The sequence below is a fragment of the Bombus vancouverensis genome, unplaced genomic scaffold (genome assembly GCF_051014615.1).
Source record: "Bombus vancouverensis nearcticus unplaced genomic scaffold, iyBomVanc1_principal scaffold0064, whole genome shotgun sequence".
Lineage (NCBI taxonomy): Eukaryota > Metazoa > Arthropoda > Insecta > Hymenoptera > Apidae > Bombus > Bombus vancouverensis.
Genome location: NW_027468955.1, coordinates 118,806 through 401,416, shown reverse-complemented (window position 1 = coordinate 401,416; position 282,611 = coordinate 118,806). Strand labels below are relative to the sequence as shown.

At 37.8% G+C, this 282,611-nt stretch overlaps 13 protein-coding genes, 4 long non-coding RNA genes and 4 pseudogenes across 39 annotated transcripts; 12 read left to right on the top strand and 9 right to left on the bottom strand.

Moving 5' to 3' along the window:
* Nucleotides 1-9,791: 9,791 nt before the first annotated feature.
* Nucleotides 9,792-19,038, top strand: LOC143304920 (uncharacterized). 3 transcript variants are annotated; one of them, XR_013061590.1, is made up of 3 exons: nt 9,792-10,851; nt 15,961-18,696; nt 18,857-19,038. It is a non-coding gene; the product is annotated as an uncharacterized LOC143304920 (long non-coding RNA). The 3 variants fall into 3 exon arrangements; XR_013061591.1 differs by lacking the exon at nt 9,792-10,851 and having other exon boundaries at nt 14,638-16,096; nt 16,410-18,696; XR_013061589.1 differs by lacking the exon at nt 9,792-10,851 and having other exon boundaries at nt 14,593-18,696.
* Nucleotides 19,039-39,631: 20,593 nt separating this feature from the next.
* LOC143304926 (uncharacterized) lies at nt 39,632-172,149 on the bottom strand. 2 transcript variants are annotated; one of them, XM_076627468.1, is made up of 5 exons: nt 172,010-172,149; nt 170,769-170,917; nt 159,235-159,421; nt 157,081-159,147; nt 41,097-41,793 (listed from the first exon to the last, which is right to left on the bottom strand). In XM_076627468.1, the coding sequence occupies exons 4-5, from the start codon at nt 158,554-158,556 to the stop codon at nt 41,782-41,784; spliced, it is 1,488 nt and encodes a 495-aa protein (XP_076483583.1). In that variant the 5' UTR covers nt 158,557-159,147; nt 159,235-159,421; nt 170,769-170,917; nt 172,010-172,149; the 3' UTR covers nt 41,097-41,781. The 2 variants fall into 2 exon arrangements, 1 of the variants encoding a protein (XP_076483583.1); XR_013061595.1 differs by lacking the exons at nt 159,235-159,421; nt 170,769-170,917; nt 172,010-172,149 and adding an exon at nt 39,632-39,649 and having other exon boundaries at nt 41,535-41,793; nt 157,081-159,154.
* LOC143304914 (venom serine protease Bi-VSP-like) lies at nt 87,683-93,272 on the top strand. Of its 4 annotated transcripts, XM_076627452.1 has the most exons (6): nt 87,685-88,261; nt 88,333-88,487; nt 88,816-89,692; nt 89,769-90,312; nt 90,525-90,620; nt 90,697-93,272. In XM_076627452.1, the coding sequence occupies exons 2-3, from the start codon at nt 88,356-88,358 to the stop codon at nt 88,969-88,971; spliced, it is 288 nt and encodes a 95-aa protein (XP_076483567.1). In that variant the 5' UTR covers nt 87,685-88,261; nt 88,333-88,355; the 3' UTR covers nt 88,972-89,692; nt 89,769-90,312; nt 90,525-90,620; nt 90,697-93,272. The 4 variants fall into 4 exon arrangements, with proteins under 4 accessions (XP_076483566.1, XP_076483567.1, XP_076483568.1 ...); XM_076627453.1 differs by lacking the exon at nt 89,769-90,312 and having other exon boundaries at nt 88,816-88,870; XM_076627450.1 differs by having other exon boundaries at nt 88,816-90,312.
* Nucleotides 136,934-145,365, top strand: LOC143304919 (omega-amidase NIT2-like). 5 transcript variants are annotated; one of them, XR_013061587.1, is made up of 6 exons: nt 137,369-137,391; nt 137,793-137,901; nt 144,161-144,410; nt 144,565-144,693; nt 144,943-145,190; nt 145,292-145,365. XR_013061587.1 is itself a non-coding variant. In XM_076627458.1 (3 exons), exons 1-3 carry the CDS (start codon nt 137,308-137,310, stop codon nt 138,556-138,558), a joined length of 576 nt encoding a protein of 191 aa, XP_076483573.1. In that variant the 5' UTR covers nt 136,936-137,307; the 3' UTR covers nt 138,559-138,573. The 5 variants fall into 5 exon arrangements, 1 of the variants encoding a protein (XP_076483573.1); XR_013061588.1 differs by having other exon boundaries at nt 145,278-145,362; XR_013061585.1 differs by lacking the exons at nt 144,161-144,410; nt 144,565-144,693; nt 144,943-145,190; nt 145,292-145,365 and adding exons at nt 138,996-139,202; nt 142,263-142,407 and having other exon boundaries at nt 136,934-137,391; nt 137,793-137,961.
* LOC143304918 (uncharacterized) lies at nt 142,950-144,165 on the bottom strand. Its single transcript, XM_076627457.1, has one exon. The coding sequence runs from the start codon at nt 143,916-143,918 to the stop codon at nt 142,965-142,967; it is 954 nt and encodes a 317-aa protein (XP_076483572.1). The 5' UTR covers nt 143,919-144,165; the 3' UTR covers nt 142,950-142,964.
* On the top strand, nt 150,758-153,402 carry LOC117162979 (omega-amidase NIT2-like). The gene is made up of 6 exons (XM_076627461.1): nt 150,758-150,842; nt 150,909-151,076; nt 151,638-151,822; nt 152,228-152,396; nt 152,671-152,904; nt 153,056-153,402. Exons 1-6 carry the CDS (start codon nt 150,758-150,760, stop codon nt 153,145-153,147), a joined length of 933 nt encoding a protein of 310 aa, XP_076483576.1. The 3' UTR covers nt 153,148-153,402.
* On the top strand, nt 170,822-174,204 carry LOC143304935 (uncharacterized). Its single transcript, XR_013061603.1, has 3 exons — nt 170,822-171,226; nt 171,964-172,156; nt 173,829-174,204. It is a non-coding gene; the product is annotated as an uncharacterized LOC143304935 (long non-coding RNA).
* A 6,946-nt stretch (nt 174,205-181,150) lies between these two features.
* LOC143304927 (katanin p60 ATPase-containing subunit A-like 2) lies at nt 181,151-185,195 on the top strand. The gene is made up of 8 exons (XM_076627469.1): nt 181,151-181,160; nt 181,499-181,569; nt 181,986-182,183; nt 182,264-182,552; nt 182,729-182,897; nt 182,956-183,068; nt 183,282-183,481; nt 183,632-185,195. Exons 3-8 carry the CDS (start codon nt 182,101-182,103, stop codon nt 183,990-183,992), a joined length of 1,215 nt encoding a protein of 404 aa, XP_076483584.1. The 5' UTR covers nt 181,151-181,160; nt 181,499-181,569; nt 181,986-182,100; the 3' UTR covers nt 183,993-185,195.
* LOC143304928 (survival of motor neuron protein-like) lies at nt 185,181-190,717 on the bottom strand (annotated as a pseudogene).
* On the top strand, nt 186,971-189,821 carry LOC117164950 (adrenodoxin-like protein 2, mitochondrial; annotated as a pseudogene). The gene is made up of 4 exons (XR_013061596.1): nt 186,971-188,299; nt 188,715-188,826; nt 188,991-189,123; nt 189,491-189,821. The product of XR_013061596.1 is annotated as an adrenodoxin-like protein 2, mitochondrial (transcript).
* LOC117162149 (uncharacterized) lies at nt 190,230-195,913 on the bottom strand. 2 transcript variants are annotated; one of them, XM_033344005.2, is made up of 4 exons: nt 195,706-195,913; nt 195,186-195,271; nt 194,207-194,331; nt 192,847-193,145 (listed from the first exon to the last, which is right to left on the bottom strand). In XM_033344005.2, the coding sequence occupies exons 1-4, from the start codon at nt 195,714-195,716 to the stop codon at nt 192,972-192,974; spliced, it is 396 nt and encodes a 131-aa protein (XP_033199896.1). In that variant the 5' UTR covers nt 195,717-195,913; the 3' UTR covers nt 192,847-192,971. The 2 variants fall into 2 exon arrangements, with proteins under 2 accessions (XP_076483590.1, XP_033199896.1); XM_076627475.1 differs by lacking the exons at nt 194,207-194,331; nt 195,186-195,271; nt 195,706-195,913 and adding an exon at nt 193,287-193,651 and having other exon boundaries at nt 190,230-193,145.
* Nucleotides 195,914-205,625: 9,712 nt separating this feature from the next.
* LOC143304931 (putative glutathione S-transferase 6) lies at nt 205,626-208,338 on the bottom strand. Its single transcript, XM_076627479.1, has 2 exons — nt 207,457-208,338; nt 205,626-206,512 (listed from the first exon to the last, which is right to left on the bottom strand). The coding sequence occupies exons 1-2, from the start codon at nt 207,620-207,622 to the stop codon at nt 206,475-206,477; spliced, it is 204 nt and encodes a 67-aa protein (XP_076483594.1). The 5' UTR covers nt 207,623-208,338; the 3' UTR covers nt 205,626-206,474.
* Nucleotides 208,339-213,491: 5,153 nt separating this feature from the next.
* Nucleotides 213,492-214,538, bottom strand: LOC143304917 (glutathione S-transferase pseudogene; annotated as a pseudogene). The gene is made up of 2 exons (XR_013061584.1): nt 214,361-214,538; nt 213,492-214,103 (listed from the first exon to the last, which is right to left on the bottom strand). The product of XR_013061584.1 is annotated as a glutathione S-transferase pseudogene (transcript).
* A 1,835-nt stretch (nt 214,539-216,373) lies between these two features.
* Nucleotides 216,374-217,953, top strand: LOC143304933 (uncharacterized). Of its 2 annotated transcripts, none has more exons than XR_013061601.1 (2): nt 216,374-216,677; nt 217,721-217,953. It is a non-coding gene; the product is annotated as an uncharacterized LOC143304933 (long non-coding RNA). The 2 variants fall into 2 exon arrangements; XR_013061600.1 differs by lacking the exon at nt 216,374-216,677 and adding an exon at nt 216,688-217,264.
* A 5,182-nt stretch (nt 217,954-223,135) lies between these two features.
* On the top strand, nt 223,136-228,639 carry LOC117162866 (putative glutathione S-transferase 6). Of its 2 annotated transcripts, none has more exons than XM_076627476.1 (2): nt 223,136-224,021; nt 224,966-228,639. In XM_076627476.1, exon 2 carries the CDS (start codon nt 225,794-225,796, stop codon nt 226,250-226,252), a length of 459 nt encoding a protein of 152 aa, XP_076483591.1. In that variant the 5' UTR covers nt 223,136-224,021; nt 224,966-225,793; the 3' UTR covers nt 226,253-228,639. The 2 variants fall into 2 exon arrangements, with proteins under 2 accessions (XP_076483591.1, XP_076483592.1); XM_076627477.1 differs by having other exon boundaries at nt 224,966-228,286.
* A 10,457-nt stretch (nt 228,640-239,096) lies between these two features.
* On the bottom strand, nt 239,097-240,218 carry LOC143304916 (uncharacterized). The gene has a single exon (XM_076627455.1). The coding sequence runs from the start codon at nt 240,216-240,218 to the stop codon at nt 239,097-239,099; it is 1,122 nt and encodes a 373-aa protein (XP_076483570.1).
* Nucleotides 240,219-247,624: 7,406 nt separating this feature from the next.
* On the top strand, nt 247,625-249,772 carry LOC117162148 (organic cation transporter-like protein). Its single transcript, XM_076627478.1, has 2 exons — nt 247,625-249,067; nt 249,353-249,772. The coding sequence occupies exons 1-2, from the start codon at nt 248,850-248,852 to the stop codon at nt 249,531-249,533; spliced, it is 399 nt and encodes a 132-aa protein (XP_076483593.1). The 5' UTR covers nt 247,625-248,849; the 3' UTR covers nt 249,534-249,772.
* A 5,935-nt stretch (nt 249,773-255,707) lies between these two features.
* Nucleotides 255,708-263,859, top strand: LOC117162146 (carcinine transporter-like; annotated as a pseudogene).
* Nucleotides 258,934-262,133, bottom strand: LOC143304932 (uncharacterized). Of its 3 annotated transcripts, none has more exons than XR_013061599.1 (3): nt 259,713-259,849; nt 259,391-259,495; nt 258,934-258,995 (listed from the first exon to the last, which is right to left on the bottom strand). It is a non-coding gene; the product is annotated as an uncharacterized LOC143304932 (long non-coding RNA). The 3 variants fall into 3 exon arrangements; XR_013061597.1 differs by lacking the exon at nt 258,934-258,995 and adding an exon at nt 261,850-262,133 and having other exon boundaries at nt 259,356-259,495; nt 259,713-261,116; XR_013061598.1 differs by lacking the exon at nt 258,934-258,995 and adding an exon at nt 261,444-261,520 and having other exon boundaries at nt 259,356-259,495; nt 259,713-261,116.
* A 4,972-nt stretch (nt 263,860-268,831) lies between the features above and the next one.
* LOC143304915 (uncharacterized) lies at nt 268,832-270,419 on the top strand. Its single transcript, XM_076627454.1, has 3 exons — nt 268,832-269,396; nt 269,634-270,331; nt 270,414-270,419. Exons 1-3 carry the CDS (start codon nt 268,832-268,834, stop codon nt 270,417-270,419), a joined length of 1,269 nt encoding a protein of 422 aa, XP_076483569.1.
* A 1,582-nt stretch (nt 270,420-272,001) lies between these two features.
* On the bottom strand, nt 272,002-279,912 carry LOC143304925 (uncharacterized). Of its 6 annotated transcripts, none has more exons than XM_076627464.1 (3): nt 279,155-279,902; nt 278,926-279,003; nt 272,002-277,420 (listed from the first exon to the last, which is right to left on the bottom strand). In XM_076627464.1, the coding sequence occupies exon 3, from the start codon at nt 275,330-275,332 to the stop codon at nt 273,605-273,607; it is 1,728 nt and encodes a 575-aa protein (XP_076483579.1). In that variant the 5' UTR covers nt 275,333-277,420; nt 278,926-279,003; nt 279,155-279,902; the 3' UTR covers nt 272,002-273,604. The 6 variants fall into 6 exon arrangements, with proteins under 6 accessions (XP_076483579.1, XP_076483581.1, XP_076483582.1 ...); XM_076627466.1 differs by lacking the exon at nt 278,926-279,003 and having other exon boundaries at nt 272,002-276,243; nt 276,889-277,420; nt 279,155-279,897; XM_076627467.1 differs by lacking the exon at nt 278,926-279,003 and having other exon boundaries at nt 272,002-276,243; nt 279,155-279,912.
* Between the last annotated feature and the right edge of the window lie 2,699 nt (nt 279,913-282,611).

Genomic DNA, 282,611 nt, shown 5'->3' with positions numbered 1-282,611 from the left:
AAGCACAGGTGCCCCTTGTCCCCCTTGGCGGTGCAGGTCTTCCCCGTGTGTCCTATCCCAAGGCACCTGTAGCACTGCAATGGTCTCCGTTCGATGGCTTCGACCTTCGCCGTCGACCAGCCTATGGCGACCTTTCCAGCCTGGGCCAGTTTCCTCACTGCACTGGCAGGGCCTCGTATCCACACGGTGCCAAGTCCGTTCCGGGCGGGGCGGATTTCTCCCAGCCGGATGTCCTCCGGCTTGCAGCCGCTCTTCCTCGCCAGGGTGTTCTGGATTTCCGCCTTGGTGGCCGCTATGTCTATCAGGGACACCCTTGCCTCCGCGGCTCGGAAGGGTGTCTCCACGCGGACCTCGTTCGGGTCCAGAGCCCGCGTCAGCTGTGCTGCGAGCGCTGCGGTCTTCTCCCTTCCCTGGTCTTCGGGGACCTCTAAGATGACGCCTCCGGCGATGGTCTTCCGCATCCTCATCGTGTTGATGCCGAGCTCGGTCAGGGAGACACTGTCCTTGGCCGCAGACAGCACCTTCGCGTAGGATTGGCTCGATTTGTCCGTCAGGGTGATTGTTACCGCTGACGTTCGCGGTGCGCGCGGGAGGGGCCCCCTGCCTCCCCCTCTTCGTGCGTTCTCCAATCCACTCTCCGGAGTTTCCCTCTGTCTCTCCGCCCCTGTCTCGGGGATCAGCTTCGCCGGCTGCTTCTTTCCTGCCTCCTTCTTCTTTCCGCTTCTTTTCCTTTCAACCGTCTGCCATTCGATAACAGCTGTTCGGCCTCCCTTGGGCGCTGGGGCGTTTGGGGCTCCAGGCTCCATCCCTCTCGTGTTCGCGACAGGAGCGACCTCCTTTCCTTCTCCTTTTTCTATTCTCTGCAGTCGTTCCTCCAGTCGGTGCAGCAAGGATCTCATCTCCTCTGCATGGTGTTTGACTGCAGCGAGACGCGCCCTGTAGCTGCTCTCATCCGCGGTGGGGCGCGAGGCCGGCTCTTTTCGGAGTGCCTCTACCGCCGCCTCCAGTGTTGCTATGCGTCTTTGCGCTATAGCGAGTGCGTCGGTGACAGGATCCGTTCTCCTCACTATTTCGGTCACGCCCGCGGTGATGGTTCTCGCCGCCTCCTTCAGGGTTTTCACCTGCGTGCCCTTGTGGTTGCGGGTTGCCTCGGCAGCCTTGGCCACCTCAGCGGCCCGGCGAATCAGTTCGGCTCCTATGTCCGCCGTTGTGGCTGTTCTCATTTCTTCAGCCGGGTCCGCGGGGAGTTCGGGGGATTCGTTGGCCTTCTTTCTCTTCGCTCGGGGTGCTTCTCTGGCGGGGGTTTCCTCCTCCTCTGTTGTTTCCTCAGTCCATATTCCCTCCTTGTCCAGCGTGAAGCGGGAGGGTCCCTCCTTTGGCGGCATCGCCTTCGTCATGCTCCTGGTGCTGACGTGTGGCAGCTCCGCAGCCAGTTCCGTTTCCCTCCGTCCCCTAGCGTTTTCCTCTACCTCCTTCCCTTTCGCCATGGTTGCGTCTGTTTCCCCGTTGGGCGGGAAATGTCGCTCGGTCAGCACTTGCCACTCTGCCAGTCGCTGTCACTTTCAAGTGGCCCGCGCGACGCGCTTCGGCGCACGCGCCAATATGGCTGCGTCTGGGTAGTTTCTCGGGTAGCCCGTGTAGCGGCGCTGTTGTCACGCGTCCTAATATGGCTACTCCACCGTCCTAACCTCACACTTGGTTGGTTTTGCTTTAACTCCTTGTCCAAGCCAGACTTCCCGTAGCTACACCCGCTTTGCGTTCACAGGCACTAGTCCTCCACTCTGGTTACCTCCCTTGCCCAAGCTCTCCAGTTTTCCGGAGATTTCGATTACGCTCGCAGCTCCGTCCTCTCTACGTCTGCCTCCCATATATCCCCCCACTACTTTCCCCGAACGTTCGTAACCTAATGCGTTAACCACTGCGCTACCGTCGTCCGTTAGTTGTTTATGTCGAGTAGCGGTATTTGTGCTGTGTCGAGTGCCGCTAGAAATGTATCAATATTTTCGTTAATGAGTTCTAGATCTCTTTCGAGGAGAGTTCCGAATAGAGTTTTAGATTCTGAGCCTATGACGTTGAGCAGTCCGCGTTTTCTTCTATAATGTAATAACAATTTTAAGTTCATGCGTTAGGTTTTCGAGATTTCTATACTTGATTTTTAGATTATTTATCTCTGTTATGTAAGCATAAGGTGGTTTGCATTAACGGTTTATTAGCTCAATGTTGTAATCTATTGGTTTGATCGATTGGTTTGATCATTAAGGTCCACTATAAGAGTAATATTTACTTCTTCATTATACAGATAGCAATCGTCGTTTCTAAGAAAACGTTGGCATATCTTAGTGGTCTTACCACTAGATCGCTTTGAATGTATTCGAGAGTTAGAATTATCCATGTTATGGTCGCCTTCATGAAAAATAAGGTTTTAATCTGTTACCGTGGTTTCTTTGCGTTTAATCATTGCAATATTCAATAAGATAAGTAAGTGGATTGGACAAGAGAATTTCTGCCGGTCCTAGCCATTCGTAGTCTAGTTTGTTGGTTTTTTCGTCGTTATGTACCCATACTTTACCTTTTACTTGGAATATCGTTTGTGTTTTAATGACTATTCATATCTAATCTCTCCGATATTGCTTTTTGTTTGATTTAGTAATTTGTCTTGCTTTGACTATATAGGCGTTATATCGATTTTTCCAGAGGTTAAATAATTGTTCTTTAGTTAGAGTGGGGGTGTTTGATATTGAGGATGGCATGTTAGCTTGTCGTCCAAATGTCAGTTCGAAAGGGGTGTATCCGGTTGTTTCGTGTACAGAAGTATTATATCCTGTACATATTAGTTTTAGGTTTTCGTCCCAGTTGGTTTGTCGGTCGATCGTGCAAGTTCGAATAAGGTCCTTTTTCACATCATGTGTTCGTTTGAGGGATCCGTTAAATTGCGGGTGGAAAGAAGTAGCTTTTATGTGCCAAACCTTCAAAGCCTTTTCAAATGCATCTGTGGCGGATCGGTACCAACAGGACGCCGACAGGTCGAGGCATCAACGCGGCGCAACACATCTCGGGCGATCCGCGGGTACCAACCGCCAACACCAGAGGGCTACGACGACAACGAGTCTGTCTATCTCGCTAGCGGTCAAATATACGAGCGAATGATACAAATACCGCACCTAGCGAGACTCCCTCTACGTCTAAGGCAGGGACTACCGGGCATAGCCTTACTGACGAGTCCACCGGTAATACCCGGACGAAACGCACAACTCTCTTTTCATCCGCCACAATTGTTTATGGGAAAAACCATCTTTTTCGTTAGTCAAGTATTGGAGTTTTCCCATTAGCTAACTACCTGCTTTCCCCGTAATTAGTAAGGACGTATAACAACCTAAGGGCTGTTTCAAGGACCAAACAGATAACATAAAAATAATAAACTAAAAGTTTAAGGTTATGGTGGGTCCCTGGGCTAATTGAGGGTACGCGCTGAACACATCCGGCCTCTAATATGAATTGACGTTACATAAGCAAGGGAGCGAGTTTCTTATTGCGAAGTTCGTGTAACTTCTCGGTTACTTGCGAGTTTACATTTATATACTGCCACCTTTGCCTCGATATCGTGGAAAAGAATCTTGAACTTCTGCATCGAACCGCTGTCGAATAACCTGAAACAAAATTGTGACGTGAATAACGTTATGTGCAAGGTGTTGAGCGTAGAAGGAGAAAATTTCCCTCTTTTTTCACGTATAATATCCCTCTTAATATGTTCGCCCGAAGCAGATCTGATAAAAAGATCCTTTCAAATCTATTATTATATTCGATAGAGAAAATTGGTTCCGATATCAAGTTGCTTTCACGAATGGATATTGCTACATTGCAAGGGTAATCAGGCATGACAAATCTCAATCGCTGGATTATCATAAATGTTAAACGTAAACGTAATATTGATTGTGAATCTTCGATTAAGAAAGAAAGGATGTAAAACCTTCAGATTATTGAAGTTACCTTAACTGATATTGTTTTTACCATATAATCGTATTATATGTGTTACGTCGGGCGACCCTCTACCTAGACCAGGCCAGACACCGCGGGCCAGACGGGAACCAAATGTCCGCTGATCCTTACTGCGTACCCTCAATAGTCTCAAGGACCCATCATAAATCTCAGTAATTTGCTAGCTAAGGTCCTTCAGACCCAACAAATATCTTTTTCCTAAATCACTTTCTAAAGAGTATTGTCTACTACGGCTTGACGCGGGAAACGTAGTTTTTCTCACGTACGATGCTTCCCACTAGCAACTTTCTGTCGAGGGCGGATGTTAAAAACGCGTTCAATTCCCTGCGGTGGGAGGTTATGCTGAAAGAGGCAAAGCGTAGGAGTCTCCCCTCCAATTTGACGAGGGTTCTCGCGAACTACTTCAACCCTAGTGGACTTACCGTGAAACAAATTTTTGCGGGTGTTCCACAGGGCTCTGTGTAGGTCCGCTTCTGTGGGACGTAGTTCACGATGGCCTGTTGGCCAGATTTGACAATCGAGTAAGTTTGAGAACTATTGCATTTGCGGACGACCTTGATTTGAATCTCGATATGAAGACGATACTAAAATGGTGTGAAGATTCGAGTCTCCAGATAGCAAAGGATAAAACTGAGATTATCTTATTGAGGAGAATGAGAGTCCCAAAGAATTTTAATATAACATTGACAGGAGAGGTGCCTAACACACGCGAAAAGGTTAAATACCTAGGCGTGGTGTTGGACTCCGAAAGGAAATATATTGACCACATCGAAGCAGTTTATACTATAGCGGACGCGATTTAGGAGCCATCAGAGGGCTCGTACCGAATGTGAGCGGCCCCTCTAACGTCTGTAGAAAGTTGTACTATCAGGTATGAGAGACGGTCGTGCTATATGCCTCCCTGGTCTGGATGGATGCGCTTAACAAGGTCAAGACACTAGGCAAACTCTGCAGGGCACGGAGGAGTGCCTTGATAAGTACCTCTACGGCCTACAGGACTGAACAGTTTACATTCCTTTGTTTTCGAGACGCCGCGCACACATACTTCCACACACTGATATTCACATACAAGTATCTCTACTACGCATTTAACCTAGTCCAGCACAGAAAATTATACATATCTCAACAATTCTTTTTGGCATTTATACGCTTTCAAGTTATGACAATAAAAGGGCTAGTGAAAATTGGCGAATAGCGGTACTGGAGATTCTGTTAGCGGTGATACGCGGTCAATGATGTGATAGGTTTTAGAAAGATACGATGCTCGTACTTAAATTTTTCTGGGAGAACTTCTGAGGAATAGAATGTTGATAGATTTAGTATTGGGTAATCTGATTATTGGTTTGTTCAGATTTTTGTACTGATATATTAGGTAAAATTTTTAATGACATTGATGCGTAGCGGCACATGAGTCATAGGACAAGGCGGATCGAGAGCGTCTCATATTGTTGTTATGCCTCGAGCAATCCTCCACAGACGATTTTAAGACTATATTTTTGTATTTATTCAATTCTACGGATATTTTCTAAACTCGCCATCAGAATTCGCACTAGAATAGAATTCTTTAAAATCTACATTAAATTATTCCATTCATAAAATATACAATGTGTAAAATGAATTTCATTACAATTGAAGATTCTTTGATACATAAAGCTTTAATCGATAATGCGTTCTGGAATGTCATCAGTGCCAATGGCGCCATGTTGGTTTCCCTTTGAATCGTATCTTTACTTTAATCATTGACTGTAATACGATTCCAATTTGAAGCAAACGCGAGTACATGGTAGGAAACTGTAAATGAATGCTTTCTGCTCCACTGTTTCATTAAGCATATGCGTTTTGAAATCGGAAATCGTAAATCGTAAATCCAATCGTATAATGCATAGTAAACTGCTTTAAATTGCCGGTTACGTGTATTACTATCGCACTGAGTCTCTGAAAATTAGTGGAATATTCGATGAATATCTAGAAATTTTGCTTTATTATTTTGAAAAAGATGAAAAAGGTAGGATTAAATACCAATGAAAATAAAAGTAGATATACTATATATTCGTTAATTCTATTATTCAAAGCGAAACTATTTGACAAACTTAATTAAAGGCTGTAAAGAATCATGTGTCGCAACCATGAAGTTTAGACGTTCATTGTTTCAGGAGTGTTTTAAGTGAAGTAAAGTAAGTCATCGATAGGATTATTTATTTAACAACAAAGTAGGCTAGCATTACTCACAGAATAGATTTTATAAATTTATTCTATAACACATAATGGTTAACATATGTGGTTCATTGTGTGTCGTCGCTTTAAATTCGGCGAATCTCGAGCAATTTGGCTGTAAAAGGGAAGATTAGAAATGTCAAGTTCGGATTAATTTTTAATACCGACTCTCTAATCGAACAAAATCAACTATCATAAAGAACGACATGCATGAATTTAGCAAATGCATACGAATTTTCATTTGGCATCAGAAGTACATAGAATAAAATTCATCTTAAATCTGATTAAAGTCTTACATCCTCTATTAACACGATACTCAGAGTGAGTAATTTTATCCGGATATTTGCAGGTTGCAAAGGAGTGTAGGGGATGTGCATCAACGAGGTAAAGCATCCTGAACAGACGGATGTACTCGTACAATGGGCACTCGAATGTTTTTCGAGTGATTCCTGAATAGGATCGCCCATCTCAAAGGGAAGAGCCTCGAGTGCACGACAATTTCACTAAAATTTGCACGAGGAGGTGTTAATATTTTTTTCTGTTACTTCAAGTAAAATTTGCCCGTTATAAATTATCGCACACAATAAATTGAATGAAATTTGATGTGCCGGATTAAAGCTAGCACATTTTTGATACTCGAACAACACAGGTTACTATCGAGTTTCGGATAATCGATAATTAGGCTATACTAAATACAGCGTAGTCAACTAAATGATAAATTTAACCACCACGATAGTGAGGCGATTTTTTAAACTTTTGATCACAGCCTAAGTTGTTCGATTCCTCGAAGAAAAAAAAAATTATTTCGCGGTTCGGAAATTGTAGTACAATTAATTTAGAAGTAAATCGAACATATACTTTGACTTGCTTAACTAAGTACCGATTAGTTATGAATAAACAATCAATACGAAGTTATTATAAATGTTAAAATAAGTTCAAAATGTTAAGTAATATTTGCCCGTATAGTCTTATTTTCAAGAAAATATAATTTGAACGTGTTTAATTGCGAACTACTTTGGTATACGCGTATGATATGATTTTTAAGTTTATTTGTCTCACAAAAACAAAACACCTTAAGTAAAAATGTTTTCCTACATCTTTGTATGTAGCAATTTCCACATGTAGCTTAAACTCCTGTTCAGTCCGGGAATTAGCCAATTTTAAGTATGCTTGTCAAATTTTGAAACTCGATTTTTCCGGGAACTGAACCTCAGATGGAGAAATGTTATATCAAGTTTTTTTCTTATTTTTCCACATAAAGCCACTCTTTGCCCGTGTACGTTGATTATAATAATTATATAATAATTATATACGTTGCGCTAGACAGACATCGAAATGGTTTTTTTGTATCAGACGTTGCATCCAACTGGAAACGGTGCTGGTACGTCCGAAACGTATCTACTTCTTCAGTGTGTAAGTGATGCACCTGATCATCTGCGAATGATTACCTAATGCAATTTCAACAAAAGATTTTTGTTGTGTCGTTAAAGCGATGATAAAACAACACTCTTCTCTTTTTTTTCTTTTTACTTTTGCCAAGACTAGGATCAAATACTTTGCTATATTTAAACTAAAACGAGGAATATGTAGCTCGTCATTTAAACGAGAATTGAGACAACGAACTCTTAAATAACGAAACTGCTCCATATTGTTTGATACTTATAGATACCTTATAGATACATCTTTTCACGCGGATTTGATAATGTCACAATGTTTTTCGACAACCTTAATAAAGAGTAAAATCGCCCTGAGTCAATCTATTTGTAATTTTTTAACTAAATCATATTCTGTTGAAAATAAGCACACGCTTTCGATTCAACGATGTTAATTAAGGATTAATATTAATTTTACAAATTTTTTACGAAAGATTAATAATTTAGATACATTTGTCTTCCCCAAAATGTCTTTTCAGCTAAGTGATGCCAGAAAGTCGAAGCTGCAGAAGTTCTCAAAAAGAAGAAGATATCACATTGAAATGACGGACAAGAGAAATTAAATTATTGGAAATTTTTTATGCATACGTATGTACATTATATCGAAACTGGCCACCATGATATTCCGTTCCAATTACTAAAAGGGTATGTATCCTTAAGCCATCCGAATGTGTCGATTTCGGTTACTCTCTGCACATCATATCGCACATCGCATAATAATAATCGTACATGAATAACCTTTCACTTTTAACCAAAAGTTTCCGTTAGATTTAATGAATGTTTGTACTGGGTATAGGATTTGTGAATGTTCCGATTTCACGTTACGATTTCATTCGTACATCCAGTCGACGCAATATATCTAAATGTATATATTTTTTTAAATATTTGCATACGTGCAATCTATCGTTTAATGATAATGAGCATCGACATGTGCTAGGTTAGGTTGACCTGAACATCGATACATTCAATGGTATACCAAACTAATGCTGTTTAACTGAATCGCTAAATCTGACGTACCTGCAGAAAATAAAATTTCTTCAATCTTCTACGTTCTTCGAAGATGTACTTATGGCCAAGATGTTGGCACGATTTCTTCTTTTACTGAGGGAATTTCTTTAATTATTACTTGCTGGTTTCGAATGTACAAATCTGCATTCATCGTAGCTCCTGGCTTTTCATTCTGTCATCTTTCTATCGTTTTTATGTTGCAGTCTAAAGCTATGCCCTATAATTGACAGACTTATTGCGATTGTTTACCAATCAAACATAAAAGTTTTCTATGCCTTTCGCTCAATCGATCCTTTTCTTTATGAATGCACGTTTTCCATAATAGTTTTCCGTCCAGTATATACTTGGTTGTTTCCTGCTACGGTATTTCATTGTCGTTTAATTCTACTGGGGAACATATAGGACGGGTAACATTGATTTTAGTTCTCCGTGTTCTTAACCAGAGCTCTATTTCGTAAAGATGATGTTGTAATTCTTTTGAGGCTTCGTGGAGCATTTCGAAGGTAGCTGTTGTACTATTTCGTATTGTCGGGAAGACTGGCGTGTATACGATATATATGATACTGATTGAATAGAATAAAGTAATAGAAAGTAACAGAAATCGAGTGGTTCATTGTGTTTTGCCCTAGAATAATCTGTCCGAGAGGTACAATTTTATGAGAGGATAACATGATTCTGATTAACACAGCAGTGTACCACACTGTGTTACAATGCAATTGCAATTATTACAATCCAGCAGATTGGGAAGTAACCTATTCTGACCATCGCGTCAGAGATAACAGTCACAAGCATTGTTTTTCGAAAGTGTTGGATTTCGCCTGGGGAGAAGTATTTGATCGAATGATTTCAGCCGCCCATCTGCTCGATCTGTCAATCTGTCGTTTTCTTGGTGACTTCTTTAGTTTGCTGGTAGTTGAAACACTTTTGAAAGATGCTCGGTAAACATTTCCGCTTTTTCTATCTCAATCCTTGCCTAGTTTCCAATTTCCATTTTTGTCGGAGGAACAGGTTTCATAAGCTGTCTTATCTTTTTCTGGATTTCCATGATGAATGATCTGTGGTTGTATTAGGTGCGAGATTTTTCAGGAATTCATTGAACGAATCGTTTCGACTTCTTTGTAGCAGGTGTTTCATTTTTTTTGTGTGCTTGGTTTAGTCTCGTTCTATCATACAAGTGTTTGGTTTCTTGCCATCTTCTTCTTTTTTGAATTAACAACTCTCTTATTTCGTTCAAGCGATGAAGGTTTCTTACTTTTCGACGATGGAGTGGGTTTCCACACAACTGCCTGTATTGCGTGGATAAAATGATCTACAGCTCCATCTATTTGTCCTTCCGCTTTTAGTGACATTTCTTTTTCTGTCCCGTCTTCTGGAATTAATCAAAAGTTTTTTAGCATTATAGGTAGCATTACATAACGTAGGTGGCTTTTTCTTATACGTAATGCTTTTATTCGTGATAGTTGCCGATATTGCTGTATGTTTTGATTCCAGGACTAAGTATGATTAGACAGAGAAACTTTCTTGATTTATCGCTTTTGTGACGAAGAAATCTAGTACATCAGATCTTTCGTGGGTAGGGCAATATGTAAGTTCTCCAGTTGCAAGGATTTGTACGTGCAGCCTTTGTGTCGCTTACAGTAGATTGCTTCCTTGCGCGTTTATTACCCTTGCTCTTCGATAAGAGTGTTTAGCTGCATTAAACAAGTTTAAGTACATTTTCATTGATATTTTACGACGACTTTCTACGACTACGTTTGTAGTTTGTAGGTAAGCCTCCATAAAAGATCGTAACACATTGCGTTTAATAATATCTTTTATCATTATGCGGAACCTACATGTACATTATCACTGAGGTAACTGGCAGAGTATACTTTGTATCTCGGTATTTTACAATAACTGCGGTTTGTAAAATGCGTTTTGGAAATTAGCAGTATATCTGGACGTCCAGGATATGTTGAAAGACCACCGACACTTCGTAACGTTATTATACTTATACTTTTATTATACTATATACTATACTATACTATACTATATTATACTATATTATATTATACTATACGTTATACTTTTAGAAGAGTGCTCAAAATTCAGCATTATTGGAAATGGCTTTACCTGCTTTGCTTGCCCACTAATGAGATTTTCCATTTCTGACATCGTTATGGCGACCTTTTCGTTGTTGTGTTTTCTGCCATTGTTCAAGGTTTGTTCCTTAGAATGCCTTTTTTCTGTTCTGATGGATGTTTGGTGATACTCGAGTAGAATAGATTCATTTCCTTTATATCTGGTGTACTATTGGGTCGGTATGTGTCATATGGTATATATTTGTCGGGTTAGCGCTAGGAATAGGGTTGTGGGCGTCAACTGAATCTTCACGGGGATTAGCCATTGATACGGTACAACACAGGTGTAATTTATTACAATAATGTTACAGCCTTGACAATTAATCACGGCGATTAGGCACTCGCGACGCTAGTGATGATGGTCTCAGGTTCGATAACGAATCCGCGGTTAACGGGATGATAGATGAACGTTCTCACAAAATCTAAGTCTGACTCTTTGTTGGTAAAACGTGAAATAATTGCTGATCGTAAAGACGTTACTCTTTAGTCGACGGGATCGCGAGAGAGAATGAATTTCCGTCCCGATGATGCCACAGAGGAAAACTATATGAGGCGTGTCTAAGGGCACGGGATCATCGGATTCGTCGAGGATAGCCTTCGTTCAGAAAGTAAGGGAAATTGACGTTGCTGCTAATTGGTCAATCTCTATATCGGTGGTTAGAAAAAGATGCTAGCCGCCCTCGAGGAAAAGTTGCTAGTGGGAGACGCCGTTCGTTGAAAAAAATAGGTCTCCCCTATTTTCCCGTAGTTGGGACAAAGACTGTTTGTCTGTTTGAAGGACTTTAGTTAACTAAATCCTAAGATTTATAACGGCCCGTGGCATCTGGTAACCATCATACCCGAAGAATAGGATCTGCATGTGGCGAGGCACGGGACAGAAACCGTTGGAATGTTTACTGTCGCACGCCGTCACAAATATTTCTTTTAAGGAGATCTATGGAGTTACTCCTGTAGGGGATCGAATAATGAGACTACCAATATGTGTACTCGTTAGTGTATTTAAAACAGATCTTGTCGCGAAACGATATGTATACAGTCGTTTAGTCACAGTTTATACTAAATCGCTTGCGATCACGTTCGTTTATTGTAATCGTCAGAAGAAGGTCAAAAGATACAAATTCGTCTTGTTTTACGGTTACATGTAGCGGCGCCATTGTTTTGCTCGGAGTTCATAACTCCTTACAATACCTGTGACCTAACGGTCTTGATACTCCGAAGCAAAACAACAACATGGTTTGAAGCAAATTCTAACTCTTGTGCCGCTACATCACCCCCTACCAGTGATAACGTTTTATTGCTTTTGCAGAGAAAGTCCCCGTGTGTAATCTTTTGTGATGCCTAGCCGAAACCTGCCTGTAGCCAATCAGGAAAACGGACTCTTCGGCCTGACCGTGTAACATACCTATTACTAGTGTTTCCTTCGTTGTTGCTATTCACGTCGCTTTCATTGCGAGCGTTCATTTGTTCTAGTGGAATAAGTATGTTACAGGTTTCGGCGGTTCTCGCGTCGAGATCCTCTGATACTACAAATGCTCGCTTAAGCCGGTCGACGGAAACCGTTATATCACGATTGTTAACCTTGATGGTGTACATTTTCTCGCCTCTTCGCATTACTCTAAACGGTCCATCGTAAGACGGCTGTAAAGGGCCTCTAATTGCGTCGTGTCGCAAGAATACATAGGGAGAGGACTCCACTTCGCGGAAAGTGAATACTTTCTTTTCCCTGTGTTACGTCACAGGCTGAGGCGGGACTTTCTCCATTTGTTCCTTAAGCAGGGTTGCAAATTCCGTGGTAGCTCGCTGCTTAGTTGGTAGAAAAAACTCTGCCGGTAAACGTATGCCGGTATCGCATATCATCTCGGCCGCCGTTGCGTTTAGGTCCTCTTTTGTCGCAGTTCTAATTCCTAACAGCACAATTGGCAGAATCTCGACCCAGTTGCTCGTGTCGTGGCACCTGATCGCCGCTTTAAGCTATCTATGCAGGCGTTCTACCATCCCATTAGACGCAGGATGTTAGGCCGATGTGCGCAGGTGCGTGACGCCGAGCAACCGGCACAGCTCTTCGAACAGGTTCCGTTTCCCGATTTCCATGTGCACGGTGAGGTGCAATTTCTCGCGCGTTCCCCGTACGTCGCATGATAAAAGCATAAGCCACCCTGCCGTGACGGGCTTCGGGATCGCGAACGGCGACGGTTTTTCGCGCAGGGGCATGGTCGCCGGCGGCCCCCGATGGTCAACGCGCTTACCTGCGTCTGTATCTGCGTTATTTGTTCCTTCAGCGCGTTGATGGCGCCATAGCATCGTTTACTCCGCCGCCGTACGTTGTTGGATTGCCTCCTGCCGTGGTTCGGTCTGTACTGACCGCAACAACCTGTCCTAGTTCCGGGTGTATTTCGTAGATGCTGTCAGGCGATCGCGGTCAGAGTTTCGGGCCTCTTATCCTGGACGGCGGCTAGGACGTGTTGCACGTGCACCGGGAGTCGGCCTTCCCAGAGAGTCCGGATAAGTTCGTCTGATATTGCCGGGGTGGCGAGGCTTTTCAGATCCCGGTAGAATTGAGAAGGCGTCCTGTCGCCTATTTGTTCACTCTCGACTATTTTGCGTAGGCGTTGGGCGTCTGACTCGCCCAGCCTTTTGATAAGTTCGTTTTTAAGGAACACGTACTGCCCGCTCTCCGGTGGATTGGCTACGATGTCGCGGATGAGTCGCACATACGGTTTGTCTATGTTCGCGATGGCGGCATTATATTTGGCCTCCTCACTCGTAATCCGAGCGTGTTTGAACTGTGCCTCTAGCACGTTAAACCACAGCTCTACATCATCCGCCCAGAACGGTGGTATGCGAAGCTGGGCGTTTACCGCGTCCATGTTACCGAGCTCGTTTTTGTCGGTACTCGTCATCTCGGAAGCTCTAATACTCGCGATTACTTTATCACTTCCAATCACGTCGCGGTCACCAATTTGTAGGGGATCGAATAATGAGACTACCAATATGTGTATTCGTTAGTGTATTTAAAACAGATCTTGTCGCGAAACGATATCTATACAGTCGTTTAGTCACAGTTTATACTAAATCGCTTGCGACCACGTTCGTTTATTTATAATCGTCAGAAGAAGGTCAAAAGATACAAATTCGTCTTGTTTTACGGCTACATGTAGCGGCGCCATTGTTTCGCCCGGAGTTCATAAATCCTTACAATACCTGTGACCTAACGGTCTTGATACTCCGAAGCAAAACAACAACATGTTTTGAAGCAAATTCTAACTCTTGTGCCGCTACACTCCATACCTTTGTTAGACAAAGCGTTCATCCCTTGACCGCGGCTACGTTTGGCGATTGACTGTCCCCAAGCTCATTATAACAAATCTCGGACCATTACAATCGGATTGAATAACTACAATTGTTTAATTACAGCTACAGTAGACTCTACATTACAATGTTGCGGGATTATCCAAAATTCCAAAGGCTCCGGTGTTCTTTCATCTTCGACATATTATTAGTATTAATTAGTTTGATTGAAAGTGGTTGCAAGTGGTTGCAGTGGTTTGCAAAATAAATTGAGCACCAGTAGCATAAATAAAGCTTAAGCAGCAAAAAGGATTTGTATTCATTATACTACATTATATTACAATAAAGTATATAGATTCCAAAAAATATTACACAATCAATACTAAAATTTTTAGTTTTAATTATAAAATAAAAGTAATAGATACCTTTTCTTTTAAAACGTTAAATATTTTAGTGAATATCTCTTATGTTTAATAACGTATTTTAAACAATTTCACATGTTACGCATTATTTTCTGTAAATAATTTATTCCTATTTTTTACCGTTCTTCCATTAAACAGTTTCTTAATTCGTCCGTAGAATTTAGTATTTTTTATGGAAAGAATATTAAAAATATTAAAACAGAGAATTGAATTCCAAGACCTTAAGAACTGTATTTACCAAGTAAAATAAAAAACATTCAATCGATATTTAATTTTTTTGGGATTAATATCTTCGTTATTCAATAGAATTTTGTATTTTCGTTTTCCTTTATCGTAAATAAAGTTTGTGATGGTATATAAATAATGTTTATAAAGGTAGGTGATAAATGCACCTATGTATGTATGTGCATTAGATGATATAAAACAATGTAATTTGAAAGCATACATACATACCTCGATTAGTAATTTATATTTTCGAATAGGAAGAAGCTTGCTATGATCTTTCGATATTGCGTTTGATAATGTAATTGTACTGTATCATGGGGACGTAATATTAATTTAGTTATCGTTCTTATTGTTCGAGTTTCGTATTTACATTCGATATATTACGAAATATACTTAAATTACTTGAAAATATAAAATTGCAAAAAACCCTAGTTAAACTAGTTGAACCTAGGATTAAGTATAATTGTGAATATCGTTGATATTAATTTTTAAATCAACGATATCTGAGTTGTTGCAACCACCTTCGTAGACGCGTCTCCTCCTAACGAGGACAAACGTGAAGCGTTAGAAGTTCCCAGAAAGATTACGAAATTGCCCAGCTCGGAACTTCTGCAACTATATCGTTCTTAAATTACTTTTGAGATGCACAACACGTAGTCGGCTATTGAACGTGACAGAAAGCAAAAATCCTAGAGAAACCAATGATTATTGTAGCTAACACATGCCCTAAGATTTCTATTCAGAAGCAGCCTTCTTTCACGCTTTGCCAACAAAGATTTCACATATTTTCTTGCATGTTTTAAAACGCAACATATGTACATATAAATATTGAAATTTTGTTAAGAAAATTTTTTCTTATTATGTTATTATTAATGCCAGTCAATTTTTTTCAAAATCATTTTAGTATAAACGAAGCTACTTTTAGTTAAAAAAAATAAATTTTTAGACAAATTAAATACTTAAATACAATGATTAAACTTATATTATCTAAGCGAATCCTTTAATTTATGTCTCTGCAATAGCTAAATGTGTATTAGCTTCCATAGGCATTAGGCCACTTATAGAAAATAAAATAAATCTAAAAATTGTCAGCGACTTATTGAAACCTTCGTGATTATCTCATTTGAGTATTGACTTGTACAGTATTCGTATAGTCCATGTTATAATAAGAATTTCATAAATGCATTTGTTTTCATAAATTGATCCAATAATTTATCCAGTGATTATTGCTAAGTTCAAGTCTTAAAATTTTAGAGTCGTCAACACGCGCTGGCTTCTTGAAGACAAAATATCCCTTGCAGTGGCATTGGTATTACTTTATGTAAAAATCACAAGAGATGATAAACGTGATAAATCAATTTCTGTTGATTTTTTTGATTAAATGTTAAAGGTAATAGAGAAATAGATTTAAAAATAGTTGACAAACTTTGCAAAAAAGCAGATATTTCTAACATCATTCGATACTTTTAAAATGTTCAGAACTGTCGAAACAAGCATAAATTTAATCTAACAAGCAAATAAAAAGTATGTTATTTATTTTGAAATTGTTGTGCTCATAAGATTTTCCCTCAAGAAAAAGTAAAAAGTATGGCATACTTGCATTCAAAGATTTAATAGCTTTGATACAATGTTAAATTCCTATGTTAATAACGTGTAATTAGGAAGACAAACGATTTACAATGTTGACAAACTCTATTTTTCAGGCAAATATGTGTTTTAAAATTAAGATTTATGATACGGACATCGAAGATAGTGGACACCTATAAAGATTCGTTAAGGATCAATGTGTAAAAATCACTTTATGGATGCAGAAAATCTGGCTTCATATAACCTATCGGGATCTGGCGGCTACATTCTCGATATCGCTAAACGTGTCATGAACTATTGACACAGTCGCGCAATTCATCATATAATATGATAGCGTCATATAGCCATAAGTTAACACACCAGTTCTCATAGACACCTCTACACGTGTCGCTTTTTGCTCATTCTGCGATACAAGCAAATCTTTTTTATTGAGGCAAGTGGAATTTCCGTGAAAAGATTATCTCGAAGCAAGTTGTATGTTATTTATCATCAAACAATTATGATATAATACATAATTTTCTTAAATCGTTAGATTACACTTTTCTAAAAATAAATAAGATAGGGTTAGAAATCGCTGCTGTAAGTTTTGTAAATATACTGATATCCAAGTAAAATTTAACTTTGTTGTCGTTTAAAATTTTTGTTTATAAAAGTGAAAAACTTCCATTCTTACTTTTAAGGATATATGGACTAGTTTTTAAAGTTTGTAACAGAATGCTTCAAGAAGAGTAACGTACTTGGGAACATGAATAAATTGGTAGTTTCAGAACGATTCTGATGCAATTTTAATTGTAACGCAAAATTCTAACGAAGCGATAGAAAACGTGGTTTTTCCGTAATAGCTGCTAAGAGCAATTAAAAAGTAAGCAATCAAAAATCCTGTCTGTATTATGAACTGATATATCGAAATAGATATTAAATTAATTAAGCCAATTGAATTAACATTTTAGACAACTGACGCAAGAGTGCCTGCGTAGGTGCAGAATGTATACAGCCTTAGATCAATTGATGAGTCTACTTAATGCTTTACGACTTTACTGTATCACTTCCACCTATTATATGGCTGTACAGTCGCGAACAGATCTGCTCGTGTTCTGTTCACGAGTTGTTCGCCAGCTCCAGTGTAAACACAATGCTATTTTTGTGCATGATCAGTATACAGACAGCTCGCTGTCTGTTCTAGTCAAAGTAGACGTAGCATTGCTAAGGCTATGCAAGTATAAATTATCAAAAAGTATAATATCGTACAATTCATCTAATTATACGCGTTGTTGAGTTAATCCCTTGACGACGTAATAAAATGACGAAGAATTCAGGACGAACGACTTCAATTTGCTGTACTTACTACTATACTGATCAAAATTTACTGTATTTCTCGTAGTGGGTAGACAAAATTTATACTTTGAACATTTTATAAGGAATGAATGTTAGTTGTATTGCGAATGATGATATTCAAGTGTGACATTTATTTCTTACGAATCTAGAGGTCTCTATTACTAAAAGTGACCATTTATGTATACAAATTTCACATCAAAGTATTATATCTGAGGTGTCCGTGTTGTCTGTGATAATTGAGCTGCTGGCTGTAGATGTCGCCGATGGGGTACTGCTGATTTTCTTCCGTTTTTGATACGTAGAAGAAATATCGAACTCCGGTCGCCGGAATTTGAACCCGGGTCCCGAACATTCGTAACGTAAGGCGCTAACCACTGCGCTGCCGTCGTCCGACAGAAATTAGTGTCGAATGGCGGTATTTGTTGTCGAGTACCGCCACACATCAAAGTATACATCAAAAACACTTTCTTCTCAAATCGCTGGAGCGATTGCAATTAAACTGCGAGTACTTTATCGATAGTATTAAATAAATAGAGCGAACAGTTATCTTATTAATTTTTGTTTTACATTGTTATTTTTATCGATATAGAGAATTAATATGGAACGAAAGCGCGGGTAAACGGCGGGAGTAACTATGACCCTCTTAAGGCCTGTAAACAGCATGCCGCTGTTAAATGGTTGTGCTGTGGGCCCCTAGGAGTGTGATAGTTGCTCAGGGACAGGGAAGACTTCGGTCTCGTCTGCTCAAGTCGCACTCCTACCTCCCCGTGGTACCGCCGGTAACATGAACGCCGCGTCGGCGTGGGGAATGGTCCCCCGGACGCGGCGTCCATGGCTAAACGGAGTGCAGCGACGAAGGAGCGGAAGACTATATGAAATTAAATGAATAACGAATCGGCTTGCCAATCTAACGGTAATACCGCTTCTCGGCCCCGGAAGCGCTGTGGCGGATTTATTTGCTTCGGAGGGGACCATGGGTAATGAATTGGCGAGGCCCCCGGACATGATTCCTAAGATCATGGCGCCTTTGATGGGAGACAAGATTGCTTGTCCGATCTGTGAGAAAAGGCAAGTTCACCTTTGTTACGACCGTTCGCGGAGAGACGCGGTCGCTAGGAGAACGCGCCAGCGAGAGGCGTAAATTCTCGCTACGATTATGTTAATCGACGCCGCGAAATAGTCGTTCCCCTGATTCTTTGCTATATTAATATAGTATTATTTGTTATAGATCCAGATCACCGACCTCGGCCAGGGCTATCAAAATTCGCCTTTGTCATGGCCAATAACCAATATAATATTAACTACGATAGAAACTGTCATTGTTAATTTAACACTAGCTATCGCCGCTATAATACGAATGGCCTGTATACACATTAAATAAACTATAATAAATAACTTATTATTTTTAAATACACCTTCTCTTATTTATCTATACTTTCCTTTGTCTTACGATCTACGTCCACCTTGACCTACGCATTGTCACGTAAAATTCGTGATAAAAAAAGGAGGAGCTGAGCAATGGCTTAACTTGACTGTCCTTGAAATAAAGTAAAACCCCAGCGAAGACGTAAAATATTTATTGCGGGTAGCCGCAACCGCGGCTTCGACCTTTTTGCAATCCACTAGCGATAAAAAGTTCGCGTACAAGGTAAATAGCGGACAAAAGAACGATATAGAGCATAGAGTGTAGAGTATAGCAGCGTCGCAGAAAAAGAAAAATCAACAGCTTGGTCGGTCATTGCGCAGCAACAGATCAAGCAACGATAGAAATGATCATGGAAGTGCGTTTCTGATTCCCGGTCTCGACAATCGCACCGTTCACTCGACGATTGACCATAAATTGTTTCGCATTTTCTAGCGAACGGACACTTGAAACTACGTGCTTGTGGTACATTCGATAGCCAGGACAGAGGGATCATTCGTGAGCCTGTTTTCGTCCTGCGAGATGAGAAAATTATTAGAAATTCCCTGATGCAATTGTACGCGGTTTTATGCAACTTTGATTCTACGCGTGAACGATATTTAGCACAGAGGAGAAGGGTTAACATTTGCGCACTAATAGGTTCCCACGTAGCTAAAATGAAGCAAAAGTTGCGCGAAATTAACGGATGACAATTGAGAAATTTCTTGGATGATCTACGTTTATTACGGAATGGTTGGCTGCGAGAACCGATATCTAGTAGCATCTAAGTTGTGTGAGAGAGTTTCACGATAAAGGTACAGATCTCTGCCGATACTCTCTATCTGACTATCGTAGCAAATCTGCGTACTTTTGCAAGGTTCTCCAAATTAATACAAATTTTTAACTACCGTAAAATCGAGATATTATACTGTTAGGGAAGTGATACATTTACACTGTACATGAGAGTGTGTGTGTAAGGGTTAGAGGGCGTCAAGGACTCAGTGGAGACAAAAGACTGTTGCCAGATGTTAGAAGAATCTAGGCTAGTCGGTTGGCAACCAGCGTGCGTGCAAGACGTTCTTAGAGAGGAATATAGGTGTATAACTGTTGTATGGAAATATAGCCAATAATTTGTATTCCCAAATCCTCGAATTTCCTTAACATGGTAGCAGAGCGTGGTTACTGGTTTTGCAAGATATTTAGTGCGTGGTTACGATCTTGCGAGTGAGTTTTCAGTAAAGAAAAAAAACTTTCAGAAAAAAAATATACTTCGAGCACGTAGGAACGCTTGAGTAAGAAAAGAAAAAAAAGGAATCAATTAAAATGGAGAGATCGGAAATCATGATACCTATATTCGATGGTGAGGATTATGGAATGTGGAAGCAAAGAATCACGATGTTTCTCAAATATAAGGAATGCGAGGTTGTTACAACTAGAATGATGAACGAAAGAGACGATGAAGACTGGGACAAAAAGGATTTGAAGGCGATTAATATAATTTATAGTGCAATATCGAACAGACAATTGGAGTATGTTAGGGAAGGAAAAACGGCGTATGATATAATAAAAAGGTTCGATGAAATGTACTTGAAAGAGTCGACGGCACTGCAGATCGTATGCAGAAGGAGATTGGAAAACATAAGACTGGAGAGCTACAGTGATTCAGCATCATTCTTTAACGATTTTGAGAAATTAATCAATGAATTAAAAAGTGCGGGCGCACAAGTAAGTGAGAGGGAAAAGCTGAATTACATGCTGAATACGTTACCCGAAGAATACAGCTACATGGCGGACATAATAGACGCATTGAAAGAAGAGGATCAAACGGTAGCGTATGTAAAAAATAAAATAGAGGTAGCAGAGAAGAAAAATAAATCCAATCGAGGAGAAAGGCAAACCAACGCCTTTTCTGCAAAAAAGGAAGGATGCTTCAGATGTGGAAGATTAGGACACTTTGCGAGAGAGTGTTAAAATGGCGTCCAAGCGGGAAGCAGTAACGGCTATTGGCATGGGCCAACACGTGGTCGAAACAGAGGAAGAGGGAACAAAGGCAATACGAGCAGAGGACGTGGAAACTTTCATCGTCAATCAACAACCGGCACGGGCGAGCATGGAAACTCAAGAGCAGGCATATGGATAGCAACGGCGCACGCAGCAAACAGCAGTGAGACGAATGAGATAAGTAAGAACGAAATAGTGTGGCTATTAGATAGCGGTTGTACTGATCACATAATTAATGATATAAATTATTTCGATAAATCTATCGACCTAAAAGAACCGGTAAATATATATTTAGGCGATAATAGACCGATAAAAGCGACAAAAGTTGGGAATGTTATAAGTTATTTCGAAGCATTCGGAAAACAAAATGAAATAAATATGAGGAAAGTATTTTACGCGAAAGAAATGTCCGCAAATTTGATTAGTTTAGGTAAACTAACAGACAATAAGAATACGGTTATTTCCAAAGGAAATATTGCGAAAATAATAGATGAGGATAATAAACTTACAGCTGTAGCGTTCAAAGAAAATGGGACATATAGAATAAAAAGTATATTGAAAGGGAAGAAGCACTTAGTAAACAGCGCCGAACGTAGTGGTATGAGTAAAAAGGAAAGATGGCATAGGATGCTAGGACACGTAAATTTTAAATATTTAGAGATTTTGGGTAAAGAGCAGCTAGTAACTGGCATACCGAATGAATTTGAAAAGGAACTTTTGAAATGTAGGGTGTGTATAGAAAGCAAAATGCATAACTTACCTTTCAAAAATAATCGAACTAAGGCTAGGGAAATAATGGAAATTATTCATACGGACGTATGTGGTCCCTTTAAGACCACCGGATTCAACGGAGAAAAATATTTCATTTCATTTATCGATGATTATAGTAAAATAGCTAGGATCTATTGTATAAAATCAAAAGATGAGGTCTTTGATTCTTTCGTACAGTTCGTAAATGAAGCCGAAAATTTAACGGGCAAGAGGTTAAAAATATTAAGATGCGATAATGGTAAAGAATATTTAAATAATCGAATTTATAAATTTGCTAGGGATAAAGGTATAAGAATAAATAATTGCCCAACATACGTACATGAATTAAACGGGACAGCGGAAAGGTATAATAGAACAGTGATGGACATGGCGCGTTGCTTGTTAGCGGAAGCGAAAGTACATAAAAGGTACTGGCCGGAAATAGTTTGTACAGTGGCATACTTGAAAAATCGAATATTAGCGAATACTATAGAAAGAAAGACACCTTTTGAAATATTCTTCGGGAGAAAACCAAGTGTTAAAAATCTACATCTATATGGAAGTAAAGTTTTTGTAAGAAGGCCAGAACAAAAAAGAGTTTCCAAATGGGACAAGAAGGCAGATATGGGAATTCTATTAGGATATAGTGAAGTAGGATACAGAGTCTTATTAGGTGGGAAAATAACAATAGCTAGACATGTAGAGGTCATAGAGACAGACACTAAATGTATCGGTTTTGAGGAAAATTCATTAGAGGCAGATAGAAATGATAGCGAAGATAACTATTCATTGGATGGTATGGATAAGGAAGAGTTAGAAGGTAGGAAAGATGAAAATAATAGTAGTATTGAAAGCTCAAACACTCCTAGGAGATCTACACGTATTAAGAAAACTCCAGTAAGGTATCCAGAAAAGGAAAATATTTGCGAGATTCATGCAAATTATTGTAAAGTAGATATCCCTCGTACATTTGAGGAGGCGATTTGTTGCGAAAATAATGAAGTTTGGAAACAGGCTATGGATAAGGAAATAGAATGTCTCTATAAGAATAAAACTTGGAAATTGGTAGAAAGGGTAAAAGGCAAAGAAGTATTAGATGTAAAATGGGTTTACACGAAAAAATCAGAGGACAGGTATAAGGCTAGATTAGTGGTAAGGGGATTTCAACAAAGAAACGTAGCCGATGACATATATTCTCCAGCGGCGAGTAATCAGACCTTTAAGATATTGCTATCATATTGTTGTCAAAATGGATTAATAATTGAGCAAATGGATGTAGAAACTGCCTTTTTAAATGGTGAAGTAACCTCGGAGGTATATGTAAATCAACCAAAGGGATATGCGGACGGAACGAATAGAGTTTGTAAATTATCGAAAGCGCTTTATGGGTTAAAAGAAAGTCCGAGGGACTGGTATGAGTGTTTTGATAAGTATGTGACGAGATTAGGTTTTAAAAAGAACAATATAGAGCTGTGCCTATATACTTATGGAGAGGGAGAAAATGTTGTTTATTTGTTAATATACGTAGACGATTTGTTGATTTGTAGTAAAAACAAAGGGAAGATACAAAGTGTAAAAAAAAATTATTAACTGATAAATTTGAAATGAAAGATTTAGGTGAAGTAAAAGAATATCTTGGAATAAATATAGAGTATGATTATTTAAAAAATGAAATGAGATTAAGCCAAAAGAAATACATAGAATAATTAGCAAACAAATATAAATTACATAACAGCAAATTGTACTGTACACCTATGGAGACCAACTTAAAAATTGAAAAAGCTGAGATAAATAGAGAGGACATTGGATACAAGAATTTAATTGGCGCATTGCTGTATATTAGTGTAAATACCAGACCCGATATAAGTTATAGTGTGAATTATCTGAGTAGATTTCAAGATTGTTGTAACGAGACACATTTTAAATATGCCTTGCGAACATTGAAATATTTGTACCGGACTAGAGATTTAGGGCTACATTATAAAAGAAATGAAAAATGCGAAACGATAGATTGTTATGTGGACGCTGATTGGGCAGGAGATCATATAGATAGGAAATCGACTTCTGGGTATGTAATTAGATTGTATGGAAATGTAATTGGATGGAAGTCTAAAAAACAAAGGTGTGTGACAAAAGCCTCGACGTATGCAGAGTATGTAGCTCTATCGGAAGCGGTGAGCGAAGTAATGACTATCAGAGAACTAATGAAAATCTTCGATGTAAATGTAGACGATAACCCTGTAAAAATCTATGAGGATAACTCTGGAGTAATGAGTATAGCAAAATACGGAACTTTTACAAAAAATTCTAAACACATCGAAGTTCATTACCACTACGTTCACGAGTACGTAAAGGAAAATAAGATAAACATAATAAAAGTAAGTACAGAAGAAAACACTGCGGATATTTTTACGAAGGCACTGTGTAGAGAGAAATTTGAAAGGTTTAGGTCATGGATGAATGTAAAATAAGAGAAATATAAAGAAAGCGATAAATGTTAAATATTTTGTTAATTCGATAAGTATGTAAATAAAATTAAGTGTACAGTATAAATGTAAGGAGGCGTGTTAGGGAAGTGATACATTTACACTGTACATGAGAGTGTGTGTGTAAGGGTTAGAGGGCGTCAAGGACTCAGTGGAGACAAAAGACTGTTGCCAGATGTTAGAAGAATCTAGGCTAGTCGGTTGGCAACCAGCGTGCGTGCAAGACGTTCTTAGAGAGGAATATAGGTGTATAACTGTTGTATGGAAATATAGCCAATAATTTGTATTCCCAAATCCTCGAATTTCCTTAACATATACGTCGTAAAGCAAAGATAAGGAGAGTGGCGATGACCTCGGAAACGCGAAAAATATCTCAGAAGATAGAATTTTGATGGCGCGAGGGACAAATGTTCGTGATGGTTTTCCCAATAGCGATTCTGATTCCCCCTTGACGTGTCTGCTCGGCGCCAGTTCCGGCATCGTGACAACCACCGTAAGACCTAGAACGCCCTTACAGCCTCCTTTACATCGTATATGCTCTTCTCGCTGTTGATGAAAATCCTATTTGTTAAATTAGACGTTTTCTCGCTTTTAAACAAAGTAAACCGCGTTTCTCACAGATGATCGGCAGATGGCAATGATGCGATATAGTGCAACAGAGTGAAATTTTACGCGCGTGAATCGAGCAGGATTATAATGTAACAGGAGCACAACAAAGTGGAAACTTGTAATGAAAAAGGAAGAACATACTGCCAAAGAAACTCATTTTCTCCATTTTCTTTCGTAGAATTATATTTCACTTGCGAGTATTATAGCATGTCTGCTTTTGATACAAAAGTCATAAAAGGTTTACGTATCTGCACGTATATTTACGCTGTATGAACAACACTTGAGTATTACACGCATACATTATCGACAAATAGATCCACGTTCGAGATAAGAGTTCCTCGTTGATTCTTTCTCATGGTATAAATAACGAGAAATTATCAGGAAGTATGTAATAACGTTACAGTAAAACTACTTGTACTTTGTTAATTTTACACGCATGTATAACAGCTACAACGATATTCGTCGTTAAATCAATAAATAAAAGCGTTCCCCAGCGTACGTACAAGACTAGATCTTGAAATATAAGAATCGACGTAAGAATAAGACTAGAAAAGTTCGAAATGAAAATAATTCGCCGAAACGGCAAAAAGAGAATGCCTGACACAAAAATAACGATACGGTAAATCAGCGTCCCGTTTTAATTTTCATCGATCCGTCGTCCAGCAAACGAGATGTGTCAAGCAGCGATGGCGACAAGATAGCAGAGACGAAATATTATCGAGTTAACGCGCGCGAAGTGGTCGCAGGAATGGCTGACGGGTGCGAGAGTGTAATGCACTTACGTCACGTGAATTTCAGACGAAACAACCGGTGGTGTAACGAAAATTTAGCGTCGTAACCGAACGTTCTAAATATAAACAGAATGGCTGTTGACCGAGAGAAAAATGCTCGACGATTTGTTCTCTTACAAGATTGAACGTCCACGGTCGACCCATTTATCAGACCCTCCTCGTGCCACGAAGAGACGAAATTCCCCAGTGCTATTTAATCGTGCGAATTATATCACGCGTATCTCGCGAATTATTACACGATAGTGATAATAAGTCAAATCTAATAAAATTTACTTCTCATTAAAAAGTCGTACCAAAACAATTACTTATTAATTATATTAATTAAACAATTATTTATTAATTCTTAAGAAGACACATATAAATAAGAAGAAATGATAATATTTGATTAGCATAATAAAAATAATATATGCCTATGATCATCCCAAAATATAAAAAGTGTAGTCTTACGTTCATTGATATATTAAGAACACATACATATTTTAACGATAGTTACAATGTAACATCATTTCTATATTATATGCAAGGTATAACAAGTATTTTTGCTCTAAGGCACAATTTGAAATCAACAACGTTCAGTTTAACAAATTATAACTTTTATTCGTTTTCCATCATGGAATAACGCGGTGGTGTCTTTCATATTGCACTGGACGTGCTTTGTAATCTACTACTATCAATATTTTGAAACATTTCAGTTAAATCTGGTGTGCACTTTCTGCTATCAAAGAATTTATAGACTGCTTTCTCCGGAATGTATCGTTGCATTGAGAGTTGATTTTCATGTATGTGCGCTAAAATTGATAAAAATTCGAGTACTCTAATGTTTATTAACTCATTTAGTAAAACAATACTTACATTGTGCCCAATGTGGAATTGTATTGTCACGTCCCGCGCTGCGCACGCGCCGTAACGTAGACTAAAACTACCAATAGCGCGAGTGAACGTTTCAATTTTTGATTCAAATAAACTTTAACAATTTGTATAGAAACTAAATTCGAGTCTCACAACCCCCACGGAATAACCCGTCACATGACGACCCCTCCACGGTAGACCTAATTATAAATAAGCGTAGCGACATAGAAGACAGAGAGATAATTCCTTAGTTCAGAATAGTTAATTCCTCAGTTCTTGGTGATTAATGCCTTGGTTCTTGGCGATCAGCTCCCCAATTCTTGGCAAGTAATTTCTTTGTTCATAGCGATTAGTTCTCAATTCCTTTAGCTCTTAATTTCTCAGTTCCTTTGCCTTTCAATTCTTTAGTTCGTTAGTTTTTCGGCTCTTAGTTCCTTTAGCTCTTAGTTTTTTGCTCTCAGTTCTTAAGTTCTTTAGTCCTTTAATTCTTTAGCTTTTAGTTCTTTGTTTCACTAGTTCGCAGTCCTTGTCAGTTTTGTTAATCCACGTGTTTGTATTTGTCAATTTGTAAATTATTGAAAATCAATTAAATTAAAATCTTGTCATTAATAAGAGTGAAAACGTATCGCGAGTGATTGTAACTTCGGGTATTCGAAATCTCAACGACAATTCTGTCAATACTCAATTAGAATAAACATTTGTTGTGGAGAATATTTGTCTAATAATATAATAGGATTAAGCGAACATTTATTTTCACCAACTTTAATCCTCTCCAGTGCCAGTACTCCTGCGCGCAGCAGGTTAGCCGAAACGTGGAGTTTAATTGCCAATCGCATTAAACATCAGACAACGCTACCATTTAATCTAAATTCAAAAATTAACGGCAACACAACCAAAACGAACCAAACAAAAACGTAACAGTATGCTTTGGTCTGGATTCATGACCTGATTCATCGTTGTCAAGTTCACCATCCAAAACGTAAGTGGTTGGACCTTGCTGTTTGGAGCCATATTTTGGCTAAAATATTGAATGAATAATAGCTTGTGCTTTTATAACAGAAGAATACTTTGATATTATTGTTTATAATCTTACCTGTGATGTAATTATCTGATGCTTAGTTTTCATTGCTTCATCCGCAGCTTGTCGTTGAGCTCTTAATTCGGCGTCTTTTCGTTTTTCAGCTTTCTGTTCTCGACGTCTTTGTTCAGCTAATATTCGCTCCGCTTTTTCTTGTTCTTGTAAACGTTGTAAACGCTGTTGCTCTTCTTGTTTTCTTCTTTCATCGACATCCTTATTCTGTTTTGCTAATAAAATTTTTTTGGCTTTTGCAATCAACTTTCGTGCTAATTTATTAGCAATCGCTTTTTCTGCAATGTTTGCATTTTCCGAAGCTTCTGTTTGTGCAGCAGCTCTAGTGTTTTGTTCTCGTGTTTTTGTTGCGTTTGTATGTATGTATTACAGTAGAATCTGATACTGTATTATCAATATTGGTAATAGCATTTTCTGGGATAGTCTCTATACGGTGATGACCCTTTTTCTTCAAAACTTTCGGCGTCTTTGTAGTTGAAGGGCCAGAGACTGATTGTGGCATTTCAGCAATTAAACTATGTAAATAATCCATAGTATCTTTAAACTAGTCGTTTTTAAATTTTTTAACATCCAAGCAATAATTATGTATATTCGATATATCTTTGGTAATCATTGCTTTAATCTCATTCTTTGATCTAGTACTCATATTTAAAATCTACAAATAAATTTGAGGCGCAAGTGTTGTCCATGATACTTGTAGCTGCTGAATGTAGATGTCGCGCTGCTGTGGTACTGCTGATTTTCTTCCGCTTTTTGATGCGTCCGGTCGCCGGGATTCGAACCCGGATCCCGAAACGTTCGTAACCTAAGGCGCTAGCCACTGTGCTGCCGTCGTCCGACACTAGTTAGTCTCGAGTGGTGGTTTTTGCTGTTTAGTGCCGCCACAAATTCTTTATAAGTATTTAATATATACATTAAAATATACTTTTTAATAATACGCAGCATAATGTAATATTATGGTTGAAATTATGACATATATAACAATCAATATAAACACATTATGTTTACTTCTATTAACTTAGAAGCATATATAAATTATTTAAAAAAAATATTTATATGAAATAATAATAAAATAATGAAGTAACGTTGAAAATAGAATCTAGTTTAATTATACAATACAATATACTTAAAAATACAATATACTTTAATTAATAAAATAAGTAAATAACGAAGTATTTATTAATATTATTATATAGCATTATATTAAATTATTATAATATGTCGGAGGTGAAAGAACACCGGAGTCTTTGGAATTTTGGTTAATCCCGCAACATTGTAACCTAGAGTCTACTATAGCTGTAATTAAACAATTGTAGTTATTCAATCCGATTGTAATTGTTCGCGAGTTGTGATAATGAGCTTGGGCTCGAGGCGACAGTCAGTCGCCGAACGTAGCCGCGGTCACGGGATGAACGCTTTGTCTAACAAAGGTATGGAGTAATTCTAAGCTCTCCTTAAAAGAAATATTCGTGGCGACACGCGACAGTAAACATTCCAACGGTTTCTGTCCCGTGGATCACCACACGCAGACCCTATTCTTCGAGTAAGATGATTGCCAGATGTCTTTAATCTTGTGCATTAAAATAACCTCATATCCATCCGAACTAGAGTCGATACGAAGTTCTATCGGATGGTTCGGGTCAAATACCATTAACACCGGCGCGTCGGTCACGGCGGAAATTACCTTTTGCCTTATTTCTTCATGCCTGTCCGTCCAAGTCATGTTTTTATTATCGGAAGTAAGCGCATACAAGGGTTTCATTACCCGTGAAAATTTAGGGACGAATTTTCGGAAATAAAAGGCTAAACCTATGAACCGCCTAAGCTGTGTCACGATCGTTAACGCAGGTAAAGAACTCAAGGCGTGCATTTTACCCGGGTTGGGACGAACTTCTCCGTCGTAAATTACATATTCCAAATAGAGTACCGATGCCTTTAGAAAAGAACATTTTGAAAAGTTAAAGGAGAATCCGGCTTACAAGGGTATCTAGTACGGTGTGCAATCCTTTTAGAGCTTGATCTATCGAGTCGGCAATAATTAGGACATCATCCAAATAGGCGACAACGTACGAATGGCACGTTGGCTGTTATACGTGTTTTCAAAGGAATCTCAAGAATGATCTCTCGTTTCGTTTGTTCGCAACATCGAAATCAGCAGCCGCTGCTGAATAAAACGAAGGAAAGTGTAGTACAGATCACTCCGACCAAATGATTTCTTATGTCACCACAATTAAAAAGGGTCAAATGCTACAGAAGACTTGGCATGCGACTACTGAGGATTTCCGTAGTAAAAGCTTTGATGGTTTACAAAATTGTAGCAAGGAAGAACATAAATATTAGAATATTTAGACAAGTATTAGTTGCAAAATTATTAGGGTTGTCCGAAAATGTAAGAATCCCCATTTTCGACGGAGTCGGCATAGTATCGCCGTCCGGAAAATGACTTCCGGAAGAAACATTAAACGCGCACGCACTTATGTTTTGCAAATAAAGGACATCGAATGGATCGAACAAAGGCACGAAAGAATTCGAAGAAAACAACAACTTATTATCCAAATTGTTCATCGAGTGTAATCAATGCTGTATACTTCCTAGAATTAGGATGAATACGGATTTGGAGAAACCCACCGGCCATGTCCAGAATAATAAAATATCTCGCTTTTGCAATCTCGCGACTTGATCCGCAATGAGGGGTAAAGGATACCGATCCGCGACCTTATATTTATTTAGTTCTCGAAAATCTACCTATCATCTATTTGAACCATTGTTCGTCTTCACGAGTAACACAGGGCTCGCGAACGGTGAATTACTAGGCTTTATGATTTTTGGCTGTAATTAAGTCGCTTGTTCTCTCACGTACTATTCTGCGCTCGCGAAGTCTATTAGGACTCCTTGTACGGCGATGTTAGGATCAATTAATTGTACTTCTAACTGGCCTGTATTTTTTTGTACGAGTACTTAGGGAACCCGTAACGGATGAATCTCTGAATTTTCGGAAAGAAAGATTAATCGACTTTTGTCACTACCACGTACCTCATTGTCAACTGTTGAAGTGGTTACCACTTCTAAGAAAACTCTACATCTGGTCTTTTTTAGTTTTCTCAAGCACTAAAGCCATCGACAGCGTGTAGACAAAATACTGCGACGAAGTCAGGCCATAAACAGTAGACAGGCGACGTTGGCTTCGGGGTTTTTCAGTTATTAGGTAACACAGCTAGCGTGCGGATCTGGACCAGCTCAAATTGTATTTTTACTTATTACACTTCTATTTAAATATATTTTCTACCTTACAATTTATCCACGTGTTTTCTCTGTTTACACACCGAATAACCTCAACAGGTTATGGGCCCAGGGCTGTAAATTGCAAGGCAGCAACGTGAAGTGAATAAATTGTTAAAGTGTTGTGCTTAGTAAAATAAGGGATAGTGCTAAAATGGAATCAGCAAGTGCGAAGGTCGAGATGTTACGCGGCGAAGAAAATTGGCTCCAGTGGCGTTTTGTTATGCGTACACTTTTGGAGGAAGATGACGACCTGATCAACGTGTGTGAAGGGAATTTGTGTCATCCAGGTAACAGCGCGGAGAAAGAAATCGCTCGTGGAAGATTTTTGAAAGCAGATCGATTAGCGAGAAAATTAATCGTGACCTCAGTAGGAAAGAAACCGGTGGATTTTAACGAAGCGATGAGATCCGAAAAGAAAGAGTTATGGGAAACAGCTATGAATGATGAAATGAAATCGCACCATGAAAATAAGACGTGGATACTTGTAGAAAAACCTAAAGATCAGAAGGTACTTAACAATAGGTGGGTTTTAACGATAAAGCTAAATCCGGACAACTCGGAACGATACAAAGCGCGACTTGTAATAAAAGGGTGTTCACAGAAAGAAGGCATAGATTATAAGGAAACATATATTCCCGTTGCTCGGTTTGACACAATTAGATTAATGCTCAGTATTGCAGCCAAAAATAATTTACACCTCGGACAGTTCAACATTAAAACCGCATTCTTATATGGAAGTCTGAAAGAAGATATTTATATGAAACAACCTAAAGGTTATGATGATGGTACAAATCGGGTTTGTAAATTGCTAAAAAGCCTATATGGCTTAAAGCAGTCTCCAAGATGTTGGACGGAACGTTTCACAAAATTTATCTTGAACTTAAAATTTTATCAGAGTAACGCAGATCCTTGTTTTTATATTTATACAGAAGACGACAAATTAATGTTGATGACCATATACGTAGACGATGGACTGGTAGCAGCTTCAGACGAATCTTTAATTGATAAATTCTTCGATGATTTAAATAAAGAATTCAAAATTACGAGTTCGAAAGAAGTAAAGAGTTTTCTTGGACTTGAAATTAATAGATTAGAAGATGGTTCAATATTCATTCATCAGAGTAGGTATATCGAAAATATATTGGAAAAATTTAATATGAATGAGGCAAACAGTGTTTCTACACCTATCGAGACTAATTGGAACGAAAGTAACATAGGCGATAATGATTGTAACGCACCATACAGAGAAGCCGTAGGGAACTTAATGTTTTTACAAACCGTAAGTAGGCCAAATATTAGTTTTGCAATAAATATAGCGGCGAGACACTTAGAGAATCGAAACCAGTATCAATGGAAATTAGTCAAATGAATTTTGCGCTACATAAAAGGGACCGCAGACATGGGACTCTTATATACAAAAGCAGGCAGTCTCGAAACCTTTAGCGACGCTGACTATGCAGGCGACAAAGAAACAAGAAAGTCGACATCAGGCGTTGTATGTAAGTATGCGAATGCGGCCATCACATGGCAATGTAAGCGACAACAATGTATAGCTCTATCTACGACCGAAGCTGAATATGTCAGTGCAGCCTCAGGAGCGAAAGAAATTATGTGGCTAAAGAAAATATTTCTTGAATGTAAATTAGAGATCCTTAAGTATATGCTATGTGTAGACAATACTAGTGCCGTGAAATTAATTAAGAATCCAGAATTCCATCAAAGAAGTAAGCATATTGACGTAAGATATCATTTCTTGCGAGATTTATACAATAGAGGCGAAATTGATATAACGTATATAACAAGCGAAGAGCAATTGGCAGATATATGTACAAAGGCGTTGCCAAAACCGAGATTTGAATATTTAAGGAAAAAGTTAGGTTTGAAAAATAAAAAAGATATTAAGAGGTAATTGTTTGTAAACATGTAGAGTTTTTAGGGAGGGTGTCGAAGTGATTATTACTTCTCAAAAAAAAAAAAAGAGGAAAAACTCTACATGATCTGTTTAGTCTTCTAGTTTTTTTTTGTGTAATAAATTAATTTGTATGGAAAAGAGAAAGGCGGCTGGCAAATGTACGTGAGAAGGCATTGACAAATTAATTTTCAGATATTTACGACAAGAGTTAGAAAATATTAAGAGATAATTTGTAAATTTGAGATAATTGTTTGTAGGGATGTAGAGTTTTAGGGAGGGTGTTGAAGTGGTTACCACTTCTAAGAAAACTCTACATCTGGTCTTTTTTAGTTTTCTCAAGCACTGAAGCCATCGACAGCGTGTAGACAAAAGACTGCGACGAAGTCAGGCCATAAACAGTAGACAGGCGACGCTGGCTTCGGGGTTTTTCAGTTATTAGGTAACACAGCTAGCGTGCGGATCTGGACCAGCTCAAATTGTATTTTTACTTATTACACTTCTATTTAAATATATTTTCTACCTTACAATTTATCCACGTGTTTTCTCTGTTTACACACCGAATAACCTCAACATCAACTTCATTAACATCGATCTCGTTTTCAGCTGTTTTATTACAGGCATTAATTATTTTTGTTTTACACATAGCGAGGCTATTTTGTGTAATATTACGTCAAAATCTTGGCTTAAAATTTGACGAGCAATCGCGATATCGTATTTTTAAATAACTATCAGCCAGGACATGAAAAATTTATCTCTAACCACTAACACCTGCAACGGACAAGATTTGAGCGATACGTTTAGTACCAATATCTCTTATTCCTCGCATTACTACTATATCAATCGTTCTTTTGCCAGAAATTCTCAAGACTACGGATTCTTATTTAGCGAACACTCGGCTCCGAAATCGGGGTAAAATGGAAACGACTCACCCGGATGGCTTGATCTACCAGTTGGCGCCTCCATTACGTAGAAGTCGATTCGACACTCGGTATTGAAATTATATTCAGGGCACTGCTTTGTAAAGGATTTTCCTCCATAATCAGATTGGTAGCTGCGCACCATGCAGCGGAGTCGAAAAATTGATAGGTTCCACACTCGATTTTTGCACTAGCGACGGAATTAACTCGCGCACGATGGTCGAACGCTCATGCACTGTTATAACCGGCACTGATCCCACTTCTGATGTCGGGTTTACATTAGAATTAGGGTTAGGGGCGTGAAATGAATCTTCGTTTCGGGTTACACGTTGTCGTTATGCAATAGAGAAGACATTGACTAGTGCAAATACGATTATTATAGAACCGGACAAGTAACCGTGGTAGTTAGGTACTCGAGAAACTAATGACAATGATCCTAGGTTCAATAACGAATCCGCGGTCGACGGGATGATAGATGAACGTACTCACAAAATCTAAGTCGGGTTAAAACGTGAAATAACCACTGATCGCGAAGATGTTACTCTTTTCATCGATGAGATCGCGAGCGAGAGTGACTTTCCCGTCGCGATGATGCCACAGACGAAAACTATATTGGGGTGTGTCTAAGGACACGAGATCATCGGATTCGTCGAGAAAAGCCTTCGTTCAGAAAGTAAGGGAAATTGGCGTTGCTGCTAATTGGTCAACCTCCATATCAGTGGTTAGAAAAAGATGCTAGCCGCCCTGGAGGGAAAGTTGCTAGTGGGAGACGCCGCTCGTTGAAAAATAGGTCTCCCCTACTTTCCCCTAGTTGGGACAAAGACTGTTTGTCTGTTTGAAGGACTTTAGTTGACTAAATCTTAAGATTTATAACGGGCCCTCGGGCTAGCTGAACATGTACTGCGGAGACGCATCGACATCTGGCAATCATCTTACTCGAAGAATAGGGTCTGCGTGTGGCGAGCTACGGGACAGAGACCGTTGGAATGTTTACTGTCGAGTGTTACAACTATTTCCTTTTTAAGGGGAGCTATAGAATTATTCCATGCCTTTGTTAGACAAAGCGTTCATCTCGACTGACTGTCTCCTCGAGCCCAAGCTTATTATCACAACTCTCGAACAATTACAATCGGATTGAATAACTACAATTGTTCAATTACAGCTATAGTAGACTCTAGGTTACAATGTTGCGGGATTATCCAAAATTCCAAAGGCTCCGGTGTTCTTTCATCTCCGACATACATATATACTGTAATATCGAAAAATAAAGATAGAAATTTTTTTTCGATTACTTACAATTTATTAATATTAAACTGAATATAAGGATATAAATTGGACAGAGAACGATATTTATTTAACGGAACTAAATGCAATACTCGTATCTATATCAAATAACTTTACAGTTATTTGATCACTCTCGTCACAACGAATCTAACACACACACACACACTCTCTCTCTAACAACTCTATCAATTCTCACGACTCTACTCTTCGACGACTCGAAACCTCTAACGACTCTACTCTTCAACGACTCAATTAGCTCTGACTCTCGCAACACACTCGCTTTTCGACTCGCATACTCTGACCTCCCTGTCGTCCGCCCTTGAAACACGAAACCGTCCTTCTGCTCTAACGTTGTTTCTTGTTTTTCTCATATCTCTGTAAGAACTAGGTGACTTTAGTCACATAGGCGCTCTTAAATGTAAACGAACCACAGAAGGACGACGTACACGGTTTTTTCTATTTTCAACCGATCTCTAATTCAAATCTATTCTACGATATTACAATACCTAGTCCTGAGAATGTTTCGTGACATTCTCACCAAAGGCTTAAATAGAGTTAAGACTCAGTATTTTACCAAAGTTTTGGGGCTTGTAGAAACTACGATCAAAGGGGAGTGTTGAGAAAAGTTAGGTTCCCATGATCGCTAGTTACTACAAGCTAAGTTGGTACCACTTCTAACGACACTGTTTTGTCTTAGAAGTCGACCACGTGTTAATTGACTAACTGTATCCTGTGTGTTAAGACTTGTTGTACAAGGCGGAGAAATATAGAGAGAAAAATCTAATCTGTGTGAATCGATTAATTATCAACCGAAAACCTACATTAATTAACAAAATTTGTAAAAATCAGACTCCAAGCAAGAACAATAAATAATATAACCAGATATGGTACAAAACAGCCATTGCCACTGGTTGTAATAGAACTTGAACCCAAAGCTAATAACAAAGAAATCTTTGACATTAAAAAGATCATAAAAACAATAGTAACAATTGAACCACTTCGTTATAAAAGGACATATCGCAATGCATACGGTGCCAACAATACGGACACACAAAAAACTACTGCAACAAAAACCCGGCGTGTGTCAAATGTGCAGAAAACCACCTAACAACAAACTGCCCATACATAGGAAAAATAAACGAAATAAAATGCTATAACTGTAATGGAAACCACCAAACAATAGACAAAGGAATGTTAATACCAGATCACTAATTTGGGTTCAGAATCAGGCACTCCACGATAGAGGAAATTCACAGGCTCATCAACGAAATTTTACTAGCAATAGAAAAGAAACAATACTGTTTAGCTCTCTTCATGGACATTGAGAAAGCATTTAATAAAGTGAACCATGAATACCACTTACAAACAATGAAAAAACACTTCCCGCAACAAATCCGCCACTCATTCAAGTCATACTTAAGCAACAGAATCTTTGTAATAAAAATGAAGGATGTATGTTGTGAAGTAAAAGCATCAAGGCAGGGGTACCGCAAGGAAGCGTCTCAGGACCAATATTATATACACTATACACGGCCGACATACCAACAACTACCAACAGCAAAATACTCACATTCGCAGACGACACGGCTGTACTAGTTAGGCACACTAATCCAGAAACAACAGTCACATTACTACAAGAGCATATCACAAAAATAGAAAAATGACTACAAGATAAACAAATAAAAGTAAACCCCAGTAAATACAACCATATTAAATTTACACTATGAAAACGGAAACCACCAAATATTCAATTGAATGACGCGCACATAACGCAAACAAAGCAAGCTAAATACCTAGGACTCCACATAGACACACAACTTACATGGAAACAACACATTAAATCAATTATAGATAAAATACGGATATAAAGAAGGGAGATGTACTGGCTAACTAGTCGAAACTCTAAATTCACCATAGGAAATAAACTAAAAATCTACAAAACGATAATAAAACCAATTTGAACGTACGGAATACCACTATCGGGGACAGCAGCAATGATCCACATAAATAAATTAGAGTTTATTTGGAAGATATCGTAGATACTGAGAACAATAGTCAACACCCCATGCAATGTCAGAAACGAGGATATACGTAAAAACGTCAAAATATCAACGGTCAAAGAAGAAATACGCAGAAAGAAAACTAAAAAGAAAACTAAAAAGAAAACACCCCACTGACCACACTAATGAAGTTAAGCTCGAAGATGGTATCCCGCTGGGGATCCACCAAACCATCCGGGAGAGCACGGTCGCCCTAGCGGTGGTGGCGGAACCATACAGAGTTCTGGATGCCCCGGAGTGGGTCGGAGACACGGACGGAATGGTTGCCGTCACCTGGACATCAACGCCCGGGGCGTTCGCCCACGGAGCCCTGCTGGATCGCGGCAACGGATACACCGCGGTCGAGTGGGCAGGGATGATGGAGGTGGGGGTGTACGTGTCACCTAACAGCGGACGGGCAGCGTTCGAGGAATTCCTAGACGGAGTTGGCGACTGCGTCAGGCGACGACTCCCCCGACAACTGCTCGTCCTGGGAGACTTCAACGCGCACTCCACGGAATGGGGGAACGCAAGGACCAACGCGCGCGGCCGCACGCTATCAAACTGGGCCGCGGGACTTGGACTTCTGTTAGTGAACAGGGGCTCGACCAGTACCTGCGTGACGTGCAGAGGGAGCCCATTGTTGACATAACATGGGCCTCCCCCGAGGCATTCAGGCGGATCTCAGGCTGGAGAGTGGCCGAAGGGGTCGAGACGCTGTCGGACCACCTCTACATATTCATGGAGGTGGACGCACCTGGATCTGGAATGCCGACGACAAACGACGGGCACGGCCCGCCGAGGGAGAGGCGCGCGCGCCCACCGCCCAGATGGAAAATAAAAGAAAGGAATGAAGATCTACTCTGGGCGGCTGCTATAGCAACAGCTTGGAGCTGGGAGGCCTCGACAACGACGACCGAAGCAGACGTGGAAGAGGAGGCCGAGAACCTCCGCTAAGCCACGACAGCAATCTGCGACGCATCCATGCCACGGGCCACACCGGGCACGGTGCGAAGCGGAGCAGTTTACTGGTGGAACCCCGACATCGCGGAACTGAGGACGAGATGTGTCCGGGCCCGAAGACAGTACCTAAGGGCCCGCCGCTGGCGACGACGCGACGAAGAAGAAGTCTCCTTGCGCTACCGGGCGTACCGCGCGCTACGGCGCTCGCTGCAAAAGGAAATTAAAAAAGCGAAGGACCGTGCTTGGTCCGAACTGGTCGAAACAGTCGAGTCGGTTCCATGGGGAAGGCCATACAGGACGGTGACACAGAAACTACGCGCGAAGGGCCCCCTGACAACGACGGAGATGGAACCTGCGCTGCTGACGCGGATCACCGGAACGCTCTTTCCCCCACAAGAAAACAGAGCGGTGGAACGGCCACGGGAAACGACACGACCGCTGGAATGGAGGGACGACTGGGAAGTCACGGAGGAGGAGATATGGGAGTCTACCAGAAGAATGACCTCTTCACGGTGGCACCGGGCCCGGACGGAATCCCTGGCCGGATCTGGGGGGAAGTGATGGGGGTCATGGCCCCCAGACTCCGGCACCTCTTCACAAGATGCCTGAGGGAGGGAGTCTACCCCCGGGCGTGGCGGACGACGAGACTGGTCCTGCTCCATAAAGAGGGCCAACCGACGACCTCGCCGTCAGCGTACCGGCCGATATGCCTACTGGACGAGGTCGGCAAACTACTCGAGAGGGTAGTCGCCGCCCGTTTGGAACGACACATAGCGGGCCAAGTGCCAGGTTTGCGCGAAAGCCAGTACGGCTTCCGGAAGGGGCGCTCGATGATTGACGCGGTCAGACGCGTACGAGCGATTGCGGAGGACATGGTCTCCCGGAAAGGCGTGGCGCTGGCGGTTTCCCTGGACATCGTCAACGCGTTCAACACCATGCCATGGGACAGGATAGTGACGGCCCTGGAGCACTTCGAGGTTCCCAGCTACCTCGTCCGATTGATCCGAGCCTACCTCGACGACAGGTGGGTGTGTTACACCAGTAAGGAAGGAGAGGAAAAGCGATCCGTCGAGCGTGGCGTCCCGCAGGACTCGGTGCTGGGCCCCATACTATGGAACGTTGCGTACGACGAGGTACTGCGATGCCCGCTATCCCCAGGCGCGGCCATGATATGTTATGCGGACGACACCCTAATCCTGGTCGAGGGTCGTGGCTGGCACGAGACGCTGCGCATTGGCGAAATCGCAACGGCCTGTGCGATCCGTGCCGTGAACGAACTGGGCCTAAGAGTCTCCCCTGCGAAGTCGGAGGCTACCTGGTTCTTTGACAGGAAGAGGCGAGGGACACCACCGCCCAGCCTATGCATAAACATGGCAGGTAAAACCGTCCGGGTGGGATCACAGATGAAGTATCTGGGACTCACCATCGACAGCCAGTGGACGTTCGAGCCGCACTTCGACTCACAGATCCCGAAGGTGTCAGCGGCTGCCAATGCCCTGTGCGGCCTACTACCGAACATCGGCGGGGCCGGAGACGCGGTGCGCCGACTTTACGAGGGCGTCGTTCGGTCACGAGTGATGTACGGGGCCCCAGTATGGGCGGACGACCTGATGGCAAGCCGTCGCAGCATTCTGCTCCTGAGAAGGCTGCACAGAGTGACCGCCATCAGAATCATTAGGGGATACCGGACGGTGTCTCACGCGTCGGCGTCCACCCTAGCCGCGTCCCCCCCGTGGGAGCTGCGGGCGCTGGCGCTCAAAAAGAGATACACCCGCCGGAGAGAATGGCATCCGGGAGAAGACCCCACCGAGCAGGCGGCTCCAAACGACACAGGAACCGCCGAGGAGGACACGTGGAACCTGTGGCGATCCCAACTGATCAACGGGAGAAGCGAACACCGAGGCGCGGTAGCGGTCCTACCAAACTGGGAGGCATGGAGGAGCCGCCACGGCCTCCCACTCACATTCAGGATGACGCAAGTGATCACCGGACACGGCGTGTTCCGTGAGTTCCTGAAGAGAATAAGGCGAGAGACGACAGACACCTGCCACCACTGCGGAGAGGGCAGGGACACAGCGCAGCACACCCTGGAGCTCTGTCCGGCGTGGGAGCTGCCCCGCTACACCCTGCGGCACGCCATAGGAGAAACGTTGACACCCTCAGCGATTGTAGAAGCGATGTTGAGAGGGTCACAGGAATACGAGGCCGTCCGCCTCTTCTGCGAGCGAGTTATGCTCGCGAAGGAGCGAGCGGAAAGGGAGAGAAAAAAAACTCTCACCCCTGCAGGATAAGACGATGGAGAAGGATGGCAGTCAGACGACCCAGAGCCGCCCCGCCACCACCCCAACGGACTACGACCAGAAGAAGTGACAGCGCTAGGGGCAACGACCTCCCCCTAACGCCTACTCAATAGCCGGCTCGAACAAGAGAACGCGAGAAGGGGGTGCAACTGAAGTTAATTCATAAGAGGTTCCTGGAGCACCCCTGTCACGCGCAGGTCATCGTGGTCATCGTGGAGTTTTAGTCGGTAGGAGTCCGACACTACGCTGCCGTTACGCGATTATTGCAGCAGCGGAGTGTCCATGAGGATTTCTCCACGTACAAAAAAAAGAAGTTCGCGGAACACGTGAACGTCTAGATTCTGCCGGAGGTCGTCGACCAAACTGGTTTCCGGCGGGCCCCCGGAACGCTAAGAAATCGTCGATCTACAAAGCGATAGTTTCGCATTGGCCAGGGTGATTCAATGGAAAACAAGCTTAACGAACGACTTTCCTCGTTGACGCATCGCAGAAAACCAGATCTCGCGTGCGTCGTCAAGAATGGTAACACGATTCGTTGGAATCGTGCCATCCAGACTTCCTATCCTTTCACCGGTAATTCCTTACGTTCTTGAAATAGAACACGTGAAAAAGACGTTGATAATAGTATAACTATGGTATCGCGATTTCCAACTATTTTTATCTCGTCGCAAACTGGTTACAGGTATCTCCCCCACTCCCGTACGACACGATATTTACATATGCATTTACATATACAACGCGATACCTGGGTTTTCTTGATTCAATAAACACAGTTGCTTCGTGCAAGTTATCAGATATTATATTGTGGTTTTAAAGAAACAAATTGCCGCGATGCGATACGTTATCACAGCTGAGAAAATGGAAATCTCCGTGCAAGTGGAAGATTCTGTCGTCGAGAATATTTATTGCGACCTGCATGGAAAACAAACAGGCTTTCGAGAAGCCTGGTTTAAACTACGTGCACGTGACTTGAACAGATATGTACATATGCATATAAATTGTCTCCTATAGAAGGTGGTTAATTCTAGACATCGAAAGGAACGTCTTTAATGAAAACATGTATTGATTTGTTATACGATCAACATGATTATTGACCATTTCGATCTGACCGAGCTGAAAATGTCTATCGCGTAACAGGGTAAATTCGAACATAAAGAAACTATGTAGGATCGTTCGTTACGTATAACTCAATAATTCAAATAAGACAAATTGCACATAAAGTGTCACTTACTTTTGTTTGTCTGTGAGGTTCCATCGTTCGAGTTCCGAAACGGTACACCAGTGTTCAGCTGGCAATAGCGTGATGAAGAACTGCGTGAAGTAGAGGAACGCGTAGACGAAGGCGAAGGGCAGGAGCATGATGAAAAGGAACCATTGGTAGCGGCTGGCCTCGCCAACGTACGGTAGTATGTCGTCGAAGGTTTCGATCTTCGGACGTTCGCCCTCCTCGGCTTTTACGGACTCCACCATGACTGTCATTATCTCGATATCTGCGAATCAATGATCCTCGATCACCTACTTAACTCGAATTACACGTTACGAGGAAACTAAGTTCAAGGTGAATGGGGTATTATTAGGTCGTCGAATAAATTCGTGTTGCAATGCGTTCATACCTTTTTATGTGTTTTACGAATACAGATCGATAAACGATCAAGGTGATCGATCTTATGATATACAGTGGCTCACGGAAGTACTCGAACACTTTCATATCACGAAACGTTCTATAATTTCGTTAGCACTCTAACGAGATACGATTATCGAGATTATAATAGTAAAATTTGGAATCAATCTGAGATTGTATATTGAAGTTACATGAGACAATGTATATATATTTCGCAAATATATATGTTAAATGAAAAATTAATATGTATATAACACATGATGATAATTTTACTACGTACATCGTGGCTTATTATTCTTATTAATTTAGCGAATAATTGACTGCTCAAATACTCTGGTAATTTTTATATATAAAATAACAATAATATATGTTTCCAATAAATATATGTAATTTCTATATACACGTTTAGATCTGTTTCAAATTTTCTCAATGTAATTACGACGATCGTGTCTCACTTCAGTGTCAATGAAATTTCAAAGTGTCTCGTATAAAAATCACCAAAGGTTTGTTTAAGAGCCCGAGTACTTTCATGTAAGCGACTGTTGTTTTAGTAGCAAGTTCTCTTATGTCTATCTCTTCGTTACATTTAGCCGGATAATTTCTCATGTTTATCAACGTGTTATGATCTTTCTCTTATTAAGCGGAGAAATCTCTTCTTCGCTAAATTTTCTTAAACGGGTTCAAGGTGAGGTGAACCACATTGTTGAAATCAAGATGAAGAAGATGAAATCTAAAGTCGAGATGAAAGGAAGTAGATGTTTGTATTGTCTAGATATATTGCCATGCTACTTTTTGACACGATAATATCTTAGGTAAAGGCTAATTCAAGGTGATACAGAGTGTACTGGAAAAAGTGATTTGAATTTGCTAGAGAGGAAGAGAAAAGGAAAGATCCTTGAACATTTTTGCAAGGTTATTGCAAAATGGAGGATACTATCGAAGGCTTATTGCTGTCACTTGTACGTTCTAACTGGAGTGTCCTTTAAATAATTTGCTTCTTATTAGATCCTTTTTGCAAATAGGAAGATAATATTTTTGGGACGTGAGGATTGTTAAATAAAAATGTAATGTAATCAGATGTAAATTGTCATTGGAATAGAAGAGTTTGTTTAGAAGAAATGATCATGAAATACACAAAATGTATCGTGCGTAATGTGTAAATAATAATTAATTCCAAAGACAATTAATGAAAATTTTAAATAATAGAGCACCATACCTCCGGTTCCTGCTTATTTTGACACTGTGCAGAATGTCACACGATTGTTGCCTTTTTTTTTAAAGATTATTCAGTTAAGAAACAAGCACCAATAAAAATGCAATTATAGTTATTTATTAAAAAATCCAAGTAGGTATTACATAAATAAAATTATCAAGGAAGATATTTATCGTAAAGATTGTGTGCTTATGAAAGAAGTAAACGAAATTATTGTAGCTCCATAGTAATTTGTATTAATCTTTGAATCTTGTTTAAATAAAATTTTCGATAAAAATTTGATTCTAACGATTACTACAGTTAATTACTGGATAATTAAAACAAGTAAGTAAAATTATTGTTACAATAATCCCGACAAATTCGTGATATTATTCAACTAGAATCGTTAAGAAAAAATTCGACACCGTTAGCGAACGCCATTTTACTTTTACTTCACGAAGGCCAACGTTATAAACGTTGAATCAAGAGCAATCATTTTCAATATAAAATATACGCGCGAAAGCTTTTGCTCCCTTTGATAATTGAATCCTTAATTTGCCGCCAATTAAACTCTTTCCCAATCACCTTCGTCTTCTAAGAAACCTTTCATACCCCAAAGAGAAATCCCCTTTTGCACAAACTCGCTTTTTTTCAACCATCGTACAACACGATATGATATTTACACCGTGCAATTTACACGATTCAGATCTCAATCTTGCAAATCATTTCGAAAATAGATCGATGATTAAATCGATTATAAAATCGTTCCTGCAAGTTTTAAGTGATTAATTATTTCTTTATTTGATGAAATATTATTTATTATTTAAATATCGTTAATTTACTGGCGTTCAATGAAATTTCTCGTAGAATTAAGTTCGTTTAAAATATTATTAATTTAATGACATTTTTTGTAAGATAATTGCGGTTAGATTTGATCTTTCACGAAATCTACGAGATGATCGCGTTCGATTAATCACCGACGTAGCGCATATGTAAAACATTTAAAACAGTCCATACATAGATGTTTCATAAGTGTAGATGGTTATTTATTACGGTTCTGTGTAATTAATGTTCGTTGCGATTACCACGAACTTAGATAAAAAAAAGAGTATTAATGACGAGAGAACCGAAAGTGACCAGTCCGTGACATAACTGTTATTTTCTAGGGGCTTGGTAACATTTGCATAAATTATTTCGCGTATACTGTAACGCACTTTACGTTACAACGGTATGTCGATGGACACGAGAAAAGAATTTTTCTGTCACAAATTGAATGCCATTTTTGGCGATAATGATTGTGTGGAATGATGATTACTTTAATTGAGATTCTAATCGAGATTCAAGTGATATATGAAGTTTGTACTTTCCAATAGGATAAATCGAGAAAAATGTCTTCGAAAGAGAATATGCTATTTTTGAATATACCATTTTTTAATAAGTCTAACAAATTCTGGATCTTTTAATTTAATTCACAAGGTTGCAAGTCTCCAAATTGTTCAGTCTGAATTTTCGAATCTTCTAATCTCACGATCTTCGAATTTTCTAATCTTCGAATCATTAAAAATCCTAATTTTCATAGAATTTTCAAGGAGGCTATAAAATAAAAATATGAAATATAAAATAAGAAAATTTGAAAAAGATAGATAATGCGTTCGATCCAACACCATTTGCTCATAGTAAAAAAAAAAAAAAAAAAAGGATAAAAGAAATTGTATGCAAAATAGGTAAACGTATTATAGTAAGTATTAGTCAATTATAGCAGATTGCTATCATTAATCAGTAATTATCCGAGTCGTAGCTGCATCTGTATATACATGAAGTATACAACACTAAAAATACATTTTCCTTAACAAAAATACTGAATAAACACATTCCTACGTAGCAACTAGTCAGCTGTGATAAATTGTTCGCTTTGAACAACGATCGACTAAGTTAGCATTGATTTCCGGATTGTGCGTAAAGCGTGCAATAAAACGAACACGTGTTTATCCCTAACGTTAAGCCAGAACCACCTAAATTAATACGAATTTTCCCATCAGGTACCGTCCTTATTCTGACAAAAAAATGCAAGCGATATTTGTGCATGTAAATAATTTGTCTGTGTGTATATATAATAACTTATATGAAACAAGTATTGCGATATTTCTCGTACATTGCTAGATATAATGATTTTAAATAATTCTGGTTCAAAAATTCGATTAAGAATTACATTGCAATTTCTAGAAAATTGTTACAACATTAAAAAAGCGAGATCCCTTAGATTATGGTATATCAAAAAAATCTTACAACCAATAATTTTACGATTAAAAAATGTAAGAAACCTCCCCAAAGTAATCGATCCGTGAAATTAATGAGAAACGTATGCTCCAGCAAAAGCTACGCGTGAATATTGAACACAGCTTCAAAACCGACCTTTTCCGATTGAAAACGCATAGCAGAGTAGCAATAACTCGTCCACCGACGCACCAATGAAAATGGAGGCTCGTAATGATCGTCATAACTCGAGTGACTTAACGATCTCAGGACGATCGTTATCGACCGATCGCTTCCGTTCCGGCCTGGACGTTTAACAACGAGGACAAGCGTGTGTCAAACGTTCTCGGTAACCGGTTACACAAAAGTGCGCACCTTGAACAACTATTACATCCCAGAACTAATTAATAAGAGCGATCATGGCTAGCATGGATACATATAGTTTGCATACGTGATTTTTCCCTGCGGGGCCAGTTTTCTCGCGTTCGAATCGATCAGGGAAAGCGATCGTGATCGCGATCGAGCCATTGAAATTCATTCGATGCACACGAGATACAGCATGGTGTTTTGATCTCGCGGAACTCGCACAAACTACAAAGTCAAACTTACAGACTCGTAACAATACGAAGTGGAACGATCGTTTGGTTTCACTTCCAACCGTAAGTCTTCCTATTGATTGGTGTTCTTCTTGGTCGTAAGGGAAAACGAAGAAAAGAAAGGAAAGAAATCTGTTATTAATATTGGAATACCATCGTTTTCGAGGAATTATCGTTCTATTTATTTATTTATAATGGCGTTATCGAGTTAATTGTTTCTTAATATTGTACATTAAAACACTTATTGTAGTCGATAGAAACAGAAATTTTATTTAAGATTGTAATCCCAATAATCTGATTTTCCTGACGGACAATTTATATGGATCGATTGGAATTCATATAACAAGAGTTCACCAATTTTCTTCGCTACTCATCATTTTTCGTTCGCGTCACACGAGCTCACGTTCAAGTGAGTGCTTCAAATCGGTAAAAGTTCGATTAATTAATCGAGTTCTACCATATTTAACGCGAATAAGCTTTTAAGCGAAATAAAAATTTGTTGTAATACACAATGAGTAAGTTAGATTAATTATCGCTTTATATGATAAAAGTCCATGGTCCAGCGACAACATTGGAATTATTTTTTTCTTATTCATCTTGGAATTTATGATTGTTTACGGCGTTCTTTTTTGCGACAAATTGAGCTTATGGAAGTAATTTCTCTTCTAGAAAAATTGAACGCTAACGCCGTGTGCCAGGATAATGTGCAAGAACTAGTGTACAAAGAGTTAATCATTTTGGCTTCTGAAAGACTATATGAGTCACGGTTGTCCTATTCTTGTTGCTTAATTGCAGTGTTTGACCACCTGTTTTAGAATAGTGAGTTTACCTCTCACTGAACGGCATCGATTGGTATTTTGTAGTACAGTGCTTTGTTAGTCGATCGTGGCATTTAAACATACCAAGTTCACAGAGAAGAAGGCAGTTTTCTAAGTTTACGTTCTTTAGAAAAACATAATTTTATCATTAAAACGTCCGACTTTTTGATACCCATCTAAATATGTTATACATAGTCACGATAAATATCACGATAATGGATAAGTATATATAGTCGCGTTTCTGTTCCAATAAAAGTGAACACTATCGATGAACACTAAGTGATGCTATCGAAAACACTTGTATATTTTTAGAAATTCCAAAAACAACAAATCCGATGTCAGTGATTTTGTCTGATTTGCTAGTTTCTAGCGTTAAGATTGAATACACAGCTGGCAAATTTTCTATTTCAAAGATCTATTTAACTTTGTGATTAAACAGCTTTCTACAAAGTTTTGCGGATTTGTTAGTTATCTTCGAAAGAATAAGCAAGCTTTAAAGGACTTTGATCTAATAAGTTTATTCCTCTTCAACCTTATATTTAATCATCAAGTAACGCTATAATTAGAAAATCAACATAAATGGATTTATCATATTTCTTCTGTCTAACCTTCTTTAAAATAATTAGCTGTTAAATGAGCCAGAGTTCTAGGAAATCTCCGATGCTGTTGATCTTCAACGAGATACAGATATCTGACAGATACTATCAAAATTCTATAGACGTCTATCCTTCAACTCTCAGCATACCAATGTTTATGCCATCATCGACGTTTCTTCACAAAGGGTCCTTAAAGAACGAATGTTGTACTCGGAGTTAGTCACAGTTTCTCAGAAACGTCTAACTTACTCTTAGTTATTCTGGCACAGACGCTGTGTTTCACTTACTGAAAAAATAAACAAAAGAAGCAAAATGATGTACGTAATATACTAAAACATTCTAAGATACCGTGGTAATATTTCTATTTCTTGTACAAATCATTTCAACTTGTTTTTTTAATGTTTTTATTCCTAATTGGTACACCGAAATGGATGTAGCAAATGTAGCAAATCACGGTATTATCCAAATAGCCTAATATCCGAACGTTCTATTATTCAAACACAATATTTCTTCGTAACGAATGCCCTTTTCCGTTTCAAATATGTACATACGTATGTCGTCAGTGTTCATACACAATGTACTCTTTCCTTGATTTGATTCATTGAATTGTGATTATACGAATTTGGTATGAAACTAGGAAGCGTTCTAACTATCGCAGGAAAATACGATGTAAACGAGAAAACTGGAAAGTGATGTAAGCGCAACAAAATTAGCAAAAATACACGATATTGGAGAAGCCAGAATCACAGACATTAAAGGAAGAAAAACATAATTGAAAATTCTTCAAAGCACGTAGATTCCTCGGATGTTGGCAACGGTAGAAAAGCCGTAAGTATTCTGATGTAATGAAATGTTTCACGTAGACGATAATAATGGCGATTTTATATAAATGAAAACAGCAGACGAAAAAGCTAATGAAAAGATATCTTCTCATGCCGAAGCACTCGTGGCACTCGTAGAAGAACTCCGATGATTCGAAGTACGATAAAGAACGTAACTCTGTGTAGTTATTTACGTTGAAAAAATTATCTGATTATGGATTCATAAATATTTAAAGAATCTGTCGATTACTCTTAAACTGTATTTGGATAAATGAAATTTCGTCTTCCTATTATTTCAGAAAAGAGAGGCTCTACTACATTGTCTGCAGTATGTTTCTAATAATTAGTAAAATATCTGAACTAAATAAATGTAGACGTGAAAGTCACTGCACATCAGTATATTAAGGGTCAACACAAATACACTGACTGTCACATCACGAAGACATTTTAAAGAACTAATAAGGACAAAATTGTTTATTTAACAAATCAAAATCTCGATCAATTAACGGACCACCATTATATCGTGATATTTAACGAAACTTCCAATCTTAAGAGCCATATATTATTATATTATAGCAGTGTTATAGCTGTCATTGGCTCGGATTTTAATTAAATTGGTCGTGAAAGTGCGAAGAAGTAAAGAGACCGAGTAATCACGAAGAAATGGTATGTATGTAACTTGATCGAAGCAAATACCAAACTTTTAGTTGTTATCTTCAACGAGGGAAATTTGGTCATCTAAGTAGGTTATCGACGCAAGTGTTAATGAAAGATAAAACACGATTGGAGCAATGAAAGAACTTCATTCTTCTTCCTTCTTCGCGAAATAGCAAATATACAGTAGCTCACGTGAAAATATCTAAATATTTGTGCAAACATTTTGTAAATATATCATGTGTATTATGTTCGCGATCAATGAATATCACAGTAGTTCCTATATGAGTTTTCCGATTGACTAAAAATTTGACTGACCTACAATAGTCATGTCTCATTCCGATACTAAAGAAATTTTTAAATATTTTATGTAACGCATACAATAAAGATACGTAAGTTATCTATGCTAAATGCTGAAATACTTATAGAAGTCCTTTATGGATATAGTAGATATTATAATATGTGTGTTAGGCGAAACATTTTGAAGTTTAATTATCACCGTAATGAGACACGGCTAAGATAACACAGGTACGGTTATATCGAACAAGTTTTTCCCAATATGCTTCATAATGTTTCGTGTAACAGATAACATATATTATACACCAAAGCCTTTTACGACCAGCGTTCAAATACTTTCACGACGAACCACTGTACCAAAATTCAAGTCTCACGCGACACATCGATACGAATGATCGGTGCAAACAAACGTTTACCTTTTCCACGATCGTCCGAGAGCAACGCGAAACTTCACTCGGCGTATCACAAATCTCGTCGTGGTTTTGTTTCTAAAACGAGAAACTCTCTGCAGAAGTCACAGAAATAAAATGAAATCTAGCTTCTTCACTTTTGTCCGACTCGATAAGTCGATTTCGAACAAACTTTACTCTTTTCTTCTTCTTCTTCTTCTTCCGGATGTCTTTTCACTGTTTCAACAGGATAAAACGGAAATTGGAAAAATAACAAAAAAATCGCGGATCGCAACGACTCTCGTGATCCTGTGATCCAAGTCCAGGACACGTGCTCGATCTCGATCGTCACAATGATCTTGGGTGCACGGATCCTCGATTTTTCGGACGCCGCGCTACATCGTCGTTTAAAAGCGGGCACGCACCGACTGTTCGCCGCGTGGACAATTAGCGGGGCTTTATAGCGTGTGCAAACGAAAGCGGAGCCCCACCAGCGTCGTGTGTGCGGCTATTGGACGATGACTTTGGTTCCCGTGGATCGTCCCGTCGACAGCAACGCCGAAGTCGAAGACGTCACTGGAGAACTGCGGGGATTTTACGATTCCAAAGAGCCGCTTCTCCTGCTTCACCGCGACCGTTGGGTTTTCTCGTGACTCGTTTGCACGCTTTTTTCCCTTCTCGCTCTTCTCACTACCATCGCAATCTTCCTTCTCCCTCGTCGCTTTGTCGCGACACGTATACGCGACCGGAAAGCGAGAGACATAAACTGGTGACGCGCAGGTGAGTGTACCTGCCGAGAACGTTGCGACGTTGTTGCATGGTTTGATATGTTTCCTCAATCTGTGTTTGATTAACTAACTTAATTCGCCTGTTGGTGACTCATGGAAATTTGAGTGATATTACGAGGTGCAGTTGCGGAGTATTTGGAGTGAGAATTTGTGAATTTCCTGTGTTTCACCATGTTACGTATGGTAATTTACAGTGTTGTTTGTATAGTATAGTACAATAATAAGCAGACAGCTAGGCTGGTTAATTGATCAGGAATATTAATTGAGTATGAATTGTTTAGCAAGGAAAAGAAAAAAGTATAATTCTAAGTTGCTTTGCTGCGTACATTGGGATTTATGATATACGAAAGATCGATTTCTTTCAGGTAGGAAAGAATGATTATAAAATAGAAATTATTACGTAATTTTTAGTATCGCAGGTTTACCGTGGTATTGAATTCGGCTAATGATATGTGAACTGGAAAAACAATGATCATGTGAATCAAACGTTGATTATCCATCCGTCGAAGCGTTAGTCAGATATCGTGTAACTGATAGTTCCTTGAGTGGTTTTCAAAGTCGAACGATGAAACAATTTGAAATAATCGTTCCATTATCGACGAAATGAACGAATTTATCTAATGGGGCTCATTAATTTATTCGACTTTTAATATTAATTACTAATTGTTATAGAAATTGATTTAACAAATTTGATATAAATTGATTTACCATTAATTAATCGATGGTAGAAAAGAAACGTTGGAAAATGAGTAATATGTAGCTTTAGTTTTACAGATTTTACAAAATAAATGTTACTATTTAAGAAAAAATAAATTTGATGGGGTAAAAGCTATATGGAAATATACTAACGACTTAACGAATTTAAATTTAAAGGACTTTAGAAACAAAGAAACAGAGACAAACTTTAGTTCTCGATGATACTTGACACGTGAATTGATTAACAGCTTGTCTTGCGTGATTAAATTTAATAGGATTAATTGAAAAGTTCGTATACCGTGTGTGAATCATGATAAAGTTGGTTTCATCGTAATTCACACGGTACTCGCAATGATCATTCAATCGGCAATTTTATTGTTCCAACATCACATCACTTACTTTTCTTCGACTTGTACAATTCTCTGTGTTTTACGCAATTCTCTTTTTTATCCATCATTTTCTCGCATAGCACTCGAGTAAAAGCGAATCAACCGTTCAGTGAACCATACTTTGTTTCACTATGTTTCTTCACATGGTAAATGTTTTTTGATATCTTTTTCAAATTGAAATTCTACGGTTCTTCGGTTTGTTACATTGTGAACGAAAAAATCAACAGATATATAGAAGAATATCGAGGTTAATCGCATCGACATTTTCAAATTTTTTAACACTCAATTTTAACTTTCTAATAATAACTTTCAAATTTTCAAATTGTCGAACTTCTAAATTTCCGAATTTCCAAATATTCCAGTTTCGATGCGCTCGAAGTTCCAAATATCCTAATTTTGAAATATCTTCAAATCGTCCAAGTTCCAAATTTCCAATCTTCGATATCGCCGGAGTTCTAATTTTTTGACCTTCTATGTTTACCCGAGAGATAAAAAAATTATGATCGGATAGTGTCGATTATGCCAATCGAGGATTACAAATTTTCTATTCGTGCGATCTTCGACACCGAAAATAAATGAGCGCGATATTTTCCGTTTTTATCTTCCTTGAGCCGCAGTTAATTAAATCAATTGTCACGAAAGAACACGGTAGTTTTTCTGATTCCCGAAACAAAATAGCCCCATTGATAGCTTCAGGCAAATTCGCTGAGTAATGAAATCTACTCGCGAAACACGGAGACGCAGGGACTTAACCGTCAAAGATATTTGCTTCAGAAACCCGATACCCTTGAAAAAGAAAAAAAAGAATAGAATTACATGTTATATACGCGAGATGCAAGATCGCTCTTACGATCTTTCTTACGCAACGGAACAGTTTGAAAACGAAGTTTGAATTTCGCGCGTATTCCAGTAAAGGGTTCTTCCTTGAAAATTCGCCAATAGAAATCGAACGCGAAAGATTTCGTGAACGCGAAAAGCTATTCAAATTATTCGTCGATTTAATTCTCGAAATTCGTTGATAAATATTAATAATATTTTATCGCAGTGGAGGATAGATTTCGTAATAGACGCGTGAAGAAAGACATTTTATCGATATTTATAAGAATTATAAGTCATCGTCTTGCGTTGATCTAAGAGGAAATCCAAAACAGAGGTATCTTCCTGCGAGCGGTTTGAACAACGTTCATAAAACGTTCTTTTTCGTTGGTTACAACGATCTTCTGCAAATTCGAAGATTGTCTCGGTTGCTGCAGTATATGTTGTTTCTAAGATTTGTCGATAAAAGCGCTAAATCATCGGGATCACTTATAAGTAACATACCTGTATCATTCCGTTTGATAGGTCTGTTCAACGTGTGTCGCGAGATGTTATTATTACCATAAACAGATAACGATTTATTCTGATATTTTTTCAAAATTACGTCATCTTGTAGAGCATAGAAAATTGCTAGAAAACTTATCTCGTTATAACGGATCTCACTGTAGATCGTTGTCTCGATGGAAAAATTAAGAAAAAAATTTTTATTCTATATTTTCGACTTCTTTCACCCCCTTTCCGCTTGTACCATCAGTTACCATCCACATCCATTCCATATACATCCTGTCCATAAAATTATGAAATACCTACATTTTTCAATTATGTTCAAAATTCTACAGACCTCCCCCTTCCCCGAAATCTCATTTTGCGCTTTCGTCAATCATAAAAGTTTATTTGCGAAAACAAGCAGCCCAAGAAGAACAATTTGCGTCAGTCTAAAATTACCATCACGCATCAAGGAACGTACCTGACGTCAACAAACCTGAAGTCCCTCCCATATTTAACTCTACTAAGCCAACCACGGGAGTTGCGCGTTCAAAATACCAATCGTTCGTTTATTTGCATGAGAAAAGATTTGTCGGTGGCTGGGGAGGAAACGAGCCGAAGCGCGGATGGGTGAATGTCGGAAGAGAAGAGGAAAACTTTCCGAGTCCTGAAACAATTTTCGTTTCGAACAGCTCGTCCTGCTGGTGGGGAGGGTTGCATAAATATTCGAGGTTGCGCATCGTGCTCGACATAGTTGGAAACTGCTGGCAAGCGAACAAGTGGTGGGGAAGGAGCACCACAACCTAGTTTCGCCACAGCTCAGTACCAGTTGCGCTCCATACGAGTGTTCATCCAACCTGCTCGAAAGGGTGGAATTCCAACGTGAAGACATTGAGTTCGGTGACATCGGTGAGTTTAAATCCACTATATCTTCTATGAAATCATCGTGACGCTAAATGTAGTTACAAGAAATCATTCTAATTTATTTCTGTGTGTAATTTCTTTTCTTCATTTCGCGTTGTTTCTTACTTGGTCAAAAAGGTGAGGAACTTTTATGCGAGGATACTGTTGATAAATTTGCATCGTCCATCCTTTATTGAATTTATACGCAAGACCGTCGACGTTGAGTTTCGCTCGATCATTGTCTATCGAATAATTATAAAATTTATTCTGATTTTTGTGCGTCTTCGGTCCTTTCCTTAGCTTTGTCCGATTCTTTTTTATTTGATCTGATTGATTGTAGCAATTTAAATACGAGGAGACTGCTGGTCAGTTCGAATCGATTATTTTCTGTGCAGTAATCGTAGCAAAATGAATATATTCTAATTTATACGTGTCCTTTGTCCCACTTTGTGCCCGCTCTTTTTCCCCTACTTTCTACTGTTTCGAGGCATGAATGAATCCTCTGAACTTGTTGCTCTGGCAGTGAATGAAAAGTGAAGTTTAGGATTGGAAAGTGAAATGAAAGTTTCAATTCCTCGCTTGTGTTTCACTTGTGGAAAGAATCTTCATCAGAAGTTTGACATTTTTGATAGACGCAAGTGTTTGTGCTTACATTTAGATTTTAGAAAGAATTTTGAATTGTATATGTCGATTACGTATATTGGTCATTTAAAAAAATCATAAACACTGTTCAAACTTCTAAGGTACAATGAGAAAAATACAATGTTCATCATTTTATCTTTCCCATGCATTACTGTACTATTACTTAGTGCTGGAAGTTATAAATACCTCTTGTCGTAACTTATCAAAATGTTCTGCTCAATGATATAATCCCATTCATCCCCTGTCATTCCCACCCACCATTTACATCTCATAACATAATAATAAAACAGTACTTGACATGATTAATAACATGTTAAAAGCATCACCTAGAAGAGATGAATTATTTCATAATATAAACTTTCATGTTTATTAATCCCTTAATGTTTTTGTATTCTAATACTTTTGTATATCGCTTATGCTGTAGGTTGAATATGCAAATTAATATTTTTATAGATATAATTTAAATAATACTCGATAATAGCACTGGATAATATTATATCGAGTACTGTTCCTCGAATATTTTACACGTTTTTCCATATTACATAATGGAACATAATTTTTGTCTAAATTACGATGCTTCTAATTAAATTTAAATATAAACGAAAGATTGCTTTCCTTCAAAGTTATTGAAATTCGTAAGAAAAGCGAAAGACAAAACAGAATCGATGTATCGATTAATTCCTTAAAAATTTCTACTCGATAACTGGCCCTTAACATTTCACGAACTATACGCGTTTTAATATTCATGGTTACAAGAAAGTAAGAAGAAAGAAGCCGAAATAGGTCGACGCGTGTTAGCGGCATATTTTTTATTCATGTACCCACTTCAAAGTCGTCTATACGTACCTCACCGACCTAATACGAACAGCTCTCTTTTCGGTCTCCTCCCTTTTATTTCTCTCGCATTTTTCTTCTTCCATTTCCTCCTGCCCCCCCTCTCTCTCTCTCTCTCTCTCTCTCTCGTTCGTTCCTTTGGCCTGGATATTTTTCGCGTGGTTCGAGCAACGATGAATTTCCGTGCCGCGAAATTGATGACACGAGGGATAATGAAAATTTATCGAGTATAATAGCCGACGTTCTGATCAAAGACCAAGCCAATCCGTGCCTAAAAAAAAAAATTTTTGGATACCGTCAATGAAACTGTATTATATTTACATATAAACTATATTATATATGGGACGCAGGTGTTCTATATTAAACATAGCTAAATATAGGTAAATGCAATTAAATAGAGTTAAATATACCGTAATGAAATATATTTAGTTTATGAAACTTTTCCTAAATTAAATGGGAAAATTATTCGCATAGTTGGAAATTCGTGTAGTATCTATAATAAAAATTTATAAAATAACAAGACAGCTCAGAGGACTTTTCAATATTTTTTATTTCGATATATATACTGCATTTCCATTAATCTTCGTTTCAGATATTTTTAAAAGGTACTTATTAATATCACTTCTAGTCATTTTTTAACATTATTCGATAAAGTTACATTAACAAAATCGTGTTTTTCAATTATACCATTTACTACTCTTTATCTTCATGATTATAATTGATTATACAAGTATCCCATATATCGTAATGAAGCAATTGTGTATAGTTGTAGCATTGTAAAGTTATGACTCTGAGACAACAAAATCGTAAAAATTCTTAAAAAAATTGGCTGACAGAATATCCTACCAAGTATTATTTTCAGCGAAGCAACAGGTTTTGTCAAACGTATAACCTTTATAAATTTCTGACGTAAAGTATTTCAAGTCTATCTTCTCCAAAAAGAAGAACGTCGTAGGATAAAATTGTACATTTTAAAATGTACATTGTAAAATTATACATTTTCGATTTATTTCTTCACGTAGAAAATTTTACCTTATCCTTTATAGTACGATTAATGAGACGCACTAAATATTTGAATGCTACGAAACTCGTAAGAACCAGTTGTACTATACTTTAACCAGTTACACATACTAAACGGTATCAAGTAACTTATCGATCAGTATCGCTTTCCTTTAATATGAAAGAACGAAATAAACGTAGAACAGAATTTTTACGAACAGAGAAAGTATTAGGTTGTCCGGAAAGTGTCTTTCTTTCGCAAGCGTGTCTTTTACAACGATGCACCTTCGTACAAACGTAAAACCAAGTCTGTGAAATTTATCTCAACAGAACAAATTGGATCGTACGTAATTCGACAAAATAATATAAAACAAAAAAACGTTGTGCGTCTATTATTTCCTCATAAAACGAAAGAAACTTTTTGGTCAAGCTAATAGTTTTCGAAAGATTTACGACTTGTCTATGGAAGACGAGGGATTGAAAGAACGCCGAAGAATGAGGTTCAATGGATGAACCAGGAGGAAGTTCTCGAAGCAGCCGCGAATCGCGAGTACCCCCTCGAAAAGAGATGAAAGTGAATCGAAACTGTAAGACTGTTACGACTTTTCCTCTCCGATATTCGTGAATTGAATCACGGTCAACTCAGCTTGAAAGAGAAGTTCGATTAAAAATCTTCTATTGTTAAATTCCTTAGTCACTCAGGCAGATCCATGCGATTAACTCTTAATTAGTATTCTTGGTACAGCAATAGTTACTCAATTTTAGAGTTTCAATAATATACGTTGATTTGTATTTCGTACTTTACGTAATAAGTATCATTGATATTATTTACGGCGTAACACTAAATAATAATTTAAATTTCAATATTGAAATTCTGTAATCATATATTAAAATATTGAAATTGTATACTGAAAGTATTTCATTCTGTTAGCTTAATTTGCTCAGGTGCCACGCTGATCACCTTCATAAATTCAAGCACAGAGAAAAATAACAGAAAACAATTACAAACGCTTTTGAAAATTTACCTTGGAGCCTGTGACTTTTTACAATTCCTTGCGATAGATAATTGCAAATTTGGAAAAATAGATCGTTCGTTTTTTAGCATGCTGAATATTAATTATATGCTTAAATAATTAAATCGAGGAATTTTATATTAATTTTATATTTTTCACAAGGCTGATCAGTTTCTCGTGTGAAAATCTCAATGAAAAGAATTCATATGCTATTGTTAAATTAATCCTCGTCTTAAATCCTCGTTACTGATCTAATTTATACAAAATAAGGTTACACACTTGCAACAATAAAGAAACTATAGAGCGGCGAAGATATCCTCAAAGAAGGAGAGAAGAATCAATTATACGAGCCATTATTCGCCACTTACCTAATCTTAAATCTAACTGCAATTGTCCTTTGTTAATTTTATGATTTCCATTACGCGAATCGAGTTGAGTGTAAAAATTCTGTTTTACGACTAAACCATATTTACGACTAAACGAATCCTTACAAAACATATATATAAACATAAACATATATATAAACATTATAATGCAGAGATTGGAACACAATTCAATTTCGTAGACAGCATGTGTTCGTGATCAATCGACGCGTCAGATAATTTATTATTGAATAAACTGGCCGGTGGCGTCTGCGTTTCATGATTGGCAAGTCGATAACGATACAACCGATAGGTAACCGAAATAAATGTTCTACATCTGCGAAGTAAACGTTGTTCTACTAAGCTTTCGACGAGTGAATATTTCTCTTCTTTCTTTCCATCGATAAATCGCGTATCTCTTAGTAACATTCAACTAAATTTTACAAATTTCACCATAGGCAGAGTAATTCTATAGCCGAAAGATAGAAAAAAAGAAAAAAAATGGAACAGCGAAAGAACCAAGTCAATTTCCCTCTTTCATCCAGTATCAGAGCGAAATACGACATATATGATATTTTCATGCTTCAATTTACGATCAAAGGATATTCAGAGTCGCAACTTTTTATCGAATCGAAACTCCCAAGCTGCATGTTTCACGCAGAGGAAATGGGAGAAAGAGTTACATAAACACTGATAAGTGAGCCAGTGAGAAGTTAAATTGATCGATTCCATTTTTAAACAAGTTTTTTCGTTCTAAGATCTGATCGACTAAATCGCTACACTCACTGCTGATATTTATTTAAATTTATGTTTTTATAGAGCGCGACGAAGGAGAAGAACCTAGACAGAAATTTATTTTACTTACTGAACTATTAATAGCTGCTAGACTTTGCATATTTGTACACTTTCGCGCGTATTTTTACATCTTTCAATTTACCGTAAAACCTTATTCACATTGAACTCTTCAGAAACCAAACGATTAATCTCAATAGAGTCAACCTTCTTTACAAACAAGGTATTTCTATATTGCAACTATTTTGAAACATATACACGTATGAAATATAAACATATTTTTCATCCTAATTCCGGACACTCTTTTCACATGGATTTCGTCAAAATTATGCGGCCTTGCGATTAAAAGAAATTTTCTCGAGAAGTGTCGCGATTAGGCAACTTATTGGTATTAACAGATTATTAACAGAAAGACAAAATAAACTCCGTTACACAAATCGGATGATCAAGTTTTCGGAGGAGAAAGAGAAAGAGACAGAGAGGGGGGGAGAGAGAGAGAGAGAGAGAGAAACAAGATTTATTGAAGGGAGGATGAGGGAACGGAAACACTTTGAGGAAACACTTTGAGCTCTATGCTTCGACCTGTCCAGCCGCCAATCGAATTAGCGTGCCATCCAGCATTGATTTTGCGTCCATATCGTGGAACCATGCCGTATTTATTGTTTACCAGGTTTCCTGTGTCCTATGAATTTCAGTTTTTCCGCAAGATGCCGCAAGATGCAGCTCGTTTTCCTTAGACTCCGATGTGAAATCGCGCGAAAAAGTAAAAATGAAGGCGTTTCCATTGGATCGCGATTGCACTTTATCGTATTAATTAACTCGACATTACAGCGTAGTCCTAGAAAATCGTATTAATCGAGGTAATCCGATGCAATTGATTCACGGCCAGCGTACTGCTGCGCATCACGCGAGTCGTCTCAATTATTGAATTGCTCGTTGCGAAGTGTTGTAGCGGAACCTCGGAAACGAAATTAACGATGTAATTGGGGACAGGATGCATTGTAACGTTGGAAAATATTTTAGTTATAACAGCTAATTCGAAGGTTGAAAAATATCGATCGAACTGTTTGCTGGTGTTCGCCCAAGGATTCGAACATGTAGGGGTATAGTGGTTGAACAATTAGATCTGGTCATATCTGTTAATTTTTCTGTCGTTATTGCATAATTCATTGTATTCTTTGGTTTACTATATACACGTATCCCGTTTGATAAATTATATTTCTAATTTTCGTTAATAATATTAATACTTTGCATTCGAAGGTTTCATTTATTCATATTACCAGATACTCCAAGTAATTTCAGTAGAAAGAACGTGTTTTCGTATAATTGGTTAAATATATGCGTAGAATGAAGAGTCATAGCCGCATCACTCATCACCTACTCACTCACTCACTATCATCGCGCAGTGCGATACGATTTTGCTTGGTAGTGTAATATATCTTCGGCCAATACGTCGGTTTATTTTTCTGATTGTATCTTACCTGTTCGTTGCAAGAATACGTGAGATAATTATGATTTGACAGGTTAAGGACAAATTTTTAATTTATTGATTTATTAAATTTTTAATTTATTAATTATTTAATTTATTTGATATTATTAGCGGAACCCTCGATTGCGAAGGGTTATAGTAGCGTCGAATAAAATTGAAATTGTTAATAGATCATTTTCTGATATTATATTTCAATGGATCTTCGTGGAAATTGGAATAATGTCTGATTCTATTATTTATCTTAGAAAACTTGAAAAACTAATTAATTATTCGTATCGAATTAGTAATATTCGTTTGTTTGTAAAATGTACTTGTCAAGATAGTATTATATAAAAATGCTGAATCTCGACAGGTTAATTTCTCATGTGAGTTTTCACGAAGCTTGAAAAAATAGAATTTGTAATTAGTGTTATTTGCAACAGACATTTATTTTCCATGAAACCTATGTAGGTCACAAATATTCCTAGTAGCAATGCGTGTGAACTACATTCGCTTCTCTATGTACGTACATATGTACTCTCAAAATTTCATTAAAATCGTTCTTACGTTATTTTAAAATCCATTCTAAAATCGATTCTATGGTGACAACCAACGGTGTAACTTTATAATTCGACGAAATTTTCCAATGCATTTCAAACAGACAAATTTTTACAATCCCAATATAGAGAAGGTATAAAAATAAAATAGTTATTTTTCTTGCTCGGTTCTAGATGAGAACAATAAAAGTTGCGTGGACAGTGATTAAATTGCTTTAAGGAAAAACCTCCTATTTTTGTTTTATATATTGACTTTTTGTTGCAATATTTTCCAAGAGCTTCGACTGGCATCGAGTCGTATAAAATCGTAGAAAAAGGCGCTAGTATTCTTTATAGTTGCACAGCTTCCATCATCGCCTGGGTAATAGGCCTCGCTTCGTCTTTGACGCGACAATCTCGTTACCAAGACTTCGATCTTCGAGTTGCTTAATGCGATATCGACATCAGAACGATGCCTCGACGAGCAATTCATCAAAAAAGTTTTTTAAATTTTATTCGTGTAATCTCGAGAGTGACTCGATATTGACCGAGAATAATACGATGTTTCATTTATTTGTCGAAGCTTGGGTGAAAATTTTCCGCCGACAGATTTTTGATTGCAACCAACGACATTTGAAATTACTGACACGAGAAATAGAAATTTATTGTCATAACTAGCAACGTTGTAAATTGTTCGTATTTGCTTTGATACGAAGATGAATTGGAAATTATTAAAATTTAACAATTTAATAGCATTTACAATTATTCGTATTATCTCATTTAATTATATCATAATAGACAATACAGAAGTGTCACTGTTTCTGTATACCTAAATATATTATGTAGTATCGTTTGTTTTTTTACAATAACTGTGCAATTCCATCGTATTGATGCCTTTTCTACTGTAATTCTACTCCTAACTAATTACATTGAATCAACGTGAGTCATTCGCATAATAACAATTCTATTCCCTGATATTCCCAACCCGAAAGCAAATATCCTCTTCCAAATTGTTGCGTATGTATAACCATCCGATTTCTATAGTAATATATTAGCCGTACTGTATTATGTGGATTCTTCGTTGTACGAACGTAAGTAGTCAAGTGAAATTTCTGATGTTCCTTGATCTATGTATGTTACGATCAGTGTGCAACAGGTAACGACAGTTTTCCCGAGTCGTTGCACGTTCAGCAAGAAATTAATCAGCAGTGAAGAAAAATATAAAGTTCCCCTGTATTTCTAACTTTGTACTCTGTAATGTCACGGTTTCTAATCTTTCATCCATAGTTCACACTTTAAGAAAAATTAATCAATTACATTAATTACGTTGCTTAAAATCATCGAATTTATCTAGTCGGTTAAGCGTGTAAAATCGACGAACGGAAGATTATTCAATGAGAAAACTCGACATTACCAAAATGAACGTTTGCCCATGTTGAAGTAGCATTTAAAGGATGAACGTGATACTCAACGTCGAGTCGAAAACGTTTCGAGTTCGAGTTTCTATTCGCCTCCATATGAACCCATTGAATAATCGATATGAGTTGCTCGTTACACGGTAATTCCTTGCTTGCAAATTTGAAAGCCACTCCCATAGGCCCTGTTAATCGGTCAGACTAGCGCAGAGACGCGTTTCATTTGATATAATTCGATCTTCGGACGGTTTAGTTATCGTCGCATTTTGACGCTGCTTACCAGCAGATTAATCTCTAGCAAACAATTGATAGGCGTCACAAACAGACCAGTTGCTTCGTAGTTAGCGAGTCTCTGGACGTTCAGAATATGAGGATCCAGCTGATCCACCATTACAATTAATCGGATTAATTCTCACTCCCTCTCGCCAAGGGATATATGTAATTGATTTTCTGAACCAGGGATGGCTATTCCGATAATATACAGTAAATATAAAATATAGCGAAAATACATAGTAAATCGAATTTTTCCATTTCATTTCTTAACTTTATCTGTTCTCAAGATACATAGCTTTTGCAGTTTTCCGTAATGGGACAGAAAGCGGAACGTCTTTAGGCTACCATCTTTTTCTTTTTACAATTTAAATTCGTTTCTTCAATGTCCGTTAGAACATTTTCCAGCCAATATTTTCTAAAATTTCACACGTATCCTTCCTTCGCTATAAGACGCGAGATACACGTGTACTTCAGCATCGACGTGTCTTCAACTCATCGACGCCTCTTTCTCGGCGTTTCCCATAGTCCGTTTTCCATTCTGTCCGCGTTTCAACCCCCGACCACATTTTCTGTGCAACGTGTACACACATCCAAATATGGGTTGACTGCGACACGGGAAAACTCAGCGTTAGAAACGAACGAAGAAACGCCTAACCATCGTGAAAGCGATGTGAACGCGGAAATCGGACGAGGCGAAGTTAATTTCGACTATCAGCCAGCTTTGGGCAATGAATCTCGACGATTTCCGCGAGCATATTGGACTTATCTGCTCCATCACGCCTTACAATCACGATAACACCTCGAAACGAGCGGTCAGAGATCCGTGAACAAGATTGAAATTCGTTACGGTTACGGAAGCCGTTTACGAGCCTATGGATTACGAGGGTCGTTTCGAAGAATGCAGTGAGCGATCCCATGGAGCGTAATTCTTAGCCCATTAACGGGCAACGTTGCGTTAGCGAATTTCATCTGTCACCTTTTCCCCAATGAATTTGCGTTATCGAATTCTATTTGTTAACATTATCACCATGACAAGCAATTCCAAGGATGAGCTTCGCGTTTACCTCGTCTCTACTTTTTCTATCTGGATTCTACAATTTCATGAGTTTCAAAGGATGTGGATAAAACGGCATTATGAGAAACTGTTGGTTGATTCTTCATGGGTTAACGTAGTTTTGAAGAAATTCTTCCAGGAACCGGGAAGAATATTAAACATTGAAATTGGATACAGTACCAATTCTGAGAACTTTGAAAATGACACGGTACCACAATGTCGCTATAGAGACCAATATAATGTTACTCTAGAGGCTTTCACTGCTCGAATTGTCACAATTATTTTTTATACTTCCGATCCTTGATCATGCCAAAGCGTTATTTTTAAAAAATAAAATATATAATAGAAGTGTGTATAGAACTGTTGAAAGGGTCCGTGTAACAGACTTTCGTCGATGATCTATACAACTAAAATTCTTAATATTAAATTCAATTCGTAGAATATTCAAATCTATCTATAGTTTGATCGAATCTTCGATTATAAATCGACGTAAAATTTTTGGATACTACAAGCGTAGCCATCGTTCAGTATCTCGTAAACGTCTGATGAAGAAGTACATGTTACAAGGCTTATACGTCAAATCTATAGAACACCTGAATATAACTGACTTCCCAATATTTCAATATTCCAGGTCCCATAGCTATATCGGATGTCGATTAATACGAAACATGAGAAGTCAATCAATCGATATGTTCAATGGCACGTAATCTTGATAAAAGCTGTACAAACTTGCAGTCCTTTCCTTGTTTATAACGGGAAATTGAATACTTTGTAATTAAATTGTAGAAACAGAAGCAATAAAATGTTGCGTGGCCTGTCGCAATAACGTAACGAATCAATATAATGGTTGCCACAGATTAATTAATTAATATCAATCCCGCGATCCTCCAACGCAGCTGTCTTTATTTCCGCGTTGTTTGTATCGAATTCGTCGCGTTTCATCGTGAGAAATCTTCAGCCGTTCCAAAAGTTTCGTAAAGATTAATCCTTCATAATTGAAGAGCGTAAGTAGATAAAGTTGCCAGTATCGAAACTAAAGTTTTCTGGGAAACGACTGTTTATGAGAAATTGTTTGTTTATGGGAATGTTATTTATTAGAAAAATATAACGATACTTATTTATTACGCATATTATAATACTTTGTATAATTTTACGATATCTCTATTCTATCGTTTCAAAGATCTGTTAATTAACGATAAAAAAAATATCTTCTTTATATCTTAAGAGAAGATATGTAAGTCCATTATGTAGTTTGCTTAAGAAGGTCAGTAGAGATTTTCTTATCTGATGGGATAATTGAGGCAGATTTATATACGCACATGTTCAAGCACGATGGAGGGAGTTTGCTGGCACATGGTGCACACAGTCTAATTTAGGGAACTAATCGTATAACATACATCATACACAACCTATATCACGTATGAAACGTTAAAAACTGTACGAATTATTATGATTACACTTCCCTTCATATTTAGTGATATTAACCTTCATACAAACAACCTCTTCAAGGAAAAACAAAATTCTTTTTCGAAAATGGCACTTCCAATTCTTCTTATTCTCACTATTTAATTGCTAGCCGTATCAAGTAACAACGAAAAAAATAATAATATCTAAACGTTAAGCAGGTCCATATTTTGGGGGATACAACTAAAAAAGTAAATCGTCGGTGGAATATTGTTTCACCTATCAAGAATTTTGGAAGATATAATTAGAAAGGTACAACCTGGGTAGAAAATTGTACTCCTTATCGAGCATTTTTGAAAATATAATTGAGAAAGTGGAATCTGGATAGAAAATTGTTTTACCTACGAAGCATTATAAAAAGTAAGTTTAATAAAACTATACCTTGGATATTTCATATATTTTTTCATATTATACGCATTCGTTAAAATTTTACACTCCCAAACATCCTGCTATACTTGCACAAAAAAGCGCAGTCTAGTAATATCCCCCTCACTGTTCCTCGCATTTTCTTTCTAATCATCTCTCGTTCGCTTTTCCTGATATTATTCTCAGCGTAAGTTCAGAGTGGCGGTTTTTAAACTCAGGAACGCGCGGCTGTTCGTTAAATGAAATATCAAACGTAAGAATTGCCGCAGTCTTAACGCGAGATAATTCATTTCGTGGCACAGAGCGCACGTCGTTGAATATTAATTCATATCTCATATAAGTTGCGAATAAAAAAAGCAGATAAAAGAGGACAAAAATCCGATAATTACCGCGAATCTTTCCGCAATTTCAAGAAATACAAAAGAAATTTGTTTGTAAGCATGCTACTAAGTATTATTAGAAGTACTGTACTTTCGATATTTTACATATTCTTGCATATTTTCTACATTTTTCTGTATTTTTGTATCCTTAAACTTTCCGTAAACGCGTAAACGTCTGCGCTCTGACAATGACAAGGAAGATTCTACTGATAAAAATAAAGCATCGAATTTCACCGAACTCTCAGAAATGTAATTCTCAGATCACATAAATTAAAAAGAAAGAACAAAAGAAAATACAAATATATATGTCGGAGAAGCAGTGGGGATAGGGTTGTCGGTGTTTGAGGAGTCTTCATTGAAGGTAGCCATCGTTGCGGTGTGGCGAAGATACGATTTATTGACACAGGTATGAATAACACAGGTTTGACAATCTATCACGGCGGTGAGACGTCCGCGACACTAGTGACAGTGATCTCAGGTTCAATAACGAATCCGCGGTCAACGGGATGACAGATAGGCGTTCTCGCTGAATCTAAGTCTGACTCGTAAAAATAATTGCTGAGCGTAAAGACGTTACTCTTTAGTCGACGGGAGCGCGTCAAAGAATGCGCGTCCCGTCCCGATGATTCCACAGAGGAAAACTATACTGGGGTGTGTCTAAGGACACGAGATCATCGGATTCGTTGAGGAAAGCCTTCGTTTAGGAAGTAAGGGAAATTGACGTTGCTGCTAATTGGTCAATCTCCATATCGGTGGTTAGAAAAAGATGCTAGCCGCCCTCGAGGGAAAGTTGCTAGTGGGAGACGCCACTCGTTGAAAAATATGTCTGCCCTATCTTCCCGTAGCTGGGACAAAGACTGTTTGTCTGTTTGAAGAACTTTAGTTAACTAAACCTTAAGATTTATAACGGGCCCTCGGGCTAGCCGATCACGTACTGTGGAGACGCGTCGACATCTGGTAAACATCCTGCCCGGAGAATAGGATCTGCGTGTGGCAAGCTACGAGACAGAAACCGTTGGAATGTTTACTGCCACGTGCCGCTACAAATCTTTCTTTTAAGGAGAGCTATAGGATTACTCAATGCCTTTGTTAGATGGAGAGTTCGTCCCGTTGACCGCGGCCACGTTCGGCGACTAATTGTCGCCTTGAGCCCAGGCTCATTGTCACAAGTCTCAAACAAATACAATTGGTTAGAATGACGGCAAATCGTTTAGTTACAACTGTAGATTTTAATTACAATGTTTTTATGGATTTTCCCGAGGTTTCAGAGGGAAGGCACCGGTGTCCTCTTATCTCCGACATATATATATATGTCGGAGATGAAATGAAAACCGGAGCCTTCCCTACGCAATTTTGAGGAGGCCTTTTAATGCTTTAGCCCAGATTTTATCATAACTGTAATTAAGTAATTGTCATCTGTAATTGTTTGACATTTGTGAAAAGCGAAAGTGGGTTCGAGGTGACAACTGGTCGCTGAACGTAGCCACGGTCACGGGATAAACGTTTTGCCTGACGAAGGTGTGGATCGGTTGTATTGTTCTCCCTAGAAATCACATAGAATTGTACTTTAGAGATGTCGATATAATGGGACACACGTTGTATGAGGAATCAATCTCCAGACAGAAACTGCCTAGCAACGGCGTTTGGATCTTTCTCGATGTTTCCAAGGAGTATATAACAAACTTTTGACAGATATTGCCTAGCAACAACGATTGGAACCTTCTCGATGTTTCCAGCGAGAATATAACAAACAAATGCAGTCGTATTACGAAAAAGATTTTAATCAGAGAGGCATTCGTGTGATCGCCTTGGAAAGTGATACATCGAGTAATTTTTTCCGAGTGATTCAGCAAACGTATCTTTTTGTGTTATAAAATTGTTTAAAGTTTTCCCGTTGACCGTGGATTCGTTTGAACCCCGGATCATTGTTTATAGCGTAAATTAAATTCAATATTTGTAAATTTATCAATCGTTAATTTTCATTATTCGTTAAATTAGTAAATCGTAAGATATATTATTCGTTTCTTTTATTGTTCGATAAAACTTATTATTCTTTAATCTAATTAATAATTTAATTTATCATTTGTTAATCAATCATATCATTTACAAAATTCATTATTCATAATATTTGTAAAACCTTGTTTATTCGTGTAAATATATTCTCTGTTTTGTAAAACAATGGCTAATTCAAACGAAGAATCGTTACGCGCCTTAAATCCTCATGTTAACCCGACATATATATACATACGTAGCCACAAATCAATTTGGATCACGACAGATGAAATAGGTAGCAATAATGTCTCCACGAACATTATCATAATTTATTGGAATTTACATAAAAGCCAAAGAATGCTATTGTTTCAATAACACGGCGTTTTGCCGAGTTAGATAAATATGAATTGTGTATTTGAACAAGTGTTCGGTCGTGTTTCACGCGACGAAAAAGGAAATCACAAGACAAGGTGTCGCCTCGTTGGAAGCAACAAATCGCAATACGAGGGTGGAAATTGGGTGACACCGGGAGGATTACGAGGGATGAGAAATCTGTCGAGAGCGTGAAAGGCTCGCGGTCACCGGGTTTCTCCAGTTCTGTCGCTTTTAACGCCGAGTTCTTCCGCTTCGAGGATAGAAGCTGCGAAATATCGAGGCCATTGTCCAAAGATTTTCAAGAATATCCGATGCAACGTCTTGAAATTTACGAGAGCAAGTCTGATAAATTCTTATCTCTGGTCCATTCGTGGCCAATTTTTTAATACCCTCGTAACTTGTAACGACAAATAAAAATATTGGTACAGGCCAATTTTTTTTTGGATAAAATCTTGTGTGAATTTACAAAAAATACGATTCTTCGTTTAATTTTTTTCCCTTATTGTCTTTACATATTTGGAGTTTAAACGCGTTATAAGTACGTTTTTTTTTTTAACATGATTACGTAGAATTCTTATACTGAATAAATTATTTGTTTCCGCTTCATAACTGTTTCTAAATTACAGTGCATTTAATCTTGAAATGCACAGTAACATTTTATACTTTTTACGTTCTAAGGAATTTTCAGGATCGGTTAAAAATTAAATTACAGTAATGGTAATACTCAATATTAATGTCAGACGTGGATACTTCACTCTTTTGTATAATAATTTGTCATCTTGGCATCGATCAAGGTATTTAATATACAAAGCGTACAGATTAATAAGAATTTTAATTAATCCTTCTTCTATAGTATTCACCGTTCTTTTCGAGCTCGTACCATTTCAAATAGACTTTCGAATAGATTTCAAAGATTTGTCTGTTCAAATAAAACGCGATCTTTTTTATTTCCCTATCAGTCGTCCCGTTACTGTTCCGTTGTTTCCAACAGATTGCAGATTCGTTTAAAAAACATTTGTAACGAAAAACAAACCCACTCGCAGGAATGTTATTCAATATCGCATTTATAACTTTCATAGACATCTTCCTCTCATTGCTATCATTGTAAACAGATTGAAACTTCGTTTGCAAACACTCGCGATTAAAAAAAAAAAAAAGAAGAATTAATCTTAAACAATTTTATCTTGTGTTCCATTTATAATTTTCATAATTGTCTTCCCGACGTTGTATCATTTTAAATGGCTTTTTTCTATCCATCTATGTTGCAGCGAAGTTCGCTGTGGAGTGCCGAAGTGTGCAGACGTGTCTCTAGTGCCCAGCGTAGTCCGAAAACTACACGTGTCGCCCAACCGTCGAAAGAGAACACAGCTAAGTGTCTCTTACCCTTTAGGGAGAAGAAAATCCCACGCACCTAACCCCAACCCGAATACTAGCCTCACAGCCTCACGACTAGTTGTTCATTCCGAATTAACTAGCTCGATGATGGCCCAGCAACCGCGACCAGGCTCTCCGGAGCAGTCTCGCAGCTACCCCGTGCTACCCCCCCCCCCCGTGGCAGAAGTGTAGCAGAACTCTCCGCACTAACGACGCCAATACTACAAAGAAAAGGAAAATAGAAACAGCAACGCAAATAAACACACACAACAGATTCGCCGTATTGGAATCCTCAAACGACGCCATGGAAATCGTAGAACCGCCACCAAACCAACACTCACAGAGAATCCCCCCTCCCCCACCAATATTTGTGGACGACGTCATTGACATACAGACAATGACCAAGTCCCTAGAGAGAGATATCAGCAAGGAGGAATATAACCTTAAGATAAGCAACAACAAAGTAAAAATACTGTCGACGAACCCAGAAGCTTACAGAAAACTCACCAAGACACTCAGGACCCTGAACGCCAACTTCCACACCTACCAACTCAAACAGGAAAAGCCTTTCCGGGTGGTCCTACGAAACATACACCACTCAGCAGACATAGACGAGCTCAAATACGAACTCTCAAAACTCGGCCACGAAGTCATCAACGTAAGTAATATAAGGCATAGAGTCTCGAAAGACCCGTTATCCTTATTCTTCCTAGACATTAAACAAAAGCCGAACAATAAGGAAATCTACAACATGAGTCGCCTAATGAACGCGATAGTAAAGATCGAACCACCGCTCGTGAAAAAAGAAATAGTGCAATGCAAAAGGTGCCAAAGGTACGGTCATACGCAGAAATACTGCAACCATACTTTCCGCTGCGTTAAATGCGCAGGCACTCACTCCACTGACCAGTGCGCCAAATCACCGGAAACCCCAGCGAAATGCATCCACTGCCAAGGGGACCACCCTGCCAACTACAAAGGCTGCCCAGCATATAAAACACTATACACGAACAGGTACCCTAAGCTCAGAGCAAAAGAGATATCCAACCAAACACCCAGCCCGCCGAAATTCACGACTACCCCAACCCCCTCAACCAACCAAACACCCAGTCCTACCAAATTCATCTCCACCTCAACCTCCTATGCCCAAGCAGTACAAGGCATCCAAAATAACCCGAACAGCCAAAGGAACCTTCCCCAAAACAGTGTCCCCAACCCACCTAACACAGACAACTCCTCAAGGCGTGAAAAGCTAATAGAGAAACAATCAGAGCAAATAAATCACTTGCTATCGCTACTAACACTCATCGTGGAAAAATTAGCACGCCCCGACTCAAAATAAAACCAAGGCGCATAGCACTGTGGAATGCCAACGGTCTAGCGCAACACAAACTTGAACTAGAACTCTTCTTAAAACACCAGCAAATCGACGTAATGCTCGTATCGGAAACCCACTTCACCCACAAAAGCTACCTGAAAATAAATGGTTACAAATTCTACCATACCCAACACCCCAGCGGAAAGGCCCACGGTGGCACCGGAATAATAATCAAAGCAAGTATTAAGCACTACGAACTTCCATCATTCCAGAAAGACTACCTACAAGCAACAAACGTAGCAATAGAAGACTGTCATGGCTCAATCACCACCTCAGCAGTATACTGCCCTCCCAGACACTCCATCGCCAAAGAAGACTTTGATAACTTCCTGGACACCCTGGGCAATAGATTCATAGTTGGAGGAGACTATAACGCCAAGCACATACAATGGGGCAGCAGACTGGTTACAGCAAGAGGCAAAAACCTCTTAAACAGCATAATAAACAACAACCGCAACTACCTCACCACATACGAACCCACATACTGGCCCACTGACACCAACAAAATACCCGACCTTCTCGACTTCTTCATAACTAAAAATACCCCATCAAGACACGTCCAGATCAACTCCTCGGCTGATCTCTCCTCTGATCATTCTCCCGTGATAGCAACAGTCAGTTCAACAATCATCGAGAATACACCTAATGGCTCCATTCACAACCAACACACCAACTGGCAGCTCTTCAGAGAAGTCTTTACACACTCAACCTCAGCCTTCACCCCACTAAAAACAAAGGAAGAAATCGAAGCAGCCACGGAATACTTAAACACGAGCATAATAAACGCAATCCGCCTCTCCACACCGACAAAGCCATCTAACAGCAAACAAGAATATCCCCAATACATACTAAAAAAAATAGCAGAAAAACGTAGACTAAGAAGAGTATGGCAGACCCATAGAACACCGGATGACAAACGCAAACTAAACAACGCAACTAGAAAGCTATCCAGAACCTTAAAAAACTATAAAAACGACTGTTTCCATAAATACCTCGCCAGCTTATCCCCCACAGCCGACTCCAACTACTCACTATGGAAGGCCTCCAGGAAACTCACACGCCCCCCACAAATAATCCCACCTATCCGCCGTCCGCAAGGTGGATGTGCGCGAAGCCCTATAGAAAAAGCCGACCTGTTTGCTAAACACTTGTCAAAAGTATTCAAACCCCATTCCCCCAAAGCCGCCGCGGACGTTACTGAATACCTGCACACCCCCTTCCAAATGTCCCCTCCTATCGAACCCTTCTCCTCTGCAGAGACTATAGAAACAATCAGTCGCCTAAACCCCAAGAAAGCAGCAGGACACGACCTAATAGATAATAAAGCAATCAAGGAACTTCCCACAAAAGGGATAGCACTCATCGCATCGATTTTTAATGCTATCCTTCGCCTGGAACACTATCCTAAGGCCTGGAAAATCTCATTGATTACCCTCATCCCTAAACCCGGTAAACCGATATACGAAACCAGCTCCTATCGCCCAATCAGTCTTTTACCTACCCTGTCCAAACTATTCGAGAAGATGCTCACGAACCGACTCCTTCCAATCCTAGAGAACTTGAAAACACTCCCAGATCACCAATTCGGCTTCCGAAAACATCATTCTACAGTAGAGCAAATTCACCGCTTAACTCATACGATCAGCCAAACACTCGAAAAGAAAAAATATTGCTCAGCGGTTTTCCTAGACATCCAACAGGCATTCGACAAAGTATGGCATGAAGGGCTACTATACAAGCTTAAAAAGATCCTACCTCACCCCTACTACTCCATCCTAAAATCTTACCTAACCAATAGACAATTCATGGTTAAATGCCTAGACGCCACTTCCGCAACATTCCCAATAGAAGCCGGCATACCCCAAGGTAGTGTCCTCGGACCCCTACTGTACTCCATCTACACTGCCGACCTACCTATATCAAACGATATAACAACAGCGACATTTGCAGACGACACAGCGCTATTAGCTACCCACGCAGACCCGGTAATAGCCTCATCCACTCTCCAGCGAAGTCTCGACTCCATGGAAAAGTGGTTTCACAAATGGGGCTTCAAAGTCAACGAAAAGAAATCCTCACATGTAACCTTCACGCTCCGAAGACAAACCTGCCCCCAGGTCACCATCAACAATGCAACAGTTCCTAGCAGGGACACAGTCCGATACCTGGGCATGACCCTGGACAGGAGACTAACGTGGAAGACACACATCTCAGATAAAACGAAGCAACTAAAGGACAAACTAAAAAAACTCTATTGGCTCACGGGCCGACGCTCCAAACTAAACATACAGAATAAAATTACCCTCTACAAGACCGTAATAAAACCTGTCTGGACCTACGGAATCCAACTATGGGGAACAGCAAGTAACTCCAACATCGAAATACTACAACGATTCCAATCGAAAACGCTAAGAGCCTTAATAGACGCACCTTGGTATGTTACCAACGAAACCATCCATCGCGACCTCAAGATACCTACAGTCAAAGAAGAAATAGCAAAATATAGCGACAGATATAGCAAAAGAGTCAACAAACACCGAAACCCCTAATCACTGGACTACTCAATACGACGGACCAGATTCGCAGGCTGAAGAGGCACTACCCGCTAGACCTAAACGTTAGATTCATTTAATTATCCAAATTAAGCATATGCACTTACTTATAATACTTATAAATTATACCTATCTATAATAAGTATTAACTTATTGTAAATAAACAGCCATGTCACTGCGCCACGCCAGAAAAATTACTGAAAATTCTCAACGCGAGAATTGATTGTAATTTCAACAAATAAATAAAAAAAAAAAGAACGTGCATTAACGTTTTCAAATCCATTTTTTATTTTCAAAGAACATCATATTTGTACTCGGTATTGCCAGTAAGTATCATGAAGAGACGAAACGAGTATCTCGAGTTAAGTATTGTTTAAAATAGTATATAGACATCTAGATATAACATTCAATGATTTTTCCCTCACTTATTGTAAATTATTGATATTGTAAAATTATAATTGTAAAATTATATAGTAAATGATATTGTAAAATTAAATAGTAAATTCACACGATGTTCAAATAATTCGAAATAACGATAGACTAAAAGCTGTTTAAACGAGACACAAGAATTAATCGTGCATTTTATTAAAAAGTTAAGTACGGATAAAAGAAAGAAAATTTTCGAACTTTTTTCGAAAGAACATACATTTATTATAGAACATACATACATTTATTATATATTGTGTTCTTTCAAACACAATAATACCTTCCATAAAGGAGCACAGCTCAGATGAGACTTTTTATAGTTAAACTTTTAACGTACTCATAGACACGAAATTTTTTTTTTAAATAGAACTGTTACATTTTACGACACGTATAACATCGAACATTTACCAACATAGCGATGCCAGCGTACATATATATGTAATATCGTGATATAATGTATTTACAAGGAGTGGACAATAGAGATGTTAATCAGACAGAAAAAGACGATTGTTGATTAACCTGAACTACTCATACCAAACGTACAGAAAACAGCGCAATCCACACTCTCTCGGCAACGCCACTCGCAACCTCCGTCTCCGCTCAACTCGCACTCGGCTCCTCGACTCGCACTCTGCTCCTCGACTGACCCTCTCTGGCCGTTGTCCCATTCTATTGCCTTTTTCCTAGGCCCACCGCACACGTGTTCTGCAGACGCTCGTAGCCAGGGTCACGTAGGTCTTTTCCACGAAACTATGCACTTGAAAAGACCGATAACACATTGATGGGCCCGACGGCGCCTCGGCTCTCGCGACATTGTTCATAGTTCGCCCGATATTTCTTAGGCCTTTCGTCCACGATACTACATTCGGCCATCCTGCAATAACATCTGCCCTCAGATGTTGCCTTCTATCTCGCTGTCATCAGATGCGTCACTTTCGGCGTTTAGGACCCAAGGTTTCATAAAATCGAGGTGTGTGCGGGTCCTTCCTTCGGTACTGCTTCGCACGCTTTCTTCTTTTCTTGTAATTTCGCAGGTTCCCTTCTAGCTTACCTATGTTTCGTTCGGTTAGGCTACAGTCAAGGCAGTTGGATACCACGTGTTCGACCTTTTCGCGTAACCCCCTGAACCAGAAGTCCTTCTTGACCATAGCTTCTGTTTTGGTAACCTCGAAATGCCCACGCTTGTGCGCTTGCCTGACTACTTGAGCCCGCATCGCCTTCGATACTACTATTAGCACATCGTCCTTACACTCCTTATACAAAATATTGTTTCTTACTACCTGCCCATCGGCCTGACTGCACGTTGCGGCGTCCAAAATCCTACGGACTTCAATGTCCTTGTTCTGTGCCCTTCTCAACCGTGCAATCAGCCCGTCTTCACTCTCCGTTACATCCATAGTGCTCGGCAGGGGGTTCCTACTCGGAGCATCTACATGCTGCATACTTTTCCCCGGCCGATGACACACCTGATACTTAAACTCGCCTAGTAACAAGGCCCATCTAGCCACACGCACACACAAATCTTTCTTTCTAACTACACCTATCGGACTCGCATACTCCGAGTCTGACGATTTGATGACACCCTCGTTTGTCCACACTTCCATCAGATCATCTTCTTCCTTTCTTTCCGACGGCGCCAGTCTTCGCGGTCTTCGCGCTACCGGCTTGTCGCTTTCCAAAACTACTTTTGCGGTTATTCCGACGTCTCGCTTCTTCTCCGGCCTATACCCCCTAACGATATCTCGAATCGCTTCACGATAATGCGGTTCCTGTACGTGTGTTAGGTCTGTTTCGTCAGTCTGTTCTACTACGTTAATTCTAAACACATCCGACACGTCTTTGTTAGTCTGTTCGTCAAGCCGCAAGAAAGTCACTTCGCCCCGTTTAACCCGTAACCCTACCTGATCCAGAAAATCAGTGCCTAACAACAGACCATGCTTCGTCAATATTTTGTTTGAAACAACGTGCAAAGTGATTGGCAGTTTACACCCATCAACCGTCATTACCTTGGTGAATTCACCCCAGGTCTCATTGCCAGCGGAACCAACACCGTCGAACTTAAGCTTGCATTTACCTAGCGGTGGTGACCCTAACCTCGCATACTCGTCTGATCGAATGAACGTGAGATCACTACCCGTATCCACTAGTGCCACAAACCTACAATCATCTATCGCCACTTCCTTCACATACTTCCCCTTTTCGGACCTTGACACTACGCAAGTCTCTTTCGGTCGTGCCGTACACCTCGCTGCAATATGTCCAAATCCGCTGCACTCGGAACACCTAACACCTTCTCCCCTCTCCGGACACTTAACACTTAGATGATCCTCACTACCGCAAATGAAGCATCTTCTTTTCTTCATTGCATCTACAGATTGACTGGGCTTCCCGTTCTTCTGGGTTTTAGCCGGCTTCACAATCGACTTTGCTCTGCGACTCTTCTGCTCTTCGTACATCACTAACCTCTTCCTCAACTCCTTGATTGACGTAGCGCCGTACAATATAGCCTTATTGTTCTCTTCGTCTATTATTCCATCCACTATGTATTCCACCTTTGCTTCCTCCTCTATGTCCACATGGCTGGCTATTTCGAGCATGCGGTACATGTAAGCCAAACATGCTTCATCACTCTCTTTTTTTGTTTCTTCAAGTTTCTGATGTACTTGCCTACTGTTGACTTTCCTCGAAAATTCTTTCACTAGCCCCCTCTTCAACTCATGCCAAGTCCTGGCATGACACTCGAAGCTCGCAAATATTTTCGCTGATCCCTTCAGCAGCTTCCTTGCGTAGAGTGCCTTCTGCCCATCCGACCACATGCACGTATCAGCGACTTCCTCGAACGACTCGAACCATCGTTCGACATTTTCACCTTTGTCGCCACTAAACGACTCAATGCATCTTCGACGTCTCTAAAACTCAGTGTCGAACCAACACATGCCCTTCGACAATATTCATCACGGTCCTGATACACCCTTCGCGTATCTCTCTTGTATCCTCTTGCGTGTTTCTTGTCATCTTCATCCTCACTTTCGTCGTCGCTTTCTTCTTCCGACGATATGTCGTTACCATCCATGGCCGCTTGTAGCCGTGCGCGTAATTCTACTTTTCTTCCCGTCGTTTTTAAACCCAAACTAGCGAGGCGCTCCTTCAACTCCTTCGTATTCATTTTCTCAACATCTTCATCTTCGTTACAATCACGCTCAGCTCTCTGTACGTTTCCTAAATCTCGTTGACCGGTTAGCTCTTCACCGCCCGTCGATCCCTTAGGATACGAATGTCCAGCCCTACACGCCCGATTCAGCCTTGCAATCAGCACTGACCTCGCACCCGATATAGGGAGGTTCATTCGCGCGAGCTTACTCCTCAGCTCCTCCAGCGTCGAACCCTCTTCACCCGACAATCGTTCGCCCCCAACGTTTGCCATTTTTCACACTACACAAACTTAAACAGTCAACAATATCGTCTTTTACCGCACCGCGTACCGGTAAATTCACAACTAGCTCGAATAGCTCTGTTAAACCGTTTCGTTTTCTGTCTTGTCCAATCCCGGACGAGCCCCCAAAAATATGTAATATCGTGATATAATGTATTTACAAGGGGTGGACAATAGAGATGTTAATCAGACAGAAAAAGACGATTGTTGTTCAACCTGAACTATTCACGCCAAACGTACAGAAAACAGCGCAACTAAATAACTAGATAGCGACTCGACTTTTACCAAAACGCAATCAACACTCTCTCGGCAACGCCACTCGCAAACTCTGTCTCCGCTCAACTCGCACTCGGCTCCTCGACTCACACTCTGTTTCTCGACTCACACTCTGGCCGTTGTCGCATTCTATTGCCTTTTTCCTAGGCCCGCCGCACACGTGTTCTGCAGACGCTCGTAGCCAGGGTCACGTAGGTCTTTTCCACGAAACTATGCACTTGAAAAGACCGATGACACATTGATGGGCCCGACGGCGCCTCGGCTCTCGCGGCATTGTTCATAGTTCGCCCGATATTTCTTAGGCCTTTCGTCCACGATACTACATATATGTAGTGGTGTACTGGTCATCTTTTTTCCACGCGTTTTTAGCTTTTTAGCTGTTTGTGTATGGGCGCCTAATCAGCCAATCAGAAATAGCCGGTATTCTATGAATCCTTTTCTTCAATGCTCGAAGAGCTGGATATTTATCCAAAGCTGATGCCCCAAACATATACTCGAAATTTTCAAGGGCCGCTGCAAACACGAAGTCCGCCCATGTCGTCTGAAAAAAGGTTTGTATACATTTATTTTGTACCTCCTCTATTAAACAATTTTTTTAATTTACCTTGAAAAATGTGAAAAATCGAACTCTTAACTAAAGATCACTAGCTTTTTAGGAAGAATTTGGATTTTTATTTTATTGTCAGAATTTAATGGATAATTTTAGAAACTTCAACCTTTGGAGGTATTTGTTAATTAAAAATGACAAAACTGGTATTATGTAAAATAGAGTAATGTGTATCCTGAATCAATGTCGAATGGAAATTAGACAGTTCTATAAAAATAATCCTTCTCACGATTCCACAACTTCATAGCTTAATTAAATACAATTCTTCGGCGATATAATTACAAATACATTTACAGGAATTGTGTAATATGATAAATATCTCGTTAAAGAAATTGAAATCGTAAATTCCGCGGATAACCAGCGTTTATCATATAGAGACAGGGATTTGCAAAGAATAAAAGTTGTAGAACGTTGAAAGGCGTTGAGAGAAACGTGATGTTATCCCGTTATTCGTTAACGCAACGCAGTTAAAAAAATCCCGTAGGAAGATTACGATAATAGATAACCTGAGTCGAGTGTTTGTCGGGGGATCTAAAAGATTCTTTCGAGTTGAGCGTCTGAGATTGCAGAGAAGAAAATTTGGAAGCCATCGAATTCGTGATGTCGATAGAAATCTTCAGTTGGAATCGTTGTATCATAACGTAGTCTGCTTATTGTCGATAAGACTTTACTAAACTAAAAGTGACTACTAAAAGTTTCTATCCTCTAAATTCTATCTACGATTCTATAATCTAAAAACTGACTTTTGCAAACAAACTGTAACATTCGCTTAACGGAAAGACATACGTATCTTGTTTGTACTCGTCTTTTCACAATGAATTCTTGAACGTCTGTCTCTGTGGTGAGACAAATGCAAAGTCATCTCATCAGTTACTCACCTTGCTTCAAATCTCCAAGAGCATCGACGAGCACGTCGCATATCATCGCATCCCATTCGTTCCTTCCCATTAGATCGTACTTCTTCGCCAAGTATCGCGCCACAGCGTTACTCTGCGCTACCGGTTTCCCGTCTATCTCCAGCACAGGCAGCATTTTATAAGGCATTGCTAAGAACAAACATGGCTCATATGAACACTGTGTAGAGGGAAACGATCGATAGGAAATCACAACACAGCTTCCGAGGCCGTTGCGTTCTTGTGAATAGATGAATCGAAATCATTTCGGTTTTAATCAACATGGCCTAGTAAAGAAATACAGAAATGTCTTCTTTCTCCTTTTTTTTCTTTTCTTACGATTACGATGGACAGGGTATCGCGTGTTTTTGACTGTTGAGAAGAACCTAAAGTTTTTAAAATCAAGGATAAAAGATCGAGTATAAAATTTGTAATTCTCACGGAAAGGAACGAATCTGTCTGATGCGCTGTACTGAATGTACGAGGAACGATCAGTATCGTTTTGCGGGAAGACCTTATGCAATGATAGTGGACTTACAACTGCGAATAAAAAATTCACGTCGCATAATACCAGACACGGAAAAAATATTAGAAAATGTACACGGTTCTTGTAATGAAAATTGAAATGCAAGGAATATAAATCGAATGTCTCTTGCGAACGTAATTTTGTGTTTTACACCGACAGGATTGATTTACAGACTTACGTTGATTTTTGGTTTCTCTATCTGCAAGCGACATATAAGATTATATCGAAGACTATGCTGCGTAAAACTTTTATTATACTATTTACGATAGAAATGTCGCAACGGAAGATCGAATTTTATGTCTGCTTTGTTCTTTCGACTTTTTAGCTATGTTCTTGTTCATTTCCGAACTGATTTCAATTTTTTATCCTTTTTTTCCGACAAGTCCTAAAAATTTTTTAAATTAACGAGAAACGTAGAAGTATTTTTGTATTCCTATTTTAAGTCACCTATTTACGGTTTTCTCAAAATATTCGAAATGCTTCGATTCATTGAAAACAATAAAGATTGCAACACAAAAATTCGAGAATCGTAAGTGAATTAAGTTGGTATTCGATAAACACGATATTACGGAAGCAAAACTTAATGAAAAGTTCGACTTTATTCCGTATGAAATTTTACTTTAAGTAAGTTTAGCCTGCACGTGAAACGAAAGTTTTATATACAGAAAAGTTTGAGTAAATGGTAGATACCTGAGAGTTGAACGATGAAAGTAAAAATCGATTCTTCACGCTTACAATCCTTGTATTCAGGCCAGAGTTCTTCGGGGATCCTCTCGTCGGTATACTCGATGCCAGTATATGCAAATATGTACCGTATATGTTCGGCACGACCACGGGCATTGAAGTAGATTAGTTTGTAGGTAGGTTCGTCGCTCATTTTCCTTGCTCTGTCAACTTATCGAGAAAAATGATACAATTAACTCGTGTAATTAACAGACTGTGTGCGTGTTTATGTGTATAGAGAACAATTTATTTATAGATGGAATAATTCGTATAATACGCAAAATGAATCATTTAGAAGGCTGGAATATGTGTTTTTGAAACAATTAATTATGTCGAAAAATATTTCGAACGAGATATAATTATGAAAAAAATAATAATTAAATGTATGTAAATGTATGTAATAATAGTTAAATGTATGTAAATGTAATAATTAAATGTAATTAGTTGTGAAAAAAATAATAATAAAAAATAAATAAATGTAAAAAAAGAATTAAATGTAATTAGTTTCTTTTTACGCACGCGATATTATTGGCGATATATGAAGGTCAACTTTATTTTTTTAAATAGATATATTTATACATATATTTATAGATATAAATACATATATTATATAGATATAATAGTATATATAATATATATAATAATATATATGTCGAGTCTGAATCTCCGAGTCCGAGCTCGAGGCGCCCTCCCGGGGAGGGCTCGCGGGAGGTAGCGGTTCTGCGTTGAAGTTCTCCATCGTCCGGTCGCGCGTGGGGTACCTTTATTGTCGATAGTTACACTAGCGACGAGGGCCTCAGGCTTGATAACGAATCCGTGACCAACGGGAGGACAGGTTCCCTTGCTCTAACTCACACGTGCACCACTCCCTGCTCGTAAGGCACTCGACTTCCTTCACCGATCAGCTCTCTAGCAAGACTGCTCGTCATCCCAACGACGCCACCGAAACAAGACTCCGGTCGAGTGTCTCAGTACACACGATCCTCCGATCGACGTACGATTGCTATCGGTTTGGATACTTGCGATTGTTTCGTTATGGCTATATTAGGCTCTAGGTTGCAAGGTTAGGGTGTTGTCCTGAAGTTCCAGAGGGGCCCCGACGTCCTTTCGTCTCCGACTCGGCCATCCTGACACTTACACGTCCTCGTGTGTGGCCTGCTGGCTTAGACTACCCGTCGGGGCTTCCACCACGCAGGCATCGACCCGGCGCTCGTCCTCGGGGCAATGTTTTTCTTCTCGCCGCGATGGACAGCGAGACGCGATGTGTCCCGGCATGTGGCAGTGAAAGCACAACGCTTTTGGTGGTGCAGCCGGTCGGCTTTCCTCCGGGCGTCGGGGGTCCTCCTTCGGTTACCACTTCGCCCTCTTGCGGCATTCGAATGTCGGATGTCCGTAAATACCGCAGTGGCCACACCTGGTCCAGGGGGCGGGTGACCTGCCTCGTTTGTTTCCGGAGCTCGCTAATGATCTCCACGGCGGGGGCGTTGGCCACTCCGTGTATAGGAAGGGCTTCATTTCTCTTTGGAATTGTTTCACCGACGTGATGTCACTCGTGAGCGCTAGTCGTTTAAAACGTTCATCGCGCGAGCCCAGCAGATGGAGGGCGGTGGCGGCGAGTACCTCTTCCCTGGTTGAATTTCGCCACTTCGACCCCAGGAGGGTGATGATACGATTTCCGTACGCTCCTGGTGTTTCGCCGTCCCGCGGTATTTCCTCGGCTACCTTGATTAGCGACGCGGCTGCTACTTCTTGGCCACCGAAGTGCGCGGCGAATTGTTCCTTAAAATCTGGCCAGGTGAGCTCGTCGCCGTTCATTATCTGCGTAAGCCAATACGCTGCCGGACCCTCTAGGGCACGGTTTAGGGCAGAATACAGTGCGCTGTTTTTCAGGCGGTGGTCCCTCATGAGCAGGCCGACGGCTGTACACAGGCGGCTGGATCTGCGTCCGCGGCTTCGGGGTTGAAGCACGGTAGCGATACCCAGGTTGCCCGGTGTCCTTTCTTCTTCTTCTTCTTCTTCTTCTTCTTCCTCTTCTTCTTCCCTAGCGACCGCTTTAGTGCGCGCACGATACTCTTACGATCCCGTACCGACAACGTATGTTCGGATGCCACTTCTGATGTCGAGTCTGAATCCGAATCCGAGCTCGAGTCACATTCCGAGTCCGAGCTCGAGGCGCCCTCCCGGGCAGGGCTCGCGGGAGATTGCGATTCCGTGTTGGAGTTCTCCATCGTCCGGTCGCGGGTGGGGTACCTTTATTGTCGATAGTGACACTAGTGACGAGGGCCTCAGGCTTGATAACGAATCCGCGGCCAACGGGAGGACTATCATATAAAAAGCAACAGGATACACGAAATAATATAATTCTGACTAGGACAACATAAACGCAAGAAGTGTTGATATTGAAAAAAATATTTAATTTTGTATATAAATATTTTCATATTTAAAAAAGTTTCCGGAAGCAGGAGGATTTACAAACAAATAATATCATAAACCGAATGTTTCATGATCCTTTTCTAATTAGAGTGTGTGACAGCATGTGAGAACGTTTCTTAAAAATATGACTTATTGCAATTACTTAATCGCAATTATGAACGGTTAAGACCTTCTCACAACGAGGCAATCTATCCAAAGTATAAAACTCGTTATACTTGATGAGAAAACAAATCTCTACTTAGGTTTCATTTCGTTTCATCGCGTTCATAAAAAGTGAATTTGTATGAACACATCGTGCAATTTAGTAATTAGGACCGTTGATCTCGCTGCAACATAGATGGATAGAAAAAAGCCATTTAAAATGATACAACGTCGGGAAGACAATTATGAAAATTATAAATGGAACACAAGATAAAATTGTTTAAGATTAATTCTTCTTTTTTTTTTTTTTTAATCGCGAGTGTTTGCAAACGTAGTTTCAATCTGTTTACAATGATAGCAATGAGAGGAGGATGTCTATGAAAGTTATAAATGCGATATTGAATAACATTTCTGCGAGTGGGTTTGTTTTTCGTTACAAATGTTTTTTAAACGAATCTGCAATCTGTTGGAAACAACGGAACAGTATCGGGACGACTGATAGGGAAATAAGAAAGATCGCGTTTTATTTGAACAGACAAATCTTTGAAATCTATTCGAAAGTCTATTTGAAATGGTACGAGCTCGAAAAGAACGGTGAATACTATAGAAGAAGGATTAATTAAAATTCTTATTAATCTGTACGCTTTGTATATTAAATACCTTGATCGATGCCAAGATAACAAATTATTATACAAAACAGTGAAGTATCCACGTCTGACATTAATATTGAGTATTACCATTACTGTAATTTAATTTTTAACCGATCCTGAAAATTCCTTAGAACGTAAAAGGTATAAAATGTTACTGTGCATTTCAAGATTAAATGCACTGTAATTTAGAAACAGTTATGAAGCGGAAACAAATAATTTATTCAGAATAAGAATTCTACGTAATCATGTTAAAAAAAAAACGTACTTATAACGCGTTTAAACTCCAAATATGTAAAGACAATAAGGGAAAAAAATTAAACGAAGAATCGTAAATTCACACAAGATTTTATCCAAAAAAAAATTGGCCTGTACCAATATTTTTATTTGTCGTTACAAGTTACGAGGGTATTAAAAAATTGGCCACGAATGGACCAGAGATAAGAATTTATCAGACTTGCTCTCGTAAATTTCAAGACGTTGCATCGGATATTCTTGAAAATCTTTGGACAATGGCCTCGATATTTCGCAGCTTCTATCCTCGAAGCGGAAGAACTCGGCGTTAAAAGCGACAGAACTGGAGAAACCCGGTGACCGCGAGCCTTTCACGCTCTCGACAGATTTCTCATCCCTCGTAATCCTCCCGGTGTCACCCAATTTCCACCCTCGTATTGCGATTTGTTGCTTCCAACGAGGCGACACCTTGTCTTGTGATTTCCTTTTTCGTCGCGTGAAACACGACCGAACACTTGTTCAAACACACAATTCATATTTATCTAACTCGACAAAACGCCGTGTCATTGAAACAATAGCATTCTTTGGCTTTTATGTAAATTCCAATAAATTATGATAATGTTCGTGGAGACATTATTGCTACCTATTTTATCTGTCGTGATCCAAATTGATTTGTGGCTACGTATGTATATATATATATTTGTATTTTCTTTTGTTCTTTCTTTTTAATTTATGTGATCTGAGAATTACATTTCTGAGAGTTCGGTGAAATTCGATGCTTTATTTTTATCAGTAGAATCTTCCTTGTCATTGTCAGAACGTAGACGTTTACGCGTTTACGGAAAGTTTAAGGATACAAAAATACAGAAAAATGTAGAAAATATGCAAGAATATGTAAAATATCGAAAGTACAGTACTTCTAATAATACTTAGTAGCATGCTCACAAACAAATTTCTTTTGTATTTCTTGAAATTGCGTAAAGATTCGCGGTAATTATCGGATTTTTGTCCTCTTTTATCTGCTTTTTTTATTCGCAACTTATATGAGATATGAATTAATATTCAACGACGTGCGCTCTGTGCCACGAAATGAATTATCTCGCGTTAAGACTGCGGCAATTCTTACGTTTGATATTTCATTTAACGAACAGCCGCGCGTTCCTGAGTTTAAAAACCGCCACTCTGAACTTACGCTGAGAATAATATCAGGAAAAGCGAACGAGAGATGATTAGAAAGAAAATGCGAGGAGCAGTGAGGGGGATATTACTAGACTGCGCTTTTTTGTGCAAGTATAGCAGGATGTTTGAAATTTTAACGAATGCGTATAATATGAAAAAATATATGAAATATCCAAGGTATAGTTTTATTAAACTTACTTTTTATAATGCTTCGTAGGTAAAACAATTTTCTATCCAGATTCCACTTTCTCAATTATATTTTCAAAAATGCTCGATAAGGAGTACAATTTTCTACCCAGGTTGTACCTTTCTAATTATATCTTCCAAAATTCTTGATAGGTGAAACAATATTCCACCGACGATTTACTTTTTTAATTGTATCCCCAAAAATATGGACCTGCTTAACGTTTAGATATTATTATTCTTTCCGTTGTTACTTGATACGGCTAGCAATTAAATAGTGAGAATAAGAAGAATTGGAAGTGCCATTTTCGAAAAAGAATTTTGGTTTTAAATTGGAAATTAAATTTGGTTTGGACATATATGACACAATTTGTATGGACAATGAAGAGTACGAATCTACGAATTTCGAGGTAAAAGTATTGATATATGTATCGATATTTCTGGTCGTTACAATATCTCTAATCAATACAAAGTTCTAACTGAATGTTAGAATGTTAAACGTTAAAACGTTTAAAACGTTAAAATGTGTATCGAATCGTAATTCCAAAGATGTCAATTGATGTAATGTAATAATAAAGTATAAAGTATAATAAAGTATAAAGTATAATAAAGCATAAAGTATAATTTCGTCTGTGGTATAATCTTTCTATTCCATTTTGTTACGTCGCACCGCGAGCAATATGGCAACCAGATGTCACCGGATACTCGCAGCGTATCCTCCATAGTTTCAAGTGCCTTCCATAAATCTCATAGATTTCCTAGAAAAGGTCCTTCAAACCAAACAAACGTCTGTTTCCGAAGAATTTCTAAAGACTATTGTCTACCCCGACTGGACAAGGGAAAGTTAGTTTTTCTCACGTATGCTGCAACTTTCCTCCCACTAACCACTTTCTCTCGAGGGCGGTTAAGACCCTTCGTTAACCAATTAACAACAAAGCCACTTCCTTCACTCTCCTAACTAAAATCGTCACCAACAAATCCGATGGTCCCGTGCGCTAGACACACCCATCCTTAGCTTTCCTCCGAGACAGCATCGTCTCCCAAGACAGTTCTGATTTCACATCCTTCGAACGGTCAATATCCTTCCACCGGGTAGGACACACCCACAGATCAGTCACTCATTCATCTCGTACATATTCTCAACGCGAGAATTGATTGTAATTTCAACAAATAAATAAAAAAAAAAAATCTCGTACATACACACCAGCGTGACTGCCTTCGTTATAAGTTGTTGGAATAAACGGTGAAATATAACTTACTATACTGTGTCATATTCATTTAACCACCTCTTATCTTAACCGAAACAGGGGAACGACTACTTCGCGGTGTCGATTCACCGAATCGTAGCGAGAATTTACTCCTCTCGCTACTGCGACTGCGTCTCTCCGCGAACGGTCGTAACACATTGATCGACAGAAGTACTAAACTCTAATAACATAAATTTATATATTTTCTATTTCCCAGCCACCAGTTTTATAGATTTTTCTATCTTCTGTACTACTTTTATCCCTTTTATTTTTTCTTACATGAGATTATTGTAAATTTAATATCATTTGTTCGCAATATTTGTTATTTATCTTTCCTTGAATTTGAAATTTCGCGCTTCAATGTTGTGTGTTGTTCGACGTTTTATCGAACGATGTTTATCGAACTAGTTTATGAATACATACATAATCATTAAAGAATCTATAAACCTTACTAGTTTGTTTTTACTAAGTTTTGTTACAGAAAACATGTTCTCATAAATTTTCAACTTTAATTTATGGAAATTTATTAACCTTAAACTATAAAATCATTCAATGAGTCTTTCCGGATGTTTTTATGTAGTCATAATTTCACATATCAGCACAGCTCCACCAATAGGATAAGAGTTACGTGGAAGCAACAGGGGGGAAGAAGAACATATAGAGATCTAAAGGTTATTTTTGTCTCATTCAAGTTTCTGTTAACCGGCTTGGAAATTTCCTGTGCTTGTTTCGACTTTGAAGTCTTAAAAAAGAAAATTGTAAGTAAATAATATATATATAGTATATATATCCTGAGTCAAAGTTTCTGTTTATAAATAATAAACCGTTTAAAAACTATATTTTGTATGTTTTTTCCTTATTCATAATTAAATAATAAATATGAAATACTTCTACAGAAAGCCGACATCCTTCAATTAACCGAACAGCAGATGATTTAAAAATTAGTAGTTGAAAGAAATAAATGTTATTACATGTTCATAATTGATCGATAAATTTAAGTATACAATTAGAAAATGTTTCTTCTTTATTGATAACTAAATAATACAGATAAGATACAAGATACTTGTACGAAAAGTCGGCGCGTCGTTCAATTAACGGAACAGCACAGGATTTGAAAATTAGTAGTTGAAAGAACTAAATGTAATATCGTGATGTAATACTGTTTACAAAGAGTGGACAATAGAGATGTTAATCAGACAGAAAAAGACGATTGTTGATTAACTTGAACTATTCATACCAAACGTACGGAAAACAGCGCAATCCACACTCTCTCGGCAACGCCACTCGCAAACTCTGTCTCCGCTCGACTCGCACTCGAATCCTCGACTCGCAACTCTCTGGCCGTTGTCGCATTCCGTTGTCCTTTTCCTAGGCCCACCGCACACGTGTTCTGCAGACGCTCGTAGCCAGGGTCACGTAGGTCTTTTCCACGAAACTATGCACTTGAAAAGACCCATGACACATTGATGGGCCCGACGGCGCCTCGGCTCTCGCGACATTGTTCATAGTTCGTCCGATATTTCCCAGGCCTTTCGTCCACGATACTACATCAATGTACATTTCAATTAGACTAAATAATAATGCTATGATTTCATCGGTAGTAACTTTACTTATTAACTTGAATTATTTCTTTCTTTTACTTCATGTTAGGAAGAGTATCTTTTTGCTTGAAATAAAGAATTGATATAGGAGTAATAATATGGATAGAGATCAAAAACTGTTAAGGCAGAAATTACACGTTTGAACTTTATAGTTCAGTATAGTTCAAATAGAAATTATATAGAATTATTTAATAATTTGTATTCCACTGGAATAAAAATTTAATTTCTGTCTTTATCAAATCTCTATTTCAGAGTATTTGTACGTATGTACTTATCGTCTGCTGTATGATCGAATATCGAATAGGTAATAATCGTTGTTACTCGTTATGTGAGAAAAAATTATGTATATTCACAACTATGACTATTGCATTTTAGGCGCTTGGCCATGGATCGCTGCATTAGGTTTTCGCAATTCCCGAAACCCAGACAAACCACTATGGAAGTGCGGAGGTTCCCTGATATCGGCTAGGCATGTTTTGACCGCAGCACATTGTGCACATATGGATGGAATAGAAAACATACACAATCATAATATTGCCATTCTTAGATTGGTGGAGGAGGTGCCATTTTCGAGTAACTCCTCAAATATATATATATATATATATGCTATTGAGTATTACTGAAGTATCATATCCTGAAATTTCTTACTGTACAAATATATTGTGTCATAAAGCGTGTACAATTCTTTCTCATACTTTTGGTCATTCGTTTCCTGCATTTTCATTTATTTTTTTATTTTTCAGGGTACGTATATCCCATTTGTACGAAAGAGCAACTTCGTCGGCTATAACCCCCTTGTTGCTGGATGGGGAGCGTTAAGATATAGTAAGTGATATCAATTTTATAATAAAATTAAACAGTTCCAGTCTTAAATATCTTTCTTATTTTCTTCGTAGGACGACCACGACGTAATGCATTAATGGAAGTACAAATGCCAGTGATTAAGAACGCCGAATGCAAAATAGCTTATTCCAAATTTCCTAATGCACCTGATATCACTGATGGTATAATATGCGCCGAACATGCTCAGGGTGGAGAGGATTCTTGTACGGTAATTAAGTTACAGAGTTACTACAAACTATACGGTATCTGAAGACACGTCAATTCGAATTAACATCAAATCGACGTCTTAAACATTAGAAATAATAAATAAACACAATTTAATAGTTTTGCCCACTTCTCACACCTCATTATGGTATTTAATCTAATTTCCTTCTAATCTTAGTTTTGCTCAAAATACATATAACATGTACATTATAAATTGGAGTATTTCTATACACAAATCAATAGAAGATTATTACTGTATATAAGTATAATTTCAATACAATTCGATCGATATATTTCAGTATCTTTGATTAAAAATTTAACGATCCTTTCAGGCTGACCTCGGCGGACCACTGCTGATACAACATGAATTAACCTCGTATTTAATAGGTATTGTGTCTTACGCTTATAAGTGCGGCACAGCTGGCTATCCCAGCGTTTACACTAGGGTCACATCGTACCTTGACTTCATTCTCCAAGCGATGCAATAATATGATATTACTGTTCCATAAATATCATTGTGTAAAAAACGTAAAGTTGGATTTTCTTATTGTGGAGATAAGAAACAGCTCAAATTCACATTGTTTTGTACGTTACAAATTATAGGCTTAAAATGTACGAAATGTAACTTTGAAACGACACTAATTTTTTACGCACGATAAACCTCCACGACTTAGGTATGTAAAGATGATAAACGTATATTAATTCTATTAATTTGGTAATAATAAACCAACTTTCTGAGAAGTTCTGTAAATTTCGTTTCTGTTGTATCAAGAGAATAATGGAATATTCCACTTAGATCGTATACTTCTTGTATGTACATACAAAATTTTCCGGCTAATCTAAAACACTTCATAAGATAGAGAGCTTCTGGAGATTCGGACACAGAGAGTGCATAAAATACAAGATAAGTCTCGTGTCTTTCAAAATTATTTTTTATTCGCTAAAAACGTCCTGTGTACTCATGCAATCACATGCAACCTCGAAACTTCGCTTATTTTTTATCACTTTCCAATTCAATACACTGTTTCTGCATTTTTGACTATATGTAAGAGAAATTTCCATTCAGCCAAAGGTGTACTTACAGATTATAGATTCCTATACGACTCTCGGTAAAAATTTATCCGCACTCCAGATAGTTAAAACTTCTGTCGACCGTATTGATCCATCTGCACTCTTCGTATGACGTCAATATCTGTTCAGTGCTGCTGCGTAGGTTTCATTGTGTTACGTTAATTCGTTTGTGACCGTTGCGCGAGTAATGGCGCTTTGCAATGGTAATTTGCAGGAAAACAGTGCAGGATGCTGTGATTCGTTTCTTGTGGTCAGAGGTTATGTTTGATGCCTATATTTATCAAAGATTTAATGCACATTATGGAGAAAGTGTTTTGTCACGAAGTGTGTTTGAATGGACACAAAAGTTCAAAGAAGATCGCACAAGTGTTATGAAAAAACAGCTGGACGCCCGTCCACATCCACGATGACAACATTGAACGTGCTCATGAACTTATGCTCTATGGAATGGACGAGTGACACTGGATAATGTGGCAAATCATTTGCAAATCAGCCACGGCTCTGCTTATGCAATAGTGCACGACAGATTTGGGTTTTAAAAAGTTTGTGCGAGATGGATGCCGAAAAAGCTGATGAAAAGGTGAAGACGACGATGCATTCGTGGTTCGCAGCTCAGCCCAAAACATTTTTTAATGAGAAAATACGAAGGTCCTTCGGCAAATGGACAAAGTGTATACAGAAATTGAGTGATTACGTCAAAAAATGATGTATGTCTTTTTTGACAATTGCTTAAAATAAATTCTACACCGACAGAGCGGGTAACTTTTTACTCACCCTCGTAAGACACTTAAATTTCCAATCTATTATGATGAATAAAAGAGCTTATACTATTAAATCTAATTGTATTTTGTTGCATGAGAGTACACGTGTATGTGATGTACATTACCTTTATATCCCCTTGAACGCTTCAATATTGCGCATATATACTATATTTTGTACAGCTTCTATAAAATTTTGTATGTTTGTTTAGGCTGTTAATCTAGAGGCTGGAGTACAAAGAAGTGGCACAATGATGTGGGCTGATGACATTTATAATTATCAAGGAATCACCCCTACATTCGCTCAGGTATATATCGTTGACTATAATGTATTTAACATATATGATTGTTAGAATATTAATAATTAATTTTTAATTCTATCAGAATTTTAATGAAACTGTCCCTTGGGAAGGAAGAACTGATACCTTGATATCACGGTTTGTACATCCTATATATACGACAAATTTTAGAACATTATATAACGAAGAACCAGATCGCCGTGGCCATGTGATGTGAATAAAAGGACTTGAATTTGATGATATTTTTATAATGTTAGATAACATAACTAAGTATCTTCACAGTAAGATAGGATGACATGGTTTACATGATCTTAATGTTGTTCACTTGAGTGATGATATTATAAGGAAAAGTGTAATATCACAGGTAGGATGATTCATAATTTAGAACTACTAACTCGTGTATGTATTAAAAATTAAAGAAATATATTAAATTTTATAGGATATTTATGTTTAGTAACCAGTAATTCAGAGATTGGTATTCATGGTTACTATAACGAGGCTGTAGAAACGCACCCTTTCTTCTTTGCAAATGGTCCTGTATTTATGTCTAAGCCGAAACTGGAACCTCTGAATAATTTAGATTTATTCTTGTTATTTTCTAAAATACTTATCTACAGTATACCATAAGGAATGATACCGTATCGCACCTAATCAAGTGCCTTAAGAAACATCAACAGGATATCACAGTAATCCCTTATCGACTGATATGTAAGTAAAAGTTATGTGTCATTGTTATACACAGTTATGTGTTAGTGTTATACACAGTTATTTATCATTTTCTATTAATTCAGTTGTAGCCACTACAATATCTATGACACTGGTAGTAATTATGAGAACAATAATGATGTTCTATAAGAGGAAATGATGATTAGGAACAAAAACTTACAGGTAAGTCAAAGTATATGTTATTTGCCATTTGAAAAGAAAGTTACTAACTTAGAATTTTTTGATAAATAATAATTGTGCAAAATATATTGGATTTCAAATTTGTCAAAAATTGAAATTTAAGAAGCATTGTAATAATATAACATTAATATTTTGATTTTTCAGGAGATATCATGCGGTGGATGGATAATATGTAAAAAATATTAAGCAGTATATGAATTTTCATATTGCGTAGAGATAACAAAATGAATTTTAAAAAATGTCGACATGGTAATAAGAAATAGCATCATGACAAAGAATATATAAAGACAGTTTCATTTTTTATAAATAAAAATTTGTTGTTCCAGATTTTGAAATATAGTGAAACGTTTAATTAGTATCTTAATATCTTTAAATAATTATTATTTTAGAATCAATTGTAATTGTATCATACGTACTTTTGAATTCGTGCAAGAACATATGTAATTTTGAAGTAGTTATTATTAGGAAATTGTTAGACGCGAACAGTATGCGAAAAGTTAGTATGCAGTGTAATAATTATCAATCAAAACACAAGAATTAAATTCTTGAGGAAAAAATTTCCGGAATTTCTTATTTACACGATTATAAAGAAATCCATAATAAAAAGGAGCTGCTTTCTAATACTTCTCTTCCTTGTAATGCCTACGTTAATAATAACGAGGTTCGACTTTTTGTTTTTAGAGGGATACTGGAAAATTTGAAAGTACAGTACCATTGGGAAGAAAATCACGATATTGAAAACGATATTTGCAAGTAAATTTCCAAAAAATCTGTTTTCAAATTTTCGCTTTCTATTTCACATTAAAAGAAAGGGCTGCCTTCTTTCTCTGCAAGACAAAACAAACATTCTGAATCTCGTATCAATGAATGATGTCAATAAGTTATTTTTCTTTTCAGATTGAACAATATTCCAGATTTATTCATAATTTCATACTACGCGAAGAATAGACTTTCATAGGTATATAAAGGAAATATTAAGTATAGGAAAACTCTTTTTCGTTGTAGGTGACATATGCTTCACGGTTGAACACGTGTATTTTTGAACACATATAAATGAAAAAGTACTCTTATGGAGAAAAAGAATTGATACCTTCGATTGACATTAGATAATGTATATAAACTTATGAACAATCACTATCGGTTTGTATTTTAGGTGCACACGCAGATTTGTTGGAATTCTTATAAAATGTACATCCTGTACGAACGTTTTATTCTTCCAAATTTTACGATACTATGTCTCATATAATAACTATATGGATTAAACGTAATATAAATGATCCAAAAATAGACTCGAACGACATTAATTGTCTTTCTATTTATACCAATATCGAAAATACAAGTAAAGCCGGAGCAATAGTATGCAATCATAGCATATTCAGAATGCACAGTATTATCATGAAATGTAAATGAATCAGTTGTAAACGAACGATTTCACTGTAAAATCGTTGCCTCCTTTTTTTCATCTGAAATATAGCAGCAATGAGTACATTCTTTTAATATATAATAAAACGAGATATCTTTATAAAGTTACATATGTCATCACTGGTAACTGTTATCTCGTATGACACCAAATATACCGTTAGTATGGAATGATATTTTTATGAAGATATACTTTAATGATAGATTTTATGAATGAAACGTTATATAAGAAAAATTATCTCTTGTCATTCTATGAAGTGTAGTAGCTAACGAAGATTAATTTTACGAAGTATTGGAGCAAAAGAGAATTAAAAAATTAAAAAGATCTAAATAAGATTGTTCGTGTGGCTTAATTATCTCAATTCTGGTACACCACTTGTTACATTCTAACTAATTAGCGCTAAACAATAACTTGCAAATATTAAAGATATTAACACCTTAATATTAACACCTAAAGGTTTTCAGGAAATTTTATAATATTTGATTATTGTATATCTAGTCATTGATTGATAAAATTTCTTGTATAAGCATAGATCGAGGTTGACGTCATACGCAGATTGCATATCATTGACAGGTATCGTTTTAATTTATTTTATGGCTAGAATCATTTGAATATTATACGAATAATTATTTCCATTCGAACGATTAATAAATCACGTACCTATAAAAGATATATTATGAAAAAGACGTGACGAAACAAAAAAATATTGGAAATTCCGTTGTCATTAGATCAATTATTTTTGCAATGATTTTTATTTCCATGTAATTACATATGAAATGGGTAATTCATTAACATCTCCTCGAATCGAATATAATTCGTTACACTTCACAACGATTCAAATAATGGACGGGAAATATATAATAAGTTTCCTGTCCTTGCGTTAAAATAGTACTGTACAAATCAGATGATACAGGAAATACCCAAAAAACCCAATTACATCCACATTGCATGACAGCACACTTGCAATGGATTTTTGTGATTTCAATGTCACAGACAATGACACAACTAATCAGAACACGTTCGAGGCTATAGACATTGAAATTACCGCGTGTTTAATACGTTTAAAGCATAAATCTAAATTTCACGCGATTATTTCTTTGTACATTGTGAAACTCTTAAATTATCTTAATCGAATAAATAATCCTAATGTAATAAAACATCTTGAAATAGACCTAGATATCTGAAACAGAAACTCGAAGGATAAGAAATCCTAAAAGGTACTAATCCTAAAATAACAAACTCCTAAATAATAAACAAGTGATAAAACCTGTTATAAATAATAAACCTTAACTGGAATAATCAAATCCTAACTAATCGAAAATAAAATAAGGCAAGCAATTCTTAATCTTTCAAGTAATTTTTCCGAAAACACAGAAAGATAGAGAAATTAAAAAGACGCAGCACAAATTGCAGCACAATGAAAGTTTCAGAGCGATGAATACGATCGTATTAAACTAAATAATTTTCAAAAGTGAAATTACACTGAAACGTATATCGATGATATTTGTCATTTCTACGATCTGTTTCGCTTGATCGTGCTTCTTTTCTGATGTAAATTCAATTTATAATACGAACTAAGTTTCCTTTATTATTATTAGTCCTGCGTCTTTTTAATTCGTCACTTCTTTTATTTCAGAACAATGACGGGCTCCAAGATGCTGTTCGGATGTTTGGCGTTAATTGCTTTTCTGCATCCATTAGTTCACGTTTGTACTTCGAGTAGTACAGCTCAAGGTTTGTACTTCGAGTTGTCTTTTTCCATGCACTTCAAATTCCAATACGATCTGGTCACGTGGCCTTCGTACAATTTCGAAATTTTACCTGTTTGGTAATCGTCAATGAAAAAAGAAGTTATGCGTGACCTCAACACATTGAAACAATTTTTATGATTTTTTATTTGCCGGTTGGTCAGCAAGTTAATGAAAAAATTTCACTTAACTATTCGCGTTAATTTCTTCGGTTTAACTTTTGGGAAATGCTTCGTTAGCTTCGGGAATATTCCAACGATTCGTTTTACGTACAAAATAAGCATGATAAATATTACATCACGGTAATGTAATATCGGAATATATTAAAGGTGTAATTTTGTCCGATTAATTATAATTTATTAATAATGGATTGAAAATACAGATATTAGTTAGACAGAGAAACGATGTTTGATTAACAGGAAAACTAAATGCAACGCTCGTATTTACAACAAATAACTTGACAACTATTTGGTAACTCTCTCTCTCTCTCTCTCTCTCTCACTAGCAACTCTAACACTCGACAACACTCGCAACTCAATTCTAACGACTCTATGCTTCGACGTCTCGATCAACTCTGATTCTCGCAACACGCACACTTTTCGATTCGCCTTGGATAGCGAAACCGTCCTTCTTCTAACGTTGTCTATTGTTTCCCTCATACCTATGTAAGAACTACCAACTACGTGCCTTTAGTCACGTAGGCACTCTTAAATGTAAACGAACCACAGAAACACGACGTACACGGTTTTTCTATTTTCAGCCGATCTCCAATCAAAGCTATTCTACGATATTACAATCGGCCTTTCCTGACAATCACATCTGCCCTCAGATGTGCTCATCATCGCCGCTCGCACTTACATCACTATCGTCAGCATTCCACCATTTCATGTGATCGGCTGCCGTGGAAGTTGTACGTGGCCCTTCGTGCTCCCCCTCTCGCTGCACTATGTATCGGTCATTTCGCAGGACTTTTATCACCCGATACGGTCCAAGAAACTTCGGATGCAGCTTTAGCCCGGGACCCCTCTGCATCCTCTCGATTGCCACTAGATCTCCCGTCCTGTATGCTGTCGCCTTCTTGCGTCTCCTGTTATACGCCCGCTTGTTTCGGATTTGGATCTCCTCAATCCGTCTCTTTGCGTCCGCACGCAGCTGATTTCGTTCCTCTTGGAACACCGCGGCCTGTTCGTCCTCGATGCTACTGCTCCTCTTTCGCTCTTCCTCTATCTTCCTCTCCGTTCTTTGTTTACCCATTTCACTCTTGTCAGGGGCTTTGATCGTCGTGGCAGCATCGTGACATTTTCGTAGGCTCGGTTCATGGAAGACGTTAACAACTTACCATCTACCGAGACTATGATCTCTTCTTTTTCGAATGTCTTCACGTTCATCGTGTCCTCGACAATCCCATCGTCGTCCTCGTCATCCACATCCTCTGTATATCGAATCTTCGTATCGATATTATTGGAGGGATTCCGCGCGTGCGACTTCCCTTGTCTTTTCGTTCGCCTTGCATTCACTCTCTTCGAGTCTATCCGAAAACTTGAAACAACCCTCACACCCGCAACGCTATCCTTCTCAGTAAATTCGCAAATATCATCAACAACATCCTGTTGCTGTTGTTTAGCCAGATTCTTCCTCCTCGTGATGTTCGCTAAGTCCTCCTGCTGGCCGCAAGAATCCGACGAGGACACCATCTCGTGGTCCACTTTACCAATCACCACGTGTCTTGCCACTATTCTCCGTTCCTCCGACACTTGCTGCACAGCTGCCCGATACTTCTTCAAAACTTCTGCTAACTCTTCTTTATTTTCTTCCAATTGCGACAGTAGCTCAGTTCGTTCGCGACTAGCTACATTAATCACGATCTTCTGCTTCGGAACGTTGCCGCAGTACTTCCTGCAACGAAGCCCGCGTCTCATTCGGTTCTTGCTCCAGTGCCTGTTTCGCTTTAACTGCAACTGCTCTAGCGCATTCTGCATCTTCTAACTGGTTCTTCAGCTGTCGTAAAGCTGCTTTACCCGTCGAGTCACCTTTCGATCTCTCCGGCATCGTTTGAGCGTCTCTTAGCAATGCTTTGGTTCTCTTCAAATCTCTTTTTAGACTATGTTGCATGTCCTTAACGTGTGACAAATCTATCTCACTCGCCTGTGTCTCTACATCTATCTTGAGGACTTCCGGACACTCATCGGGATTTTCGTCCTTTATTCTACTAATAAAAGATTCTCCCCCTTTTGTACTTATTTCAACAGTGTCCAAAAAGTCTGCGCCAATAATAAGCGAATGTTGCATCACTGTGTCTGGAACTACGTGTATGGTTATACAGTACGACTCATTGTCTATAATAATGTTCGTCGAAAATTTCCCGAGCGTAAAATTCCTTCCGGAACCGACACCGCCAAATCCAACGATTTTCACATGCTGATCTGCTCGCATTAGAGTCAGCTCACTACCGGTGTCTATCAACGCGCTCAATTCGAAATTTTCCATCTTAACATCCTTACCACGCCTTGTTTGTAACGACCGAAACACGCTGTAAACTTTTTTTGACGGCTCACCCAGTGCCTTGTCGCATTTTGATGCGATGTGTCCGTACTCCCTACATTTGAAGCATTTAGGTTCTCTCGACTTGCTCGGACACTCCGCACACACGTGCTCCGCATCACCGCAATTGTAGCATCGCGCCTTCCTCGCATCTCCAGATCGACCGGGTTCCTTGTTCCTCTCGGTTTCGGACAGCTTCGCCACCGGCTTTACCCTGCTACTCTTCGGCTCCTCAAATTTCGTCCTCATCTCCATATCTCTTTTTATCGCTTCGTAGCGCCTGAAACGCTCTTTTAATTGCTCGATATTCCTGGCTCCGTATAGCACAGTCTTGTTCGCGACCTCGTCGGGAATGCCTTGAATAATGTAGTCTATCAAGGATTGCGTATCAACCCTTCCTTCTTTTGCAATCCCGCACATGTGATACATATATTGTTGCAGACTCTCATCTGCTTTCTTCTTTCTATGGGATAACTCGCCATGTATTTGTTGGTCGCTTACTACATTTTCAAACTCATTCCTCAACGCCTTTTTTAGCTTTGCCCAGAACTTCGCGCATCGCTCTTGTCGTACGAAGGTCTGAGCGGAGCCTGCGAGTAATTTCTTAGCATAGGCCACTATGTGGGCGTCTGACCAACCCCACACTTCTGCCATTTCCTCGAAGTCTTCCACCCACTGATTTACACTCAGCAGATCATCCCCGCTGAATTTCTCTAATGAGTCTTCCACGTCTTTAAGACTCAACATCGAGCCGACGCATATACTTCTGCTGATACTCATCGCGGTCCTGATACACCGCTCGCGTGCCTCTCCTGTATTCTCGCGCGCCTTGTTTATCGTCCTCGCCTTCACTTTCATCGGAGCTCCCTTCTTCCGACGATACATCGTCTCCTTCTAGGGCCGCCTGTAGCCGCGCGCGTAGTTCGGATTTTCTTCCCGTTACCTTCAACCCCAAGCTAACGAGACGCGCTCTCAGCTCTTTCGTCCTCAGCTTCTCGAGGTCTTCCTCTCCCTCTTGACTGCGTTCGGCTCTCTGCTTGCTTCTTAGATCTCGCTGGTTTGTTGGTTCTTCGCCACGCTTCGAATCCTTAGGAGTAGATCGACCAGGTTTGCACGCTCTGTTCAACCTGGCAACCAGCACTGATCTCGCACCGGATATAGGCAGATTCATCTGTGCGAGCTTACTCCTCAGCTCCTCCAGCGTCAAATCCTCTTCCCCCGACAATCGTTCGTCTTCAACGTTTGCCATTTTATTCTATTCTTTTCTACTCCCGCACAAATAGCTCCGTTAAATCGTATCGTTTCTCTGTCTTATTCAATCCCGGACGAGCCCCCACTTGTAATATCGGAATATATTAATAATGGATTGAAAATACAGATGTTAGTTAGACAGAGAAACGATGTTTGATTAACAGGAAAACTAAATGGAACGCTCGTATTTACAATAAATAACTTGACAACTATTTGGTAACTCTCTCTCTCTCTCTCACTAGCAACTCTAACACTCGACAACACTCGCAACTCAATTCTAACGACTCTATGCTTCGACGTCTCGATCAACTCTGATTCTCGCAACACGCACACTTTTCGATTCGCCTTGGATAGCGAAACCGTCCTTCTTCTAACGCGTTTTTAAAACGCGATGGCGCTATCACTTTCTAAAAGCGTCGTCTTTACATTTCCGATGGCCACGGGCACATCCGACTGCCAGATATACAATGTATTATAAGAGTATCATTACCATACTTTTCATGAAAAGAGCAATTTTTCTTGATAACTATACTCTGTAACATAGATTGAAGTCGCTGATTTGATCCCTCTGATATCGTTGTCTTATGAGAGTCTCGCCTGGTCTTGATTGGTTGTGTTGACTCTTATCGTTGTGAAAAATCGATTCGTTGTGTACCTTTTTTGTATAGAGAATTATTTTGTGGTAGAATATAATGTTGTAATATTCGTGGTCTTTACTTTACTAATTTTGTCACTGAGCCGCTCTTTGGTTCGTTGAGCGATTCATATTCCGCATATATTCCGTACTTGCTTCGCTTGGTACTTTTATAATTTTCGCAGTTACAATAAAAAATTTAATTCTTAACAGATTAAAGATTTAACCTCTTGCTTTATAGTGTACAATAATTTTTTTTTTTTTTTTTTTTTTGTATAGGTTATGTGATCCATAGTTTGAGTAAGTAGTACATATATATATATATATATATGTCGGAGATGAAAGGACACCGGAACCTTCGGATAGCCCCGCAAACATTGCAATCTAAAGTCTACTATAACTGTAACTAAACTATTGTTGTTATTCAATCCGATTGTAATTGTTCGAGATTAGTGACGGTGAGCTTTGGCTCGAGGCGACAGTCTGTCGCCCAACGTAGCCGCGGTCAAGGGATGAACGCTTTGCCTAACAAACATATGGAATAATTCTATAGCTCTCCTTAAAAGAAATATTCGTGGCGACACGCGACAGTAAACATTCCAACGGTTTCTGTCCCGTGGCTCGCCACACGCAGACCCTATTCTTCGAGTAAGATGATTGCCAGATGTCGATGCGTCTCCGCAGTACATGTTCGGCTAGCCCGAGGGCCCGTAATAAATCTTAAGGTTTAGTTAACTAAAGTCCTTCAAACAGACAAACAGTCTTTGTCCCAACTACGGGAAGATAGGGGAGACATATTTTTCAACGAGCGGCGTCTCCCACTAGCAACTTTCCCTCGAGGGCGGCTAGCATCTTTTTCTAACCACCAATATGGAGATTGACCAATTAGCAGCAACGTCAATTTCCCTTACTTCCTAAACGAAGGCTTTCCTCGACGAATCCGATGATCTCGTGTCCTTAGACACACCCCAGTATAGTTTTCCTCTGTGGAATCATCGGGACGGGACGCGCATTCTTTGACGCGCTCCCGTCGACTAAAGAGTAACGTCTTTACGCTCAGCAATTATCGTTTACGAGTCAGACTTAGATTCAGCGAGAACGCCTATCTGTCATCCCGTTGACCGCGGATTCGTTATTGAACCTGAGATCACTGTCACTAGTGTCGCGGACGTCTCACCGCCGTGATAGATTGTCAAACCTGTGTTATTCATACCTGTGTCAATAAATCGTATCTTCGCTACACCGCAACGATGGCTACCTTCAATGAAGACTCCTCAAACACCGACAACCCTATCCCCACTGCTTCTCCGACATATATATATATTTACGTGACAAGCTTTCATTTCAATCTATATTTAAGATTAATATTTTATCAGTTTCTGTTCGTAACAACATCGAAGTAGTCAATAAGTTTGAAGAGTATAATTAAGGAAGTTATGAAGCAAGAGGTTAAGAACAAATTCTGAAAGAGGTTATGTACAACTCAGTAGCACTGCTTTACATTACTTTGCGAATTACTTTTCAAGCATAAAAATAGTTTAACAGCCATTTATAGTTACTTCCTTACCATTACATTCATTAAATTCGTTTGATTTTGTAAACAAAATAACCACGCTGACCAGTCTCTTATTTAAAATAGAACAGCTTACTTTCTCTTCGTAAATATTATTAATAATTTCTCCCAATTCGTATACTTCCATCCTTCGTATAAGTGACAATGAATCAGAAGAGTTTCATAGCAATATTGAACAACATACAGTCAACTACAACACCATTGGATACATCCACCATACAGTCAACTACAACACCATTAGATAACAGCAATACAATAGATTATAATTTTCTACGTGTCATTGATTCATCGTCATCATTTTCCATTTTTTTAGCATATGTAAAAACGTATCTGACGTAATCTTACCTCGCTCTTTGAGTACAAAAATCCATTCAAATGAAACAAAGGGAAAAGAAATAAGAAAACAAACACTCACATACGAATCTTCATTACATAACTGTATGTACTCCTCGAGGTATAATTACTCAGACACGTTACAGCGTACCTTCTTCGTTCCCTGATGGCTGATGTTGATCGTTGACGTTTATAATGAAAGAATTTCGTCAACGGCGCCATCTGGATCCTTGTTGAAAAATTAAAATAGCCGCAACAGCACCATTAAGCTCATTACCCAGAGTAGCTCTTGTTGCTGAGTCGTGGAGGAATTCATATCATCAACGACATAAACTATACCAGTTCCGGTAACGTTCTTCAGATGGTCCAGGCACTCGAACTCGCAACATCGCTCTCCAACACGGAATTTCTTGCATGTCTGTAGTAAAAAGAAATCGATCAATTGTACAGATCAATCGTCACTCGACTGCTCGAGAATTCAGATCATCCAGAGAATAGAATAGAGACGTGGAAAAATGTAGTGCGATCATCGCAGTGGGAGGAAATAGGGGGATAGGGACCAAATGAATGAACGAGATGTTAAGGACAACTGACGATAAGTTCTTCTTTTGTCGAGAATTGCATGTTTGTGAATGGTTTGTGGGTGGTTAGGTGGAGAGAATTGAAGAGTTTGGAGGTGACTGGAAGAGTGTTTTGGGCAAGGTAGATTGCAGAATGGTTGCGGTAGTATTGTGTTAATTATGGGTTTGTACATGTAATCTTTGTATGTATCACTACATACAACCTAACGTATATTTTTAATAATACATCAGAGTTTTAGTTATTTCATAGCTATGAATTTTATACTCTATAATCTTGACGTTTTATTTCACAGACGCGTTTGAATATCCATAAAAATTAAATGAACCAATGTATTCATTATCTTATAGAGAAGATATATTATTTTTAATTATGTTCCAATTATTTATTATGATCCTGATTTCCTTATTCTGAAAATTTGAAAGGAAGTTTTGTAGTTTGATACTTTCAGCGACAAAGGGTCAATATTGCTTTAGTATATTTCGTCACATATACATGTATATCTATATGTCGGAGATGAAAGGACACCGGAACCTTTGGATAGCCCCGCAACATTGCAATCTAAAGTCTACTATAACTGTAACTAAACTATTGTAGTTATTCAATCCGATTGTAATTGTTCGAGATTAGTGACGGTGAGCTTTGGCTCGAGGTGACAGTCTGTCGCCCAACGTAGCCGCGGTCAAGGGATGAACGCTTTGCCTAACAACAGGTATCGAGTAATTCTATAGCTCTCCTTAAAAGAAATATTCGTGGCGACACGCGACAGTAAACATTCCAACGGTTTCTGTCCCGTGGCTCGCCATACGCAGACCCTATTCTTCGAGCAAGATGACTGCCAGATGTCGATGCGTCTCCGCAGTACATGTTCGGCTAGCCCGAGGGCCCGTTATAAATCTTAAGGTTTAGTTAACTAAAGTCCTTCAAACAGACAAACAGTCTTTGTCCCAACTACGGGAAGATAGGGGAGACATATTTTTCAACGAGCGGCGTCTCCCACTAGCAACTTTCCCTCGAGGGCGGCTAGCATCTTTTTCTAACCACCGATATGGAGATTGACCAATTAGCAGCAACGCCAATTTCCCTTACTTTCTGAACGAAGGCTTTTCTCGACGAATCCGATGATCTCGTGTCCTTAGACACACCCCATTATAGTTTTCCTCCGTGGCATCATCGGGACGGGAAAGACATTCTCGCTCGCGATCTCATTGATGAAATTATATATATTATATAATATATTATAATTATATTATATATATATATATATATCGTACATAAAACAAAATACATCTAAAAAATAATAATAATAAGGAACCTCTGATGGAAATGCCTCCGCAAACATTGTCCGAACGACGATCACCGAAGCCTAGGGAAACAACAAAAAAGGAAAAAACATTAAAATCGCAAAAACAACCATAATATGCGAATATCCAAACTTACGAAAAATAACTCGAAGAAGGAGGTCCTTGTTGTGGGAGAGCAGCGGAATTGCGCGTGTTGCCCGAGCAAACATCGAGGTGATAATGATGCTGCAGCCGCCGGCCCTTGCACGCGCCGAAGAAACACGGGTAATTCCCACGGTACAAAACATAGAAGTTTCTCGCGGAAAAGACTAGATCAGCATGGAATGCTTCAAGCCTCCTAGACGCTAGCTCAGCAGAAGCACAGGACCGATAAAAACTAAGTCGAAATACGGAATTTACATTTTGTCACGTACGATTCCAAGAAACCCAAACTGCAACATCCCGATTCCCACGGAAGCGTACCCCCAGTGGACCACCACCCCGTGGGGGATGGCATTATAAATAAGCGAAGCAACATAGAGCAGCGCTCATTATTATTCTGGTGAACATTCTTATTACGCTCATTATATTTTGTGTTCATTGTTATTACGGATCATTCGTATTACGTTCATTATTCTTGCGTTCATTATTATAGTGATCATTGTTATTACCGTTCATTATTCTTGTGCTCATTATATTTTGTGTTCATTGTTACTACGTTCGTTATTGCGCTCATCATTGCGTTTAGAAATTTTGTATAGTATTTTGCGTTTCGGGGTCTTTAGTTTTTCGGTCAAGAAAAGAGAACCGCGACCAAGTAAAAGAAAGATTTTATCTTTGAAGTCCTCATTTCATCGCTTAGACAGAAACGCGCATTGTAATTGCGGTATTAATCCAGTTAGTAAATTGTTCAGTCTGTATCGAAATAGATAAATAAAGTAAAAGTTGATAGTAAACTATATTCGAGTTCAAGTAATAAACCCAACAAAAACTTCGACGACCACCGGAGCAGCTGAGGTAATGGCACCAGACAGCACCTACTCCTCAAGGTAAGAAAATTAATTTTGAAAATTTCCTTCTTCTCTGATAATCTCGTTGCCCTCGAGAATCGAATTAGAACTTCCTATCATCGATCTCGTTTTATTTTCGTGAACGGTTTTGAAGATAGAATCATTGTTTAAACTTTAAACAAAGGAGTTGTCCGCTGTGTCGGCTTGTGCGAACGGTATTTTCAGCTACTGAAACACCCACTGATCTTCGCATTCCTCCTCCCATTGTTGGCAAAATATTGTCCGTCTTTGGGCAAGGCTTGCGAAATCACACAAGTCCCGCACAGAGAGGACCATTAAATACATCGTCGGGGTCAATCGAAAATTAAGAGCAATACCGGCATTGCTATTAATCGATATTCTTGCCATCATTGCATGCGATTGTAAGAGAGAAATAGCAGAATAATTTCCCTTCGAAAATTTAACCAAAGGATCGTTCGCTGTGTTGGCTTGTGCAAACGGTGTTTTCGATTATCGAAAACACCCATCGATCTTCGCATTCCTCCTCCCACTGTTGGTAAAATATTACCCGTCTTTGGGCAAGGCTTCCGAAATCACACGAGTCCCACACAGAGAGGATCGTTAGAATCATCCTCGATTATTAAACTCAAAAGGCAAGAAAATCATGGTAACAGAATCCATCGTAGTAAATGAATTGAGTTTCGGTTCTAACGGCAAACTAGTACAGCGAAATTAAAAGAGAAGAAGAAGTCAAACGTAAAAATAAATTTATATAAAACAACGAAAAATCTCACATTCCTATCCAATCCAGCAACGCTAAAATATATATATCCGGCTAATAAAATATATATAAAGGTAATAATCTAAGCAATTCTACATTCAAATAAAAATCCGTTTAACGAGGACAAATATTTATTGTTCCCAGCTTTAATCCTCTCCCGTGCCAATATCCCTGCACATAGCAGGTTAGCCGAAAAGTGGAAATCGTTTACCAGTTGCATTAAGCGTCAGTTAACGCTACCCATTAAACGAAAAAAAATAATAAAAAATAAAATATTTTGAAATAGTCCTTAGACTATTTCTGGTGGCAGCAACTACCGTATTAATTAGAAATCTAAATCAGTATTACATACACAATAATATCAATTCAGTTTATTTCCCTTCAGATTAAATTCAAACTCGAACGAAAAAAAAAATTTTTCAGTAAAATTTAAACTTAAGATTTGATCGATTTAAACAAACAAATTGATACGTAACATTAGAGATTTAAATTTTTGGTGGCAGCGGTGGGATCTGCTTCACGGAGGATTAAAGTTGGTTTAAACGGTTCGATTCGCTCCACAAAGAATTAAAGTTGTTACGATTATCGATAAAATATATACCTAAGAAATAATGTCGACTAAATTAGAATCGTTGGACAAAGACATGATCTTGATGTTGTCGGAAAAACTTAAAGCATGGGATGCGAATTTTCGCGACATGAGTACAACAATGAATAAATTACAAGACGACGTGCGTTCACTGAAAATAAAAAAAGAAATCAAGACACCCGTATCATCGCCGATAATTTCCCAAGCGACAATACCGATAGAAGTTAATACCCAACCAATTAAGTTAAAAGATGCAATAGAGACAGTACCAGTGTTCGACGAACATCGACCCTCGGTATTTCGATTTTTAAGAGCATGCGAGCGCGCACGAAACATGGTTCCTAGGCATCAAGAATCTCAGTTAGTAAAATTATTAACGAATAAGCTTCGCGGACACGCATTTCTCGCCATAGAAGACACAGAAGTAATAAGTTTAAACGATTTCGGGAATAAATTAAAAGATATGTTCGGTCCGGGAAAAACGGTTAACGAATATAAAGGGGAATTAGCTACAATATTTCAACGACCGGGAGAAGATATTTTGGACTAGATAGAACGCGTCAAAGATCTCAGACTGGCGATAATGAACGGGGAAAGGTACGAGTACGGCACCGTATTTCAAGATAGGATAGATCGAGACACGAGGGAAGCTTTCGTTAAGGGGCTTCCAAACGAGGTGTATTTACGAGTAAAGATAGCAGGATACCAATCCTTGGACGATGCGTACCGCCAAGCCGTGAAAGCAATACGAGAACTAAAACAAGTGAACAATAGAATTCGATACCAACATTCGACACCTTCGAATAATTATAACCGAAACAACCGCCAGAACTGGAGATTTATACCGCCGTCGCGGAAACATCTAAACAACCCGGGAATAGAAGAAAATGTTAGAAAAGAAGCAAGAGCAATAATTTGGGAAGAAAAATGCATAAATAAATACCTCGATAGAGATCTAAATCAAAAGAGAGATGCTGATCATTTCAACCAATCAACTTTTCAATGCAAACACCATTCCGTTGCTGTGATAAGGGATAATGTCACGTTAAATAATAAGAGGACGCACGGTGCCATAGACAGGATCATGAGTGAGAAATTTCCTGAGTTACCAAACAAGATAAATAATATTAGTGCCAAAGAACTTTCAGACGAAGCAGAAACTAGGAAATTGAACGACGAGACGACAGGCAATGCTTATCCACTGCATAATATCACAGAGATATTGGACCCGCTGGGAAGTGCGAATTGCCTCTCCACGTTCGACTTGGCAAAGATACAAAAGCAAGACTCCACGAATTTCGTGAATGTCTCAACCATAATAGGAAAAGAGATAGCGAGTGTATCTCACTCAAAAACTTCTATAAAACCATCAGAAGGAAACTTTATCGAACTCAAAGCCAAATCATTAAATTGCAAGGAAGATCACACTATAGAAAATAAAAATATAGCTATCCCTAAATCCAAAACAGAATCTATAAGCAAAAAGGTTTGTAATAAAAATTCAAAGAATAATTCCAAATCTACCAAAAATATTCCTAAACGTTCCATACAAATAAATAATAATTTAATTATAATAAGCACTTCCAGTGAAACTATTCATCCTGAAAAGGTAGAGAAAAATAAAGGTGTTGTGAATAAAGTAAATAAAGAAGGAAAAAGGGTAACCAAGGAAAAGGATTCTAAACATTTTCAAGCTGAAGAAACGCAAGTTCAACGAGCCCAAAGAAGTCAAAAGGGAGAAAATAGGGAATCACCAGTTGAAGATATATATAAAAACTTGAATACACTAGCCATTGGATTATAATTGGATTAAAAATACTTTATTGGTTACTACATCTAATATTTGACGTAGGTAACATAGTAGGTAGTGCTGATCTTATGATTCCCCCAGGAAAATATAGATGGTATCACGCTATACTATATACAAAATATTTTTGGGTTAATATGGCTGCGGCACTTTCAAAAATTTGTATTTTGAATGCTATTAGCAAGCAATTGGATAATTGGATCGATGTCAGTAAACTTGCGTCTTGGCGCAAAATAAAAACTAAAATGAAGGAAAGGAACGAAATTCTCCCCGCACGAATTAGTTTTGGACATCTAGCCAGAGAACCTACTGGTGAAGTAATAATCGAAGAGAACATGGAACCAACATACTCAGAATATCTCGAAGATCTGTTCAATAAAATTTACACCGTACAACGAATGGCAAGAGAAAATTTGATAAAATCCAAACTAAGATCAAAGGAATATTACGATCGACGAATCAACCCTCAAGATTTTAAAATAGGAGATTCGATATATTTACTAAAAGAACCTAGTAAAGGAAAATTCTCCGATCAATATACTGGACCACACAAAGTGCTAGAAATCTTGCAGAACCAAAACGTCAAGATTGAAGTGAAAATGGGATTCCGCGAACGGTGCACTTAAACAAGTTAAAACTAGCGCATAATCGAAATAAACAATGAATAAAGTGATTTCAGTGGGCAACGTAGTGCAGTAGTGTATGTTGTAGTGCTGTTCGTCGAATGACACAGATAGCGAAAACATAAAAGAAAAGAAAAGGAAAATTATTATATGTGATTCAATTATTGTTTAAATATAAAACGTGTTAACTCAATGAATAATTAACTAGTGAAAGTGAAAGTTACCTTGTGAACAAGTGATCAACATACAAGAAAGTGTACGTGCAAGTATAGGTTATGGATCGTTGTTCGTGGTACATAATGTACGACAGCTACCTAAAATAAGTGAATAAATTAGTTTCAATCGTCTCAGTGCAAAATACAAGGTTACTAAATGTTATAACTATATTGTGGATAAATCAAAAGGAGGTGTGACACTGTTCGTCGAATAATACAGATAGTGAACACCTAAAAAGAAAAAAAGGAAAATTATCATGTGTACTCCAATCATTGTTTGAATATAAAACGTGTTGATTCAATAAATAATTAAAAGAGTGAAAGTGAAAGTTACCTTGTGAACAAGTAATCATCATACGAGAAGGTTTACGTGCAAAATAGGTTATGGCTCCCTGTTTGCGGAACACCATGTACAACAGCCAGCTGAAAAATAAATGAACAAATTAACTTCAATTGCCTTAATGCAAAATACAACAGTACTAAATGTTATAACAATACTGTGGAAGCATGGCACTGTTCGTTGAATAACACAGATAGCGGAAACTTGAAAAGAAAAGGTTTATTACGAGTGCTCCAATTACTGTTTGAACGTAAAACGTGTTAGTTCAACGAATAACAATGAAAGTACAACCTACCTCGTGAACAATTAATCACTATACAAGGAAGTGTACATGCATGAATTTCGCAGGTTAATAAGAAGAAATAAAATAGCTGATAAAGTATAGAAAGCTGTTAGAAAATAATCAAGATAGATTAATTGAGAGTTAGTAATAAATATAACCGGAGTAAAAGGATATTTTGTTATGCATTAATCTACGTAGTATTGTTATGTTATTTTGTAATGCCCAATAGCGGTCGCGCACACAATGCATTATACACATATTGAATTAAATAAATTAAACACCACCTTTATGACCACAGATATAAGACGATTGAAGGCAGCCGTAGTAGAAGGCAGCCGTAGTAAGTATCCAAGGCATATCAAAGAATCGGATGATGTTGTGGGAACGATCCAGGTAAGTGACGCAGCATCGAAAGAGCAGAATCTGAAGAATTACAGACAATGTTAATCTAACAAATAAATTTTAATCATTAATAAGGGAACTAATTCATATCATGCATAAAATAATAACAAATAGCAAGTACAAGCAATAATAAATTAATAGGGAAAATAAGAAAGGTTAATAAACACAGAAATGGGTTAGAAATTACAATGTCAATCTAACAAATAAAATTTAATCACTAATAAGGAAACTAATTCATATCATACACAAAATAATAACAAATAGCAAGTACATGCAATAATAAATTAATAGGGAAAATAAGAAAAGTCAATAAACACAGAAATAGGTTAGAAATTAATCAAGATAGACTAACTAAATATTAACAACAAGACATGACTGAACTCGGTGCAAAGGAATAAAGTTATGCTACACGAAAATAACTGGTAACACAATACACAAAACATTAACTAAATTGAACAAGACTTACATAAATGCAAGTCACGTATAATCAAAACAATGACTATTGAAATTCGGTAACAATACAATCCATGTTATCACATTAAAGTAGCACACGGTATTGACACAGACAATATCATGAAATACAAAACAATATTACAAAAACACTACTAAATAAAATTATAATGATTAACAATTAATTAGCTATTTCAACAACACGTTACTGTTGACATTAAACCAACGCCATACCAAAGTGACACGCGAGCGGCCATGTTGAAAAATTCGTCGCACATACAAATAATAGCCAATGCAATATAATACAGCATCATAATAGCAATGTTAGGTACTAATAAAAAAAAAACAAACAAAAAAAAGAGAGAGATAAGGAAAATATATATATAATAAATAACAACTAACATAATCATAACATATTATATATATTATATTATATACAGGGATACAGTCTTCGTACAAAGGAACAGGTCCGAACGAAACTTATAAAAAAAAAAAAAATAAAAATAAATAATATATATATACATTAACTATTTTTGTATGTGTGTGCAGAACGGATGGCGAATTCATCAACCATTCTCTGAACGACGGATGGAAGTACATGTAGGTGTTGTCCAGACGTTTCACGAGGAATCCAGAGAGCATTTTGAATCTCTGCAGAAAATCCTCCCATGCATGATCGTTACAATAATCTGACTCATCTCGAAAGAAATTTTTTTAGTCCAAGGAATAGCAATCCGCACCGTAGAACTGTAAGGCACCTGTACGCCACCCACGAAACCAAATACTTTTGCTATCCACCTGTAAACAAACAACATTTATAACTATACATATAATTCTCACTTATATCTACCAATATATATATACACGCATGTTGTAAAGTAGGCGATATTTATAACACTCACTTCCATTGATAATGCAAGTGACTCATAAAAATAAGCCGTCATATTTACCATTACACGCACATATATATATATTCAAAGACAAGCTATATTTGTAATATCTATTCCTATTGATAATATATACTTATATATTCATAACAATAAAACAAATCTCATCTATACTACTTACCAATACGTATGCATATATGTATATAATTATAACCCAAGTAGCATTCATAATATTTATTTTCACTGATAACATGTACGTAAAACCTAAAATAAAACAAAGGTTTTAACAATAAGAAAAAAAAGAGAAAAAATACATATAAATATAAAAATTTTCTTTTTCTATATACATATATATATTAATAATAATAAAAGGTTATTCTTATTTCTAATAAACTCGAAAGTAAAATGACAAATGACAACATTATACCATGATATACCGACACAAAGACTCACCACACAGAAGAAACTAATAGAGAACGCTTTAAGCTTGGCAAACCGCCCGACGAATTTGCATACACCATAACCAAAACCCAGGACACATGGCTCTGATCACAGGAGAAGCGGTCCATATAGTCGAATGCATTCCGGTACAAGTAAAGGTACGACATACAACAGAATGCTACTCGGAGCTACCCGTTTGGCAAGGGAATCACACCACAGGAACTCCGCCCGGACGTGCGCCAAACGTGGCGATATTCAGCACCATCGTCGTTGGCCACGAGCGGAATATATACCCAAAAAGACCTCGACGCACTACGGGACCACGTCATGTTCCCGGCAGAAAAATCTGCAGTCTTGAACACATTGGCCAGAGGAGCGACAGGAAAAACAATCGTCCCTGGAACAGTAAACATCCTGGGAATGATGGACGAAAACACATTAACGACAATAGCGAAAAATACCGTATCAAGCTTATGGACTGGTTTCATGGAATTTGGAACTGTCAGTGCAGCAATATTTGGAATACTCGTAATGTTTAAATTAATCAAGACGATAATAGATATAGCCATATACGGATACCAGTTACGTGAAACTTACGGATGTGGAATCACCCTATTAGGAGCAATATGCGGCTCAGTCACCCACCTGCTACTATACCTCAAAGGAAGACGAAATATCCATGATCAAACATCACAACCTCAAGGGATATCGATAACACCGGTAGTCACTCAACAACCAACGACATCTACGTCCGCCTTGAGCGAACTCAGAGACACCATCAGTCAAATTTCCTTTGGAAATTTGAACTCCAAGGGCGGGGGTGTCACGTCCCGCGCTCCGCACGCGCCGTAACAAGAACAAGAAAACCATTCTATACAAAACGCGCGAATAAGGATTTGAATGCACAAACGAACACACGGCGCTACGAAACTAAAGGAAGGATTAACAAAACGAGGGCGACTAATAGATCTAACCAATAAACAAAACACATATACACACAACTCTAAATAAACCTACCAATAACCGACTTGCAATTTGAAAACTTGTGGTTCAATATAATATAAATCCAACCAGTATAAAATAAAATAAATAGAACCAGCTAATGGATTGAACGAGTTACGAACCAAACAAATAAACCAGGAAATAAGAATAACTACAAAAGGGGAAATAATTGAAACGCCAGGAATACATGTATATATAAATATATTTTAATCAATCAACTTGGAGAGTTACATATAAGTATAAACATATATGCCAGACATGTAATAAACTAGTAAATATTAGAGACAGTACTTCCAATACTATGCAACAAATACAATATTATCAATTTATGAAATATAAGTATATATGAAGTCAAAAACTAATAGTCTAACGAATACATAAAATATACAATATTGTATTATTAAAGAAATAAAGGTTACATTGTCAGCAACATATATATATGTGTGCGCATTCTATCAAACAGTAATCTAAGATACATACTTAAAACTAGCCTACATTCCGGTAAAGAGTTATAAAATAAGAACTACATTACGAAATATGCATGTCTATATATAAATATATATAATCTATATTCTAAACTAAATTACTACTAATGTGTGCACATTCTACATTATTAAATCAAATTAGTAATCTAAGATACATACTTAAAACTAGCCTACATTCCGGTAAAGAGTTATAAAATAAGAACTACATTACGAAACATGCATGTCTCTACATAAATATATAAATAATCTATATTCTAAACTAAACCACTACTAATAATCTACAAAAGAAATAGAACACACAACGCAACACTTGGGACTAAGCGACAACCTATCGATAGGCCAAACGCTCAAAATAATTAACACCGCAACGACTTGAGGAATTCTATCATCAAACACAAGTATGTAAACACACATTAAACACACAATAATCTAGAAACAAAACCTTCAATACTATGTTGCCACAATACAAGATATATATGTATATATGAAATCAAATGAAAGACACATAACCTCAAATACACATTATATCGCTAAGGAATCTAAATGAAAATCACATTGCCAGAAATATATACATATATACGTGTGCGTGTGCGTGTTCTATCTTATTAAATGAAGTTAATATAAAATAAATAATTGACATTTCATTTCGTATGAATACTACACTGCCAGAAGAAATATGCATATGAATACGTATATATATATATGTGTGTGTATGTGTGCGTATGTTTTATATTATCGAACACTCTATAAAATAAACTACTCAAAACAATAAATAACGCTATCGAAGAATTACAAAACATTAGTCATATTAAAATGACACACAACATAAATATATATATATATATATATGTATATTCACACGAACAATACTATTGTCACTTTAAACAATATTAATAAATAAATGTTCTAATTGCGGTAGAATAAGGAAAAACGAGCGACAGACGGAAAATTACTTCGATATCAAACAAAACTAAAGACCCGCCACTATAACTTTACTGGTGACATTTATGAGCAGCCATGTTAGATTTACACGTGCGCATCGGAACAACTAACGCGCGTCATGGCGACAGGAATATTAGGGATTAATGGAAGTCAGGCGCGAGAAACAAATCATGAAAACACATTGTTAACATTTTTCTTTAATAAATTCTATGCGCAACTACACTGTCAAATACAAATGTAAAAAAATATATATATATATAGATATATTATTAATTAAAAAAAAGGGGGAAATATAAAATTAAATATATTTAACAAACATAAAATAGATAACCTTAACATTTAAAATGTATATATATATATATGTCGGAGAGGGAAGAACACCGGAACACCTAGAACTTGGGATAGTCCAGCAACAGTGTACTCCAGGGTCTACTATAGCTGTAGTCAAACGATGACAGTTAGCTAATCCGATTGTAATCGTTCGAGACTGGTGATGGTGAGCTTTGGCTCGGGGCGACGGCCCGTCGCCCAACGTAACCGCGGTCGACGGGACGGGCGCTTTGTCTAGCAAAGGTACAGAGCGATAGTATAACCTCCAGTACAGGAAGTACCGGGCAGTAAAACATTCCAACGGGCCCCTCAGACAATGAATACCCAAAGTTGAGGCACTTGCGCGACACGAGTACCGCTAGCCCGAGGACCCGCCATAAAACCTAGGTCACTTCCGGCAATTAAGAGTTTCCTAATGGACAGGCAGGTTGGTCCCAAAAGCGACCGATGGAGACACGAGGGTCGGGCATCCTCGGGACGGGCACTGGGGCATTCTTGCTAGAGATCTGAGCGAGGAAGCACGGAGCGTCTTACGATCAGGAGCAGTGCACGTTTGAGTTCTACTAAGCATATCTATCACCCCGTCGGCCGCGTATTCGTAACCGAACCGGAGACCATCGTCACCAGTACCGCGAGCATCTAATCCCCGGGTTGATCGCCGGTTCTGTACTCTCGATATTTGTGTTAATAAACGGTGTTTGCGTGATATCGCAACGATGGCTGCCCCTCAGGGCAACTCGCCGAACGCCCCCAACCTGATCCTCAATGCAACCCCGACATATATATGTCGGAGACAGGTTGGCACTTTGGGGCGTTCTATGAACCTTTACTTACTTTACCATCGCGGATGTGGTTAGTGTTTATCAGTGCGAATTTGGGCACTACAAGAGGCTATGAGTAACGGCAATAGGATGTCCGAGATGATGATGACAACGAATCCAAGTTCGATAACGAATCCACGGTCCACGGGATGACCAGTATCAGCGTGACTTACTCGGCAATTCGCTCAACGACTCACTAACTAAAAAACTCCCTGAATCCAGATGAACCTACCCTTATATACTCCTGTCCCCGCTTCAGGGGTCAATCCTTGTTTTTAAGGAGAGTCATAAAATCATTCCGTACCTCTGTCAGGTACGCGGCCCTCCCGTGACCGTGGCTACGTCTGGTGACCCGTTATGTCACCTTAAACCTGAACCAATCGTCGTAACGCCAGGTTGGAACATTAAAAGTTGTTTTCCTTATTTTTATGGCTTAAACATTAAAATCTTGACCATGGTGATGGAAGGTTTTTCCCAGCATTCCCGACGGAAAGTCCCGCTGTCCTTCCCTCTCCGACATATATATGTCGGAGATGAAATGAAAACCGGAGCCTTCCCTGTGCGATTTTGAGGAGGCCTTTTAATGCTTTAGCCCAGATTTTATCATAACTGTAATTAAGTAATTGTCATCTGTAATTGTTTGACATTTGTGAAAAGCGAAAGTGGGTTCGAGGTGACAACTGGTCGCTGAACGTAGCCACGGTCACGGGATAAACGTTTTGCCTGACGAAGGTGTGGATCGGTTGTATTGTTCTCCCTAGAAATCACATAGAATTGTACTTTAGAGATGTCGATATAATGGGACACACGTTGTATGAGGAATCAATCTCCAGACAGAAACTGCCTAGCAACGGCGTTTGGATCTTTCTCGATGTTTCCAAGGAGTATATAACAAACTTCTGACAGATATTGCCTAGCAACAACGATTGGAACCTTCTCGATGTTTCCAGCGAGAATATAACAAACAAATGCAGTCGTATTACGAAAAAGATTTTAATCAGAGAGGCATTCGTGTGATCGCCTTGGAAAGTGATACATCGAGTAATTTTTTTCCGAGTGATTCAGCAAACGTATTTTTTTGTGTTATAAAAATTGTTTAAAATTTTCCCGTTGACCGTAGATTCGTTTGAACCCCGGATCATTGTTTATAGCGTAAATTAAATTCAATATTTGTAAATTTATCAATCGTTAATTTTCATTATTCGTTAAATTAGTAAATCGTAAGATATATTATTCGTTTCTTTTATTGTTCGATAAAACTTATTATTCTTTAATCTAATTAATAATTTAATTTATCATTTGTTAATCAATCATATCATTTATAAAAATTCATTATTCATAATATTTGTAAAACCTTGTTTATTCGTGTAAATATATTCTCTGTTTTGTAAAACAATGGCTAATTCAAACGAAGAATCGTTGCGCGCCTTAAATCCTAATGTTACCCGACATCAGAAGTGGGATCAAGCCCAAGTGTCACTTTGGAACAACTCATGAAAATCATGAACCAGATGACTCAGCCTAGGGAGCAAAAGTCGAGTATGGAACCTAAGGATGTAATGTTGTCACGTTTTGATCCTGAAGGCACGGGCGCTGATCCATTCGCGTGGTGCTCATACACAGATGTGATTTTGAAAGACTATCCGATGCAAGATAGTGTGTTACTTTCTGCTTTAAATCGTGCCCTAAAGGGATCTGCTGCACATTGGCTTTCACAAATAGTGCGTGGTGGAAAACTTTCCTGGCCAACGTTTAAGGAACAATTCCTTTCGCGTTTTGGTGGCAGAGAGACAGCCGCCACGGCATTAATAAGGATGTCCAGAGAACGACGGACGGAGACCGAAACTCTAGGAGCTTACGGTAGTCGCCTCCGTTCCATGTTGCAGATGAAGATGCAAGATCTAACGATGCCCGAACTACTCAATGCCTTAACTCTTTATATGCTAAACTCACAGGATCAACGCTTTCATCGATTAACGCTCGCAAATAATATCAAGACGGAGGAACAATTTTATGATGAAATGAGAGCTTATCCTTATCCTTACAACGATCTGCCGGCAACTTTGTTAGGAAATACATCGGAGGAACCTGAAGTTAAACGACGCAAGTTATCGCATTACCGGGTGAAGTGTCATTATTGTGGTACTCTTGGACACAAAATAACGGAGTGTCGCAAGAGGATGCGTAGTGAACAGCGGAAGGATACAAAGGATACAAAGGATACACAACACCAGGAAAGAAACCGTCCAGCTTCATCGTCCAAGGTGGTTTACTTCAAGTGTCGTGCGGAGGGTCATATCGCACCTGATTGTCCACAACTGCAGAACAGAAAATCCGGCTTCAAGAATGAACGTCGAGTCGACTCCTGTGTGGTAGAGCCTCCAGCTGGTAAATTAAGTCATCTGGGTGAGTCGTACCCATTTTATTTCGATTCCGGAGCCGAATGCTCATTAATCAAAGAATCCGTAGCTTCGAAATTTTCTGGCAAACGAACGACTGATGTAGTAATAATGCGAGGCATAGGGAATACTTGTGTTAACAGTACATCTCAGATTTTATCCACTGTATGTATTAACGGTTTTACATTGGAGATAACTTTTCATGCCCTTTCTGATAATTACTTAAAATACGATATCATGATTGGTCGTGAAATTTTGAGCCAAGGTTTTGACGTGAATGTTACACGAAACAGTGTCGATATTTGTAAGACAAAAATAGTTAACGCTTGTAGCAGAGTCGCGGAAGATGTGATCAACATTAATGAGGTCGACACTGATGTAGTTGGTAACGATAAAGATCGATTGATTTCTGTTCTCGAGAAATACAAAGAGTCATTTATTACGGGTTTTCCGCGGAATCGTGTAAATACGGGTCAATTAGAAATTCGTTTAATTGATCCCAACGTTACCGTGCAACGAAGTCCTTATAGACTCAGTGAGGAGGAGCGGGGAATAGTTCGAGAGAGGATAGGTGAACTGATCCGAGCAAAAATCATAAGACCGAGTAATTCACCATTCGCAAGCCCTTTATTACTTGTTAAAAAAAAGAACGGTTCAGATAGATTATGTGTAGATTACCGAGCATTAAATAAAAACACCGTCGCGGATCGGTACCCTCTTCCTCTCATAGCTGATCAGATCGCGAGACTGAGAGGGGCGAAATACTTTATAAGCCTGGATATGGCCAGCGGGTTTCATCAAATTCCTATTCACCCGAATTCGACTGAATATACCGCGTTCGTTACTCCTGATGGTCAATATGAATACATGACGATGCCGTTTGGATTGAAGAATGCACCGTCTGTTTTTCAGAGGGCCATTTTCAATGCCTTAGGTGATCTTGCTTATTCATATGTTGTCGTTTATTTGGATGATGTTTTAATTATTGCCGATACGATAGATCAGGCGTTAGAAAGATTAAACACCGTCCTAGATACCCTCGTAAACGCCGGATTCTCTTTCAACTTTTCTAAATGTTCTTTCTTGAAGACGTCAGTACTTTATCTGGGTTATGTGATTCATAACGGAGAAGTCCGACCAAACCCAGGTAAAGTACAAGCCTTGAGCTCTTTGCCCGCACCAACGACTGTTACACAGCTCCGGCAATTCATTGGTTTAGCTTCTTACTTTCGAAAATTTGTTTCTAAATTCTCACAGGTAATGAAATCTTTGTATGCTCTCACTTCCGGTAGCAAGAACATAAATTGGACGGATAAACATGAAAAAATTAGGCAAAAAGTAATTTCTATTCTGACCAATGAGCCGGTGCTAATGATTTTTGACCCCAAATATCCAATAGAACTACATACGGATGCTAGTTCCGAAGGATTTGGGGCTATCCTAATGCATAGGGTCGAAGGTAAAAATAGAGTAGTTGAGTATTATAGCAAGCGGACTAGCCCTGCGGAATCTAGATATCATTCTTATGAGTTAGAAACGCTGGCAGTGGTAAACGCCATCAAGCATTTTCGTCACTATCTGCACGGTCGGGAATTTCTTGTTGTCACTGATTGTAATTCTCTGAAGGCATCCAGTGACAAGGTACATTTAAATGACAGGGTTTACAGATGGTGGGCTTACCTGCAGACTTTTACCTTTGACATTATGTATCGGGAAGGCAGACGAATGGCTCATGTAGATTTCTTTTCGAGAAATCCCGTAGATCTGGATCATCGTACGATCAACAAAATTGTAGAGAAAGAAATCAATCTATCTGAAATCTCCGATGATCGGTTGTTAGCAGAACAACGTCGCGACCCACAAATCTCTGAGATCGTCCGTAAGTTGCAAAATGAAGAGCTCGCGGAAGATATTGCGAATACGTATGAATTACGGTCTGGTACACTCCATCGGAAAATACAGAGAGAAGGTAGAACTCTTTGCTTGCCCATTGTCCCAAGGGGTTTCAGGTGGTCCGTCATTAATCATGTGCATCAGTCCATTATGCACTTAGGTTGGGATAAAACGCTTGAGAAACTATACGAGTATTACTGGTTTGAAGGAATGGCGAAATATGTTCGCAAATTCGTTGAGAACTGCCATGCTTGTCGAGTTTCGAAGGCTAGTTCAGGTAAAGTACAAGCTGAACTACATTCCATACCTAAGACCAGCATACCCTGGCATACGGTACACATGGATATAACGGGTAAATTAAGTGGTAAGAGTGACTCGAAGGAGTATATCATTGTTTTGTTGATGTTTTCACAAAATTTGTATACCTGTATCATACTCGTAAATTAGATTCCTTTAATACCATTATAGCACTTAAGTCCGCTATATTTTTATTCGGCAATCCCTGCCGGGTAATAGCGGACCAAGGAAGGTGTTTTACGGGTAAAGATTTCCAAAATTTCTGCCAGAATAGACATATTAGACTTCACTTAATAGCAACTGGTGCGAGTAGGGCCAATGGACAGGTAGAGCGTGTTATGAGTACGCTGAAAAATATGTTAACGACGGTGGAAACGACCGGGCGATCTTGGCAAGACGCGATTGGGGAGATACAACTGGCCTTGAATTGCACTACCAATCGTGTAACCAAATCAAGTCCTCTGGAATTATTAATTGGGAAGGCAGCTAGGCCCTACGGTTTATTGTTGCCTAATAATATTGAGGAAAAGGAAGTAGACATCTTCAATGTAAGGCAACAAGCGATACGGAACATAGAGACTTGCGCCAGTTATGATAAAGACAGGTTTGACAAAACGAAAGCGAAGATAGTTAGGTTTAATCTCGGTGACTTTGTGTTACGTAAGAACGAGGAGAGAAACCAAACAAAGCTAGATCCGAAATTCAAGGGTCCATTCGTGATAACGGAAGTTTTAGAGGGGGATAGATATATTTTAAAAACTCTAGATGGCAAACGGTCATATAAGGATAGACACGACAAGTTGAGGAAGATGCCAGATGGTTGTATTCCTGCTGAGTTGGATGTCTGCGGTGATGACAGCGACGGTGATAATAACGATGCGAGCACATTGATCTCTGGGAATCATTAACGCCGCATTGTGGTCATAGTAATATACCCAGTGTAGTGTATGCGCCTTTTTATAATACTCCCAGTGTAGTGTATGCGCCTTTTATAATTCTCCCAGTGTAGTGTGTGCGCCTTTTATAATTCTCCCAGTGTAGTGTATGCGCCTTTTATAATACTCCCAGTGTAGTGCTTGTATTTTTATAATATCCTCACTGGTGCCCTGCGCTTTCTATAATATCCTCACTGGTGCCCTGCGCTTATTATAATATCCTCACTGGTGCCCTGCGCTTATTATAATATCCTCACTGGTGCCCTGTGCTTTCTATAATATCCTCACTGGTGTCTTGTGCTTTTTGTTATGCATCCAACGTGGTTATGCGATTCAACAAACTGAGATCTTTGTGTGGAGTCGAAAATGATCTGTCGTGTCATTGCGGTCTGACTGGTGATTTACGGAGTGCAACTGGCACTTTGAATACAAACTATAACACTAGTTTGAGTTCTTTTTCATTTCCTTGCTTGTCAAATTTTTGAACAGAGCTTTGTTGCTGAATTGGACCCTTGACTTATTTGGAACATCTAATCGAATGGTAAATAATATCAGTTACACCGAGTCTAATGTTAAAACTCTGTATTTTAGCTGCACACGAGGACGTGTGATAGTCAGTATGGCCGTGTCGGAGATGAAATGAAAACCGGAGCCTTCCCTGTGCGATTTTGAGGAGGCCTTTTAATGCTTTAGCCCAGATTTTATCATAACTGTAATTAAGTAATTGTCATCTGTAATTGTTTGACATTTGTGAAAAGCGAAAGTGGGTTCGAGGTGACAACTGGTCGCTGAACGTAGCCACGGTCACGGGATAAACGTTTTGCCTGACGAAGGTGTGGATCGGTTGTATTGTTCTCCCTAGAAATCACATAGAATTGTACTTTAGAGATGTCGATATAATGGGACACACGTTGTATGAGGAATCAATCTCCAGACAGAAACTGCCTAGCAACGGCGTTTGGATCTTTCTCGATGTTTCCAAGGAGTATATAACAAACTTCTGACAGATATTGCCTAGCAACAACGATTGGAACCTTCTCGATGTTTCCAGCGAGAATATAACAAACAAATGCAGTCGTATTACGAAAAAGATTTTAATCAGAGAGGCATTCGTGTGATCGCCTTGGAAAGTGATACATCGAGTAATTTTTTTCCGAGTGATTCAGCAAACGTATTTTTTTGTGTTATAAAAATTGTTTAAAATTTTCCCGTTGACCGTGGATTCGTTTGAACCCCGGATCATTGTTTATAGCGTAAATTAAATTCAATATTTGTAAATTTATCAATCGTTAATTTTCATTATTCGTTAAATTAGTAAATCGTAAGATATATTATTCGTTTCTTTTATTGTTCGATAAAACTTATTATTCTTTAATCTAATTAATAATTTAATTTATCATTTGTTAATCAATCATATCATTTATAAAAATTCATTATTCATAATATTTGTAAAACCTTGTTTATTCGTGTAAATATATTCTCTGTTTTGTAAAACAATGGCTAATTCAAATGAAGAATCGTTACGCGCCTTAAATCCTAATGTTAACCCGACATATATATATGTCGGAGATAAGAGGACACCGGTGCCTTCCCTCTGAAACCTCGGGAAAATCCATAAAAACATTGTAATTAAAATCTACAGTTGTAACTAAACGATTTGCCGTCATTCTAACCAATTGTATTTGTTTGAGACTTGTGACAATGAGCTTGGGCTCAAGGCGACAATTAGTCGCCGAACGTAGCCGCTGTCAACGGGACGAACTCTCCATCTAACAAAGGCATTAAGTAATCCTATAGCTATCCTTAAAAGAAAGATTTGTAGCGGCACATGGCAGTAAACATTCCAACGGTTTCTGTCCCGTAGCTCGCCACACGCAGATCCTATTCTCCGGGCAGGATGTTTACCAGATGTCGACGCGTCTCCACAGTACGTGATCGGCTAGCCCGAGGACCGTCATAAACACTAATATCTAGTTACCTAAAATCCTTCAACAGATACACAGTCTTTGTCCCAGTTACGGGAAGACAGGAGAGACCTATTTTTCCACGAACGACGTCTCCCACTAGCAACCCTCCCTCAAGGGCGGCTAGCATCCTTTTCTAACTACCGATATGGAGATTGGCCAATTAGCAGCAACGTCAATTTCCCTTACTTTCCGAACGTAGGATGTCCCCGACGAATCCGATGATCTCGTGTCCTTAGACACACCCCGTCATGGTTTTCCTCTGGGGTATCACCGGGACGGAAAGTCATTCTCTCTTGCGACCTCACCGACAAAAAGAGATTAACGCCTTACGGTCAGTGAATATCAACACAGAATCCGACTTAGATTTTTGCGAGTGCGTACGACTACCGTCCCGTTGTCCGCGGACTCGTTATCGAACCTAAGACCATTGTCACTAGCGTCGCGAGTATGTGGTCATTGTGAGTTTGTGTCAACTCTGTAACAATTTCGTGTGTGTCAATAAAAATAACTTCAGTGTAAAAGAAAACATGGATAGCTTCAGTGAGGAATCCTTACCTGTCCCAAGCCCCCGCCACGAGGACGACTCGGGCCCAGACTCGGAACTTGACTCGACATATATATATGTCGGAGATGAAAGAACACCGGAGTCTGTAATTGAACAATTGTAGTTATTCAATCCGATTGTAATTGTTCGAGAGTTGTGATAATGAGCTTGGGCTCGAGGCGACAGTCAGTCGCCGAACGTAGCCGCGGTCACGGGATGAACGCTTTGTCTAACAAAGGTATGGAGTAATTCTATAGCTCTCCTTAAAAGAAATATTCGTGGCGACACGCGACAGTAAACATTCCAACGGTTTCTGTCCTGTGGCTCGCCACACGCAGACCCTATTCTTCGAGTAAGATGATTGCCAGATGTCGATGCGTCTCCGCAGTACATGTTCGGCTAGCTCGAGGGCCCGTTATAAATCTTAAGGTTTAGTTAACTAAAGTCCTTCAAACAGACAAACAGTCTTTGTCCCAACTACGGGAAGATAGGGGAGACATATTTTTCAACGAGCGGCGTCTTCCACTAGCAACTTTCCCTCGAGGGCGGCTAGCATCTTTTTCTAACCACCGATATGGAGATTGACCAATTAGCAACGCCAATTTCCCTTACTTTCTGAACGAAGGCTTTTCTCGACGAATCCGATGATCTCGTGTCCTTAGACACACCCCATTATAGTTTTCCTCTGTGGCATGATCGGGACGGGAAAGACATTCTTTCTCGCGATCTCATTGATGAAAGGAGTAACTCTTTACGACCAGTGAATATTACGCGTCCGACTTAGATTTTGTGAGTACGTTCATCTATCATCCCGTCGACCGCGGATTCGTTATTGAACCTAGGATCATTGTCATTAGTTTCTCGAGCACCTAACTACCGCGGTTACTTGTCCGGTTCTATAATAATCGTATTTGCACTAGTCAATGTCTTCTCCATTGCATAACGACAACGTGTAACCCAAACGAAGATTCGTTTCACGCCCCTAACCCTAATTCTAATGTAAACCCGACATTTATAATGTAAAAAATGTATATGTAATACAAAGAGAATGTAGAATATAGGTACTAATGTTTAATCTGATTTTCTGTAATTTTGACAGTTTTGTAATCTTTTATTTTTATATTTTTATATTTTCTATATCTTTGTGCTCTTGTATTTTTTATATAATTCTATATTCAAGTAACAGTATAAAAAGGATACGAAAAGTATGGAATGGCAATGCATGTAACGGTACGTGAATGTTACGCGTGCGCAAGATAACCAGGAGAGGTTGTATAGGAATCAAGAGGTCGTTGGACAAAGAGAACGTTTTTTAGCATTACGTTATGTTTAAGACATTCATATATTCTGCAGATATTAGTTCCTATCAGTATATCCACGTCGTTATTAACAAGATGTTTATGTATTTCCATTATCTTTGTTCTAAAATTCACTGTTATTTTGGGAATTTGTTAAAAAATCTCTTAATCCTTTTAGGAGATGTATCACTCTAAACTGAGATCTAAACTCAGATCACAGGTTTTTTTTTATTTTATAGATTAGATTCACAATTTGTCCAGTTTGGACATTTGGTAGAATTTTTTAGCTGTTAGATTATTATGTGGGTAGCTACCCCCAGTGGGATACCATCTTCGTGTTTGTTTGGTTGTGTCCTTTGTGAGGTCTGCTGGGTATTTCCCTTTCAGCCTTCTATCCATGTTTGAGGTGTTGATCGTTTCCGCAGCTAGCCAGTTTGGCTGTGTTCCTATTCTTTCTTTGTATTTTTCTGCGTGTCTGCTAATTTTCTCTTTGACCATTGGTATTCCCAGGTCCTTCCGTATGCCTTCGTTTCTAACGTACCATGGGGCGTTTACTATTGTTCTAAGAATTTTAGCTTGTACTGTCTCTATTTTGTTTATATGGCTCATTGCCGCTGCCCCCCATAGTGGTATTCCGTACGTCCAGATTGGTTTTATGATCGTTTTGTATATTTTTAATTTATTTTCTATGCTTAATTTGGATTTTCGACTTGTTAGCCAATGCATTTGTCTCCTTGTTGTCTGTATTTTGTCTATTATTGATTTAGTATGCTGTTTCCATGTGAGTTGTGTTTCTAGGTGGTCTAGTCCTAGGTATTTGACTTGCCTTGTTTGCGGTATGTGCGTGCCGTTCAGTAGGATGTTTGATGGTGTCTGTTTTCGCAGTGTGAGTGTAATATGGTTGCATTTATCGGGGTTTGCTTTTATTTGTTTATCTTGCAGCCACTTTTCTATTTTTGTGATATGTTCTTGTAGTAATTTGACTGCTATTTCTGGGTTAGTGTGCCTGACTAGTACAACTGTGTCGTCCGTGAGTGTCAGTATTTTGCTATTGGTAGTTGTTGGTATGTTTTGTGTATAGTATTGATACTAAGACGCTTCCTCGCGGAACCCCTGCCTTGATGTCTTTAACTTCAGAGTATGTGTCCTTGATTTTTATTACGAAGGTTCTGCTGCTTAAGTAAGATTTTATTAATTGGTATATTTGCTCTGGAAATTGTTTCCTGATTGTTTGTAGTAGGCTTTCGTGGTTTATTTTGTCAAATGCTTTATCTATGTCCATAGAGAGGGCTGTACAGTATTGTTTGTTTTCTAATGCTAGTATTATTTCTTTAATGAGCCTGTGCATGTGCTCTATAGTGGAGTGTATGTTTCTGAATCGAAATTGGTGATCTGGTATTAATTTTTCCTTCTATATTATTGGTTTTATGCGGTTGCATATTATTTCCTCTAGTATTTTGGAAAACACAGGAAGTAGTGATATTGGTCTGTAAGATGCAGTTTGGTGTGGTTCTTTGCCTGGTTTAGGTAACATTATGTCCTGTGCTAGTTTCCACAGTTTAGGAAAGTATTGGATTCTTAGTATTGCATTGAATATTATTGTCATTAGTGTTATCGCTTTTGGCGGAAGGTTTTCCAAGATTTTACCATTGATTAGGTCGATTCGTGGTGTTTTATTGTTTTTTGTTTTCTCGATTATGTTTCTAATTTCTTGTGCTGTTGTTTTAGGTATGGTATAGTGGTTGTCAGTTGAGGTACTAGTGGTAAACGCATCCTCGTCCGTATGACATTTGGGGTTGCTGTTGTTGATATTATGTGGTATAAATATGTTTCAAAGGTGGTTGGAAAATTCTTCAGCTTGCTCTTCGTTGCTTCTTGCCCATGTGTTGTCTGCCGTCCTGATTGCTGTGACTAGTTTTATTGGTTTCTTTTTTTTTCGTGGCTTTCCATAGGGAGTAGTTGGAGTTCTCGTGAGCAGAGAGTGACTCTATGAATTTTGTGAATTCGTTATTGTTGTGCACTTTTATTTTGTTTTTTATTTCCTTTGCAAGTTTGTTTAGGTGTTTTTTGTTTTCTCGTGTTCTATGTTTTTGCCATTTTGCTTTCGCTTTTCTTTTTTCTCTAATTTTTTCAAGTATGTCTGATGGAATTATTTTTGTTTGTCTGTTGGTTGGTTCAGGTATAGTGGTTGTCCATGATGCTTCTTGGATAGTTTCTGTCAATGGTGTTACTGCCTGTTCGACGTGTTCGGGTGTTTCCAATGGGATGCTGCAACTGGTTTTGCTCTCGATTATTTCTTTAAAAATTTGCCATTTGGTTGTTCTGTTGCATAGTGTCCCTGGATTGCTATAAAGTATTAATTTGTTTCTGTAAGCAATTGGGCTGTATGCAATGAGGCTGGGTGTTATTTTTAGTTTATTTGCGTTTAGTCCCTTTGTAACTGCAAAATCGAGTAGGCCAGGTATTTTGCTCAGGTCTGTCGGCCAGTATGTCTTCCTATGGATAATATATTGAGGTTGTTGTTAATGTATTTTTCCAGGGTTCTACCTCGAGGTGTGGTAATTCTTGATCCCCATAGCGTGTGGTTTGCATTGTAGTCTCCCGTTGCGATATACTTGTCACCTAAGTGTTGAAAGTACTCTTCCCACGTTTGTGATGTCATTTTGTGTCGCGGTGGTACATATACTGCTGACAACTGTAAATGGTTGCTGCTAGTTTGTACAGTAACGGTGGTTGCTTGTATATATTCCTTACTAGCTTGGCTGTGTTAGTGGTGTTTAATGTCGTTTCTTATTATTACTGCGGTCCCTCCGTGTGATTTTCCTGAGGGATGCTTGGTATCATATATTGTGTAATACGGTATTTTTATGTAACTTTTTATAGTGAAGTGTGTTTCCGATACGAGTAGTATGTCGATATTATTATTATACAGGAATGTTTTAGTTTCTAGGGCCCTTTGTTGTAGTCCGTTAGAGTTCCATGCTGCTATTTCAAGCATGTCCATTTTTATTTTTTACTTAGCAAGTTTGTGAGTAGTTGTAACATGACTGTTGTTTGTTGTACTTGTTGCCTTAGTATTGTGTTTTTCTCACTTACCATTTTTCTTAATATCTCTGTACCTTTAATGGATTGTTTGAGCATTTCTTTGATTTCTGTATCGTCTTCGGTGTTGTTGCTTTGATTCTGTTTGTTTGTGGGCGTTGTTTGTCTAATGTTTTGGGTTACTTGCGCGTAGCTGCGGTTTCCTTGGGGATCGGTGTTTCCGTTTATAGCTTTTGGTTCATTTTGTGCTTTCAATGTTGCTTAATTATCCGTTATACTTTGTTGTGGTTGGTAGTTATTGATTGATCTATTGCCAAGTGGTGGAAACTGTTTACGTTGTGATTGTTTTCTGATTTCGCATCCTTTATAGCTGGCTGGGTGGTTTCCATTACAGTTGTAACATTTTACTTCATTTATTTTCCCTACGTATGGACAGTGTGTTGTTAAATGCTTCGTATCGTATCTTGTCATATTGTTTATTGCTCTTGTTTGGTGACCAATTTTTGCTAATTCGTCACTTAATTTTTTTTGTGTTAGTTTTTGAATGTAGTCCTCTTATAACTATTTCGTAGCTCCTTTCCGTTTTGAGCTGGTATGTGTGGTACACAGCGTTTTTTCTTCTAATTCCTTTATCACTTTCCTATAATTTTCTGGGGTGTTTATTTGAATTTTTACTTGTTCTAATTTTGTTTGTTTTATTGTGTAGTTTTCCTTCCCAACTATATCGTTTAGTCGATCAATAAGCGGGTCTATTATCTGGGCGTCGACAAATATTGGTGGTGGTTTTGTAGTTTGCGTTGATTTAGTTGTGTTTTTGGTTGTTGGGTCGTCTATTTCTTCCGTAAGTGAGCTGAAGGAGTTTCTTAATGGTAATTCTTGCAGCCATCGCTGCTTTTCTGTATCTGAATTTCCTGTTATTTTTCGTTTCTTGTTATAACTTGCCACCTTCCAGCTTTCATCCTGTTGGGTTAATTCGTTATTGGTAATATTCTCTTCATTGTTTGGTATTGTTTCCATATCAACTTCGTTTGTAGCTGAGCATTCCTGTTCTTCGTTTATTGGTTGGCTTGGTTTTGATATGTTTGTTGTTTTATTTATGTAGTATTGTTCGTCTTTGTTAATTATTTTTATCGGTGGGATGTGCTTTTTCATTTTAGTTTTGCTTGTAGTCTTCTTAGTAGAAGACCACGAGTTTCCACCATTTAGCTATGGGCGTTGCCGTTCGTAACTTTCTCTTCCCCACTTGCCGCACTTTTTCTGAAGCACTGTTTTACACGTCCGTTTAGCTCGGTTGCTCTGGCAGAACTCGATTTACAACATTGAGAACATTTATATCGAAAATTCTTTCTCGCATGAAGCTTCTGTATTAATACAAAAGGCACGAATTAAGATATATGATTGTTCACAAGTATTAGAGCACTTTCTGATCTTATAGATTTTATAGAAAATGTGATACATGATTGACCAAGATTATTAAGAAAATGAAGTTTACATCCGTATGAGATTAACGATCCGAAACACACACTTTGTGCAAATTCGTGACAGTTGGAGGAAAAGTAATGAATTAACGATTATGTGACAGCAATTAAAATCCGTCGATCTAAGGTCTTTATTAAATTAAATAGTTCAAAATCGTTTACATATTAGGTGATCCCATAAGTTTTTGTGTATATATTTCATGTGTCGATTTCTAAACATACGGCGATAAGGGACCAATGCACTTGAGCTTAGCTGATCGAGAACAGGCTAGAGTAGATCTTCGTGGGCATAAGATCGTAATATAGTGAACACAGTGACTTCTAACAGTAAAAAATCACGAGTGAAATGCGTATCCATTTTCGACATCTCATGTTATATGAATTTCGGAAAGAAAGTTCGGTAACAATTGCCAGGAAAAACATATGTGCTGTTTACGGAGAAAATGCGCTTTCATCTCGCACCTGTAGGAAGTGGTTTCAACGTTTTAGAGCTGGGAATTTCTGTTTAGAAGAGGAGGTACGCTCCGGGCGTCCTCCTCAGACAGACGGAGATAAAATTCGGGATCTTGTTGAAAAATCACCAAGTTTGACAGTTCAAGAGATGTCAAATGTCCTGAAAATACCTAAGACAACGATTCATAGGTGTTTAAAAAAAATGGGGATGGTGTCAAAGTTGAACGTTTGGGTCCCCCATGAACTTACGGAACGGAACCGTCTTGAACGAACGACAGCGTGCATGTCATTAATTGCGCGTAATAAACGTGAACCATTCCTTAAACGCCTGGTAACTGGTGATGAAAAGTGGATACTTTGCGAAAACCCTGAACGGAAACGTAGCTGATCCCAACGAAATCAGCCACCTGAACGCTGTGCAAAACCAGGGTTACATCCAGGGTATGGTGGGATTATAAAGGAATACTCTATTTTGAACTTTTATCTAGTGGTGATACCATTAATTCAGACAAATATTGCGCTCAGTTAGAAAAATTAAGGGAAGCACTAGCTGAAAAACGGCCAGGTTTAGTGAATAGGAACAACGTTATCTTCCATCACGACAATGCTAAACCGCATGTCGCGAAAAGCGTTACAAAAAAATTGTCTGAATTTAATTGGAAAATTTTACCACATCCCCCATATTCCCCAGACATTGCCTCATCTGATTACCACCTGTTCAGAGCATTACAACACTTTTTAGTAGCTAAAAAATTTGAAAATATTGACACTCTCAAAAATAGCATAGAAAATTATTTTAAAGAAAAACAAGAGAACTTTTATCGAGACGGAACCTACCAGAAAAATGGGAAGAAGTTGTACAACGAGAGGGGGATTACATTTTTTCATGAAACTGAAAGGTATGTAAACGATCTTAACATATATAACCTCTCGAAAAACGGCACGAACTTATGGGATGACCTAATAATTAAACAACTATAAATATATCAAAAGATTATAATAAAAGAATGTAATAGAATATCTAATGTCCGTACTTGTAAATACAACGAAAAACGTAACGTGTAGATTGCAGATGTTTATGAATGTAAAATTTGCGAAAAGCATATGAAAGTTATACACATAAAATATACAAATATTGATATATGCACGAAAACTATGCGTATATGCACAAAGATATGTACAATTTATGAGTAATATGTCTAATATTGATTTATTAACGTTATGTGAATTGATACAAAAGGATATTTAACAATTTCGTTTTAAATAAAAATCTATTTATGACGACGCGCCAAAATTCGCATTACGATAAATTACGATAAATTATAAATTGCTTTTCCGTATCTGCAGCACTCGAATTGTACAAGTAATGTGTGCGTTTGAGGGCCCGACCTTTTGGTCGACCGCGCCATACCTGCAGTAAAAACGCATACTGGCTTCGCATTTAGATGTTCGCGTTCGACTTGGGAATGGCGCGCATAGATGGTCGGCGCGCGACTTGCCCTCTCCTTGCGGATCATTGGACAAGTTAAACCTACCCTTTCGGGCGGCAGCTCGCTTAGCTGGCGCCACGCGATACCTGCCACCATATAGCTCGGTCCCAGCAGGTTGGCTCTCCAGCCGATTATTCCTGCTCGGCAACCATTTTGTATGCTTACCGCTTGCACCGACGGTCACAGGTTTCCTCTCCAGCTCGCACGCTTCGTGCTTTTTTCTGCGCCCCGGTTCTTCGTTACTGTTGTTTTCTTGGTTCTATCTTGTTTATTGTTCTATCTTCGATCCAGTGTTCTGTTTGTTGTATCCGTTTATTACTTCGTTGCGATTCTTTATTTGGTTGTTGTTGTTGTCTCTATAAACTTGAAATATAAATGCAATTTCCTTTTAAATACAGTAACGAGGTTTATTCAATTTCGATAACATTGTATTAGTAAGATATCGAAGCTAGCAACTTTTCGTTGAAGTTTATTTTATATTTCTTAAATTATTCGGGTAAAGATAACTCCACACTGACGGCCTATTGTCCACAGACAGATGTCGTAGTAATCGGCGGACAATGTCTGTCAGTGAAACTTAAGGCGCGCACGGGCAGACTACAGGCGTCTGTAGACATTGCCTGCCGACAACACATGCCAAAACATGTATATAAACTGCCTGCAAGCAACGTCGCTTGTCCACTAGAAGTTTGCCGAGTATCACTGCGTATCGATGAGTCGAAGATGCCTTGGAGATGCAACACACGGATCGTTTAAATCTACCTGTAATCCAATCAAGCTAGCCTAAAAAAAAGACAAATTCAACATTAAATTGTATCGGACATTTTGCTACAACGCTCAACTGATAGAAATCATGCTCAGGAACAAATATATGTCTTTGCTAACTTTCTAAATATATGTAGACGACGTTTTAAATTGCTAGTAGTTGAAACAAACAATATGATATATTTTTGAGTGATCTATAAGGATTTACAGGCCCACTGGGAAATCTTATTAGTGTTCTCTTGCACTATGTATTAAAGCGCATCAACACCGATAGAAGCACTGTACACGCGATATCGTCGCGTCGTGTCTCCTGAAAATCGCCGATAAGTCGCTCGAAACTTTACTGGAAACATTTCTTCATGTTCTACTGACAATCACATAGCATGTGTCATTGCTGGAATTTGATAAATTTGGTTGAGAACACGAAAGAATTTTCCGTTTACAGTAAAGCAAGGGACTATCGAGTTGGAACAATTCGTTCCATTTAGTTCCATTCATTCCATTTAGCGTTCTATGCTAAAATAGCGGTGGAAATTATACTACATGTAAAAGTGAGTCATAAAAACAAATACAATTTTCTTATTTTCTATCTTTTTTACTTTTATCGCAAGTTTGATTTCTATACATATAACTGTTTTCAATTTAAGGAGGAACTTATTTTCTTAAGGGCTTTTCATACAAATTTGAAAAATAACTGTTGTTTTTGATCCCTTATCTCTATCTTTATCCTTCTATTTTTGTGAGACTGTATCGGTTATTTATTCTTAATTTTTACAATCCGAAGTCTAATTTATGTGCCGTATTAATTTTCTGTGAATAATTTAGAGATATGTAAAATCTTGCTATATATATATACTGCTTGGTACCTATTAGAAGTGCGTTCGATCTAATGTGGAAAATTCTTAATTTTAATAAAATAGTTTCAAATTGCTAAGGCTGGGGTAAACTAAGAAGTTTCTGGAATATACAGGGTAGTAAGTCGCTTCGCAGATATGTGTACATCGGGACAATATGTTACATATGTAATCCCTTACACAGTTTCATATTATCTTGTAAAATAATCATTCTTCTTTTAATATCAGTTGGTTTTTGTATTTTTATTTCATTTATCTCATAGGTTATAATTCCTTTAGGAAATTTTTGCAAAAATTTTCGCTGGAAATTTTCAGAAAACCTTATTCCTGAACAAAATTTGTTTTGTACTACGAACTGTCGCATTTAAATAAGAAAAATTCTATTTATTTAATTTTGTTATTAAGCTTCTTCATATCCAACTTCAAATTATCTGTAGCTTGTTTATAATTAATTAAGTTTGAAATGTTTGTTTGTTAGTTATTACAAAAGGGTCATAGCTAAGTTTTTGAGTTGTGCTCAGGTTATTATAACTTCAGTTATTATGCTCTGAGCGTCATGTTGTTTCTTAATAAAATTCTTTAGTCTCAATAATCAATTTTCTCTGTTCATAAAGATGGTGGTTGTTTATTTTAAGAATTTTGTTCTTAATTCCAAATATTGCGGACATTCTTTTATTATGCATTAGTTGGTATCCAATCTTCTTGGATAGGACGTATTGCATATTCCATTTTTATTTGTTTTATATTTTATCCTGTTTCCTAGATTCACTGCACAATCACGTTTGTCTCTCTGCTAATCTAACTTGTACTATTATTCTTTTAGTTATTAACAATAATTTCATATCTAAGCAACTCGCTTCAATTATGTTTTCTGAGTCGTTAGTATATTTATATACTTCACCGTTGATAATCCTGTAGATTATTCTATTCTCTCCGCTTATTACGACCCAAGGCTTATTGTAGGCCGTGTTCCTAACCGTCGCAAACAGATCGTCTTACATGACCGTCGAGATATACACAAAGTAGCGATAAACGCATAGTTGTCGTCAAGCAGCGAGTTCCAGAAACATCTATTCGCCTTCGGTGCGTTTTTTTATCCGCATAAAGAAGCTGGTATACGTGATCATAGGCGCGAACGGTGGCGTGATCCGAGCGTAGTGGGGGTCGTCTTCCAGAGAAGACAACGAAAAGGATCGAAGAGTAATCGGTCCCTTCTGAAGAGTCAAGCGTTATAAATTGCTTAGTCTAACGAATTCATTGAGAGATATCGCAAAGTCGGGTTGAATTCCTATAACATATCAACTGTATTTATCGCTAAATAATTTGTGACGTTTTTATTATTACATTCATTATTTTTAAATATACAAGCTATATTAACCTGTTAATACAGTGTTAAATTCATTGAACCATCCCTATTATCGTAACAGAAATCAGGGGATCGATCAGTTCGTGGCGTCGGTTATCTAATTGCAACGGGAATTTGCTACTCCCGTTGACGTGCTTTCTCGCGATCGCGTCTCTCCGCGAATGCTCGAATAAACACGGATTGCTTTTTAACTAAACATATTCATACCCTGTTTTCTCAAAATCGAAAGCTTAAAACATCCGTTCTTACTGATGTTATTTCAATTATATTTATATCGCGTTATTTCAATTATCTAATATATTTTTTACTTTTTTCATGTAAAATCATCATTTTACCAATTGTACCATAATTATTAGGAAGCTCTGTTAGAATTTAATCTTGGAATTAAGATTAATAATCTGTGGAAGACACAATGTTTGTGTTGAAACAATATAATGTGATATTTATTAAACAATTATTACAGGAATTATAAGTGTGTGTGTTCTGGAATGTAGACAGTTGACTGACTGGCACAGACACAGACACAGACTGACTGGCTTAGTGACCCATGGCCCTTGAAAAGGTTTTGAACCCCACTCTCTATGCAGTAATGAGTGTGACCTGTGTGGGTGTCTGTGTGGCGTCACATGTGCCACAGAACCTTCTAGTAGCTTCTCGACGTGCCCATCGGGAATTTTCCATCCATATTCCTACGCTTCTTCCGCCGAATTCTCGAAAGAGCATGCACGTGCTAGCCGCCGTGGTACATCTCACGAACGCACGCTAATGAGGATATCGCTGAACAACGAAGGAAAGAATCCGTTCGATCAATCACCTCATCTGTATGCGATTAATATCGTTGTATTCCAACAAACTCTGAACAATAACTTAAACACGAAACTGTAATTTGTGTCTTTATAATTTGCAACGTTGTTAAAATTTTGTATCTCCCTTTGCAAATGCAAATAATTTAAATGAAAAAATACATGGTTTTTAAATCGTTTCTCTTATATTCGTAATAATAATTTCGTTCTACAGTGAATGCATTTATTATTCAACGACGTGATTTTCGGTTGTTTATTGGAAAGTTATAATGCTGCTGATCTATAGAATTAGTACTGACTGTTATAGTAATATGCACAGCGAGTCATTTGTAATAAATTGTAATTACTTGTAATGTATATCGATTGTAATTACTCGTAAACCACTCAATTCATAAATGCATACATATGTGGCGGCACTCGACAGCACAAATACGACAACTCGACTAATACCAGACAACGGCAGCGCAGTGGTTAGCGCCTCAAGTTACGAACGTTCGGGATCTGGGTTCTTAAATCCCGGCGACCGTAGTCCGATTTTTCTTCCACGATTCTTAAATGAAAAGAAAATACAGCAGTACCCTAGCAGCGACATCTACAGCCAGCAGCTACAATTATCATTTGTGTCTTTGTTCTCTCCTAAAGGCCGTCCAAGGGACTTGAGAATGCAAAGAAGAAGTGCTGCAAGAACATAACAAATATATTTACAAACCAAAACCAATTCATTACAACGCCCATCCTTCAATTACATCCTCCGTCGCGAAAATCCTCCGCTTCCTTTCTGTCAATCCATTTTGCCCATATGTGGTTCCATAGATGCTGAATCGTATATAGACAAACAACAACTTGAGTAAGCAAGGGGGATGGATGTAGAGCCGACAAATAAAGGAAAAGGAGAGAGAAGTGTTTCGTCCTTGAGTTTATCATATTGTGATGGCCGGGGGATTCAACGCTATGTCCTCGATTCGCTCTAAGTACTCAGGTTCTAGACACCCTTGGAGGGCGGTAGATTTTTCTTCATCGCCCGCGATGCTCGCCGCCGCGAGCTATCTCTCTAGTAAGGAGAACCATAGCACTATCTTCTAGGGCATCGTCAAAGGCACGCGGACTCTTCACTGGTCGTAACTGTTTTATTCTTGTTTGACATATCGTTAGCGCGCCCGGAATCACGATAATTGAAATCTCATTAGCTCGATCACGTCGGGGTCACTTACACCTCACATATTTCAAATAAAATCTGCATAATTCTGAAGGAAACACAACTACATTTGGGTTATCTTGTTTTCACAGAAACCTGAGAATTGCTCAGAACATTTTAATAAAATATTCAACTACTTTAAAACGCAAAAAATAGTTTATTGTATGGAATATATAGAGTGGTTCACGCAATTGTTTCGGCATAATTGGAAAATTCGAAATGTGTAGCTTTAAAAATATTGCAGAGGAAAAATCGGATTCGTCGAGGACAACCTTCGTTCAGAAAGTAAGGGAAATTGGCATTGCTGCTAATTGGTCAATTTGTATATCGGTGGTTAGAAAAGGATGCTAGCCGCTCTCGAGAGAAAGTCTCTAGTGGGAGACGTCGTTCGTTAAAAAATAGGCGTTCCGACCGTTCGCGGAGAGACGCGATCGCGAGATAGCACGTCAACGAGAGTTGTAAGTTCTCGTTACGATTAAATAATCGACGCCACGAACTGATCGATCCTCTTATTTCGATTATGATAATAAGGGTAGTTCAATGAAATTCCACAGAATTAACACAAATAAATTAATGTTTATTTCAACAACTTATTAACTAGAAAGATATAAAAGGAACAAAAAAAATGTAACTGCGTTTTGGTTGATAAGTAATGCGCGACATACCACATGTGTTGACGGTTCGACTTCTCGAAAAGTTCTGAACGCCTTTCGATTTTTTTCGTTTTTTCTGGAAGGCGACCCCCACTACGTTCGGATCACGCCACATTCTTTTACTGCGAGGTAAAATACGGGCCACGAGTAGACGTTTCTGGAAGTCGCCCTGCTTAATGAACCACGCGCTTGCCACTACAATGTTTGTTTGCCGGGCAGACGCGACGATCCGTCTGCGACATTATAGTGGCGCGATCGATAGTTAAGAATATGACCTATGGTAAGCCGCATGGCGTAACATTCTCCCCCCGTTGAGAGGGTACCGATCAAACTAGGGAGGTGTGGTTGAAGTTCCCATCTTATTTCGTCTCGGTGGCAGGTTGTTCGGGTTTCTCGAGATCGGGTTGAATTGGCAGTGGGACAAGCCTTTTGACGCCCCGATCCAAAATGCTCTTTGCCGTCTGAACTGTAGCTGTCCGGATGACACCATCGGCGCCTGGATGAACCTTGATAACTCGGCCCAGAGGCTAATGCATGGAGGGAACGTTGTCCTCTCTGAGGATGACGATTGTGCCCTTTTGGATGCTGTGTCCACCCTTGCTCCATTTATTGCGGTTGGTTAGCTCGTTCAAATACTCCTTATGCCAGCGGTTCCAAAAATGTTGTTTAAGCTGTTGGATATGCTGCCATTTGGAGAGTCGGTTCGATGGAATGTCTCTGAAATCTCGATCACGTAAGCACATTAATGAATCGCCAATGAGGAAATGTCCGGGAGTGAGGGCTAGGAGATCATTTGGATCGGTGGAGATAGGAGTTAGCGGGCGGGAATTGAGGACTGCTTCTATTTCTATGATAAGAGTATTACGGTGTTAAGCTCATATGTTTCTGTTTCTCCACTCGCGCTGCGCCATAATATCCTTTGATATTTCCGATCCTCTGGTCGTACGAGGAATTGCCGATACATTTTCTCGATGTCGCCAGTGAGTACGTACTGATGAGCGCGGAATCTAATTAATATACAAAATAAATTGTGAATTGATTCGAGAATATAGGATTTCCCCATTTTCATGATTATCGTGATTTTTGTATAAATATATTTTTTAAGATACTAATAATTAGGTACTTATAAATTAGTATTATCAATTATTTTGCATTTATAATTCCGCCTCTAGTATAAGTGTTAATTGAAAACTAACTTTATGTTTCAAAAAGTACTAGCAAAGTCGTTGAGTAACAAGCCACTGATGCTAACACAAATAGCATTGTCGTAATTAAATATTTCTAAATATTCATTTTTCATTTTGAACCTGTAGAAACAATTTATTATATATACTATTAGCTAAGTAATTGCATATTTAATTAAGTCGAAATATAAAACTTAGTTATTTTAATAATTTAAAAAATAAAAAACTGACAAACATTTCAATTTAATTTATGGTTGGAACAAAAGACAGTTATTTTTCATTAATTGAAATATTGCAATGCAGAGTACTTTCCAAAATACGCCGAGAGTATTCCTGATGATGAAACGAGCGTTGCTTCATCGAACGCAGCTAAAGAAAAAAACATCTATGTAGTTGGTGGTACGATGCCTGAAATAGAGGGCGATAAATTGTACAATACCTGTACTATTTGGGGTCCCGATGGAACTTTGATAGCAAAACACCGAAAGGTAAGTAATATATTCCTTTATGGCTTTGAATTTGAAAATATTGGGGTGAAGAAAGTGACTCTATCTAGGAATAATTTAGGAATATACATATGTACATACGTATACTATAACCAATTCTATAATTTACGGTTTATAAAATACGTTATGATACGGGAAACGCCCATTTTTGTTGTAATGTGTTTGTTGTTGTATAAATTTTTCACATACTTAAAATATTATTATACTTATTTTTTCTCCTTTTTAAACATTATTAAATGATAAGATTCTTTAATAAAAGAAAGTGATAAAAACGCTGTCAGTTATTAAATAAAAAATAATTAAAGTTTAGGAGTTGGTAACTTTGATATTAAATTACAAAAGTTGCAGCAATAGAATTAGCGACCACATTTTTATGTTATTAGGTACATCTATTCGACATCGACATTCCTAATAAGATTACTTTTCGAGAGAGTGATTCACTCAGTCCTGGTAACTCCCTAACGACGTTCGATGTGAAGGGCTGCAAAATAGGTATTGGCATTTGCTATGATATTAGATTCGAGGAAATGGCACGCATTTATCGGAACAAAGGTACAGTAACTTAATCGATCAATACTTAACTAGCAAAAAATTAAATATCTTTTTTAAATATATTCTATATAAAATTAATATAATCTGTAACTCTGTATAAAAAGAAGCTTAATTTAAAAAACCAGTATATTTGCTGAAAATGAAACAAATAAAAGAATTAAAAGCACAATAAGAGGACTGTCCTCGCATATTCAGAAATGATGGAATGTGAACCGTGCAACTACGAAGTTAATTGGTATTCGGTGGCTTCATATTTCCTGCTTCTCTGGGTTAGGTTGCCAAATGCTGATATATCCAGCGGCATTCAATATGACCACTGGACCACTGCACTGGTCATTACTTCAGCGTTCCAGAGCGAATGATAATCAATTATACGTTGCTTGCATATCACCGGCTCGTGTTCCTTCAGCAAGTTACGTCGCATGGGGACATACACAGTTGACCAATCCCTGGGGAAAGATTCTTTACGACTTGGAAACTCAAGAGAATATGGCAGTCACCGATATCAAAAAAAAAAAAACTGGCGAACCGTGTGTTGCCACAACGAGACACGCGATGCCATTTGTCGCTTTAAATTGTGCCGCAACTCGTTTTTGAGATCTTTGCCAGGGGCGCGTTAAAATATGCTGAAAATATATTTCTGACTTTTCTGGGGTTTAACTGAAATATGACAAATAACGTTGTAAAACATATGTACTTATGACTTACAGAGTAATTGAGTGTACAAAATATATAGTATAAAATAGCCAGCGATTTAGGGCTTTAAAAGATCAAAAGAAAAGAAAAGAAAAGAAGAAAGATAATATGTTGTGGCAATCTAAGTCGATCTAAGAAAATAGATAAAGGGAGGGAGGGGCAAAGCTAGTTAATCCGGAAAGAATCCAAGCGTCAATTTCAAGCATTTACAGAGAATCAAGCGGGCTGGTTAAAGTCGTGAGTTGAGCAATTATCCCGCGTTAGGTTCAATCAGGTTAGTCCCTCGCGAAATTGATCCAACCATCGCGAAAACGAGTGTATTCTGATTTCCGTCGCAGATACTTCTGGCTAGTGCAGTACCTACACGGTGGTTGTTGAAATAGTCGCTTCTCATCTATTTTCCGCAGCGCGGACATCATCCTTTGATCCCTTACGACTAACGAAGTTTTCGAAGATGTACGGCAGTTTGAGATTCTACTTGAAAATGATCATGATTGCGGTCTGTGTGCCGTCTGCTCTTCTTTTTGTCCTTCCGTTAAAGACTGGTAAGTTGATACTGATTAATTATGCAATCGAAACCCTATATAATGGCTACAAAAATGCCGCTAATATAATATTCCTTCTTTCTTGTATCTGTCTGCCTCTCAGGTCGTTTTACTAATTACAATAAGTAATTTCGACTTCTTTGCGCTCTCTTTTAACGCATTCGAGACCGAAAGAAATTCATATCAGTAGGCAAGGGTATAATATACATATTTTATATATAACTTATGTAGTAATGTATATATCATGTTAATTTCATATTTTTTTCAATATAGAATTATTATATATGTCGGGTTTACATTAGAATTAGGGTTAGGGGCGTGAAACGAATCTTCGTTTGGGTTACACGTTGTCGTTATGCAATAGAGAAGACATTGACTAGTGCAAATACGATTATTATGGAACCGGACAAGTAACCGCGGTAGTTAGGTACTCGAGAAACTAATGACAATGATCCTAGGTTCAATAACGAATCCGCGGTCGACGGGATGATAGATGAACGTACTCGCAAAATCTAAGTCGGACGCGTAATATTCACTGATCGTAAAGAGTTACTCCTTTCATCAATGAGATCGCGAGCGAGAATGTCTTTCCCGTCCCGATGATGCCAAGGAGGAAAACTATAATGGGGTGTGTCTAAGGACACGAGATCATCGGATTCGTCGAGAAAAGCCTTCGTTCAGAAAGTAAGGGAAATTGGCGTTGCTGCTAATTGGTCAATCTCCATATCGGTGGTTAGAAAAAGATGCTAACCGCCCTCGAGGGAAAGTTGCTAATGGGAGACGCCGCTCGTTGAAAAATATGTCTCCCCTATCTTCCCGTAGTTGGGACAAAGACTGTTTGTCTGTTTGAAGGACTTTAGTTAACTAAACCTTAAGATTTATAACGGGCCCTCGGGCTAGCCGAACATGTACTGCGGAGACGCATCGACATCTGGCAATCATCTTACTCGAAGAATAGGGTCTGCGTGTGGCGAGCCACGGGACAGAAACCGTTGGAATGTTTACTGGCGCGTGTCGCCACGAATATTTCTTTTAAGGAGAGCTATAGAATTACTCCATACCTTTGTTAGACAAAGCGTTCATCCCGTGACCGCGGCTATGTTCGGCGACTGACTGTCGCCTCGAGCCCAAGCTCATTATCACAACTCTCGAACAATTACAATCGGATTGAGTAACTACAATTGTTCAATTACAGCTATAGTAGACTCTAGGTTACAATGTTGCGGGATTATCCAAAATTCCAAAGGCTCCGGTGTTCTTTCATCTCCGACATATGTGTTATTTAAATGTGTGGACTAAACGCCTTAATTCCGTTGGAGATTCCTTGGTTATCCTTGGATAATCAATTATTGCCATGCAGTGATTGAAAGCTGTGTATCGTGGACATTCGAAACTCTCCTTGAGAACGGCTATAGCCTGACTGTAGTTTACATTACTAAGGGGTAACGCGTTTAAACACTCGGCTGCTTCTCTTTGCAGGGCGGACTGCAGGTAATGGAATTTCTGTATGTCCGTGAGACTAGGATTTTTATCGATTGTGGAATAAAGGTATCATAAAACGTGTTCCATTTTTCTAGGCTTCCGTCAAAAGTAGGGAGCCGAAGATCTGGTAATTTAATGGCTATTGGATTTAAACTTGCGGATGATGCACAGGTTGGAAGGTTTATGGATGTCGACGGCGAAGCTGCTTGCGCGTTCCTCAGAAGATTTTGTAGCTTTGTGTCTACCGCGACGTACTGATCCCTTATTTCGAAGCCGCGCGCTTGTTCCTCCTCGTCTAATACTTCTAACTCGAGTTGGATCGCTTCGAATTGATTCGCAACTTCGGTCAGTTGTTTCTCGTAGTTCGTTAATAAGGAGTTTTGCTGACTCCCGGATTGCTCGTACTCGTCCAGTCGGTTCGATAAGTATGTGAATCGGCCGCTACAATAGCCTCGTCTCCGACGCAGGGAGATGAGTTGGTCTTCGCTCGTCATCGTTGCCGAGGATAGGAGATGGTCGAAATAAGGAACGAGCTTACCTTATTGTCGTGCGGCGTGAGGTCGCGTGTATGTTTGGTGAGGAACGCCTTGTTCCTTCCCGACGGCCACTCGTTCGGTTGTATTCTTAAGTTGTGAAATTCGTTGCGTTGATGACTGTCCAGCTGCGGCGGAAGGCTGCGTGGTTGCGTTCCCTTGCCAATGGGATGTGCTTCTTCGAAGGTGACGCGCCTGATGTCACTGGTTTCGCTGTAGTGGTTGCTCCCGCTCCCGCTGCTGGTTTTGATAAAGTCACGTGGCACTGTGTGGTCACTGGTAAGTGCACTCTTCACTGGCACGTAATCCGGCTCGAAGGACCAAATGTTACGACCGCTCGCGGAGAGACGTGATCGCGAGATAGCACGTCAACGAGAGTTGTAAATTCTCGCTACGATCATGTTAATCGACGCCGCGAAATAGTCGTTCCCCTGTTTCGTTTTGGATAACAGAGGTGGTTTAATGAATGTAACACTGTATTAACAGGTTAACATAGAACAATATATTTTACAATAATCTGATGAAGATGTTACAGAAATTTGATTCGACTTTGATCTCTAGATAAATTTGTTTGCTATTGGTCTGATATGTTCGGTGTGTCACGTTTGACTCGTCAGAAGGAACTGCCCGCCCTTCGATTATTTTCGTCTTTTCTGGAAGGCGACCCCCACTACGTTCGGATCACGCCACATTCTTTTACGTGAAGTAAAATAACGGCCACGAGTCGACGTTTCTGGAGGTCGCCCTGCTTAATGAACCATGCGCTTGCCACTACAATGTTTGTTTGCCGGGCAGCCGCGACGATCCGTCTGCGACGTTGTAGGACCGCGAGCGACGGTTAGAAAATACAGCCCGTGGTAAGCCTCGTGGCGTAACAGTAGTCTATATAAAAAAAAATCTTACTATTAAAATTATTATACGATTTCCTGCGTGCACGACGCTCGAGAAATAAACGAAAGTGTAATTTTCATTTTCAAGGTTCGCGTCACGAAACATACGCATTTACGGATACATCTCACCACACAGTATCGTATTGTGATTGCAGACACGTGTTTGATCGGTAAAAACGGGACACGCGGTCGGTGAACGCTTGCACGTCAAGTACAGGACGTGAATTTTTGCGTTTCGTCCTCCAGGCCGCGTGAGAAGAAACACTAGACAGGCCTCTGATATATCGCACGGGATACGGGACACTGCGTTTGTTCCAGACGCACACAGATAGGCCACGCATGGACGAATGAGAACTTATATTCCGGCACAAGGATAATCTTGATTGAGGATAGCGTCACCAGATTATAGAAATTAATGGTAATCATCGTTCGACCGCGAATCCCGCGAATTCCCAGCTACCAGGAAAATGCTTGTTTTTCTTTTCTTTATCAATACCTAAGTAAGTTTGAAAAGTTACATGTACAACAGCAACAATGTAAATATGGATGCTGTTGACATTTAGGAGGGAAAATGTCGATGACTATGAGAGTCCTCTTTCCATCATATGTATAGTTCGGATTAAAGGATATTTGTATCTCAATGTTTATTTGCACTTTTAGAAGTTTCTCTTTGTGTATTTTGTTTGACTTCCGGATTTTCAAAGATAACAGTATCTTAAGGATACAAACTTTAAACGTATATATTTTTCACACCTTGTTCGACCTTCGGGTTGAGTAAAGTACGGATTATGTACAAAGGTATTTAAAGCGTTATAAATCACAGATTTACCCAACGTGGCATAAAACGAAAACTCTACTCACCAATGTCCTTGATACGAAGTCTTGACGAGTTTCACAGTGAAGAGGATCTGTATAGCGCACACGAGGAGACAGCAGAGGTTTAGGGAGAGGGCGAGTGCGCACAGCGCTAACGTCACCTCGTAGACAATCGTATACTCTTCCGGGCTGATCAGGCTACTCGGCGTCACTGTTAACGGTGAGATCTTCAGCAAGAAGATCAACGAGAGTAGCGCCAGTAACAACGACACTAGACACAATAAACCCAAACTGGTCAACGTCTCTTTCGCGCCAACCTCGTGGTCCTTGTGATTCCTTGACAGGGACGACGACCAGGAAGCGTTCAAGGGGTACGCCGTGGAACTGGGACCGGTTAACTGTCCCCCGGTAGTCGTACCCTGAAGAGCAGGTGCAGGCGAAGGTGTCGCCTGACTGGGTAATCTGGACAGTCTCGAGATATCAAAGCCTCCATTCGCTTTAGGTCTGTTGTCCTGGTGCAGCGGCGCCGGGGATATCACCGCCAATGTAGTCGACAGATTATTATTATTGTTATTGTTATTCCCACCGGCAACAGGACTGACGCTGTTCACAGAATGCTTCGACGTGGACAACGTGGACAGATTAAGAGCGTGCGAGTGATTCAATCGTTGAGAAAGATTGTTCACGCTCAACTGAGAATGATTCAAAGGGTGTCTGTGAGTGGAAGATGGCGTGGTGGCAGCCTGATGCACGTTGGCTCTTTGATGGACCACCGAGTCGTAAACGTCGACTCCCCGTCCTTGGCTCCCCCCTGTCGTTCCACGAACGTTGCTGTTTTGGTTGTAATGATGGTGTTGCTGTTGATCCTGTTGGTGACCAGAATGATGATGGTGGTGGTGGCCGCCGTGCAACGAGCCCGAGCTCGCCTGGTAGTCATTGTGCTGGTGCCTGGAGCCCGCTGACGACGGTTGCCCCGTCAGGATATGCTTCAGCATTACTCGACGCTGGAATGCCTGAGGAAGACTGCGCTTCTTCCTGCTCCTCTACATGGCGCTACGCGGGACTCGCTTCTGAGCACGTCTTTCTCGTTGGAGGTTTCTTCTTTCTTTTCTTTCTCAGTAGAATTTTTACACAATTCTTTCTCCCTTTTATCATTAAATTACCTTTAATTCTTAACGACCTTTAATCTTTGTCTCTTCTTTCCTATATATATATTTTTGTTTACTTTTCTCCGTAGCGAATTTTGTCTTTCTGACGCGGGATTAGGTTCCTGGACTTAGGGAGTTGCTACACGCCAGCTCCACCATGGCGACGGCATTCACTAGGCAGCCTACATAGCCACCTTTCAGCTCACGCTTCGGGACACTTTTTTCGCTGAGATTCTCCGCGATGAGGCATGAAAGCAGAGACCACCGTCTGCGGAGGCATGATTATTCTATTGTTCCTTTTAACGAGTAATCGTTTTACTCGAGTCCTCTTACTAAACCGTAAGTACAAAAGACTATTATACTTAGATAGGTACTTGGTCTCAAGAACCAACTTATTTTGGTCTTTCGATTAAGTTCTTAATTAAATGCTCAATTAGATATTCATAAATATATCTTCATAATATTTCCCTCATCTATTTCTTTGACATTCTAGCAACCTCGTTAAGACGTCCGCCACTTCAACTTCTATCTACAAGTGGCAAAAACTGAAGCTGACCTTCTTCATGGAGAAACATGCCGGAAATGGCATCCGCACGTGTGAATAATTATACTCAGTGTCCAGGTAGTTCTTTCGATCATCCGATAGAAGTCATTTCTGTTTTTCAGAGTTCGTTCACGCCTCCAGAATGTAAAAATATCCAAGGAAGTACCATTAGGAAGCAATGAAATTCAGAGCTTCTGTGGTTATTCCTTTTTCTGATTGTTTCTTTTCTTTGCCCAAAATGGATGATTTCTATATCAAATTGTTTATCCGTATTTTTTTTTTAATATTCCTTGAGATTTTCAATCAACTCGATTTCGAATTTTTTAGCACCCGATCTTCTGGTTGACGTCGTTAAGAAAGAGGAACGAGTGCACAGGAAGCATGGTCGGTGTGAGCATGATTAGATCCGGTCTGCCCGATGACCTTGCCAGTGATAATAGCGGTTCGTTAAGGTGGTTGCAGTCTTGGTTTGCTTCTGTTTCGATTTCCAGCGAACTCGTCAGCCGGCATGGCTTCCGAGATGCTCCCCCTGAAACAAGTCGAAGGGAAATAATTAATGGACTCTCTGTTCGATTGTACGTGGATGACAAGCTGACCGTAAAAAGAAATATACAAATACGATTAGAAAATATAATCCGAACCCCTTTCGGTTTGATCTGAAGGTTTCTTTTTCTAGATGGAACCAAAGATTCTTATCTGGTTTATGGTGAGCTAAGGAACTCTTTGAAAACAGCATTTATAACTTTCGAAGAAGAGACAGGTACTGAGTATTTCTTGCGCGAACAATTGAATAATTAATTCGTTCTCTAAATATCCTTATTTGTTGTTCCTAAAATACATAATGATTGGAAGCTTCTTACGGGAAGCGCAATCAGCCGCTGATATCATTGAAGTCGAAACGCCATTAAAACCATATTACGATTCGCATGCGACATGCTCCATTCGTGAAAACACAAAAGCAATAAACAAGTACAAATCAACGAAATAAATCCTCCGAGAACGAGACGTTACAGGAATTATACCATTGCGAGGATACAAAAGACTTGCTCATGAGCTACTTCCTTCAAGTAGTCGAGCGGTGTATTTTCCGGTCGTTAACTTCCATATAATGGGATATTAAAGAGTACGGACACAACGCTGCTATTTTTCAACTGTTCATTATCAAATTACGCAGCGGGAATCGTTGCAACGACAAAACTGTAACGACTCGTACCTGCGTATCTCCCATTTAGCTGCGGTAAAAGCTGACTTATCTGCGTTTTTTTTTCACTTCCTTACGGAAACCAGGAAAAGTGATTCACAATACAGTTTCTAACTGTACTTCTCGCGATTCTTTCTTAGAAACAAGCAATTGCTTCTTTTCAATTTCCTAAACCTATAATAAAACAGTCCATTCCTTGAATAGAAATTAACTTTAAAACTTTAGGCGCATACATTGTACGTATCGTGTGTATGTATTTTGATTTGAAAAGAAACGCGGCAAACGCCTTTGAAAAGACGTTAGGTTTTCAACACCTTAACTAACTTAATTCCAGCGAGTCGTAAATCTGCTGCATCTCCAACATCTGAATATCCATCTTTTACAATGACTTGTTCTCCAATTTATTAAAATTACATCTCTCCCGTTGCACCGACCTTCTTTAAAGGTTCCCGCGGCAGGTTGAACCCGCATCACGTATCTTCCCTCTTCCTTCCACCTCCTGTTCCCTTTCTCTTTCTATCGGACGGGAAGAGCGGGAACGCTTAAAACGCGCGAATCACGCGAGCGCCTCACGATTTGCGAAACATCACGTGAAAATCACCGATCCGATCTCCGTGCGCGCGGTGCACCGTGGGGGTAACGATTAAATCGACAGGATATACTTTATTGGCTATTCCGTTATTACAGGCTGTAGCTGACGGGGAAATAGTCATTATGGATCGATGAACTCCATTGTAACAACGCACCTTCGAATTGCATCGGAAACGCTTCTGTATTGCGTCCACCGTATAACCTATCATCGTCTGTTTAGGGTAAATCAATGGATCGGAAGTTACGTTTCTATGTTTCTCGCCTGTCAGTATAACACTGTGCAAGAGATACAGCAAGATCCTAAAATCATTCGAGTACAAGTAGCGTAAAATGGTCGTTTAAATTTCAATAAATTAACTATTCATACGTTAATTGTACGCGGTCAGGATTAAGGGGTACGGCGATGGAGAAGATTTTGTTAGCTAGATGTTGAGTAAATAATCGAAGATGATAATTTTATAAATGTTTCGTATTTATGATGATGGAAAAGATTTAATTTGAGTTACGTTACGTTTGAATAAGATGGACTTTTCCAAGAGTGGAGGATTTGTAGAGATAGTGGACGTAATAGTAGTATGATTTAATACTTGATGTGTCTTTTTTTTCTTTGACATATAGGTCATTGTGGGGAGTAATATTGATCTAGATATAACTATCTTTTCTGAGAAGTACGTATATGCTTATGGGAACTATGTTTGGTTAATCAATAGAGCCATTCTTTTGAGAAATTGAATCTAGAAGAATTCGACGATATTTTGCCTTGTTTCAATGGTACATCATTTTAAAGAAACGCCTGCGATTATAGTATATAATTGCACATAGGTATATGCAAAATTGCATTTTCAAATAATTAAATCAAAAATATAGATTTGTTAAAGATCTTTCCTTTTTAATCAAATTCGTCCAACAACCCCATTCTCGTCAAACATAAAATGAACGGTGCCTTTCTCAAAGAAACAAGAAGAAAATTGCTGTCGTTCTAAAGTTCTTCTCCATTGCTAAACTACCGTTCGTGTTTCTAGTTACACTCCAATTATTCGATTGTAAGAAGCAAGCAATCCCTCCATCCAAGCGCTAGATATAGTTTCTCGAGTAGTTCTCTTCAATACCGTTATATCGATGAACTCTTTTTGAATAAAGTTCACATTTATAAAGCAAACACAATAAAATACGACAGGACAATTGTAATCGATAAATAACATTTTATTAGGATATTATAAGAAGCTAAGATATCGAGTTCTAATTGTGAATATCAAGCGCTCGTCGTTAGAGGAGATTACCAATATTTTCTTCCTTAACAGTATTAATTACGAAGTTTCGATACCGTTTATGACATTAAGATCTCTTGATAAAGTTGTATCGTTAAAATCTTACTGTTCCTAGGGAAAATATATAGTTAATATATATAGTCAAATATATATAGTTAAAACCGGAATATATATAGTTAAAACTTCCAGAGGAGCATCTCGCAGACAAATTATTGATTGTTAGTGTCGATTGACTGTAATCGATATTTGGTGCGTGAAGTTGTATGTTTCGTGAACCTGCGTTGATGCAGGGATTCTGTTGCAAATCATAAACTAAAGAGCCACTGGTCAAGGTGAAGGAGGTTCAATAAATCCAGTGTTAGTGTAATTTGACACTTTATGTGCACCGGGTGTATGCAAACAGAGTTTGATGTTCTGAACACCACGGTTGTAAGATTTTATTGAGACCCCAGTATTGTATCCGCACAGTGTGACCCTCTGTTGATGATTGCCCTCTCCACCAGCCGTTTAGTCTCATCTGTCTATCGTGCCTTACCGGCCAGGGGGTTTCCCTAACATTTGAGATATCAGATTTGCAGCTGGGAGAGGACAGATAATTCGGAATATCCCAAAGAAGGGCAAGGTACTGGCCGAGCCCCAAATCACTTACATAGAATTACTTACATAGAATTACTTACATAGAACAATCACTTACATAGAATTTTTTTTTTCTTTTCTTTTCTTTTCTTTTTTATTTTCTTGTTGAAATTATAATTAATTCTCACATCGAGAATTTTCAGTTACTTTACTTAGTATTATGCAGTGTTAGCTGATTATTAATAATAAGTTAAGACTTATTATAGATAAATATAATTTACTCACATAGAATAAATTCATTTAATTAATTATGAGATTAATTCACTTACATAATTATGACATACAAGTAAATTTTATAACCACAAATTTTTAAATGTTATACTTTGAATCTGTTCTTACATTTAATTTTAATTTTAATTTAAAAAAAAACCTTACAGCCAGTACCTCTAAAATATTCGATAAAAATTCTGATGAAACATTAATTGAAACATCTAAACGCAACAGAGAATGGATATAATTATACAATTTTCCAATATTTCAACATTCATTCATGTACACCGATTTTTATTATCACATTTGTTTCATATCTGAAGAATATGTATTTGTTGGCATCAAAATATTCTCTGTTTCAATCCTTGGTCATTTTAGATCGAGACTTCAAAATCTTCTTGATTAAAATTCTTAAATTTTTTTAAATGTGAATCATTAATTAGAGGACAAAAAGTTGTTTCAATTATTTGAACATTCTGCTATTCATACAATAACATATTTCATTTTAAATTAAAACGAGAATAAATACTGTTGTGTATAAATTTAATAGAACGACACACGTGATTTGTAGTCAACACTGTGACAGTTTGAGCAATTACCTTTTAATCGAGTGGAAACGAGAGCATTTTCAAATTTCTATTAACCAACGATATTATCAATCAATTTTAACAATGATTGAAGGTTGCAAAATTAAATATAAAATGATTTATTAATAGCATACGTAGTGTTAAATTTGCAAACAAGCAGCGTATCTTTTAAGAATAATAAAGACATCAGAAAATAAAGATAATATTCTAATTACATTGCAAATTAATGAATAATTTAAGAAATGTATTTTTGTTATATTAATGTATCACAGATTCTAGGTAAAGTATTAATTTAATTTACTTATTACTTAGGAGATTGTATTTGAAATATAATTATAATTTGTAAGGTGTAATCGGCACACCTTTAAGCTAGTAGATATTTGGTAGCAGTTCTCAAGTCTTTGTGCAATATAGCACAATTGAGTTTAACCGAGTTTAATCCCTTTGACCAGCCAGCTTCCAATTTCATTTATGGCATAATCTCCTGACAATTTCATGCCCTTCAGAAGAAACACAATGTCCTATTATCGTTTTGTGATCGTTGAATATGATCACCCTAGCGTTTTAATCTCCTTTCTATGTATGATGCGGGTATACCGTTTTCTGTTGTTTTTAGATTCAAGTGACGAAAACTTATGAAATGATATTTTAAGTTTAAACTGATCAATTAATTTAATTAATTGATTTATTGTAGCAACAATGGTAAATTGTTTAAATAGAGAAAGAAATTTACAACGAAAAATGTATGAATGTAATATTTGAAATCTAAAATGATAAATTATTGTGCGAAAATAATAAAACTCGCAATGTCAGCACATGGTCTCATTAGAACGTGTTTAACGAGCGTAGCGTAGGCGTGAAAATGAAAACGTTGAGGCTCTCGTGGTGTAAAAAGGCTAAATTCCTCATAAAAATACAAGAAATGAGAGGGAACGTTCGCCCTTGAACACATAAAACCAAAAAAAAAAAAAAAAAAAAAAATAGAAAAGGAAAAAAACCACAAATTTTAGTGAAGCTATTTTACTGAAACTTATTATATCATTTTAACAGCTATACATAAAACGTTGAATTATTTCCTTACGCGCAGAGCAATTTTATTTCAAATTTCTAGCTTCAGAATGATAATTACGTATTTGTAATTATCAACAAGCTTTAAAAATATGGAATATTCAGCCAGATGAAATATAGGTAAAGTATTTAGAAGAAAAAAGATTGAAATGTTTTATGTAAAACGATTAAATTAAGTGGTTGAGTTTGAAAATTTGACTCGGTTTAATAATTCAATGGAAAAAATATTCGCCCTATGAAAAAAAATTCATGTTCCTGTCGATATATCGGCGAGGTGCTCCTCTACTTTCGACTGCTCTGCAATTCAAATGCAATACTCGAATATACATGGCGAAAGAAATGGAAATTGAGTAATTTAAGGGAACCAATTACTCTCGCGTTGACGTAACTTCAAAATGTTTCACGTGTTGGTGTTTGCGAAATGAAGTTCGTCGTTATCCGATTAACACGCTTGCAGATGCGTTCTTTTTGTTGCAAAGTAAATGAACAAATTGTGAACAAATAATGTTTACAATTACATCAAAATCAATGTCCTAAACTTTACCAAGAATTATTAAAAATCCCTGCGTATTGCTTACGTAATGTTGATATTGAGTAGTACCATACATAACCTCAACATTATGATACTAACAAACATCGCTAAACAAGTAGTGCGAACGATGTCGAGTAAGTATTCACTATGTAAAAAGTATTTATAGATAAAAAGTATGGGAAATATATAACCGAATGTATTTAACTTTTCCAACATTTTAGCATTTCGCTTGGCGTTGGTACAACTTGAAGTAAATGAAGTAAAACGCAAAAATGTAGAGGGGGCAGTTTCCTACATTTCTAGCGCAAAAGAGCACAATGCTGATATTATAGCTCTTCCTGAATGCTTTAATTCACCATATGGAATACGTAATAATTTGTTTTTTTTTCAATAATTTACCATGTGTGTAACAACTATATAGAAAAAGTAAAAGTAGATAAATTACCTTACCGTTTATACTTCCATAAAGATTGTGAATTGAGTCGAGAATATAGGATTTCCCCATTTTCATGATTATCGTGATTTTTGTATAAATATATTTTTTAAGATACTAATAATTAGGTACTTATAAATTAGTATTATCAATTATTTTGCATTTATAATTCCGCTTCTAGTATAAGTGTTAATTGAAAACTAACTTTATGTTTCAAAAAGTACTAGCAAAGTCGTTGAGTAACAAGCCACTGATGCTAACACAAATAGCATTGTCGTAATTAAATATTTCTAAATATTCATTTTTCATTTTGAACCTGTAGAAACAATTTATTATATATACTATTAGCTAAGTAATTGCATATTTAATTAAGTCGAAATATAAAACTTAGTTATTTTAATAATTTAAAAAATAAAAAACTGACAAAAATTTCAATTTAATTTATGGTTGGAACAAAAGACAGTTATTTTTCATTAATTGAAATATTGCAATGCAGAGTACTTTCCAAAATACGCCGAGAGTATTCCTGATGGTGAAACCAGCGTTGCTTTATCGAATGCAGCTAAAGAAAACAACATTTATGCAGTTGGTGGTACGATGCCTGAAATGGAGGGCGATAAATTGTACAATACCTGGACTATTTGGGGTCCCGATGGAACTTTGATAGCAAAACACCGAAAGGTAAGTAATATATTCCTTTATGGCTTTGAATTTGAAAATATTGGGGTGAAGAAAGTGACTCTATCTAGGAATATACATTTAGGAATATACACAATTTAGGAATATACATATGTACATACGTATACTATAACCAATTCTATAATTTACGGTTTATAAAATACGTTATGATACGGGAAACGCTCATTTTTGTTGTAATGTGTAATATAAATTTTTCACATACGAAAATACTTATTTTTTCTCCTTTTTAAACATTATTAAATGATAAGATTTTTTAATAAAAGAAAGTGATAAAAACGCTGTCAGTTATTAAATAAGAAATAATTAAAGTTTAGGAGTTGGTAACTTTGATATTAAATTACAAAAGTTGCAGCAATAGAATTAGCGACTACATTTTTATGTTATTAGGTACATCTATTCGACATCGACATTCCTAATAAGATTACTTTTCGAGAGAGTGATTCACTCAGTCCTGGTAACTCCCTAACGACGTTCGATGTGAAGGGCTGCAAAATAGGTATTGGCATTTGCTATGATATTAGATTCGAGGAAATGGCACGCATTTATCGGAAAAAAGGTACAGTAATTTAATCGATCAATACTTAACTAGCAAAAAATTAAATATCTTTCTTAAATATATTCTATATAAAATTAATATAATCTGTAACTCTGTATAAAAAGAAGCTTAAGTTAAAAGACCAGTATATTTGCTGAAAATGAAACAAATAAAAGAATTAAAAGCACAATAAGAGGACTGTCCTCGCATATTCAGAAATGATGGAATGTGAACCGTGCAACTACGAAGTTAATTGGTATTCGGTGGCTTCATATTTCCTGCTTCTCTGGGTTAGGTTGCCAAATGCTGATATATCCAGCGGCATTCAATATGACCACTGGACCACTGCACTGGTCATTACTTCAGCGTTCCAGAGCGAATGATAATCAATTATACGTTGCTTGCATATCACCGGCTCGTGTTCCTTCAGCAAGTTACGTCGCATGGGGGCATACACAGTTGACCAATCCCTGGGGAAAGATTCTTTACGATTTGGAAACTCAAGAGAATATGGCAGTCACCGATATCGGTAATTTACAGCTTAAAATTAAAAGCGAGAGACCCATGATGTAATTAATTTTTAGTCTCGTTAATTTATCGATTTAGCCATCTTCCTCTGTATTTGTTGAATTTATTAGTAAGCATTACTTATTACTTCGTATGTTTCTTTTTTCTAACAGATCTAAAAGTTGTTGAGGAAGTAAGGGCTCAGATACCTACATTTTCTCAGAGACGTACAGATTTGTACGACACTGTCTGTAAGAAGGAGTAACTCTACACTAAAACAGAAAATGTTTTTTTATAATATTTCTACTACAATATCCTTTTTTTGTGAATTATTACTAATTTCTTATCATTTGTACTAAATGAATGACTCAATTAAGAAAACCAAAACGTTATAAATAATAATCTGTATATCTTGTGTATCAACATGTAATTGGATATTATAATAATATAGGAATGCTATAATAATATAGGATAATAATATAGGAGAATAATAATATAGAATAATAATATATAATAATAATATGCTTTTAAACACCTTTAATATCGATCACATAAATTGTTATAATTCACAATGATTACGCATACATAAAAGACCCCTTGATAGTAAAATTTACGATCAAAAGGCAATTACATATCGTTTAACAACATTTAATTTATAACACCTTTTAAACATTTAGACAGATTAACACATAACACTTCTTATATATAAACATCAATTCGAAGTTATCAGCTTGGAGAAATTGGTCGATTAATACCTGTAGATTGTCTGTCTCGATGAAAGACTTAAAGAGGTCGTTTTACTAATTACAATAAGTAATTTCGACTTCTTTGCGCTCTCTTTTAACGCATTCGAGACCGAAAGAAATTCATATCAGTCAGTAGGCAAGGGTATAATATACATATTTTATATATAACTTATGTAGTAATGTATATATCATGTTAATTTCATATTTTCTTCAATATAGAATTATTATACATATATATAATAATATAATATATATATATAATAAATAATATAATATATATATATATAATAAATAATATAATATATATATATATATAACTGTACATAATACATTATAGAATAACATAGTATATAATTTTATATTTTAAAAATATGAGGCATACTATTTAAGATTGTCATCGATTTAAAATCAAAGTATGAAAAGGATACCCTGGAGAGAGTAAAACACAGAATCATTCCAACTAAACATTCAGATCGTACCGACACCTAGGTATCGTCTTACAATTAAATCTCGGTCTCGAATTGATTAAAATGAAATACATACTTGCAGCTTCAACATCTTCAATATCGAGGAGATTCAAACTTTACAAATAAAAGCGGCCTGTTCCCCTTTCCACGACAGACTCTCATACCATATCCGCTCTTATCCAGGCTTTTACTTGAAACCAGCAATGCGTTCATTTACAATTTAAATTTACCCGGACCATCCACTGAATCGTCAGCCCTTTATAAATATATAATGAACCCAGAACATGTGCCTGTGCCCCTGGTATCGATGTTTGGCTTGTGATGTTCGTACCGGAACCTTCGCACAATTTCAATTTGTCACGCGTGAACATCGATTCTTCCAAGGGTCACAGCTTTATGCGGCTAAATCCTTTAGAACGATTAAAATGATACTTATGATATGGTATTTTTTACAAAGATTTAACATATCCATAAAATAGGAAGTTTCGTGCTCTCCTATTTTATATTAATTATAAATTAATAAGTTTTATATGTGTTATTTATAGATCTGAGGCGGATGAAAAGAGAGTGAGAGTGCGTTTCGTCCCGGGACTACCGGTGGACTCGTCAGTAAGGCTGTGCCCGGTAGTCTCTGCCTTAGACGTAGAGGGAGTCTCGCTAGGTGCGGTATTTATATCAATCGCTCGTGTATTCGACCGCTAGCGTGTTAGACAGACAGACACGTTGTCGTCGTAGCCCTCTAGTGTTGGCGGTTGGTACCCGCGGATCGCCCGGGAGGTGTTGCGCCGCGTTGATGCCTCGACCTGTCGGCGTCCTGTTGATACCGATCCGCCACAGATCTAATAAATTTTGTATTGGTTTACAGCAGGTGCTCCGGGTATAAACAGACGACAAACGAACAAATAGAAATTCAAACTATTGTCGTTGTTTAACTCGCATGGGACTATAAGCTCGAATTGGACTTAAACGTTACGATCGTCGAGAATAATTACTATATGTACCCTGTACGACGGGCAGAGAATCTTAAGTTATTAACGGCAATTCCTTTGTGCATAATTCAGGTTTATTAACAACCTGTAATGGATAATCATCGATGAACTCTTTTTAAATAAAGTTCACATTTATAAAGCAAACACTATAAAATACGACAGGACAATTGTAATCGATAAATAACATTTTATTAGGATATTATAAGAAGCTAAGATATCGAGGTACATTAAAATTGAGTCCGCTGCAACCCTCATGACATTTAAAATCCTACGCGTATATTGAGTAAAGTTGTTATATTAAATATAATCATATTAAATACAAGCTCGTCCGCTGGATTCCCAAATTATTTGGTTAAATACTTTGAATACGAGAATACCGAGTGTTAACAGTAGTAAATCCTCTATATGGTATGTTTACTTTGCTATCTTGAATAGGTAAATAACATGTAATATCGTGATGTAATATGTTTACAAAACGTGGACAATAGAGATGTTAATCAGACAGATAAGACGATTGAGGCTTAACTTGAACTATTCATACCAAACGTACAGAACACAGCGCAATCCACACTCTCTCGGCAACGCTACTCGCAACCTGCGTCTCCGCTCGACTCGCACTCGGCTCCTCCGCTCGCACTCTGTTTCTCGACTCGCACACTGTTTCTCGACTCGCACTCTGCTTTTCGACTAACTGTTGTCGCATTCCATTGCCCTTTTCCTAGGCCCACCGCACACGTGTTCTGCAGACGCTCGTGGCCAGGGTCACGTAGGTCTTTTCCACGAAACTATGCACTTGAAAAGACCGATGACACATTGATGGGCCCGACGGCGCCTCGGCTCTCGCGACATTGTTCATAGCTCGTCCGATATTGCCCAGGCCTTTCGTCCACGATACTACATTCGGCCATCCTGCAATAACATCTGCCCTCAGATGTTGCCTTCTATCTCGCTGTCATCAGATGCGTCACTTTCGGCGTTTAGGACCCAAGGTTTCATAAAATCGAGGTGTGTGCGGGTCCTTCCTTCGGTACTGCTTCGCACGCTTTCTTCTTTTCTTGTAATTTCGCAGGTTCCCTTCTAGCTTACCGATGTTTCGTTCGGTTAGGCTACAGTCAAGGCAGTTGGATACCACGTGTTCGACCTTTTCGCGTAACCCCTTGAACCAGAAGTCCTTCTTGACCATAGCTTCTGTTTTGGTAACCTCGAAATGCCCACGCTCGTGCGCTTGCCCGACTACTTGAGCCCGCATCGCCTTCGATACTACTATTAGCACATCGTCCTCACACTCCTTATACAAAATATTGTTTCTTACTACCTGCCCATCGGCCTGACTGCACGTTGCGGCGTCCAAAATCCTACGGACTTCGATGTCCTTGTTCTGTGTCCTTCTCAACCGTGCAATCAGCCCGTCTTCACTCTCCGTTACATACATAGTGCTCGGCAGGGGGTTCCTACTCGGAGCATCTACATGCTGCATACTTTTCCCCGGCCGATGACGGCCGATGACCTGATACGTAATCTCGCCTAGTAATAAGGCCCATCTAGCCACACGCACACACAAATCTTTCTTTCTAACTACACCTATCGGACTCGCATTCTCCAAGTCTGACGATTTGATGACACCCTCGTTTATCCACGCTTCCATCAGATCATCTACTTCCTTTCTTTCCGACGGCGCCAGTCTTCGCGGTCTTCGCGCTACCGGCTTGTCGCTTTCCAAAACTACTTTCGCGGTTATCCCGACGTCTCTCTTCTTCTCCGGCCTATACCCTTTAATAAGATCCCGAATGGCTTCACGGTAATGAGATTCTCGTACATGTGACAAGTCGATCTCGTCGGATTGTTCTATCGCGTTTACCCTCAGTACATCCGGCGCGTCCTCGTGACCGTCGGTCTGATCGTCGAGTCGTAAAAATGTCACCTCGCCCCGTTTGACTCGCAACTCTACCTGGTCTAAAAAGTCGGTACCTAAGAGTAGACTGTGTCTTGTCATTACCTTATTCGAGACAACATGCAGAGTGACAGTAAAGTCGCACCCGTCGACCGTCATTACCCTTGTGAACTCGCCCCAGGTACTATTGCCAGCGGAACCAAAACCATCAAACTTAAGTTTGCAGTTTCCCAGAGGTGGTGATCCTAACCTCACATACTCATCCGCTCGTATGAACGTAAGGTTACTACCTGTATCCACTAATGCCACAAACCTACAATCATCTATCGCCACTTCCTTCACATACTTCCCCTTTTCGGATCTTGACACTACGCAAGTCTCTTTCGGTTGTGCCGTACACCTCGCTGCAATATGTCCAAATCCGCTGCACTTGAAACACCTAACACCTTCTCCCCTCTCCGGACACGTAACACTTAGATGATCCTCACTACCGCAAATGAAGCATCTTCTTTTCTTCATTGCATCTACAGATTGACTGGGCTTCCCGTTCTTCTGGGTTTTAGCCGACTTCACAATCGACTTTGCTCTGCGACTCTTCTGCTCTTCGTACATTACTAACCTCTTCCTCAACTCTTTGATTGACGTAGCGCCATACAATACAGCCTTATTGTTCTCGTCGTCTATTATTCCATCCACTATGTATTCCACCTTTGCTTCCTCCTCCATGTCCACATGGCTGGCTATTTCGAGCATACGATACATGTAAGCCAAACATGCTTCATCACTCTCCTTTTTTGTTTCTTCAAGTTTCTGATGAACTTGCCTACTGTTGACTTTCCTCGAAAATTCTTTCACTAGCCCCCTCTTCAACTCATGCCAAGTCCGGGCATGACACTCGAAGCTCGCAAATATTTTCGCTGATCCCTTCAGCAGCTTCCTCGCGTAGACTGCCTTCTGCCCATCCGACCACATGCACGTATCAGCGACTTCCTCGAACGACTCGAACCATCGTTCGACATTTTCACCTCTGTTGCCACTAAACGACTCTAATGCATCTTCGACGTCTCTAAAACTCAGTGTCGAACCAACACATGCCCTTCGACAACATTCGTCACGGCCCTGATACAACCTTCGCGTACCTCTCTTGTATCCTCTGGCGTTTTTTCTGTCATCTTCATCCTCACTTTCGTCGTCGCTTTCTTCTTCCGACGATATGTCATTACCATCCATGGCCGCTCGTAGCCGTGCGCGTAATTCTACTTTTCTTCCCGTCGTTTTTAAACCCAAACTAGCGAGGCGCTCCTTCAACTCCTTCGTATTCATTTTCTCAACATCCTCACCTTCGTTGCAATCACGCTCAGCTCTCTGTACACTTTCTAAATCTCGTTGACCGGTTAGCTCTTCACCGCCTGTCGATCCCTTACGATACGATTGTCCAGCCCTACACGCCCGATTCAGCCTTGCAATCAGCACTGACCTCGCACCCGATATAGGGAGGTTCATTCGCGCGAGCTTATTCCTCAGCTCCTCCAGCGTCGAACCCTCTTCACCCGACAACCGTTCGTCCCCGACGTTGGCCATTTTTCACACAACACAAACTTAAACAGTCAACGATATCGTCTTTTACCGCACCGCGTACCGGTAAATTCACAACTAGCTCGAATAGCTCTGTTAAACCGTTTCGTTTTCTGTCTTGTCCAATCCCGGCTGAGCCCCCAAAATATGTAATATCGTGATGTAATATGTTTACAAAACGTGGACAATAGAGATGTTAATCAGACAGATAAGACGATTGAGGCTTAACTTGAACTATTCATACCAAACGTACAGAACACAGCGCAATCCACACTCTCTCGGCAACGCTACTCGCAACCTGCGTCTCCGCTCGACTCGCACTCGGCTCCTCCGCTCGCACTCTGTTTCTCGACTCGCACACTGTTTCTCGACTCGCACTCTGCTTTTCGACTAACTGTTGTCGCATTCCATTGCCCTTTTCCTAGGCCCACCGCACACGTGTTCTGCAGACGCTCGTGGCCAGGGTCACGTAGGTCTTTTCCACGAAACTATGCACTTGAAAAGACCGATGACACATTGATGGGCCCGACGGCGCCTCGGCTCTCGCGACATTGTTCATAGCTCGTCCGATATTGCCCAGGCCTTTCGTCCACGATACTACAAACATTTCACTTTAACGCATTTAACCAATATTAATCGGACAAAATTACACCTTTAATATATTCCGATATTACAATAACTTACTTTTCTCTACGTCAATGGACACGAAAGACGTTGAGTGAGGAATTAGAACAAGTGTGGATCGTTGGAAACCACTATGCTGCGGTCTACCATTCGTTTTACCCTATATATACCACGGAACAAAGGATAATTTTCACCGGCTTGGCTATGGCTACTGGCGTGGATCCAAGTATTCGGGCCATACTAGACGCTATGCAGAAGCAGAACGAAATCAAGTTAAGAAAACTGTTAAAGGAGACTATTAAAGCAGCGACTAGTCGGAGTTATCAGGGTAGTTTAGTTTCTAATAATTTGAACAAAAGCTTGGAGAAAACAGACGTTACTGTAGGAAATGAAGAAATGGTTTTGAAAGAATTTTCAAAAGAATTGCAGTCTAATGTAGAACATTCTTATGAAAAGAAAGTATCAATTGACACCGCTTCACAGGATTATATTTTCATTAAAACAGACTTAATGTTTGATGTCAATAGCTCAACAGAATACCAGAAAGAGTCTGTGAAACGAAGGAAAGAAGATATTACAGTATTGTATAATGATTTGTCACCATCTTCGTCACAAGATACTCAAAATTTACAAGAATGGTTTGACAAAAAAAGTAAAAGTTTAGGAGAAGCAGAAAAAGATCATAACAAGAAGGATAATATTTCAATGAGAAATATTTTGGACGGCGATACAAATAAAGAAAACCAAATTGAAACGAAGGAATTAGAAGCAGTTAGTAAATAAACTGCTGAAAATGATACAAAATCAATAGACAACGTTGAACAAAATATATCATTAGAATCCATACAAAAAGCAAGAGATAATGCTTACAATAATGAACATTTGCTTATAGAAGAAGACCAAATGATGACAGCGAAAAATGCGTGTGACACTACAGAATCAAAAACTTCAGCAGATCTTATGTCGAGAAATTTAGATGCTAATACACAAGAGAAGTCCTTAGAGAATAAAGATGACAAGAATCCATCTCCATCTATGTTAGATAGTAGTAAACGGAGCAGTCGTTATAATGTTGCTGCAAAGCCTGCTACTTCGCCAAAATTTGAAGAAATTGTTTATAATCAAACCAGACAATCAAACACAAATAAAATTTTGCGAAGCGCTTTAAAGACGAAATTAATCGAAGACAAGTCTGAAATAATTAATAAACAAAAGGCATCGGAAAATGTAGAAAATAAATTTGCCAAAGAAGAAAAAAGAGGTGTTAAACAAAAATCAATTTCAGATAGTGAAAACAAAACAACTGATAAGTTCGTCAACGAAGGGAAGTTCTTTTAACGAACGCAGCTAGTGATAGCGATAGGTATAAATCTGTAGAAAATGATAATGCAGTAACGGGTGTAATAGCAACTGATGAAGCGAAACATAGAGGCAGACCTAGGAGATCGGATAAAGTCGAAGTTAAAAAAGATGAAGATACAAGTGTAAATTCCGACCAATTGCGGGGAGACGTAACCGCGAGGAGAGACGTCAACGGGGGTCGTAAATCCCCGTTACGATTATAACAATCGACACCACGAATTGATCGATCCCCTGATTTCCGTTGAGATAATAGGGGTGATTGAGTTTGTATAACACTGTGATTCACTGAATTATAAATTATATATTTCCAACACTTAGATTACACTGACGTAGAGAAATAAATAGTTAACAACTTGTCGCACGAAGATGTGATAGATATGTACGCTAGAGCAGGGCTCTTATAATGGAAATTAATGTATTAATGGACTTAGCACTATAATATATTTAGGAGAGAAGATGTATGTTCGACAACACCGAGAACCGACAAAAGATTTTCGTGAAGTATGCGACTCTCGCGCTATGTGTAGACTGCCGCGTTAGGCGTTAGTTTTTAGACTGACTGTCGCTCTTTTTCTAATACAGAAGAAAAGTTCGGTGTGGGTGTGCCCCTGTGTCTAAAGAACGCGGATTCGTTGTTCCCACTTTCGTTAGGAAAAGTGAGGGTAACGAACCGCGGTGTCGATTGGTCATGACCTGCACTACTGCTCGAAGGGATGAGTAGGAAGTCTCCTACCATCGTGGTGGATAGATGACTGTGTGCGTGAGGAAAACATAGCTTGTTTTATTAGAGGGCTATTCGGATTTTCCTAATGGGTGCATACCCGCTTTCTCCGTGTTTTAAGTACGCCTAATAAACCCAAGGACCTCTCTAAAAACCGACTGTGTTTCGAGAATATTTTTAAGCTTTAGAAATTCTTCAAGACAAACGGATTGAAGACACATGGCGAAACAATACAGGGAAGTGAAAGTTATGGTGGGTCCTTAGGTTTATTGAGGGTCGAAGTGACGTTACGCAGGCCGGTTGTTGTCCGGTGGCGCGAGCTGGCGCGGGCTGGCGTGCAGATGTTTTAGGCGGCGTAACAACAAGGAAGATCCTAGAAAATGAGAAGGGTGGATTAGAAGAACGAAGAAAACTCGAAGAAGATACAGAGACAGAAGTCAATTCAAAAGGTATATTAAATAATAAGTGCGATTTACTTGATACCGAAAGAGCTATTGAAATTAATGATACGGTTCAAGATATTAAATTTACTGAAGGTAGAAGCCGCACTCAAAATGATATGGAAGATGTAGTAGAAGTTTCACAAGAATTATCTAATAAAAGTAAGTTATCAGAAATAAGGATTGCACTTAACAAAATTGAATATACAAAAACTATTTTACGGAATAAAAAGAATTCATTAGAAAGAGAAAGAGGAGTAAGGGAAAAGAAGAAAATGTACAGACAGAACTGCAGAGTGCAGTGTATCAATGTGCACTAAAAATGCAAGCAACGTGACGATTACTTTTAGAACACCACAAGCACCACGAAAACACAATCAAGACCAAACAAGATCAAGTTCAAAAGTGAAGTTACGTGAGCTTATTACTGCTAACGACCAAAAATTGAATTACGATCCCGAGCATCAACTCGCTGATCTTCAAGTAGAATGTTCCGACAAAGACAGGACGACACAAGAGTTCGAGAAGCACATAGAGGACATGAAGGAGGAAGTGCGAAAATTAGAATTGCAACTCGACGAGTTACAAAAAAAAGAAAAACACACACGCACGTAAAAGGAGTTCAATCTTTTGGAATACAAATTGAAGAACTAACAATAAAATTAGAAGAAATAACGCAGAAGAAATAAGTCACAAATATGAAATTGCCTGATGGCTGATGTTGATCGTTGACGTTTATAATGATTGAATTTCGTCAACGGCGCCATCTGGATCCTTGTTGAAAAATTAGAATAGCCGCAACAGCACCATTGAGCTCATCGCCCAGAGTAGCGTTTGTTGGTGAGTCGAGGAGCTGGAGGATATCTTATCCTCAAGGACATAAATTTCACCGGTTCCAGTAATGTTTTCTACGTGGTCCAAGCATTCAAACTCACAACATCGTTTTCCAAGGCGAAATTTCCTGCATGGCTGTAGTAAACAGAAATCGATCAATTGTACAGATCAATCGTCACTCGACTGCTCGAGAATTCAGGTCATCCAGAGAATAGAATAGAGACGTGGAAAAATGTAGTGCGATCATCGCAGTGGGAGGAAATAGGGGGATAGGGACCAAATGAATGAACGAGATGTTAAGGACAACTGACGATAAGTTCTTCTTTTGTCGAGAATTGCATGTTTGTGAATGGTTTGTGGGTGGTTAGGTGGAGAGAATTGAAGAGTTTGGAGGTGACTGGAAGAGTGTTTTGGGCAAGGTAGATTGCAGAATAGTTGCGGTAGCATTGTGTTAATTATGGGTTTGTACATGTAATCTTTGTATGTATCACTACATACAACCTAACGTATATCTTTAATAATACATCAGAGTTTTAGTTATTTCATAGCTATGAATTTTATACTCTATAATCTTGACGTTTTATTTCACAGAAGCGTTTGAATATCCATAAAAATTAAATGAACCAATGTATTCATTATCTTATAGAGAAGATATATTATTTTTAATTATGTTCCAATTATTTATCATGATCCTGATTTTCTTATTCTGAAAATTTGAAAGGAAGTTTTGTAGTTTGATACTTTCAGCGACAAAGGGTCAATATTGCTTTAGTATATTTCGTCACATATACATGTATATCTATATATCCACCGAAAATGCGCTTTTGTAGACAAACGCTCGATTCGCGTCATAGCTTTTAAAGCTTGTCGCATCTCAATCCGTTGGAAAAAGTTTTTCCTGTAGCATATTTTATTTTTACGAACCAACAGGTCTTTGTTTATTTCCTTCTTTTCTTTGCTCCAATTCGCCCATTGTTTTTTCAAGGATAGTATTTCAGAGCCATTAGTCAAGTTCATTGTAACAATAAACGTACGTTTCGGAAACATTTTGTGCTGTGAAACAGAATACACTAAAGTTTGAAGGTCACATCGATTTTCGAAAGTTTATAAATGGAGGTGTATGACAGTATCACCAGCGACAGTATCACTGTCCCCAAGCGCCAAAATACGTTCTGACTACTATTTTATGTATCTCGCAGAAGTATGTCTTCATTCATCATCTCCCATGCCATCCACCAACGTGTTCTTAACATGTTATCTCCTAGTAAAATATTGATGTTGAGTCAGATATCCAACTGAATAATCTTTTCGGTGTCTACTATAAGACATTTAAAACCAAGGCTCGTACACACGTGTGCTTATACGTCAGATGTAATACTTAACACGAAACCTGCTTATATTAATATTAAATTTATGCATAGTAGGATGTTCGACCTTTGTAAAAATGAAATTATAATACATACAGTTTCACCGTGGAAAAGTGAATCTTTCTAGCATGTCCACGCAAATGCAGGGGAGGGGAGGACTGTGCATGCACCAAACAACTTTACGTTCGTAATTTTTCACACAAATGTACAACTGTAGGGAAATAATTATCTCTGATTTTTCGGATGTTAGGAATCGACAATATCGCATAACGGAATGCTGTGTTCTACGTATTCTATTTTTGTTACGAAAGTGGTACAAACGAAGTCCACATAAGAATAGTACAACAAAATCGGTTGAAGTTAGGTTATCGTGCAGATATCGCGGCTTTTGCATTGGAAATCACGCAACTGCCAGTCTCGTCGTTCCTTGTAAACGAAAGAAAGGTATTGTAATCGGTCGGAATTAACATAAAACTCGTCGCATGCGACCATATGGCCTGAATGTTGAATAAACGAGACTAGAGCGCGAGCTATGTGATTCTAACCGTTTAGGCGGAAACTAATGATTGTAACCAGAGCCGAGATATATGCCAATATTACTTTGCTCGACAAAGCGTATAAGATGAGGAGAGAATCGCGATAAGGTAGAACAAGAGACAGATATTCTCTACGTAAAGCAAGTCTGTCAACTAGATTGAAATCCTATAGTTATAACTACAGTGAATCCATATTCTGGCGAATTGTCTTTTCACAAATGAAGCTTCTGAAGAACGGAATTGATACAATAACTACTGTTCATTCATAACTACTGTTGTAAGGATCTATATATTTGTCTATCTATATCTATATATATCGATCTATATATATTTGTCAGAATGTCATTTTATCAAAAAACCCATCCTCTGTAATCATAGTTTAACGAAGCATAATTAATAGAAGAGGTAGAGCGTTAAGTGGAGATGATTTAATCACAGTTAAGTAGATAAATCTCTATATTAGTCTCTTTAATTAAAATGTCCTACGTTTTATTTGCGTCATTTTTTTCCTTCGTCCAATTTAAAATGTTTAAATAACAATAGCCTATACAATATAATTTTATGTAAAAAAATTGATTATACCATGTTTATTACAGATATTTAACATTTTTGTGTACATACAAAATTTAAATTATACCTCGCTTGAGAACAAAAATTCTATTTATTTTCCTAACATGTACTAATAATTATTGATCAAACTAGAAAAAGCTGGAGGAGATTACTTAGGAAGATTACTTAGCATCTTATATTCCTGGCAAGGCTCGAACGTTTTATCTTCCTTTAGATTTTCCTAAGTTTCCATTTCTCTGACTTGCTATTTTAGTTAGCTTAGTATACGTGCTATACATAGGTATGTATAGTGTCATGATCGCGACAGTCGTGAGATACCCACGCTTTATCCTCTGTAAACTATTTATAAAAGAAGAACAAATTACATGTTAGAACTTTCATTCAATTTACCAATACAAATAATTTTAAACAAGAAAAAAGACCTAATGCAGTGGTTTCAACTTAAACATATCCAACAGTTATTTACGAATAAATAGTATAAATCTTTTAGCAACATGAAATTCGCGATATTTATTCAAATATTTATATTTACAGTGCGCCATCAGCAAAGAAAACGTGTTTATCGAAAGGTGCGCTATCGATTTTATGCTTTTTTATGCTTTTGCCACGCAAACAGGGAAATTGCAACTCAAAATTGAATTCGCACTGCAAAGCGTCGACGTTACGAAGTAAATATCAATTACATACTTCAAAAACACCGAAGGTATCACACGGAATCAGAGAGATTCTATGAGAAGTTAAACGCATAGTCACCCTATTGGGAATAGGATTGCTTTGATTCGAGCTCAAACATAGGGAAAGCTGAAAGAATCTTTTGCGGATCTTCCTTCTTCTCTACGTTGGATTTTATACAAAACGACTTTAACCTTTTCAAGGAAATACGGAAATAAGGATTTTAGATAGAGAGATTTATCTGGAAGGAAATGGATAGAAAACGTAGAACCAGTTCTTGTTGGTTGAAAGATTTTTTCTCTTCGCAGAGATTCAAGCTTTAAAGAACGATCAAATATGTGCGCAGCTGACTTACGCGTGAAGTTATTATTAAAAAAAATTGTTGCATTTAAAAGGATAAATATTAATTTAAATTTAAAAAAATTGTTAGTTCAATTATCATAAGTTTAAAGATATGTAGATATTGTATTTACATATCGAAAATCAGACAGCAATATTAATTAACACACCTAGTCAAACGCACACGTACTTTAAAACCGTGCTTTAAAATCGATATTCGCTGAAACAATACATCGCTCTGCGCTTCCAATTTGTTTTCGCACGAAGAGTCAGTCCACTCATTGTTACCGTCACCATCTCTACCGTAATCTATATTACTCGAATAAATTCTATATCTTGATTGGAAAATCACATATTTTAACGAACTTCCTTATTTTTTGTTTTTTATGACTTTAATTGGCAATTTCCATAATGTTCTATAACTTGACAATAGACTGATAATATTTCAGGATATATATACATACATCATGTTTTTGAGGATTCTGTAGTAAAATATATTATAATAAATTATAGGAAAAACAAACTATTTAAGAAAAAATTACCACCTTCGAGTAATAAATTATAGAAGGTTACCAATGTAATTTAAAACTTAAAACTTAAAAATAATCTATTACACGTAAGAAAGAAAAAGATTTCTTCGCAAACGGTAACTCGAAAATTACAGCCATTGCTGTAGAAACATAGTTTTACAGGGAGAAGAATTTCGCTAGAAACTCTCGACGATGTCACATCAAGCGAAAATTCAATAAAGCGATTACTAACCATACTACCAGCGGCAATCGTGTTACGGCAATTCGTAAATCAGTTAGTCTTCTATTTGCAGAAACGTCTCTGGCAATATCGTCACACTCTTGATTACGTCGGCGCTATCAAATGGTCTTTGGAAGAAAGTTTTAAATCGTATCGTATTAAATTTTCCATTATCTACTTTTGCCCATGGCGTCGTTCCAACAAATGAATTCGAGTTCTGAATCGCTTTGTCTCGTATTACGATTTTATAACGGTGTTTCTTTAAACTTTAAACGATCGTAATAAATGTATTTACGGACGATGACCGATATCTGGTCTGTCTTAAAGTTTCAACTAATTAGTGCCCCGTTACTTTGGACGTTATGAAATGTTTTATAACCAAAGACTTATCTTCTCTTTTGGTAGTTGCATAAGAGAAGACTGAGCCATTGAAACGCTCGAATAGATTAGCTGATTCGCTTAACGTATTTTTACTTCCGACGAGCTAAACACAAGAGCAGAAAGCACATAAGGAATAATACAGAAACGTCAAACGTATACAGAAATATATTTCGTAAAAGCATTAGTACGTAACATGTCTTTATAATTCTATTTATGTATAGTAAAATGGCTTGTATCCATTTTCATGAATTATAACTGACATTTCAAAGCATTCATGTAGATATGTAACTCTCGTTAATTAATAATTTAACAATGCGTCATGAAACGTATCATTTTCGTTTCTTCCTTTGTTTCGTTATACACAGGAACGAATTTGTAAATAAAGATGTATAATCAACGATAGCATATGACAGCGAGTATAATAACTGTCAGCAAAGGAAGAGGTCGGTAAAATGATTGTGGTTGATTTCAGTGTATCGGTAAATAAGCTTTGACAGACGTTGCCGGGGGACTCGGTGTCGGTGAAACCGCGTCGATGAAATGATTGTCAGTAATTTAAAGATAACCCAATTTATTGATCTGTCTCCCCTTCATGGCGTTGTACGTCTCTCTATAAAACATATTCTACCTCGGAGGGCTGAAAAATTTAACTTGGTCTCACTGGACTGGACTGTAAGTAAGAAAATTGAAATGCAAAATCCACGTGTGAGCGCAACGGTTTAGATGGAAAGTTCGATAGGACAATTATGTATATTAGCCTGAAAGAAAGCTCGTGGCTTCGCACGCAACACGTAATTTCCCTCGCTGAAATAATCCTATTACAACGATACGATTTAAAATTTTCCTTAACAGACCTCGCAATGTAATTCTTCATCTACAATTTTTTATTCGGCCTGAAACAAGAGACTTTCGAAGCCTTATAAAGTCTCGCGAATCTAAAAGTCAGGTTTCAACGTATTTTCGCGTCTTATTCTATAATACTGAAAACATTAAAGGTGTTAACGATTATTGTCTCACTATGTACGTACATCAAACGAGTACTTACGTAAGAGACGAATGGAAATGGAAACAGCCGAGAATAATTGAAGATAATTTGAATACGTTCCAGGCTATAATACAATTTCTCGTGAACCGTAATTGATTCGCAGAAGGGAATTGCTGCTTCTCACGACTAGCAAAGTGTTTCGCAAAAAAAAAAAAAAGAAAAGAAAAATGGTATCGGAAGGATAGAAAAAAAGCGGTGGCCTACATCAAGCAATCTTCATGCCGATAATGCATTTATTATTCAGTTCGTTCATTTTCTATCGCGTAACAGACACTGGGATAACTGACAGAACGAGCGTATAAATCTTGCATCTCTCGACCTGACTTCTCCCGATGGAAAAATATTTACTGGTCTGGAATCGTGCATCGCTAATTAGTAAAAAAGTAATAAGCAAGAAAGCAATTATACTACCGGATTGGTATTTCTATTTTATTGGAGATTAATTAACCTGAGTAAACCAACAAAAACTTATCGAAAATCAATCGAAATTAAATCACCTTTTCAAACAGGCTATAAATAGCCAACTAATATTTGCAGTAATAAACTTCACTTTCGAATAAAGTATACGCTCTATAAATTGTAAATTGATAATTTCGTTATTATATCATTTTTCTTAGTCTAAACTGAATTCAGTGAAAAGAGCTTTCAATTGAATTACACACTTCATTAGTTTATGAATTATATTCGTTACCATACGTACAAAAGAAGGATGACTGGTTTAAAAATTCAAAGGGTAGAACCTCCAAGCTCACGATTGGAAACAGATTCAGTTCAATGGTTTAATTTGCCATTTAATTGAATTCTCTGGCAATTTCAGCGAACTGTGGGCTTTAGAAGTATCCAGCATTCAAAGGCAAGACCTCCTCCATCTTTCTCTTTCTTTCAGTTCCAACCTCAAGTAATTGACCTGTTAATTCGACGCTATATTTACATGCTAGCAAGGGATTCAGACGACTTCATTGCGTTAAATTCGCAATTTAGCAAACACGAATGTCTCAATCAATTTGTAGTTCGAAACAAATAAAAGATAATCAATTTTTCAAAATAACAATCGATATGTTCAATGCATTTGTCGATGCATTTGATCGTTATGTTCATTTAGCATTTTTATAATAAAAGCGTAGAACACATGTACATACACATAATATTCCATGAAATGATTTATACAGACTATGAGTCTCGTTTTATCATATTATAAAAGAATGAATTTCTCCCAATAAATGTAACTTCATACAAAATCTCGTTTAAAAAATTCAGTTTTTATTCTCATCAAATTAATTTAATATCGGAATATGTCATTTTAGTCGTTATAAAAATTTTATGTCAAAAAGTGTTCACAGATACATATATAAATAAATGTCCAATCCTATGCATTTATTTAAATCATTATTTAAATTCATAATTTATGAAATCTGAACTTAAATATTTATTAACAATATTCTGACGAATATGTAATGAAAGATAAAAGCAGCTTTATTTTTTTTATAGGATGGCTCATGCTTTTTATTCATTTTATGTTTTTCGTTGTCAGCGCGTAACTACCTATCAGCCGCATGAATGCCAGGTTTTACTACTCAGAAGCGAAGAAGCGAAGAAGCAAATATACGTTACCTTGCATGGAAAAACGTTAGATACATATAAAAGTCATAACGTAGCTATTTACACATGGGGAATATTTATTTTTGTATGAAATATTTTTGCTTCTGAATTCTCATTATAAATGTACGTCCATTTCCTACGTTAAAGTACGTCTCTGCTTTGAAAACCTTCATTTAAATATAACGGTTAACAAAATATTATTAGAGAAATATTAAAACGAGACGCTAAAAGAACATTTTAATAAAGTACAAATGATTATTTGTTCTTTATTAAATTGCACTGCTGTAACTCTAATTTTATTAAATTCTAAATGAATCATTTATAAACTGAACCGGAATATAAAATTTTATTCCGCAAAAATCATAAAGTTGAAAGTTAGGAACGAATAACAAATGAATAACCTAGTTTCATTAAAAGGCACGTGGTTAAGGTACGCCAATCCGCGTAATAACTTTGACACTCCAATTATTATAAAATATGTATCCTTAAGGGATTTTTTTGCGCGAATGCAAAATACTTTTCATACGTGCAACTGAATAAATGGGGCGTGATTTTCAATATTTCTTTTTGTAGAATTTATAACAAAGTAACTTTTTCACAAATGTTTTCGCTAACATTTTTACAACGTAAATGTCTTCTTTTGTAATTAATAATTTCAACATTTCTCTGAACAGTTTCGTTGCGATAAAAAAAATATACAAAGCTTATGACGTGCTTGTTTAAAAATATTTATACGGAACAAGACTTTGAATTTGTCAGACCAATCGTTCTAACGAACGAATAAATTAAACGACTCGTAACAAAAAATTATTCCTGTCCATGTTTCTCTTTGTAAAAGTAATTCAAGGCAAGTTAGATGAATCGCTGTGTACCCTATTCGCGTAGCATCTGCTTTAACGACCAGCGTGCAAGCGTTAACGGTGTGCTTTAGTTTCTCTCTGGTTGTGTTAAGTGTTTAAGTAATGAGCATATACTCACTTCGGGCGGGTAGCATATGATCGACACGCACCAGTCCGGCCTCGAATTATAGCAGATGCAGAAACTGCAAACCGAAAGTCCCGGCTCAAACGTAAGAGCATGTCGAATGGTTTCTCCTTGAAAGTCAGCACAGCTGCTGTTTGTAGCATCTGAAAACGATTCTCAGCTTGAATATCTTTGCCATTCGACGGTCGTACGCGCAGTTACGTTAACCGTTTCAACGCCACTCAGCGTGATCATGCTGTACGCGTAGTGTGGTGAACTGTGTCGCGATGTTTGGTTACGATTGTCAATTCACAACGCGCTCGGTTCCGAACGTAGCTTGTCGCTAGTCTATCAGAGTTTCCTCTCGTAATTACTTTTCTTTCAAATAATCGTAAACCAAATAAAGAAAAAACTAATGTATAAATTACCTCTTGAATTGGAAAACCAATTACAGAACGTCACACAAACAAAAGGTAAAGCACGAATATTTGGCAACCTTTTGACTCTTTAGTGTAACGTTTCTGATATAGCTGATGAAGTGAAGCGTGAACGCGTTGAACGGTATGTTTCGACAAAAAAAAAGAGCAGTGCAATCGAGTTGATCGACACTTCTCGTAAATAAACAAACGAAGCGCTATTGCGCTTCATGGTACAATCCGATACGGATTTTTAAAACATCCCTGATACTGAAACGGCTAATAGCGTTACGAAAACGATCGTGCCAGGAAATTTTTGTTCAACGGATCCGCATTGCGACTGCCACGATGCTTCTACGTAGCATTGATGCTTCATCGATGAAGCACGATTGAAATTGGATATTCGATTTCTTACTGGGGAGAGAGTTTTCATATCGTGTTTACTGTTTCACTTCGCAAGTGTGCTTTACAGTATACGTTAGAACTTGAAATCGAGCTATTTGAGTTAAAGTCGCTTGTAGCTTGAAATGACGTTTAAAGGATATAAGAATAATAGAAGGCTAAAATTCAAAAGTGTATATATACATTACTAATATATAATGCCTATAATATATAATATAATAAATAATAATGCCTATATATTGACTACTTTATCAATTAATTAAATCCGTGCATATCAAGTTTTCTATAATTTAGTACTTTCGTGTAACTACAGAAATTTGATGCAATATAAAACTTGATTAAAACAGCGATTCATTAGGAAACGAGAATAATGATGCAAATATTTTTTGTAGCCATTATATAGGATTTCGATCGCATAATTAATCAGTATCAACTTACCATTCTTTAACGGAAAAGCGTAAAGAGGGACAGGCGGTACAGAGACCGCAATTATGATCACTTGCAGACAGAATCTCCAACAGTACATCTTCTTAGTCGTAATCAGATCAGATGCGATCAGATGCGTAAAAGAAGTTTAGCAGTGATGTAGGTACCGCACTAGCCAGAAGTATCTGCGACAGAAATCAGAATACACTCGTTTTCGCATGGTTGGATCAATTTCGCGTGGGACTAACCTGATTGAACCTAACGCGGGATAATTGCTCAACTCACGACCTTAACCAGCCCGCTTGATTCTCTGTAAATGCTTGAAATTGACGCTTGGATTCTTTCCAGATTAACTAGCTTTGCCCTCCCCCCCTCCCGTTATCTATTTTCTTAGATCGACTTAAACTGCCGCAACATATTATCTTTCTTCTTTTCTTTTCTTTTCTTTTCTTTTCTTTTCTTTTCTTTTCTTTTCTTTTCTTTTCTTTTCTTTTCTTTTCTTTTCTTTTCTTTTCTTTTCTTTTCTTTTCTTTTCTTTTCTTTTCTTTTCTTTTCTTTTCTTTTCTTTTCTTTTCTTTTCTTTTCTTTTCTTTTCTTTTCTTTTCTTTTCTTTTCTTTTCTTTTCTTTTCTTTTCTTTTCTTTTCTTTTCTTTTCTTTTCTTTTCTTTTCTTTTCTTTTCTTTTCTTTTCTTTTCTTTTCTTTTCTTTTCTTTTCTTTTGATCTTTTAAAGCCCTAAATCGCTGGCTATTATATTTTGTACACTCAATTACTCTGTAAGTCATAAGTACATATATTTTACAACGTTATTTGTCATATTTCAGTTAAACCCCAGAAAAGCCAGAAATATATTTGCAGCGTGTTTTAACGCGTCCCTGGCAAAGATCTCAAAAACGAGTTGCGACACAATTTAAAGCGACAAATAGCACCGCGTGTCTCGTTGTGGTAACACACGGTTCGCCAGCTTTTTAAAAGCGCTCTCCGTTTGCTTTTTCCTCTCTTCCCTGTCTCTTCGTTTTTTCTTAACGAGCAAAACCATTTTCGCGAGGACGAGAGTACGGAAATGACGTACTGGCAATTTTGTTTTGTGATAATACAAGCAGCTCGGTTTCAGTGAATTAAACTTGGCCCCAAGCTTCTACTTATCCCTACCTTCCTTTCCTTTATTTTCCCTTCTATATCGGTTTTGCGGTTTTCCACATTTCCATCACAATAAACCATGTTTTTTCTCGATTTTACATGTTAGCCAATGATTCACGGCAAAAGCGTCGACTGTAAAAATATTTGTAGTTGCAATAGCAACAAGTATGTTTTCTCAAATAGAAAATATTGGCAGCGTACACGCTGGCAAAACAATTCATGAATAGCTCGTCCTCTGCTTGTTATTTGTTTCGATACTGTTAGCAAACAAATTCATGAAACATACTGGTATAGCGTAAAATGAACATAAAAGTTTTGCGTACACTTGAGAGCTGAACTTTGGCTGTTATACGTATATTATATATATACGCACACAGTTATGTATATGTATATATATATAGAAAATTCCTTAGAACTTTGAGCTTAATAACATATTAAAATCATTAACATTAAGGAGGTGAACTTTACTTACCAATTACCAAAGTTTCTTCCGCCAAATAATACATAAAAATTGAAAAAGATAATGTAACTAGTTTTAACTTTTTTTTGTGTTATAATTTGAATCACTCGATTTATCCGACTGAGGATGGTCGATCGCAATCTCAATTTATACATATTCTCATCGCATGAAATAGATCACATGAGGGATTTTCAAAAGTCGATGGAATATTAATGGCGATTAATTATTTACAGGTGTATTCTGTGCGGCTAAAGCAGTCACCTAATGAATTATTGAGTACCAGGAATGTTAGCGGTAAACAGGATTGCGGCTATGAATGATTCTCTAATGTGTATATTAGAGATGAATTTGATAATTTATCCTCATAATATGCAATCCGCTTTTAAGTGGAAATCATAATTAACAATTTCTGTTTGATCAAATATGAAGAGCAGATAAATCGATACGCTTAAATCAATATTAGAATTTCTTAACATTTTTATCAAATATTTTAGCACTGTAGAAGCGTCGTAGTAGAGAAATATTAGGTTGTTCCAAAAGTTTCTTTCGTTTTATAAGAAAGTAATAGATGTACAACATTTTTCGTTTTATATTATTTTATTGAATTACGTGTGATCTACCTTTTTCCAATTTAATATAAAATAATATAGAATAACATAACTGTCATTTCTTTATAAAACGAAAGAAACTTGGCACAACCTAATAGGAATTTACTTTTATTATCCATTATAAAAATGGATTGTTAATCCTCTAGGAGATACGAACAATATAATTGCAATTAATAAGGAATAAGCTAGCATAACTTAAACCAGCTTTTGCAGAAAGCTATTAGCTGAAGATGTTTATTAAACAATGACAACATGAATTTTCTTAAGTACCCCATTTGGTACTTAATCTACTTCGTAAGTACTGTGTGTCCTAGCCTTCAAAGGATGCAATTTTAACCAGAATGTTTCACATTACCTACCCGTATTGTTTCCTTGTAATATAATTTATATTTACATTATCTACGTTACGTTACATTCTACGCGTTAATGTAATGTGATTTTTATTTCTAATCGAGTTATTTAAAATTTGTAGTATCTCAATAAAAAATTAACAGCCTGCAAAAACTTCACAGAAGCATTAGTATCTTCGAAACTATTGAATTCAAATGGCTAATATTCTTTAACAATATGCACTCGACGACGTTTATCGAGAGAAGTGATACTATTATGTGACGTAATAGTTAAACTTTCAATTCATATACATATATCGTTTATGAAAAAGTAGTCATTCTGCTTTTGTGATCTGTGACACACTATAAATTCTCATAAGCTAACTAACGCGTAATCTTCTGTAACGTATTAATATAATATAGGTATGTATATCTCGACTTTGAGCAACCAATTGGTGATAAATAAGCTTTAGTACATACTTCTTACACGTAACAAGAGACCAGTTAACATCTCTGCTCTTAAAAGAAAAACGAAAGAAACTCTGAAAAGCTGCAGAGTTCAGGTCGAATAACACCAGCTCAGATAAATGACCCTCTAACTTACCTTTGTCCTCATCGACGTCAGTGATTTTAAAGCTAGTTATAAAGTGCACTTCTCAGTCGGCCTTTGAACTTTCAATAGTGCTTACGGCTCGTATACTCTAGTTTGAATGCTACAATGTAAGCCAAGTCAACTGTAACTAGCGTTCGCGTGATTGTCGCTATCTATTATTCACGCGTTACACGTTCACCAGACAAACGCGTCTACCGGTTGACATTGTTTTCTGTCCTGAGTTTCAAAGCAATTATGTTGCTTCGTGTAATCAAATCTCGCCAAACTAACGATAAGTTCTTGTTTGATCTTACACAGTTACTAAAACTATACAAGTTAAACCAATCTAGCCTAAACAAGTAATGTCGTTATATATTCTTTTTTAAATCTATATATTGTTTAATAAATCGTGGTTAGGATATAGTAGCTGACAAAAATATTCGGACAAATATATTTGTAGAAACATTTTAGGAGTGTATTATGCATAGTGGCACCATTTAATACTGTACTGTGACTATCATGGTCGTGTTGGTATTATTCGAAACTAATCTGAAAATCTGTATGGAATTTGTAAGATATTTAGTACGAGTACTGTGCATTACTGATATGTACACAACCGAGACGAGATAACGAAGGTACTGCTCTCCATCGTTCATCGCTACGCGTTGCTAATAGCAACGTATAATGCATATATATCTCGCAAAGACCATAAAAGTACCCAATGGAACCACGTTTAATATTTGATAATAATGTCCCATTACAGTTTCGTCATTTTCAATTAATTAAACACGACCCTCTCTTTAAAAATTAGAAGATAAAATACGTAATACAAATCTACTCGAAATCTTTTAAACCTTACGGACGACTACTTATGGTCTTTAAAAGCAGCAGGGATTAGCAGAATATTAACTGCGGATTTTTCTTGGACCGCAGCATGCAATATGGAATATGGTTATTAAAATGTACACTGAAAATTTCATATCCATAAGATACTCGTGCTTGTAGAACATTGAAAATGAATTCTTAACCCAAATAGTCGACCGCGATACTCGAGAAATTTTGCGAAGCTGACGTCAATACCAATATGTACCGTCGTTGTGCTATTATTTCGTGATAAGCCGTATTGATTGCACTTCCATTTCACGGAATTAATTTTTCCACACAAAAAGTGATAACGATAATCGAAAAAGGAAAAATATACTACCACTTTTCGTATCAGCATACACAAGCGCACTCGATTTTACACGAGTATACAATTTGCAAATTCGACGGAACGATCGGATTTAATTATTTTTTCGATATTTCAGGCATCAAGTTCTATTTACACATCGAACGTTGAAATACGGCGAAATACAAAATGTACAAACCACTCTGGACATTAATTAACTTTAAACGTTATTGATTAATTAAAGAAACCAACCATTGTGTTGATTTTTACACTTTGAAAAATTGTTATCCACTTTTGCTTTGTTTAAAAATTGAAAAAAAAATACGTTTATTGTAAGTCACGAGTATCTCTTTTATTTATTTAAACTTTAGATCAAATATTACAATTTATAAATATATCATTTATTTAGATATACTTGTAATATCTGTTTTATAAGTTTGTACAACCATTTATCTATTTATCTATTTTATTTGCACATAATCTTTAAAGACTGATTTTGTAAAGAATAAAAAATTGTGATTCTATTTAAAAACGATCGTGTCAGACTCAAGTGATAAGCGATATATATTTCAGCGATATATATATTCAGATTTCACCATCACATAAACGGTGCTATTGGAAACGTTTCACAATGGACGTCTTACAAGCGCCTGCGATGTCCGTCATATGTAAAGCTATACCACTGAATCACGGCCGCCATTTAGTGATTAAGGTCGATCACTTAGAGCTGTTAATCCGACATAATGGCGAGCAATACATCGAAGACATTATTGGAAACACAGTTACAGTTCAATTTCATTGAGCTTATTTGCAAATAAATGTGTACAATATATTTTAGAGGTTTTAAATATTACTGCTGACTAAACTTCGCGTCTGCGCATCATCTTTCTTTAACTTTTTTTGCATTTTCTTATCGACGCATGAAGACGAAATGCGTAAATTTTATTATTTATTTAAACATTACTATATTATGCTCAAAGTAGCGGAATATCGTTTTATTATCAATATATGAAGAACTAAAAGAATTAAAAAAGAATTAAAAAAATATGTAGTTCAATCAATACTTCGTGTATTTTTCTATCTCCACAAGACAATATCCGGACCAGTTACGCTTACAGTATCAACAAAGATTTGTCCAGCCATACGGAATAAGTCGTACTCAGTAGTTTAAAAGTATTAACCGCACGAACTCCAGAAACACTTTTGAAGTAACTTTCGAACCAATAAATCCCCGAACTAAGAACTGTCATATTTCGTCTCTATTTATCAAATATTGTTAGAAAATGCAAAAAAAAAGAAGTTAAATAGAAAAAGTACTTGGAAACTTAAAAGAAAAAATCTCGAAAAATCTCTTAATACTTTTTACTGTCGTCTTGAGACGCACCATATGTTAAGCTTCTTCGTAGTTACAACTTTTACCGCAGATGTAACGAACTGACAAATGCTAAATTTTAAATAAATGTTTTTAAATAAATGTTTAAAATAATACATTAAATGTATTAACTTTGTTGCGCAGTTTCATTTAATTTCTTACGATATGGAGGGTTTAATTACGTTTAAGATATCTATTTGAATCTTTTAAATTCGAAGTTTTTTAAAAAATTACCTTAAACTTTATAAAATTAAATCGTCTTTCCACTTTGTTGTATCATAAAACAGTCGTCTTAAAATATTCTATATTTTCCTCGTCTTAAATAATCTCCCTACAGAAAGAATAAAGAAGAATAAATTCCCATACGTTAAATTTCGCGTGATTGATGGAATACATAACGATAACGAGAACTAACTAGCGACAACAAGCAACCATTAGCAAGGACAACTGGCGACTATAACTGTCGTCTCTATGATGTATGGCGACTAAGGAGAACAGCCAGCAACTACGGATTACACGTAACAACCAACTGCCCCACTTCTAAAAGGCAACTAACTTGCAAACCCTTTGATGGTTTCTGTAGCGTGATATACCCCTTGAACGTGGTTAAAGAATGTGGTCGCCGCTGGACGGCGGTTTGACAGCAGAGCGATCTCGCCAATTCAAAGCTTGACATTACAAACTACCGAGAATCATTAGGCTCGTTATCGAGCATCTAGCTTTCAGAAGGTGCTTTATCATATGATATGACTTCACGATATTTTTATAGCAAGAAGAATGGCCAACCTCTAACAAAACAAATTTTTACTAAGTGCTGCATGTGAGCTGCAGGCCGGCCTACTAGGGAAATTTGACGAATGAATAAACTAAAATATATACGAATATATTCGTTATATCATAAAATGCCCGCATTATGTTCTCTAACACCATAGAGGAAGCTAAATTTATATATTAAAAAATTGGAATACCTGTTATAAGAGAGTTAATTAAATTCTAACCTATCGATGACTCCATAAAAACCTTTATTTCCTAAAAATGTATATCTTCCAAATTCTCCTTAGAAAGTATCATAGAGAAAATATGAAACCTGAAAAGTACATCACGCTGATGCCTCGATCAACCCTCGTGCTTCGCAGTCCATGTGTCCGAGCGATGAATTCCCTCCAAACAAGGAAAAACCAAAGGGAGGTCTTCTTCGAAGGACGTGAGAGGGTAAGGGAAGCAACGGGAACGATGATCACGCGATATACTGGCGGCGTACGTATAGAACGGCTGTTGCGAGAGAGTTCGCAAGAAACAAGAAGAAAAAAGGAATCGTAAGCCGACGCGATTATACGCTGTCGACGGACAAACAGCGACTGAGCCTAACTGAAACGAACTCTGTCGCAGTATGAGCACGGGCTACGTTCGCGGGTCGATCGAACACGTTCTGCGCCTCTCCTCGGCACCGGCGTCAAAACCACCCCCGACGAGCGCAACGCACTGGTGCACATGCAATATTAACCACTGGTCTTTCCTTTTTCGCGCGATATTATATCAGCACCTATGATACCATTTCAAAGACCGCAATCAAAACATTAAATACCGCATTAAAGCCATACAATAATTCGCAATATTCATTCGTAAACGTTATTGTATATGTACTTAATTAATCGTTATTATGTTTCGAATGATTTACTACCTCGTATTCCATAAGCAGATATATGGTTCATTTTCACCTCAAGTACGATATAATTTCTAACAAATGTTTATAATTCACAATGTAAAATATTTATAATTCATTGGAAATATTTTTCTATCACGGTATAGTGGTCAAATTTCACATAAATCACAAACATATGGTAGTCAGAAGCTATACTCACGACATGACAAATCATGAAGATGTCATGAAAAATGGAGTCCGTCCATATATATTCAAACGCAACGAACAAGTTCGAACTTTTCGAGAACAAACGATTTGTTCGATAACATCTGTCGCGAGCTTCTCTTCCTTTAACGATAACAATTGACAACTAAAGCTCGAGAGGCTCGTAAGGATGAACAGCGACGAGTATCTAGAAGCTATGTACTCACCTGGGCAAGGAGACTCCAACACCAAGGACGTTGGAAGTTTCGAGAAGCGATGATGGAAACTGAAGTAGCACGTCAGGTCAACTCCGGCGAAAACTGCTAAAGAAAGAAAAATCCAACTAATTTGTTTCCAACGATAAAATGAAATTAATTTGTTTCACAAATTATTAACTGGATATTATTCAAAAATTATTCAAAATTCGCTTGATTGATTCACGGCCCGGGACATTTGGGTCATACCATTTTGGTAATGGACGAAAATGGCAGAAGGAAGAACGACCGTTTTTTTCATATTTCTCTTTCCCCGGGAAACGATGGAATGCCCGAGCACCTTGTTTCATTTCCTCTCGACATCAATTTCAATCTTTTTAAACGAAATATAATCTGAACGATGAAAAGTTCATTCAAATAATGCTCCGCGCCAGACACTCACGAAAATTAAGAAGAAACACGGAAAATTCGCGAATAAAACGGATTTCTTTGTCCCAGTGAGATAATAAACCTCGTTCACGTATTGGTTTTTGAAATCAATATATCCACCAATGTGCACTCGTTTAACAAGGGTGATGGAACGTGCCAAAAATCTCTCAAGAGGGTCTTGGCAACGGAAGAGTCGAAAACGTCACAATTATGAATGAAAAATTCGAATAGTTGCTGATTTTACAGTCGAAACCGATAAAGAACTCCAGATATTCCCCCAATTAATTTACAATAAATTCGCGAAAATGATCGATTGCTGACGTCATTGTATTCTAGAAAGATTGTAAAACGATAAGAATTTATTGAAAAAACTTATATTCGATGATAACACTTCTAATAAGAGTACTAAGAGGAGCGATTCTGTACTCACCTTCCTGCCTCGAAGTACCGAACGCAATTAACCGTCCGCCCAGGATGGAACCGTTCGGAACTTTTGTAAGTCACTGCACGGCCGCTGCTTATGGTGGAAATGTAATAGATATAAGTACAGAGCGCGTGAGCGAACTAAAAACGCGATAGAGAAGTAGAGAGAGGATGTTCCGTCCTTGTCTAATGACGCGCACTTGTACAGGAAATATGTAACAGGGGTATACGAGCAGCGTCAGTGTCCACTAGTGTGCATGCCTGATTAAACAAGGACAGGAAGTATCTATACATGGTGTTCTCTTTCTATTTCCATGTTGCATCCATCTTACTATACAGTACACACACTCAGCTATTCTATCATTATATTTGTGCGTTGCTTATGTGTGAACCAAACATTTCCATGGCAACAAATCGTTTGTCTCTTGTTTGATGCTCGGTTTTCAACGGAGTTGAAAGAATTTTTTAAGAGAAACGTAATGGACGGGTTGTTTTTAAAGTAATAAACGGAAATTCTCGTATCCATTGAGAAACGATAGGCGATTTGAAAGTGTCACTATGAACGGTGATTTATCGATGCAAGGTAGTATGAATAAGATATTTTATAATCTGCGAAAAAAGGTAAGGAATATTCTAGATTTTAGATTTTAGATTTTAGAATTTCCACGTCACAGACGAGTGTGTTTTGTTATTTGATTTGTAATATTGCTGCAGTTCTCTTAATAGCTGTTCGTTTCATGCGATACTCGCACATAGTATCTATGACTTTTGCTTCTAACAATTTTTATAATTAGGCTGTATCAAATATTTTTAACGTTCGTGTTTCATGAAAAATCATGTGTAACTCGTTGAATTCGCAAATGTAACAAAAAATTACATGAAAAAACTTATATTATTGTAATGAAAAAATAATTATATTAGGAGGAGAGTCGTATTTCGGAACGTCATCGGAACATATTATACCTTGTATGTGATTATTTGGAACACAATGGGTGAGTATATTATAATTAAAATATATTCCTAGTTCCAATTCTCTTGAATAGTGTCAGTGACCAATCGAAATAGAAATCAGTGGACATCGTGGAAAGAGAAGGCGAAACCAAATTTGAAAATTCGACATCGGTAATTCAGTAGTTAAGAATAACTCAATCGATAATGTAGATTAACTAGTTATAAACAAATATATGAAATATAAATTCAAATTATTCTTATCCATCTAAAAATTGGAAATTAAAGAGCAGAAGACAAGAAATTATCTTCGAAGATTTATATAGTAAATACATTCTTTTGCCTGTCTTACCTAGAGATAAAACAGTTGTTTGATGGTTATCTTATAGTGTTCAGTCATTGCGAAAAATATTTTTAATCAGTTAAAAACTATAATTAATTAAAAACTACATTTCTTTAGGTATATAGACATTAGCGATGTATTATTCCGGGAAGCTCGTCTATCTCCCGAACATCGGGTCTGCGACAACATCGATTTGGAAATTATCGTTGCAGAGTATGAAAATTATTACAAGATGAAATTTCAAAAATATCCCATATTGTGTAAGAAAATAACTGGAAGGGAAATGACGAGGGAAGTGACAAATGCAAGCAAAACGTAAGAATTTAAATTATTTAACGATATTAAACGGTATTCAACGTATCGTATTCAACGTATCGTATTACAATATGATCCAGTGTTTGTAGAAGTATTGAGACAAAAGCCAAATCTGTTAGTAAAGAAGCGAGAAGTGAGCCTGTGAAAGAGACGAATCTACAGCAGAAGATAACTGATGACAATACGAATCATATTAATCTCGCAATGACAGTGACGTCACTATTCTCCAATGAGAGTGATGGACGTTCATCAGAAGAGCTATTTAACGTCCCAATGGAACAATCCATGCAATCGAAGATATTGAAATGCATTGAAAAGCTTTATTCAGATAATCCGGAATTACGAAAGATTGCTGAGGACATCTCATGCGTAAGTTATTTTCGATTAATATACGTATCGTAAAGCGTTTAAACGATAAAATTCCCGTCGATAAACCGTCCAACGTATATCGACGATGACGTGATTTCAGTAACGCTTCAAATATCAAATTACGTAACGTTTACTTAATATAGAGAAGACGCCATTTTATCTTTGTATCGTCACAGGAGATCATAGTAAACAAATTAAATGTACATTGGGATGACGTTATAGGCCTAGAAGAATGTAAAACCGCTGTTAAGGAGGCCATTGTGTATCCCCTTGAGTATCCTATCTTTTTTGATGGCCCGTTTTCCCCCTGGAAAGGTATTTTGCTGTACGGCCCACCTGGTACAGGTAAGATACTCGCATTCTTTTCATTTCTGTACGTGTTTACAAGAAATATACAAAACAGGGAAAACGATGTTAGCGAAGGCAGTCGCGACAGAATGCCATTGCACCTTTTTTAACATAACTGCCAGCTCATTGGTCAGCAAATGGAGAGGCGATTCCGAGAAGTATATACGTGTAAGTTGCTTTGTCTATGTAAGTTTCTTTGTTCCTTTGTCTATGAAGGAGAGATTCTAGGTATAAAAAGATTTGATTTTATTTTTCGTCATTTATATATAAATAGAATAGTTGTTTGGAAAACGAAATGATATCATATTTGTGATGAGGCAATGAATTTAAGGAATTTCGAATATAATATTTAATGAATAATACATTTGTTAAACTGAACAGGTTTTATTTGAACTTGCCTATAGTCATTCGCCTACAATTATTTTTATCGACGAGATTGACTGGATCGCCACAAATAAAGGAGACTGTATATTGTCTGAACCTGCAAAGAGATTCAGATCAGAACTTCTTTCTAGATTGGATGGATTAGTGTCTAATGAGAATTCTAATGTAGTTCTTCTGGCTACAACTAATTCCCCTTGGTACATATATCACGTTATTTCAATGTTTTCTAAGTTGAAAATATCGTAATATTTCTCCAAATTCCAAATATGTTATTGTGTTGTTTGAAGTATTCCTTCATTATTATTAGTATAATAGAACGATAATATTTATTGTAAATATGTTATTAGGGGCATTGATGCAGCTTTACTCAGGCGTCTCGAAAAGCAAATATACGTATCATTACCCAATGAAGTTGCTCGACTTGATATATTCAAATTATACCTTAGCAACCACTTATTAGAAAATACAGATATTGTAAACCACATAGTAAAATGTACTGAAAGATATTCTTGTGCAGATATAAAATTGCTTTGTAAGCAAGCGTGGCTACTAGAAATAAGCCCGATATGGAGGAGACTTGAAAAGAAAGAAACACCTGTTACCACTTTGAAATATGAATTAAAAAGTTATGAAATATTAGCAAAATTGTTAAAAAAAATGTCACCTACAGTTATGCAAATAGATAAATATGATACGTGGAACAAATAAATACGCAATCGTAAGGACAGATATTGAAAAATATAAATAAATGGATTATCGTTCGAGAAATCATTCGCATGTGTGTGCATGTGTGTATGCGCGCATGTGTGTCATGTGTGTGCGTGTGTGTGCGCGCACGCGCTATAGGCTAAGTTTAAAATGTTCGGTTGTATTATATCCTTGTATTATATATGTCGGAGATGAAAGGAAAACCGGAGCCTTCCCTTTGCAATTTTGAGGAAGCCTTCTAATGCTTTAGCCTAGATTTTATCATAACTGTAATTAAGCAATTGTCATTTGTAATTGTTTGATATTTGTGAAAGCGAAAGTGGGTTCGAGGTGACAACTGGTCGCCGAACGTAGCCACGGTCACGGGATAAACGTTTTGCCTGACGAAGGTGTGGATCGGTTGTATTGTTCTCCCTAGAAATCACATAGAATTGTACTTTAGAGATGTCGATATAATGGGACACACGTTGTATTAGGAATCAATCTCCAGACAGAAACTGCCTAGTAACGGCGTTTGAATCTTTCTCGATGTTTCCAAAGAGTATACAACAAACTTTTGACAGAAATTGCCTAGCAACAACGATTGGAACCTTCTCGATGTTTCCAGCGAGCATATAACAAACAAATGCAGTCGTATAGCGAAAAAGATTTTCATCAGATATTCATTCGTGTGATCGCCTTGGAAAGTGATACATCGAGCAATTTACCGAGTGTCTCAGCAATTGTATTTTGTGTTTAAAATTATTCTACACATAGTAAAGAGTTATCCCGTTGACCGTGGATTCGTTCGAACCCCGGAACATTGTTAATAGCGTTAATTAAATTCATTATTCGTGAAACCTATCAATCGTTAATCTCATTATACGTTAAATTCATTATTCGTAAGACATATTATTCGTTCCTCTTATTGTTCGTTAAACTTATTAATCTTTAATCTAATTATTAGTTAAACTTATCGTTTGTTAATCTTATTATTTATTAAACTCATTATTTATAATATTTTGTAAAATCTTGTTTATTCGCGTAAATATATTCTCTGTTTCGAAAAACAATGGCTAATTCAAACAAAGGATCATTACGCGCCTTAAATCCTAATTATAACCCGACATATATATGTGAGTGTATTTTATCAAAAATATGTTTTTTAGTTTTTCTTATCTTAGTAATTATTTTAAAAAAAATAAAGTCTTATATGAAAATAAAGCTGTTCTTTATTTCAAATAATTGAAGTAAATAAATACAATGAGTTTTATATTTTATATTATCTTATATTAATATCTTATATTTATCTTATATCTTATTATAATATCTTATTTTAATATCTTATATCATCGTTATATTGTTATTGAAAAAATTGATATAATCAACAGTTCTTCCTGTTCTCTTGATTGTTTCTTGCTTGTTTCAAACCACGATAATAACCTACAAAAGAAATAACATAGTCCATTGAAAATTTAATATACAATAAAATACTTATGTGAAATAATTACCTCTGTGAAAACCACTAATATACCATGACATCAACATACTTGAAAGTGCGTCTGTATCATTATCTGGTAATCTAGTACATTTTATTAAAATTTCGTATTTTTTTTTCCAAATAAAATGTTAAACTTATTCCAAATTACTTATTAATATTAGAAGTATTCAGCATTCCATTAGAATTTTTAAATTGTACTTACTTGGCCATTAATTGTGGTGATAAAGGAGGTGCAGGTGGCATTATATCAGTCATCGAATTGAAAGATGGTCCCGGTATGAAGCGATGTTTATACGCATTTGCTTCTTCAGAGTCACAATCCATTTTTTCTACATTATATTTTTTCGAATTTACATTTGTAGAAAAATTAGTCTCACAAGTCTCGTCGTTCTCTTCATTGAATTTCTCTTCCAAAGCTTTCTTTTGTTGTGCTATTTGACTTTGCAAACCTTCTGATTCTAAAAGAGAACTCAACTCGACTTTCTCTGTATTACCATAGCCTAAACACAGAGTAAAAGAAATTTTTGTCATTTAATAGAATGACTGAGTGCCATTCAGTTACTGTCCTTACAGGCAATGTATTAGAATTTCCCGTGCATAAATGTATATGTATAAATGTTTGCCTTGATATATGTAGTAATAATCACTCGTCTAATGAGGAGAATTATATTCCAAGCAGCTAATAATGAACAATAAGTAACATGCATGTTTATGGTTCATGACCCTATATCCCACTATATCATCTATGGGTCTCCCCATAGACATTGACAGGTACTCCTGCCCAGTTAAGGACCTGCTGAATGACACTGTGATAGACTATGCGAAAGCCTTTACTTCATATATATATGTATTTTTAGTACATTTCTTAATTGACATAACCATCATGCTAAAGGTATTACCTACAAATTTTACAACACACGTGCCATTGTTTTCGTAAATTTTTTATATTATAGCTTCATAAATTTCTCCATCCTCTGAGTATATTGCACGACAAGATGCTCCTATGATCCATTTCTATAGAGAAAAGATGTGTATACAAATAAATATAAGTAAATAGCAAAATAAAATAATTTGCTTCTTAATCAATATATTTAATAATATTCTGTATCAAATTTGTAATATTCTATCAAAATCACAACCTTGTGTAATTTACTTGCGTGTTTAGGCTGCTTAAGATTTTGTAGGTTTTCTTTCGGTTGAGAATTTCCAACATCCATTCTCATTCGCTTGATAACTTCTTCTTTTGCTAAATTTATTGCTTTATCATATGCTTCTATTAATGCACTATCATCCCAAACATTATCATTGGCTGTGTCTGTATCCTTTTGAGATAGCAAATTATACGTTATTAATATTGATACAAGTATTTTATTATCAAACTATTGCAAATTATCATATATGTCATTTTTCAAAAATTGACTAAAAGGTAGTGGATACTGTTAATTACTATTATGCTAAAATCGTGTACTAAAATAATGTTAAAACCATTACGTTTCCATTACCATACATACGTTTCCATTTCCTCGTATAAAAAGAACATTCATATCATCTGCCATTTTAAAATAACATCATTTAAATATTGAATTTGCTTCTGAAATATTAATTTGTCTCATTTCTTTAACTCTAACACATTGTAAACAATGATGACATTATACCAACTATAATACTAAAAATCTATTCCCCATTCATTCGAAAGGTTATTTTTTGAAGCAAGGTTAACATTGAATGTTCCCAAACTTCAATAACTGTATTTTACTTTCTTTACAATATCTAACAATATATTAGAATACTATAAAAAAATATTGTATGCACAAGAAACTGTTTATAGCGAAATAGCAAAAGAATTAATCACATATTATAACTAAAACGAGATTGTTAAGTAGATTATATTATACTGCATATGCGTTAGTGTTTCAGCTGGTAAATATAGTTTTTATATCTGAAGATAAATAAGATTTAATTCTATAAAATTGCATAATGAATTATACATCTATCTATTACTATTCGTATTTCCCCTTAGTTGTATGTTGTCAATAGCATCAATCACGAACATATAAATAAATATAGAAGAAACCGTTCGGAAATGGAAAGGGAAAAATGAACATGGAAGACAAGAAAGTTTTCTTCAGGTTTAGCGTATGCGTGATACGCTTTGAATGTCTCAGATAAAGATAAAGATACTCTGCTCATTTCTATTTGTTCCGCAGAACGAGAAATTTGTTGTCTTTCATATTGGTTTTTACGATTCAATTTTTGGGCAGTTTTCCCTAGCGAGTGTCGGTCCCTGTTTGATATAACCAGACCGTAATTTATACAGATATGTATTATAGATATATATTTGTAAAACTGAAATCAGATGAAATAAATGTTGTCTGAGGTTTTAAACGTTTAATAAAAACAATATTTCATTTGGAAAAAATGTAAGATATGTAAAATTACACATTGATCATTTTGCTGGTCTTGTATCATAAAACGTGTGGCCCGAAGAGCACGTGTCCGGTAGAGATACGTCACTTGTGTTAGGAATCGTTTTATAACCTATCACAGTAAAGGAACGTCCCAGTATAGCAGCCGAAGAATGCCGTGAAAGTTTCTGTACAAAGTACAATTGATCTACAATTGATATTTTCCGCAATATCTGGTGTTCGGTCAGGGTGTCCCGTACTCATGACAGTGGAATGGCGTTAGTAAATCAATTACAAAAATTTTCGAGATCAATTCTCGGTATTGCATCAAATTATTCAAAATATACAAGCAACACAACGTTGCCCTTTTTGCAGGCAACAAGAGGAATATGGACCACGCAACCACTTTCAGAAAAACAAGAGTAAGTGATACAAATTTTCTTGTGCTTTCCTTCTTTTTTTAATAAAATTTCAGTACTTACCTTCCAATATAAAATTGGTGTCAAAATAATAATGCTAATAATAATGTCTAAGAAATTTTTCTCTTTGTAGGAGTACAACATCTAGAAAAATAACATAGTATTAATAGAATAGTATTAATAAGAACAACATTGACAGTGAACAACTAAAAATATAACACTGTTATAAATATATGATATACGAATTTTATTTATGTATTATTAAGACAAGTATATCTTATTTTTAAATTATTTCTATTATCATAAGTGATACATATAATTAAGGTATAATTAAGAGAAGATTAATTGAAGAAACACAAAAAATAAAGAAAATAATTATATTGAGATAATTTTTATCTTTCATAAATATTATTTTCAGAGTAAATATAACGTTTGTTAAAGCAAGTGGAGAGAGAATCAAAGCAAAGGGAAAGTTGGAGATACTATATTAGGCATAGTAGTAAATAATGAAATTGATTTAGATGGATATGGTATGTTTTAAAGAAGCATAATTTACTTAATTTAAAATAAATAATTTTGAGGTAGAAAATATTTGAAAATTTTCATTTTTATCAAGTTTAATATTCTTATTATTTTTAACTTTTGATACTTTATTATATAAGTATGTTGTAATATTAAAATATAATTGATATAGGTGCTTGTGAAGGAACATTAACTTGTAGTACGTGCCATTTAATATTTTCGAAAGAAGTTTATGATGCACTTCCTGACAAACCAACAGATGAAGAATTAGACATGTTGGATTGAGCATATGAATTAACAGATACGTTAGTTCATAATAATCAGTATCAAATCATTCACATTATTAATTCTATTACCTTTTAATATTTTATAAAGTGAATTTTTCTATTTAAATTTATGTAAAAACAGGTTAGTATTGGGTATTTCGAAATCTGCATCTCAATGTAGAATTTCAAATCGCTATCTCTGAATACTACGAAACTGAAATTATAATAAATTTTCATAGTTTTTTATTTATGACCCTATAATCATTACAAATCTATGTTGGAATTAGCATATTTACAATGTTGATTTTCAAATGGATAAATAGAAATCTTATTGTGTATTAGTATTAATTTGTATAGCAATAAATATATTTATTGACATATTCAGTTATATAATATTTAATTTCAGGTCACGGCTAGGCTGTCAAATAGTAATGTCTAAGGAACTAGATGGAATTGAGGTAAGAGTTACATCAACAATTAATGATGCAAGAGCATAACTGAAATTATCTATAGGTTTTTGAAAATTTGTATACAATGTTATACATCTCTTGTTAAAAAACCCTTGTTATAATTATTAAAATATTGGTATTAAAAAAATATAATAAAGAATCTTGTGTTTAAATGTGAAGCTTATATATATACATATGTTATAGTATAATTGCAATTTTGATATTTGTACATTGCCATTGTAAAAAGCCTATCCAATTATGAAGAAAATATATCTTTTATTTTTAATATACAGGGTGTCAATTTTAAAACGTTCATCTAAATTATTTTCGTTACTATTAAAGATAAGAAGAAATTACTAAGGAAGACTTAAATGGTTTTAAGATGTGTACTTGGTTATGATAAAAAAGACTCTTGTGGAATAAATTTTGCAACTTCTGAAAGATTAGATAAAAGCTTAGAACCTAAAAAATAATTTGAAATTAATTTCGTTTAGATATACTGTTTGATTTCTTAGCTGTGGGCAAGTTTAAAAGATCATCAAACTCATGGTCAACAAAACAACAGAAATGTACATGTAATGCTTTTTCGTTTCACAACAAGTTATCTGACACTATCATCATTTTCGTGGCACATGCAACATTATCGATTCAGTATAGTAATGTTTTGGATTAAAACAAATGTCTCGACATTGGGGCAAAATATTTCAACCTTTAAGGACTAAAATTAAAACTTATGAGTTTGTTTATAATTTTAATAGATTTTATTAATATTGTGTTTACTGGTTTATTAATTACAAGAAAGTTTGTAAAAGACTGAAGTTTTACGTAAAAAGTACAAATATTCTTTCAACAAAATTAGTCAAATCACATCATTATTTATACATATTGTATATAAATAAAATATGCGGATATATTACTTTACCCTAGAATTAAAATTCAATAATATTGAGGAATCTTATTTATTCAGATTTTGTACATTATCGCTTCTAACCTCGGATAATAGAACAACAAATTAAATATTTTTAAACAAAAAAACTTTGTTCCTTTGTTTGATTTCCCTTGCTCGCGTTTCTTAACTACTTAGATATAAAATACTTACGTTTTCGAAAATTCATACTTCACAAGCTACTAAACGCTTTATCTGTTCAGAATAATTTATTGTTTTCTTAACTAGGTACATAGCAAATACATCTATTAAGTTGGTATTTCTCATAATTACCAGTACATAAAGCTAAAACACTTTTGTACTATGCTTGTTATACATGGATCTAACAAATAATTTAACTTGTGTATTGTCGTTTGTATATTTTGTTACGTGTAAAATATTCTATTTCTACACTACTTACAAGTTCGATAAAGTGTACATTACACATCGTGAAATTTACATATTTTCACTTGGTTACCCTGCCCAATTCGAATATAATTCAGAACGTATGTGCTATATTTATATATTCTGCATTTGTTTTGTATATTATGTACACTGATCTGATCTTTGTAAACGCGAGTTTTACGATATTAATGAGAAATTTGCCAATTTAATGGAAGTTGTTAATTTTTTCTGGCACGTTTCACGTTAGCAGACATTTTTCTTAAGTTACAGTCGAAAAGTGTTTTTATGTAAAAGAATAGGAATGATCAAGTTATTTTAAGATGACAAGATATTTCACGTTTTCTATTTAAATATAGCGTTAAATTTTAATTCCGTCAATTCGTATATACTCATACATCGAATTTCCTTTTCTCATGTCATTTCTTTTCTTTCATTTCACATTTAATTACAAAGATAAAGTGTAAGTACGTTCCTCATAAAATTAATATCAAATGTCGCAAAATATACAAAAGTAAACTAAGAAGAGGGGTACATATTATTACACAAACTGTCGTTCATATTGCATATGTACATATGCAGTATAAAAACAATACTTTTTAGTTTTTAATCTCTTGTTTAAATAATCCTAATATCTAAATTTGTATCGGTCATTGATTCGATATAACTGCGTTTATTGGAAGTAATTAAGCTATAGCCTGCGCACAAGAGAAGAAGGAACAAACACGTATAGTATACACGCTTAAATAACGAAATTAAGTCAGTTTACGTTCAATGTGAACTTGATCAAAGTTCCAGTCTCGAATTATAGAGTTTCTTACTATCAGTTTACAAAATTCGATATTACGATTATGTACCGTATTTGAAAAACATAAAATGCTTTGTTCAATTTTAAATAAAACTAATATTTACCAAAGCGAATACGAAAAAAATGTTATCATCAAACTCAATTTTCAATTATCAAACTTAATCCAGCACAAATACAAATGTTATTCGTGCTTTTTTACTTTTACTACTTTTCAACTCTCTATAGTTCGAGATTTGAGTTCCGCTAACTTTCTTTCTACTGCGCATGCGCAACAGGAAAACTTGAATTACACGTAATAGTCAAAAATTCGAAAATCTTATCCTTTCGTGGCAGCGAAAGTAACCTAGGACTAGAGGTTCCATAACATTAATAATAATAAGGCAATAATATTAATATTAATAATAATGTAATCGAGTACTACTAACAATATTAATAATAATAATAATAGTATGGTAATGGCAAGATACACGCGGGTATAAATTAATCATTCCTTTCGTAATATCTACGACGTCTTCGGGATATTCTTTAGAAATTACTTTATTTCTGGTGAATATTCATTAACGAGCAACTTTTCTCTCTGTTTCTTATCACGATTTTTTTCACTTCATCACAATTGTACCGTTAGAAATTATTCAAAACATTGTTAAAATGTCCATGAAATATATGCAATTGCCGTATTGAATAAGCGAGTAATGAAGTTGCTGTTTCACTGAATAAAAGTGAAATCTCCAATGAGTGTGCTCAAGTATATAAGTTAAAAAAAGATTGGTACATCAATGCCTATTATTCTTAATCAATATTCATCATTTAACAATTAGGACCGAATTTTTACAAACCAACTCTAAACCACGACCCAATTTACAAATAAAAAGATCGATGTGTAAATTAACTATCAACTATTAATCTCCAATCCTATGTGAAGATATAATGTTCGGACCAAATTTCTAAACTAACGTGGACAATTCATGCGGACTATTGGTGGTTGCTGCGCTACTTAGATCCAATGTGGCAGCCGGAAGACCAGGACTGACGCTGCCGGTTGCTTCCCGTGGCAAATGCTGCGATCTATTTAGCTTATTTCCAGGACTCGGTGGCGATCTATCTGCTGGTGTATCCGGTGGCGTAACCACGTTTCTGTGTCCGCTCACGTTCAGATGATTGTGCGTCGCCGCGATCGGAGCTGGCGATGAGAGCAACAAGGGCGGTGGAGACATTGACACGTGTCGATGATGATGATGCTGATGATAGTGTTGGTACTGTGCAGCTCGGCCGTGCGTTGCGTGGCTGGTATTTAGTTGGTTCGTCACGGGCCCATTTTCGTTGGGCAGCCAGCATGGTGGATGGTTAACGGGCCACGTAGTTGTTGCTGTTGTAGCTGGGGCTGGTTCTGGTGCTGTTGCAGCTGCTGCTGACGCTGCAGCTGTACCGCCGCTTCGCACTGTTCGCGCGCTAACGCCTTCACGGCATTCGTCTTCTCCTACGAAATAAGAATGATAGGTTAGGTTGTAGTCAGGGGCCATAACAAATTAAAAAAGTTATAATATAAGAATTTACATTTTAGTTGAAATGATTCTAGTTACGAATAAGTATTAAAGATGATTCAAATCTTTTTCGTTACCGATAACCATGGTGAAAACTCTTTTGGATTACTTTCAGCCATTGTCAATCTTATTGTCAATACTACATGCTTGAAGTAGAAGGAGGGGTACAGAGAAAAAGACTTTTTCTCAGCAAATATAATCGTTACTCAATTATTTTGTTCAACAGTTTTACAAATCTCCCAAAAATAAACGAGAATACGAAAATACACTGAATATCGTGTGTATGGTTATTTATAAAATCCCCTTGAAATAGTTGCGATCGCGGATCACATAAACAAACGAACCTGTCATTCTACAGAGTATCTTTTTCGGTGAAATTATGCAAACGTAAATGTAACTTCGGTAGAACTCCTCGAGAACTTGTAAGCTTATATCACTCTGACCCAACCAGTCCATTCTAAAGTGTATAATTTATAAGAGGGGATTATATTAATACGCGGAGGATGTGGTAGGTGGTAAGTTTTGCATATGAATGTTTGTTGATACAACGAATGGTTAAATGGAGGTTTTCATGAATGTGATAAGGACTAGATCGAATGGTTTAACACTTATAACTAGAATGCGTATTTTTATACAAGTTTGTAGTTTTACGAACACAATCAAAGAAATAAAATTTTAATAGAGATTTGTTTTCTTATATACGTATATTTTAGCGCATTTTATGCATTTTGCGCCATTTGCGTACTTTTCAATTTCGCACGAACGTATAAAGATCAGCAATATAATTATAACGCTTCTTAAAAATGTGAAAAATCCTGGTTTCCTAAAAGCTTGCAATTGATTTCAGAAAAATTTTTATGAACTCTACCAGATAAATTATGGTAACTCTGAAAAACAAAATTTCACGATAAAATGATTTCCGGGTAAAATACACATAAAAGATGATTTAGACGTTTGAACGTGTTCGTTTTCTTTTTTAATAGCGATATGTTCTTACCCTCTGCCACACGAAGACGTTATGGACCATTGCGCATCCACAAAACACGATGCCAAGGCCTATGAAAACCGACGTAACGATTGCCGGCGTCGAATGAAACTGGATGAATGTATACAATATCATACCTGAAAGCATTGTTAGAGGATCATTATAACACGTATGCCATAACAAGCGGAACAAAGAATCAGCGCAAATACATATTCTCAATACATATAATTCTCGAAGCGTAAACTATATACATATGCTTTTCATTGAAATTTTCAATACTAGTCGCAAATTATTTTTCAATTAATTTATTATTTAAATCTTTATATATCAATTCTCGACGAATAAATTACTTAAATTATAGAGAATCTATCTTCAGACAATAGAGAATTCAATATTTTTGGTCGTTAAGTAATTTACAAATTTCTAAAACGATTACGTTCGAAGTTTTGGACAGTATTTGAAGTTTCTAACATGACATTAAAAAAAAATAAATAAATTTTATGATATAATTAAAAAAACATTGTAGTCTATCATAATTTCTATTCCGTCAAATTTATTAAAACGCAGTTTTCTTCTGAACAGAGTCAAAATGTCCGTCTTGAATCGAGTTCAACAGCTTAACGATCGATCGAGCGAATGATAGCTGTGTAAACTAGCATGACACAACGTAAACTTTAGATTAGATCTCGATCCATCCACCAGCCGTATTCATGCATGACATGAATATTCTGTTTCAGCTCTTTATAAATTAATCTGTTAAAACTTCCCTAAAAGACGATCATTTTTTATTTTTCTAAGAAAAATAATGACTATTCGGCGTTAAAATTAACTTTATTTCCATTGGATTTCTAAACTGATTTCATACACTCAGAGATAGTTCACAGTATCTTTTAGATTCATGCCTGAATTCAAGAAAAATTAAACGTATAACTTATGTACTAGTATCTTTCAAAAGGTTAAAGTTGACAGAATTGAAGGAATTGGTTCTTACCAGTTAGAAAGACGGGAATGCTAATGAAAAACCCTCCGACAGCACATATCCGGCTGATGGATGATTTTTGCAGGTACTTGTTACTCCTGAAACAGACAAAATTTGAAGTGAAAGTCAGTTTCACGATTCTATGATAATTGAGCGAAATGTAAAGGAACCAGTTTTTTGTTTAACAGCCAAGAATCTTTCAAAAATTCTACTGTAATTGATACTTCAAATATATTTAGTCAGACAAAGGATAATCATAATCGCAACGTTAATCTTAACTTTAATTCAAGGATCAAACAGTATCATTATACATATAAAAGTAAACATAAAGTCTATCCACATTATTGTTATTATTATTATTATTATTATTATATGTTATTCTATAATTGATTTTTATTTCTTTATTATCAATATTATTCTATTTTCTATAATGATTCAATTATAGATCTTATTTTTTGTCAATCATATTTCACTGAAAAGATCACTTTGAAAATAATCTAATAGTAAAAAATGAAAAATAATCTTTTTCTACCTTGTCTTCATTTTTTACAAACTCTGTCCACCGCCGTAAACCTATTAAATGCATGAAACGACAAAGCAAAGCTGCTTCACATAATTCCCCGCTCACGCAGTGTCAATCAGCTCACGACCGCAAACGATACTGCTAATTTCCAGCGACCACGAACGATTTCACCGTAATTGCCGGTGTGAAATTTACCAATACGTGCTCGAATTGGTCAATAATGAATAGAGCGCTCTTGCACACACTAATCTACCAACAAATAATATTGACTCAATTGAACAACAGCGCCTAGATTAACGGACAAACCGCATGTTCCAAACAGATTTACAATCACGGCAGAAAATACATGCCGTTATAGATGTTTCCTGGTCAAGACTAATTTCCACGCGTTAAGAACATTGTAACCGGAATCTAGGAAGAACTAGCACTTCCTAGAATAATACTATTGTGTCCTCGATGAATGTCTCTCCGCAATGCCCTCGAGTGAGTTGTTTTTGTCTTTGGTCGTACGACGTTCGGGATGAGAATTCGGGGACGGTTTTGCGCTGCTTTAATACTCGCACAACCATCCATCCATGGGACTGCATCTTTTTAGGAGGACCAGTGATTAATCTTTTCCCACTCATTTTCATCTCTAATTTCTCATGAGGCTAAGATTCCTGCATCTTTTATCATAATAATTTATTAATACTATTAATAAATTGAGACAATTTTACACGTCGTATTTTGCGTTATAAGATGACTTGTAATTTGTAAAATTTACCTGTAAAATTCCTTTGTTTGTTTTACCGAAGTAATAGTTGGCATTTCTATACGACAATAAGAATTTGTTAATACTAATAATTTGTAAGGTTATCATGTTATCATTCTTCTAATGGATAGTATATTATTGAAACTTTTTTTAATATTGAAACGCGATATTTTTTTGGAGAAGAAGTGCATAGTAGTAAAAGGCTGAGAAATTAGTCTAGAACTCGAAGTTTCATTGGTACGACGCACTTGAAACGCATTCAAAGAGGTCGGCGACCTCGAAAGGGGATGAACGCAACTGTTTCGTGGGAATTTCTTATTGTGGCTTATTTGGACGAAGTTGCTTTAAAATCAGCGCTGGATTCGTCTGTTTTTTGCCCGGAAATTTAACCTTCCGCGTTAGTGTATTTCGGACGAGCTCCTATTTTACACTTTCGTCGACTTCACCAACGTAACACACAGCATCCGCAAGTAAAACTGTCTCTTAAATTTGATGTGACACCAATACACGACGAGAAGAACCACAATGCCATTTTTATTCCACTTCGTTAATTTTTCGTCGTAAGGTTTAGCTGTAAATAGGATTAAAAAAATTTAGATTAACGAGGAATTTAAAATTGATCTGTTAAATCAACAATTTCCATTAGTTGTCAATAGATTTTATAAACCTCAGATTACTGAGAAATTATACACATTGCAAAATATTTACCATTGGTTACCCACGCTACACGTAAATTTGATCAATCTACCAATGCACTAACACTGCAATAAATTTCTATTGCAACATTCCACGCTCCTTTGCCGCACCTTAAACTCCTCGCTAGATTTATTCCACCTTAAAGTGTCACATAACTCCTACGACACCGATATCAAATCTTAAACTCCATCAAATTCCAGAGAAACTTGATTTCGTCGAAAGTAAGAGATTAAACTTAAAAAGCAATTTATTTCATCTTTAAACTATCCCAAACTTCTTAAATATAATTTATATATATATTTCGGAGATGAAAGAACACCGGAGCCTTTGGAATTTTGGATAATTCCGCAACATTGTAACCTAGAATCTACTATAGCTGTAATTGAACAATTGTAGTTATTCAACCCGATTGTAATTGTTCGAGAGTCGTGATAATGAGCTTGGGCTCGAGGCGACAGTCAGTTGCCGAACGTAGCCGCGGTCACGGGATGAACGCTTTGTCTAACAAAGGTATGGAGTAATTTTATAGCTCTCCTTAAAAGAAATATTCGTGGCGACACGCGACAGTAAACATTCCAACGGTTTCTGTCCCGTGGCTCGCCACGCGCAGACCCTATTCTTCGACTAAGATGATTGCCAGATGTCGATGCGTCTCCGCAGTACATGTTCGGCTAGCCCGAGGGCCCGTTATAAATCTTAAGGTTTAGTTAACTAAAGTCCTTCAAACAGACAAACAGTCTCTGTCCCAACTACGGGAAGATAGGGGAGACATATTTTTCAACGGAGCGGCGTCTCCCACTAGCAACTTTCCCTCGAGGGCGGCTAGCATCTTTTTCTAACCACCGATATGGAGATTGACCAATTAGCAGCAACGTCAATTTCCCTTACTTTCTGCACGAAGGCTTTTCTCGACGAATCCGATGATCTTGTATCCTTAGACACACCCCGTTATAGTTTTCCTCTGTGGCATCATCGGGACGGGAAAGGCATTCTCGCTCGCGATCTCATCGATTAAAGAGTAACGCCTTCGCGATCAGTGATTATTTTCAGACTTAGACTTTGTGAGTACGTTCTGTTGTCATCCCGTTGGCCGCGGATTCGTTATTGAGCCCGAGAGCATCGTCACTAGTGTCGCGAGTGCCGAACTGCCGTGATCAATTGTCAAGACTGTAATAATTCTATCATTGCAATAAACTACGCCTGTGTGTACCGTATGAATGGCTAATCCTCGAGAAGATTCATTTGACGCCCACAACCCCATTCCCAGTGACGATCCGACATCAGAAGTGGGATCAGAACGGTTGCGAGCGCTGGAAGGGCAGGTCGCTGTCATGAACAACCTAATTCATACGCTAATGCAACGACCAAATACGGGAATCACCAAATTACCACATTTTAACCCAGAAGTCGCAGGCGCCGACCCAGCCGCGTGGTGCGCGGCTGTTAGTAGGGCCATGCAGAACAACCCCCTGCGAGATGACGCGCTATACTCTGCCTTAAGTGACTCTCTACAGGGTTCTGCAGCACATTGGCTGGCACGAATGACGGGAGACGGAGAAGTTACTTGGTCTAAAGTTAAGGAACGATTCCTTATACAGTTCGGTGGCCGAGAGACGACGTCCTCATCGTTAATCAAGGTATCCAGGGAATCGCGGGGAACGGGCGAATCCACGGGGGCGTTTGCCGGCCGTGTCCGTTCCCTCCTGCAGACGCGGTGGCAACATTCTACGCTAGACGAAATACTTAACGCTGTCACTCTCTACATATTAATTCCACACGACCAACGTCTTAAACGATTGGCCCTCACGAGTGATATCAGAACGGAAGACCAATTTCTGAGCGAAATGCGACCCTTTTGTTACGAAGAAGAGTCGACATTTTCGCCGAGAGATGCACCGGCGGAACCCGAAGCTAAGCGACGCAAGTTATCGTGCCACCAGACGAGGTGTCATTACTGGTACTCTCGGACACAGAATAAAGGACTGCCGCAAGAGGATGCAGAACGAACAGCAGAGGGATGCACGACGCCAGGAAGGAAGCCGACCGGCCGCACCGTCCAAGGCGGTTTGCTACAGGTGTCATGCGGAAGGTCATATCACATCTAACTGCCCGGCACGACGGGACGGTAGACCAGGCCCCAAGGATGAGCGTAAAGTCAACTCCTGTGTCACGTAATTTTTGGGTTGGTTGGTGAAAATAAAATATAGTTGAGTCGTAACACAACTATCAACTTGGTTTTAATCAACCTTTATTATGAATTCAGCAATCACAATGTAACACGCACTGAATTAACATAAATCACAATTCACTCCAACCACGTTATGTCAGACTTAGTTACAACGATACAGTAAGTACGCGACTTATAAGAGTAGAGACCGACATAGATATATTGACTATTCTAAGGATACAGAATAAGTGAAGTCTTACTGACGATACTGTGTCTGAGGAAAGCTAGGGGTGGGGGTATCTAAGGACAAGGGACGGAATTTACGACAGGAAATACTCGCTTGGTCCGAACGACCTTAACTATAAAAATGCCAAGTGCCCCTGGTAGGCACTTAAGACTATTGAGGGTGCGCGCCAGGGATATGCAGGTATCTGGGTGCCATCCTGTCCGTGGTGTATGGCCTGGTCTCTGATATGAATTGACGTTACACCTGCGTGGTGGAGTCCCCAGCCGGTAGTTTAAGTCATCTGGGTGAGTCGTTCCCATTTTACTTCGATTCCGAAGCCGAGTGCTCATTAATTAGAGAATCTGTCGCTCCGAAATTCTCCGGTAGGAGAACGACAGATATAGTAGTTATGCGAGGAATAGGAAACACCTGCGTTAAGAGTACATCCCAGATCTTATCTACGGTACGCATTAACTGTTTTACATTGGAGATAACCTTCCACGTTCTGGCCGATAGTCACTTGCATTATGATATCATGATTGGCCGCGAGATCTTAAGCCAGGGTTTTGATGTAACTATTACACGGAATAGCGTCGATATTTGTAAAACGAAGACTATTGATGCCTGTAGTAAAACCTCCGAGGACGAGATCAATATCAATGCGGTTGACACTGACGTGGTTGGTAATGATAAAAGTCGGTTAATTTCTGTTCTCAAGAAATTCAAAGATTCATTCATTACGGGCTTCCCACGTACTCGCGTAAGCACGGGCCAGTTAGAAATACGGTTAATCGATCCTAATGTTACCGTGCAAAGAAGTCCCTACCGACTTAGCGAAGAAGAGCGTAGGATAGTGCGTGAGAGAATAGACGAGTTAATTAGAGCAAAAATCGTGAGGCCGAGCAACTCACCGTTCACGAGCCCTATCTTACTTGTAAAGAAGAAAGACGGCTCAGATAGACTGTGCGTAGATTTGCGGGCATTAAATAAAAATACGGTCGCGGACCGGTATCCCCTACCCCTCATCGCGGATCAAATCGCGAGATTGCAGAAGGCGAGATACTTCATTAGCCTGGACATGGCCAGCGGATTCCACCAAATCCCCATTCATCCCAATTCGACGGAATATACGGCGTTCGTTACACCCGACGGGCAATACGAGTACGTGACTATGCCGTTCGGATTGAAAAATGCACCATCCGTTTTCCAGAGGGCCATTCTCAACGCCTTAGGCGACCTCGCGTATTCGTTCGTTGTTGTTTACTTGGACGACGTCCTAATTATTGCCGACTCAGTAGATCAAGCCCTAGAAAGGTTGAGCACCGTATTAGATACCCTCGTGAAAGCCGGATTCTCCTTTAACTTTTCAAAATGCTCCTTTTTAAAGATATCGGTACTCTACTTGGGATATGTAATTCGTAACGGAGAAGTCCGTCCAAACCCGGGTAAAATACAAGCCTTGAGTTCTTTACCTGCACCGTCGACCGTCACACAACTTAGGCAATTCATAGGTTTGGCCTCTTATTTCCGAAACTTCATTCCCAAATTTTCACAAGTAATGAAACCCCTGTACGCACTTACCTCGAGTAACAAGAATATACCTTGGACGGATAGGCACGAACAGATAAGATAAAAGGTAATTTCCGTCCTGACTGACGCGCCGGTGCTAATGATATTTGACCCCTAATTACCCCATAGAACTACATACGGACGCTAGCTCGGAAGGATATGGAGCCATTTTAATGCACAGGGTCGAAGGTAAAAATCGAATAGTGGAGTATTACAGCAAAAGAACTAGCCCTGCGGAATCTAGGTATCATTCCTACGAATTGGAAACGTTAGCAGTTGTAAACGCCGTCAAGCACTTCCGTCATTACTTACACGGACGAGAATTTCTCGTTGTCACCGATTGCAACTCCCTGAAAGCATCCAGTAATAAGGTACACTTGAACGACAGGGTTTACAGATGGTGGGCTTACCTGCAAACTGTTACCTTTGACATTATGTACCGGGAAGGTAAACGAATGGCCCACGTAGATTTCTTTTCGCGAAATCCCGTAGACTTGGATCGCAGTACGTTCAGCAAAATTGTAGAGAAAGAAATTAACCTAACCGAAATCTCCGACGATTGGCTACTAGCGGAACAAAGTCGCGACCCACAAATTTCCGAGATCGTCGATAAATTACAGAACGAAGAGCTCGCGGAAGACGTCGCGAATACGTATGAGTTACGGTCCGGCACCCTTCATCGTAAAATACAGAGAAAAGATAGAACTCTCTGCCTGCCCGTCGTTCCGAGAGGGTTTAGGTGGTCTGTTATTAACCATGTGCACCAGTCCATTATGCACTTAGGTTGGGATAAAACGCTTGAGAAACTGTACGAGTATTACTGGTTCGAAGGAATGGCGAAGTATGTTCACATATTCGTAGAGAACTGTCATGCTTGTCGAGTTTCAAAGGCAAGTTCGGGTAGAGTACAAGCCGAACTACACCCCATACCTAAGACCAGTATACCTTGGCATACGGTTCATATGGACATAACGGGCAAACTAAGCGGTAAAAACGATTCGAAGGAATACGTCGTTGTGTTGGTCGACGCCTTCACCAAGTTCGTATACTTGCACCATACCCGTAAGATAGACTCCATTAACACCATTAAAGCGCTTAAGTCCGCTATATTATTGTTCGGCAGTCCCTGCCGGATAATAGCGGATCAGGGAAGATGTTTTACGGGCAAAGAATTTCGAGACTTTTGTCAAGATAAATACATAAAACTCCATTTAATTGCGACCGGAGCTAGTAGGGCCAACGGACAGGTAGATCGTATTATGAGTACGCTAAAAAACATGTTCACAACAATAGAAACCACCGGGCGGTCCTGGCAAGACGCGATCGGGGAAATACAACTGGCCTTGAATTGTACCACCAACCGCGTGACTAAGTCAAGCCCATTGGAACTACTAATCGGTAAAACAGCGAGACCCTACGGCTTATCCCTACCCGACAATATCGAAGAAAGAGAAGTAAATATCTCCCATGTAAGACAGCAATCATCGAGAATACACCTAATGGCTCCATTCACAACCAACACACCAACTGGCAGCTCTTCAGAGAAGTCTTTACACACTCAACCTCAGCCTTCACCCCACTAAAAACAAAGGAAGATATCGAAGCAGCCACGGAATACTTAAACACGAGCATAATAAACGCAATCTGCCTCTCCACACCGACAAAGCCATCTAACAGCAAACAAGAATATCCCCAATACATACTAAAAAAAATAGCAGAAAAACGTAGACTAAGAAGAGTATGGCAGACCCATAGAACACCGGAGGACAAACGCAAACTTAACAACGCAACTAGAAAGCTATCCAGAACCTTAAAAAACTATAAAAACGACTGTTTCCATAAATACCTCGCCAGCTTATCCCCCACAGCCGACGCCAACTACTCACTATGGAAGGTCTCCAGGAAACTCACACGCCCCCCACAAATAATCCCACCTATCCGCCGTCCGCAAGGTGGATGGGCACGAAGCCCTATAGAAAAAGCCGACCTGTTTGCTAAACACTTGTCAAAAGTATTCAAACCCCATTCCCCCAAAGCCGCCGCGGACGTTACTGAATACCTGCACACCCCCTTCCAAATGTCCCCTCCTATCGAACCCTTCTCCTCTGCAGAGACTATAGAAACAATCAGTCGCCTAAACCCCAAGAAAGCAGCAGGACACGACCTAATAGGCAATAAAGCAATCAAGGAACTTCCCACAAAAGGGATAGCACTCATCACATCGATTTTTAATGCTATCCTTCGCCTGGAACACTATCCTAAGGCCTGGAAAATCTCATTGATTACCCTCATCCCTAAACCCGGTAAACCGATATACGAAACCAGCTCCTATCGCCCAATCAGTCTTTTACCTACCCTGTCCAAACTATTCGAGAAGATGCTCACGAACCGACTCCTTCCAATCCTAGAGAACTTGAAAACACTCCCAGATCACCAATTCTTCTTCCGAAAACATCATTCTACAGTAGAGCAAATCCACCGCTTAACTCATACGATCAGCCAAACACTCGAAAAGAAAAAATATTGCTCAGCGGTTTTCCTAGACATCCAACAGGCATTCGACAAAGTATGGCATGAAGGGCTACTATACAAGCTTAAAAAGATCCTACCTCACCCCTACTACTCCATCCTAAAATCTTACCTAACCAATAGACAATTCATGGTTAAATGCCTAGACGCCACTTCCGCAACATTCCCAATAGAAGCCGGCATACCCCAAGGTAGTGTCCTCGGACCCCTACTGTACTCCATCTACACTGCCGACCTACCTATATCCAACGATATAACAATAGCGACATTTGCAGACGACACAGCGCTATTAGCTACCCACGCAGACCCGGTAATAGCCTCATCCACTCTCCGGCGAAGTCTCGACTCCATGGAAAAGTGGTTTCACAAATGGGGCTTCAAAGTCAACGAAAAGAAATCCTCACATGTAACCTTCACGCTCCGAAAACAAACCTGCCCCCAGGTCACCATCAACAATGCAACAGTTCCTAGCAGGGACACAGTCCGATACCTGGGCATGACCCTGGACAGGAGACTAACGTGGAAGACACACATCTCAGATAAAACGAAGCAACTAAAGGACAAACTAAAAAAACTCTATTGGCTCACGGGCCGACGCTCCAAACTAAACATACAGAATAAAATTACCCTCTACAAGACCGTAATAAAACCTATCTGGACCTACGGAATCCAACTATGGGGAACAGCAAGTAACTCCAACATTGAAATACTCCAACGCTTTCAATCGAAAACGCTAAGATCCCTAATTGACGCACCTTGGTATGTAACCAACGAAACCATCCATCGCGACCTCAAGATACCTACAGTCAAAGAGGAAATAGCAAAATATAGCGACAGATATAGCAAAAGAGTCAACAAACACCGAAACCCCCTAATCACTGGATTACTCGATACGACGGACCAGATTCGCAGGCTGAAGAGGCACTACCCGCTAGACCTAAACGTTAGATTCATTTAATTATCCAAATTAAGCATATGCACTTACTTATAATACTTATAAATTACACCTATCTATAATAGGTATTAACTTATTGTAAATAAACAGCCATGTCACTGCGCCACGCCAGAAAAATTACTGAAAATTCTCAACGCGAGAATTGATTGTAATTTCAACAAATAAATAAAAAAAAAAAACGTGCATTAACGTTTTCAAATCCATTTTTTATTTTCAAAGAACATCATATTTGTACTCGGTATTGCCAGTAAGTATCATGAAGAGACGAAACGAGTATCTCGAGTTAAGTATTGTTTAAAATAGTATATAGACATCTAGATATAACATTCAATGATTTTTCCCTCACTTATTGTAAATTATTGATATTGTAAAATTATAATTGTAAAATTATATAGTAAATGATATTGTAAAATTATATAGTAAATGATATTGTAGAATTAAATAGTAAATTCACACGATGTTTAAATAATTCGAAATAACGATAGACCAAAACCTGTTTAAACGAGACACAAGAATTAATCGTGCATTTTATTAAAAAGTTAAGTACGGATAAAAGAAAGAAAATTTTCGAACTTTTTTCGAAAGAACATACATGTAGTATCGTGGACGAAAGGCCTGGGCAATATCGGACGAACTATGAACAGTGTCGCGAGAGCCGAGGCGCCGTCGGGCCCATCAATGTGTCATCGGTCTTTTCAAGTGCATAGTTTCGTGGAAAAGACCTACGTGACCCTGGCCACGAGCGTCTGCGGAACACGTGTGCGGTGGGCCTAGGAAAAGGACAATAGAATGCGACACCAGTCAGTCGAGAAACAGAGTGCGAGTTGAGAAACAGAGTGCGAGCGGAGGAGCCGAGTGCGAGTCGAGCGGAGACGCAGGTTGCGAGTGGCGTTGCCGAGAGAGTGTGGATTGCGCTGTGTTCTGTACGTTTGGTATGAATAGTTCAAGTTAAGCCATAATCGTCTTTTCTGTCTGATTAACATCTCTATTGTCCACTCTTTGTAAACATATTACATCACGATATTACATACATTTATTATACAACATACATACATTTATTATATATTGTATTCTTTCAAACACAATAATACCTTCCATAAAGGAGCACAGCTCAGATGAGACTTTTTATAGTTAAACTTTTAACGTACTCATAGACACGAAATTTTTTTTTTTAAATAGAACTGTTACATTTTACGACACGTATAACATCGAACATTTACCAACATAGCGATGCCAGCGTACATATATGTAATATCGTGATATAGTATATTTACAAAGAATGGACAATAGAGATGTTAATCGGACAGAAAAAGACGATTGTTGTTCAACCTGAACTATTCACGCCAAACGTACAGAAAACAGCGCAACTAAATAACTAGATAGCGACTCGACTTTTACTAAAACGCAATCAACACTCTCTCGGCAACGCCACTCGCAAAACTCTGTCCTCGCTCAACTCGCACTCCGCTTTTTTAATCACACTCTGTTTTTCGAATGACTCTCGTTCCTTTGTCTTTTTCTTAGCCCCACCACGCACGTGCTCCGCAACCGCTCGTAGTCAAAGTCACGTAGGCCTTTTTTTGCGTAACCTATTCGACCGAAAGACCGACGATACATCGTTGGGCCTGTCGGTGCTTCGACTTTCTCGCGACATTGTTTATAGTTCACCCGATATCTCTTAGGCCTTTGTTCCACGATACTACATATATATATACTGGTGTACTGGTCATCTTTTTTCCACACGTTTTTAGCTTTTTAGCTGTTTGTGTATGGGCGCCTAATCAGCCAATCAGAAATAGCCGGTATTCTATGAATTCTTTTCTTCAATGCTCGAAGAGCTGGATATTTATCCAAAGCTGATGCCCCAAACATATACTCGAAATTTTCAAGGGCCGCTGCAAACACGAAGTCCGCCCATGTCGTCTGAAAAAGGGTTTGTATACATTTATTTTGTACCTCCTCTATTAAACAATTTTTTTAATTTACCTTGAAAAATGTGAAAAATCGAACTCTTAACTAAAGATCACTAGCTTTTTAGGAAGAATTTGGATTTTTATTTTATTGTCAGAATTTAATGGATAATTTTAGAAACTTCAACCTTTGGAGGTATTTGTTAATTAAAAATGACAAAACTGGTATTATGTAAAAAAGAGTAATGTGTATCCTGAATCAATGTCGAATGGAAATTAGACAGTTCTATAAAAATAATCCTTCTCACGATTCCACAACTTCATAGCTTAATTAAATACAATTCTTCGGCGATATAATTACAAATACATTTACAGGAATTGTGTAATATGATAAATATCTCGTTAAAGAAATTGAAATCGTAAATTCCGCGGATAACCAGCGTTTATCATATAGAGACAGGGATTTGCAAAGAATAAAAGTTGTAGAACGTTGAAAGGCGTTGAGAGAAACGTGATGTTATCCCGTTATTCGTTAACGCAACGCAGTTAAAAAAATCCCGTAGGAAGATTACGATAATAGATAACCTGAGTCGAGTGTTTGTCGGGGGATCTAAAAGATTCTTTCGAGTTGAGCGTCTGAGATTGCAGAGAAGAAAATTTGGAAGCCATCGAATTCGTGATGTCGATAGAAATCTTCAGTTGGAATCGTTGTATCATAACGTAGTCTGCTTATTGTCGATAAGACTTTACTAAACTAAAAGTGACTACTAAAAGTTTCTATCCTCTAAATTCTATCTACGATTCTATAATCTAAAAACTGACTTTTGCAAACAAACTGTAACATTCGCTTAACGGAAAGACATACGTATCTTGTTTGTACTCGTCTTTTCACAATGAATTCTTGAACGTCTGTCTCTGTGGTGAGACAAATGCAAAGTCATCTCATCAGTTACTCACCTTGCTTCAAATCTCCAAGAGCATCGACGAGCACGTCGCATATCATCGCATCCCATTCGTTCCTTCCCATTAGATCGTACTTCTTCGCCAAGTATCGCGCCACAGCGTTACTCTGCGCTACCGGTTTCCCGTCTATCTCCAGCACAGGCAGCATTTTATAAGGCATTGCTAAGAACAAACATGGCTCATATGAACACTGTGTAGAGGGAAACGATCGATAGGAAATCACAACACAGCTTCCGAGGCCGTTGCGTTCTTGTGAATAGATGAATCGAAATCATTTCGGTTTTAATCAACATGGCCTAGTAAAGAAATACAGAAATGTCTTCTTTCTCCTTTTTTTTCTTTTCTTACGATTACGATGGACAGGGTATCGCGTGTTTTTGACTGTTGAGAAGAACCTAAAGTTTTTAAAATCAAGGATAAAAGATCGAGTATAAAATTTGTAATTCTCACGGAAAGGAACGAATCTGTCTGATGCGCTGTACTGAATGTACGAGGAACGATCAGTATCGTTTTGCGGGAAGACCTTATGCAATGATAGTGGACTTACAACTGCGAATAAAAAATTCACGTCGCATAATACCAGACACGGAAAAAATATTAGAAAATGTACACGGTTCTTGTAATGAAAATTGAAATGCAAGGAATATAAATCGAATGTCTCTTGCGAACGTAATTTTGTGTTTTACACCGACAGGATTGATTTACAGACTTACGTTGATTTTTGGTTTCTCTATCTGCAAGCGACATATAAGATTATATCGAAGACTATGCTGCGTAAAACTTTTATTATACTATTTACGATAGAAATGTCGCAACGGAAGATCGAATTTTATGTCTGCTTTGTTCTTTCGACTTTTTAGCTATGTTCTTGTTCATTTCCGAACCGATTTCAATTTTTTATCCTTTTTTTCCGACAAGTTCTAAAAATTTTTTAAATTAACGAGAAACGTAGAAGTATTTTTGTATTCCTATTTTAAGTCACCTATTTACGGTTTTCTCAAAATATTCGAAATGCTTCGATTCATTGAAAACAATAAAGATTGCAACACAAAAATTCGAGAATCGTAAATGAATTAAGTTGGTATTCGATAAACACGATATTACGGAAGCAAAACTTAATGAAAAGTTCGACTTTATTCCGTATGAAATTTTACTTTAAGTAAGTTTAGCCTGCACGTGAAACGAAAGTTTTATATACAGAAAAGTTTGAGTAAATGGTAGATACCTGAGAGTTGAACGATGAAAGTAAAAATCGATTCTTCACGCTTACAATCCTTGTATTCAGGCCAGAGTTCTTCGGGGATCCTCTCGTCGGTATACTCGATGCCAGTATATGCAAATATGTACCGTATATGTTCGGCATGACCACGGGCATTGAAGTAGATTAGTTTGTAGGTAGGTTCGTCGCTCATTTTCCTTGCTCTGTCAACTTATCGAGAAAAATGATACAATTAACTCGTGTAATTAACAGACTGTGTGCGTGTTTGTGTGTATAGAGAACAATTTATTTATAGATGGAATAATTCGTATAATACGCAAAATAAATCATTTAGAAGGCTGGAATATGTGTTTTTGAAACAATTAATTATGTCGAAAAATATTTCAAACGAGATATAATTATGAAAAAAATAATAATTAAATGTATGTAAATGTATGTAATAATAGTTAAATGTATGTAAATGTAATAATTAAATGTAATTAGTTGTGAAAAAAATAATAATAAAAAATAAATAAATGTAAAAAAAGAATTAAATGTAATTAGTTTCTTTTTACGCACGCGATATTATTGGCGATATATGAAGGTCAACTTTATTTTTTTAAATAGATATATTTATACATATATTTATAGATATAAATACATATATTATATAGATATAATAGTATATATAATATATATAATAATATATATGTCGAGTCTGAATCTCCGAGTCCGAGCTCGAGGCGCCCACCCGGGGAGGGCTCGCGGGAGGTAGCGGTTCTGCGTTGAAGTTCTCCATCGTCCGGTCGCGCGTGGGGTACCTTTATTGTCGATAGTTACACTAGCGACGAGGGCCTCAGGCTTGATAACGAATCCGTGACCAACGGGAGGACAGGTTCCCTTGCTCTAACTCACACGTGCACCACTCCCTGCTCGTAAGGCACTCGACTTCCTTCACCGATCAGCTCTCTAGCAAGACTGCTCGTCATCCCAACGACGCCACCGAAACAAGACTCCGGTCGAGTGTCTCAGTACACACGATCCTCCGATCGACGTACGATTGCTATCGGTTTGGATACTTGCGATTGTTTCGTTATGGCTATATTAGGCTCTAGGTTGCAAGGTTAGGGTGTTGTCCTGAAGTTCCAGAGGGGCCCCGACGTCCTTTCGTCTCCGACTCGGCCATCCTGACACTTACACGTCCTCGTGTGTGGCCTGCTGGCTTAGACTACCCGTCGGGGCTTCCACCACGCAGGCATCGACCCGGCGCTCGTCCTCGGGGCAATGTTTTTCTTCTCGCCGCGATGGACAGCGAGACGCGATGTGTCCCGGCATGTGGCAGTGAAAGCACAACGCTTTTGATGGTGCAGCCGGTCGGCTTTCCTCCGGGCGTCGGGGGTCCTCCTTCGGTTACCACTTCGCCCTCTTGCGGCATTCGAATGTCGGATGTCCGTAAATACCGCAGTGGCCACACCTGGTCCAGGGGGCGGGTGACCTGCCTCGTTTGTTTCCGGAGCTCGCTAATGATCTCCACGGCGGGGGCGTTGGCCACTCCGTGTATAGGAAGGGCTTCATTTCTCTTTGGAATTGTTTCACCGACGTGATGTCACTCGTGAGCGCTAGTCGTTTAAAACGTTCATCGCGCGAGCCCAGCAGATGGAGGGCGGTGGCGGCGAGTACCTCTTCCCTGGTTGAATTTCGCCACTTCGACCCCAGGAGGGTGATGATACGATTTCCGTACGCTCCTGGTGTTTCGCCGTCCCGCGGTATTTCCTCGGCTACCTTGATTAGCGACGCGGCTGCTACTTCTTGGCCACCGAAGTGCGCGGCGAATTGTTCCTTAAAATCTGGCCAGGTGAGCTCGTCGCCGTTCATTATCTGCGTAAGCCAATACGCTGCCGGACCCTCTAGGGCACGGTTTAGGGCAGAATACAGTGCGCTGTTTTTCAGGCGGTGGTCCCTCATGAGCAGGCCGACGGCTGTACACAGGCGGCTGGATCTGCGTCCGCGGCTTCGGGGTTGAAGCACGGTAGCGATACCCAGGTTGCCCGGTGTCCTTTCTTCTTCTTCTTCTTCTTCTTCTTCTTCCTCTTCTTCTTCCCTAGCGACCGCTTTAGTGCGCGCACGATACTCTTACGATCCCGTACCGACAACGTATGTTCGGATGCCACTTCTGATGTCGAGTCTGAATCCGAATCCGAGCTCGAGTCACATTCCGAGTCCGAGCTCGAGGCGCCCTCCCGGGCAGGGCTCGCGGGAGATTGCGATTCCGTGTTGGAGTTCTCCATCGTCCGGTCGCGGGTGGGGTACCTTTATTGTCGATAGTGACACTAGTGACGAGGGCCTCAGGCTTGATAACGAATCCGCGGCCAACGGGAGGACTATCATATAAAAAGCAACAGGATACACGAAATAATATAATTCTGACTAGGACAACATAAACGCAAGAAGTGTTGATATTGAAAAAAATATTTAATTTTGTATATAAATATTTTCATATTTAAAAAAGTTTCCGGAAGCAGGAAGATTTACAAACAAATAATATCATAAACCGAATGTTTCATGATCCTTTTCTAATTAGAGTGTGTGACAGCATGTGAGAACGTTTCTTAAAAATATGACTTATTGCAATTACTTAATCGCAATTATGAACGATTAAGACCTTCTCACAACGAGGCAATCTATCCAAAGTATAAAACTCGTTATACTTGATGAGAAAACAAATCTCTACTTAGGTTTCATTTCGTTTCATCGCGTTCATAAAAAGTGAATTTGTATGAACACATCGTGCAATTTAGTAATTAGGACCGTTGATCTCGCTGCAACATAGATGGATAGAAAAAAGCCATTTAAAATGATACAACGTCGGGAAGACAATTATGAAAATTATAAATGAAACACAAGATAAAATTGTTTAAGATTAATTCTTCTTTTTTTTTTTTTTTAATCGCGAGTGTTTGCAAACGTAGTTTCAATCTGTTTACAATGATAGCAATGAGAGGAGGATGTCTATGAAAGTTATAAATGCGATATTGAATAACATTTCTGCGAGTGGGTTTGTTTTTCGTTACAAATGTTTTTTAAACGAATCTGCAATCTGTTGGAAACAACGGAACAGTATCGGGACGACTGATAGGGAAATAAGAAAGATCGCGTTTTATTTGAACAGACAAATCTTTGAAATCTATTCGAAAGTCTATTTGAAATGGTACGAGCTCGAAAAGAACGGTGAATACTATAGAAGAAGGATTAATTAAAATTCTTATTAATCTGTACGCTTTGTATATTAAATACCTTGATCGATGCCAAGATAACAAATTATTATACAAAACAGTGAAGTATCCACGTCTGACATTAATATTGAGTATTACCATTACTGTAATTTAATTTTTAACCGATCCTGAAAATTCCTTAGAACGTAAAAGGTATAAAATGTTACTGTGCATTTCAAGATTAAATGCACTGTAATTTAGAAACAGTTATGAAGCGGAAACAAATAATTTATTCAGAATAAGAATTCTACGTAATCATGTTAAAAAAAAACGTACTTATAACGCGTTTAAACTCCAAATATGTAAAGACAATAAGGGAAAAAAATTAAACGAAGAATCGTAAATTCACACAAGATTTTATCCAAAAAAAATTAAGATTTTTTGAAGTACGTACAAGACGGAACACGAACAATAAAAAAGGGATGTTAAATACAAAAAATAGATTGAAATTTGGATTATGAAATATAAAAAAAATGATATTGCATAATTTACAATTATTTTCGATAGCTTACGTCAGTATGTTGGAGTGTAAACTATAAAATATTCAAAAACTGATACCATTTAGACATAATTTAGAAAAACAATAAATTGCGGAAACCGATAGTTAAAACTCGATACGATCGATACTCCAAAACTCTAATCCTAATAATTACTCAACAATAATAACCGATAATTCATGTTGATTAATGTTTGAACTCCATTTTTTTTCTGTATGTGTATACAAATTTTGTACAGTTTGATAAAGCGAAATTAAATTATCATCTTTTTGTACTACTTCAAACATTGAGATTTGTCATCTTCAAGGTCGATTACACATATTTTCATATTGCGGAGTTGCAAGGGTAATTAATTTTGCAATCGGTTTTCCTTTGATATAGATGTGAATACAAATAGCCATTGATTGACAATATACCGAAGCAATTCTAGTTTAATTTGAAGTCATCGATCCTTTGATATTTTTGGAAGAATAGTAAAAGTACAGAGAAAACAAGAAAAAATGGCGTTAACTAAAAGATAGCTCCAATGTATCTCATAAATATTATCTATGTATCATTTGTAAGATGTAAGTGACCAAGATATCGAATTATACAAAAATTGTATGTAATGATTAATACTTGAACGTTACTTACATTTATGTACATGAAAATTTGATCTTTTATTAACTAAGTTATTGATCGACAAAATGACTTCCTACATAATTCTCCGCCTGAACTGAAATGCATATTTTTTTTTACGCAAGCCTTATGTGTAGCTAGCAACGAGCAAACAGATTAATTACTTTACACACGGTCGTATCTTGTTTGCTGTAGGCGAGTTCTCTCGTGTAATCAACGAAGTACTCAACTTTAAAGCGATAACAGAAGAACATTATTGTATCGATAAAAATCATGCTTTTTTCAAAGAAATATGTAACTCGTATTTTTTTTAAAGCAACCCTCATAACGTATTGAATAAAATAATCATACATTTTTTTTTGTTCAACATTTGTAAAATACGATATTATCAAGATCACCAAGGAGGTAATCTTCAATTCTTAATTAATATAATAAAAAACATAATTAATGATTGTTTGATGGTTTTATTATTATCTCTATAATACAAAAGCACAACATCGTGTCAACAGTTTATATAGTTCGTATGTTTCTGTAGGAATACACAAATAATAGTTCTCTATCACAACGTAATCTAAAGGGAAAACCCTAACTAAATGACAAAAATATCGGTAATAACTGGAACTAATGAATGTTAAAAGCAATCAGTATATTCCATACAAACTTCCATCAACACGATTCGTTCTTCATTCTCTCAACACACTAAGACCGCAATCTTTAAACGCTTATAAAACCATAAGCAATCGTGAAGTTTAGAATTCGCTAACTGGGCGTCTCTCAATCCAGTTTTTGATCTTGGGCAGAAGGAGGACCTTTTTCTCCAGCAGCTTCAGATTCTCGTAATTCTCGATCAGATCAGACTTGTACATAAAGTTCAAATAACGAGGAGAGCAACGAATGTTAAATCAGCCCAAGAGAGAGTACCATCGTAGAAGTAGCCGTCATTTTCCTTCACTTGCTGGTCCAAACGTTCTAAAATGAACGGCAGCGTCTCTTCAGCAGCCTTGCGTTTTGCAGCTTTGACCTTCTCGTCCTCCTCATAGTGGAAGGCGGCAATTTCTGAAAATTTGTTTTCAGTTAAATACTATTCGCTAATGTTATACTAACTTGAATACAGTGTTGTGCGAAATTTAAATGATACTGAAGATAGAATTACAATCCTTTTTAATCCTTTGTCTTGTATTGTTGACATACGTGTATCGTTCGATTAAATCAAATATTAAATCGGATTTCAACTAATAAATACCTGAACAGATATGTACTATCTGTTATCAAGATTCTCATAAGATTTATGCAAAACAGCACTGAATACTCACTATGACGAATATCATGAATAGTATCAACAGTGACATCAATATGAAGATTTGCCCAGTCAGTCTTTCCAGCTAAGTCATATTGTTTGGCTAAGTAACGGCAAATAGCTGTAGACTGAGCAACCTTCCTTCTATCAGCTACGAGCATAGGAAGCAGGCCATAAGGAGTCACTAAAAACATACAACTAATAGAATCAAAGATTCTATCGAACAAACAGATTATGATGCTTCTTAAATATCTAGCTTCCTGTTATCTGTTTTGGAAAGATATAATTTAATTTATTGATAATTTATCAGCAAACAAAGGGCATTGTCTCCTTAACAATACCTATTGTTCTCCCACATATCTTATAGAGCAATGGAGAGTAAACAATAATCTCTGTTATACTCTGCATAATTGTGTTCTACTTTATTTAGCTACTTTAGTTAAATTAGGAAAGATGAGATTTAAGAAACAGAACTTCTTTAAATTTTAAGTTTACAGGGCTTTATTTCTGGCCAGACATCCTTTTTGATACGTTCATCTTCAAATGGAATACTAGCATAGCTGAAGAAGAACGGATTGGTTCTGCCAATGCCGTAACTGGGAAGTAAGTCAATTTATAGAGCGGCATCTTCCTGGAAGTATAATATATACAAAGTAAAAACAAAGAATCATTGATGACAAGAATTATATTATTACAAATTATGAAGTATAAGACAATTTAAGTAAAAAGCATCAACTACTAACTACTCGCATAGCTATTTGTATCTTTATATTTTAATATAGCTTAGATATAAAAAGAATATTATTTTTCGATGTAATAATGTATAAACTTGCGCCAAATATTATAACAAAATATTGCACTTTCTATTTAAGTAGGATAGACATATTACCGGCATTTATCTTTTTTCTATAGCAATGAAATTGTTTATAAAAAAGTTTATAAGAAAACTATCAATTAATGCAAACAACGCATTTCAAAATATTAATTACATTCGCGCGATTCGTTATCCCTAGTATTAATTTAACCATATGGTTCTATACACCCAAGACCCTCTAACAGTAATTTAGTACCATTACTAGTCGTATGTACAATGTATGTTTGTATACAACTTTCGTAACTACAAAACATTCAGCAGTGATTATATATTCTTCCAAACATAAGAAACATTTTCTAATTGCATACTTAAATTTATCGATCAATTATGAACATATGATAACATTTATTTCTTTCAACTACTAATTTTCAAATCCTCTGCTGTTCCGTTAATTGAACGACGCGCCGACTTTTCGTACAAGCATCTTGTATCTTATCTGTATTATTTAGTTATCAATAAAGAAGAAACATTTTCTAATTGTATATTTAAATTTGTCGATCAATTATGAACATGTAATAACATTTATTTCTTTCAACTACTAATTTTTAAATCATCTGCTGTTCGGTTAATTGAAGGATGTCGGCTTTCTGTAGAAGTATTTCATATTTATTATTTAATTATGAATAAGGAAAAAACATACAAAATATAGTTTTTAAACGGTTTATTATTTATAAAGAGAAACTTTGACTCGGGATATATATACTATATATATACTATTTACTTACAATTTTTTTTTTAATACTTCAAAGTCGAAACAAGCACAGGAAATTTCCAAGCCGGTTAACAGAAACTTGAATGAGACAAAAATAACCTTTAGATATCTATATGTTCTTCTTCCCCCCTGTTGCTTCCACGTAACTCTTATCCTATTGGTGGAGCTGTGCTGATATGTGAAATTATGACTACATAAAAACATCCGGAAAGACTCATTGAATGATTTTATAGTTTAAGGTTAATAAATTTCCATAAATTAAAGTTGAAAATTTATGAGAACATGTTTTCTGTAACAAAACTTAGTAAAAACAAACTAGTAAGGTTTATAGATTCTTTAATGATTATGTACGTATTCATAAACTAGTTCGATAAACATCGTTCGATAAAACGTCGAACAACACACAACATTGAAGCGCGACATTTCAAATTCAAGGACAAATATTGCGAACAAATGATATTAAATTTACAATAATCTCATGTAAGAAAAAATAAAAGGGATAAAAGTAGTACAGAAGATAGAAAAATCTATAAAACTGGTGGCTGGGAAATAGAAAATATATAAATTTATGTTATTAGAGTTTAGTACTTCTGTCGATCAATGTGTTACGACCGTTCGCGGAGAGACGCAGTCGCAGTAGCGAGAGGCGTAAATTCTCGCTACGATTCGGTGAATCGACGCCGCGAAGTAGTCGTTCCCCTGTTTCGGTTAAGATAAGAGGTGGTTAAATGAATATGACACAGTATAGTAAGTTATATTTCACCGTTTATTCCAACAACTTATAACGAAGGCAGTTACGCTGGTGCGTATGTACGAGATTTTTTTTTTATTTATTTGTTGAAATTACAATCAATTCTCGCGTTGAGAATATGTACGAGATGAATGAGTGACTGATCTGTGGGTGTGTCCTACACGGTGGAAGGATATTGACCGTTCGAAGGATGTGAAATCAGAGCTGTCTTGGAGGACAGTGCTGTCTCGGAGGAAAGCTAAGGATGGGTGTGTCTAGCGCACGGGACCATCGGATTTGTTGGTGACGATTTTAGTTAGGAGAGTGAAGGAAGTGGCTTTGTTGTTAATTGGTTAACGAAGGGTCTTAACCGCCCTCGAGAGAAAGTGGTTAGTGGGAGGAAAGTTGCAGCATACGTGAGAAAAACTAACTTTCCCTTGTCCAGTCGGGGTAGACAATAGTCTTTAGAAATTCTTCGGAAACAGGCGTTTGTTTGGTTTGAAGGACCTTTTCTAGGAAATCTATGAGATTTATGGAAGGCACTTGAAACTATGGAGGATACGCTGCGAGTATCCGGTGACATCTGGTTGCCATATTGCTCGCGGTGCGACGTAACAAAATGGAATAGAAAGATTATACCACAGACGAAATTATACTTTATGCTTTATTATACTTTATACTTTATTATACTTTATACTTTATTATTACATTACATCAATTGACATCTTTGGAATTACGATTCGATACACATTTTAACGTTTTAAACGTTTTAACGTTTAACATTCTAACATTCAGTTAGAACTTTGTATTGATTAGAGATATTGTAACGACCAGAAATATCGATACATATATCAATACTTTTACCTCGAAATTCGTAGATTCGTACTCTTCATTGTCCATACAAATTGTGTCATATATGTCCAAACCAAATTTAATTTCCAATTTAAAACCAAAATTCTTTTTCGAAAATGGCACTTCCAATTCTTCTTATTCTCACTATTTAATTGCTAGCCGTATCAAGTAACAACGGAAAGAATAATAATATCTAAACGTTAAGCAGGTCCATATTTTTGGGGATACAATTAAAAAAGTAAATCGTCGGTGGAATATTGTTTCACCTATCAAGAATTTTGGAAGATATAATTAGAAAGGTACAACCTGGGTAGAAAATTGTACTCCTTATCGAGCATTTTTGAAAATATAATTGAGAAAGTGGAATCTGGATAGAAAATTGTTTTACCTACGAAGCATTATAAAAAGTAAGTTTAATAAAACTATACCTTGGATATTTCATATATTTTTTCATATTATACGCATTCGTTAAAATTTTACACTCCCAAACATCCTGCTATACTTGCACAAAAAAGCGCAGTCTAGTAATATCCCCCTCACTGCTCCTCGCATTTTCTTTCTAATCATCTCTCGTTCGCTTTTCCTGATATTATTCTCAGCGTAAGTTCAGAGTGGCGGTTTTTAAACTCAGGAACGCGCGGCTGTTCGTTAAATGAAATATCAAACGTAAGAATTGCCGCAGTCTTAACGCGAGATAATTCATTTCGTGGCACAGAGCGCACGTCGTTGAATATTAATTCATATCTCATATAAGTTGCGAATAAAAAAAGCAGATAAAAGAGGACAAAAATCCGATAATTACCGCGAATCTTTACGCAATTTCAAGAAATACAAAAGAAATTTGTTTGTGAGCATGCTACTAAGTATTATTAGAAGTACTGTACTTTCGATATTTTACATATTCTTGCATATTTTCTACATTTTTCTGTATTTTTGTATCCTTAAACTTTCCGTAAACGCGTAAACGTCTACGTTCTGACAATGACAAGGAAGATTCTACTGATAAAAATAAAGCATCGAATTTCACCGAACTCTCAGAAATGTAATTCTCAGATCACATAAATTAAAAAGAAAGAACAAAAGAAAATACAAATATATATATATACATACGTAGCCACAAATCAATTTGGATCACGACAGATAAAATAGGTAGCAATAATGTCTCCACGAACATTATCATAATTTATTGGAATTTACATAAAAGCCAAAGAATGCTATTGTTTCAATGACACGGCGTTTTGTCGAGTTAGATAAATATGAATTGTGTGTTTGAACAAGTGTTCGGTCGTGTTTCACGCGACGAAAAAGGAAATCACAAGACAAGGTGTCGCCTCGTTGGAAGCAACAAATCGCAATACGAGGGTGGAAATTGGGTGACACCGGGAGGATTACGAGGGATGAGAAATCTGTCGAGAGCGTGAAAGGCTCGCGGTCACCGGGTTTCTCCAGTTCTGTCGCTTTTAACGCCGAGTTCTTCCGCTTCGAGGATAGAAGCTGCGAAATATCGAGGCCATTGTCCAAAGATTTTCAAGAATATCCGATGCAACGTCTTGAAATTTACGAGAGCAAGTCTGATAAATTCTTATCTCTGGTCCATTCGTGGCCAATTTTTTAATACCCTCGTAACTTGTAACGACAAATAAAAATATTGGTACAGGCCAATTTTTTTTTGGATAAAATCTTGTGTGAATTTACGATTCTTCGTTTAATTTTTTTCCCTTATTGTCTTTACATATTTGGAGTTTAAACGCGTTATAAGTACGTTTTTTTTTTAACATGATTACGTAGAATTCTTATTCTGAATAAATTATTTGTTTCCGCTTCATAACTGTTTCTAAATTACAGTGCATTTAATCTTGAAATGCACAGTAACATTTTATACCTTTTACGTTCTAAGGAATTTTCAGGATCGGTTAAAAATTAAATTACAGTAATGGTAATACTCAATATTAATGTCAGACGTGGATACTTCACTGTTTTGTATAATAATTTGTTATCTTGGCATCGATCAAGGTATTTAATATACAAAGCGTACAGATTAATAAGAATTTTAATTAATCCTTCTTCTATAGTATTCACCGTTCTTTTCGAGCTCGTACCATTTCAAATAGACTTTCGAATAGATTTCAAAGATTTGTCTGTTCAAATAAAACGCGATCTTTCTTATTTCCCTATCAGTCGTCCCGATACTGTTCCGTTGTTTCCAACAGATTGCAGATTCGTTTAAAAAACATTTGTAACGAAAAACAAACCCACTCGCAGAAATGTTATTCAATATCGCATTTATAACTTTCATAGACATCCTCCTCTCATTGCTATCATTGTAAACAGATTGAAACTACGTTTGCAAACACTCGCGATTAAAAAAAAAAAAAAAAGAAGAATTAATCTTAAACAATTTTATCTTGTGTTTCATTTATAATTTTCATAATTGTCTTCCCGACGTTGTATCATTTTAAATGGCTTTTTTCTATCCATCTATGTTGCAGCGAGATCAACGGTCCTAATTACTAAATTGCACGATGTGTTCATACAAATTCACTTTTTATGAACGCGATGAAACGAAATGAAACCTAAGTAGAGATTTGTTTTCTCATCAAGTATAACGAGTTTTATACTTTGGATAGATTGCCTCGTTGTGAGAAGGTCTTAATCGTTCATAATTGCGATTAAGTAATTGCAATAAGTCATATTTTTAAGAAACGTTCTCACATGCTGTCACACACTCTAATTAGAAAAGGATCATGAAACATTCGGTTTATGATATTATTTGTTTGTAAATCTTCCTGCTTCCGGAAACTTTTTTAAATATGAAAATATTTATATACAAAATTAAATATTTTTTTCAATATCAACACTTCTTGCGTTTATGTTGTCCTAGTCAGAATTATATTATTTCGTGTATCCTGTTGCTTTTTATATGATAGTCCTCCCGTTGGCCGCGGATTCGTTATCAAGCCTGAGGCCCTCGTCACTAGTGTCACTATCGACAATAAAGGTACCCCACCCGCGACCGGACGATGGAGAACTCCAACACGGAATCGCAATCTCCCGCGAGCCCTGCCCGGGAGGGCGCCTCGAGCTCGGACTCGGAATGTGACTCGAGCTCGGATTCGGATTCAGACTCGACATCAGAAGTGGCATCCGAACATACGTTGTCGGTACGGGATCGTAAGAGTATCGTGCGCGCACTAAAGCGGTCGCTAGGGAAGAAGAAGAGGAAGAAGAAGAAGAAGAAGAAGAAGAAAGGACACCGGGCAACCTGGGTATCGCTACCGTGCTTCAACCCCGAAGCCGCGGACGCAGATCCAGCCGCCTGTGTACAGCCGTCGGCCTGCTCATGAGGGACCACCGCCTGAAAAACAGCGCACTGTATTCTGCCCTAAACCGTGCCCTAGAGGGTCCGGCAGCGTATTGGCTTACGCAGATAATGAACGGCGACGAGCTCACCTGGCCAGATTTTAAGGAACAATTCGCCGCGCACTTCGGTGGCCAAGAAGTAGCAGCCGCGTCGCTAATCAAGGTAGCCGAGGAAATACCGCGGGACGGCGAAACACCAGGAGCGTACGGAAATCGTATCATCACCCTCCTGGGGTCGAAGTGGCGAAATTCAACCAGGGAAGAGGTACTCGCCGCCACCGCCCTCCATCTGCTGGGCTCGCGCGATGAACGTTTTAAACGACTAGCGCTCACGAGTGACATCACGTCGGTGAAACAATTCCAAAGAGAAATGAAGCCCTTCCTATACACGGAGTGGCCAACGCCCCCGCCGTGGAGATCATTAGCGAGCTCCGGAAACAAACGAGGCAGGTCACCCGCCCCCTGGACCAGGTGTGGCCACTGCGGTATTTACGGACATCCGACATTCGAATGCCGCAAGAGGGCGAAGTGGTAACCGAAGGAGGACCCCCGACGCCCGGAGGAAAGCCGACCGGCTGCACCATCAAAAGCGTTGTGCTTTCACTGCCACATGCCGGGACACATCGCGTCTCGCTGTCCATCGCGGCGAGAAGAAAAACATTGCCCCGAGGACGAGCGCCGGGTCGATGCCTGCGTGGTGGAAGCCCCGACGGGTAGTCTAAGCCAGCAGGCCACACACGAGGACGTGTAAGTGTCAGGATGGCCGAGTCGGAGACGAAAGGACGTCGGGGCCCCTCTGGAACTTCAGGACAACACCCTAACCTTGCAACCTAGAGCCTAATATAGCCATAACGAAACAATCGCAAGTATCCAAACCGATAGCAATCGTACGTCGATCGGAGGATCGTGTGTACTGAGACACTCGACCGGAGTCTTGTTTCGGTGGCGTCGTTGGGATGACGAGCAGTCTTGCTAGAGAGCTGATCGGTGAAGGAAGTCGAGTGCCTTACGAGCAGGGAGTGGTGCACGTGTGAGTTAGAGCAAGGGAACCTGTCCTCCCGTTGGTCACGGATTCGTTATCAAGCCTGAGGCCCTCGTCGCTAGTGTAACTATCGACAATAAAGGTACCCCACGCGCGACCGGACGATGGAGAACTTCAACGCAGAACCGCTACCTCCCGCGAGCCCTCCCCGGGTGGGCGCCTCGAGCTCGGACTCGGAGATTCAGACTCGACATATATATTATTATATATATTATATATACTATTATATCTATATAATATATGTATTTATATCTATAAATATATGTATAAATATATCTATTTAAAAAAATAAAGTTGACCTTCATATATCGCCAATAATATCGCGTGCGTAAAAAGAAATTAATTACATTTAATTCTTTTTTTACATTTATTTATTTTTTATTATTATTTTTTTCACAACTAATTACATTTAATTATTACATTTACATACATTTAACTATTATTACATACATTTACATACATTTAATTATTATTTTTTTCATAATTATATCTCGTTTGAAATATTTTTCGACATAATTAATTGTTTCAAAAACACATATTCCAGCCTTCTAAATGATTTATTTTGCGTATTATACGAATTATTCCATCTATAAATAAATTGTTCTCTATACACACAAACACGCACACAGTCTGTTAATTACACGAGTTAATTGTATCATTTTTCTCGATAAGTTGACAGAGCAAGGAAAATGAGCGACGAACCTACCTACAAACTAATCTACTTCAATGCCCGTGGTCATGCCGAACATATACGGTACATATTTGCATATACTGGCATCGAGTATACCGACGAGAGGATCCCCGAAGAACTCTGGCCTGAATACAAGGATTGTAAGCGTGAAGAATCGATTTTTACTTTCATCGTTCAACTCTCAGGTATCTACCATTTACTCAAACTTTTCTGTATATAAAACTTTCGTTTCACGTGCAGGCTAAACTTACTTAAAGTAAAATTTCATACGGAATAAAGTCGAACTTTTCATTAAGTTTTGCTTCCGTAATATCGTGTTTATCGAATACCAACTTAATTCATTTACGATTCTCGAATTTTTGTGTTGCAATCTTTATTGTTTTCAATGAATCGAAGCATTTCGAATATTTTGAGAAAACCGTAAATAGGTGACTTAAAATAGGAATACAAAAATACTTCTACGTTTCTCGTTAATTTAAAAAATTTTTAGGACTTGTCGGAAAAAAAGGATAAAAAATTGAAATCGGTTCGGAAATGAACAAGAACATAGCTAAAAAGTCGAAAGAACAAAGCAGACATAAAATTCGATCTTCCGTTGCGACATTTCTATCGTAAATAGTATAATAAAAGTTTTACGCAGCATAGTCTTCGATATAATCTTATATGTCGCTTGCAGATAGAGAAACCAAAAATCAACGTAAGTCTGTAAATCAATCCTGTCGGTGTAAAACACAAAATTACGTTCGCAAGAGACATTCGATTTATATTCCTTGCATTTCAATTTTCATTACAAGAACCGTGTACATTTTCTAATATTTTTTCCGTGTCTGGTATTATGCGACGTGAATTTTTTATTCGCAGTTGTAAGTCCACTATCATTGCATAAGGTCTTCCCGCAAAACGATACTGATCGTTCCTCGTACATTCAGTACAGCGCATCAGACAGATTCGTTCCTTTCCGTGAGAATTACAAATTTTATACTCGATCTTTTATCCTTGATTTTAAAAACTTTAGGTTCTTCTCAACAGTCAAAAACACGCGATACCCTGTCCATCGTAATCGTAAGAAAAGAAAAAAAAGGAGAAAGAAGACATTTCTGTATTTCTTTACTAGGCCATGTTGATTAAAACCGAAATGATTTCGATTCATCTATTCACAAGAACGCAACGGCCTCGGAAGCTGTGTTGTGATTTCCTATCGATCGTTTCCCTCTACACAGTGTTCATATGAGCCATGTTTGTTCTTAGCAATGCCTTATAAAATGCTGCCTGTGCTGGAGATAGACGGGAAACCGGTAGCGCAGAGTAACGCTGTGGCGCGATACTTGGCGAAGAAGTACGATCTAATGGGAAGGAACGAATGGGATGCGATGATATGCGACGTGCTCGTCGATGCTCTTGGAGATTTGAAGCAAGGTGAGTAACTGATGAGATGACTTTGCATTTGTCTCACCACAGAGACAGACGTTCAAGAATTCATTGTGAAAAGACGAGTACAAACAAGATACGTATGTCTTTCCGTTAAGCGAATGTTACAGTTTGTTTGCAAAAGTCAGTTTTTAGATTATAGAATCGTAGATAGAATTTAGAGGATAGAAACCTTTAGTAGTCACTTTTAGTTTAGTAAAGTCTTATCGACAATAAGCAGACTACGTTATGATACAACGATTCCAACTGAAGATTTCTATCGACATCACGAATTCGATGGCTTCCAAATTTTCTTCTCTGCAATCTCAGACGCTCAACTCGAAAGAATCTTTTAGATCCCCCGACAAACACTCGACTCAGGTTATCTATTATCGTAATCTTCCTACGGGATTTTTTTAACTGCGTTGCGTTAACGAATAACGGGATAACATCACGTTTCTCTCAACGCCTTTCAACGTTCTACAACTTTTATTCTTTGCAAATCCCTGTCTCTATATGATAAACGCTGGTTATCCGCGGAATTTACGATTTCAATTTCTTTAACGAGATATTTATCATATTACACAATTCCTGTAAATGTATTTGTAATTATATCGCCGAAGAATTGTATTTAATTAAGCTATGAAGTTGTGGAATCGTGAGAAGGATTATTTTTATAGAACTGTCTAATTTCCATTCGACATTGATTCAGGATACACATTACTCTTTTTTACATAATACCAGTTTTGTCATTTTTAATTAACAAATACCTCCAAAGGTTGAAGTTTCTAAAATTATCCATTAAATTCTGACAATAAAATAAAAATCCAAATTCTTCCTAAAAAGCTAGTGATCTTTAGTTAAGAGTTCGATTTTTCACATTTTTCAAGGTAAATTAAAAAAATTGTTTAATAGAGGAGGTACAAAATAAATGTATACAAACCCTTTTTCAGACGACATGGGCGGACTTCGTGTTTGCAGCGGCCCTTGAAAATTTCGAGTATATGTTTGGGGCATCAGCTTTGGATAAATATCCAGCTCTTCGAGCATTGAAGAAAAGGATTCATAGAATACCGGCTATTTCTGATTGGCTGATTAGGCGCCCATACACAAACAGCTAAAAAGCTAAAAACGTGTGGAAAAAAGATGACCAGTACACCAGTATATATATATGTAGTATCGTGGAACAAAGGCCTAAGAGATATCGGGCGAACTATGAACAATGCCGCGAGAGCCGAGGCGCCGTCGGGCCCATCAATGTGTCATCGGTCTTTTTAAGTGCATAGTTTCGTGGAAAAGACCTACGTGACCCTGGCTACGAGCGTCTGCAGAACACGTGTGCGGCGGGCCTAGGAAAAAGGCAATAGAATGCGACAACGGCCAGAGTGTGAGTCGAGAAACAGAGTGTGAGTCGAGGAGCCGAGTGCGAGTTGAGCGGAGACAGAGTTTGCGAGTGGCGTTGCCGAGAGAGTGTTGATTGCGTTTTGGTAAAAGTCGAGTCGCTATCTAGTTATTTAGTTGCGCTGTTTTCTGTACGTTTGGCGTGAATAGTTCAGGTTGAACAACAATCGTCTTTTTCTGTCTGATTAACATCTCTATTGTCCACTCCTTGTAAATACATTATATCACGATATTACATATTTTTGGGGGCTCGTCCGGGATTGGACAAGACAGAAAACGAAACGGTTTAACAGAGCTATTCGAGCTAGTTGTGAATTTACCGGTACGCGGTGCGGTAAAAGACGATATTGTTGACTGTTTAAGTTTGTGTAGTGTGAAAAATGGCAAACGTTGGGGGCGAACGATTGTCGGGTGAAGAGGGTTCGACGCTGGAGGAGCTGAGGAGTAAGCTCGCGCGAATGAACCTCCCTATATCGGGTGCGAGGTCAGTGCTGATTGCAAGGCTGAATCGGGCGTGTAGGGCTGGACAATCGTATCCTAAGGGATCGACGGGCGGTGAAGAGCTAACCGGTCAACGAGATTTAGGAAACGTACAGAGAGCTGAGCGTGATTGTAACGAAGATGAAGATGTTGAGAAAATGAATACGAAGGAGTTGAAGGAGCGCCTCGCTAGTTTGGGTTTAAAAACGACGGGCAGAAAAGTAGAATTACGCGCACGGCTACAAGCGACCATGGATGGTAACGACATATCGTCGGAAGAAGAAAGCGACGACGAAAGTGAGGATGAAGATGACAAGAAAAACGCAAGAGGATACAAGAGAGATACGCGAAGGGTGTGAGGCGAATGAAAAGAGAGTGTGAGTGTTTGCGTTTCGTCCCGGGACTACCGGTGGACTCGTCAGTAAGGCTATGCCCGGTAGTCCCTGCCTTGGACGTAGAGGGAGTCTCGCTAAGTGCGGTATTTGTATCAATCGCTTATATATTCGACCGCTAGCGAGTTAGACAGATAGACTCGTTGTCGTCGTAGCCCTCTAGTGTTGGCGGTTGGTACCCGCGGATCGCCCGGGAGGTGTTGCGCCGCGTTGATGCCTCGACCTGTCGGCGTCCTGTTGATACCGATCCGCCACAGGTGTATCAGGACCGTGATGAATATTGTCGAAGGGCATGTGTTGGTTCGACACTGAGTTTTAGAGACGTCGAAGATGCATTAGAGTGGTTTAGTGGCGACAAAGGTGAAAATGTCGAACGATGGTTCGAGTCGTTCGAGGAAGTCGCTGATACGTGCATGTGGTCGGATGGGCAGAAGGCAGTCTACGCCAGGAAGCTGCTGAAGGGACCAGCGAAAATATTTGCGAGCTTCGAGTGTTATGCCAGGACTTGGCATGAGTTGAAGAGGGGGCTAGTGAAAGAATTTTCGAGGAAAGTCAACAGTAGGCAAGTACATCAGAAACTTGAAGAAACAAAAAAGGAGAGTGATGAAGCATGTTTGGCTTACATGTACCGCATGCTCGAAATAGCCAGCCATGTGGACATAGAGGAGGAAGCAAAGGTGGAATACATAGTGGATGGAATAATAGACGACGAGAACAATAAGGCTATATTGTACGGTGCTACGTCAAAGAGTTGAGGAAGAGGTTAGTGATGTACGAAGAGCAGAAGAGTCGCAGAGCAAAGTCGATTGTGAAGCCGGCTAAAACCCAGAAGAACGGGAAGCCCAGTCAATCTGTAGATGCAATGAAGAAAAGAAGATGCTTCATTTGCGGTAGTGAGGATCATCTAAGTGTTAAGTGTCCGGAGAGGGGAGAAGGTGTTAGGTGTTCCGAGTGCAGCGGATTTGGACATATTGCAGCGAGGTGTACGGCACGACCGAAAGAGACTTGCGTAGTGTCAAGGTCCGAAAAGGGGAAGTATGTGAAGGATGTAATCGCAGGAATTAAGCTTCTATTCTCTGAAATTACTCTCAAATCTCAGAGTCAACCCTTCAAATTCTTCACACTGGATCTTCGATTCTTAATATTTGTAATATCGTAGAATAGCTTTGATTGGAGATCGGCTGAAATTAGAAAACACCGTGTACGTCGTCTTTCGTGGTTTGTTTTCATCCAAGAGCGCCTAGTAACAGTGACGCGAGAAAAGATAAGCAGCGTCAAAACAGAAGTACGGTTCCACATTTCAAGGAGTGGCAATCGAGAGGCCAGAGTATGTGAGCCGAAAAGTGTGCGTGTGTGTGTGTGTGTGAGAGGACGAGAGCAAGAGCGAGCACGACCGAGCAGGAGTGTATTGGCGAAGATCAGAGCTAATTGAGTCGTCGAAGAGTAGAGTCGTGAGAATTGATAGAGTTGTTAGAGAGAGAGAGTGTGTGTGTTAGATTCGTTGTGACGAGAGTGATCAAATAACTGCAAAGTTATTTGATATAGATACGAGTATTGCATTTAGTTTCCGTTAAATAAATATCGTTCTCTGTCCAATTTATATTTGTATATTCAATTTAATATTAATAAATTGTAAGTAATCGGAAAAAAATTTCTATCCTTATTTTCCGATATTACATATTTGAAGCATAAATTAAAAATCGACACATTGACTACTTCAAAGAAATTAGCCCGAACGAGACATAACTCGTTCATCGTGGTTTTCGCGCGAAGTAAATATGCGGTTTCTCAATCGTTGTGAGATTCCAACGACGTTAATTCTGTCGAAACGGCGACGCGCGACGACGATCGCACATTCTGTTGCTAGCGAGTGCTTGCAAATCGCGACGATATCGAGCGTAAAGACTAAGCGCAAAAATGGAGGACACTCGGCGGGGAATTGGAAATGCTCGATGACGAAAGGTATTTCAAGGTGTAATTACATCCACCTCCAATTGGATCGCACCTTCGTTCGGTTGCTAGGTCAACAACCTTCGATGTTATTCAAATAATGCAACGGCTGGGGCAGCCGGTAGCGAGTCGTAAAAGTTTCAATAAAACACGTTCCTGCTAGTGAACGTATGTTAAGACTTACACCGAGTTTTATTTCGCTACGCCGTTTACTAGTTCGAAACGATCGATTGCATAATAGTAGCTGTTTCTTTCATCTCGGAAACACGATCGTAAACGGTGACAACGATCCAGCTTATTCCTGATCGTGTTAATTTCCACGCAAACTTTGTAAACATTATACGTCGCGACGCTCTCGTTAACGCGTCATTCCCTCCAACTCGAAAGTCTTGCAACTTTGGTGATCCGTTTTCTGTGAAAAATTGGTTACGAGCATCAGGGGACTTATCGTCGTAATCGGTAAATTGTTTATTAAGGATCTACAGCTTTTAAGGATTTCTCTCTAGAGATTTAGAGATTAGAAGTTTCATTAACGCGTTATCGTGTCTCTAACTCGATCTTTTTTCGTGTAAATTGGTCACGAGACTTACGAGCTTCGTTGTAAATAGAAGATTAGTAATATTTCGTAGTTTCGTGATAGTATATAGACATTTTAGTGCTTAAACGCGCAATTTTTAGTTCGCTTTTCGCTCGCATCGGCGCTATGAAACGGATCAATATCTCAACACTTTCCTTTAGTTCTACGAATCATCTTTCGACCGGCTTTTCTTGGCCTACCGTTTCCTAACGCTGTCCTAATACTATCGTCTTGCTGAGATCCTTTTTCCGATTGTATCTTCTGCTTATTTTATTATAAATCCGAACTTTCATTCACGTCGTATGTTTTACAGCGTAAAATCCGCTAGAGCGTTCCAATAAATGTAACCAGTAGGTGCTCTAATACTCAAACGCACCTGTGCGTATCTCTGCATATTTGCTGAAAAAAAAGATGAATCTTACGTTACATTTTCAATATGCGTAATAAGCCGAAAATTTCTCTGATGCTAATCCTTCGTAACAAAAGGATGGCATCACTATATGCATGAAAATAGTATTTGGCAATCGTTAGAAACACAATACATGGATATATATGTAGTTGCCAAATTAACCTTCGCGGTGTTGAAAGTGAACGCCTAGAAACGATTGCTTTTTGCTATACGCGCATGGTTCGATTGCACCATAATTCGTTATTAAGACGTTTCGAGAGAGGCAAAGGATGTGGTGTCGCAACGTGTTGCGCTCGCACAATGCTCCTTGGATAAAATTCCCGGAGCGCGTATTATCGCGTACGCCGCGCGAACGCGTTGAACCTTCGCGCAAACAATGAGAGCGTGAAGGCGAAAAAATAGCGTCGAGCACGTAACATTCGGCCTGATATCGTTGATTGGCCGCGAATCGTCAACATGCACGGGACAGTTTTACGTAAAGACATTCGATCCGTACAATTATGTTAAGACGTCGACCATAGAACGTACTACGTTGATGCAATTAAAATTTCAATGAAACAGGAGAACGCGCTAATAACTAGTCACCCCGTTGTTGACCATAACGTGCAAATACTTTTGTTTAAGAGCTGCTCGTTAGTGTTTACCGCGTGCAGCGATTAAGTGACGAACAAATTACGTTCAAAGGGTATAGAGCTCGTTCTCGATTAAAATTCTCCTAACTTTCTAATGGTATTAGAAATTATAACTTGAACGTATGTACGCGACTGGCAATAAATATCAGGACAGCCGCGGATATTTAGTATAAATCGAATATGTGTTCCATTGTCCTTAATTTCTTTTATTATCGATTATTATTATTATAATTTTTATATTAATATTAATATTATTTAATATTTTAATATTAATATTATTTAATATTTTAATATTAATATTATTTAATTTATTCTATTATTGATTCGTTCCATTCCGTTTACGTCATAATACGTAGCCTGCGGATTTTTACGCATATTTTTCAGAATATAAAGGAAGCGAAAGAAAAAACTAGAAGCTGGATAAAAAATTGTTTTACCTCGATTAAACGTTACAAAGCGTGCTACTTTCCGATGTTTTATATATTTCCACGTGTCACACGTGTACTTTGCAATTTTGCCCTTTCAGATTTCACAGAAATGCATAAAACTTCCGTGACCTAATTTTTTGGCACGTGCACGTGCTTCAAAATAAATTCGATGATATTAAATACCAGATTATAGGAACCAGAAATGAAGAGTTCTACAACGATGGAATGGGTAAATGATTATCGATCAGACGAAAGACAATAGCAAACAACGATATAGCGATGATTAATTAATGGAAGATTTTTTCCTTTCAGCAAACAAAAATAGAACTTAACGAACTCAGTAATTGATAAATGATTACGTATAAGATAAGTGCATTTTCCAACTGTGAGTCATAGTTAACGTTTAGTTTAGCCTAGATAGGATCTTAGCTTTGGAGTAAATAAGTATAATAGTAGCAAAAAATCGATAGAATTGTTAAAAGGCTGTGACTAATCCTGGTCGACTGGTCAGTTATCATCTGAATCTATTGTTATTTTGCTAGTATACTTTTCGAATCATTTTCAGCTATTCTATGGGCAAGCATTCGTTTCTTTCGCGCATGCCACGTATCATTCGCTCATTAACTCGTTTTTGAAAGCTTTTACCGGCGAATGAAAAACGTAACGTACACTTGCATAATGCGTTCGAAGTGTTCGTTCGTTCAATATTCATGTAAAGGTTAGGCGATACGCGTGATAAGTCGCGATGCTACGAGATGCGATTAGATGCGGATGTTAATATCTTGTAAATACCTTTCCTCGACTATGATAATCATCGAACACTAAGAATTTCGCAAATCGATGCAATTAATCGGTGATCTTGTGGGAAGAAATTTCGATATCACGATAATGTTAACGATAGTATGTTAATTACGACTAGTACCGTTACTGTTACATTGTTTCATAATTAGTATTAGTTTAATATAGTCAACGACTCCTCCGCAAGCATCCGTGCAAGTGTTATTTATTATTATGCTCACCTTCTATTGGAAAGTTCTTGCCTTGCTCAGCAAGTCTTTTTGATTTTTTTCCTGTAGAACTTCCGCGTGTTACCGATTTTTATGCTATGTACGTGTTTGTAGGAGAACTTTCTCTGAGCCGCGAAGTTTTCTTTCGACGATTCAACGATCGAAAATCAAAGAGAACCAATGTTCTCTCTTTCGATAAAGTATGTGATGATAGCCATTGCCAAAATTATTGATATATTTATCTGGTTGAAGACAATCTAGCAAATTATACAGCAAGCCTAATGAAATAATAATAATCTTTATCATTAAATTGCGCCATTATTTCATAATTTCATTGAAGGATAATAGAAATTCACGAAGCCTTCAAATTGGATTTCATATTATAATAATGTAAACATCGTTTGACGGTATTATCTGGTTGTGAATAGGGTTGATTTGATTCAGACAGCGCCAGTCATCATGACATCGACTTCCTATCTCGTTATGTAACATTCATCAGAATAACAGACGCAATTACCGTCACTGAATTATCTTAATGACATTCGTTATTAATGAGTAAGTGTTTTCAACATACGTCGGAGGTCGCAAATCTTGGATCATCTTTCTTTATTATCTGTTTAGATCCAATCCAGTTCCTTCACAGAACTTCTTTCCCTTCAATTTACCTAATTTAATAATTCTTCAAAATTTTCTCATTTTCATTTCTCATTGCATTGTTTATTATATATTCTACAAACCCGTATGAACACAACGCAATAAATTGACACGATAAAAGCGTTGAGATAATAACCACGAGACAATACTCGACAATAATAATACGAGACAATAATAATCGAAAAGGCTGATGAAACAAAGGAATGAGTAATTTGTAAAGACAGGAAAACAGCAATTAACGTACATCCAGCTACAATTGAAAATAACTTTCTTCGCTTTAAATGAAATTCCAATAAAATACGTTTTATCAGACTCGACTAACAATCAATATTATTAGCTCAATAAATACTCGAGATTCCCAATATTTTTTGTCGAGTTTCAAATAGAAAGTTAATTACTCGCTTGTCGGAACGTCCATCGGCATCGAAGACCGTGAACCAATCTACGTTATCTTCTCCTTCGTTTCAGGCTGTCGCTGGCGATACCAGTCAACCGCGAAGGTTACTCGAGATGCAGCATGTACGATGTAAATTACACGGAAATTTTGCTAAATGGAAGCCACGTACCGGACCCATCGTGGCCAACGAAAGATTGCCAACAAGGATGGGAATTTAATTATACCACCGTCCCTTATGCGTCTGTGGCATCCGAGGTGACAGAAAATGTTCGACTTGTAATTTCCTGCTTTTTGAATATTTTATCTGTTCCTATCAATCAATCCCTTTATACTGTGTATGTCGTATTCGATTATTTGCATGATCTATTTCGATAAAAAATAAGCGTAGTGTACAATTTTTGGAAAGAAAGAAGAACGATGGAAAGGGTCGAATAAACGTTTGTGGAAAGATCGATAGTTCAGAAGTGGGAAAATTAACAATGTCGATTTCCACAGAGGAAAATTATAGTACGTAACAGAATTACTAGTACATATTGCAGTAATAATTAGTGCATGTAGTGAAATTACAGAGTACATTCTAAATTCAAGCGTTACATTGCCAAATAAAATACAATCTGAAAATGAAACTGAAAATGAAAATACCGGATTGAAAAGAAACTTTAATAAAACGTTATAACGAGCAACAGCGCGAACACACAGATTTGTTCGACATAAATTGCAAGACTTTTTGCTCCAGTGGATTTCCATGAACTTTGCGTCGCTCGTCAGGAGGAGAATTATTCATCGAGGGGTAGGAAGCATCCAGAAGAAGGACGCGAGAACGCTCAGGGTCTTAAGCTTCTCCTTCTTTTTTCCTCAAAGGGAAAGGAAAAAGGACAGAGGCGCGCTTCATTAGGAATTTTGAAACTTTGATCGAAAATTCGTTTAATCGAGGCGTTGAAATTGCTATAAGATTCCCGTGATGCTGATAGTGATCAGAAGTAAATCATTCGACTGTAGTTTTCTGTTGCAGCTGGGATGGGTTTGTCAGTATGATGCACTGCCAACCATAGCTCAAAGTATCTTCTTCATCGGCGCTATCTTCGGAGGATTAATTTTTGGATGGGTTGCTGATCAATATGGAAGAATACCAGCTTTGCTCGGAGCTAATTTAATGGGATTTCTCGCTGGGGTGGCTACTGCGTTCACGGGTAGCTTCTGGCAGTTCACTTTGTGTCGTTTCTTCGTTGGATTCGCCTTTGATAATTGCTTCACTATGATGTACATATTAGGTAACCGTTTTTCAATAATTTCTTTTTTGCCCTGGAATTGAGTTTGAAAGCCACACAGTGGCTACAAAAAGTACTTGTACGTATGTATCCTTATTTCCCAATGAAGCGTCTCTCTTCCTTTTTTTTAAATCAGTTTTTACGTTTCATTTTGATAGCATTAATTATTTATAAGCATGTATGAAAGTATTACAAATGATACGAAAGCTAATATTTTAATCAGTCTTATCTTAAGACTTAGTCTTAATTAATTGGTATATATATAAATGACGTTCTAAATACGATGGTGTACAGTTACTTTTTGTAATTACTGTAAGCAGGAAGATCTCTAAGTTTAAATAACAAAGTAATCTCTACAACATACTGTAAAACTGTTGTTATGCTTGATTTACGACTGACGTTTCTACAAGTATATGAATTTTGCAACAGAACTCACGTTGCCATGCAACAATTTAAATGAAATTGAAAACCATTCAAAGTTACGAAGAAAGATGCTTAAATACATATGAATATACATGAGGTCATACATATTTATTTTTTAACTGCGGCGTTTATATCAAAGAGAGGGAGAGAGACAGAGAAAAATTAATTTTCCTGTTTTATAAGAATTTCATGCAAGATAAAAATATGAAACTTTAAGATAGTTGGATTTATATATACCATTGAATATTTATAATATTTAAAGGTAGTTAGTTCGCAATTGTTACGCCGGGAGACTCTCTGCCTGGCCCAGGTCACACACCGCGGGCCAGACGGACACCAGATGTCCGCTCTTCCGTACGGCGTACCCTCAATAGCCTTAAGCATCCGTCATAAACCTGAGTCACTTGCCTGCTAAGGTCCTTCAAACAAACATCTGTTTCCGAGGAATTTCTCGAGACTATTGTCTACCACGGCTTAACTAAGGAAAGTTGGTTTTTCGCACGTACGCTGCAACTGTCCTCCCACTAACCACTTTCTCTCGAGGGCGGTTAAGACCCTTCGTTTAACCAATTAGAAACGAAGCCTATTCCCTCACTCTCCTAAATAACATCGGCACCAACAAATCCGATGGTCCCGTGCGCCAGACACACCCATCCTTAGCTTTCCTCCGACACATCATCGTCTCCCAGTACTGTACTGATTTTACATCCTTCGAACGGTCAACATCCTTCGAGCGGGTATACACACCCGCAGATCAGTCACTCAATCATCTCGTACATACGCACCAGTGTAACTATCCTCGTTATAAGTTGTGGAATAAACGGTGAAATATAACTTACTACTGTGTCATATTCATTCAACCACCTCTGTTATCTTAATCGAAACAGGGGAACGACTACTTCGCGGCGTCGATTCACCGAATCGTAGCGAGAATTTACGCCTCTCGCTGACGCGTTTTCCTCGCGACCGCGTCTCTCCGCGAACGGTCGTAACATTTGGTCCTTCGAGCCGGATTATCAGTGGCAGTGGATAGTTTTGTTACCCATACGGTCGTAACATTTGGTCCTTCGAGCCGGATAATCAGTGGCAGTGGATAGTTTTGTCACCCATCCGGTCGAAACATTCGATCTTTCGAGCCGGATTCAGTGACAAGTGAAAAGTGTGGACACGTAACCGGTCGAATCATTCGATCCTCAAAGCCGCATCACGCGTCAAGTGAAAAGCGCATACCAGTGACACCCACTATCATACAGGGCCACGTGAATCCAACATAACCAGCAGCGGAAGCGTTACCCCCCAGCGAGGTCAGTAACGTCAAGGATCGTCACCCTTGAAGAGGTATTATTCGGTGATTAAAACGCAACCACGCAACCTCCTGCCGCAACTGGACAATCTTCAACAGAAGTAAGTTATAACCATTCCACTCTCAATTATCTAACAAATAATGGCCACCGGAAACGAGCTTACCGCCTTGCGTCGACGCCGGGGTTATTGTATCGGCCACTTTACACGCTTATCGAAAAAACTAGACGAAATCGAACAATCCGGCAGTCCGCGAGAGAGCGAGCTAATTCAAATCAAAAATCGTCTGGAAACATACGAGACGGAGCTCCGCGCCATTCAAAATGAGATCGTAAGCATAGACGAGGAGGAGTCCGCGCGCGGCTTTGAAATAGCCGACGAGTACGAGAAATTAGAACTCCGAGTAATTACTCAACTGAGCAACCTACGACTAACTACGACGGCACAATCGACAAACGACGAATCAGCTGCCGGTCGCGAGTCTGCTTCGCTTAAATTACCGGAGAATCATTTTCCTGGACACAATGCGAAGACGCCACCTTCGCCATTGCCACAAGGGCCCACGGATAAGGGAAGTAACAATGACTTAAACAAAACACGCAACGCTATTCAAACTCCGCTGACGGAGAAGATCGCATCGACTCGAACGCCGACCTTGCCGCGAGTCACGCGCAATTCATTGCACAATACTAGCAGCGTGTCGCCTACACGCGACTTGACAACAATCACGCTAGCATCGTCGCTACATGAACAATCTGATTCAACGCTGCCAAACGCCTTAAATCAGAAAACGCTTCCCACGCGGACCTCATCGCGTGACACTCACAACGTGTCACCTAAACGCGGCCTGACGACAGCCACATTAGCATCGGCAGGAACTGAACAATCGGATTCAACGCTACTAATCACCTTGAATTTGAAAAAATTCAACGAGCCTTCGGACCTGAAGAAAGAGAGGGTCTCACCAGACGACAAATCGTTTCCGAGCTTGATCTCCCACAATTTGTTACAGAACATTCTATCTGATCCCAACGATTCTCTACTGAGTTCACAGAGCGCCGTACCGAACGAGTCGCGTATCACAGGCATCTCACTGGAGTCACCCTCGGCTCCAAAAATGCCAACATACTCTCCAACACCAAGGCGAGTCACAGTCACGACATCCAACGGTCAGTCTCCACCGGGGATCATCACTAAGAGAATGCGATACGAATGGGTCAGCGGGGGGAGCCCTGTCCCCCAATCCACCGAAGACCTCCTTCACGTCTTCATTGTGCAACCACACACGGATTTCACGTGCCTTTGTGAAATCGGCGAGCTGTACAACGACACCTCCTGGGACGAGGTGTCTCACGATACTTCATGGGCCGAGCTGTTTCACGACACTTCCTGGTTCGCGAACCGCAATAGAAAATCGCCAGGCAATGCAGATAACCACGGCGATCCAGAACGCAAGGAAGACAACATATCCTCAACGCACCGGACTTTCGACCGTATCTTCGAAGTCACCCTGGCGACAACGGCCTCATCCAGACTACCACAAGTCATACGGCAACGAGCATCTTGGAACGACGTGCCACACAGCTCGTCCTACCAGCGAGCCAATCCGATCAAGCAGAATAAGGACAATCAGCAATCAACAAGGAGTCGGGCGGCTGCTCCAATTAACTCCACCTTTAATGAAATTTTGATCGGTACCCTCTCAACGGGGGGAGGATGTTACGCCGGGAGACTCTCAGCCTGGCCCAGGTCACACACCGCGGGCCAGACGGACACCAGATGTCCGCTCTTCCGTACGGCGTACCCTCAATAGCCTTAAGCATCCGTCATAAACCTGAGTCACTTGCCTGCTAAGGTCCTTCAAACAAACATCTGTTTCCGAGGAATTTCTCGAGACTATTGTCTACCACGGCTTAACTAAGGAAAGTTGGTTTTTCGCACGTACGCTGCAACTGTCCTCCCACTAACCACTTTCTCTCGAGGACGGTTAAGACCCTTCGTTTAACCAATTAGAAACGAAGCCTATTCCCTCACTCTCCTAAATAACATCGGCACCAACAAATCCGATGGTCCCGTGCGCTAGACACACCCATCCTTAGCTTTCCTTCGACACATCATCGTCTCCCAGTACTGTACTGATTTTACATCCTTCGAACGGTCAACATCCTTCGAGCGGGTATACACACCCGCAGATCAGTCACTCACTCATCTCGTACATACGCACCAGTGTAACTATCCTCGTTATAAGTTGTGGAATAAACGGTGAAATATAACTTACTACTGTGTCATATTCATTCAACCACCTCTGTTATCTTAATCGAAACAGGGGAACGACTACTTCGCGGCGTCGATTCACCGAATCGTAGCGAGAATTTACGCCTCTCGCTGACGCGTTTTCCTCGCGACCGCGTCTCTCCGCGAACGGTCGTAACAGCAATCATTTTCTATACTAATATTTTCCCTCTGTACTCGCGATCAATTATAATTTTGTTTTCTCTTTTAACGAGACAATATTCTGATTACAAAGGATTAGTTGTTCAAAATTGCTTTTCATTTCTGGACAACTATAGCATACCAGGTGTTACGACCGTTCGCGGAGAGACGCGGTCGCGAAGAAAACGCGTCAGCGAGAGGCGTAAATTCTCGCTACGATTCGGTGAATCGACGCCGCGAAGTAGTCGTTCCCCTGTTTCGGGTAGGATAACAGAGGTGGTTGATTGAATCTGACACAGTAATAAGTTATATTTCACCGTTTATTCCACAACTTATAACGAGGATAGTTACACTGGTGCGTACAGACGAGATTGGTAGAGAGCCAGCTCGAAGGATGCTGCTCGTTCGAAGGTTGCAAAAACACTGTCCCTGGGAGACTCTGCTGTCTCGGTGGAAGGCTAAGGATCGGTCCCTCCAGCGCACGGGCCCATCGGATTTGTTGGAGCCGATGTTATTTAGGAGAGCGAGGGATTAGCCTTCGTTTTTAATTGCTCAAACGAAGGGTCTTAATTGCCCTCGAGAGAAAGTGATTAACGGGGGAAAAGTTGCCGCGTACGTGACAAAAAACAACTTTCCCTTGTCCTGCCGTGGTAGACAATAGTGTTTAGAAACTCCTCGGGACCAGATGTTTGTTTTTGTTTAAAGGACCTTTTCTCGTAAATCTATGATTTATGGACGGTGCTTAAGGATAATGAGGGTACGCCATGCGGACGAGCGGACCTCTGGTGTCCGTCTGGCCCGCGGTGTGTGACCTGGGCCAGGCAGAGAGTCGCGCGGCGTAACATCCTCCCCCCGTTGAGAGGGTACCGATCAAAATTTCACGAAAGGTGGAGTTAATCGGAGCAGCCGCCCGACTCCTTGTTGATTGCTGATTGTCCTTAGGTTGGCTCGTTGGTAGGACGCGCTGCGTGGCACGTCGTTCCAAGATGCTCGTTGCCGTATGACTTGTGATAGTCTGGATGAGGCCGTTGTTGCCAGGGTGACTTCGAAGATACGGTCGAAAGCCCGTTGCCTGGATGGCACGTTGTCCCCTTTGTAGTCTGGATCGCCGTCTTCCTCGCCGATGCCGAGCGATTTCCAGGTGAAATTCACGACCCCAGGAAGTGACGTGAATCTTGCTTCTGGAAGTGTCGTTAAACACCTCGGCCCAGGAGGGATCGTCGAAGGGGACGTCGGTGATGCTTGGTGAAGATTCATCAAGCGCGGTGCGGCGGTTTGAAGTTGCCTGGGAGGCTGGACTCCCCCCGATGACCCGCTCGAATCGCATTCTCTTAGTAATGACCCTCGGTGGAGAATGACCGTTGGATGTCGTGACCGTGACTAGCCGTGTGCACGGTAGCGTTCCTTATGATTCCCTCAGCTCCTGAAGTGGTGCTTGATCGGGTGGATCTCGTATCCGACTTCGGGCTGTCGATTGGTTCCGAGTCGTCTGGAGTCGTTCTGCTTGGTAGTGGTACCATCCGCTTGATGCTCCGTTCGAGAGTACTCGTCGCTGTTCGAACGATAGCCGTGCGTATGATGCCGTCCGCGCCGGGTTGGGCCTTGATGATTCTACCCAATGGCCATTGCATCGGGGGGACGTTGTCTTCTCTGAGAAGGACGATGGTGCCTTCTCGTATGTTGTGACTGCCCTTGCTCCATTTGTTCCGGATGTGTAGCTCGTTGAGATACTCTCGATGCCACCGGCGCCAGAAATGTTGTTTGAGTTTCTGAATATGTTGCCAGCAGGAGAGACGGTTGGATGGCGTATCCCTGAAATCTCGTTCTCGGAGACTGGTCAGTGAATCTCCGATGAGGAAATGGCCGGGAGTGAGAACGAGGAGATCGTTTGGGTCAGAAGATATCGGCGTCAGCGGACGGGAGTTGAGGATAGACTCGACTTCGGTGATGAGGGTGTTAAGGTTTTCGAAGGTCAAGAGCTCGTTACCGACGACACGTCGGAGATGTCGTTTGAAAGACTTCACTGCAGCCTCCCACAGCCCGCCGAAATGAGGAGAGTTGGGAGGGATGAAGTGCCATTCGATCCGTCGGTCGGCTAAAAAGGACTGGACCTTTGCCTTGTGATCGTCGGATTGCAGGAGATTTCGGAGCTCTTGTAATTCGTTGTTGGCACCAACGAAGTTGGTACCGTTGTCGGAGTAGATTGTCACACAGAATCCGCGGCGAGCGATGAATCTTCGCAGAGCGGAAATGAAGGCCTCGCTGGTGAGATCGCTGACCACCTCGATGTGGACTGCCTTGACTGCAAGACACACAAAGACTGCTACGTATACTTTGATTTTGCGTCGGTTGCGATCCCTTCGTTCCTTGATGAAAAACGGCCCGCAGTAGTCAATTCCGACGTTGGTAAATGGCCGTGACTCTGTGATCCGCGCCGCTGGAAGGTCGCCCATTATGTAATCCACTGGAGGGGGGTTGGCTCTGCAGCAACGGACGCACTTCTTCAGCGTGCTCCAAACTTGACTGCGGCCGTCGATAGGCCAATACGATCTCCTTAGGGCGTACAAGGTAGCTTGCGTTCCGGCGTGGAGATTTAGGAGGTGTTTTTCTCTGCGTTTCCGGTTGCCATTGTTTGTTAGATAAGTGGAATGGTTATAACTTACTTCTGTTGAAGATTGTCCAGTTGCGGCAGGAGGTTGCGTGGTTGCGTTTTAACCACCGAATTTTACCTCTTCAAGAGTGACGATCCTTGACGTTACTGACCTCGCTGGGGGGTAACGCTTCCGCTGCTGGTTATGTTGGATTCACGTGGCCCTGTATGATAGTGGGTGTCACTGGTGTGCGCTTTTCACTTGACGCGTGATGCGGCTTTGAGGATCGAATGATTCGACCGGTTACGTGTCCACACTTTTCACTTGTCACTGAATCCGGCTCGAAAGATCGAATGTTTCGACCGGATGGGTGACAAAACTATCCACTGCCACTGATAATCCGGCTCGAAGGACCAAATGTTACGACCGATCGCGGAGAGACGCGGTCGCGAAGAAAACGCGTCAGCGAGAGGCGTAAATTCTCGCTACGATTCGGTGAATCGACGCCGCGAAGTAGTCGTTCCCCTGTTTCGGGTAGGATAACAGAGGTGGTTGATTGAATCTGACACAGTAATAAGTTATATTTCACCGTTTATTCCACAACTTATAACGAGGATAGTTACACTGGTGCGTACAGACGAGATTGGTAGAGAGCCAGCTCGAAGGATGCTGCTCGTTCGAAGGTTGCAAAAACACTGTCCCTGGGAGACTCTGCTGTCTCGGTGGAAGGCTAAGGATCGGTCCCTCCAGCGCACGGGCCCATCGGATTTGTTGGAGCCGATGTTATTTAGGAGAGCGAGGGATTAGCCTTCGTTTTTAATTGCTCAAACGAAGGGTCTTAATTGCCCTCGAGAGAAAGTGATTAACGGGGGAAAAGTTGCCGCGTACGTGACAAAAAACAACTTTCCCTTGTCCTGCCGTGGTAGACAATAGTGTTTAGAAACTCCTCGGGACCAGATGTTTGTTTTTGTTTAAAGGACCTTTTCTCGTAAATCTATGATTTATGGACGGTGCTTAAGGATAATGAGGGTACGCCATGCGGACGAGCGGACCTCTGGTGTCCGTCTGGCCCGCGGTGTGTGACCTGGGCCAGGCAGAGAGTCGCGCGGCGTAACACCAGGGTTTTCATAAATTTTCACTTCCCAACGGAAAGCGAAGGTAATGAATGAATGGTTCTACAACGAACGCTTCCACAACTATAAATCTATGTATATATATACATACATACATGTATATGGTTTTAATTAAAATGAACATCTTCTTCTAGCAAACTTATTTAAAATTCGTAAAAATATCACATAATAATATAAAACAATCAAGTAACATTTTAAATATTCCATTGAAAATTCTAATAAATTGTTTAATATAAGATCGATATAATTCATGCTGAATTCATTGTCTGATATCCATAATACAGGCAATTTATAATACAAAATTTTATTATAACTCTACATGAAAAAATTTCAATTATAATACTGTAGAAATATATTTTCCAGTTATTGTTCTAATATCAATATACTGAAGAGAAAATCTAGACTAGTCTCTGTCTTGAAAGATATTTTATACCCTGAAAGTACAGCGTTAAGACCCTGATTGAAACTTTTGAAGAGACTCTGTTGAAACGTAAGAACGCTGATTGAAAGTTCATCAGACGAGTCATTGAAACGAGTTTTCTTGATCGAATAGCAAGTTTGTCCTGCAGACAGCATTCCAATTGTGAAAATCGAGACCAAAGAAACTCAGGTGACGTGCATTAACCCTGAATCGATGACTCAAGCCGAGGTTGGAAAAATTTACAATTTGTTGGACAAAACAAGGCCAAGTTGACGAGATTCGTGAGCAAGTGGCTGGTTCGTTAATGATTTGGCGTTCGAATTTTCTTATTTCTATTCTAATTATCAAGGTCGATTAAACGATTGATCACGAATATTCGACGGAAATATTGAGAAAGAAGGCTCGATCTGTACGAATGTAAATCGTATTTTAATCAATGACTTGAGAAAGTGAGGTATTGATTGAAACTAAGATAAGTGATACTAATTCGTTTCGAGCGCGTAACAAATTACATCATCGGATTCATTGATTTGCAAATAATTCTATATTCAGTTCCGTATTTATAATCGAGCGTAGCGAAGATAAAATGAAAGGGACGTGATTATCCGAGGGTCTCACAACTAGAGGAAAATCGATGGGAACGAGGAAATCCTTAATTGTAGAAACTGCGTAGAAAATACCGTGGAAAATATCATATATATTTTAATAGAAATATTTTTGTACTTTTTTTTAAACATTAAGACTTTAGAGCTTTAGAAGCTTTATGTATTAGTATACGTATTTATACAGACTTTGAAATTCCTAACAAATTTCTCTAGATAGATGCGGATTTTTTGTATTGTTTCGTATGTATACTTGTGTCACTTTTCTTTCTAACGATATTTAGTTAAAAAGTTCGTCTATATCATTTATAATAGATTTTGTTTTTATTTATATTAATGTTAATTTTATATTAATAAAAATCACTGAAATTTTCAGTATCATCATTATTTAGTATCATCGAATTTCTTTCTTCTTTATGTTCCATATTATTATTAAAATTCTCTAATAAACATTCAAATATCCTATAGAATATTTCCATTATTTTTCACGTATTATTTGCAGTCATATTTTCCATATTTTATTATCGATAAAGTTTGAGTTGGTTCTTTAAATTCCTATTCAACATTCCAGCTAACCAGTCGATATCAATAACACGTGCCTTTCTTCCTGCCAGGATTTATAACTTATTCAAGCAGAATCTCACTCGACCAGATCGTTGAAAGCGTAGAATTCGATCAACTTCATACAACTCACATACAAACTGCAGATAATGCTAACAGTGGGAGGAAAATATGAGACTGCAAAGCGTATAAACCTAGTAGTTTATAAAAGCATTTACATATTTGCCACAGAAAATTTATATGTATGTAGAATATGTGTTATATAAAACATTCTGAAATTTCATTAGCATTGTAATGATTATATTGGTAAAGTTTGAAGCATTTCTGAAGATGCACATAGAAGTTACGAGATATTTAATGCAAACATTTATTTAGTACAAATATACAGCATAAATAGTTATCTTAAACATGTAATAAATGGTTATCAAATATCGGGATTTATTAATATAATAAATGTTTGACTATTTTTATAATTAAATATTTTTGTAATTACTGTGAAATATATAATTACGCTAAATAATTTTGTATCTTGTATATAGATTTTTAAATTTACTTAATTGAAACTCTGCATTATAATAACCGTATTTATAATTCTGACGTCATATTCGATATAATTATTATATGACTTTATTACGATCCTAATGAAATTACAATATATTCATGAATATATAACAGAAACGTAATAATACTTTGTTGTACTAATTATGATACCATCATATATAATAAATATAAATAAATAAAAAATGTCTATAAATGCTAAGATACTTTTACGAGCCAACAGGCGAGAAGGAAGAAACGAAAGAAAAGAAAGAAGAGAACGAACGTTAATCAGTTTCGAAACGTTAACAACGTCCTTGCGTTGGACGGTGCTCGCGTTTATCGATTGGTCGCATTGCGAGATATCGGTCAGATTATTATTATTAATACGATCGTCTGTAATTTATCTTTGCTAACTGTGCCGCACGGAATCTTCGTTTACAATAAATGAGTTGTCGCTTTTGATCGAACGGTAACACGATATGAAATTACAGGGTGACGGAAACAGCTGGGAGAAAAGCGAATACTTTTTCTGCGCGAATAATGTAATGTTAAAGGCAGTAAACCTTGAGAGGCGAAGTGATGAAACGAGTGGTCTCAGAGAAGCTTCTTTACGTCTTCTTCTCCTTTCTGTATCCTTTCTATGAGAATAATATCTCGTCTTCAGAAGAGATCTCCTCGCCCTATCTACGCGTTGTAAAGGCAATACAAACTGAATGATACATATATTTAAAAAACGATATTTTGTTGGTTTTATGAATATTGATTTTTATAACGTGAGGTTCTTCTACTCTTATTTTCTATTAAATTAATGATACATATATTTTAGAATGGCTGTCGCAATGGTGATGATGATGATGGTGATGATGATTTGCGAAAGAAGATGTTGAAAATTACAGACAGCATAAATAATATTTAGATTTCATGGAAGTTGATTTTTGTAATGCTAGGTTCTTCTATTCTTATTTTTCATTAAATTTCTATGTAGAAAATTATTAAACATTTGGATATAACTGGGAGATTATTTCCGTTCATGCGTACCGAGTTACTCGATGGTCTCGTACCGAAGCTGATAACCAACCCAGATTTTCAGGAAAGCGATTAATAGCTTAAAATTTATTCGTGCGAGATAATAATCCAAAATGTAGTTAAAGTTTTTAAGCATTGTTTGTTAGGATTACGAGAAAATGATGAATTAACAGTTATGTATAGACACGTTATATATATGTAGGAGGTCCAGAGCGTATTGGAAAAATTTACGGCGAATTAAACAGGAAATTCCGAGATATTTGCTCAAAATATCTGATTTGTGGAATTATCCTATAGCTATTTTATTTAATAAAAATTAATTCAGGTAATTTTAGAGAATAGAAATATCTGAAACTCGTGATTTAAACGAACGTTCGTCATTTTGGTTTATTGTGAATTATAAATTGGTTCATTATGAAGCATGAAAAGTAAAATTCAATGGTACAAAGTGATTTTAAATAAGGAAGCGAGTTCCATGGTAAACATGGTTCGAGCATCGCAATTATAATAAAGCAAAAAAAAAAAAAAAAAAAAGAAACAACCACTGAGCGGTAATTATCAGGAAGCCACTAGTTACAACTAATTGAAGGTGATTCCGGATTAGAAGCAAGCCACTATTAAGTGGCTAACACGGTTGCTTCATTAAGAGCAATTACTCCCTATTTTACGGCAACTACAAATAGACGTTGTTCACTATGATATATTTCCACGTGTTTATCGCATCTTGTCCTGTTATGCGATTAAAGAGTTACAACCTTGCGTTTCTAATTTATTGGAAGTATACGCACCAGACATTAATTTCGTCTACGTATTCGTGAAATTGCGAGATTCATTCATCGCGAAGGTCAGTTCAATTGTTCAAGATAACTTCTCATCGTTTTAATCTGTTTTCTTGTACGAAAATAGAGTAATATTTACTTGTCATTGCACTGTGGATATATATCGATATGTTCGTTCAGGAAGTCAATTGTTTTCATCGAATTAGACTCGACTTTCCGTAGAGAATGTTCGTTTCGACATAAATATGTATCTCAGGCTTATCGATCTTTCAATATCTACCATAAATAGCTTAACAAGGTAACACACGCTCGTGTTTGAATTATGTAAATGATCCTTTGACTCTAACGATCCGTTTATTCACAGTTAATTTATGATATTGCTAGTTACGCGTGATTCTACCTTTTGTATCTTTAAGAAATACAGGGTGATTGGTAATTGGTGGTACAAGCGGAAAGGGGGTGATTCTACGCGTAAAAAGAAGTCGAAAGTATAGAATAAAAATTTAAAAATTTAAAAATTTAAAAATTTAAAAATTTAAAAATTTAAAAATTTAAAAATTTAAAAATTTAAAAATTTAAAAAATTTTAAAAATAACGTCAATTGAGACAACGATCTACAGTGAGATCCGTTATAACGAGACGTGATAAAGTGCACGCGTACCGAGCGAAAATTCAAAGTCGATTTTCTCGAAAACAAAGCCTCAAACGAAAAATTTTTATTCTATATTTTCGACTTCTTTTTTCACGTAGAATCATCCCCTTTCCGCGTGTACCACCAGTTACCAACCACCCTGTATAATTCGTAAATAGAAACGTATTCTTGTCGATAAGTATCGAAACACTTACGGAAATTTAAATGGGCTTGAACAATCATCGGGAAATTATTAAAGTCCTTGTTATTAGATCTAAACACGATTTAATCGTAGAACTAAACACGTTTGTTAAATTAATCTATATATTGTATATCTACTTTTTATATATTTGTAACTCAAATTTTTCTTCTTCATATTGCGTTAAGTTGCCCCAAAAGTTTCTTTCGTTTTATATTATTTTATTGAATTACGTATGATCTATTTTGTCCCAATGAATATAATTCAATAAAATAATATAAAACAAAAAATAGTATGCGTCTATTATCTCCTTACGAGACGAAAGAAATTTCTGCGACAACCTAATATATTGTTCCATTCTTTATTCACAGAATATTTCTTTTACAGATGATTCTTCTAAATATTATGTTTTTTATTCCAGTATTAGAATACGTTGGACCAAAGTGGAGGACATTCGTGGCGAATATGTCGATCGCAATATTCTTCACATTTGCAACTTGCATTCTACCCTGGATCGCCTATTATTTGGCCGACTGGAGGATGACCTGTATTGTCACCTCAGTTCCTCTTGTTCTAGCCGTAGGTACGCCATGGTTGATACCGGAAAGCGCTCGATGGCTGGTCAGCCAAGGTCAGATAGACAGGGCCATTAAAATCCTTGGTAAATTCGAGCGAATCAACGGCACCAAGGTGCCCGATGACATCTATAGACGATTCCGGGTAAATAAACCGATTACCGCAATCTTTTCCGTATTTTCTACTTTTATGATCTTTCCTGCTTTATGTGCGTTCTATAAATACCAATTTATATGCCTTTAAGCATATCATATAATCATTTTCTTTGAATAGAAGTCTAATTGGGTCTTTTACGTAATGAAAATTTGTTTACAACCTAGTAATTTTATATCTTATTCATCACCTAAATTGCCAGCGATAAATTGCTGTCAATTTCTGTTATTGTCTGTTATTGTCTATTTCTGTAATGTTATTTATTGAATTTGTATATTGTTTTTATCTTTGAAAATTTTTATACAAATAGATTAAACATTTGGAAACTGCTCAGTCTATGAATAGATCATGGCAATATTAACATTAATGTACGATATAAGGAGATAATCGACTTTCAGAGGTTTGATGTTTTATAAAGTAAAATGAAAAAATTTGCGAACGTCCAAGTAAACTATTTCGAAAGGATCGTCTCATACAAATATAACATAAACTTTCTTCCGGATTTTATCGTAATCTTTGTACACATAACAGATTCACATAAATTTGTAAGAAAAACAGACAAACGACATTAACTAGTTAAAAATTTGCTAATAACAGGAAACCTGTGCCAGAATCTGCAAAGAGGAGGAAGCAGACAAAATGTACTCCGTGTTGGATCTATTTAGAACGCCACGACTACGGAATATCACGATTCTATTTATTGTTATTTGGTTCGTATCGCTATTAAACAGATATCAAATAGATTGACGTAAAATCGGAATTGTATCTTGTAAAAATCTCACGAACAGTTTTATATCTTTTGTCTAAAAATACTTCATTTCTGAAGCAAGGAATTTGCTTCTCACATGAAATATGATAGCGTGCTTTTCTTTATCATATGAAATTGTTTTACGAAATATAGGATGGCGATTTCTTTGGTGTTCGATGGTCACGTACGAAACGTCGATAATTTAGGCCTGGACGTGTTTGTTACGTTCACGATTGCTGCAGCAACCGAGCTGCCTGCTGACACGTTCCTCACGCTCGTTCTTGATCGATGGGGCAGAAGATGGCTGGCGTGTGGTTCCCTCGTCATTTCTGGTATCTTCAGCATCTGGGCTTCTGCAGTTTCCAATAGTACGTACATTTCGTTTTTATATATACACCCTTCTATATTACTGATCAATCTTCTAAATAACCTAAGTCGATAATTCTGACTTAATCAGACGAATATTTTTCATTCGTATAACATTGTGCTTTTTGAAAGGAAGAAAATGTATATTTTGGAATATTTATAACATGCAAATGCTTGTAGATTATTTGCTACATTGCTAGAATAGTTTCCAAGCCCTATCATGTATCCGTTGTATAGATATTTTATTTCCCCTTCTACTGCTTTGATCATAAGATCGCTTCGTATTTCCGCATATATCAAAGGGCGTTGGCAATAGTCCTCAAAATGATGGGCTTCAGCGCTCCAGCAGTGCTATATGGCTTTCAGTAGCCGTAATCCATAATACAATCCCTTAGATTCAAATTGGCTAGATTAACGTTTTATAGATAAGAAGCTTATTGCTTGTGCTTAGCTTAGAGCTAAGCACGCTTATATTAAGCTTAGCAAATGCTTGTATCAACTATTGCAGACAACCAGACAAATTACAGACAGATAAAATAATTTCTTCCCTTTTTATTCCTTAAAATTTTCTAAAATTATTTCATGAAAAATTAGAATTAAAAACTAATGCTAAAATTTTTTCTTCAGGTATATATACAGCTTCTCTGGCAATTCTCGGTAGATTTTGGATAAACATTTCATACAATATCGGTCTCCAATATGCGGCTGAAGTATTACCAACTGTGGTTAGAGCTCAGGGTGTAGCTTTGATACATATAATGGGATACGTTGCTAATATCCTCGCACCCTTCGTAGTCTATCTCAATGTTGTGTCCTCGTTCCTACCTCTTCTTGTGCTGGGCACACTCGAAATTATGGGCGGTCTTCTGACTCTCTTTTTGCCGGAAACATTGAATAAGGATCTTCCGCAGACGCTGCAGGACAGCGAGGATTTTGGAAAAGATCAGAAGATGTGGGATGTACCTTGTATCGGAAGGTAAAATCACATAAAGGAACTTTCGGTCTCCTTTTTTCAAAGATATTCACAGATCTTCAAGCTCGAAGTTCAAGATTCTCAAGCATTCTGTTAGATCTACATCTTCGTATGCTTTCGTATTACTTTCTTCTTAAAATCTGTTAAATCTCTCAAAAGAAAACTGGACTATCTTCTTTCTTCAAATGCTTTTTAAATCTTTTGAACAGAAGAGAAGGATCGAGTTGGGAAGTTATTCAAATCTTTAAGCGATTGGATTCAATATTTTTAAACGCAATGTTTTGACAGGAAACGCGAGGACGAGGAGACACCACCGGTTGCCATGTTCCGATTATTTTTTAGATGCAGTGCGAGGAATTCGATGAGAGCGTCGCTTCGCGGTGAACCTTTAAGGAGTAGCATGCTACGGAGATCGAGTATAAAATCGAGGAAAAGCGAAAACTCGATCACAGAGGTCGAAAGGCTGTAGCGAAACGTTTACCACGAAGTACAATATTTGTCGCGTTGATCTCGAGCAAAGAATCTTTAGTCTTCCAAAAACGTGCAATACATGTATTAGAGTAAGACAAGTTACTGAATCCAGGAATCTTAAATTCCACCGTCATTAATATTCATTATCACAAAACAGCGGATTTTTATGCAATTATGGGTGATTCGAAGATACGAAAATTTATAGAATGCGTATGACGCAAAATTTTGTAAAATATCCAAAAGTACAGCACTCGATGATATTTAATGGATAGAAACATACTTTTGCCCAAGTCCTTTCGATTGTATCAAATCTTTCAATTGTATTATTGTATCCACGAAAATATGCATTTGCATAAAGATCCGCAATGCAATTATCATCGCAATTTTTCATCAACAATGATTGATTAAAAATTAAATCATTAGGCGAGCGAATAAAAATTAGAGTAAGAACGTAGGTTAAAGTAATTGTCGTAAATTGTCGTGGGTAGTTAATGTTAAAAATTAGTACTTTCCTTTGTTATAAAAGTTCCTGAAATTGTTCGTACAAAAGCTGCATCTTATAGAATATAGTGCAATAATCGTTATACTAGTAAAATAATAACATCATAAATATACAAAGTATATTAACGAGATGAAAATAATATGGACAACGTGGTGTATGGCCACGAGTTTTGTACATATGTACGTGTAAGTATTCGTAGATCGATTAGCAATCGCAGAGACCTCGGGCGCATGTCACGCGACGAGATAGCGCGATTATTTTTATTATGATGTAAATCGTTCTTAGATGTTTTGTAATAAAACTTGCCAGTAAAACCTTCCCTGGATTCTGCTAATAGTTCTTCACCACTTGTTCCTTAGTCGATTGAATTAACGATACAAATAAGTATGAGATTATCTTAGGAAATCTCATTAATATTTTTGTCGACATCTGCGACGTAAAAGCGGGGTAATAATATTTTGAAGTTTTGACGACGCGTTGCTTACTATAGATATTGTCTGTACAGGATTCATCAATTTTTAGAGAGCCTAGTCTCGCCGAGATGGAGATAATCCTCTTTAAAGCTGAACGTTTTAACACGTAATCCCACTAGCAAGCCATTGCAAAAATGATATTTCGATTAATGATGGAAAATCGCTTTTGAAGACAGAAAAATCTTCTTCGAAGGAAAAATTTGACCTAAATCTTTCGAATAAAATTAACGTAAAATCTGTGTTACGCCACGAGGCTTACCACAGGCTGTATTTTCTAACCGTCGCTCGCGGCCCTACAGTGTCGCAGGCAGACCACCCTATCTGCCCGTCGGATCATATACAATGTATCGACGAGAGCATAGTTGTTGCCAAGCAGCGAGCTCTAGAAACGTCGATTTTTGATCGTTACGTTTTTCACACAAGAAGAGGCACGTGATCATAGGCGCGAGCGGTGGCGTGACCCGAGCATAGTGGGGGTCATCTTCCAAATGAGACAAAGGAACAATCGAAGGGGATCTGTTCCTTCTGACGAGTCAAACGTGACACTTCGACAAATCTGACGAGCAAACGAATTTATCTAGAGATATCGTAAAGTCGAGTCAAATTTCTGTAACATATTCATCATATTATTGTAAAATATATCATTCTATGTTAACCTGTTAATACAGTGTTACATTCATTAAACCACCTCTGTTGTCTTAACCGAAACAGGGGAACGACTATTTCGCGGCGTCGATTAACATAGTCGTCGCGAGAATTTACGCCTCTCGCTGACGCGTCCTCGCGACCGCATCTCTCCGCGAACGGTCGTACCAACTGTAACAAAGCATTTATTGACAAATTTAATATCTTTCTCCATAATCTCCATAAATCTGCAATACCCTTCCTTTGTATTTGTGTGCGTTATTGAATTGAATAAGACACCGATATAACAAGTTATAAATCACAGTTTATTCCAACAACGTCTCTCCACGAACGGTCGTAACAATCTGTATATAAAATCGATAATTTCAGCATTCAACATGCTGTATATTATAATGCCAAGTTCACGTTATGTTCATAAAGAGTACAGAGATAATCTTCCAAGAAATTTCTCCCTAGAAGTGCTTGAAATCTCTTCTTGGAGAATCTTAGAAATGCGCGAAGAATATTCCAATTTCAGAGTGTTTCGAGAAATATCGTCGAGCTACAAATACCTGGAATTCGAATCGCAGCGAGTATTCGACGTATGCGTGGGAGTCGTTCGTGCTGTTACAGTGGAGAAACATGTTTTTGTTTTTACGGAGGTACAATTCAAGACTAATTGTAGATGTAACGCGATTTAAAGCTATAATAAGCGTGGAAAAACCATTCGCGATCGGCCAATTACTTTTTCCACTGTCAATTTATTAATTACGATTGCTTCTGAAAGTTTTCCTACGCGTAACTGCTAAACGAGAATTTTCCCATAGATCCCAGAAATTTCGTACACTTACTTTGCCATACCAGCTACCACAAGCAACCAAGAAAATATCGATGTCTTAATTTTCGCAACTTTCAGACATTCTTGAAATTTAGATAAATACAAATACAAATGCAAAATAATGCCGTTATAGATAAATACAAAAATTTCGAAGTTTTCCGCTTCTCAGAGAAATTTTGCTTGCATGTGTACGCAGTGCTCAGAAACTCGGCAGATTTAAGCCTAAAAGGATTAAAATTCGATGAAAAGATTACGAGATAATAAACTTCAAAGTCGATTACCACGGAAGTTTACATCGTGTGAAAGATTAAAAGGAATATTCTGACGAGCAGCTCTTAATAGTTTCAGCGTCTAATCCTCTAAAAACGTGACATTAATTGTTCGTGCCAAAGAGGCAGCTACGAATTGCAAAATATCGCGAGAATTCGATCTCGACGGGCGTAGAAAAGGCAGGGGCGGGAGAACAAAAGAGGATAACGTCTCAAATTTAAAAATGCGCTTGTCACATGATTTTTAAAACTTGTTTTTTTCGGTATCTAAAGCACACTTACAAACACGATTTTTTTTTTTTAATTCGGTGAGCCGCGGAGAGCTGAATACGACTTTCGTATGGAAAGTCACGAAGGTACGATACGTTATATTTTTGCGAACTACTTACTTCATCTAGTCGGTTTTTTTCTTCTTTTTTCTTGAAGGAACGCATGGTTCTATATCGCTCTCTTTCTCTTCATTTTTTAATTTTCACGTAGGAGACTTATCCGCCTCAAGTACGTATTATAATCTTTTATTGTAGACCATCGACGAAATGATTCTTCTCGATACCGTTTAGTAGCATCGTTATGGAAAATTCTTCTCTCTTCTCATTTTAATTCCCTTAACAGTCAATGGAATCCGATGCTATGCGCACAGCTACGTACGTGCAGTGCTATATCATCTCTACTCCATAAATATCGTTCACTGCCCCAATGTTAAGGTTCAATATACGAGAGTTCGCGACCTTTATCGTAGTTTCTGTCGCTAATTAATATTAACGTGATGCAATCTGAAGCGTCGAGTAATGAATATGCCCCTCTAGCGTGACGAATTATCAATCATACATGTTACGAGACGATTGTACCATTATTCGGTGCCAACTAGTAAGGTTGCGGAGAAGCATGTTGTCGACGACAGACGAGATTAATCTTACTGATTGCAGTCTTGACACAGACACGCACATATGTAAATGGGACACTTGTAAAGTTTCTATCACGATCGTTGTATTCTTTTTTTGCTTACGTAAAATGTGAAAGGCATTGTGACTCGTTTGCGATCATTGATAGTTTGTTTGGTGAGTGTGCTGTTATGAGTGGGATTAGTAGATGAAAAGATGATTTAACGTGGCGATTTTTATGATTGTAAATATTGACATCTTTTGACGCCGATTTGTATGTTTTTTTAATATTAATATAGAGTGGAATAGATACACCATTGGGTATTAAATGTTTTTAATCTTTCGTTTCTAAGCTTTAATTAATTACGTTTCAGAGTTACTCGAATGAACTATATCTTAAAGAATAAAATTCGAGTTTGATTATGCGTTCGTAAAAATTGGATTAAATTTGAGTTATTGCCACTTGAAGACACTTCGTTACAATAATCATTGTAAATAAAATTAAGAAGTTAAGTAAAACTAGGAACATTATATTTGTCTACGATTTTTTACATTTCTGCGAGACGCACATGTTTCATTGCTAACGAAATAATTAAGTTTATTATAAAATATGAAGGTAAATACGCTTCGTATTAGCAAGTTAATTTTCGAAAGCTAAATGTAGATATTATTATTTGAATGTCATAAATACCCGATACAACAAGTACATACATGAAGTGACACACACTTGTGTATTCATGAGTTTTTAATTGCCTTCTACGAGTTTACAAATTATAAAATTTTATAATTACAAATTACACACTCGAATGATAGATTATTTAAATATTTAAATACGTGTAATAAAATTTCGATTTATTCGATAAATATTATGTTCAGATAAACTCTCCGTTTTGTCTACTTTTCATATCTTTTGGAATCTTGTTAAAAAATAATGAAAAATGGGGTTCGTTATAAATTCATGATTTAGTTAACGATGTTCAAGGACGTTTAATCTGAAGGATCAGAAGGAAAATCACAATCGTTACGAGACAACGTGAGAAAATTTAATGCCGCAGATTGTCTGAAATCAGCCATAATCGCATTGTTACTTACTGAGCGATTCTTAGATCCTTTAGTTCTGTTTGTTTTGCCGACGAAACACGTATAACATAATCTGTTACCGATACTAGGTGATAAATGAACAATAAGGAAGTGAAACTGGTAAATTCCATGAAGGAATACATTATCAGTTTGGAAAAGATAGATGATCAAGATAGATCACGATCATTATGTATTAGTATGGCAAAATGAAGACTGAAATATTTGTACAATATTACAGTAAATAATTAATAACAGATTTCGTGTTAATAAAATGATAAAAAATATTAAATTTAGGTTTAATATTTTAAGCATTTAAAAAAGATGGAACAGAAAACTGTGATAAGCGTTGATCTTTGAGTATTAGATGGTACGATAAGTATCGTTTTCGAAAAAAGAGTATTAATAAATGTAAAGCATTTTAAAAATGAAAATTTTCCATTAGCGAATTTCTCGTCTCTTCTAGTCAGAAATTAAAATTGAATGAACTGTTTTTGGGTAATATTATGGAATTCTCTTTAGTTACGTGTTTATAATACATAACAGAAATGTATCTATTATTCAAGATCCATTGTTCTACTGTTATGGAAACCAGAAGCGAACACAGATTTCCCTCAGTCCGACCTCTACACAGTCAGTGAAAGCATTTTCATACAACAAAGTAAAGATAAAAAATTTTCCTTCGACGACGCAATGCGATTCCAGTCACGTTGCTTAATGATCTATCAAGGTAGACAGGATTCTTGAGGAACCAATGTAATTACGTGACTACGATCATAATTTTTCTAAGGTCTCTGTACCCATAAACAATATTGTGATCCCGCTTGTTATTTAATATAATTACTTATATCTAGTTATATTTAGTTATTAAATATTAGCATGATTTACTATATGTAATTCAGTAAATCGGTACAAGATCTAAAGAAAATATTTCTTACGTATGATTTTGACGAACTTTGTGTAAAAATCTATAAAACTAGAAGTTGCTTAGTTTATATACAGATAAAGAAAAGCATCGTTTATATCGTCGAGATATCACATTTATATCATTTTAAAAATAAAAATTCTTCATCAAAGCGAAGAACATTTTCATAAAAAATTACGAACAGAATATCTCGATTCTACAATCTACTGTAAACAAGATAAGTATCGATAATGAATAAATCTTGACATTGAATTTTATTCAAAAAGTTTTATTCAAAAGTGATATCAAATAATCCGTAATGACATTTATTACTCCAATCATATCAGTCAACTACTACCTACCGCGTAATACGCGATCGATTTTCAAACGCACCCCCCCCCCCACCCAAATAGAGTTTCCAGTGTAATTCTGTTATTCTTGAATCTTCGGCTTGTTTTTCATTTTTTAGCTCACTTTAAAATTTCTTCTGGCTTCAATTGTGCTACGATTTAAAGTTTTCCGTGTATACGTTTAGGACGTTACTGCATGCGGAAATAGTACAGAAGGCCTCTAATTATACCGTCTACAATATTATTTATAGACTTTGAACCATATAGTACGTAAGTATGTAATTGTATATCTGTCGTGGTTCATTTTATCCTTCTCTGTTGCGTGAACCAGCGGTTAGGAGCGACACTAAATCAAGTGGGAATGAAACTCGTTGAAACAACGCTAGACATGGTAACGGATCCATGACTGTGCTTCTGTTATTATCAACGCCAGTAACGGTTAAACCTATTGCATGTGTGTAAGTTGGAAGTTACGTACATAACTTATGCACACCCGTTGTGTGTTTCGCGATCCCATATTTCTTTTAATTTGAATTTTATGAAACTTTTTGTTCGATAATTGATGTGCCATATTACATCCGTCACATTCAATGTTATATGGTGTAATTTCTTCAGTTGTGGTGTTATGTAAGTTACGAGGTCATTCCTGTGTTTGGACATGTGTTTGGAATGTAGTGTGTATCTTTTTCTTCGTATGTACATAGTGAGTAGAGACTGTCTGTCTTTCGCTAGAAGAATATTCTGCATATAGTTTTGATTTTAAAAATGCCACCATTTGTGTAGACGTACACACGCAAGTATTTATTATGTAGACACGATGGCTCGTAGACACGAACGTTTCTCGTTGTCGTATTTTCCAAACAGGTCAGTTATTTCGAGCACTCGACCACTTTCTCGCTCCTGACAATGACATTAGTCATTCTAATCGATGTCTCGAAATCGATGGTTTTTCTGTCAGCTGTTTCGTTTTCGTGTTTATTCTATATGATAATATTGTTTCACGTATTCGCTTAAATTTAATTGGCAAATGATTAATTTCCCTGAATCCATTTTCAAGTAAACATATCAGTTTAACCTTTTGCTCTATCTGATACGAAAATGAACAATTTGATATAAAAATTTTGCGAAAGATCGATATATTATTTTACTTTTAACTTGGAAATCGTTCTTTTAATTTTTCAATATCTAATTAACCACCTCAGTCCCTAAGACCGTCTGTTTTAACGAATGGTAAATAATCAAATAATTGCGTTGATACATCAGAAGTACCATCTTCTTATATCCCTGATATTAGTGTTAAAACAGGTTTGAAAAACCTTCAATTATTTCATTTATCCTTAGCCTTCGATGGCTTAAAATTTTCTCGGTTATTTTCCAATAGAGTTCAATATATTGATCGAAAACTTAGTTTAGTTAAGCACTGTAACCGGAAGTCACCCTTAAGTCGCCGGGTAAGAGGATTACGAGTAATAAACAAACAATATTAATCAGAAAATTATTCCATTCAATTTTTCTCCTGCATTTAATTAAATATGACAGAGTCAACAAACTTTCCTTCGGTTCTTCTATCTCATTTGCAAATCTATAATATCGATATCCAAACGATAACTCGAACACCATTAACCAGCACTCGAGGCTATTTCTTTCGTCGAAACTTTCCTCAGACATGTAGATATCACGTTGACATCGCCGCGTATACCGAATCAGCCCTTTTTAAAGATGATCTCGCGAGCGTGGTTCGTATGCAATTCAATTTGAACGAGTCGCGTGTCACGATTCACTTGACTCCCGGCACAGTAATTGGCCGGCACTCGAGCAAACACTTACACTTAATTTAACGTTTAACCGAATCGAAAACAAAGCGAACAATTGCCGGACTTCGCTCGTTCTTTCAGTTCATTTCCGAACGTCTTTCGATCAGCATATCGGGTCTCCTTTTTCATCTCCGTTGCCTTTCAAAATCTAAAATCATAATTGAGACTTTGCTGCTCGAACTATGGAAGGGGAAAACGTGAATGACGGGTAAGATTGTTCCTGCGTTCTGTCAGAAAATAATTTCCTGTTTGTGGGAGAGGAAAGGAGCATTGTAATTGGAATCACAGAATGTGAAACATCAAAGGAACTGCCGAATGACATTTATTTCAAAGACTAGAAGACTGAAAACTTTGTTATACGACTTTTATACTGCTACGCCTGGAAATCAAGGATGGATTCTGTTTCAGCGAAATGAAGGACGAGAAGAGTAACTCTATATTGCCCACTGAAGCGACTCGATTGAGACCAAGATTGGAAAGTTTCGATGATGTTCTGCCGTATGTCGGTGACTACGGGAGATATCAATGGCTGTTGTTATTGTCGTTACTACCTTATGGCGCGACGTACGCGTTTCTGTATTTCTCGCAATTTTTCATTACGATTATTCCCACGGAACACTGGTGCAGGATAGACGAATTAGTAAACTCGAATTTCACCGAAGAAGAGAGGTAAGTATGTATAATGAAGGAAAGAAAGAAAAGGAGATATACGTAGCAACGAAAGCTCCTTTAAACTTTGAACGATATTTTTGATTGTTCGTAGAAAGTGACTTTAAAATATTGTGAAAAATATGCGAGATATCGCGATTTCTGGAATTTCTCGAATTTTCGAACATTTCGAAAATTATTAGAAAATATTGTAGAAAAATTTCACGATAAGATACAAGATATTTTTGGATTACTCTGTCTGGACTTTGGTTCTTATTTTAATAATTAAAATGATCAATCATCTATCGTATGGGGTGTTTAGGATTAAGATAGCGATTCCAGTGACGAACGTTTATCCTTATTACGAACAATGTCAACGGAAGGACGTAAACTTCACAGAGCTGTTGAAGAGCGATAAGAGCCTGAGCTCATCGGGCTTCAAAACAAACAAAACGATAAAATGTACTCAATGAGAGTATAATTTTACGCAGATTCCATATCCTAGTATAGGAACTGAGGTGAAGTATTCACATCGTTGTCTGAATCGCATGCTTCGAAATTCTTACACTTCTGCTGCGTTCTTTGGGTCATTTCCGATCTACTCTGACCTTGTTATAGTAAATTTCTTAAGTTTAAAGAAAGTATAAGACGATAATTGTTAGTACGGATAATTCCTCGTTCCGATTTTACGCGAACGTTTTTTTCAGAGCATAAAGAACTCTTTCATTCATCGAACTGCGAGCAGAATCGAGATATAAAAATTCGAAAACCGCAGCAGGATTAAAATTATATTCTGAAAAATATGAATCTGGTTTTTCGCTGACTAACTCTTAACCTTGGTGATTAGCTAGATTGGGTATGCGACCGAGAATACCTCGTATCAACGGCGCAGGCCATCTTCTTCTGCGGATCCATCATCGGTGGTTTCCTAGTCGGTTGGATCGCCGATCACAAGGGTCGTATCCCAGCTTTAATGTTCTGCAATGGTATCGCCCTTTTTGCCTCCATTTTCACTACCAGCGCAAATAGTTTTTGGTCATTCGCCGTCTGTAGATTTCTCACTGGACTGGCGTTCGATAACTGTATCAACATTCCTCTGATTATCGGTAAGCCTTCTACGAAGTAGAAAGTGCGAGAGGTTCGACCGATAAGCCAATGTTTCAGTCACGCGAGAGATAACGTTAGTATGAAGTCAATGTTTCTATTACGTGAAAAATGATGTTGCGTGACAAATTTTTGATGAATTGTTCCTCGAAGATAATTTTGACGTTGCTGTACTCGATTGAACTATACGGTTCGAGAGTTCTTGATTCAAGAGCTTTTGCCACCACCAGAGATGAATATATTGATTTTTAGAAGCAAAACACGTGCATTATGTAGCGCTTTTTGTTATACGGACCAGCTCAAACTCGGAACATTCACGTTTGCAGAGTAAACGGATTAATTTAAAATCGGAATTATATTTATAATCTTACAATTATCCTACAATTATGTTGATGGTATCGTTCATTCGGCTCGTCATCAATTGCTCCATATTAATAATAACCGGTTTCACTCGATAAATCTTCCATGTTCTATTACTGCAACATAAAGAATAATCGTCGTTAAGTATCTTGATATAATAATCAGTTATTCCGAGAGTCATCGACGATCAATTATCCCGCAGTGCTCGAATATATGGCTGTTTCGAAACGAATGTTGGTCGTGAATATCGCCTTTGGCGTATACTTCGCAGTGGCCAGTACAATTTTACCATGGATAGCCTATTATATCGCGAACTGGAGATATTTTACTTACGTTACTGCCATACCGCTGTTATCTGTCGCTATCACACCGTGGATTCTTCCCGAGAGCGCCCGGTAAGTAAACTCCTAATCGTTCGATTATTCGAATTCTCAACTTGCGCTTTGAGATTTATGCAAATTTACTTATCGATCCATATCACTCGTATTTGCTCTGTTCAAGCTGGTACATTTCCAACGGGATGATGGACAAGGTTGTTGAGAAACTACGGAGAATAGCTAGGATCAATCGCAGAAATCCAGACTCGCGTATTTGCGATATATTCGTCGTAAGTTCGATCAAATAGAATTCTAGAAAGCTTACGCGAAATCATACGGTACAGTACTTGAATCTGTGCTGACAGATATATTTGATTCACGTCGAAAGCACACAGACTCGCGAATGTATTTTAACATGCATAGACAGGTTTTAAAAATGAAACGCGATGAAAAATGAAATATGAAATGAAACTTGACTGTCGCGATTCCATTGTGGTATTATATCGATCTCGTACAAAATTTGAAGTAAATCTGGGAATTTATATAGAAATTATAAAATATTTACAATTTACAAGTACAATCGGGGATAAAAATAAGCTGCTATAGTTAATGGAAATAGATGTGAAGAAAGTATAATCAAATTAGTATCAGCCTCATATACTTGAGTTTTATTTATTATATTTCCTTCTAATAATATGCAGATAGTTCAGCAAATGATTGAAATGAATTTTTACATTTTCTCCACTAATCCACTTAGTTTTGTTCCCGACTGTATTTCGGATCAGAAAAGTATTTAATCAACCAACCACCCATTATATTAATAAATCTCGATATCAAAAGCCATGCCGACTAATTCCATAAAACAGAATGCAAAGTGCCACTGTTCGTGCTATCTATTAATGACGAATAAAATGAAAATAAAATTTCTTTTCAGTGTGTTATGAATTTTGAACTGTGTAAGGGCTAAAGGCACGACTCGTATTATATCTTTCGTTAATTATTCTCGAAATAAATTCTTGCAGAGTAACATGGAGGCACCGGACAAAATTCAAGAATCAGCGACGCTGCTCGATCTGTTCAAAATGCCACGGTTGGCGAGAAACACTATTCTTCTAGTTGCATTCTGGCAAGTATAAGATACGAGTTCATGTTACGAGAAAACCTTCATAAATAACCGATACAATCTTGTAGGTGTTTCACCCTGATCTCGTTCGACGGTCACGTGTATTCATTAGAACTTATCCAGAGCTCGGTGTTCGTGTCGTTCTCGATCGCCTGTGTCACAGAACTTTCAGCTGGGTTATTACTCGCCCTGTTGCTCGACCGATGGGGTCGTAGACTCTGCGGATTTCTCACGATGGCAATGACCTGTGTACTCAGTATCGCTGAACTTATGCTGCATTCCAGTAAATATATCGATCTGTTTATTAAAGTAAAATTAAAACGATTATAATGACGTATTATTGAGAAAAATCTGAAATTAAGTTGATGATGAATGTAAAAGAATTTTGGCAACTTCGAAGGTATTAATCTTGGAAAATAATTATTTTGATGGAACTAGAATTTAGGAATTATTAGGAATTAATTTAGTGGCGAAATTGAAAGAGGTGTGCACATTTTAGAAGCAATAATTTTCTATATGTTGGTTTTCTAGAATTTGGAGATTTATAGAAGTTTAAAGTTTGTGTGAAATTTTAATTTGATTTTGATTAAGCTTCGATCGGACTATATTTTTAATTAAACTTACAATCAAGTATTGTGTACCCAGGATTAATTTTGTATTTTGTAATTTATTCCCCAGTGCTCGCGAAATTAGTAATGTCAATATTGTCGCGATTCTGTCTGAACATGGCAGCCAATGTTGGTCTTCAGTATGCAGCAGAACTTCTGCCCACGCCAGTCAGATCGCAGGGCGTATCTTTCATTCATATTTTCGGAATAGTTGCACACTCTTTGGCGCCATATATCACTGACTCGGTAAATAAATATTTATACTACTATTGTTGTTACAACATTTTTGAAACACCGCTAAGTACATCCACGTTCAACTTCTCTTTAATTTATCCCAAAAGATACAATAAGCGCTATTTGAAATTATGAAAAAGTTCTCATGTAAATTTTCTCATGAAAATGTAAAATAGTTTTTTTCTTACCTTAAAACAAGTTGTTTCCTGAAGAAGTTAAATATTATAAAAATCTGATCAAAATATTTCTCACTTTCTAGAAAGCCCGTTTTGGAAGTTGCAACCAACGCTTTTCTTTAACTGATCTTTAATCAAAAAATTGAAATTTAAAATAAAAAATGATGGAATAACTTAAGATATGAAACTATATTGGTTGAAACTTTCTAATGAAACTTTTTAAATGAGAAATACTTTGACCAGATTTTCATGGTATTTAACCTTTGCTCATATAAATTAATATTTGTTCATTAGGCTGCAATTTGGGAGGGATTTCCAATGCTCATTATCAGCACGGTGTCCTTTTTTGGCGCTGCACTGGTTTTGTTCCTGCCGGAAACTGTCGGCCAGAATCTTCCTCAGACTATCAAGCAAGGCGAAGAATTCGGAAGGGACCAACATTTCTGGTCGTTGCCTTGCTACCATAAGACACACTTCAATGGACATCGACACTATCACTCCTGTGAACGATAATTATCTGATTTTTAATAATAATTCAATTAAAAAACACGAAGGAGGATTCGTGTTTTTTTAGAAGTAACAATATAACAAGCGGATCAGTCTGACGATTTTTGTACGAGAAAAAATCGGAACATATTATTTTTCTATTCTCCTACATTAATTTTTATTTTTATCGTTTACGTTTAAGAATTTGTAAGCCTTAATTCTAAAAAGAGCGAGCAAGTTAATGGAAAAATTTCACTTAACTATTCGCGTTAATTTCTTCGGTTTAACTTTTGGGAAATGCTTCGTTAGCTTCGGGAATATTCCAACGATTCGTTTTACGTACAAAATAAGCATGATAAATATTACATCACGGTAATGAAAACTATTGACGTAATACCTAAGATAAAGATGCAGAGACATTCTTAGAATTTCTAATGACACCTTTATAGATTTCTCGTTTAATATCGCTATTACATTTGAATCACTTTTACCTAATGGTGTCACATAGTCTCGTTGGAAATTTGTCAAATTCCTTAAAGTGATCACTGAAAATTTTCCTAAATTTCCAAGAATTTATTTATCACGAGGTAAAGAAAATGTGTATTAGAAAGATGAGATCGAAGGTTTATCATTTTTTCAATTATGGCGAACGCAATATGTAATCAATGAAAATTTTATATTTTCACGTTGAAAGTTTCTTCAGATAATTATTATCCAGATGATGACTAACTCTTACGAATTAATGCGTGTCTGTAGGATAATCCGGTAGACTTGATCCGCTTTTTATATCGAAAGTTGAGCAATCGGTGACGCGTTCTTATACACCGAACCGCGAAAAGCAAAATTTCATATGATCTCACCAATTTCGGATGTCAGTCAAATCAGTCAAATAATAAGTTCGCGTTAATATACACGTTCGATTTTTGAAAAGCTTGTTCAATTTAATAAGAGTCTTGGTAACAGGCTTATGTTTTTAGACCTAATTGGTTGTTTTCATTTACAAGTACCTCGTGTTAAAGTACTCATAAAATGACATTAAAATCAGAAAACTAATAACTGAAAGATTATCATTTTTCCTCTGTGGTAGTTTACATATAACATAATGCAACTAACATATCACGATTAATGCAAAATAAATAAATTACTAATATAGACATTTTTTTAGTAATTTGTATAATCGTGAAACGAATTGAACTTTCTAAAGGCAAATATTAAAGGAAACATGGAATTGATGCCAAATCTATCACAAATATTATTTATACTACTTATTTGCGCAGTTTGAAGCGAATCAAATTGATGAAGGTTTCTTTGTTACATGTTAATTTACATTTTAAAAGACATAACAGGCACGCTAATTAGTTTGCTTAAGATACTTTCGAGATACCAAGTTAGACGCGTTTCCATGAAATCATATCAATTTTACGATGATATTTTTCTATCAAGCATGCAATTATAACCGTATCGTTGATTAGTGCATACAATTATCCATGTACATTCGTCTTTCCGAGTACCGCGCTTCAATATTGCTAATTTCAAATTCGTACATTAATGTTCGTAAATGCTTGAAAATGCTATATAACTGTATCAGCTTCTGTTAAAAACATTTTATAGTAAAATCTCTATAAATTTGTAATATTTTTTAGACAATTTGAATTCATTATATTATACATCATACATTCTAGTCATTTCTAATTAAGTTACTTTTGAGATGTTTAATTACATTTTATGTATATTCTTATAACTCTCTCTGTTACGGCGCGTACGATGGTCCGTGCACCGTCTGAAACTTTATACTATATACTGATCTACTACATACTATATCCTATAAACTGAATCCTTTGACGTAATCTTAATAGCTTGAAGGAATCTCTAACCCTGTAAGTGTTTTCGGTTTATGGATGGTCCTTAGAACAATGCTTAGGTTTATTGCGCACTCTTACAAATAACGGAGAAAGCGGGTAGTTATTTTTCCAATAAACAATGTCACCCACGAGCCACGTTGGTAGGAGGCTTCCTCCTCCTATCTTCATTCATTAACGTTGGCTATAATCAATGGGCACCCTCACTTTCCTAACGAAAAGTGTGAACAACGAATCCTTTTTCTTCGTTCAGAAAGCACACCCACACTGAGATTTCCTCTCGTGGCGGCACACGAGAACGCAAATCTCACCACTCGAAACCAACTAGTGTCGGACGACGGCAGCGCAGTGGTTAGCGCCATAGAGTACAAACGTTCGGATCCCGGGTTCAAATCCCGGCGCCTCGTACTTTTCCAAAGTCCGATTTTTCTTCCACGACATCTAAATAAGAAGGAAATACAGCAGTACTACACCCCGGCAAGCGACATCTACAGCCAGCAGGCTACAATTATCACGGATATATGAAGGAAGACGGAGAAAAAGAAGAAAAAAAGTGTGTTTCGTCCAGAGCCTGCTAGTGGACTCATCAGTAAGGCTTACCTAGCAGGCTCATGCCTTAGATACAATGGAAGGAGGGGGAAACAAAGCTATGTACATGGCAGAGACATTGAAGACGGATTCCTCCCTCCCACGGCCGGACACTGTATCCAAGGCCGGTCGGATCTCCTACCCTCTCTTGCGACGTATCCCAGTGGAGCGGCCCCACTCTTAATCTAGTTTGGTGGGAAAGGTTCGCGTACACACCGTGTGTAAGAACTATTAAAAACCACACAGTGTATCGCGACTACCTTTCTACTACTTAACCCAAGTCCTATATTATCAGTCTTAGGTCCGAGGCGGCTCCTGTCACGTAAAGTTGGTACTTGGGTGGTAGTAAGAAGGCTGAGTCGTAACCCAACTACTTATTTTCCTTTATAAAACTTTATTATAAACACTTACAAAATAACACCGAACCGGAGAATAGGGGTTGTATGAGTACAGCAACTAGAAGAGGAACAAGAACTGCCCGAGCTGGGTGAAGTCTCGGTTTATATACGTTTTGGTTTTAGGATGTTGAGGGGATAGGTGTAGGTTATGATGTAGAAAAGTGTCCGAAGGTCGGGGGTCCATATCCTATCTCTGATGTGGACTAAGGTGCCTCACAGTCTTGGTGTATGCTATGATGATAAGGTGGTGATGTGTCCAAAAGTGTTCGAAAGTCGACCGTCGATGTATTATCACTGATGTAGGTTGAGATGTGATTGATGTCACATACTCCCCTCTTTAGATTGATTTTGGTCCTCCAAAATCTTAGTGTTTCCTCAGTATGGAGCGATGGAATTGGACTCTGACTGGTTCGACTTGTACTTGTTCTTCTTCGTCGTGGTATATGCTTTTGCTATTTCAACCTGTGAAGGTTGTTGGCTGGTTAAATTTCGACTACGATTAATAGGGATAATTTGCTAAGTTTGACGAAATGCCGCAGTATCACGTGTTGAATCTTTTGTAGACTTTCTAACAGCCTGTGATATAGAATGAGTTAGTGGTCTTTGAGTAATGGTTTTATACTATCTTGTTGTTTCTTTATAGTTTGATTGTTATCCAGTTGTTCCTTTGATACTTGCATTTCTTTGTTCTGTTTAGCAACTTCTAAAGCCTTTTCAGCATCTACAACTGGTTCTTTTTCCATGCATGTAATTTCTTCTTCAACCAGTACAACTGTGCTTTCCTCTATAGTTCGTGTTTTTGTGTCATTTAGTAAACTTTTCAATTCAATTTCCACAGTATCTGGAGCTTTGGATACCGACTGACTGTCATCTTCTGCATTTTCAATGCCCCAATCATCAAAGATATCCTGAATGACACTTCTTTTGTTAGTTATGCACACTTTATCTGCTTCACTTATAGATTTATTCCTTCCTTCTGTATTAGCAACATGTATAAGTACGACAATTTTATTATGAATAATTTTCTTTTCTAAATTAATTTTATGTGAACTATCAAAAGATCAATCTTGCCATTTCCATTTGTTGTTTCTTGTTATTCTTTTCTTTAATATCAATGTCATCTGCAGTTTCTAGATCACTAATTACTCCTGAGGTAATAGGAGTTATAGAATCGTTTCTTGTCTTTGTATGATTTAATATGTCATAATTGTATTTCTGGCTACAATTTTCAGAAACTTCTTGGGCCACAATTTCTGTTGAAATTACTTCTATAATTGTTCCATCACTTTCTCGTGCTTAACCTATCGAATTAAATTCTTCATTTACAATTTCAGCGTTCTTCATTCCTTTTTGTTCTGCAGAAACATTTTTTTTTCTTCATTGGAATTTACAACAGCATCCTTTTCATGTACAGTTAAAACAATATTTTCTTCTGTACTTTCATTCATATCATTAATATATAGTAGTTTCTACAGTCAGTACCATTACTTCTGAACTACTATCAATTAGTTTAGACAAATCTGTGTCTGTATCCGTGACATGCAATGTTTGGGCTTTATCATCAAAAGTTTCACCAAGTGTTTTAATTAATGCTTGACACTGAGCATTAGTAACACTAACTGTATCTATATTTAACACTGTACAAACGTTTTGTTTCTCAATGTTTTGTTCACCCTCATTTGTATTAAATATTTTAACATCGTTCGTACTTTCTTTATCTAAAGATGTGTCACCTGCATATCTTGAATGATCTCCAATCTCAGTTGTATTCTCTGCTAGCTCTTCTTGAAATTTCTCATCTTTTTTTTTTTTTTTATATTGATCATCAATTTGTGGGTCCTTATTTATTATTTCTTGTTCTACTTCATTAATCGCAGCGTTCTTTATGCTCTCTGTCTCACTACTTTCCTTACTTTAAAAATTTTTTTTTGTTTTTATTTAAATCTGTTACATCACATTTATTTACTACTAAACCATCTTGAATTGTATTATCTGTACATTCCTGTGACTTATTTTTTTTTTTTTGATTTTCTGGAATATCATGCACATTCTTTATAATATCAGTCGTTGATTCTGATATTAATGAAGAAGATACATCTACTTTTATCGATGATTCTACTTTATTAATGTCACTGTGCACTTCATCTAGTTGTTCCATAGTAAAACATCAAGATTGTTACAATTACTTAGGAAGTCATGGATTGTTATTTAAATATTTACTGCACTTTTCCATCAATGTAACCCTTTATGGCAGTTTGACATTCTACAGAACACCAATGCTGTTCCATTTTTCTAAGCTTCCGTCAAAAGTAGGGAGCCGAAGATCTGGTAATTTAATGGATATCGGATTTAAACTTGCGGATGATGCACAGGTTGGAGGGTTTATGGATGTCGACGGCGAAGCTGTTTGCGCGTTCCTCAGAAGATTTTGTAGCCTTGTATCTACCGCGACGTACTGATCCCTTATTTCGAAGCCGCGCGCTTGTTCCTTCTCGTCCAATACTTCTAATTCGAGTTGGATCGCTTCGAATTGACTCGCAACTTCGGTCAGTTGTTTCTCGTAGTTCGTTAATAAGGAGTTTTGCTGACTCCCGGATTGCTCGTACTCGTCCAGTCGGGTCGATAAGTATGTGAATCGGCCGCTACAATAGCCTCGTCTCCGACGCAGGGAGATGAGTTGATCTTCGCTCGTCATCGTTGCCGAGGATAGGAGATGGTCGAAATAAGGAACGAGCTTACCTTACTGTCGTGCGGCGTGAGGTCGCGTGTATGTTTGGTGAGGAACGCCTTGTTCCTTCCCGACGGCCACTCGTTCGGTTGTATTGTTAAGTTGTGAAATTCGTTGCGTTGATGACTGTCCAGCTGCGGCGGAAGGCTGCGTGGTTGCGTTCCCTTGCCAATGGGATGTGCTTCTTCGAAGGTGACGCGCCTGACGTCACTGGTTTCGCTGTAGTGGTTGCTCCCGCTCCCGCTGCTGGTTTTGATAAAGTCACGTGGCACTGTGTGGTCACTGGTAAGTGCACTCTTCACTGGCACGTAATCCGGCTCGAAGGACCAAATGTTACGACCGTTCGCGGAGAGACGTGATCGCGAGATAGCACGTCAACGAGAGTTGTAAATTCTCGCTACGATCATGTTAATCGACGCCGCGAAATAGTCGTTCCCCTGTTTCGTTTAGGATAACAGAGGTGGTTCAATGAATATAGCACTGTGTTAACACTAATAAATTAACGTTTATTTCAACTGGCCGGCTTAAACATACGAAAATGGGCGTCAAACGATAATGACTTATTACACGGACTTTCCTTAGAAGAAACAAATCACCAACATTTTTTGGGCGACTCGCAAACCTTGAAGACGCTGGGGGTGTTTTGGAATTCATCCGACGACTCTATTCTTTACTCGGTCGAAGTCAAATCCACGCCCTCCCGAGTCACGAAACGAATCATCAGCTCGGAGATTGCAAAAATTTACGATCCGCTCGGTCTGCTCGCACCGGTGATTGTTCGGGCCAAGATGCTACTTCAACGAATATGATCGTCGAAAATCGATTGGGATGAATCACTTCCGATCGAGTTACATACAGAGTGGGAAAGGTACTATGCCCAATTGCCCTTATTAAACAACGTCAGGTTCCCACGCAAAGCAATAATCGAGTCCGCTATGGAAATTGAACTGCATGGTTTCTGCGATGCCAGCGAAAAGGCTTACGGAGCCTGTGTTTATCTCCGAACCCTTACCATCAACGGCCGTGTTTGGACCCAACTTTTAACCGCAAAATCGAAAGTCGCCCCACTCAAGTGCCAGACCATTCCTCGGCTCGAGCTGAGCGGAGCACTCCTTCTTACGTCCCTGATGTCAACAGTACAACAAGCCCTATCACACAAAATTACTCGAACTATCTATTGGACCGATTCCACTATCGTCCTCCATTGGCTCAATACATCACCTCACACCCTTAAAACATTCGTCGCTAACAGAGTCTCCGAAATTCAAACAAAAACCAGCATCCGCGATTGGCGCCACGTTCCTACCGACGACAATCCCGCGGACTTAATATCACGCGGCCAAACACCCGAAGAGTTTCTGCGCCCAACCATCTGGCAGCACGGTCCTGCATGGCTCTACCAGTCGGAAGGCTATTGGCCGACATGGGCGCTAACACCGCAAATTGAAGTACCGGAGCAGGAAGGGGCGATTTGTCTGTCCGCAAACCCCGCCGATTACAGTTTGTTGCAAAGGTATTCATCCTGGCCCAAGTTGATACGAATCATAGCTCGTTGCCTCCGTTGGAGACAGAAAAGGAACCGAGCGGCACCCCTAACCGTTACCGAATTACGCATAACGCACAATAAACTGATAAAATTGTTGCAAAACATCCATTTCTCCGAGGAAATTCGTACACTCCAAAAAGATCGGAACGCGGCGATAAAGGGTAAGCTCACGCGACTCAATCCGTTCATAGACAAGGAAGGAATATTGCGAGTCGGGGGTCGACTCAGTCATTCGTCGATGACCTTCGCCCAGAAACATCCCATAGTATTACCCAAGTCATCCGTTACAACACGCATCATAGAACACGAGCACAAGATCCACATGCATTCCGGAACGCAGGCTACGTTATACGCAGTAAGACAAAGATACTGGCCCGTCGACGGTCGAAGTCAAGTATGGCGGGCGATCAAAGGCTGCGTCCGCTGCTGCCGCGCTCAACCACCGCCGGTAGAATACGTGATGGGTAATCTGCCGGAGGCGCGAGTAACAGAATCTCGCCCATTCACAAACGTCGGCGTCGATTACTGCGGGCCGTTCCACATCAAGGAAAAACGAGATCGTAACCGTCGTCAGATAAAGGTATACGTAGCCATTTTCGTATGCCTAGCAATTAAAGCGGTACACATCGAGCTCGTTGACGATCTCACTAGCGAAGCCTTCATCGCCGCTCTTCGCAGATTTATCGCTCGACGAGGGTATTGCTCCACCATCCATTCTGATAACGGCACCAACTTCAGAGGAGCAAGCAACGAATTAAGAGAGCTTCACGATTTATTACAATCGGACGATCACAAGGAAAAAGTAACCGCATTTTTAGCCGACAAACAAATCGAATGGCGCTTCATTCCCCCTCATTCACCGCATTTCGGTGGGCTATGGGAAGCAGCGGTGAAGTCATTCAAACGCCACCTCAGGCGTGTAGCCGGCACCGAGTTACTCACCTCTGAACAATTGAATACTCTTATCATAGAAATAGAAGCAGTCCTCAATTCCCGCCCGCTAACTCCTATCTCCACCGATCCAAATGATCTCCTAGTCCTCACTCCCGGACATTTTCTCATTGGCGATTCACTAATGTGCTTACGTGATCGAGATTTCAGAGACATTCCATCAAACCGACTCTCCAGATGGCAGCATATCCAACAGCTTAAACAGCATTTTTGGAACCGCTGGCATAAGAAGTATTTGAACGAGTTAACCAAACGCAATAAGTGGAGCAAGGGTGGACACGGCATCCAAAAAGGCACAATCGTCATCCTCAGAGAGGACAACGTTCCCTCCATGCATTGGCCTCTGGGCCGAGTTATCAAGGTTCATCCAGGCGCCGATGGTGTCATCCGGACAGCTACAGTTCAGACGGCAAAGAGCGTTTTGGATCGGGCCGTCAAAAGGCTTGTCCCACTGTCAATTCAACTCGATCTCGAGAAACCCGAACAACTAGCCACCGAGACGAACTAAGATAGGAACTTCAACCACATCTCACTAATTTGATCGGTACCCTCTCAACGGGGGGAGAATGTTACGCCATGCGGCTTGCCATAGATCATATTCTTAACCGTCGGTCGCGGCACTATAATGTCGCGGACGGATCGTCGCGGCTGCCCGACAAATAAACATTGTAGTGGCAAGCGCATGGCTCATTAAGCGGAGCGACCTCCAGAGGCGTCGATTCGTGGCCGTTATTTTATCTGGCGTAAACAAATGTGGCGTGATCCGAACGTAGTGGGGGTCACCTTCCAGAAAAAACCAACAAATCGAAGGGCGGGCAGAACGTTTCGAGAAGCCAAACAGTCAATACATATCTTATATCGCGCATTACGTAGTTACATTTCTTTTGTTGTTCCATTTATATCTTTCTAATTAATAAGTTGTTGAAATAAACGTTAATTTATTAGTGTTAACACAGTGATATATTCATTGAACCACCTCTGTTATCCTAAACGAAACAGGGGAACGACTATTTCGCGGCGTCGATTAACATGATCGTAGCGAGAATTTACAACTCTCGTTGACGTGCTATCTCGCGATCACGTCTCTCCGCGAACGGTCGTAACAAATGCTGTATCAGTTTATATTTTTCTTCATCATGAAGTTTTATTATATCACCTAATTCTTCCTGATGTTTTTTTTCTTTTTTTTCAATTTTCAAATAAGAGTGTGTTTTCTATGTGAATCTTTTAATTCTTGGTTCGCCTCGAGTAAGCGATTATTAACATCTTTGGAAAGTTTTTGGACGTTGTCCAGTTCTTTTCTAAGAAAATTATTTTGTTCGTTCATATCTTTTACTTTACCTTCAATTTCTACCCTACGCAATATTTCAAATTTATTTTCATTGACAAGGATCATTTTTCTTATTTTTCAAAATCCAGTTTCAATTTATTAGTTTCTTCTTCATATTTATATCCAAAATCACCCACTTTTTCATATTCACCCTTTAGTTCGTTTAGTTCACATTGAAGGGCAGATTATTTGTCCTTGTGGTTCAAGAACTACATTTTATCTCTTTTGCATCTTTAGCTCCAGCTTCACGTTCCTCGATTGAATTACTAACACATGAATTAAGTTTGGCCTTTTTTTTTTTGTTCCAGCAAGTCAACTTCATATTTGTGACTTATGTTATTTCTTCTAATTTTATTGTTAGTTCTTCAATTTGTATTCCAAAAGATTGAACTCTTTTTACGTGCGTGTGTGTGTGTTTTTTTTTTTTGTAACTCGTCGAGTTGCAATTCTAATTTTTGCACTTCCTCCTTCATGTCCTCTATGTGCTTCTCGAACTCTTGTGTCGTCCTGTCTTTGTCGGAACATTCTACTTGAAGATCAGCGAGTTGATGCTCGGGATCGTAATTCAATTTTTGGTCGTTAGCAGTAATAAGCTCACATAACTTCACTTTTGAACTTGATCTTGTTTGGTCTTGATTGTGTTTTCGTGGTGCTTGTGGTGTTCTAAAAGTAATCGTCACGTTGCTTGCATTTTTAGTGCACATTGATACACTGCACTCTGCACAGGCAATGCTTTTGTTGTCATGAAATCTCTCTAACTTTTCAGTAACAAAACCTTTTATTTTATTATTTAATTTTGGATCATGCGCCCCTGGTGGAGATACATTATGTGTTCTCTTTACCTTTATTATGCACACGTTTTCCTTTTGCTCTCAATTTTTCGATCATCTTGTGCTGTTCTATATATTGTGTTCTTATGTTCTTCGCATATAAATCCTGTCGATTGATTTTATCTTTCAGTTGAGGTACATGTTTAATTCTTTACCTTTTTTTTTTTAATGGATTTCTTGATAATCTTTTAGAAGTTGCTCGTTATATTTGGAAAGCTTTCTCACTTCGTCTTCAGCTGTTTCCTAACGGGATTTTTCTTCTTCAAGTTTTTCTGTAATCATTTTTTCTAAACTTCTCTATTTATTCTGTTCTTCTTCGAGTAATTCATTACGTTTCGGTATCTGGCTATCTTTTCCTTTAAAACATTTTATTTTATCAGAGAGTTCTCCTATTTTCAAACTTGCTTCATTTAAGGTAACTTTATGAATTTCCGATTGATGCTTTAACATTTGATGTAAGTCTTCTATTGCTGTTTCACGTTCTTTCAACTGTTCATTAAATTCGTTGTTTAGCATATCCACTCGAGAAATTTCGAGTTCTTGAGCATCGTTTCTTCTTTTAGAAATTTGGCTTATTTTCTCTCGCCTGCTGCTACATGTTGCTGTCATTTTATCAACTTCTTTCTTCTTTTTTTTTCTTTTTTTTTTTGAACTTAAAATCTTGATTTAAGGTTTGTGTTTCACTATATGATTTATTATTATTAACTAGTTCAACATTATTTTCAGTAGATTTTTTTTCGCGTGATTTTTATACTTATTTAAATAGTTTAACATGAGCAAATGCATCGTACGTCAGATATACCATTTTTAATAAATTTACAACTCGAGTTACCTCTGAACGAGTCGCATGATTGATCAATAAGCCATGAGTAATTATGCAAATTCAGTTTTTTTTCACCTATTTATTTGAATATTATAACAAAGACTTTACATTGAATATTTTATTAAAATTGTAAGTTTTTCATAAACGCTTCAAAATCCACAGTCTATTGATCAACTCCTCTATCCTTTCTCTTTCTTCTCACTAAAATAGATAAATTCCTAATGTAGTTTATGGATAATATTCTTTTTTTTTTTTTCTAAAGCAAATCACATTTATCATCTGATATATTTTTTGAAATAATTTCTGTCTGTACATTTTCTTCTTTTCCCCTACTTCTTTTTCTCCTTCTAATGAATTCTTTTTATTCCGTAAAATAGTTTTTGTATATTCAATTTTGTTAAGTGCAATCCTTATTTCTGATAACTTACTTTTATTAGATAATTCTTGTGAATCTTCTACTACATCTTCCATATCATTTTGAGTGCGGCTTCTACCTTCAGTAAATTTAATATCTTGAACCGTATCATTAATTTCAAAAGCTCTTTCGGTATCAAGTAAATCGCACTTATTATTGAATATACCTTTTGAATTGACTTCTGTCTCTGTAGTTTCTTCTTTTGTATCTTCTTCGAGTTTTCTTTGTTCTTCTAATCCACCCTTCTCATTTTGTAGGATCTTCCTTGTATCTTCATCTTTTTTAACTTCGACTTTATCCGATCTCCTAGGTCTGCCTCTATGTTTCGCTTCATCAGTTGCTATTACACCCGTTACTGCATTATCATTTTCTACAGATTTATACCTATCGCTATCACTAGCTGTGTTCGTTAAAAGAACTTCCCTTCGTTGACGAGTATCAGTTGTTTCGTTTTCACTATCTGAAATTGATTTTTGTTTAACACCTCTTTTTTCTTCTTTGGCAAATTTATTTTCTACATTTTCCGATGCCTTTTGTTTATTAATTATTTCAGACTTGTCTTCGATTAATTTCGTCTTTAAAGCGCTTCGCAAAATTTTATTTGTGTTTGATTGTCTGGTTTGATTATAAACAATTTCTTCAAATTTTGACGAAGTAGCAGGCTTTGCAGCAACATTATAACGACTGCTCCGTTTACTACTATCTAACATAGATGGAGATGGATTCTTGTCATCTTTATTCTCTAAAGACTTCTCTTGTGTATTAGCATCTAAATTTCTCGACATAAGATCTGCTGAAGTTTTTGATTCTGTAGTGTCACACGCATTTTTCGCTGTCATCATTTGGTCTTCTTCTATAAGCAAATGTTCATTATTGTAAGCATTATCTCTTGCTTTTTGTATGGATTCTAATGATATATTTTGTTCAACGTTGTCTATTGATTTTGTATCATTTTCAGCAGTTGATTTACTAACTGCTTCTAATTCCTTCGTTGCAATTTGGTTTTCTTTATTTGTATCGCCGTCCAAAATATTTCTCATTGAAATATTATCCTTCTTGTTATGATCTTTTTCTGCTTCTCCTAAACTTTTACTTTTTTTGTCAAACCATTCTTGTAAATTTTGAGTATCTTGTGACAAATATGGTGACAAATCATTATACAATACTGCAATATCTTCTTTCCTTCGTTTCACAGACTCTTTCTGGTATTCTGTTGCGCTATTGACATCAAACATTAAGTCTGTTTTAATGAAAATATAATCCTGTGAAGCGGTGTCAATTGATACTTTCTTTTCATAAGAATTTTCTACATTAGACTGCAATTCTTTTGAAAATTCTTTCAAAACCATTTCTTCATTTCCTACAGTAACGTCTGTTTTCTCCAAGCTTTTGTTCAAATTATTAGAAACTAAACTACCCTGATAACTCCGACTAGTCGCTGCTTTAATAGTCTCCTTTAACAGTTTTCTTAACTTGATTTCGTTCTGCTTCTGCATAGCGTCTAGTATGGCCCGAATACTTGGATCCACACCAGTAGCCATAGCCAAGCCGGTGAAAATTATCCTTTGTTCCGTGGTATATATAGGGTAAAACGAATGGTAGACCGCAGCATAGTGGTTTCCAACGATCCACACTTGTTCTAATTCCTCACTCAACGTCTTTCGTGTCCATTGACGTAGAAAAAAGTAAGTTATTGTAATATCGGAATATATTAAAGGTGTAATTTTGTCCGATTAATTATAATTTATTAATAATGGATTGAAAATACAGATATTAGTTAGACAGAGAAATGAAGTTTGATTAACAGGAAAACTAAATGCAACGCTCGTATTTACATCAAATAACTTGACAACTATTTGGTAACTCTCTCTCTCTCTCTCTCTCTCTCTCACTAGCAACTCTAACACTCGACAACACTCGCAACTCAATTCTAACGACTCTATGCTTCGACGTCTCGATCAACTCTGAACCTCGCCAATGCATTCCTGCTCGGTCCTGCACACACACACACACACACACACTTTTCGGCTCACATACTCTGGCCTCTCGATTGCCACTCCTTGAAATATGAAACCGTACTTCTGTTTTGACGCTGCTTATCTTTTCTCGCGTCACTGTTACTAGGCGCTCTTGGATGTAAACAAACCACAAAAAGACGGCGTACACGGTGTTTTCTAATTTCAGCCGATCTCCAATCAAAGCTATTCTACGATATTACATTATCGTATAATAATAAGCTTTTAATCGTTTAATAATAACTCGTCAAGTAGAAATTCCACACGAAGCATTGTGAAGAATAATACTTGAAGAAGATCTATGTTCTTACGAGATTGGCTGTGTGCAAGAACTTTGTTGGATAGATTGTATCGTTTGACGAAAATTTTATTGTTGAAAGTTAAGAAAGTTGGAAAGAAAACCCACGCTGTCTCGAAGATGTCTTGTTTTTCAGATGCTGTAAATTGACAAATAACTAGATATTAGTATTGACATTATTTGATGTCATATCTGACCTTAAAGTATAAATAAAATCAATCTAGGAATTAATGAAATTTCAAACATTTTTTCTAAGAAAACAGAAGTTTTGTTCCTCCTAATGAGTATCACATGATGCAATAGAAAAATAATTTGACATTGAAAATCGTGTCAAGATCAATTTCGAAGCTATAAAATCGTCTTAAAAAAACGCCGTGATAAAAAATTTTTTGACACCTTGTACAAAGGTGCATATCAACGTAAGTGTACCTGTATGTCTATATTCGAGATTATTTATCTATTCAAGATAGCAAAGTAAAAATACTATATAGAGGATTTAATTAATGTGTGGATCAACGTATGTATCACTATATGTAACAATAATATTGACTGTATATGTACGTGTGTAATAAAAGATTTCCGGTTTACAATGTTTACGATACTGATATAAAAATACCATATAGAGGATTTAATTAACGTGTATATCTACGTATATATCATTATATGTAACAGTAACATTATGTGCATATGCGTATAATATTGGTTAAATGTTAAATGTTAATATTGGTTAAATGCGTTAAAGTGAAATGTTATTTACCTATTCAAGATAGCAAAGTAAACATACCATACAGAGGATTTACTACTGTTAACACTCGGTATTCTCGTATTCAAAGTATTTAACCAAATAATTTGGGAATCCAGCGGACGAGCTTGTATTTAATATGATTATATTTAATATAACAACTTTACTCAATATACGCGTAGGATTTTAAATGTCATGAGGGTTGCAGCGGACTCAATTTTAATGTACCTCGATATCTTAGCTTCTTATAATATCCTAATAAAATGTTATTTATCGATTACAATTGTCCTGTCGTATTTTATAGTGTTTGCTTTATAAATGTGAACTTTATTCAAAAAGAGTTCATCGATGATTATCCATTACAGGTTGTTAATAAACCTGAATTATGCACAAAGGAATTGCCGTTAATAACTTAAGATTCTCTGCCCGTCGTACAGGGTACATATAGTAATTATTCTCGACGATCGTAACGTTTAAGTCCAATTCGAGCTTATAGTTCCATGCGAGTTAAACAACGACAATAGTTTGAATTTCTATTTGTTCGTTTGTCGTCTGTTTATACCCGGAGCACCTGCTGTAAACCAATAGAAAATTTATTAGATCTATAAATAACACATATAAAACTTATTAATTTATAATTAATATAAAATAGGAGAGCACGAAACTTCCTATTTTATGGATATGTTAAATCTTTGTAAAAAATACCATATCATTAGTATCATTTTAATCGTTCTAAAGGATTTAGCCGCATAAAGCTGTGACCCTTGGAAGAGTCGATGTTCACGCGTGACAAATTGAAATTGTGCGAAGGTTCCGGTACGAACATCACAAGCGTCGATACCAGGGGCACAGGCACATGTTCTGGGTTCATTATATATTTATAAAGGGCTGACGATTCAGTGGATGGTCCGGGTAAATTTAAATTGTAAATGAACGCATTGCTGGTTTCAAGTAAAAGCCTGGATAAGAGCGGATACGGTATGAGAGTCTGTCGTGGAAAGGGGAACAGGCCGTTTTTATTTGTAAAGTTTGAATTTCCTCGATATTGAACATGTTGAAGCTGCAAGTATGTATTTCATTTTAATCCATTCGAGACCGAGATTTAATTGTAAGACGATACCTAGGTGTCGGTACGATCTGAATGTTTAGTTGGAATGATTCTGTGTTTTACTCTCTCCAGGGTATCCTTTTCATACTTTGATTTTAAATCGATGACAATCTTAAATAGTATACCTCATATTTTTAAAATATAAAATTATATACTATGTTATTCTATAATGTATTATGTACAGTCATATATATATATAATAATTCTATATTGAAAAAAATATGAAATTAACATGATATATACATTACTACATAAGTTATATATAAAATATGTATATTATACCCTTGCCTACTGACTGATATGAATTTCTTTCGGTCTCGAATGCGTTAAAAGAGTGCGCAAAGAAGTCGAAATTACTTATTGTAATTAGTAAAACGACCTGAGAGGCAGACAGATACAAGAAAGAAGGAATATTATATTAGCGGCATTATCATGTTTTTGCTCTCTTTAAGTCTTTCATCGAGACAGACAATCTACAGGTATTAATCGACCAATTTCTCCAAGCCGATAACTTCGAATTGATGTTTATATATAAGAAGTGTTATGTGTTAATCTGTCTAAATGTTTAAAAGGTGTTATAAATTAAATGTTGTTAAACGATACGTAAGTGCCTTTTGATCGTAAATTTTACTATCAAGGGGTCTTTTATGTATGCGTAATCATTGTAAATTATAACAATTTATGTGATCGATATTAAAGGTGTTTAAAAGCATGTATTTTTTTCTATATTATTATTCTCCTATATTATTATCCTATATTATTATAGCATTCCTATATTATTATAATATCCAATTACATGTTGATACACAAGATATACAGATTATTATTTATAACATTTTGGTTTTCTTAATTGAGTCATTCATTTAGTACAAATGATAAGAAATTAGTAATAATTCACAAAAAAAGGATATGGTAGTAGAAATATTATAAAAAAACATTTTCTGTTTTAGTGTAGAGTTACTCCTTCTTACAGACAGTGTCGTACAAATCTGTACGTCTCTGAGAAAATGTAGGTATCTGAGCCCTTACTTCCTCAACAACTTTTAGATCTGATAGAAAAAAGAAACATACGAAGTAATAAGTAATGCTTACTAATAAATTCAACAAATACAGAGGAAGATGGCTAAATCGATAAATTAACGAGACTAAAAATTAATTACATCATGGATCTCTCGCTTTTAATTTTAAGCTGTAAATTACCGATATCGGTGACTGCCATATTCTCTTGAGTTTCCAAATCGTAAAGAATCTTTCCCCAGGGATTGGTCAACTGTGTATGTCCCCATGCGACGTAACTTGCTTAAGGAACACGAGCCGGTGATATGCAGGCAACGTATAATTGATTATCATTCGCTCTGAAACGCTGAAGTAATGACCAGTGCAGTGGTCCAGTGGTCATATTGAATGCCGCTGGATATATCAGCATTTGGCAACCTAACCCAGAGAAGCAGGAAATATGAAGCCACCGAATACCAATTAACTTCGTAGTTGCACGGTTCACATTCCATCATTTCTGAATATGCGAGGACAGTCCTCTTATTGTGCTTTTAATTCTTTTATTTGTTTCATTTTCAGCAAATATACTGGTTTTTTAAATTAAGCTTCTTTTTATACAGAGTTACAGATTATATTAATTTTATATAGAATATAGTTAAGAAAGATATTTAATTTTTTGCTAGTTAAGTATTGATCGATTAAGTTACTGTACCTTTGTTCCGATAAATGCGTGCCATTTCCTCGAATCTAATATCATAGCAAATGCCAATACCTATTTTGCAGCCCTCCACATCGAACGTCGTTAGGGAGTTACCAGGACTGAGTGAATCACTCTCTCGAAAAGTAATCTTATTAGGAATGTCGATGTCGAATAGATGTACCTAATAACATAAAAATGTAGTCGCTAATTCTATTGCTGCAACTTTTGTAATTTAATATCAAAGTTACCAACTCCTAAACTTTAATTACTTTTTATTTAATAACTGACAGCGTTTTTATCACTTTCTTTTATTAAAAAATCTTATCATTTAATAATGTTTAAAAAGGAGAAAAAATAAGTATAATAATATTTTAAGTATGTGAAAAATTTATACAACAACAAACACATTACAACAAAAATGGGCGTTTCCCGTATCATAACGTATTTTATAAACCGTAAATTATAGAATTGGTTATAGTATACGTATGTACATATGTATATTCCTAAATTATTCCTAGATAGAGTCACTTTCTTCACCCCAATATTTTCAAATTCAAAGCCATAAAGGAATATATTACTTACCTTTCGGTGTTTTGCTATCAACGTTCCATCGGGACCCCAAATAGTACAGGTATTGTACAATTTATCGCCCTCTATTTCAGGCATCGTACCACCAACTACATAGATGTTTTTTTCTTTAGCTGCGTTCGATGAAGCAACGCTCGTTTCATCATCAGGAATACTCTCGGCGTATTTTGGAAAGTACTCTGCATTGCAATATTTCAATTAATGAAAAATAACTGTCTTTTGTTCCAACCATAAATTAAATTGAAATGTTTGTCAGTTTTTTATTTTTTAAATTATTAAAATAACTAAGTTTTATATTTCGACTTAATTAAATATGCAATTACTTAGCTAATAGTATATATAATAAATTGTTTCTACAGGTTCAAAATGAAAAATGAATAATTAGAAATATTTAATTACGACAATGCTATTTGTGTTAGCATCAGTGGCTTGTTACTCAACGACTTTGCTAGTACTTTTTGAAACATAAAGTTAGTTTTCAATTAACACTTATACTAGAGGCGGAATTATAAATGCAAAATAATTGATAATACTAATTTATGACTACCTAATTATTAGTATCTTAAAAAATATATTTATACAAAAATCACGATAATCATGAAAATGGGGAAATCCTATATTCTCGAATCAATTCACAATTTATTTTGTATATTAATTAGATTCCGCGCTCATCAGTACGTACTCACTGGCGACATCGAGAAAATGTATCGGCAATTCCTCGTACGACCAGAGGATCGGAAATATCAAAGGATATTATGGCGCAGCGCGAGTGGAGAAACAGAAACATATGAGCTTAACACCGTAATACTCTTATCATAGAAATAGAAGCAGTCCTCAATTCCCGCCCGCTAACTCCTATCTCCACCGATCCAAATGATCTCCTAGCCCTCACTCCCGGACATTTCCTCATTGGCGATTCATTAATGTGCTTACGTGATCGAGATTTCAGAGACATTCCATCGAACCGACTCTCCAAATGGCAGCATATCCAACAGCTTAAACAACATTTTTGGAACCGCTGGCATAAGGAGTATTTGAACGAGCTAACCAACCGCAATAAATGGAGCAAGGGTGGACACAGCATCCAAAAGGGCACAATCGTCATCCTCAGAGAGGACAACGTTCCCTCCATGCATTGGCCTCTGGGCCGAGTTATCAAGGTTCATCCAGGCGCCGATGGTGTCATCCGGACAGCTACAGTTCAGACGGCAAAGAGCATTTTGGATCGGGGCGTCAAAAGGCTTGTCTCACTGCCAATTCAACCCGATCTCGAGAAACCCGAACAACTAGCCACCGAGACGAAATAAGATGGGAACTTCAACCACACCTCCCTAGTTTGATCGGTACCCTCTCAACGGGGGGAGAATGTTACGCCATGCGGCTTACCATAGGTCATATTCTTAACTATCGATCGCGCCACTATAATGTCGCAGACGGATCGTCGCGTCTGCCCGGCAAACAAACATTGTAGTGGCAAGCGCGTGGTTCATTAAGCAGGGCGACTTCCAGAAACGTCGACTCGTGGCCCGTATTTTACCTCGCAGTAAAAGAATGTGGCGTGATCCGAACGTAGTGGGGGTCGCCTTCCAGAAAAAACGAAAAAAATCGAAAGGCGTTCAGAACTTTTCGAGAAGTCGAACCGTCAACACATGTGGTATGTCGCGCATTACTTATCAACCAAAACGCAGTTACATTTTTTTTGTTCCTTTTATATCTTTCTAGTTAATAAGTTGTTGAAATAAACATTAATTTATTTGTGTTAATTCTGTGGAATTTCATTGAACTACCCTTATTATCATAATCGAAATAAGGGGATCGATCAGTTCGTGGCGTCGATTATTTAATCGTAACGGGAACTTACAACTCTCGTTGACGTGCTATCTCGCGATCGCGTCTCTCCGCGAACGGTCGAAACAAAATGATTCACTAAAAACTGTCCTGAATTCCTAAGAATTTATTTACCGCAAAACTGACAAAGTGTTTATTTAAAAAATGAGGTTGAAGGTAGTCCTTTTCTTTCATTTCATTCATTTTCATTTTCTTTCTTAAGTATGGCTAACACAATATCTAATCAATTAAAATTTTATATTTTCACGTGAAAAGTTTCTTTAGATAATTATTATCAACATGATGACTAACTCTTACGGATTAATACGTGTCTGTAGGGCAATCCTGTGGACTTGATCGGCTTTTTACTTCGAAAGTTGAGTAATCGGTGTCGCTTTCTTACGCATCTTTGAACTGCATAAATGTTTTAAAATTGTTTGATCCAGAATGTACCACACCGGACAATCAAGAAGGCAGGTGCCTTGACTACAGAAAATGTAAACCTCTGCAAGAAATATGGCAGATACAGTACCGTACAGCCACCGA

Bases quoted from the DNA above. Each gene is read 5' to 3' on its own strand.
- LOC143304925 (XM_076627467.1), bottom strand. From the start codon at position 275,332: ATGGCTACTGGTGTGGATCCAAGTATTCGGGCCATACTAGACGCTATG.
- LOC143304918 (XM_076627457.1), bottom strand. From the start codon at position 143,918: ATGCTGAAGCATATCCTGACGGGGCAACCGTCGTCAGCGGGCTCCAGG.
- LOC143304915 (XM_076627454.1), top strand. From the start codon at position 268,832: ATGGAAATTGAACTGCATGGTTTCTGCGATGCCAGCGAAAAGGCTTAC. The intron at 269,397-269,633 runs GTTTGTTGCAAA...ATCCGTTCATAG, and splicing joins CGCAAACCCCGCCGATTACA to ACAAGGAAGGAATATTGCGA.
- LOC117162866 (XM_076627476.1), top strand. From the start codon at position 225,794: ATGGCAAACGTTGGGGGCGAACGATTGTCGGGTGAAGAGGGTTCGACG.
- LOC117162148 (XM_076627478.1), top strand. From the start codon at position 248,850: ATGGGATACGTTGCTAATATCCTCGCACCCTTCGTAGTCTATCTCAAT. The intron at 249,068-249,352 runs GTAAAATCACAT...ATGTTTTGACAG, and splicing joins GATGTACCTTGTATCGGAAG to GAAACGCGAGGACGAGGAGA.
- LOC143304926 (XM_076627468.1), bottom strand. From the start codon at position 158,556: ATGGCCAACGTCGGGGACGAACGGTTGTCGGGTGAAGAGGGTTCGACG.
- LOC117162979 (XM_076627461.1), top strand. From the start codon at position 150,758: ATGTTGATATTGAGTAGTACCATACATAACCTCAACATTATGATACTA. The intron at 151,077-151,637 runs GTAATAATTTGT...ATTGCAATGCAG, and splicing joins TAATTCACCATATGGAATAC to AGTACTTTCCAAAATACGCC. The intron at 151,823-152,227 runs GTAAGTAATATA...TTATGTTATTAG, and splicing joins TGATAGCAAAACACCGAAAG to GTACATCTATTCGACATCGA.
- LOC143304916 (XM_076627455.1), bottom strand. From the start codon at position 240,218: ATGGGCGACCTTCCAGCGGCGCGGATCACAGAGTCACGGCCATTTACC.
- LOC143304919 (XM_076627458.1), top strand. From the start codon at position 137,308: ATGCCTGAAATAGAGGGCGATAAATTGTACAATACCTGTACTATTTGG. The intron at 137,392-137,792 runs GTAAGTAATATA...TTATGTTATTAG, and splicing joins TGATAGCAAAACACCGAAAG to GTACATCTATTCGACATCGA. The intron at 137,962-138,235 runs GTACAGTAACTT...TCTCTGGGTTAG, and splicing joins ACGCATTTATCGGAACAAAG to GTTGCCAAATGCTGATATAT.
- LOC143304914 (XM_076627451.1), top strand. From the start codon at position 88,356: ATGGAAGTACAAATGCCAGTGATTAAGAACGCCGAATGCAAAATAGCT. The intron at 88,488-88,815 runs GTAATTAAGTTA...CGATCCTTTCAG, and splicing joins GTGGAGAGGATTCTTGTACG to GCTGACCTCGGCGGACCACT.
- LOC143304931 (XM_076627479.1), bottom strand. From the start codon at position 207,622: ATGCCTTATAAAATGCTGCCTGTGCTGGAGATAGACGGGAAACCGGTA. The intron at 206,513-207,456 runs GTGAGTAACTGA...ACCCTTTTTCAG, and splicing joins TCTTGGAGATTTGAAGCAAG to ACGACATGGGCGGACTTCGT.
- LOC143304927 (XM_076627469.1), top strand. From the start codon at position 182,101: ATGAAATTTCAAAAATATCCCATATTGTGTAAGAAAATAACTGGAAGG. The intron at 182,898-182,955 runs GTAAGATACTCG...TATACAAAACAG, and splicing joins GTACGGCCCACCTGGTACAG to GGAAAACGATGTTAGCGAAG. The intron at 183,482-183,631 runs GTACATATATCA...ATATGTTATTAG, and splicing joins GCTACAACTAATTCCCCTTG to GGGCATTGATGCAGCTTTAC.